General features: G+C 42.1%; 4 protein-coding genes across 7 annotated transcripts; 3 read left to right on the top strand and 1 right to left on the bottom strand.

Moving 5' to 3' along the window:
* The first annotated feature begins 8,036 nt into the window (after positions 1-8,036).
* Positions 8,037-137,376, top strand: CMIP (c-Maf inducing protein). The gene is made up of 21 exons (XM_014874446.2): positions 8,037-8,664; positions 75,736-75,861; positions 84,680-84,730; positions 102,549-102,710; positions 103,850-103,891; positions 106,523-106,585; positions 107,993-108,073; positions 111,259-111,362; positions 111,927-112,031; positions 112,825-113,178; positions 120,558-120,623; positions 121,690-121,716; positions 122,164-122,212; positions 123,642-123,749; positions 126,216-126,332; positions 127,764-127,904; positions 128,805-128,852; positions 129,591-129,737; positions 131,216-131,321; positions 132,410-132,480; positions 135,377-137,376. Exons 1-21 carry the CDS (start codon positions 8,377-8,379, stop codon positions 135,428-135,430), a joined length of 2,310 nt encoding a protein of 769 aa, XP_014729932.1. The 5' UTR covers positions 8,037-8,376; the 3' UTR covers positions 135,431-137,376.
* Positions 137,377-142,697: 5,321 nt separating this feature from the next.
* PLCG2 (phospholipase C gamma 2) lies at positions 142,698-222,537 on the top strand. 4 transcript variants are annotated; one of them, XM_088172073.1, is made up of 36 exons: positions 142,698-142,808; positions 153,537-154,945; positions 157,843-157,931; positions 160,051-160,144; positions 170,284-170,517; positions 182,662-182,802; positions 185,128-185,221; positions 186,351-186,398; positions 188,780-188,864; positions 189,613-189,696; positions 191,074-191,117; positions 192,227-192,299; positions 193,131-193,232; positions 193,390-193,508; positions 194,372-194,457; positions 195,367-195,487; positions 196,531-196,699; positions 198,555-198,659; positions 198,883-198,972; positions 199,511-199,689; positions 200,071-200,271; positions 201,507-201,626; positions 202,631-202,811; positions 204,023-204,091; positions 205,247-205,356; positions 206,144-206,240; positions 207,169-207,235; positions 207,484-207,641; positions 210,292-210,394; positions 211,351-211,560; positions 212,126-212,271; positions 213,281-213,395; positions 214,572-214,739; positions 215,027-215,115; positions 218,482-218,666; positions 219,435-222,537. In XM_088172073.1, the coding sequence occupies exons 5-36, from the start codon at positions 170,322-170,324 to the stop codon at positions 219,475-219,477; spliced, it is 3,798 nt and encodes a 1,265-aa protein (XP_088028199.1). In that variant the 5' UTR covers positions 142,698-142,808; positions 153,537-154,945; positions 157,843-157,931; positions 160,051-160,144; positions 170,284-170,321; the 3' UTR covers positions 219,478-222,537. The 4 variants fall into 4 exon arrangements, with proteins under 4 accessions (XP_088028199.1, XP_088028197.1, XP_088028201.1 ...); XM_088172071.1 differs by lacking the exon at positions 142,698-142,808 and having other exon boundaries at positions 153,209-153,668; positions 154,829-154,945; XM_088172075.1 differs by lacking the exons at positions 142,698-142,808; positions 153,537-154,945; positions 157,843-157,931 and adding an exon at positions 159,800-159,939.
* A 3,101-nt stretch (positions 222,538-225,638) lies between these two features.
* On the bottom strand, positions 225,639-229,110 carry SDR42E1 (short chain dehydrogenase/reductase family 42E, member 1). The gene is made up of 3 exons (XM_088172076.1): positions 229,015-229,110; positions 228,677-228,778; positions 225,639-227,443 (listed from the first exon to the last, which is right to left on the bottom strand). Exons 2-3 carry the CDS (start codon positions 228,742-228,744, stop codon positions 226,336-226,338), a joined length of 1,176 nt encoding a protein of 391 aa, XP_088028202.1. The 5' UTR covers positions 228,745-228,778; positions 229,015-229,110; the 3' UTR covers positions 225,639-226,335.
* An 18,798-nt stretch (positions 229,111-247,908) lies between these two features.
* On the top strand, positions 247,909-258,986 carry HSD17B2 (hydroxysteroid 17-beta dehydrogenase 2). Its single transcript, XM_088171790.1, is given in 6 exon segments — positions 247,909-248,176; positions 249,436-249,496; positions 252,203-252,429; positions 252,717-252,902; positions 255,463-255,600; positions 256,974-258,986. Coding segments are annotated over 6 exon segments (1,236 nt in total). The 3' UTR covers positions 257,330-258,986.
* The last annotated feature ends 29,372 nt before the right edge of the window (positions 258,987-288,358 follow it).

Consider the following 288,358-nt stretch of genomic DNA (forward strand, 5'->3'; position numbering starts at 1 on the left):
TGCTCTCAAGGTCTTACTAGAGGCTCAAGAGCTGGTGCTGGGTAGCTGGAGTTTTCCTGCAATGTCTCATTCTGCATTTTTATCTTAAAGCTTTCTATAGCATTAGTGAAGAGCTTAATCCAAATGTCCTCTTTTCAGCTTATCTTTTTCATGTTCTGAAAAAATAGCCTTATATACTGGAAGAGATTTATATATCATAGAAAACACCTCCATTTTGCAATGTTGTAGTAGCTCAGAAACTGTGGTTTTGATGGTCAGCTGCAGCCTTGGGCACTATTAAAGCTACAGGCATCAATTATTTCTTTTTCTTAATGATATTTTTTTGCTTATGATGTGTGATGCATTTCTTCTGGGTATACGGAACAGTCTGTCTATTACTGATCATCTGTTCTTTTCAGAGAATTCTCTGGATTTGTTATTTTCTTGCTCTGTTGCATTTCACCTGAGGACTGCCCTAAAAAATTACTGTTATTTTTCCATTTTCTGTTGCCTTTTGGATTGTAAGGCCTTCAAGTATATTATACTTTCAAGAACAATCTATGCTCTGCTGATGGGCAGGTACAAAATGACAAGGTATGTAATGACCAAAGGGTTCCTGTAGTTGGATCTGTGAATCTATAACCATGAAAGATAACCACATTAAATTGATGCACCTCTCTGTCCTTTGTATTTGTTTGCTTAGACTTCTTAGGCCAGGGTCTGTGTTAGATGTATTTACAATGTTCTTAGCACAACAAAGCCTCCAGCACTGGATGATGTGCATTATGATCAGATGAGAGTTTATACTTTACTTTATAGCCCAGCTCATATTAAGGTAAAGAAAGGGCTGTGGAAAAGTGGGAGAGTTTCAGCTGCCTTTTGTGAAACATTGTTTTGAAGGGATTGTAACACAGGAAATTTTATTATAAAAATAGTAATTAAGGATGTTTTATCTTCTCTTTCTATGACACCTCTTCACCAGAAAACCTGTGATACTAATCCTAATCAACTTGATGCTTTTTCCATATTCTGCTGTTTTTCCTCCCCTTGGTCTTAAAAAACTAATCCAAGTCTTTCAGAAGTTCATCCACTTCTAATTTCACTTCCCCATTTGTTGGTTCAGTGAGAGAAGGTACACTTCCCTAATCTAGGGACTACTTTTTTCTTTCTTAGCTGTTCTTCCTCTGTTTTGGGGAAACTTCACCTTATTGTGACAAGCTCAGAGCTCTGCATCCTACCCCATACTTCCCTTTGACTTTTTATGCTTGGTTGTGCTACAGTGATGTTTTATATGTGTCAAGAGCTCATAGAGCATTTCGAACTGATTAGCACTTGCAGCTTGGAATGACTGGTAGGATGTAATCTATTGATGAAATAGGAAATATTAGCTGGAGGTGGGGACAACAATGCAGACAGTGTAATGGAAATGGTGACTATTCACTCTGTCCTGCCAAATGATAATTTTTTACATACACCCTGATGGTAAGCATGAAAGTAGATGGAGGTGGCAGCCTGAGGAGAGCTTACCTTTTCCAGGGCTTTTTTCATGCCTGGGCATGTAGGTGACCCTGGAAGAAGGCCATAAAGAAGAAGTTTAGAATTGCTTTAGGTTGGAAGGGTGAAGGAGAGGGATACCTTAGCTGTACTATCTGGTTGGGAGAAGCAAAGCAAAAAGAGAAATTTCAGGCTCTTCCCTCTCTGTATCTTCTGCTTATCTCTTTCTTATGGACTAATTGTTTTTTTAGTTGCCTCTTCATTTCTATTCGTCCAATTCAGATTTAGACCTGATACTGTAAGAGTTGGGACTTCCTGTTTCCGTTTAAATTAATCCCTTCACCACTGAAACTCAGTAAATTTTGCTTCATTTCAGATACATTTAACCTACTTTGTATAGTGCTTCATCCCACTAAATCAGATCTGGGAAAAGTCAGACTGGAGTGCTGTTCAGATCAGCAGATGGCAGGCTCCTTCTAGCAATTGGTACCACCAGCTTCATCCTACAACCCCCTACATTAGAGCATCTGATGATGACAGGCAGAAAAAAAAGTATTTCTGCATCATGCACTCAAGAGTGTGCATTATGTCAGTGAGGAATCAAAGATATATTTGTCCCCAGGGTCTGCACAGCTCGCAGTCAGCCCTGTGCTGTAATGTGCATCAGCTGGGAAAGCAAGAACCCAGAAACTGAGTAATTTAGAGAAGAGTAGAAATCTGAATGCCAGAGATGTCAGAGAATTGCAAGCTCACAGCAGAGTCTGATTTCCCACTTACTACTCCTCTGTGAGGTGTCTTTCAGAATTACTGTTAGTCTCAGGAGTGGGTAATGAGAAATTTGAGGAAAAGAAAGAGCTCCTTGCAAATCCAGTCTTTATTTTATGTGCCTGTGATCAGTGGTGCCCTAATCAAGGCCTTCCTTTCCTCAGGGGCAGCTACTTGTTGCAGGGTGGGTTCCTTTAATCTTTATCTATTTAGGTTTAAATGTCCTGTCACCCCTTTTGGGAAGCAATTCAGTTGCCCACGGTTTTATGACTTACTGAATCCTCTTAACACCATCACACTGATTAATTTAAACACACTTCAAATGCAAGACTTTTAGCATTACTGAGACTGCATCTCTTTGATGTTTTAGGTGTTTGCTTGAATGTGTTGTATCCTCCAGTTTCTCTAAAGAGTGGTTTAAAAGTATTTTTTAACAATACATCATTGTTATGAAAATGAGCTGACTAGTGAGTCTGATAGCAGGAATTTGCTCTGAGTCAACAGTGGCAATTTGCAAGCATTGACTAATGAATTCCATAATCCAGGCAGCACCTCTGTGAATAAGGGAAGAAAGCTCCATTATCTCTAATATGCATCGAGGATCCAAACATGAGAGGAGCAGCTGCTGTGTAAGAGTCTAAACGGATATTGAATACAATTTGGGAATTCCTGGTCCTTGTTGCTCTGCTTGGGAAAATCGTAAGTATCTCACACCTCTGAACAGACAACTCCCAGGGATGTGCTGAGCAGACAAGAGAAGTGGGGTTTTTTGTTACTGAAAACATGACTGTGGTAGGCCCTTACACACTGTGAGAGAAAATTCCAGTGAGACACAGTAAAAGGAGATTTATCTTTTCTTCCCTCTTTGATTGACTAGGAAAAGAGTTTGCCAAGTCATGTGTTAATGTTGTAACACTGTAAAATGAACCAGGACTAATTAATAGTGTAGTAAGTGATTATTATTCCTTTTTCTTGTTTTCTCTTTTAAAGCATACAACAAATCCTGCAAAGCCCCTGTGGGGACAGTGGTCAGCACATCCCCTGTTGAGCATCTAATTGTATCTGGCCCTTGCCACAGCTGCTCTGTTAGTTCCCTCAAAGCTTGACAGGTATCCACTGTATGGGTTTACACTCAGACAAGGTGACTTTAGTCAATATTTTTTTTTCCTGCTTAGGTTTTGGCATCTCAAGTGTTTTCTCATGGATGTTCCAAGCCCCTCACCACTATGAAACCTGTGCTAGTGGCACTGAGCACTTAACACAAATTGCTGCTTTCTTTTCCTTCAGAATATCACATTTCTTTTGTTTTAAGACATGGTTGTAGGTGGGTGTTACTAAGCTTAAGAAGATATGCCAGGAGACTGCTTCTGTTTTAGCACCCAGAAATGACCTCTGCAGAACACCTGATGGAAGTGAATGTGGATCTCCAAGAGACCAAATGCTGGAAATGCATAAAAAGTAGCAGTTTTTTCTTTAGACTGGAATCCCAGGTATTTGCAAGTGTTAATGCTCTTTCCTGGTTTTACAGACATACAACTGAGCAGTTGAATATTCTGAATTATATATGTCACAACTGAATTGGTTTTGGAAAAGGGGGAAAAAGTCTCTTGCTGACCCAGAAGTCTAATCTGCTTTAAACTGGTAGGTTTACCTCCAGTGGGTGTATCCATGGTGGGTATATCCCAGGTTTCCAGGCTACAGTGTCTTTCAGGAAACGATGCTTCTGTTTACAAAGCCTATTATGAAATGGCAGTGAATAATAAAAAGAGGGCAAGATACAAAGAAGTGCAAATGAAAGGGCAGAGTCCAGGAGTAGGGTGCAGAACTGGCAGGTGGGTCTGAATTGCCCTTCTGTCAATGTCTTCTTTTCTGGAGAAAACATCTTTATCCCTGCTCATTTCCCTGCCAGCTGCACTTTTTAGTTTTGGTCCAATTGCCCTGATACTTCTGCAGAATATAACAAATCTATCTCCCTCCCTCTTCAAATTTGACCTGTACTTAGAGGCCCTGACTTAAAGTAGCTTCTACTTGGTAGCAGTATCAACAATAATGAGTAAACTATTATATTTTCACTTTCAGAGATTGTTTCTCTTAGCACAGAAATGAAGTATTTCATAGAAAACCTCACAAATTCTTGAATTATTCAAAACTGGTATCATGCCCAGAAGCACCTTGTGAGTAGCTAGAGGTATATTTTTACTGATGTGCTTTTTATTGTGAATTATTTGCTCAGTGCTTATTATTTAAATGAATGATTGTCTCATAATCATGTTAAATTTCTGGTTGGATTTGTTCATTTGGGGGGAAAAAAGAAAACATGCAGCAATTCCCCAAACACCACCTTGAAATACTGCCAAGCATGTATACCTGAGATGTCTGTTGTGCTGCATGGAGCCAGAAGAGGAAGTCTGGAAGAACAAAAAAGCCAGGATTGCAACTGATCCAACTTCTGTTTGCTATAATTGATAGGAGATATGAGGAAGGGTGTTAATTTTAATGTGTTCAGCCCTGGGTCACACACCGGCTATTTATTGTGGGTTGGATGGCTAATGTGCATTTTGGTGAGCTGGGCAGCCAGCAGCCTGTTTCAATTTCACTTGTCTAGACAGGGTTTTGGGTTGCCCTGTTCTGGCAGGCAATGTGAGATTTCATGCCTTGATCTTATCGTGCTATGCTTTTACTTCAGAGAGAAGAACACCTGCAGCCTCAGAGTGGGGATTCAGGGGGAGCTGCAAATGCACAGCACATCTGAGGATTTGGACCTCTGTCTTTGACAGGCATTGCTAGGAGTGGCTTTTGCAGTGTCTCAGTGGATTTCAACACTTTGGAATGGTCGTTTCCAGACCTGGATCCTTTCAGGTAACCGATGGGTTGATCGCTATAGACCAGCCTTGATTTTCTGCTGCCTTCCATGGAACACGAGTGGAAAACAACTGCTCTGATTTGCCAGGAAATTCACTTAAGGACACTAGACTCTTACATAACGTCCACTCTTTGTTGAGCAGCTCTCAGAGAGGACAGCTTTGGAAGATTTAAAGCAGTGGTTTGAGCAGGTGGCTCATTCATGGGTTGGACTTAATGATCTTGGAGGTCTCTTCCAACCTAATCTGTGATTCTGTGATTTGCACAACTTTCACTGGAATAGTCCCACTGGTTTTATTTCTGAGTGAAGTGTTGGTGCAGGTGAGTGTATGTGAATAGTCCTGCTATCAACACAATTATCATTTGTACCAGAACAGTGCCTCGGGCCAAACAAGAACAGGTCTCCCTTGTACCAGGCACCCTATGAACTTCTGGAAACAGACAGTTCCTGCAGTGAAAACTTGCATCTAAACAAAGCTGTCCTTTTCTACTTTCGTTTGCAAGTATTTTTTATTATTATTTTTATTGCAGTTCCATCCATATTTATAGGTATGAGTAGGTCTGGGTTTGTTTCAGGGTAAATGCCTGCGTCACTCACCCTTGTATCTGGTGTACAAAGCTCTGTGGGAACTGCCTGTAATGTTTACTGCACAATGACCAGTCACTTTGCTTAAGTTCAGGAGGTAAGTGATTACCAGGACTATGAGATACTGACAGTTTGAACCTCTATAAAAGAGATTTTTGTCTTCCTGATGGTTGTATTATTTATGTCATTAAATGAGTGGCTTTCTTCTAACCTTTGTCAAGTTGCATAATTTTGCATCGTTTTATCAACTGGTACTCGGGACTACTCTGGAGACTTCCTTGCTTTTTATAAATAGTTTTGAGCTGACATGCAACAAAAGTATCCCTCAAATTTGCTAGTAATTGATAGGTTAAAAAACCTTGCTTTCTGAAAGTGTTTAGACAGCAATTCTCCTGTCAGATGCAAGCCTATTTCAACAGAACAGCACTGTAACAACACACGTGATGGACATGCTCGCTGTAATTGTGGTCCAGCCAGTCATGTATTGTCTTTGACAGCAGCCACTACAAAAGGTTTTATGGCAAAGGCTCCCAAGCCCTTCCAGTAGCATCTTGCCTCTCCAGCAGATAATCTGTGTGTGACTCGTGATGCAAATAGATCAGATGAAAGAGCTTTCTCTGAGGCAGGCTGGCCATGCTGCCCACAGCTGCTGGCACCTCTCTTGGCACGGTGACCTATCCGAGAGCTACTGCACAGGGAGATGCCACCAGAAACCAAGTCAGGGCACACACTCTGGAATAATCGGCTCTCCACAGAGCAGACCCTCTCCCAACCTCCCTCAATCAGAGGTGAGCTTACACTTTAAAGTATCTCAAATATAAAGGTTTATACTATCTCTGAAGATGTTGCAAGCACAATCTAAAACAGCCCTGTAAATTCTTTCTAAATTCTGGATCTTGGTAATACCCGCAGTTCAATGGCATGTGCATGTATTAGATAAAATATATTTTCTTTAATTGGTCCTAACCTGGTTGTGCAAATGAGGAAATTGGAAACAAGATCTTGAGTTCTACCACTGAGAAAAAAGCAAGTATCGATGGTATCATTTCTCTGGGCACGGCATCCGTATTGCACACAGCATCCCTCAGCTGTTAAGCGGTTTAAAGGGCTTAGAAGGGACTTGTTTTTTTCATTGCTTTTTTTTTTTTTTTTTTTTTTTTTTTTTAAATAAACGATTGTGCTGCTTTGTAGACGATCAGAGGACACTCCACACCCTGCCCAGCACAGTGTGAGAAGGCGCTGCTCTCCCTGGGCTTCCTGGTGCATTGGGAAGCGCAGCCGTCCCCAGTTTCCCCATAAAGCCAGAGGAAAGGGAATCTCACTGCTGAAGTGCCAGCAGCCTGGCACGGGCTTCCTTGGCCATTCTCTGCAGGGGGTGTAAAAGAGCTGAACGCTGGAGTGAGGATGCTCAGAACTCACCTACAAGGAGAGGTGGTGACAACCCGTGCGCCCTGCCCGGGCTCCTGCCGGCGCAGGGTGCGAGAAGGGGACACTGACCGCAGAGTCTCCTCCTTCCCTCAGGTTCCAGCTGAGGTTCCCCTCGTGGTGGAGGTGCCCGCACACCTCCAGCCCTGCCCAGCCTCCTGCCCCGGTGAGCCGCGCTGGGCGAGGTTTAGGCTGGACGTTAGGAGGGATTTCTTCACAAAAAGAGCGATTAGACATCGGGCTGCCCGGGGAGGTGCTGGAATCACCGTCCCTGGAGGTGTTTAAGGAAAAGACAGGACATGGCACTCGGTGCCGCGGTCTGCTTGACGAGGCGGCGTTCGGTCACAGGTCGGACCCCATGGTCTCAAAGGTCTTTTCCAGCCCGAACGATCCCGGGGCTCGGTGAGGGGCGCGGCGCTTCCCGCGCACCTCCCGCGGCCGCCGCTGCCCGGAGCGGCTCCGCGGCCATTGACGTCAGGCAGGGCGGCACGTGACGGCGGCGGGGCCAATCGCGGCGCGCGGAGCCGCTCGGGCAGAGGGGCTGTGTCGGCAGCGCCCGCCGCTCCCGCCGCCTCCTCCTCCTCCTGCCGCGGCGGCGGCGGCGCGCGTGGGGACCCGCACACACAGACACGCACACACAGAGGCAGGCACGCTCATATACACACACATACACACACGCACACACGCTCCCACGGGCGCGCACCCGCACCCACATACATGCACGCGCGCCGCCGCACGCTCCCGCGCACACGCCCCGGGGGGAAGGAAGGAGCCGCGGCCGGACGCCCCGCAGCCCCCGCCGCCGCCGCCGCCGCCGCCAGCGCCGCTGCCGCCGTCAGGAGCCCCCCGCGCCGCTACCACCGCCGCCACCACCGCCGGCTTTTGTCCGCCGCCCCCGCGGGAGCCGACCCTCCGCTCGGCCGGCGCCCGCCCGGCAGCATGGACGCGGCGCTGTGACCCGCCGGGGGCGGATTGGGAAGTTTGAATAAGGATTTCATCGCTTCCCTTTCCCCCTTCTCCCCTCGCTGCGGCTCAGTCCCTACCCCCATCTTCCCCGACAGATTTTGTTGTTATTTTTTTTTTTTTCCTCTTCAGCGTGCAATTTTATTTTTTTTTTTAATTGCCGCGTGGGGTTGGATTTTTTTTTTTGTTATAATTTTTATTTTGAATTTTATTCTGTTTGGTTGTACCCGTCTCTACCCGCCGTAGAGACCGGTCCCCGCGGGCTGCCGAGCGCCACCCCCGAGCCGGCCCGCGGGGCTGCCATGGATCGCTCCGGCGGGGGCAGCGACCGCAGGCAGCCCGAGGAGAGCAAGCCGCTGCTGGGCGAGATGTCCGCTCCCGAGGGGAATAAAATGGGTGCCGCGCCGTGCCGGAGAGCCCTGCTCCACTGCAACGGCATGAGGTACAAGCTGCTGCAGGAGGGGGACATCCAGGTGTGTGTCATCCGGCACCCCCGGACGTTTCTCAGCAAGATCCTCACCTCCAAGTTCCTGCGGCGGTGGGAGCCGCACCACTTGACCCTGGCGGACAACAGCGTCGCCTCGGCCACGGTAAGAGCCCGGGCGGGTGCAGCGGCCCCGCCGCGGGGGCGGCCGCGGGGCATCCGCGGTGCGCGGGGGCCGGGGATGCCCGCGCCCTCTGTCCCCGAGCGGCCGGAGCCGCCGGGGAGCCGCCGGTGGGCGAGGGGGGGGATCGGCTACGCTGGGTGCCGGAATGCCGGCGAAAATCCTGAAAGGTTTGGGTTTTTTGTTTTTTTTTTCCTCCTTGTTCGTAATCCTGTGGATGTTTATTTTTGCAGTTTCAGTGTTGATTTTTTTTTTAAAGAATTTCCCAGCAAAGCTACTAGTTCTGTTATTATTATTGTTGAATTTTTCCCCCTTATTTTAAAAAGAAAAATTTCTTTCCCCTCAACGTGACCCCGACATACAATCACCATACTGAGCCCTTTGTATCCGAAACCAAAGTCGGCAGATACCTGCTGGCACCTTGGCCAAGTTGGAGGTGAGGGAGGTGGAGGATGCTTTTAAATCCAGAACGAAGGCTCGGCTTGTGCGCCGACTTTGCTGTGGTTCAGGCCTGCTCTGGGGGCTCTGGGTTGGCGGTCACATAACCTGCCCAGATACAAGCAATGTGATTGGAAAATATGGAGATTCCTTCAGGGTTTTTCTTCCTGCTGGAAAATGATGCAAGAGAAAAATGCGAGGTGGTGATATCAGCGTTACAGAAGATGTACAATAGGCGGATACAGTCTTGAAAAATATGATTTATATATTCATATCCAACTTAAAATTTAATGGCCAATATTACGTGAATATTTGTGGAGTATATAGAGTGATTACACAGATTTTTATCTAATAGGCGATTAACAAAGCACGTTTTACACTGATCTTTAATCATCGGTACTTGGTTCCTATCTTTTTTTGATTTACATGTAAATGTCTCATTTTTCTCAATGGCTCCATTCTGGCCTTCCTATAGGACACGGATACGAGAGAGTGGATTGGCTTTGTGTAGATTTCTGTTAATGGTGTATTTCAGTGGGTTTCATCCAGCCTGTGCTGTGCTCGGAGGTTGGGTTTTTTCACACCTTGGTACACAGGCATAGTGTGTGTAAATGTCTCTCCTGCATCATGCTCTGCTCTGCTCTGAAGTATTCAGAGCAGGTTTTTCAGTGGGAGCTACTTTAACCTTCAGGTAGGCCAGCTGCCTGTTCTCACAGAGCTCTTTTTTGTGCCACAATGACATCTCTGCTTGCCGTTTCCACTGGGCTCTCAAGGGAGTTTCCAAGGGAATATTTTCTTTCTTTGATAGAACTACTGCTTAAAGGGAAAAGGAAGATTTGGACACAAGCACTGCTGGAGAAAGCTCCTGAAAGACACAAGCACGAGGAGTTTTTGCAGTTCTTCATTTTGTTAAGATACCATCATTGTAGAGGGGGAGTTGAGTATTAGTGGAGATGAGGCATTTCCCTGACTGTATCCAAAACTGATTATTTCTAAGCCGAGGAGGAGGATACGGGTAGAGAGAGGCATGATCACACTTCAGATGTTGTTCTCTGCAATGTGGCAATACCAGGCATGAAGTTGTATTTTTACAGGACACGTCAAACTCTGCTCGCTGGCAAAGCTGTCACCAGAGAAACCATTTCTGAAAAGATTACTGAAGTCCTATGGGGCTGTACTTTAATTAATGTTGAGGTGTTCTCATTCCTAATTATTTTAAGTGTATAAATAGCAAGAAGATCCTAGAGCATTGTGCGTAGCATTGCAGGCTCCATTTTGTTGAGCAGTGCTCTTCGTGCTTGGTCTTGTGCCTTATCATTTTTTCCCAGTGCTAACTCACCCTACAAGTACCGTTGCTCACAGAAATATCTGTGCTTTATTGTTTCAAGTAGTGTCTTTGGTTTCCAGGGGGTAATTAGGGCACAAGGATAAGATCTGCATTCACTTGTTGCCTGAGTCTGTGGGTAGGTTTAGCAGGTATCTTTCAGACATTGGTTCTGTGATACCTACATTTCAGTCCTTTTCATTTTGAGCTGGAAAGATGTGATCTAAGCAAAATCCGTGGTAGTTTAACCCCCATCCCCTACAGAAATGGGGTACAGGCACAGTGCCAAAACCTCCTCAAACTGGAGGTAGATATTTGAATGCAACTAATTTGGTTTTCAAGAGCTAAGGAAAAATATCCATTCTGTCCATGGAAAGTGACCGTTGGGAGCACTCAACAGCTTTGATAACAAGGTCATTTTTACACATGGGGCTTTCGACAGGCAGGATGCTTTATGAGCAGCCAGTAATTAACCTTCACATCATCCCTTTGCAAATCCTCTGGCATGACGAGTTTTACTGCATTCTATATAACATGAATAAAATGGAACGGGAAAATAACATCACTTTGTTTTGCATTTGAAAGCAAAAGTTGTAATGACAGCTAAATCCAGATCTCGCAAATTATGGCCCTGAGTACAGAGGATAAGTTATTTGTTGATTCTAAGCACTTCATATCCTTTTTATTGTCACTTGAGACATATATTTGAATTAAATTCTTCTCCCCACAAGCTCTTACTTGTCAGTCCCTGGGCTGCAATATAGAAGTTAGCATTAGTTATTCATCTATTGTTTATTCCATGAATACACTTGGTATATGCCCACATATATAAGTCTGAATATAGAGACTTTACCTACATTTTTTTGAGAGATAAGTAGTTTTATTGTTTATTTAGGCAGATACGATTTTTGTGCTGACAAGATAGGTTTTGGTAGCAGAAGTGCTATGCAAGAATGCAATAGAGCAACTGTTAGGCCATCTTATTTTAGCAAAATTTAGGGAGGAAAGAAATAATGTTCTCTATAAAGTGCATTTTTTGAACATTATGACAAGTGACTGTCTCAATTAAAATAAGTCCATGTTAATCAAATACTAATAATAAAATAAGTGTATTCTGAATTGGTATATGCAGCCAGTTAACAAATGTGGAAAGGTATTAATTTGTGGACAGTCCCATAACTGTAGGTGTTAGGACTTAATCTGATTTATGTGTGTTTCCATTGTTTGCTTCATGTTCTTATTTCTCAAAGAATTGCTTAAATATAGCACAGTATCACCGTTACAGTTTCACTCGCATCATGTCCAGAGTTTCATTCTGGTTAAGGGTTTTTTGGAGAAAGTGAATACAGATCTGTAGCTTTTTTTTCTGTTTTGTTTTGTTACTGTAAATGCAAAAGTCCCAGTAGGAAATTTTGACACTTAGAAACTTTGTTTGTCAGACAGCAGCTTGCCTGGGGATGAATTTGACTTTCTCCCCCATGGGAGGAATAATGTTTATTTTAAAAACACCTACCGAACTCAAATGTAGCACCCTTACTAATTTTTTTTTCACCAGGGAGATCTGTCCTTGCACAGCTTGAGGAGCAGTGATAGTAAAAACAAATAAAGAAATAAAGTCCAATTTAATATTTCTTACCTTTTTTTTTTTTTTTGGAGGGGCAGAGTTGGGTTAGGAGTAACCCTTTCTTCGAGAGAAATGTAAAATTTGATTTTCAGTAGTTTAAATATAGGTGCCATGACTTTTCTGTGTCTTTAATACCCTTTTGCATTGTCTCTTTCATGTCTCTGCCCTGCTTTTCTCTTTCATTCTTTCTCTTGCACCAGTGGGGAATAGCTGTTGAGGACAATCAGTTTTAAAAGTCCTGGGTTGCAGGGAAGAGTTGTGATACATATGTATGTGCAGCAGACAAGGAAAGAATAAATAAGTGATTAATTGTCTCTGGCTAGGGATGACCTCTCTAATTCCCATCTGGGAAGATAAGGCTTTATAGAAACCGTGAAGTTACTCATTAATATCCCTCAAGGAGATGGAAACTTTGGCTTTTCGAGCCCGTTTCGCATTTCTGGGTTTTGCCTTGGCAGGTGGGTTGGGTGTGATGTAAATGTTTTGTTCAAAGCTGGTGACAATCCTGAAAGGACCCGAGTTTCTTTTAAACGTTTTGCTGTACAGACATGATTTGTGAGGACAATAGTTTATTGACAGGCTAGCTAATCGTAAATGCATTTGAAACAAGAATGTAAGTGGATTAGGGAACTGCATTTGTGTTTTCTTCTAGAGACAAGAACGTACCCAATTAATATTAAATGAGGCAGGGCAGGATGATCTGTTTCAAACGGGAGAAGTAGAGTAGAAAATTGTCTTCTAATTGTTTTTTAAAATTCAACATTTCTGCTACCGCATGTGTTTCAGCATGCTATTACATGTCTTTCCTTCCTTATTTTGGTAAAGATAGAGCAGAAATTCCTATCAAGCTGGACTTATTGTTTACTTTAGCACAGATTCCCATTAGTTAGAAAAACACACTTTTAAAAATTAAATTTCCCTTTAAAAACAATTAGCTCAAGTGGGAAGTATTATGCAGAGCTCAAAAGTTTCAAAACAATCTTACAAGAAGAATTTTTAAAGCTTTCCTGAAAAAGGAATATTGGAGTATTAACCAGATTGCAAGTAGAATTAATATGAATTTTTAATTATAATAATAAAAAACAGTCTGTTCAGAAAACGAAGTGCTGTCTTTAAGTCCTGCACTGTTGATGAGGCTCTGTGAATGTGACTTTAAACTAGATTGGTGTGTCTGCCATCATTTCATGTGTAAATAAGTATGAACACCTAAATAACAAAGCAATTTAAGATAATTTTTTGATTTGTTACAATAATGGAAAGATAAATTACTATTTCTATTTAATAATTCTTGTGGTTTACTGTTGCAGGTGATGGCTTTTATTTGATGAGAAGTGGTACCTATGGGTTTTGGGTATATGTGTATTTGCCTGTTTTGGGTTGTTGCTGTCTCCCAAGTTCTTGGTTCTGGTGCATCAGAAGGAACACTGAATGTCATAATTTGCATAAAAGCCATGACAATTTGGAATTCTCTGCAAATTGAGAACAAATTGCTCCATGTTATCTGTACTGATGAAATTGAGATTCTCTTTCTCAAGTGAAGGCAGGCGTGTTCCTGCATTAACAACCCCCAAAGTTTTCTGAAGACCTGGTGATTTAATGGAATATTGCTCTGCTATGACAAACTTATTTTATTGCTTTATTAGTTAGTAGTTTGACATAAGAAAACCTAAAACGATATTTCTTTAAAGTTGTTTAATGCCTATCAAACATACCTTTGCATATATAGTTCCTGCAGTGGTTAAAAAGCATATTTATAAGTCAGTAGTGCTAAGGTATGTGTTTATATGTCACAGAGCTTATATAAAATATGAAAACAGAAGCTATATTCATTGACAGAGTGAGAGCTCTCAAGGCTATTAGTGTTAGCACCCAGCCAGTGAATTTTACATGTTCAGGAACATAAATAAAAAGGATACTCAGAAATACTTGTGCCTCATTTTTCGTTTTGGCTGGAGAGTAAAGATGTGGTGCTAGTAACGACGTGGTGGTAATAGTCCCCACGGGAGAGACTGTAAATTGCCTCTGGTCCTCCATGGGATCCTGCATCAGAGCAGGGCTTGGAAGAGCTCAGCATCCCTCCCAAGGATGGGCCTTTGTGGAGCTCTGAGGTAATACTTTTTTTTTTTTTTTTTTTTGTAGTGGAACATTATAACTGTGATTATAATAGGGATGGGAGGAGTCTGATAGATTATCCAAGGTGGGGTATAGTCCTTCCAGGAAAGGATGTGCTGCCCAGAGAAGCTGTGGCTGCCCTGGAAGTGTCCAAGGCCAAGCTGGACAGGGCTTGGAGCAGCTTGGGATAGTGGAAGGTGTCCCTGCCCATGGCAGGGGGTGGAACAAGGTGATCCTTAAAGGTGCCTTCCAACCCAAACCATTGTATGATTCTGTAATGTTTGGTTTTTTGGAGGTGAGGGGCTTTGCTCAGCGTCCCATTTGCATTAATGTTCCAATGTGAAAGGTTTGGTTTGCTTTGTTAGCAGCTGTGGGAGAGCAGGGGCTGAAGCCTTGGTCCCACCAAAATCATTCACAGACCTGTGTGCACTGAAGGACCTTTTTGGAGGAAAAAGGTGGTAGGATTAGTACATAGGAAAGAGTGATTTTTTTTTTTTTTCCTGGAACTGTTCAATTTATTGTGTTTAATCTGTTGGTACTTTTGAAGTTCCTAGGTAACAGATGAGTTTAACATGGTACAATTTCCTTCTATGTTAATAAGCATGGCTAACCTAATAGGGTTTTACTCATCTCCTCATATAGGATTTATGAGAAAAGAGACCTACCTCAAATAGTTCAAGTCTTTTGGAGTCTTTAGAAGTAATTAGATTGTGGGTTGCATGGGTGGATTGTGGCTTGTTTATTGGTGTTTTGAGCAGTGCTAGTTGCATCAGTTTTGTTCTGTGTGTTCACAGATAACATAGTGCTTGATCCCACAAACAGCCAGGTGTTTGAAGATGATTGATACTTCAGCACGTATAATCCATTCAGAGAGCTCATGCATGTATGTGCACTCGATAAAATAACTTTTTTTTGCACCATCTGCCGGTGCAGTGTCATTGGCAGCAGTGCTGGCTGAGTCAGCCCTGGCCTGTGCCATTCATTTCTGCATCTGTGCCATACCCTGTCAGTCCATCTTTTGTAAGCACTTAACAGTTTGCAGGGTCAGGTTGAGAAAAATCTCTGTGAGCTGGCTGGGGAACACTCTCTCTGTTTGAACCTTTTGCAGATTTGTTGTCTGTCTTTTCACTGGATCAGGGAGGTGATGTGTGTCTGCATAGCCCGCCAGACTATTGAGGAAGAAGAGTGGGAAACATGGTAGGCTAGAACTGATGCCAAAAAAAATGTATTATTAAATCACTGCGTAAAATTTTCCTGTTTTGCACAATATTTAAGAATGCAGGGACAACACCAGGAAAGGGAAAAGACAATTGAAAAGCATACATTATAACTGATCACGTCAGTGGTGAGTGAAGTTTTAGCTCTTGTGGTTGTGGAGGAAAACACAAAGAAGTCAGAACCAGATGCTAAGTTAAAAGGCCGTTACTTCATAGACTTAAAAATCAGGAGAATTTAACAATACTCTCTAGGTTTTGGAAGAGGGGAGCCATATTCCAGGATTTGTGGGCGTTTGTTGTTACCAGTTACTGCCATTTCCAGTACTTAAAGTGATTTGTTGACTTTGCCCTTTGGGCTGTCCCATGACTGATGGGACAGGGCCAGTAGAATGGGAAATGCAAGCAGGTAACCTGCCAGGTCACAGACTCTGGTGTCCAGGGCATGAGGATATGGTGAAGGTTATGTTCTGCTACTTTAATCTGAGTTTTTAGTAAGCTTCTAAATAATATTAAGTATTTTTCCTTTTTTGAGAAACTTAATAAAAAGGCGTGTGTTTTTTCTGGATTTGAATGTTTCTGCTAGATGTGTGCCATTACTAACTGAGCTTAAGAAACTCGTCAAGTTGCAATTACTTAAATCTGAACTGGAAGTACACTCAGTCACGTACATTCTTGGTCTCGCTCTGTTGAAATCAGGAGGGTAATTTGAGGAGAGGGATTACCATTCATTGCCTGTAACGTGAATGGCAGGATGTGCTGTTCAGAGAGCCAGGAAGGTTCAGCGAGGGATCACCGTGCAGCTCACACTTGGCTGCTGGCTGGGGGACATGGCTGGCTCCACTCTTAGCCTTGTGCAGCTCTCAGAGCCCCATTTTCTCCCTCTGCTTGGCAGATCTCAGGGTGCCGAGTGACCTGCAGTGGCTGGAATGGCTCTTCCATGAGCGAGAGGGTTGCTGGAAAATTCCCTGTTAGGCAGAACTGATGTAGAAGCTGTTGCTCTGTCACTCGTTTTGTGCCAACATTTCAACAATGCTGTCCTGGTGGAAAGTGAGTTTGTGACATTTATCTATGGGGAAAACCTCGCTAGAATCCTCCAGCCATCACTGCTGCTCTGTGGGGCGTTGTGCCAGCTCTGTCCTGTCTCCCTTCCTCAGACAATAGAATTTTATTAAGAAAAAAATGCTGCTTGCTGCAAGTAGCTCTCTTTTCCCCCATTTGGTCTCGAAATTTGCTGAAATGCTGCTGTGGTATGTGGTTGTGGCTGAAGTTTGCAGGAGGGTGGATCCTCTACAGGGGCAGCTGCTCCCAATTCCTTGAAGGCATAGGAAGATGGTGCTGCAGCTTCTGCTGTTACCTTGCTTTATATATTTGCACCTGTGGCCATTTCCACTTCTGAGGCCCTGGCAAAGTGGGAGGTTTAAAATGGAGTAAAGCTTGGCTGGAGCCCCTTTCTGTCATGTCTGCTCAGAATATCAGCTTCTTTCAGGGGTAAGAGCTCTTGCACTTTTCACAGTTGCTGCAGCTTCCCTAAAGTTCTTGTACCTGTGACCGAGGGATTGCATGATTTTCTCACTGGATGAAAAATTTAAAAGGAATAATTGCTTTAATTGATTAAAAGAGTAATTACCGGAACTTCAAAAAAGATGACTAAAAAAATGATTATCTAATGCTTCTTAAACTCCAGATCACTAATTTCTTGATATTAAGAATGGGAATGTTGAATGCTTGGCACTGACACTAAAGAACTTTTCCTTCTTGGATTTCTAGTGCTTAAAAAAAGGCTGAATAAAATGAAATATTTTTCTCCCTTTGAAAAATGTAAAACTCAGACCTTATTAGCACGCAGAAATGGATTTAGGTTTTGTAAGATTTTGTTTTCAAAGATGCCACATGTGGTACAGTAAGTGTTGCCTGAAGAAAGCTTAGATTAAGCTATATCAAAGGGCTTTGTTGCAAATAGATAATTGTGTTCCCAAATGCAATTCTTTTACATTTATATTTCGTTTAATGTTTTTCTTAGACCTAAAGAGCAGATGAGAAATAGCATTTTTTTCTTAGAAATAAGTTGTACATATTTTGAAGTGTGTGAATGTCCGTGCATATTTATGGATGAGATTTCTGGTGATGCAAACCCAAAGGTAAGGCAAGAATTTTGTAAACAAAAAAGTGGCCTCATTTTTTATGTATGTATGGACAATTAACGTCAACTGAGCAACATCAGGTAATTGCATTTGCAGTGAGACTGTTCCAACAATTTTTAAAAGAACACCTTTTTTCCCCCCCTACATCTCCTAAAGATACTGAGCAGGTACTTCTCAATGGTGAAGCTGAGATATTGCTTTTTTTTTTTTTTTTTCCTTCTTCTCAGTCATTGTCTGATTTGGCTATTTGAATATAAGTGTTTGGGATTGGCAGGAGCCTCTTACCATGGCTGGTTCCTGCTGTAGTGGGAATCTGTTGTACACAAGAGTTTCTTGTTTGCTACTGTAATAAAATTAGTGAGTATTCAGGCTGGTTTTGCTGTCTAGAACAAAACTGACTTAGTTATCAATTTCCAGTGATGCACATTATTAATAGTAAAGTAGAGACTGCTTTTAAAAAAAATGTTTTGAAACTTGCCAAGTGGACTCCAGCTTTTAAAATCAAAAGACTAAGGGCGTGTAGGTTTTTTCCATAAATATGATTCTCTGTTTGACTTGTGAACAAAAAAGAAGAGGGATTATTTTTGGCTTTTAAAACAGGGAAAAATAGATTTTTGGATGAAAGTATAATATCTTCATTCTAGTAATCCTTGGGCTTCAACTTTGCTGTGCTTCAACCAAGTGCTTTATGGTCAGTGTTTTTGTATGTGGGGAAAATGAAGAGTCAGATAAATGTAGATCAGACATGTTTGCCACTGTTGGTTCATGCTTAGTTTGCAGTTCCTTCTTAGTTGGTGTGTGCATCTGTGGTTCACTCTGGAGGATCTAAGGTTGGACACCGAGGATCAGTAGTGCCTTGCCCTACTGCTCTTGATAAATCACTGGTGGGAGCTGGAGCAGAAATGATTTTCCTTTGCATTGTCTGCTAGGCTGCGTCTTCCCTCCTGATTTTGATGGCTATTCATTTTCTTAATGGTTGTAAATGTCATTAAAAATCAGTGGGAGCGTGGGAGAGTGACTGACAGCAGAACGTGGCCCAGAGTGTCGTGCTCTTCTCACTACCCTTCAATCTTCCTGCAAAGAAAATATCTGCTGGGGAGCCAGGTGCCAATCAGTTCAAGTCTCTGCTTTCTGCAGCGTGTGTGCTTTGTGTATTCTCCTGATAGTCACTTCTGACAACCTACCACTTTGCTCTTGCTTCGGAGGCTGTTAAGACTGAATTCTGAAATAAAGAGTAAGTCAGGGAAACCTTGACTGCACTGAAATTTCCAGGACGTGAATGAGCTTGCAAAATTGTTAAAGAAGCAGTCTGTTGAGATTCTTTTTTGTGAAAAGGTTGGCAGTTCTCTCTCCCTTCTCAAATCTTGAATTTACTATACAAACTTCTTGATATTGAGCTCATAAATTTAGGAATTCCTTGAGAAGAATATGATTGCAGAGGCATCTTAAAACACCGTATTTCTCTGGTACAATGTAAGCTGTAAGAAGGTAGGAAACTGAAAGTAGAACTTTACGTGGACTCTCAAATAGAGGATCTGTGTAAGATAATGCAGTTCTGCAGATCTTTCTTCTGGTGGCCATGCAGTTTTTGTCACTGGGGATCTGATGCTGCATTGTTCCTGGCAGCTTGAAGGGGTGGTTGCACAAGGAGGGATTTCTTTGCCTGGGCTGTTGACTCCAGGCAGGGCTCTGGGTGTCAGTGATGGAGAGTTGGGTGCCTGTGCCTGCCTCGAATGCTCTGGCTCCACAGTGCTCTGCTGATTGTGGTGTTCGGTCATCTGAGCAGCTTGTTCACTACCCTGGCTCTGAGGAGGAGGGGAATGAAACTGTGAAAGGCCCCGTGATTCTTGAAGAACGTCATTTACTCTCGCAGCAGAGATTTCCATCTCCTTCCTTGGACTGTGTTGAGTGAGATCCATCCGTGTCCTTGTCTTGCTGCTCAGCACTGAAATGCCCATGGTTTGAGGACCTGTTGATTCCTTGTGGAAGGTTAATCATGTTCAATGAAGCAGTTGTGTTCCTTATGCACAGGAACGTAGAACAGAGAGAGGTTTATTTAGGTGTCTGGAGGAAGAGAAAACGTCATTGTTCAGTCACTATTTAAACCAGAAGAAAATCCGTGCAACTGCTGTAAACTTCTGCCTTTAGTAGATAGTTAAAGTAGCACAATTACTGAATTGGAAAAGGAGCTTCAGCTTATTCTTTCAGTGCAGGAACACTGGTGATTCTTCAGATAGTCCTTACTAAAGGATAGCCACTCCAGCTGTGTGATAAGGGCTTGAAGTAATATTCCCTATCATGTTTGGTATGAAATGCAGCCCCTATATGGAAGAGTGCTGATGAAAGATATTATGCAAGTGCAAATTATTCAGCATTACTTTAGTTTTTCTTTCTACTCTTCATGGATGGTTCTTTGAGATCCTCTAAGTTGTTTTTGTTTGGTTTTTTGTTTTGTTTTGGTTTTTTGGGTTTTTTTGGTCAATGCTGTTATGGTGACTTTTGAAGAAAGATTTTTTTTTTTTTCTTTAATTAATTTTAAATTAAAAATTAGCCTGACATCCAGAGCCACGGAACAGACTCTTCCTTTCCCAGACGTTTGAGTGGAGTCCTGGCACTGAAAGTCCAATCTACTTTGCAATCAAATAATGTGGACATTGAAGCAGGCATAAAACTTGTGTTGGCACAGGGCTTTGTTACTGAAGGTGAAAGTAGGGACATGGTCAACATGTCTTGTATGACTGAAAACACGTTTCCTAAGGTTGGGTAATTAATCTTTTGTGATTGCTGTGAATGAAACAGGAAATAAGGCTGGAAAAGCTTGAAATTAAATGAAATGTGCAGGACCGGACATGCACTTTAGTATTAAATATTGACATGCCCTTTCCAGGTAACCACTTTGCCTTTGCAGCCCAGCATTTTCCCTGAAGACTGCAATGTCTTCTTTCTTTGGTGTTTATAGTGAAAAATTTGTTGACACTGAGACATATTTCTAGTGGCTTCTTACTTAAAACTAGTGTATGCTTCTTTTGGTGCTATGTCATTGCCTCCCTTGCAATTAATCTCCTGATTTATTGTAAATTATTTCAAATATCCCTGGTGACTTGGGTTGGCTAATGTACTTTAAATATGGTGGGCTTGAAGGAGGAAGGGAAAGAAAGGAGGTGATGGGAGGAAAGAATTAAAGCAGTTTCAGGATAGAATTAAAGCAGCTTCAGGATAGAGGTCGGATGGATCTCTGTGCTCCAGCTGAAAAGGGAAGTCTGAGTCTGTGGTTGCTTGTGACTGGAACGTTTTGACTCATCTCTTAGGGATGTTGTTCACAGTGCAGCTTCTTTTCATGGGGCAGTGATAGCCCACAGTGTGGCCTGTGCCATTGTACCTTCCCTTTTGAGCACAGTTAAAAAACGAGGGGAATGTTTACGTTTGGTGGGTTATGTGTTTCCTAATGCCTCTTCATTTATCATACCCACTTTAATTGAGATAAAGATGTAGTGCTGTGTAACATTATCTAGGTTTAACGTCAAGGGTTGGGGAGGTTGTGTCTCTACTTGTAAGATTTTCTTAGCAGAAATAAGAGAACAAACTTACCCTGTGCATCTTCTTGCCTGTACAGTCTGTACCTGGAGATCTTCTGAGTGGTGCTGTCTTGAGACCTTTGTGTCTGATCTAAGGCTCTTGCTGTGCTCAGATTTCATGTTACCCGTTTTTTTATTTTGGAATTGTAAGAGAAACGTGTACAAACAATGCTCTGCTGTTTCCAAACACTGTGAAGTTTCCCCCTTCGCTTCCTGTTTTCGTAGCGTGTTTGTGAAAAGACCTTGTCTGCTTTGCACTGGAGTTCAGTTTAATGTAAATGCATTCTGCATCAGCTACTGTGTGTTCCAGCATGCAGGGACCCGAGCTGCTCTGCAGCAAGCGTCATTACTCTTTATTTATGGTAAGACTAGATTAAAAAAGACTGGTGCATGCAAAAGTGAAAGCAGAGGCAGTGTTAAATTGTGCAGTCATGAGCTTATTTCCCTTCCCCCCAGTATGCAAGCCAGTTACTAACCTAGTGATCTATACATGAGGCTTTAATTGGATATATGCCCAGAGTGCAGATTAATACGGAAAAGCTATAAAGGCAAGGGTTCACAAACTTTATTTGACCACATGAGGACTGTCTGTGTGATCCCATGTGGAATGTGAGGGATTCTCAAAACAAAGAAATACCTTCATGTATTTGGGCAGATCTGTGTGTGAACCACGGGATACAGAGGTGATGTCTCTGCCTTAAAGTCAGTAGCCTGTTCACTAAATAGGACTTCTTCAGCCTTAGGTGGGGCTTAGGTGCATCTGTGGCCTCTGTGTAATTTACTTGACTTCGTAAATTTTAGTTTTGGTAATTGCTGGATGTTTCTCTTTACAATTGGATATAATCTTGGCTGCCTTTGGAGATAAGGGGGGGTGTGTGAATCTCTCTGTAGTGAAGTAAAAACAAGCAGATGTCTGACTGCAGCTGGCTAGAGATAAATCACTTCATATAAACTTGCCTGGAGACCATGATTTTACTCTTCTGTAAACCTACACTCCAGAGGAAAGGGAGAACCCCATTTGTCAATGACACCCTCCTGGCCTAAAATTCCAGTGTTTCTAGTTTGCAAATCACATGAAACACAGACCACTAGCTGTATTCAGCAAAGACTTTCTCAGTTTTGAAACCACTTGTAACACAGATTTTGTCTCTCTTCTGGGAATTTTTTATTTTTAATTAAAATTGCAGTATTCCTAAATGTGTCAAACCAGCCACTGTCATGTCCCTATGTTCTCCAAGCTGGTTTAATATTGGTAAAATCTCTTTTAAATTGGCAAGGTATTAGGATAAATAGTTTGGTGGTTTGGGAGAGCCCTGTTGCAGATGAAGCTGATCTTCCTGATCCATTATATCACAGAGAGCAGCAAGGCATCCCCCCAGTCTCAATACTCTGTTTTTTCCCCCTTACCCTCTTCTGCATGGTTGTTTGGCACATGATTCAGTTGCTTCCTGAAGGTGATGGGATGGAAATGTTACCTCCCGTAGCATAAGCCCTAATCAACATGAAGGGTGGGGAGCTGATGGTAAATATACTCCCATAGTTTCAGAAAATAGGGTAACCTTAATTAAAGTTCTGTGCAAGTAGTTTCAGTGTTTGATTCCAGCCATTTGCGTGACGAAGGCAGGGAATAGTCCTCAGCTCTCTGCCTGCAGCAAGAATATGGGAATTGGAGTGACTCATTCTCAGAGACACAGCAATGGGAGTGAGGCACTGCTGTGGTTGCAGATAATTCCCTGGAAGTCTCCGTTGTGCAGAATGCATTAATTGAAGAGATTCATGAGCTGCTTAATGTCACATCACTTCATTTCCTCATCAGGGAACTGAAAGTCTCATCTGTGTAGGAAAAAAAACCAGGATCTCTCTGGTTGTGAGTGAATCTTGACCTTTGAAAGAGGTTGTGTGTGTTGTCCATCACATTTGTCCTGTATTAAACCTGTCTGCTGTGTAGCTTGAATTTTCACTTGCCCTATTATCTATCAGCTGTGGGGACAAAGTCAGCAGTGTAAAGATGTGCAATTCTGAGTGCCCAGAAATGTGAGCAGTGGAGGAGGGAGCTGTTTGCTGCTGGGTTCTTCAGTGCAGCAGAAGGAGAGGTGGTTCCTGTTTGGAACTGATCACCACCTGCAACCATTGCGTTGGTCACAGCAGTAGAAGCTTATCTTTATATTCTAAAGAGAGGATGTGGCATAGGATACCCCTGCAGAGACCTGGAAATACAACGGTACTGTGTGGTCTGTTCTGCAGTGGATGGGTGCTTGTCTCCTGCAGACTGTGATGTGTTCCTAGTGGGGAGATCTGATGCCATGTGTAGGCAGCAGAACATAAACACTGCAGCCCACCATTTGCAGATTTAAGCTGGAGAAGAGAATGTGCTACACTTATGGAAATCAGTCTTGCTGTGTGTGATATCACGGTTTTCAGAATCAGATGTACTCTGATTTTTGGTTTTGCCCTAGTGCCTGTTTTTCTGACTCTTTTGCCCACTGCAGGCTTAGGTGAGAGCTAGTACAGAGTAGGTCCCGTGGCATTTTCCACGTGGCCTCTTAGGCAGTGCTTCAGACTGAGTTTTTATTAGTTTTATGGCATGGCAAACACTGCACAGAAAAATGCAGTTTACCACTTACAGAGCTACTTGTTAAAAAAAAAAAGATACACTTTTGACTAGAAATTAATCAAAATCAAGAGTCCTGCATCTTGATTGAATTTTTGAGTGTAAAGGTTGTATCTTACATCTTTTGATTTGATCATTGGCCAAGCAGAGCTGGTCATTGAAAGGAAATGCCCTTTCCTGTGGTTTTATGTGCTGCTGCTATCTAGAGTTTTGGTAGTATCAGTGAGACCTTAGGGCTGGAATAAGACACTTTGTGTCTTTCTACCATCTAATTCCACCAGGAGGTCACAGTGGTTTCAGTTGCCTGCCTTGAGCTCACCCCTACCATGAACAGCCATAACATGATAGCTGTGCTCTTCATCTGTGGCAGGCTGGTTAAGAAATAGAAAGTGCCTTTTATATCCACTGATAACTGAATTTTCCTTCATCAATGCCTTTGGGAACATTTCAGTACTTTGCCTGGCAGTGTATCACTACTCTGAATTGTGTGTGGAAAAATGTCTGAAGCAAATTAAACAAGATGACTTGTGAGTAAAAGATCAAATCAAAACACTGTAGAGATGAAAATCATTGAGTTGATGAGTGCAGTCTATCTGTGACTGGGAAACCTTTAATGATGCCAGGAGAAAGGATTGACCATAGTAGACAAAGTTGCACTTGAGGTTTCTGTGACTTAATAAAAAAAAAAAAAAAAAAATCAGTCTCTTTATTCCTGTATTTTTTTGTTTGTGTGGTTACATGGCTCGAGGTGTTGCAAGCACATGGGATCTTAGTGGAAGCCACAAAAGGTTGCCTATCTCAACAAAGTCCAGGTTGAGACTGAATCTCAGAAAATTAGGGTGGAGACAAGGGGAGAGAAAAAATATTTTTTTGGCATTGTATTTGTGGCTTGGCATGCCTAGGTCCTGGGAGTCTGTTCCATTGTTTTTACTCATAGCATCTTCCTCTCTTGTTGGGAATCACTAAGAGTGATTTGGCATCTGTGCCATACTAGTAAAAACAATCCTAACTACTTACAATTAATGAATTGTGTAAGCTGCCAGTGAGTGATTTGAGGGGATGGAATAAGCACAATATGAATTGTGCATTGAATGCCAGAGAAAGTGCTGCTTTACTTTTCTGACACTGAGTTGGTTTAGTGTGTGGACTTCTAAATAAGTATTGCTTTAAGAAAATATATCAGTTTCTTGAGCTGAAGCCTGTGTCTAGGATAGCTTGGTGTTAAAGCAAAAAAACATATTGAGATCCAGCAAGGGAAAAGAACATATTTTCCAATGGTGAAGTTTGTTCTTCTAGGAGAGAAAATGGTACTTCTCATTTTTCTTAAAAATAGTTAACCCACAACAAGATATTTAAACAAAACAAGCTACTTGGACTCATTATTAAAGAGATTATTTTTTGGGGGGAAACACTTTTTCAGGATTTTAGGTCCCTCTTTGAACTGTGTCTTTAGGATGTATATGTATGTCTAGTTCAGTTGGGAGCTGATAGGACAGTACTTCCTTTGCTTTGATTCTTTTATTGGTTGTCATAGAAATGTGCCAGCCCGTGTCTCTCACAGATGAGCTCACTAAATGAATGGCTGTGCAGGATGAGTCTGGTTTCAATGAAGATGTTTATACTTGAAGAACACAGATGGACTTAAAACACAGCCCAGAATCTAAACACCCCTGAGCTCCTGGGGGAGGGGAGTGATAGGAAATGAAATCTGGATTTTATAGCTCAGGCCTGCATCTGTCTTCCTTGATTTGGCTTTATGAGTTATTATGGGGAAGTAGGAGAAGAATATTATCTGCAGTAAAAAGAGTTTGTTTGTTGTTGGGTGATGGGGGAAGATGATTTTGTATTTTGCCCAATTCCATTGGGTTGCAGAGACTTTTCTGCCTTGGTGTTGTTGCATGACCATCAGAGCTGAGGTTAATTGGTAGCAGAGATGTACAGTCTTGAACAGGTATTTTTTCTTGTTTCTGTACTCTTTGTCTTTTGAAATAAAATATTTTGAATGAGAGCTGACAATTCTGCCTCCTGCACTGCACGTGAAATGCTGTGGTACAGGTTTGGTGGAAGTTTAGAAGTTGGTGCAAATGACTACAAACCATAGAAGCAACATCAGACCCGTGAAATACCAAAGAATTTGCAGATGACACAACTAATAATCTTCAGTGAGGTGTGTCATTGAGCACTGAACAAATGTAGTGTAGTCAACAGAGTGTGCTGTGTTGAATGGGGGAATGTTCAGTGCGGGAAAAATGTCCCTTGCAGGATTTAGTCTCTGGATTGTTTGCTTTGCTTACGAGCATAATTCTGTGAATTCTTTTTGCTTCCAAGAAGCCCATTAATTCTTTACTTTCATCTACATTTGGCACTGTCAGAATGCCTCAGAGGAACTTAGGTGTAAAATGACAATAGCTACAGTATCTCCAGGGTTTTCAGGTATCCCAGTGATTTGTTTATCTGCCTGTCTTGCTTTCCTTGGATTTCTATTCCTGGAGCTGGGCTGCCGGAAATGATGCATGTTGCTGAATGCAGAATAGTCCTTGCTGTGCCAAGGCATGTACTTGGAAGAATGGGATACTATGTCCTATTAATTGGTATAAATAATCAAGGGTATGGAATAAACGAAGTACCAGCTTAATTTTTTTAAGTGTATTCCTGACAAGTGGTAGGTACTACGTTTTTAGATGAAATCCACTCTTACCAGAAGTTTTCACTGTTGGGAAATAACTTAAGGACCTGTCACTCAAACCTGCTTGAGTATATTTGAGCCTCAGCTTTGCTCATAGTCTTGAATCCAGCTGTGCATACTCTTCTCCTAGTGCTCTGGTTTTGCTTGTTATTTGCTCATAACTGTCCTGCTTGAACTTGTATTGGAAGACAGGTTAGGCTAGAGTTGCCTTGCCTTTTAAGGAAAATTATTTTTTTTTAAGCTAAAATGGATTCTTCACATTCTACAAGCTTTGGGAAATGCAGTTTCTGTGCGGAGAAATTCCTTTTCTGCTAGCCTGACCCGTGTTTTGTGGGCTCTTAAAAGGTCTTATAAAGACCTTGCTCTGTCAAGTCATCCTCAAAGAGAGGAGAGGGGAAAAAAGAGACTCTGTGGTGAGTGGAGGTGCAGTCTTGTACATATTGTGTGCTGTGGACCCCACTTCGCTGGCATCTGCTGTCAGGCAGCTGCACTTGGGAAAGCTGCAGGTGAGGAATGTGTTGAATAAAAGCAAAATGGTTGATTTACCTGAGGCCAGGGCTGCAGGGTCTTTCCCCAGCAGGGCCAGGGGCTCCTCTGCTCCTCCAGCTCTGCCACTGAGTCACAGCCCACCAGGCAAAGGCTGGGGAGCCCTGCCTGCTCCCCTCTCAGAAGATTTATTTCAAGGCTTAATCAATTAGGCAGCATCAGTTGGAATTTTCGAGACAAATTAGTTTATAAAACCACTTGGCTTTCTGATAGAGCTCTGTGAATAATTTGTCCTGTATTTCTCCTACTACCAAATGTTGACAATAGCTATTTCTTTTCCCAAATTCATCTCCTTCCATTCATTTTTGTAAGGGCCTTTCTGGACAGGGAGTGTACAACTGATTACATTGCTTTTAAGGAACTGTGAAGTGATCAGCATGACTGCTGCCAAATGCATGGAATTAAGATGGAAACAATTAAATGACCATTTAAAAATATTTTTTCCAGTTACATCCTAGAACCCAGACCACAAAAAGATTTTTGAGTAATGCCACTGTTTTCAGTGTGCCTTGGATAGGCTAAAGCAGTGTCAAAGCAGAAATATTAAATGATCAGAGAGAATGTGTTTTTATAAGACACATTTGCTGTCCTACTTGCGTGAGAAGTTGGCAGTGATGCAATAATATTGAAAATTATCACTTTCACTGTAGCAGTATTGATGCACTGCTATTGGGAATTACTGCTTTCACTGTAGGAGTGTTAATTTTTCTTCTGAGGTCATTAAAATCTTGTTTTTACTTTTGTAATTGGCTTACGTTGCTCTTCTTGGGGGAGGGGAGGCTTTGGGTTTTTGTTGGTGTTGGGGTTTTTTTTTTTCCACTTTTAATTTGAAACACAGTTTTAACATTTGGATTGTTTGAAACAAAAACAAGAGAAGTCCCAACATGAGCAGTGAATATTTTTAAAGGACTTTATGGCTCTAAGTTTCTAACACAGTCCAGATGTCTCCTATCTCTGCTCTTTCCGTAGCATTTTCTGGCACAGTGTCATTGGATTTTGAACTTGGTCCAAGCTGTGTGCCAAGTCCTGAAATAAAGTAAATCAGTGAGTTGTTCTTGGACGTTTCTCCTTAATCCAAACCAACCCAAATCAAACTTCAGCTCTGACCTCAGGACTGCACATTCAAATATTTTCCTTTGCCTCCTCAGTTTCAAAGTAGCAAAAGCAGGAGATTACCACTTTGCAGTATTTAAACAGAGGCTTGTGTGACATCCGTGCAGCTGAAGCAACTGCTTTCCTTGGGACCTGCTGCCTGTTAAAACAGCAGTGATGTTCTCCAGCACTGGGATTCTTCACTGGGATTCCTTTTGTTGGGTCAGGATGCACGACCACACTGGAGCAGGATTTATTTGGAGGAATACATTTTGTCAACAATTAGGTAGCAACCAAAGGAAATATTCCACGGTGCTCTTCTGCAAATACTTCTGCCTAGATGACTTGGAGAAATTATTGATAGGACAAACCTGGTAGCCCCCAGCACAGCATCAGAACTAAGTTTTGGGATAAAGGACTGTCTTTTGTCTTTACTTATGCAAGCACTGGTCTCCTTTGTCTTAAAGCACTCCATTGAAGCTGGACTCCCACACAGACTGTGGCTGCATGGGCAACCTGCCTCTTGTCACTGAACACTCTGGTGGCACTACAGCTTAGGTGGGGAAAAGGGATCATCAAGGTGGTGTTATTTTAAACAACAGTTTATTTGCTGGACCAAAGGGGACTCAACGATATGTGACACAAATTCTTTGCAGAGTATCAGTGGATTTGAGGCCTGCTGGTTGAGTTTTTTTCTGACTGGCCAAGTGTAGGTAAGTTTAATTAAACTGTATCTGTTGTCCAACCCTTCTTTAGACGTAGCTTCCACTGAAATTGATACGAAGCTTTCCTTTGGCTTATCAGGCTTTGCACTGGGCCCTCAAAATGTGTGTGATCTGGCTGTTTTGGTGTAGTTGGTCATCCTTGGTACAGAACAGTGATCAAAGCAGGTAGGGTGCAGGAGTCTGGAGGCTTTTTGGACAGTACTGCCTTACAGAGGGGAATGAGAGTTTCTAGCTTGCTCTATGTTGGCCTCAGTTCAGGATTTTGGGATCCTCACTGCAATTGTTTATATATTTTGGCCACTCAGGGAGTACTTTTCTGTAGAGTAAAAGCTCCTTTTGAAACTAGGGAGTAACATATTGTGTGTTATCAAGGCCGGTAGAATTACTTTATTTTCATTAATCAGTTTTGTTTCCCTCTGGTCTTATAGCTAGTGTGTGTCTGTCTGGATTCTATATAAACATGAAATGGGTAACTAATGGATCCTGCCTTGGGGCCAGAGAGCACAAAATTTACCTTTCAGAAGTAGCCAAAACAGCCATATGCATTAAAATAACTTCAGTTTTCATACTGAATTCTCTCACTTGAGCTAGTTGTTACCAGCACGTTCATATGCTCTGGTAGCAGTGGGACATGTGATTGCCAAGTTGTTATGCAGCAGTGAATACCAGGGGCATCAAGTAAATGAGGTTTTTTGCAGAGAAATGCCATTAAATAAAGATTTCAGCCCTTGTCTTGTAATTCTTTCATTGCTTAACAGAGTTTTGGTATACAGATGGCTGGTGCTTCCTGTGAGAGGCCGTGTTTGGTGCTCCCCTTGTGGATGTTCAGGACTGTTTTGCTCTGTGGGACATCAGGCAAGGACTGAGCAGTCACCCTGAGCTTCCCTTGCTTGTGCACTGGGCAGAGATGTTTCTCCCGAGTGTGGACCTTGTCTGAGCTCCATGGCAGAGTCTCCCAGCTCTGTCTGTTGGCTCCTTGCACAAGGGCTGGACCTGGTTGTTTTATAGAGTGACCTTTCCATCAGGGCTGACCTGCTGAGCTCGCTGGCATGGGATCAGGAAACCAATTTCTGACTCACTCTGAAGTTCTGCAGCTAAATTGCTGTAATACCCTCATCCTTAAACATCGAGATCTCCACCATATACCCCACATCAGAAATCACCTGCATGTAACAAACTGGGTTCCCTTCTTTGTCATGCCAGGAAAGGCCTAAAGTTGTTCTCTGCCCCAGAGGAACTGGGAGTGAATTTGCCAGAGCAGGAGGTATGTGTTAGACTGTGGGAGGTTTTCTTTCTATCAGTGCTGCTCAGAGCTTGTCACTGGAAACAGTTTAGCCATGCTGCTGGGAGAGAGGCTGCAGTGGGCACAGCCTTCGTATGTGTGTTTCCAGATAGATAAAAACTGCTCAGGAGATCCTACAGCTTTCACAAAGGGATGATTTGAGATAAAGCTCTGTCAGGGAGCTATGATAAAAGAACTGAAGCTGAAAATGAAAGAGCTGTTGGGTGATAAGAGGAAACTCCTGTGTTTTGAGAGCTGGACTTCAACTAGATAAAAATCTTAAAAGCCCTATGCAGATTAGCAGAGTATTGGTCTTGCCTAGGTTTCGCTTAATTTTCTGTCTGCCACCCAGCCTGGAGGAAGCAGTTTTCATGCTTCCCTGGCAGCAAGATTTTTGAATGTGGGAAACCTGATAGTGTGTCTGCTTAACTACCAGACTTTGGCCTGGTGCCCTTTCTGGTTTCCTTATGGGGTAAGTGCAGTGATGGGAAGAATGTGCTTCTTACACATGTAGTCATCTGGGTGATAGTAAACTGTGACACTGATACCCTGTTAGCCACCCCTGCCTGCAGAGCCACTGCCATGGGCTGGGGCTCACCAGCAGCATAGCAAGAACTCTGCTTGAGGTTTGGAGGGCGAAAGAAAAACTGGAAGTGAAATTTTTTTTGGTCTGATTTGTTTTTTGAGAAACTGTAGATGTTTGTTCTAAACTGTCAAACTAATGCATGTTAATCTAATTTGCTCTGTTGAGACTTTAGCAGTGGCTGCTAATGTGCAAACAGAAAGTCTCCACTGTGTGCTAGCAGCAGTTTTCTCAAATTAGTCCATTTTAGCTGTTCTTAATATGGCCAGTTTGCCTGTAAAATATTTGCTTGGGTGTTTAAAAAGCTCTGCTACAACCATTTGAATGTCTTGGAGTAGATACAAAAAGACCCCCATGAATTTTGGATGGTTCTCCTTACAATTTTATATTTGTAAAATTGCTTTAGTATCATTTTGTGTGATGTTCAGGTCAATGGAAGGGAATTTAAGTAATGCAAGTAAGAACAGCCACCCGCTAGGAAGCCCCAGCCTGGAAGTGACTGATGGCTTACTGAAATGGATGTGTAAAGCTTGCCAAACAAAAGCAACATGTTTTGAATTATAAAAATATAAACTGAAAATATTAAGGCGATTAATTTGTCCTGCAGACAAAAGGCTCCTAGATTATGAGAAAATAGTTCTATTAGTTTATTTGAATTGTAATGTTTGCATTTTGTTTGTTTTTATTTGGGGTATGTGTTTAGAAAATCAACGTGCTGGGGATGTTGCTCGTTTCAGACTTTCCTTTCTGGCAGTCCCAAGTGGAAATGAAACTGTAGGTGTCAAGCACATTAAAAATGAATTTAAGATCCTGGGGAATCAACAGCCAGGACTTGTAGATCTTGATACTGCAAAATACCGCATCCCCTGAAATCCTGCTGGGAATGGAGTGCTCTGCAATGGGCAGGGTGGCAGCCAAGGAGCCATCAGGACAGGTGGATGAGCACTAGGAAGTGATTTGGCAAACACTCATTTCATCATGACAGAGCTGTCTGTGATGGTAAATGCTTTACACGTTCCTTACGAGTTGGTCCTGAGCTCCAGCCACGCACAACTGCAGTGCAGGAGCTGGATGCAATTCCTAATTAAAGTGAGGGATGTTTGGATTGGCTACAGTGGCCTTTGGATTAAATCTTAAGACTTCAGGACTTGTACTTCGTGTGTAAGTAATGTATACACTGAGGAGCATGATTTCTAACAGTTGTTATTATTGGAGAGGGCTTTGTTTTTCTGCTGGGTAGCGTAATTTACAAGAAAGAGTATTTCTGAAGTATTTTAGAAGTTTTGTATATATTACATGTCAAATGGCAAATTGTTTATTGGTATGGGGTCATACAAAGGGACACTGACTAGCACTCATTAAGACTGTCTGGTCCAGTTCTGCCACTTCTTCAGTTACCTATTGTGGACTGTTATCCCAGTGAAGCTGATAAATCATGACGTGGTTTCTCATGATACACTTTAATTGGTCAGTATTATCTGTGTATCTTTGGTGGGGAAGTGGAGCCATGTACTGTTATCCAAAACCTAATCCAAAGTCTCTGGTCAGTGGAAGAACAACTTCAGAAGTTCAAGTTAAACAAAGGAACTGAATGAATATTGGAAAAAAAAAAAGATTGTTTTGAATACAGACATTTCTAACCCTGATACAACCTTCTCTTAAAATAGCAAGGCAGTTGTTATTACAGACAGTTTTGGCAATTTAAGGTTTTTCAAGTCAAATAGTGTTCAAGTCATACAAAGATTTTTTTAAAAATAACTGATGAGCTGTTCTTAAAGGCATATTCCCTCCTGGAAGTGCTCAAGAAATTGGACACCCCCTACATCATTAAGGTTTTTTGAGAAATAATGTTTCTAATACTTGGTGACAGGTTTATATCTTCAGATCCTTGTACAAACATGGAATAAAGCATTTAACTATGTGCTACTGGAAAATAAGGTTTAATGTTCAACTGTAGTGCTTCATTCAGCCTTTTCTCTTTTCAGCTTCATTCACCAAGAAATTTCTAATGAAAGGATATTTCTTAAGTCACGGGTGAAGGTGTTTTCTGATCCTCTGTCTGTGTCTTACATGTCATTATTAATCTGTTTTCCCAGTCACATGTATGAATGGATAATAAAGGCCAGGAAAATGGGCCAGCATCAGTCAGTATCTCCATCTCCAATGCTGCTAAAACACCTCACTTGTCAGATCCTATGTTTCACTGCTTTCTTGTTGCTGCTTGTTTGTAGTCTATCTTTGAATTCTTTGAGAATTTTAGAAAGCAGGTTTTCACCTTATCTGGTGAGTATGTTGTTACTAATTTCCATATGGTACCAGACAAGTGTCTCTTCCATTTCATTAGCATTGTTGTTGGCAGTTTCCTAAAGAGTTGTATTGGTAGGTCTCCATTTCTGTAGGGGAATGACTTGGAAACCCCCTAGTTACAGTATGGAAAAATTAATAGTGCACTTTCCCAATGTCAGAGGGAGGCTAAGAAAGCAAGTTGCAGATTTACCTGAAATTACCTGGTTAGGCAGGACCTCTGCTAAGAATGGGGAAAAAAAAAAAAAAAAAAGAGAGTAATTCTGGCTGGAAAAGTTCCTTTAACTCACAGGATGAATATGATGTCAGGTGTGATGTTTTCTTCATTCCATTGGGCCAGATTTTTGTTCTGTTTCTCCGTATTTTTACAAACATCAGCAGAGGAGTAAAACCACTGGGACTGGAACCTTCTGAAAACGAAGGCGTTTTTTTCCTCACGAAGAGTTTTACTGCACATGAGGAACTGGCTCTGACCAGAATTGCAGACATTCATTGGCACTGTATTATTTAAAGAATTGAGGGCATTCATTCTCTTTCATCCTGAACAGGCTTTTGCTGTACTTGTGGTCATCCTGAGCAAATCCTTGTGTCTTTATTTGTGTGGGTTTTTTACTGTATTAGGCCAGTAGCATTCAATAAACAATGTTAACTTTATGTAGCTGTTAAGTACACTGACCTTTAGTATTGGTTTGCACAAGCCGTGCACAATGAGAGTCCCACTGAAATACCACAGCTGATTTAAGCAAATTGCTGTCCTGCAATAAAAATATGACATTTCTATTACTGAACAAAAGCTTCATCAGTGAGAGCACTGCTATTTCCCAGAGCTAGTTCTCTCTTTCTGTCTTTTGATGGTCTTTCAGTCTTGGTTTCCTCTCCTGAAAAACAGAAATAAAAATTGTGTCCTCGGGAATAACCAGGTTAATATTTGCTGAGCATGTTGGAGCTGCATGGTCCCATGATACAGGGTCAACGTGACTATTGCTAAATCCACTCCAGTCAGAATTACAGTCATTAATAGCTCTGAGTCTGGGGAAAGAGTCACTGCAAATACTGTAACAGCTACTTTAACTGTTTCCTTTTAAGCAAACAAAACCTCTTGACGTTTCTGCTGAGCAAGTCATAATGGCTTAACTTATTAAAATGCTGCAGAGTGTCTTGTTCCTCACTGGCCACAGTAGCCTTTTTTCTTTTCAGTGAACCAAGTGATTAGAGAAATTCCACCAAAAATGATGGCAGTTCTTCAGCTCAGTGGATTTAGAGAGTGGCTTCCTTGCTGTTACTCAAGTTTGTGTCCTGAGAAGGTGCAAGCTACAGCAATTCAGCAACAGGAGAAAAGGGGAACCCAGAATCGTTGACGCACGTTCTATAATTCTACTTCCCATTCTCAGTGTCTTGGCTTTGGGTTTGCAGCACATGAATCAGCTTTGTGGAGCCTTGTTTTAACAAAAATTTAACTCTGTGTTTCCTAGTGGGTTGTTGCTGCTGTAGCAGATAGCCTTTGAGAGGTGGGGAGCAGGGAGAGGCTGCTTTGAATATGGATCTATTCAGGCAGCTGTTCTGGGGGCTCTCAGTTTTACCATGACAAATCCTGTAGAAGAAATTGGGGGTTTTTTGGCTTCCAGACCTCCCTGTGCAATATGCATTGAGATGAAAAGAGTGAGACTACATGTGCATTGACATTCTTCAAGGTGAGTGAAAAAAATGGGAGGGAGAGCATCCACAAGATCCAAAGAGGTCTTGGTTATAAAATTAACATAAAATAACTTTTTTAATATCTTGGATTTGCCATCTGTAAAATGAGAGGAATATCTCCATGCTTGGTCACCTAATAAATAGTGATCAAATAACAGAAAAACAAAAGCAAATCCATCACTGGAAAGAAATAGTAAAGGTGGAGAAGCTATTAAACTTTTTCTCAGGTGTGAACTGGTCAGAAATTCTTATGTCAATTCTATCCTTTGTTTCTTTTACAAAACAGAAAGTGTTTCCATAGGGGTAATGAAAGAGAGGAGTGAAAATACTACAAATAAAAAGCACTAGGAGAGAGAACTGAAATATTCTAATATAGTTAAGAAATACTGTAATATAGTTAAAATATTTGTGAAAGCATAGGATTATGTTCTCCTCTGTGGACAGCCAAGAAAAGGAGGCTGGATGCCAGCTGAATATCTGTTTGGATGAGTGTGTGCTTGCAGGTGACAGATGTCAGGAGAAGGGAAATGGGGTTAGTCCTTTCATATGACTCTCATTTTGTGGGTCTTGGCTTTCTGCTTTGTGAACTCTTGTGAGAGATGTGCAAGGTGAAAGGTTTATTAGTCAAAAGATTCAGGAAGTAGGTTCAAACTGAAAGATTATCAGTAACCTTATTTACAGCCATCTCTTTTTTCACTGACTTAAAAACAAAACAAAAAAAAAAAAAAAAAAAAGAAGAAAAGCCCCCCATCAACTGCACCTCCTACTTAGTCTTGGCTGGAATGAACTGCAGTAGGCAGCTCTATTGTGTTTTGCTTTTTCTCTCGATTGGAGTTCTGATGTTGCTCTGGCCTTTAATTAGGAGGGCTTCTCTCCAGATTCACACTCTGGGACTAAAATGAGCTTGGGACAGAGGGGTGAATCTTATCTCATTAATTTCAGTAGTTGACCATAACCAGGCCTGAATACATTATTTCTAGGATCAGTGCTGCCTTCTTTTTTCTCCTTTTTCTATCTTATTTTATCCTGTTGTGAGGATTCTGACTCAATAGGCAAATAAAAATAACCAGAAACATCAAGTGGGGAGTTACTGGTATCGAACTGAGCATTTACAGCTAAGTCTGGGTTTCTCTCACATGTTGTCAAGGACTGAGAACCTGGGGATTGACTTGATGGTTTGTTTTAAGCCTATTACTCTGTACTGTGAAAAACAGAGTTCTATTCCCCCAAAATTGCCACCCAGTCCCATTGCTCTTCTACACCTGCTTGATTTGTGCAGCTGCATATTTTGATTAAGCATGTGATCAACCTGCTTATGATCTTTCATAAAATAATTTTATTTACTGTATGGTTAATTTTAGCTCTTGGTTCTCAGTTTAAATTGCAAAATTTATGCTTCTCATATTCCCTTGTGAATGGGCAGGAGCTGGGGGTACTCAGCCCTTACAGGAAGCCCTCTGCAGTTTGCAGGATTAGACCACAAAGTGCTGTGGTGCTTAGCGCAGTGTATATATTTAGAATCACCCTGAGATATTTTGGGTGGAAGATTATTTGGGAAAAACTGGGGGAGTTCCTGCTTTTCTGATGCAGAAAAAAAAAACCTGAAATAATCCTCCTCTAACTTCAGGCTGTGAAGGTTTTGTTTTAGCAGTTGGCCTGTGATGGGCGTATGCTGTGAGGAAAGAAATGGTGTTTATCTAAGATGCGAGGCAGTGAATGACAGGACAAAGGTTAGGTGTGTGTGTTCAAAAGGCTGGGCATTGATTTCCTAAAGATGTTTTTTCCAAGCTGTAGCTATCAAGGTTCAGAGACCTCGCTCTATACAGCTAGACATGTTTTGATCAAAAGTCAGTGAAAAAGATATGTCAGTCTCATTCTTAATCTCTTATGCAGAGATGATAATGCTGTCATCTCATACTTCACTGAGAAAAGGTTATGTTGAAGTCTGGCTCAGTGATTTTGCATGGACTTCACCCCATATTTAAGATAATTGCTGCAATACATTTCTGCCGGAGAATAAATTGATTTCTGAATGGCATAATTATTTCTTCACTGCTTATCAAACTGGTCTCTCCAGGCAGTTTGTTTAAAGATCAGATTTTTTTACGTTCATGGGGGCACTCTGCAGGAAGGTTTGTTAATGGATTGGCAAACAATTAAAAGAAATCCCAAATCAGAAAACACTAGGCTTCATGAAACAGATCCTGGTAGCTATTTGACTGTCAGGTTTAATTAAGCTTCACATTCCCTCAATTTTTAAGAATAATACATGGTCTTAAATGGTAACTTCAGAAGGTTTAACATATCTTTAGCAGTTCTGTTCTCAGCACTGCTGAGCCAGTCTCTACTCCCTGTAGGAAAAGTGATGCTTCATTCTTGCAGAAAGCCCAAGTATCCCCTTGCTCAGTCCTTTCAGGCTTGCTGAGCTGCCTTAGATAAAAACAAAAGCAAGAGAGAAGCAAGAAGTGGATCTGTTGACAGCTACGACAGAGATCAAATTCCAAACCAGGCCATGGGATTCCTGAGAAGGGGCTACTTAAACAGAACTCGCCTTTGATTAATTGGAGATAGGGTGACACCTTGGACGTCAGAACTGTATTTGAGCTTGGAATCAGACACAGAGGGTCAAAGAGATGCTTAAGGACTGAAATGTGATCCCTGTTGCTTCCCTCCCTCCTTTCTCCCCTTTCTGCTGGCTGTGGTACAAATCTGCAGGTCCTGCTCATGTGGCTTTGTTTTACATTCAGCACTAGCTCTGCTAACCATGAGTTCAGAAACTTGCAGCTGAATTTTGGTGCCTTTTCTGCACTGCATGGTGTTTTCTAGCACTGACACCCTAGAAATCAAACATCTTAATAACTAATTAATTTAGTTGCAGCCCTCTTGGTTCAGGCTTTGGAAACTTCTACCCATTGCCCAACTAGCCTCTGAAAATTTACTTATTTTGCCTTAAGCATGTTTCTCAACAAGGACAGTGTTTTCTCAGTGGTTAATAACTTTTCTTTATCTTCTCTGATAGTAGCTCTTCTACTTGTGGGGCTTTATTTATTTTTTTTTAACAAGTGCAGATATTAAAAAGACAACAAAGCAAGGTCTTGAAACTCAAGATTTACTACTTTCAGTGCCTTGTTAGTGTATGCTGTGAAGAAATGCAAGGACATAGCCTAGAATATATGTGAAACTAGCTTAAAAATAAAGATTTTCTCCTCAGCAGACAGATAACTTGTCTGATGAATTTTTTCCTGGACAGATCTGAGAAATGTTGATAGGGGCACTGTGAGATGATGACAGTCCTTTGGCAGGTGTTTCTCCCCATGGGTTTTGGTTGGGCTCCTTTTTGAGTGCTGTTTTTGTAAGTTCAAATTAGTAATATCTACAACATCCTATAGAATTTCTCATAAGCAAACATTGGAAGGCTGGCTGTTGGGGGAGCATAAATTATTGCATGGTATGTTTTGGAGCAGTGTCCTGGGAGTCTTGGCTATGTTTTTGTTAACAGAAGAATTACAAATACAGTTCTACCCTAAACTTTGTCAAAATGCTGGGAAGTGATTTAGTAAAGTGAATTAGTGCTGCTCCCATAACACAGGGTCATTAAACGAGGGGCACTTGCAGTACATACCAGTGTCCTTGCTTTTATAACTTTTTCCTTATTTAAGGTGATCCTGCATTGAAAACCGTCAAAGAGGAACCACCTCTTTGGAAAAAAAAAATGCAAGTGGTGTTTGTGTTATGGCCAGAAGGGCTCTCTGTGTTAGTGTTGTCTTTACCAAAGAAATAATTATGCGAAAACACATGCTAAGAATAACATGGTTGAGGCATTTGATTTACTATCAGAGCATAGTGACCAAAGTTTGAACCCAACATGCAACTGAGAGGCCATTTAAAACAATTATGTAGTTTAAATGGGGAGACATAAAAGGCAGCAGAAGTGTAACTTTCCTTGTAGTTTACCTGTGGCCAAAGACCTTTTCACCTTTCTGTGTGCTGTAAATGGGGCATCTCCCACAGGGTTCTCCCAGCCACTACCTATCTTTGAAAGCTTGTTCCAGGTCCCCAGGGTTTTATCTGCCGGTTTACAGCCTGCGTTTCAGTAGGGTTTGAATCTGAGCAGCAGAAGGACACGGTCCTGCCTCTTGTGTGATGTGAGTCTCCTGCTGCTGGTGTTCTCAGAAGTGTGACAGGTGACCAGGACCTTAGCAGGAGGCTCTATTTGTGTGTATTGACCACGAGAGGAGATTATTAACTCTAAAAGCTTGTTCGTTGTTCTGTTAAGATAACTCTAAAAGCTTGTTAGTTCTTACAGTTTTCACTGGTGATGCCAAAAAATATAAAGTTGTCTCGTCCTGGGCTTAGCTGGTTTTCTTTTGCTCTTTTTTTCCTTTCTTTTCCTTCATGGCTTTTGAGACTGGCCTTAGCATAAGCCTTGAGTGGATGCCCTTTTTGTGGCTTTTGGATCATTGTAAAAATGAACAGAACTGAAGAGTTACCATGGAAGCCATGCAAATAGGATTTTTGGAGCACAAGTCAAAATGACAGGGAGACGGGACTTTTTAAAAATAAAAACCTCTTTTTAACTGCTCTTGTTTGTTTATAGACAACACATGTTTTTGTTTACATACATGGTTTCCATAAATAATCCATTTTTGTATGTTCTGTACATTGAACAATCTATTTTACAGACAATTGAAAAATCTAACATTCATTACATGGGTTTTTTTTGGACTGTTGGGAAGATCTCAAAACTGGAGTGGTTTCATAATCCCACAGCCTCCCACAAAATTATTTTGCTAAAACTTTGGCTTTCTTTAATGTGTGGTGTTCAGGTTTGGCAGCATAGTGATGCTTTTGTTGTCCAACTCATGCAACACTAGATTAAAGTGAGGCAGACCTGCATGCTAGAAATAACTAATTCAGTTGTCCCTGGAGCCTTTGGGGTTTTCATACAATTCTGAGATAGGGTCACTTGTCTTCAGCCCAGTACAGTAAATGAGAATGTTTCAACAGTTTCTATTTGTATTCCCTGTATCACAGTGTGAGCCCCAGTCCTGGAGCTGCTGGCTACAGGTGCAGAGCACCAAGGTCCCTCTGCCAGGATTTTTGCAGGCAGTGGGGAAAGTGATACCATGGTCAGTTCAGGCCAAGGGTTGCAGTGAGGTTTCTTCCTTAATCCCTTGTAATGGGTCAGTCTGATACAATGGCCTCGTCCTTTTTCACTATTATTTTAATCCTACTTCTTCTTCTCACTGCACATTTTGGCACCATTGAGCCCAGCTTTTCTCCAGCTGCTCATACTCTCTTCCAGGCCTAGTCTGAATGCACATCCTTTGTTTCAGGTGTTGTATTTATGGTAAGACATGAGAAAATTGTGGAGGATGGTAGTGCTGGTGAAAGAATATGCTGCCCTTTTCTTCCCTTCATACTGGAACAGCAGTAGACCTTGGGTGGGTGTCTTCCCATACTTAGGTGAGGTGTTGTGGTAATTGCACAATTTAGGTGTCTCCCAGATGAAAATATCGTGTTACCTAATTTAGAACAGGTCAGGAAACAATCTGATGCTGACATTGCATTTTTTTCTACTTGTGTTTTGACGTTGGTTATTTCCTTCTAGAAGCATATGTATCCTTGGATAAGGTTGTTTGTGCCACATAAATAACTGTGCTTCAACTTCTTGGGCAGTTCTCTGATCAGAACAGAAGATAGTCCAGATTATTCCTATTTTACTGGAAAAGCCACACTAACTTAGCATCTCTGTAGGATACGGTTATAATTAGTAAACTGCCTGTGAAATGAAAACACAGTAGGGGTTCTTTTTTGTGTATGAGAATTGAACACAAAGCTGTTCAATCCTTTTCAGGCATACTGTATTCCTGTATTATATTGATTACTGACCATGTTTTACCTGACATCTCAGAATATGATTCATTGCTATTGATCTGCACGGAAACTTGGCAGGAGGTTGAAAAACAAACATGCAACGTGACCTGGGCCCCACCCCCATGCAGTGTCTCAGATTTGACTCTGCCACCCAAATCCTGACTTCTCCATGGGTCTGGCACTCACTGAACAGTGGTGTTTCCTCCTAAATTAGCCTTTTGTGCAAGTTTTGTTCATACAGGGTGGAATTGGATCCCAAAAAGCTCCAACCTTGGTGATTGCTTTTAACTCCAGCTGGTGCTCCTCGGGCACTGAAGGATCTGTTACAGACACACATGTTCATTATTTCCTGTTTGATTTAATTTTAGATGAACCAGAAGTGGGGTATGATTTCAATAAAAAACAATGCCAGAGGGGTGAAGAAGGATTTGTTGAGATGCACAAGGAAATATCAAGTCCTCAAGACGTAAGAGAAATTAGTCATGGTTCCTGAAAAATAGGCAGCAACTCAGTTCACCTTTCTAATTAATCAGCATTAGGTTAATCAGTTATTGAGTCTTCTTGATCATGAAACCTTTGAGTGGGTGTTTACTTTTGGTCCCTTGCAGTTGATCTCTTAGGACAGAAGTCATGTTTGCATGTCTTATGGTTATAACTGTGCATAGCTGAGTGATAGGCCAGGAATTTGATTTGCAACTGACCTGTGCATAGTAGTCGGAATGGTATTTATTTTCTCTTTCCACTTTTATTTCATCTCCTGTAAAACGGTATTAATCTTTAACTCTGTACAATAGATTATAGAAGTGTTACTCATCCAGTGTTGTTGCACTGGGCTTATCTTCAGTGCAATAGTCACTTAAATGAGCACACACATGTCGTAGAACTGGGCTGGAGAAAGGAGTGACTGTGCTCTGAGACATCAGGAGCCATGTGAGGGAACTGGCTGAGCACAGGCTGGTTCAGCAGGAAGTGGTTGATGAGTTACTGGTGCTACAGGGTGAAGATGAAACCTGAGTTACAGTTTGTGCTCACAAATATGATAAAGAAAAGTCTTTACAGGTGGAACCTGTAGCACTACTTATTTTTACTCTACAGAACTTGGCTTGTACCTGTGTCCAAAAAGAGACCTTACCTAAAATGTAACAATGCAGTCAGCTGGAATTTCAAGGAGGAAAAGCTAATAAAAAAAAAAGGGGAAGTATGGCAGTGGATGCTGGGAAAAATGTCATCTTAAAAAAAGTGTTCAGTTTGGTCAGGGTGTTCTTGTGGACTGAGGGAGGCTGGGTGTGGAGTCTGTGCATAAAGGCATTTCTGCATAGCTATGTTATTGCAAGGTAAGCAGCAGAGAGAAAGTACAATTAATTAGTTCCTCCTGTATGATCTCATTTGTACACTGTTAAGAACTTTATAAAAGGTAGGAAATGGGACAGAGCAAAGCTTGGACCAGAAGCTCCATGTTTAAACTTAAAAAACCTGGCTTTACAGCTATGCAGGGCTTGCTTTTGTTCTTTTCATCTCTGTCCGGTTGAGGGCAACCTACATTGCATGTTTGTTTGCTTTCCTTTTTATCTTGTTTTATTTATATTTATTTGGAACACTAAGAGGTTGCCACAGAATAGTTTAAAACTGAAAAGTGGGATGGTTTGTGGTGAAAACAATATTACTTGTGCCTCTGAGTTAAATTTCTTTGTTGAATCAAAATTTTCCTGCAGGATAAGAACAAGATACAAACAAACAAAAAATCCTTGGTTAAGTGCTGGAAACTGTGGTTGTGCAGGAAAGAGAAAGGAGAATTACAGGGAGGTACTGGCTCATAACTCAAAATTCAGTTTTAACTTGGAGATTCTTCTGCTAGTAAAACAGTGGCCAAACTTCTGATCCAGATGGAGTCCTGACAGTAATTACTTGTACGTATGCTCCAGTCATTGCTGCTGCTCTCACAGCTATTCTGGAAGAGACTTGGGTGGTTTTGTGTTAGATATCCCCTCCTGCTCCCTCTGCTTTCTAGGCATAGCATAACACTATTTTGTGGGAGTATTGATCTCTGCTGGCATCGATACTGCCTGTCTGGTGTATCTCAGAACCCAGTAAAGTTGGGGTTTATTTTTGTACTTCTTTCGGAATTTTTTTCCCCCCTTATTTTTAACCTCCCCTGTAACTACCCCGAAGATGTTAAAAAAATCAAGTGAATTAACTGATTTCACAGGAAAAAAACCCAGTGTGTTGTCACATCTTTGTAGCTCAGGTTACATCTGATGCAAGCCCTTCTCTCTGGAAATGCCTCTTCTTCTCTCCAGCACCTTTTGGTGAGAGGTGACTGTGCTATGACCAGGTGGCAAAGTCCTGGCCTGATGCTGGGTGTATTTTATGGGCAGCTGTGTACCTGCAAGTTAAATACTGCACAGTTGTATCACCTCTGTCCCTTTGTGAATGTGTTCCCAAGTATTTGTGCCATCTAAAAACTGAAACAGAACATCAGATAACCACGGTGCCACAGCAATTATCAATATTCTTGGAGGACTTAGATCAGAGGCCAAAGAACAAACTGGTGATGGAGATTCAAGTATCACTTCTGGGATGCAAGACTGAGTCCAGATGGGATTGAGGATGTCAGCTGGATTTTCTGTAGGCAGGGGCTGCCCTGTGGTGAAATAGGGTGGTGACCTCATCGTGATGCCTTTCACCTGCTCATATCTGTTCAAGTTCACCTTTGAAACAAGTCACCAGTCTAAATTCTGTTGTGACAACCAGAGTGCAAGCAGGCTTTGTTAATCTGTGTTCCACAGGGATGCCAGGCGGCTCTTTGATGTCAGAAGTGATTGTTTAACAGCTTGTCTCTTGCTTTTTCAAAGTGTGGCACAGGTCGAACACAGCAAAGTTAATGAGTAGTTCAGCAGCTGAGGAGACCAGAGCAAGTACCCATGTGACAAGTGTGGCAAGTGTTTCAGATGCCCTCCATGCCCAGTGTTACCAGCAGAGCTTGTCCCATCCAGAGGGTGCCAAGATCTTGCTTGGGACTGTGTGGGTGAACATTTGGGCCAGGAGCTGCTAATGCTCTGGTACTCTGTCTCAAAGATTTGATGTAGCAGTGCAAGCCAGAGAAAGTGAAAGAAAAGCAGTAATTGGGGGGAAAAAATAAATTCTAGAAACAAAGTTGAGAGCCCTTCCCTTTCCTCCCCCTTTCTTGCCCTCAGATGAAAGAATTTATACAACCATGAGGCAAAAGAATTACCTGAAAATGCAGTTTGAACAACCAGTCACTAATTTTAAATGTATTTAATGCTGTGCTGAGTAGTGTGCTGAAATTGAGCCATTTTGATCAGAACCATAAAATACTAGAATTATACATGGACCTATAAAAAAACTGGTTGTGTTGTAGATGTTCAAGTGATGCCAAACTGTGGCAGCGTCTCACTTGTGCTTGCCACTGAAATTGATTTCAGACGTTCCTTTAAATTTCATTGAATATCCTGACACACAAAATTTTATGAGCATATCAAACCTGCCACACTCCATGCAGTTACCCATATTCTACTTGTTCTCTGCCTTCCAGCAACCTACCCTTCAGCTTGTGGGCTGCAAGGTCTTTTACCATCTTGAACTCAAAACACTATATTGGAGTTAATTTTACAGCTGGGGTTAAAATGCACAGAACTCTGCATCCATTGCCAGTTTATCTTAATCATCATAAACAGTAAAATGTGTGCAAATGTGTGCCCTCTGACAGCTCTTTATGTATATGGCTGAGGTTTGTGCCTGTTAGTGCTGCCACTGAAGTCAAGCACATCCTTTTTAGTATCTCAGGCCCCCATTGCTTTGGGTTGATTTGCCCAGCATGACCACTGGAATGTTTTATTCTTTAGTTTCTTTACATCGTAGGCTTGCAGTGGATATCAGATTTCTGATATTTGGGTATTGTGGAGACAGAATTTTCTTCTGTTACCACATATTTAGTCTTTTATTGTTGGATATAAAAATGCAAAACTGATATTTGTAGTAGCAATTGATCTTATAAGTTGAGATTTAAAATAATGGATTTTAAAAATACTCCTAATCTCTCTCTCATCCTGTTTAAGTATTGGTATCTGATTTATGCTGTGGAGAGGTTACTTGTTTTAAATCTGTTCACTGAACTGAGTTTATAGAGTTATATGCCAGCAGAAATTGAAGCTCTGGTTTGCTGCTGCTGTGTATTTGCAGCTAATTGAATTGTGGATACTAAGAAATGAGTAGCTCAGCTTGACTTCTTGGCACTGCAGAATTTTTATCCTGGTTAGTAATTTTGAAGACTCGCTTTCAAACAATGGTTCAATGGGCGCCCTCACAAAATTGTGTGGGTAGTGATGTCAGAAAAATTTACCAGCTGCATGTTACCCAAAAGCCTAAATCTTCTGCCTCAAAAATGTAAGGAGAATGAGAGCTGATCTATGGGCTTTGTAAGAATGCCAGTTAGCAGAAACTGAAGGAAATACTCATTTGACTTCTTGCTAACAAAAAGCTAATGGTAGAAAATGGAGTGATCTGATGGATTTTTAATAGTTCTGTAAATCTTGACCAGTACATTATATTCCATGAAAGGAACATGTAAAATTATATGACTTGCCATTATGTCCTATAAATTTGAGTATACTAGCAGTTAGTTAACACAAATAAAACGGATAAGAGTGTGGTCTAGTAAAAGCATTGCCAGAGGAAAAACAGAAGAAAAAGGAAAAATTGCAAGTAAATATATTTAAAGGCACTAGGAGCTATTATCTTCAAACTTCATTAACTGCTTTCTTTTTCCCCCTATTTAGAAGTATATTACCTCAAAGGTAATTTGTTTCATGCTCATCTAACATTAATGTTATTAATTTTTAATTAATCGAACAGTAGCATTGTCCATCTGTCAGTGCAAACCTAATCTGTTAAACAGATAAAAATCAACATGTCTACAGGTTCATTGTAGGTTGGCAGGCAATAGCTGCATGTGTGCATTCAAGGTTTTCTATTAAATAATGCAAAGACTTTATACAAATACACGAGTGCAGAGGCTTTTAAAACCAATGTGCTAGTACAGAACAACTGATAAAGTGTCCTAGCTTGTGATTCTGGTGTGCTAAAGCTGGTGATCTTCTTGACCAAAAGCTGAAGTTAATCCTCCCACAAACACCCATTTTTTTGCTCAAGTGGAGCCCTTGGGAGATGCTGATGAAGAACCCTGCAGAATGCTAGATGTTCCTCAAATTTGGCTTCTATTTTGACATCCTTATTTGGAAACCTCATCTCCTCCATGTGCACCACCCCCAAATTTGGATCACAAAAGGCGTTTTGAATGGAAACAATTGCTGGATGTGCTTTGCTTTCACACTCTTTAAATTTGGCTGGCTGATTGTGAACGGAGCAGCATGTATGTGTGTCTGTGGGAGCACTGAGCAGCTTATGGAAATTTTACTTGTGCTTCTAGGGGCTGAGAGCTGCCCTCTGTTAAAAGAGGCAAGTAAGACAAGTGTTTCAAAACTATTCCAGTTTCCTGTTTGGATGTTAAAATGTGCTTTTGAACAACAGTTATATTTAACACTGTGTTTTTGGTTTGGACAGAGATAAGCATCAGCAACAGGAGGAGAGCAGCTCCCTTGGCCACAGTTGAAGCAGTGTGTAAATGTGATGTGATATAAATATAAATATAAATGATAATGTGTCTGCTTTGTACACAGGTACCTGACTGGTGGGAGCCAGAGCAGTGCTGTCTCTATAAAGTGGGCAGGTGTGGGCTTATATTCCTCTGGAATTTTTAGTTTTGTAATAAGCTGCTCCAACATCAGTTCTAAGCAGGCTCTTACATCCACACTGCTCCAGGTTTGAACTGGATTGACTAACCCAACAGTACTTCAACAGAATTTACACATCTTTTATCACTCAGCTCAGCTGAGCTGTTCTCAGCTGTTGTTGGGTTTGGAAAGGACAAAACACTGCAACTGGTCATTGCTGCTTGAAATTGTTTCCTAGCCAGGCCTGACCATAGAGGAAATCAGCTACTTTTCCACATTGTGTATGGAGGTTTATGGTTGGACTCTATGATCTTAGAGGTCTTTTCCAACCTAAATGGTTCTGTGATTCTCTACTTTTGATTTCAGCTTTAGCTTCCTGTTCATCATCTACCTAAGCAAAGCTCTTCACAGCTGTGTAAAGGAGCCCCGTGCCAGTGCTGAATCAAGTTTTAGGAAAGAAAATGCATGTGTGAAGGTATTTCTGAGCGGGTGAAAAGGCCATTGCTGCAGTGGCAGAGGCTGTCAGCTGGAAAGTTGTGTCTCTGTAAGAGCTGGCTGAAGCTCCTCAGCCTCCTGTCCTGTCATTCCCGCCCCCACAGCATCCTTTGCTTGGGTGGTCCAGCTGTTTACAGGCAGCCTGGTGAGAGAGGTCAAGAAACTCAATCAGTCCTGGAAAAAATGAGGAGGGGGGATTATTTTTGGCCTGGATCAGTTCCCTGATCATCTTTACCTTCCAGGCCTGCAAATGGTTGAAGTAGCCCGGCTGAGGGGGGGCAGTGGTAATGCAGAAATGGGTTAGATCACAACTTTGCCCGAGAGAAGCAGTCCATTTGCACTGGCTGTAGGCTAAATAAAGAACTTCAAGGTTGGCTTCTCGACCAGAGGTTTATTTTATGTTCTGCTGGCTCACATAAGCTATAGGAAGGGACCTTAGCACATTCATTTTCCAACCACCAAATTCTCTTTGAAAATAAACCTGATTTGATAGCCCAGTGAATCTTAGTGCTAATCTTTTTGGCAGGGGTAGGGGCTTTGGTTACCTCATGTTCATCCAGTTCTGGCTGCATTAGGACAAATTGAGCCACATGAACTTCATTATAGGTGCATGTTCTTGCCACACTGTTCCTGTAAAGATTATAGATTAACTAGAGTTCTTTGATAACTACAGTTCATTATTGGGAATTTTTAGAACTAAAGCTTTGCTTGAATTCCTCTTGGAAAAAAAAAAAAAAAAGGAAAAAAGTTTAACCAAGGATGACTGGAAACTGCAACAGGGGGTTTCTGCTCCTTGCTCTGTCACTTCTCCATTGGTACCCAAATAGCAAGGAAAGATGAGGAACTGCCAAACCACCTACCAGTCTGCTCCAGAAAGACAGGACACTTTAATTGAATGCTGAAACACCAGGTACATTAAAATGCTCATCTCCTCCCAGCTGCTGGGAAAGGTGTGGTGCAATCTGTGTGCGTGTGAGAAGGCTTGTTCTTTTTTTTTTTTTTTTTTTTTTTTCCTTCATCAGGTAATATATTAAATTTTGAATGCAACACTGCAATTAGAGAAGATTAACTTGTTGATGTCAGATCTGCTTTCAGGGTTGCTGTTCTGTCAAGCCTTGAGTTATGAAAGTGAAGTGTAAAGGTGGGTCCATGACCTTGTATCCCAAGGAACATCTCCCTGAGCTCATGTCAGGCTAAGGATTTTTCTCTGGGATGGAGTGGAGAAAATCAGATTCTGGCAGCTTCTGTGGTTACAAGTCATAATGACAGTTGTATACTCACCTTGAAATACCCTACACAATGCCCAGGACCACCTGGCATGTTATATTGGCTTTTTAGATAAAAAGTTAACATTTTGGTTTTTAAATCTGAATTTTTCTTCACAAGGTTATTGCCAGACACTGCTAACCAGCTCTTCTTCTTTGCAAAAGAGAAATGTGCTTGCAGTTTCTGGAGTGATGATAACTGTTACAGAACTAACTTCCTGGGGAGGAATTGCTTCCCACCATTCATTGGAAACTAATTGCTAATGGTTGCAAACTCCAGTGAGAGTACCTATCCCGTGATCAGCAAAGCATCACTAACATGTGAGTCTGACACAAGTAATACCATATTTGAGTTCACTGATTTGCTGACATGGATGCTGCATTGCCTTTCCAAGCCTGGTGCCAGGTACCATGCAAGGGTTTTTACCATAAATAGGTAAATGATTGGCCAGTAAAAGCATGTTGAGAAGGGGGTTGGGTTTTTTTGTTTTTTTTTTTTTTTTTTTTTTTTTTTTTTTTTTTTTGCTGCCTTTCCCCGAATGGCTGTTCTGAACTATTTGGGAAGAATTGGCAGATATTTACAAAGTTTAGGCCCCAAATACTCTTAATCAGCAAATATAAATGTCTGTACTCATGTGGATAGGGAATGTGTGGTGGATCTCTCCCTGGTTGAGTGTCTGTGATGAGGCAATATTAAAAGGTTTATTCTACAGAGAAGTGCTTTTATTTATTTTCTAGAAGCGCTCTGCTGAGGTGAAGTGGTTTGCCTGGTGGCAGCAGAGCTGTGGTGGTAAGAGACCTTGCAGGGGAACATCCAGAGAAAGACAGCTCAATTTATCTGGCTCTCTCACTGTCTTTCACTGAGCTGAGAAATTGGCATCTGTGTTATTTGCTTTCAGTGCCAGCACTGGCTGCCAGGAACTGCTGCCTCGCCGGGTAGGGCTCTCTGATGAGTGGAAAACCAAAGGAGCACAGAAGAGCTGTTAATTACTGCAGATAGACAAATCAGCTTCTCAAGGGCCACCCATGGCCTAGAGACACCAGTAAAATGTGCTTGGGCAGCGAGTACTTTACTGTGTCTTTGACCTGATCTAGGTACACAAGCAAACCTTTTGGGCTTTTTTGATGCAGTAGTGTACGTGTCTGACTGTGCCACCTATCTACAAGAATGGCCAGAAGGAGGATTAAAGGCACTCCTGGCACGTCAGCCTGACCTTGGTGCCAAGGAAGCTCAGGGAGAGCCCATCCTGAGTGCCATGACACAGCACACACAGGGCAGCAGGGGAATGAAGCTAAATCCAGTTGAGGCTGGTCACTAGGGGTGTTCTCCAGGGCTCAGTATTGGGGCCAGGTCTCTTTGGTATTTTTATCCATCATCTGGATTGGGCAGTCAAGTACGTGCTCAGTGAGCTATGGGTGGGAGTCAGTCTCCCAATTAACAAGTGATAGGACAGGATGAAATGGCCTCAAGTTGTGCCAGGGGAGGTTTGAGTTTGAAATTAGGAAAGATTTTTTTGACTGGAAGAGTTGTCAACACCGGAAGAGACTGCCCAGGGAAATGGTGGAGCCATCATTCCTGGAGGGATTTAAATGATGTGTTGATGTGGCACCTGAGGACACGGCTTAGTGGTGGCGTTGGCAGTGCTGGGTTGATGAGTTTACTCAATGATCTTAGAGGTCTTTGCCAACCTAAATGATTCTGTGATTCTGTCTTCTGGGAACTCTGGGAATCTTTTCCTGGAAATAGGAACAAAAAATCTGTTTTCTGTATTCCAGTGTGTATTCACTATAGATGTATTCAGTCTTTTAACACCGTCTGAAGTTTCAGTTTTTGAGAGAGTGGGAGCAGTAAAGAGAATGGACTTGATGTGAATGCTGCAATGTGGTGTGGCATTCTGACATTCTCATAAAATGGTTTTCGATAAAAGTCCAGGCTGATGAAGGTCACAACCTGCGTAATAGATCTCCCAGCAAACTCCTGTCCTGGGACTGTTCAACTCCTCAGTCAGCTCTGCTCAGAATACTGCACTGCTCCCAGAGCAGTCCTGTCCTGCTCTGCTCACTCCCTGGCACACGCCGTTCACCAGTTCAGGGCAGATGGAGATGAATTTGGCCATTGCACTGTGTGCCCATGTCTGGGGAAGGTTCTTGGTTTGGCACAAAGATTCTACATAAAGGATTACTGGTACTTCTGTTTGGGTGTGTGGATTATGTTTGACTCCAGCAAATGCTGGTGTGAATAATCTGCAAATCACCAAGCAAGGAGTAGGGAGGATTGAAGGGCATGATCAGAAGTGCATGGTGCTCTCTACAGTTGCCAAAGATGTAATTTGCTCAAGTTTATCAGGAAATTTGGGGATTGTAACTTCTGTTGGTCATTAAAAGAAAGTGTTTTAGAAATGAGGTATGTTTTCCAGCAAATGTAATGGTAAAGCAAATTTGCTGAGGGAGAAAAAATACTTCATGATAGATGGGAGCATGCTGAACCGAGTCCTTTGAAGTCCTTTGAACAAATTGTCATGACATGTCATTACAAAATTAAATTTATTTAATAGTTTATTTTCACATAACTCTCCAGTGGTGAGTTTTGTAAATGATACTTTGTATGCGTCTGGTTCAAAAGAATGTCCATATTTATACCATTTCCATTAACTTCTGTCCAGTTCTGAACATTGACTCTGGATGAAGAATAGTAGAAATAAATTTGAGGAAGAGTTATTCACTGTTTCTCACACACCTGGGGTGTGTGGCCTTCATTATGACGTGCTTTACCAGTGCAGGAGTTGGGTGGAGGCTACAATCATTTTACTGGTTGGTGTGGAACTTGAACATCTACAATAACAATTTCTAACAATATTTGACTAAGAGTAATCTGTGCTTTTATGATTGCAAGGATGCAAATCATGAAGAAGAAGCTTTCTTATTTCAGGATCCTTTGTGTACATATATTTGTACATACATATATGTGAATATATATATGCATGAGTACTTGGCCTGTGTAAATAGGAAAGAATTGCTTGCTGAGGTCTAAACTTATATTCTCGATGTAAATATTCTCATATGCTTTATTCCCTCATTATTTTTCTAACAGCTGCTATCCTCTGAAAAGAGAGCACTGGAGCATGAAGGGAGATGGGAGGAGGGGGGATCTCCCGTGCTGTGTGCTAATGTACCATAATTGTTTATATTCATTTTTGGTTTGGTTGTGAACGCAAATCTTGTAACTCTTCACATCTGTTTTGGGCATTTTCATCCAAGGATGTGACAGAGCTTTAATGAATAGCTCCTTTTACAGTTAAGTTTTAATGGCCTGGTTTAATTGAGGGGAAACTGATACTCTGAAAGATAAGCACTGAAAGAGCCACGGGCTGGTTGGGTGACTCCAATGTTGGATCACTGGACTAAGATACTTAGGAGATGTTTTCAGAGGAGCCACTGTGACGGGCATTTCAGGAGTCTGGCTGGGTCCTGTTGGCTGAAATGAGCATGAATGTCTAGTCACCAAGAAGTAGTGGGAAATTCCAAAAAGGATTGATTGCAAGAAACTTGATCGTATCTCAAGTATTTGATAGATCTGAGTGGAACATGGCTCTGTGCATTAAGTACAAATGAGTCTTCTGTGTTCTTTTTGACTCTTTAGTCTTTGTTTTACAAGATTGAATGAACAAGGTGCTCAGTTTAACTGGCTGTTACCATGAGGTAGCTTCCTTATTCTTTTCTACTTCTCTTTTATCCCCTTTTCTTCTTTTACAGGCTACAAGGTAGTTTTTCTGACTGAAGTTGTTTTAGGAGTTATGATGAGGTTTTGGTTAATTGCAGGCCTTAGAAGTCTGATATCCTGAAATGTCTTACTTGTTGCTCATTTGATTGTTCTTTGTCAACATCTTGCTGTTCCTACTGGGATTTTTGACACACAGAATTTGAACTCGTTTATCTTTTGCACAGAAAAGTAAACATTTTGCTGGAGGCTGACAGCAAGGAAAACAACACTAATCTCCAATCAACAACTTTTACCACAGGTTGGGCAGGAAGCAACACCCATGCTGTGCATTTTACTGCCTGGCCCTCAGAGCAGGCACGTGGCCAATTCCAATCACACAGCAATCGATTTTTGTTAGAGGCAGCAGCTGTGCATGAGTGGGAGCTCTGAGATGTCTCTTCCTCCTGCTCTAGGTCTCTCTGCCCTTTGCTCACCAGCAGTGCTGACCTTCGGATCATTTCTCTCATCTTGGCACTGACCTCTTGAGACAGCAGCAGTTCATAACAAACATCCAAAAAATGTAGAGCTAGATGGAAAAATGGATCACCCATGTCATCTTTACTGGAAGAATGGGTTATTTCTTAGGGGATCAGTGGGTTTTGACAGCTCACCTGCCCATCTCTGTTCCACACACTGTTTCATAGGGGAAATGAAGGACTCCTTGGTGAGTCTTCTCTTCAGGTTTCTATTTATTTATTTAATTTATCTTCGCTCTGGTGCTCCTCTCTGCAGGTACTTCGTACTTTTGAAAACAGAAGCAAACATGTCGTGTTGGCTACAGCATATAAAGCAACTGTGTAAATATACAGTGCCCACACTTTGGAGCCCCTTTGTTGGAACAGCCACTTTATGAGTGATTCCAGTGTTCCTCAGCAACCAGCCTTGGTGCAGGAGTTCTGCTTTTCAGTTCTGTGTATGGGCTCACTTTTTTCTTTCTGGCTCAGCTGGAGGAGAAAATGTATCTGCTATCTGATTTTTTTTTTTCCTCCTTTCTCAGATAAAAGGATTTCTTTGAGATAACCTTATTAGTGACTGATATATGCAGATCAGAATTGGACAAAAGGGAAGCACCCATCTTTGTTGTGTTCACCACTGAACCTGCTAATTCAGATGTGTGTGGGGATGGTCAGCTGGTTCCTCACTGGAGCTGTAGGCTCACATGCTGGTGCTTCCCAGTTTTGTAGTTTTCCCTTCCAGACTTGCCATTTTGGTACAGCAGTAAAGGTCTGGCAGAGACAGGAGTCCTGTGTTAGGCTCTGCTGTGAGGATTTGCATGAATGCAAGAAGCTTTTTACTGATATATCCTTTTCCTTGAATTAAAATCACCATTCAGGACATCAGGTACCTTTCTTAAGTTATGAATCAGGGTGTGACCACAGGATTCTTGCAGCCTTCTCTGATATCCTCCTGATGCTTGTGCGTCTGTCCAGGTCATCCAGTTGCTGGCGTAAATGGCAGCAGATCAATGTATCCCTCGCCTCGCCCTACCCTGAGTCAAGAATGAGACATTGAGAGAGCCCTGGTTTGGCTGTGTGTGGAGTACCTTTATTGCCTGCTGGCTCCTGGCACCAAGCCACAGTGGGCTGCACTGCAGGCTCCAGCACTCAGGGAAGCTGCTGGGACGGCGGAGACTTCTTGATGTTGGAGCTCCTCAGAGTAGCTGGTCTTACGTGGTGCTTTTGGCAGCCTGGTGCCCTTTCATCTCTTCCACAAGGAATGTGGAAGTGCACCACAGTTGCACACATGATAATGTGTGGGTTACCCTTGTTTGCAAGAGCTGCAAATTTTTTGTTGTTCTTTCTCATATAAATACTAGCAGATGTAACCAGTGGTCTCCATGAAGGATTGGCATGAGGAAGGGAGTCTTTGCATTTAAAACCCATCTAAATATATAAATTCAAATAAACATTTTAACAAGAGGCAGGCCATAAACAGTCTTGGGAGAGTGCTCTGTCCTTTAAACATCAAGCTTTTTTATTTTCCCCATTTTATTCTCTGACAGATGCCAAACACGCAAAAGGAGGATTTCAGTGGTGGCAGGTGGAGCTGGTGTATATGACTGCTTCTCAGACAGGTTGTTCTTCATTTCCCCAGTGCCAGCCCTTTGGGGAAAACCTTGTTCTTTAGAGTTTAATGTGTTGAAATAGCAAGCAGAGAAGAGTGGCGTGCAGTCGTACTTAGTTGCAAAACTTTTTGTGGAGCAGTTGTTACCAAGGATGCAATTCAGTTACCTGCAGGTAAGAGTGAGGGACCATTTCTTTACTTAGAGATGTCATGGGCACACTCAGGCTGACAGATGCAGCAACCCCTAGCAGATCTCAGCCTTCTGCAAAGGCCACTGCATCCTGTTGTGTCCCAAATGGTACTGGACATCTGGGCTCTTGAGGGCAATGCATTTTGGGAAGAGCTCTTGGGGTACCTTGGGGACTTGTGGGCAAGCCGTTTTTTTAACCTTCTTAATCCTTTGCTCTGTAAGAAGAGGTGATTTGTTTCATGCCTTAGTTTTCCTGAAAAAAAAGTGGGGATGATACCATAACCCATTAGAGTCGCTACCAGGAACGTTTATGTGGATCAGAAGCAAAACAGGCCTTTTCAGTTTCTTCCAGATTTATATACTCTTTGTCCTTCCAGGGAGGGGAAATTAAGTTTGATTTGATTGTTTAAAGTGGTTGGCAGGATTTGCACCTCGTTGCAAATCATAAAATAAATTCCCTTGTGGTTATATTGCTGCTTCTTACTTAAATGGTTTCTGTGGCCATTTAACCAATAAATTCCAGTAACAGCTGACATATTTGAGATAGAGGAGAAAAAAAACCCCATAACATTTAGGTCTCCAACAGAGACTTTTACATTGCCTTTTCATTTTGAGTATATCATCTTGATGCAATTGTAGCATTAACCCTTTGGGTAGAAAGAAACACGATGCCATTACCTGTGTCCTTTTCCTACATTTTTATCACATTATCAGTCTGTAAAGTGTCCCTTACCTATGTTTTTCTCTGTGTAATAGACATGATGAAAGAGCTCTGGCTGGGTGTTGCTTCACAATTTGGTGTGTGTATTTCACCCAGTAAATTCAACCTACTGGAATGAATAACTTCTGAGAGGATTCACTGAGATTTACTTACCTTCTTTGTGTTTTAAATTGTTGTCTAGAAACATAGTTTGTACTATGCCTCAAGTTCTATGACCAGCTTTACAAAAAGATAGTAACATCAGTTTCTGCTCCATTTGTTGTGTCCTGTCCTTCTGGAATCTAGAGAGCTGGGGGGAGGAACAGATGGGGAGACCATCTCTTCTGCAGAAGCGTGGGTGAAGGAACATTTCCCTCTGTGAGCAGCCACATTTTTTGGCCACTTCCTGAGCAGGAGCTGCCAGTCCCTGTCATACCTCCAACGAGCAGCCAGAGGCCTCAGTAAACACACCAGCTCCCTGTGTGCAAAGGTATGCAAGAAGGGGAGACCTCAGCTGAGCTGAATCAAACATCAGACCTCCCCAGCCATGCATTGCTTCCCTCATTCCTCTCCCCTTTTCCAGGAAACCAAGGCTGCCTCTGTTTATCCGCACCCTCATCACACAGTCAGAAAGCCCTGGGCTTCAGTTTCCACTTCAAAGGCGGTGTTGGCTGCTGTGTTGGAGATGGAGCCTGATAATTTTGGTTGTGAGTGGCTGGTATGTTCCTTGGGCTGGAATTCCCGCTGGCGGAGGCGCTCCGCAGGCAGCCTTGCCGAGTGAGGTCATCGGCTGCAGCCAGGGCACAGGGCTGGAAAAAAAAGGTTTCCTTGCAGTGCTCTGCCCTTGTGGTGAGACCACCTCTAAGAGATCCCGTGCCAGTCATTTCTGGGTTTCTCCACAGATGCTCTTTGAAAAGGTGCCAGCTGCTGCCAACTGTGATGGTGGTTTTTGTGCTGTGTCTACTCTTGATTGAAATCAGGGAAACCTGTGGGATTTGGTTCTATAAGGAGAGAAAAGAAGAAATGTGTATGTTGCATTACTATACACCCCTAAAGCCAATAGATTGTGTGTATCTTTCAAGAGAAAGCGTTTGACACAGTCTAACTGCTACGTGCAACCATATTTTTAGATTTACAGCAAGGTAGCACTGGAAGAACCCAATAGCTTAGGATTTAGCTTTTGGGTGCTGTGTGCAGTGGCTTGTGCAATAGTACAGCTACTCAGAGAATCTCTTGAAGTGTAACACCGCTTGCTCATTCAGTGGTCAGAGTACAGGAAGTTCATGTTGGTGTGTGGTGGATTGTTTTTTAAAGGTTTTGGTAAAGTAATAGATACATCATAGGAAATGACGTGGCTTCTAGCTAATCCCTGGATTTATCTTCTGCTTTCTTCTGAAATGCAACATTTACTATAAAAAGCTGTTATGCAGCTATATAAACCAAAGTGCAAATGTGTGTCTTACATTTCAGAGTCAAACCCACCCTGTCTTATTTTGAACCTTTGAGAAAAGCGATGCAGAGTTTTAATTACGCTTTGCAGCCATGTAAATTGCAGAGTAAATTGTATACATCAGCGTTGTCTGACCTAGTTCTGCTACTGTGCCTTTCATCTATGGACCTCCATGTGCTTTGCAAAGAAAATTCCTCAATATGTGGAGATGGGGAACCTGGGACACAGAGATACAAAGCAAATATTCAATCTGACAGTGACTGAGCCCCAAGAGGAAGCAAGGGTTTGAGTCTCAGTGGGCTAAGTAGTCCTTACCTTTTGTAGAAGTGCCCACCACTGCTGACTACTTGCCTGCTCTTGCACTACATGCTGTGTAATTGCATACCCATCTTTTTCTGGAGGATTTGTCTTGCATTTCTTATTCTAACTGAATGGATGTTGTATGTAATTTCCTTCTAAGCCATCCAGATTTTGTTATAATTTGTAGTTCTGGAGATTGCTGTTGCATGTAAGTTAGGTTTGCGATTTCTGTTGGATTTTATATTTCCTTTATGCCTGTGACACCTCCCATTTTCTCTAGGACTGGCAATAAGATAGTAGGGAAACAGAGAGGACTTATGGTCAATTTCATTTTTGGCCTTTTTTTCCCCCGAAATTGATTGATGAAATAGTGGCTGTGTTGACATACAGATCTGTGACGTAGGTAAATAATCTCACATATGGTTAGCCAAGGCTTTGCTTGAGTGCGGTTTTTACTCTTTTGCAACGTGTAAGCTGATCTTTTCTCTGAAATTGAAATCAAAAGGTAGCTTTCTGATAAGGATCAGTAGCAGTTGCACATTGCTCTGAAATGTATCTGGTTTAGCCCTAATGAAAGATGTTTGCTTATCTGCTTCCAGAATCAGATGTTTCTCTATATCTACAGAGCTGGAGTATCAACAGTACAGACTTCCACTACTACACATCCCATCCCTTGCTCACTGGGGACAGCCTGTGAGGTCAGAGGTGCTTCAACACTCCTGACCCAATTTTTCCTTTGGCCTTCATTCTGACTTTGCTCACGTCAGTCCATGCCGAGCTTGATTGTGCTAGACAGTGGTTTTTACCAGGCTTTTTCATACAGAAGCAAATGGAAAGCAAAGCTTTCTATTTGCTGTGTTCCAAGATTTTAGAATAAAGAAATTAAGTGGGATAGAGAACGAGATTTTGAGGCTGAATGACGTTGCTTTCCTTCTGTTCGTTGATAACCAGCTGTCACTTTGCAAAGCCCCAGTGCTGTGTTCATAACAAGAGCTTTCATATCAAGAGCAGGAGTGTGAATGCTGTCCCCTGGCCTAGGGGAGATGTTCCTCCTGTATTGGTCCACTTGATGTAATTCACAGTGCTACATTCTGCATACTCTTGCTGTGTGAAGTACCCACAGTCAGTACTGATGGGCATGTTGGTGCTTGGGATGTGCATCTTCTGTGATCCCAGGGTGTTGCTTGTCCTTCATCAGAAGCTGACACTAGTACAATTTATGGACTGTTTGAGCTAAATGAACTATTAGCATTGTTTCAAGTAATTTGCATTTTAAACTAATCAAAACAAGGGGTTCTGCTTGCTGGTGAAAGTGGCCTACAGGAATATTGGCAGTAGTGGTGTGCAGGGTGTGTGTGTGAGCTGGCTGCCCTATGTTCAGTGTAGTGGTGGTGTCTGCACTTTATTACCCTGGCTATGCTGTGACAGCATCCCAGGAGCCCTTGTGATCTATTAGGAAATGTTTTCTTTGCTGGTAAGGAGACAATGTTAGTCGAGAAACGTAGGCTTGATTGTGCCTGCAAGGATGTGGAAGTCACAGGCTGGGTGGTTGCTTTGTAAAACTGGCACGTAGTGTAAGCCTGTACCATACCACGTTGTGAGCGGTGCTGTCCTTGCTTTTGCCAAGTTAATTTAGGCAGTTTGAGAAAATAAGCTCAGCTGTTGTGTGCTACTTTGTGATAAGGCATCTTATGTGTGAGATGATTTTAGTTTGACAGATTCTTCAAGTTTGGGGCTGTGCCTTTTTTGCTGCTCTATAGAAAATGAAGCAGCTAGTTCTCTGTGGTGGCAAATGGGGGTTTGGGTCTTTTTTGTATTTGACATGCTCGGTTTCCTTTGGCCAAGAATAAAAGAAACACTTTGATGACAGAAGGCAGATTCTGAGTCCGAGATATTTCAAAATGACCTAAGCAAGAAGTTCTGCAGGAAGACAGTGATACATTACCAGGCCTAAGGCCTGGGAGGTAAAAGGCTAAAAGGAAGGTGTATGAAACCTAGAAACCCTCAAGAGCCTTAAAGGTCAAAGCAGCTTGTTGAAATCATCAGAACAGATTTCTGAAAGCTGGGGCAAAGTTGCTAGAAGGGCATTTACATGCTGGTCAACGTAAGAGCTGATGAGCTCCTCTCCCTTGTGCAATTAAAACAGTTCCGATTTTTCAGTGTGGATTGTTTGGAAGGTCTGCCTCGCTCCCTGGACGCGTTCAGCTGCAGATGTTCGTGAGATTGCAGGAGCCCTGGCGCTCGCTGGAGTCAGCCTTGCCGAGCCCAGGTCAGGGAGCACAGCTTGGAGCACGCAGGGTCAGCCTTCATCTTCCCAGCATGGCTGGCCAAAACCAGGCTTTTAACACCAAACCTGCTGTTGAAGGCTTGCTCTCTGCAGATTTTTCTCTGCTTTCTCAGGGAATAAGGAGCAGAAAGTCCAGTTGCTGACGTCTTCGAGCTTCTGCTGAAGCAATTAGGGAGTGCTGGCGGCAGAGTTGAGCTGTCCCTCGGCGGGCCTGGGAGGGAAGGCCGTGTGAGGGAGGAAGCTCTGGGCTCGAGAGCGGTTTCATAATCTTCGGTGGGAAGGCAGAGCACGTCACTGCGGACAAACGGCTTCACAAGTCGCGCATCACCGCGCTGATAGGCAGCACTAAATACAAGACTCCCTCCGCTCTTGGCTGCTTTGTTGTTGGCCAAGGAGCTGATATTGCTGCAATGTGTGTGGGGAATTGGTGGTGGGTGTGTGAAAAGTACGGGATTTCTCCCCAGAGGGAGCCTTGTCTCTGGGGCTGAGCGGTGGCCGGAGCCCCTGGCTGATGTGACACTGTGCAGTGACAGCGCTCTCCTCTCTGGGCAGTGCTTCCCTGGCACCTGGGCTTGCTTTGACTTTTAAAAAGTCAAAAGCTGGATGAACACTGCTGCTCTTAACGCCCCAAACACAGAGGGTCTCTTGTCCCCAACCACAGCATCAGCCATATAGGTGTCATCTATGGTCCAGGCTTTGTCTGATATTTAGTGGATAATGAAAAAACTCATCTTGCCTGCAGGAGGAAATGGATTGCAGCCATCTATAGAAATGATCGGACTTATCAACATAAGAACTCGGGAAAAGTGGTTCTTTTTTGATTATGTATTGTTATGCATTTGGTTATGCTGTATGGTCTTTTTTTGGTTATGTGTTCCTTATCTAAACTTTCTCCTTTGTAGTTTGGAGTTTCCAACATGTATGTCTCATAAGAGCTTATAGTCCAAAAATTAACATTATGCTGCCTGATGTCATAACATGAATGAAAGTTAGTGAATCAAAGTGGTAAAGATAAGATACTACTCCTAAGAATGATTTGTATCAGTTCTAAAAAATAATTTTTCCCTCTGGCTGAAACGGAGAAATAGATGTCAGAATTCAGGAAAAAAAAAAAGCTTTTATTTAACAAAAATAAAGCTACTGTTTAAGTGTTAGTTTTAAATGGGAAGCAAAGCATGAAACCACAGGCAATTTGTGTGTGTGCAGTGTTGCAAAAGACACAAAAGAGACTGCCAAGCACAGCAAAGCAGGGCTTGAGGGGCGAGTGTTCAGAAAAGGTGTCCAGAAATGCACAGCAAAATCTGAAAAGAATGCTGTGCTTTTCTCCTTGTTCTTTCAAAGCATGCAGAGAGTGGATGTTAAACTCCCCTTGTGTGTATTTAAGGTCACTATCTCTAACTCACACCCTTGTGTACAGGCACATTCTGGTTAGGAGTGGAAGCATTTGCTGGAACACATTCAGAGAGCCCAGATCCTGACTGGGTGTTGCTGAAATTTCCATGCTGATTTTTAAATAGTTTCTCATCTGCACAAATTAAGTTCTGTCGTTACTTGTCTTTTGACATTGTAGACATCAAACTTCAAAGGCTTTCTTGACTGCCAGATAAAATATTGGCATCCTCTAATTTCTAATCGTCGCTAAAATGAAAGAGTGTTACAGGTTCTAAGCTGGAAGGAATAAGTCTTGATCATGTTGGAATACAGCTGGAATGAGAAATCTCATTTGTTCTTCGAGAATAATTTACAAAGAATTTGAGCAGAACAGGAAGACTTGAGCTTTCTGTTTTCAGTATTGAAATAATTGACTCATAATTGAAAAAGGAGCCTGATTCTGCAGACACATAATTTGTTATTTAGCATTATAGAAACACATTATTTTCACAAAAGGAATTAAAACACAGAGAAAGAAACCATTTTCAATTCTGCTCCTTCTCACCATATGGTGGTTTTACTCTGAGATTTCTGTGAATGAGTTGTGCACAAATTATGAAGTGCAGTGCTGTAGAATGAGAGCACAGAAGACCTGCCATTATGTTTGCCAGATCAATGCTTTCAGTTTTTCAGTGTTCTTGCCCTCTTCAGAAATGTAAGGTTTGTATTTGAACAGTAGCTGTAGAAAGTTGTCGTAGATTTCCTTCTTCCTGTAGTAGAGATACTGTTGCATGTTGTTGATGAACTCTTGCCAGCATCTGAGAAATTGTAATTTCTCATCAGTCTCACTGGGTTTGCAAATTTACTGTTCTGTTTGTGGAGATTTTGCTAGAAAGAAAAAGAACAACATAGCAATTTTTTTATTTGACTGGGGGAGTTGGTACTTTTTTCAGCCTCTCTTTTTGCCATTTCTGATGGATGGTGGTAAACTCATCTCTAAATATTGTTTTAGATGAACAGTAGTGAAAGAAGAGACTTGTAAAACTCGCCAGGTTCATACAGTAAGGTTTTGTATTTTGATATCTACAGACCTTTGGCGAGAGCAGCAGTGGCTGTGTCCCCTCAGCTGTGATTGCCATTAGCTTTGGGTCCCTGGTGCATTATGTACCACTAATTAATACTAAAAAGCAAACAACAGCAACAAAGAAAAACCCATGCAAAAAACCTTCTAAGAAAAACCTGTAATATTTCCATAGGGTATTTCTAACAGTTTGTCAATACAGACTTTAGCATGGAGTTAGTTTTGTCTCAGGCACTCCAGTGAATCTGGGTTCTAGGGAGAGAGCAGGATTCCTGTTAACACTGGGAGAGATGACTTATACCACTGTCTGCCAGTTCTGTAATCCTCATTTTAAACTCTGCTAAAACCCACTTGATGTCAACATGTTGAGGTCCTGCATTCTCAAAGCTTTTTCTGTTAGAATCAAAACATGAGCATAGAGGAACCTGTGCCTGGGTGACACTGAATGCTAGCACGATGTGCACAAGTCTGGCCAGATGAGCAAGTTAGATCAGAAGTGCAGTTTTTACCACATGGATGTCTGCTTTCTGGGCAGTGAACTGTCTGGGTTTAGCTCTGGTGTCATGCTGAAATGCCAGGACTGGAATACAGTACAGAAACCAGGACACCTGATTTGTATCTTAGCATTTGATTCACTGAGAGCTGGATTTTCCTGGGCTTGATTTGATTGCTCATTGGAATTGGAGAAGCAAAGACTCAGATTTATAAAATTATTTGGTTTCTTGTATGGTTTTTAATTATATCCCTAGAGCATTTTGGGGCCATTGAGAAGAAAAAGGAAGAGATGCAGGAGCGTGTACTTCTTATTTTCCATAATGCAGTTGCATCTTTTAGCCTCTTGAATTCTGTCTGTAGTCTGAATTCACACCTTTGATGCTTTCTTTTTTTGGAGAGCATTAGGCTTATTTATAGGTCAAGATAAAAGTGCTGTAGAGCATCACCTGAATCATCTCCATCCTCAGCCTGGTTTAGTCTCAACCCTTTTAAAGACGTGCTGATAGTTCAGCTGCTGATGTCTGTCTCCAGATAATGCCAGTCATACTAATGAATGTCATTAATTGATTAAACTGGTTCATAAGATGACTGAGATTTCAAGAGTCCAAACTTCATCTGTAATGGCAGAGAAGCTGCTGATCATCTGTGTCTGATGGGGCTGGAGTAATTTCTGGGAATGGTCTGATAACTTGCATCCAAGATTCCTGTGTAACTGTCATTTTGAAGGCATTTTAATTAGATGTTGTGGAGACCAATTGTGTGATGTGGATTATTCTTTTTTTCCTAGACCTTCAGCACCTGTGAACTGCAGATGCTCAGAGCAGGTTTGAATGCTGCAAAGAGGACCAGTAGAATTAAGGGTTGTATTCATCCTGCAGCAGCTAGTGAAATGGATGAATTTTTGCACCTTTTGTATATGCCTTAAACATTTTTTGGCACTAACAGTGTCATCTTCAGCACTTCTCATCCAATATTTTAATGGTCTGCCACGGCTATTTATGCTTTTGTAAGGCTGATGGACAGTTCTCATAACGTGCCTTGTCAATAGCTCTGTTTATTTGTCATGGCAGTGTTGCAAGCCTGTGCTACTTCGTTCTCAGCAAGGACAATAGAGTTGCCATTCTTCTTTGTTCTAGGATGATTTTTTCCTGCTAGGAAAACTGAATGGGTGCAGCATTAGTCAGGGACCGTAGTTTTTAACGCCTGAGAAGAAACATTGTGATTGTCTAGTCTGATGTCTTCCAACCTCATCCAGCAAGTTTGGCATTGACTTGTAATTTGCAACTCACAAGCTTTTCATTCTGTTCATGAACGTGTGAGGGAATAAATGGCAAGTTTAGGGGTTGAATCTCGGTTCTTTACTCATGTGATAAACGTTGTTGCAGCCACTGGTTGCTTGTCTCAAAATGTGTTTGAAGTACCTGGGCTTCTAAATTAAGGGCACCAACAGTTTTCCTAAGGACTTGCCCAAGGTGCTCTTAGTTACTGAAGGACAGTTATGTTTCTCTTTCTTCACGTGAGTGAAACCCAGTGCAGCTACTGAAATGACCGGTTTAAGTCTTCATGATGAAGCCTTTATTCTTGAAAGTACCAGGACTTGTATTCATCCTGAAGACAGTTTTCTCTCTGCAATGTTGTAGACTCTTGTGTGCATCTGCAGTTGTATATTTAGAGCCAGATGTAATATTTCTAGAGACAATAATATACTTAATCTAGTGCTAGATTACTGCCAAAATTAGATGTGAGGGCTGTGTTTTAAGAAGTGCTGTTAGAATTCAGTGGCATCTCCAGTGCATCTGCTGCATCACTGCCTCTTGCAGAGGTCTCAGCATCAAGCTGGAACATTGTGTCTCCAGCTCTGTGTCACAACCTCACAAATGAACAATATACTGGAAATAAGTGGAAAAATTATTAAAATATTAATAAAAATAAAAGAATGGGGGGCTGATGACTAGGTATATCTTCCTTGTGAGCGGGCATGTAGAGGCAGTGAGCTTAGATGAGATAAAAAAGAAAATGGGAGACAACACAAGAATTTCAGAGGTGTGGTTTGTTCTGGCTCTGGTGTTTGTGGCTGAGCTGTAATGCTCTGATATGCACTAGATACGCTCACAGGCAGTTGCACCTTTGAAAATAAGATGCTCCTTCTTTGTGCCTAATCCTTGCATCACAGGAATGGCTCCAAATGCACAGTAAAGTCTTTGATCTGTGCTTCGAGAGTGGTACTGGCAGAAAATCATTAGGATTGGCTGCGGAGGTGTTAGGATGTGGGTCAAACTGAAACTTTCTATCGGTACTTTGGATCTGAGTCTGACTTTCTTTTTTGCTTTCCAAAGAACAAGATTTGAGGTTAAGGTTCTGAAATTAAATCTGAAGCAGAGAAGCATTTTCCTCAGTTGTTCTCTGAACTTTTGAGTTGAATGTAGGCATCTAAAATCTTGAAAATGTTGCAGTATTTGGAAATCATCTGCTCTGCTGTTTACAGTGTTGAATTTGGTTTTGGTTTCTGTTTTATTCGTTTCCAGTAAGGCCTGGTAATTTGTTGCAAGAAAACGAGAACAGAATCTGATTTGGTAGTCAAAGATCTATATTTTAAAATGATACATTTTTCAAAAACAGAAAGCAAAAAGGTCTTTTTCAGCGGATGCAGGATAGAGAAAGAGACAGAGGTTACTTTATTTTGCAAGCTTTGCACTTCCTTTCCAATAATAATACTTTCCTAAAATGACTTGATAACATCTAGTTGATGCTTGCCGAGCACTTGGGCCTTTTTCAGAGGTTAAACATGGATTCTGTGCCTTATTTTAGGAGGCTTTATATTTGTTTGACCTGTTTCTTTGTCTCTGGGGAAATTAATAAACAAATCTCTATATAAAGCATTCTTCTGTAAAAGGTGTCTGGGAAGATGTAAGTAGGAAAATGGCACTATTTATTCTTGATTTTCAGCCCTTCGTACTCACTCTGCTCAGGTTGATTTGCTGGTAAGCCTCTTTTTTCAACAAGGTAGTGCCATGAGAGTCTGTCAGTGCTGTGGTAACATGTAGCCAAGGCAATTCCTAGGTCGGTGTCAAGGTTATGAGCTGTGCAGCGATGGTGTCATACAGTGAAGCGGTGGCATTTGTGGATTTTAATTGCATAGAGGAGGGCAGGAGCTCTTACCCGTTTTTTCCATTCCTGCTTTGAGTAAAGCTGATGCAAGCAGTAGTGGGCAAAATGCTGGATGTGTGTTCAGGTGTAGAGTTCAAACATATATCTAATTTGGGAGTTTTTGTATTCTGCTGAAACTAAAATGTCACTGAGGGTAAGCAGCTCATGTTTTCATCAGTGTTTCATCGCTAGTGGCTGCAAGTAAGACTGTGATAGATTGAATTCAGATTTACCATTAAATGCTAATGTACTTCATCAGTATTGCCTTTCTAGCTTTCTGTTGGAAAATCTGTGGCCAGCTTAACTTTGGGCAGGCAGTTCACTAATGGCATTCAGATTTCCTTGGTGGAAATTTTTTTGGCTGATAGTAGTAACTGTTCATTGAGGGAAAAGCTGTGAACAAGTGCACTTTTTTCCATGACTAGAAAACTCAATCTTAATAACTTGTGTTTGCAATATGTAAGGTTTTATAGAAATGAGGTATTTCCTTTAGAGATAGTAAATAAATTAATACAGTAATCCTGATAGAAGACAAGGATGTTGCTGCAGAATTATGCACAGACCTGAAAATGTAATTGAACTTTGAAACATAACTGCCAAAGGTAGGAGTGAAACTTGCAGCCATTGTGCTGACACAACCTGAAAGTTCAGCTTGTCTTAAAGGCTGGAGTTATTTTAAAACAGATTTTTAATCTGGAAGGGTGGGCCGGAAGACGTCACTCTAATCTAGTATGCAAAGATGCTCTGGTGGGAGGGTGTTTTTTCACTGAATGTGTAACTCTCAAGTGTATAAGCCATCTTTGTGTTGGTTGATTGTGTGCTATGCAATTTTTCCCAACAGCATTGTGGCTTCTTTATGGTCTGGGAATATAAGTAAGGGCAAGTAGACAGGCAGAGGAAATCCAGAAAGCCGATTTTTCCTGCAGCCTGGTAAGCACTTGTATTTCTTTTCACCTTCAGGTGTGCATCACTAGCTGCTGGCTGTGTAAGTAACTGAGTTTTTCCGAAATTGTATCACCCAAAGATGCATCTAGATGGTCTGGTGTGTTGTGGGAGCCCCTGGCTCGTCTCAGGCAGTAGCAGGGAGGGCAGGTACATCTGTTTCTTTGCCCACGCTGAGCCCTGTGTCAGAGCAAGCAGAGGAAACAAGTGAGTGTGTCTTGTTGAGGGCTGAATCATCCTGCTGGAACAGAAAATGCTGCTGGAGGACTAAGGTGGCTTAGTTTTTCAAACCACACAGTGAGACAGAAGAGCAGTGCGTGATGCGTTAGCTCCTGATAAACAGGGCTTCTCTGGGAGGCATCTCTTCAAAGCTGAGTGCACTGGGATCCCTGGGGGAACTATTGCAATTCCTTGGAATTCTTCTCCAGCCTTTCGGGAGCCACCCAGATGAAAGGGTTTGCCAGTTTCACAGTGCCTAATTGTAGGGCTGTTCTCTGTTCTGCTTTTCAAAGTGTGTCTGTGGAGATGATGATAAGGACACCTTTCTTGAAAAAGTAATTTGCTAGATTATTAAATATTGTATTGAAACAAAAAGTTTGCTAGTTGGGTATGCCAATTTCATGCCACTTCATTCTCCATGAGTGCAATGCCTTTGTGATTTTAGCTAAATATTTAATTACTTTTTTCTTAAACCAAAGTGTCACTTTCCTTTGCATAGTACCCTTTGCATTGTATCCTTTTGCATAGTGAGAGAACTTAAAAAGGTAATTTAGGTTGTAACTGGTGTTCTATGTCCTCTCATTATGCATTTCCCAGTCAACTGACACTTTTTTGCAATATTTACTCTGATATTTCACTGCAGTTGCCCTCTCCTCCTCTGTTCCCTCACTGTCTCCCTCCCTCAGAGGTATTGCACATACTTCAGTCAACTCTATTTAAATAGCAGCACTCCCTCCCAGTACAAACAGCCAGTCAGATGTTAAACAATGAGAGACCAACAGTGGAGGAGGTACCGGGTGGTTCCAGGCTCTGCAGGAGAGTTCCTGCAGGAGGGAACGAAAAGGCACTTTCCTTTCGTGTCATTCTGTAGTGCTGAAACACAGAATCAGGGGAAAATCACTGCTGCAGACACGAGAGATGAATCTCATTTAAAATTTAGTAGACCTGTCCAAGTTATTGTAGAAGGTAAGACAGGTCAGACAAAGCACTGTCACTTTAAGCACGTTTTCCCACCTCCTCCTGTAGCAGACGGTGATTCCAAATGGCTCTGACTCATCCCCAGGAGGTGCCTGTTGTTTTTTTTTCCTAATAACAGTGTGAGTTTAGTGAGACTGTCATTAGCAGGATAACTATAGCTTTTTTGAAGGCTCTGCTGCATGTCCTTTCTCTTCTCTATGTACGGCACAGAGCTGTGTTAATATTTTTCCTGGGAACTCAAGACCTGCTCGTATTTTCTCCAAAAAATTAGAGTATTAGAGAGATTAGAGATTAGAGCATTAGATTAGAGATTAGAGCATTCCCTGTTGGGAATCCAGGAGCTTCGTTGGGTTATTGCACTCTCTGTTCTGTACTTGTTCATCAAATTGAGATTGGATGTGGTTTCTTGGGAACTGGAGGGTTAAGGGTGCATTAAAAAGAAAAGGGAAAATTTGTTAATGGAAATTGTTTGACTATTGCAAGGGATTCACTGTTCTACAGGTAAATGGCATGGACATAACTAATGTTGGAGAATGTGTCTTGAAATGAAAACCAGAACTTAATGTATATTTTATCTATGCTATGTTTAATTTTGCAACAATTTCATTTCTTGTAAATAAATTGTAGTGAGAAATGAGCTGGTTATGAGCATTGAGGAGGTGGTGAGAACTGTCAATATTGCAGAGTCCATGATTCAGATTCTGTATTTCTAATGGGACCTGGGATCCTGGATAGCTCAGCTTCTTACAAATTCAGTAATTTACATTTGGATGGCCTTTCAGGTTTGACTTCATATTCCCAGACAGAGGGGAATATGTTGCTTCCCTCACAGCTGCCTTCAGCCTTTTTGGTTTGTAAAACCCTGAAATTTTCCATGGGAGGAGCAGATCCTTGCACAGCGGATGTGACCCCACTGATAACAAATGTGGTTTCCTTCTTCACCTTTTGTTGACCTAACAGAGATACTGAACAGCAGACCTTTGTGGATCAGTAAGCCAGAAGTAAAAACCACTGCAACTGCAAGGATGAACTGCAAGAGGAGCATGCTCTTGCCAGTACCTAAACCAGTTCTGAAAAACCCAGATACACAGAGGTTTGCTGTTCACTGTATACACCAGCTTCCAGTTATTCAACAAACTGATTATCCAGGTGTCACCTTTGTATTTGAAACCAGCTGATGACCTTTCATTCCCAGCTCTCAGGGCTGCCCCTGGTTAAAGCAGTCATTAAAGGGTGGCATTTTAATCTAGCATGCATTGTGTCTGCTTGGTCTGTAATCCTTACACGTAACCCTCTCTCCTCTCTCATTTAGCAGCTCTTGATGCATTTTGTGGAGTGTGACACAGCTGATTTGTTGAAAGAGAATTGATAATAGAGAGCAGCCTTGAACAAGGATGTGGTTTTGTTTTCTGTTAAATCATTGTTGCTATAGTGACCTAAGATCTGTTTAGCACTCAGTAGATATATCATATTCTGGGCAAAAGTTGGGGATTTTTCATTATTCCTCTAACAACTGTCTTACAGAAGTAGGTGTGTGTGTGTAGTCTTTCTTCCAGAAGTCCCTGGTTCTCTTGCTGCTACTCCTGTTAGTACCTTCTGTATTTTGGCTGGTGGTGTTCCTTCTTTGCTGAAGCAATTTCAAGGAAGTTGGATAAATAGCATATCTGTCTTATCAAGGTTGGGGCAGTATTTCTTCCCATAGGAGAGTTTCATGGGCTGCAGTCATAAATGTAAAAATATGAGGGACATGAACCATGCTAAGGAGTGGTTATTATTCTGGATTGTTGACCCAGTTTTGGAGGAAGAGGATGTTTTTGAAGCTGATTCACATAGTTTGAGTCAGGAAGTCTCGAGTTCTTCTCCCACATCTCTCAGGCTTCTCATGTTCCCTCAGGTGTGATCAAGAGCATGGTGCAGCTACAACCTTAACCTGAGACTTTCTTCTTCTCAGTTGGAAAGTGGGGGATAGTAATTCTGCTCTTTGAGTTCTTCACATTCCTTGGGAGGTGTCGAAGTCTTCAGTGCTCAGTTGGAGAGTTGCTGCTCCAGGCAGAGATGTTCCACCTGGCAGAGCAGTCAGGCCAGTGTCTGTGAAAGTCTCACCGTGTCTGAGAATGCTGTGTCAAGCATAACTCCTCCCTTTCCACCTGAGACCAATTCCTGCCCCTTGGCAATAATCTGGCAGGTTTGGCCACTATGTCAGTGGCAAGCTGTGGTCAGCCTCCAGCTCAGTGGGGCAGGTGCACCTGGCAGCATGTCCTCATCCCTGTTAGCAGAGCTCTGACAGCAGGAGACAAGGTTCCTTAGGTAGGCTTGACCTTAGAGCTTTTTTTTTTGGAAACCAATTTAACATTCAGTGCTACTGGAAGTCTCAGGAGGAATTCCCTTTGTCATGTTAAGCTGGCCAGAGAGAGAGGGTTGATTTCTTACAGGCTGCTTAAACAAGGTCATCTTGATAATGGGCCTCTTCAGAAAGTTTTCAAGATATGTCTTATTTTACTCACAGAAATTCAAATAAGCAAACCTTCAGAAGTGCTCCTTCACCTGGGTTTGACAGTGAAATAGAAGAATGTCCTTGTTTAAAAAAAACCCCAATCTATATGAATTTCAGCTAAATTATAAATGTTTCCTGATTATTTGACTATCCTGTCATGCTACATATTCCATTACATGACCTTATTTTCCCTTTTTCTTAATAATGAACTTCTGTGCCTTTACCTTGCTTCAGATCTGAATTAATTTGAAGTTCTTCCCAGTGCTGGTGTCTGCCACACAGGTTTTACATATTTTAAGCTGATACATCCTAATGCTGAGACCAGTTTTTTCTTGTCAGCTCTTTGATGGACAGTTTTGGCCTGTCCCTTTGCTAAAGCTCCACAGAACTGATATTTCAGCCCCACTGCAGACTGAAAGGTTTTTTTTCTGCGCAGTGTGGGGTAAGCTGTTTCTTACTGGCAGCTCTTACATTTTTATCAATTTTGTAAGGTTAATTAATGCAACAGCCTCCAGTCTTGGTTGTGTTAAATATTTAGAGGAAAGAAAGAGATTTATGCACATTTTTGCTGCTGAGCTAGATTTGGTTGAACTTCTGTTGGATTTCTCAGTTAAGATTCCCAGTTATGAATCAGTGAAGTTCCACTGATTTATTTTGGATGACCAGCTCTGTGGAAGATCTGGTCTTCCTCAATTAAATCTTGTCACTGAACCTGAGCTACTTTGCACTGAGCATATGGCAGTTGCTGCTGTATTTTTATGTGGAGAATGTGGGATATATTTCTGCTATCTTTTATCTCTGTGTAGCTATAAAGAAAGACAGGTGTGTGTGTGTACATTTACACACACACAGACATGCATTCATGTTTATACACAGTCACCCACACACAGAATTGTGCTGGAAAGCCCCCTCCCTCTTTTTCCTATCATCACTACTGAACTCTATACACCCTTGATTTTGACTGACTTGAAATCTCACTAAAGATTTGGGTCAGAGTGTCCAAATTTGTTTCCATGGACCGAAAGATTTCAAACATAACCAACCAAAACTCTGCCAAGCATCAATACCCAACTTGGAGATGCTTAGGAACAATGCAGCTCCAAGCAGAAATAATTTAGATTCGCCTCATGGGGAGACCTCATGAGTCCTTGGATTGAGCATCCATTTCACTACATAGAGCAGATGGAATCATTTCTTGTGGTCCAACACATAAAACCACCTACTTACCTGGAGGAATGGGGAGGGAATGGTGATGATGGACAGGTTGGAAGTCTGGGAAGTCTGATGGATTAGATGAGAATGTTGTTCCAAGGAAGCTCAGAATTACCTTTGTGCAGCTGTGGGGCAGAGTTGGGTGTCTCCTTGCTGTTAGTCTTTTTGTCTGTTCTGTTATCAGGTTAATCTCTGTGAGATTAACATCGACTCTCTCAAGTCATTATGACAAGTGATCATGGCAGTAAATTCTTCCATGTCAAGAAAAAGACAAATTGTACTGTACTGCATATTGTGGCATAGTACTACTAATTGCTGAACTTGATAAATGTCTTCTGATAGGTTCTGTATTAATGAGCAAAGATGTTAATTGTCCTTATCTGAAATATCTGTATTTGTAGGGACGTTCTCTGGAGCCATGGATGTCTTCTAACAGAGATTTATTTCAAAGCAGTCATTGTTTTCAGCAGTTTCAGAGTTCATTACACTTCAGTATCAACTGAATAATCTCCAACCCCATCAAAGTTTTGAAAGCAATCAGCTCTTCCTGTGTGTTACTTAGCAGGTTTGAATCTTATTTGGGTATGGAAAACTTATATGTGGTACAGCATGCTCAGCATCCTGGGCTGCAGCAGGAGCATGGCTCATTCTTAAGAGCAGCCAAGAGACAAATAAGCACCTGACAGCAGGAGAGAGAGGGTCTGGAATAGCCCCATTTCCCCCCACCATCTGGAGTATTTAATTGGGAAAATCATTCTCCCTTGTTGTTGTGTTGGTGGGAGTTGTCAGTCTAAATATGTTTTAATGCAAATAACCATCTCTATTTGGAGAATTCATCTTTTCTAGATGCTTTCTTTGGAAAATATGCATCTGAAGATTCAGTGCATTATTATATGAGTAAGTGCATACAAGACTCATATTAACAATGGATGTCATGTTTATTCTTTCCCTTTAGAATTTCCCACAAGTGGGCAGATTTTTGCATTATTGAGTAGTTTGCTACTGCTGACTTTTCCCAGAAACACAAGAGAAAACCAGGCTTACGCAGGAGCCCGCATGTTCTTCCAGTTTTGGGAGCAATGGATTCCCTTAAGATTTGATTTGTAATAGGTTTTGGTGCGTGCCTATTCTGGTGCAAAGTTTCAGAGCTGTATGATTAATAAATCTCTGTGGAACTGAAAAAAGACCAAGTTCTCACTGAGGTTAAAACATACCTGATTTCCCAGTGGAAAAGTTGCATGTTTCCTTAGGGGGCTAAAGGCTAATGGGAAGAGAAAAATGTTTCCTTGTAGGGTTTTTGTTTGTTGTAATAAATTGCATTTTCGTTTATGAATCTCTTACAGTTTTTCAGAACATGTTCAACAGCAAACAGCCAGAAGTTCAAACTGTAACTGTAAATCTGTAAGCTGACAAATGTAGATTCTCTGGCCAAACTTTCTTAAGTCAGGCTTAATTTCGTAGAGTGAGGTAGAAAAGCCCATTATCTTGCTTCATTTCATAGATTTCAGACTTTGCCAAGAAATATAAATCTCCCTTCAAAAATGACATCTATAAAAATAAGAGTTACTATTTTCTTAAATAAAGCCATTTTTAACTGAACATGACATATTGCTGCTCAAGCTGCTGTGGCTTTAGACTGTCTGATACCAATAATTAAACTGAAATATTGAGGTCCTCAGCTCCCCCCTTGAGAATGATGCTGCCCCCAAGTTACATTAACATGCTGTTTTCTATTTCATGTTAGAAACGGGGCTGAAGGAGCTCAGAAGTCATCTGGCAAAAGCTGGATGGGTTCCCTGATCTGCCTGACGCCACAGCCAGACAAATACTTGTATGGCCAGAGACAAAGTGGGTGGATGGAGGTGGGAATGCTGCTTAAGACTGGTATTGATGCCAGATGCTCAGTGGTGACCCACTGAAGATCTGTCTCATTTTAGGTATTTTCAAGCCTCTGAATCCACATTTCTGGCCTTGAGTGTTGTTGTTCTAATTTAACTTTCCCATGGAGAGACCTGGGGGTGAGGATGATGCAGCTTCTGGGGGGTGGGTGCAAGCAAGACCAGCTGCAACATGAGAATGTGCAGCACTTGCACTGCTTATTTATCAACCACAATGATTCACTGTGATTGACGTTGACATACCTGAATGTCAAAATAACCTGTGTTTTAAGAGAAACCAGTGACTCAGGCTGTGGTTTTACCTCAGGCCATTTCCTGATAAATGGCTGAACTGTGCTTGGTCTTGGGAAAACACTGCAGAGGAACACGGCTCTGTCCTTGTATCTGTGTGTATGGAGAGATTAGGGAAAGGACACCTTTGTGTGGGGCTGACCTTCCCCGTGTGAATGCCACGAGTACCACGGCTCTGTGAGCTCTGGGGAGACTGAGGTCTGATGACAACTCTGTTTTGGTGCTTCTTCAGGGCATTTCTGCCCAGCCCTGATGTGGGAGCGTGATCCTCAGTGTTGGACAGCACAATTTTAAGGAATACTACACAGTAATAAATCACTGTGCTTTAGTCTCTCCCAGTTGTAAAACAGAGGTGAAGCTGCCTATAACTATTTTCAGAACTGAAAATATTTCACTTCTTAGAACACAATGTTTTTAGTGAAAGCAGAAGCAATGCATATGCTGATGTTTATAGGGATTGAAGTATATTTAGGCTACTCGTTTTTTGAGTAAGATGGCAAACAACTGTATATATGGCTAGATAGAAGGTCTGGACATGGGATCATATGAAGGCTACATAAAGTACCTCATTGGCTTTCATTTAGTGTGATTGACCATCTACATAATTCCATAGTCTTCCCATCCTTGGCAAACTGCAGAACTCTTCTCCTCCATTCTCCTTAAGGAAAAGGACTGTCCTGGGAGAAGAGGTGTAGGCCTGGGATTAAGTCACTTGTGTATGGTTACAGAGCTGTGGTTGAACTGGCTCAGGTGTCTTTAGTGCTGTTTAAATGGATGATTTAAGGTATAGGAGAAGCTTCTCTTGGGAACAGATTCTGTGAGAATTCCTCAAATCCTCTTTGAAGTTAATGGAGGGTATTAAGGGCAGTCAGCACCTTCTTAAAAGAGAAATTTAAATTGCTTTGATTCATTTCATTTTATATTTGCATTAACTAGTTCTGGATTTCTCCCTTCTCCAGTCTTTCAGAGCATGTTTTTGATAACTTTGCCCCCTGAGCATACTAAATTTTATGTTGGCTGTTTTGATATTTTTCCCTGAGTGTTGTAATGCTGATTACCAAAGGATCTTGGGCCTTTGGCTTCCTGTGAGAACGAGATAATTACTCTCCAGTAGGCAACGCATGACGTACAGTATCAGCATTAAGCCACTGGGATTCCAGTCACTAGTGTAGAACAATATTGTGGGTAAATGAATAAGCAGAAGTTTATCATACTTCCTGCATAACAAGGTTTTCGTTAAAGAGACAGTGAAAATTATTTTCACCCAGGGGCTGGTGCACAGTGAGCGCTGCTGCAACAACCGAAAGGGGAAAGATATTGAGGTTGAGTTCTGTGGTTTTTTCTTGCTGCAAAGAAAAGCTGAATTCTTGTAGCAGCAAAGGTGGGTGACAGGGCTGTCACTGCGTTTTTGGTGGATGACGTTTATGGGCTTAGAAACATGTATGAAGTGTAGAACTCCAAAGCACGGTTTCCAGATGCACACCACCTACTTAACTTATGGAAGAGAGTTGTACCAATTAGAAGTAGAGACGTTCCAAATGCAATTTGCTTATTTCACACTCGCCCCCAGGAATCCTGTGTTGTGATTTTAGGAGTTGGCCCTGTTTGACCCTGAAATTTATGTGGTTTCTCCCTTGCCATCCTTATTTTAGGACTGTCAGTTAAAAATAACTTATGTATTGGGCACAGTGGGAGTGAGTTTGAGAAGTTGAAGTTATATGTAAATCAGTAATAGTGAGAAAATAATTCATAAATGTAATGAGCTCTGTTCTCTTGAAAGACATGGTCAAGTCTGTGGTTTATCCATGAGGTGGGATTAATTATTTTTGTATGAAAATCGTTTCAATACTGATCAGCTCACTTATGCTGTAGCACAGCAAAGTAAATGATGTCTTTGGAGGACCTCTATTAAATATTCAATTACTTTAAAAATTACTTGCATAAAGTGCAGTGTATGTACACGTACTCAATAGATACACAGCTACAGCACTGTGTATTTACTTAGTTTAGGACATAATTTGATGTGCTTGCATAGATACATTATATTTCAGCTTATCTCAGAGTTAATTGTACTTCTGTAATGCCTAAGAATTACAGGGATACTAACAAGGAGTTTCATGTTTAAGTTTGTTTTCCCGCAACTATCAGTTTGCGTTGTACATTTAATTGCAAAATGCAGTTACTTATTTGTGTTTTAATTATGACTTGCATTTTAAACTGGACATCAGCACTCTCTGAAGGAAACCATTGTGTATCTATAGGCCAAGATGAGTACGTTGGTTGTTTTGCTTTTGCTTGAGTCTGAAGCTTAAGGGCTGTATCTTTGCAGCCCTAAGAACCACTGTCAAATGAAGGAGTCTGGATCTTGATGAGGTGATTGATCAAAATTGCAGCTGGGAAAAAGAACAAGGATGTGTGGAATAAAGCAACCTTGCTGTAGGACAGTGCTGACCTGTCTGTGTGATTGAGATGCTTCTTCAGGCATTGAGAGCATGTGCATGGACAGACCCCTTCATAGCTCAATTCAGCCTGGAATTAGGTTCCATTGATTTTTGGGTCCAGGACAGTTTGACATTTGTGTATTTCAGGCAGCTTGGACTGGCCTGGTTTTGTTTTTTTGTGAGTAATCTCAAGACTTGAATGAGTTGGAGGAAGGTTGCTGGATGGGTCTCTCTCTTGAATGACCTGGGTAGGAATTTTGCTTTTCAATTAGATTTTGCAGATACTTCCAACACGAAGAGTCATTTTCGTAGTGCTATTCTTACTTTAAAATTGTGAAACTTATGATGGCTAAGTAAACATTTTTTTTTCCCCTTCTCCTTTGTTTTCTTGCAGCCAACTGGGTACATGGAAAACTCCATTTCCTACAGTGCTATTGAAGATGTTCAACTGCTCTCCTGGGAGAATGCCCCTAAGTACTGTTTACAGCTCACAATCCCGGGGGGTACTGTCCTACTGCAGGTACAGTAAACATAAAAGTACAACTTTTTCTCTTGCTGTGAATCTCCTTCAACTTCTTTCTGTTTCCTGTGCATGAAATCTAAATTACATGGACTCAGAAAAGGCAGAGAGCTTGGTGCTGTCAAATTATCTAACCACCAGAAAATTTGCTCAGAGTGATAGCTCTGAAACTCTTTGTGGTGTTTAACAGTCAGAATGGAAATTTTGGGCCACAGTGATTAAATCTTCTTGCTGAATTTGTGCAGAAAAGTAGTGCTCTGTGTAAAGGCACATTGATTTGGGCCTGGAATGATTGTATTTTTACATATAGTCTCATTCTTGCCTGAAAAAAGTTAGAAGTTTCATCCTTGAATTCATATAGGAAACCCAGAACTTGCACTGGAACTGACAGATACCTATTTTTAAAAGATACTCAATCTTCCCTGAATTACTTCAGTATATTTGTATTGATGTCTATATATGCTGGTTCTCTGAAGTGGTGTTTTCAAGCAGAAGACACTGTGTTTACATTAGTCCAGATTTCTTCATCCACTTGTGAGGCTTTATAGGCTCCCTTAGGTCACTGCAAGTTTTAATGACAGAAAAGCACTCCACAGCACTGAGCTTTGGAAATACTCTGGAATAAGTAGGAAAAGCTGCATGGCCCCCAAAGAACTTTGAAAGGTCATAACTTAAAAATACCAAACTGGCTTCGACTTAACTCTTGTGTGGTTCTCTCTCATGTTTCTCAGCATTGTTTTGGAGATAGTTTATCTGCTACCCTTGGGGATTTTACTTTTTCAGTTGATTATATAGCCATGACTATAGTGTATATATATTTCATTCAGGTAGGTCTGTAAGGGCAAGGTAGGAAGACAGGCCATGATTTCCTAATTTGCCAACAGCTAGATTATGGTCCTCATTATTGTTGAAATCTTCCTTCCCTAATGCATGAGTGGAATTAATTAGACAGCAAGTTGTCTAAATTTTTAAAGTTGGATGGTTTTCTTGTGATAATTTGGATTCTACTTTTTCCATAAATTTCATTAGTGGTGCCAGCATTTATGTTTGTATCCATTTCAACAGATGGAATATTTACACCTGCCTTTCCAAATTCTGTTTCTAAGTCTTTATTCTGTAGTTTATGGCAGCTGCCTTTTTGGGTTTGCTTAATGGGATACAAGATAAAGCTTGAACCCACAGCTTCCTGCTGAGTGGAAAGGAAATTGGTAGGGCAGTCAGGCTGTAATCTGGAGCAGCCTGACATTTGTCTCTTTAAAAAAAAAAAAAAAAAAAAAAAAAAAGAGAAAAAAACCAACAAACCAAACGCATAAATAATTATGTTTGTGAAACAGCAACATCTTAGCATGGATACTTGGGTATTTTCTTCAAAAAGATTGGTGTCCTTATGTAACCTCATTGGAACTCTTAAAGAAGTGGACTGAGCTGGACTTCTGTTTATTGCTGCCTGGCTGAGCACTCTGGATCAGATTACATTATAACTATGGGAATTTCAAGATAATTCAAAATACAAACTTTAAAAAATGTTTTTAATATGACTGGTCCTTGGTGGTATCTTGATTCATCAGATGTGGTGAGGTTGGAGGGACTATAAAATTAGATTTCCCTTATACAGTTGTAATGTGTATTCACAAATCCAAAACAGTTCTCAAAGTTATGTTTAGTCTGCTGAAGAAATCAAGTTGAAAAAGCTGAATTTATGAGTAGTTGAGTTCAGCAGAAATTCTCCAGTATATGTAACAAAGAGTAGAGGTATCCAAAAGACACTATAACTGAGGAGCTGAGAAAGTAGCCCTTGCATAGTTCAGATATTTCCAGATTTGTAAGAGACTTCAATACATCTCTGGGAAATTGTGACTTCCGTTTTTTTATGAAATCATTCTGCCCTGCTATTCTGAGCAGCAGCATGCTCTGATGTAATGTCCAGCTCTAGTATCAGGAAATGTTTGATAGTGGAACAAGTCAAGCTAGTCCAAAACATGCTTCCAGTACTGCTCCTTCTGAACTGCACTTTTGGTGAAATCTGTATTTTTTATTTTTTTTTAAAGCGCTTAAATAATGCGTGTATATATATAATATATATATATACACACATATATGTGTGTGTAAAAATGTCTAAATGTTTTGACTACCCTGAATTTATTTAATATTTCTGATTAATATAGGTTTTATATTTTGATCTATGTTTTTGCACATGCTTAATTGTAAATTCTTTACTACCATGGGGTATTATTGACATGATTTACCATAAAATGAAGCAGCTTAGTACTTTGAATAAGGGGCTTTCCCAACTTTTCATTTTTGAGAAAAAATTGGGATTCTAATTTCTGCTTCACTGAAGGCAGTGTGGATTTATGAAAGGCTGGTCCTGCTTGACCAACCTGACCTCCTCCTGTGACAAGGTGACCTGCTTAGTGTGTGAGGGAAAGGCTGTGGAGGTGCAGATTGGCTATTAGGAAAAAATTCTTCACCAAAAGTGTTCTCAGGGCATAGACTGCCCAGTGACTGAGTCACTGTCTCTGGAGGAATTTAAAAGGTGTAGATGTGGCTCCTGGGGATATGGCTTAGGGATGAGCTTGGCAGTGCTGGGTTAGACGATGGATTTATCTTAGAGTATTATCTAACCTAAACAATTCTGTGTGAGATGCCGCAGGAGAGCCCCTGTCCATGTTCAAGTTTTCATCCCCTCTGTCTGCTGTCACCAGGGTCTATTTCTGGCTTATTAGTGCACAGTAATGAGTCAGAGAGGGAAGAGTGCCATTACCTTTCCTTACATCATCCCCAAGCCCTCCCATGGCAACACTGACCCATCCCAACCTATTTTAACACATGAAATCTGACAGGCAGTGCCGGAGGTGATGCAGCTCCTCGTAGGAAATCCGACCACGCTAACAGGATGTGTCTACCTGGGTTTCAGAGGAAGACCTGGTTCTCAGGCAGCAGACAGCTTAATCCAGGCTGGGTTCACATTTAAAAGTCATTTTCGTGTGTGGAGTTCTTCCCACTCAGTGTTTATTGAATAAGCACAGCTATCTGAGCGTTTCACTGTCTGGCATTTGGGGATTCCCATTGTCTCATGTGGGAGTCATGGACAGTCAGTTTTTTGGGGATCATGGACTGTCAGTTTTCTAGATGTGCTGAGAGCTTGTGTTTTCTTTCCCCCTGCCAAATGATGTGATCCCTGATCCTTTCCATGAGCAGCAATCAAAATCTCAGATTTTTTTCCTTCCTTCCAGTTGGGATAGCAGGTGTGAAAGAAGGTGTTGCTGAAGCTGGTTCATGGGCCACAAGCTCTTCAGGCGAGGAAATAGGAGCTAAATTTAGGTTTTGGTTAAGTGTGAGCTCTTCAGTATCAGGAATAGCAGGGCCTCCTTGAGCTGGGCTAGGCTTCTGTTCTTCTGCTTTCCCTTTGTAAAGCACAAGGTGTGATTATGGTGTTGTGTGGATGATTATGAAGAGGATGCTACCCTTCATAGTGAAATAAGTGGAAGAACCTTTTGAAAGAGATTGAAAAAAACCTTACAGTATAATTTCATGAGCTGCTGAGCAACAAATGTAGGAAGAGTCCCAGGAAAAAGGCTTTGGTATTTAATTCATGGCAGTACTGCCTTGCTTTCCTGTGGTGTCCTTTCTTTTAGCCTTAAAGCCACCACTTCCATCCCCGTCGCTCGTGTTGTTTTATTCATTTCTTGGCAATTGAGCGTAGTCAGAAGGAAAAACAAACAGAGCCTTGACAAGCACAACAGTCACACGTTCAGCTCGGTGCTTGACCACGCTGTTTGTGCCAGGGAGTCCCCACACTCAATGTTTCCACTGGGTTTTCAGTAATACTTTATTTTAGTCTCCTAGGAGAACCTGCCTTTTATTTCAAGTGCCAGTCCAGCCAGTGCTGCCGGTGTGGAGAGGTCATACAAGGACCACAACCCAGCAGAGGCAGGGAATATTTTAAGGAGGAAAAGGGCATTTCTAGCAATTCCCAGCAATTCTGTCTGTACCCAGAGGAGCCAGAGGAGTGGTAGATTTCCCTTGCAGGTCTGCCCAAGTCGGAGGTGCAGTGCTGGGATTTGCATCAGCAATGTAAAGGTTTTGTAGAGCTGTGTGTCTACCGTGGGGCTTGGCTTCCTGCAGCCCTGGGACACTTCACTGCTCATATGGCTGATAATAAATGGGGGCAGAGAAGCCTGTGCTGTTTTATGAGTCCCAGTAATGAGTATCAGCTGGAAAAAAAGCAAAGCAAAATCCCCATCCTGCTGATCAGAGAGCAAGGGAGAGAGAACCACTGAATAAACTCATGGAGAATCAAAGCCAAGATCTGGGTCATCGAATGCCACTTATTGCCACATCTTTTCAGATGGCAAGATCCCCTAGAAGCCTGTGTGTGAAGGATGCTGTTGCAAGGAAAACTTGGGAACAGTTTGCTACATGGACAAGCCTGTTAATGTATTCTTCTGAATAACACACATGCCAGTAGCAAGGGATGTTGTGGTTGTAGTTTACTGTTAAAGCAATGGCAGAGGTCTTCACCATAATTTTTGAAGTGCTCTGTTTCTTGCAGAGTTTCAGGTGTTCTGTTTCTCAGTAATAGGCAGGTTCCTATTTAGTCTCCTCCTTGCCTGAGTACAAATGATTGCAAAGGCTGTAACACTGGCATGAAGAAAGTGTTCAGTTTCCTATTTTTGTCAGCAAAAAGCACAACCTGCCTTTAAAATGTTAACTGTTTTTTAACAATAAACTTGCATTCCTACTCATTGACTAAGAAATGAAGTAGTTGAGGTGAAGAGCAAATACTTCCTTTTTCAACAGAAGTATAAATTTACTCATGTTGACTAAAGCTTTGCATATGTAGGTATTTAATCTCCTGCACAATTTTTCTCCTATGAGCTGTCTTTTTAAAGCAGGAGAGTTTAATCCCATCAGTAAAGTTTGTAGTACAGCTGATCCCAGGTGGCTTTTCCTCTCTGTCTGAACCTTTACACCCCAAAAATGAGAATATAAAATCCTTCAGAACACAGTTCCAGGATCAGTTAATCTTAAAAAAATACTGTCAACAGTAGATGTTCTTAAAGCAGATACTCTGCTTCCTCATTGGAATAATAAATAAGCTACAAGTAGTTTAACCTTCTTGCACCTTTTAAGAGTTTTACTCCCACATTTTCCTGTTTTCTGAAGTATTTTTCTACTATGTTGTGGTTGTACAAAAACAATGTGAGCTATTGACTGTGCAGGAAGTTCAGTTGGACCGTGTGTCACCCACTACCCTGTTAAAGCCACTTCATTTGAGAACAAAATGATTTGCAGAATTGGGGCCTAAACATGCTAAACACACAAGGGGCCTAAACTATTATTTTACATACCTCTATATGTAAAATTGTATTGAAGGACAAAGAAGAATTTTAAGATCTTCGTTGGACTTCAATCCTGTCTCATTTATTATTTGTGGCAGGCAAAACATTTCCAGCTGAATTTTCTTTAAAGTTGGAAAGGTAGCTGTCAAAAGAGTGGGGTAGAACTGGACTCACTGCGAAGGCAAGGCTGAAAATAAGAAAAACTTTTCCCTGTGTGGTCAGAATGCCTAAGGAAAGCCTGGTTTAAAGTATTTTCTGTCTCATTTTCTCCTTTTTATTGTACCCTAGAGCTGAACAAATATAGTAAACTATGCCCTTAGCTAAGTAAAAAACTGTAGGTGTTAGTTCCCAGAAAGTGATGACTTCAGTGCAGAAAGCCTGGGTTCTGTCAGTGCACATCAGATAAAACTGTAAATGTCTATGTGCAGCCCCATAAATGAATTGTGGTTCCCTCCACTGCTTTACACTCATTGCTTAAACCTGAGAAATGTTGCTCACAATAACCTGAATGCTCGAGTAAGTCAGTGCCTGCAGAGTTGGCTGGGCAGCTGAGCACCCACAAGAGCTTGGTGGCTCTTTTTTCATCCTGGCATGTTATGAACTTGCTGTTCCTTTGGTAAGAAAGAAATGCTCCCTGTAGTGCCTTCTCAGTGCAAGCCTGAAAATGAGGAGGGAGGACCAAGGGATGCCGTGCAAGAGTGAGATCTTTGTTTTCCTTTGCAAAAGATCCAGCGTTTCCTGCAGGGTGCTGTGGTTTTGCTGGGGTCAGGTGGCCGGAAGGGTGCACTGGGAGGATTAGTCCCTGCAGCCTGGCAGAGTGGGAATGCTGGTGTCAGACAGCTCCCTCAGGAAAAGTCAGGGTGGTTGGGGTGTGAAGTGTTCAGTCTGTGCTGAACAAGGTGTAAAGAGCATGGCTGAAATGGCCACTGGCCTTCCATACCATTGAGTCCTGATCACTAGCAGAAGTGTGAGATTCTCTAAAGGTTTGTTTTTCTATTTTCTGTTCACTTTGTCTTGTTTGTTTTGATTTTCCTGGGAAGTGGTCATGAATAACAGCCCAAGCTCTGAATGTTTGAGTGGTTCAGACTCCTAAACCAGTTTGCTTGATCACTTCCCTACAATAACTAACTCTATGTGTAGACAGTGCTTGGTTGCACACTTGGAACCCAGTCACTTTGCTAATTTTAAATTTAAAGTGCTTTCTGTGTATTGCTACCACAGAGTTGTACAAATCTTTCCTTTGCCAGTTTTGATTTTGTGTCTTGCAGCATTCTTCATTTCTTTTCTCCCATTTTTTTTCTGCCATGATGCTGTCCTCACTAATAGTTAGGGCTCCAGTCACTTCCACAGTCTATCTAAACATAATATTCTCTAATTATTTGCAGTGGTCTTACAATCTGTGCTACTGACATCATTAAAGTAGGAGAATAATTAAACAGATCTCAATTTAGGGCTTCAGCATTTGCTCTTACTTTCAGACCAAGGACTCAATCAGGTTGGCATTTTGTCTGTTTGAGTGAAGTACTTCCTTCTCCTAGAATAGTTTTGATTTTTATTTAAATAACAATATAATATAGCTCCTATAAACTCAGTCTTCCTAAATTTTGTAAGGATGTAGTAGATGTGTACAATTGCTTAGTATACATGAAGCCTACAAAAACCTTCAGCTTTACTTAGTCTTTAAGGGGCTTTGATGCTAGAATTTGGAAAGGAGGTTTTTTGTTCTCCTGCATGAGTTGTCTCCTTAAAAAAGAAAAAGAAAAAAGGTTCAATTTGAAATTAAATTTTTCATAGAAGTCTGTTGAGGTTTTAGAGCATTCTCTCCATGCAAAGATAAGAAATATCTAAGTATATTTCGTTCATGTCCTTTTAATTATGTTAAAAATATTCTTCTGCCTTTTGGTGGCGAATTGTTTTTTGACCTTTTCATTGAATTAAAATACAGTATAAAGTATATTGAATTGAAATTTAATTCTATAACATGCAGGTAAAAAGTCTGTCTTGTGTTATAATGCCCATATATACATAAAATACTGTGTAAATAACAGAAAATCGTTAAATATTGGCTGACCAAAATATCCTGAAGATCTGCGCTCCAAATGTTTTTACAATTTTTCATTGCACGCAAAAAGAAGAAAATAGAAAAGGAAGTTTTTTGTTCACATTTGTAACAATTTCATATTCTAATGTGTCGGCATTCTTCTTGAAATGGAAGGTTTTTGATAAATTCTGTGGTCAGCCAAGATTATTTATAATATATTTATTCCTGCTTTATTGCCTTGGCATCTACTCGAGGAGCAATTGATTCTCATTAAGATATAAATAATATGTAATTCATATTACATAAAAGGATACATACGTGCATATAAAAGGATATTGCTCCATTTAATTCAGAGTAATCAGTCCCAATTTATGTCACTGAACCATCAGTAGCTGACTTTGAGATTAAACACGTTTTTGGTAGCCTTATAACATATTTACTTCTGGTATTTCTGCCATTATCAGCGAACTGAATGAGTGTTGGGAGATTAAATACATTTTGTAGTGTGGATTTTGAATACTTACCTGAAAAGATATAGTTTCACTCCCCAACATAAGTGATGGTCTAATTTGCAAGGAGCACATGCTTTTTGACAAAGAAGCTCACATTTTAAATATTTTCAACATGGATTTATAGGCTAACCTGTAATTTTCAGTGTTTTTGTAAATAATTTTGAAACATGAGTAAAATTTGGCAGCGTTAAGGTGAAGCTGGAAAAGCCAAAGGGCATCTCTACCCACTCAAATATTTCAGACTTATGTCACCTTGTTAAGGCATGCATATTTACGTCACTGTACATGCTTTTATATTTTTTGATACCAAGCCTTTTGACCTTTGGGAGTGTTGAACTGTTCCTTCATTGGCTGCGACCTGGCTTCACACTGGGAATTTCTGGCAGCTGTGCTTCATACAGACAAAAATGGGTGATGGCTGGGAGTGATTATTGCAACATTTATGCTGTTGCTGCAAACAGTCTGTGCATGTATCTGCACGTCTGTGTGTGCTGTGCTTTTCACTGTTTTAATATCACTGAAGGAGCTGAGACATTATTTGAATTGCTTTGGGGCCAGCTGAGGAGCAGGACAAGAAAAGAAACCAGAGTGTGGAAAAACCCCACTCCTCCTAGTAAAATGTCAGCCCATCTTCTTACTCTGCTTTTAGTGATTAATGGCAGAGGTGAATGCCCCAGAGGCATTAAAGATCTGACCCACACCTGATTGAATTCATGGAGGATTTTTCAGAGTCTTTGGGCTGGACAGCATTTCATAGAAGGTTAATATTTTGTAAGGTTTTGGTTCAGTATTTTATAATGCACCAAGGTCTTTGTGTCACTGCTTTCTGTGAAAATAAACTGGTATAATATAAAGTACCTGAATGACCTGAAGCACTGGTAGAAACTAATGATTTTGTCTATAACTTTTCCTTATTGCAGGCTGCAAACAGCTACCTGAGGGATCAGTGGTTCCATTCTTTGCAGTGGAAGGTAAGTTCTGTACTTCATCTTCCTCATTCTCTGCCTCTAACAGTACTTTTTAGAATTCCCTGTTTGTTCATTGTCAAAGCCCTGAAAATATCAAGTCTCTTCTTGCAGAAACCCTAAATCAGAACGTGTCTGCAGTTTTAATGTGTCTTTGTCACAAACGAAGTGGACAAATCAACTTGTTGTGCAGCCCAGCTTTATCAACATGTGACTGGCCTTAAAAAGTACATAGGCAGTTAATTCACATTTAAACAGAAGAGAGATTGGATGGTTTTAGTTTTGTACTGTGAAGTATAATATGGTGTAGTGAGTACACCTCATCATATCCTCTGGACTCTTGGGATATTTTGAGGTTTTGTGTTTGGTTGGTTTTTTTATTTTTCTGAGAAGCTAGGGAGAAAGTGTCTTTTGGAGTTGATTACTGTATGTGTAACATCAATCAGTTATGCATCAGTCTATGTTTATACTTCAGCATGATTTGGAATTAAAGACAGTTTCCATTTCAGAGACCTCAAGCCCTTTCTCATTTTCAGTGGGAACAATGGACTGATTGCCCTGAGTAGGGAAAGTGGATCACAGTGACAACATTGTCTTTCAAAAGCAGCACATTCCTCGTCTAAAACCGTAGCTGCTGACCTTTGGGTGGAATCTGTATGGATCTTTGATGCAGCTGGAAACAAGTTTTGGCCAGATGCTGAATATGGTTGTCCTCCCTTGCCTTGCAGTGGGAAACACAAGCAGTAGCTTTTCAGCTCAGGACTTGTCTTCAGCAGGGTTTCAGTGAAGTCAGCCAAGTTGGCTGTGCAGCTTATCAAGATTTCAGCCTGCTGACAGCAACCACATGGAAAAATATACGGAAGTCCCTCCCACCAAACTGGTTTTGTTGTAGGTGTATTTGATAGTTGCAAAATAGTTGTGTTGGTGTGCTTTGTGTAGCCATCAGTGTCTGGCAGAATCGTGTTCTGAGCCGTTCCAGGTTCTTATCAGCAAAAGCCAAGTGTTGAGATCTCCTTTCCCAGACCACTGGCATATTCTCCAGCCTGTTACCCTGATTGCCCAAAGGAGAGTGGGACAGTAGTGCTGATAGCAGAAGGCTGGGTTGTGCTGTAGCACTTTACTTTGGCCTCTTGACAGTATCATTAACACAATACCCAGCCAGCCTTGATTTCTTTGCAGCTCCTGAGGATAACAAAGCACTTAAAGCATGCAGAGGCAGTATCTCCATGTGGCCATTATTTTCTCTCCTGCTTTGGCAGGCAGGAATGATCAGGGAAAGCATGGATAGAAGTGATGATAGAATTTGTTCTTCTGCCTCAGCCCCAGCCAGGATGGTTGTGGTACCAATGTGCTGGTGGCTCATGCCCACTTTGTTCCTGCAGTGAGGGGAGAATTGGGGTTGGAGGTGCAACTCTGGAAAACATCAAGTAAGATGTGGTAAAGATGCAACATGTCCCTACCATTCAACTCATCAAATAAATTATTTTTTAGGAAAAGAAGGGAAAAGAAAGAAAGCAAGCCAGGCTATACAGAGTGACCTGGCTTGCTTACATGCCTTTCAGTCATGGAGAAGGAGCTTTGCTCTGTGGGAGTTGTTTTTAAAGAAGTATTTCTTAAACTTTCCAGTGCTACTGACCCAAGCCTCTCATTTTGGGAAACTCTGAGTAATTTAACTTGGTGCAAAGTAAAATTTATTTTTGCTTCCCTCCCCACCCCCATTAAATTAGTTTCTGAAAAACAAGTGAAACATTATCTTGATTTGAAAGCCCTTCCCTTTACCAAGAATAGCAAATAGTGTTTTCCCATAAGAACAGTGACAGGGTTTAGTCACTGCCCAGGTACTTGGCACTAAGAAATTCCTCTTTGCTAAAACGGAGGTAATTTAGTGTTTGGTTTTTGTTGCTTAATAGTTCAGAGGAAGAGCACCTGGTAACTTTCTGCTCTTTGGCAGGTTTAAGTGAGATCCCAACGGGCTGAAGAAGCAGGACAAGCTGTCAGTGTAGAAGGGAAGGGAGGGAGTGCAGTTGTGTGTCTGCCTTAGTGAAGTTTATCAGTTTACTGACCCCATAGCCTATGACTTTACGAGTCAGGTGCCAAGGTTCATCTCAATCCATAATTTGTATGGTTTGATGATTAAGCAGGTAGTGAGGGAACCCACAAAAAACAAGAAACCTATTATTCTGGAATGGGGCATTTGCACAAAGCACCAACTGGCAGAGAGGTCACTGCAGTTGTATTATAATTGGGTGGTTGTGCTGATGAATGATATATTTGTCCAGTGGTCTTACAAATAATAGGTCAAAACATTTCTGTGGGATGTAGACTGCAGATGTAAACCGGTGCAGATAGCTCTAACAGTTGTTCAGGGAAAAACATTCAACAGAGATGATCTTGCTATTGTTTGTACTTGTGTTGTGGGAGCATTTAGGGATCCCAGCTGAACCCAGAGCCCCAGTGTACTTGGCTCGGGATTGAAGTTTAATTTTCTCCTGCCCTGCCCAAACAAGGCTGGAGGAATTCAGTCTACAGACAGCAAACTGATATTCAGAGAATTTCCAGCAATGGGGATTGCCCCCTCTTAAATTGCAATTATGGGAGCAGAGTCATATTCTGTCAGTGTCCTTCTGACTCTTTTTCCTGTGCTTTTCCCTGAGCTACATGGAAAATGGGTAGGAACAGTGAATAGCCGTGTCTCAAATATTCAGGGAAGCTCTTTAGGTTCAGGCACATACTTTGGTTTTGTAGGAAGATGCTAAAGTCTGTGAGAGAGCTTTGATGTGGTGCAGTTTTAAGGTTTAACATGCTGTGGAAATTAAATTTGCCAACTGGCACCCTGGAAATTATTTTTGTTCTAGAGACAAACATGGAAATAAAAATCAAGAATAATTTCTTCCTGCAACCCAGAGAATAATAAAAGAGATGGTACAGTTTAAGAGAAATAAAAGAGAACCAAACACGTAATTATCCATGTTTTAGATTCAGTTCCAAGAGGTTTTATGTGTCATGCAGCTAACTAGCTGTCAAGATGCTTACACAGCGTTTTAGTTGTGTCTTTTTCCTTGAATACTGTGTTCATTGAAGTCAGCAGGGGTGTAGGGACAGTGTGAGTGTTCCTTATGTAGTCATCTTCTCTTTGGGTTTTCCATTTCAAACCCTCCCAGTAAGGGTTACTCATAATTCCTCATTTAATCTGGATATCAGTGAGTATCACAACTCCTAAAGGATTATTGGCCACCTCAGCCTATTTTTAGAAATCCTGATTTCCTTTGGGTTGTAGCTAAGCCAAACTATCATTGTCCAGAGAATAAACAGAACATGTTAACAACTCTCCAGCTCCTCAAACATAAATCATTAATCCATTGTGTAAGGAAAGTTCCTCTCAACCAAGGAGGTTGGATTGAAACCATGATACATAATCTTTGGTATGTGGAAACTGATAAGTCATAATAGTATATCAATAAAGATAACAACACTTTCTGTGGATATACAAAAGAGAATTACACATGCAGTTCATTGCCCTCTCTGGATCCAGGGCAGATACAGTGGTAACCAACCACTTCTGTAGGGCATGGATACAGCTAAACTTGGCTTTGAGGGATACTGGGACTAATTGGTAACTTTGGGACACACATAAATAAGCAAATACATACTCTTGGTGTTTTCCCAGCCAGCATCGATCTACTTTGTTGCTTGTTCATGTGTTCCTCTCTTTGGTCCATTTGTAGTGCTGAGCACAGAGAGGTACCATCCTCTGTAGAAAACATTGAAAGGTACACTTGGCTAATTTAGTGCCATGTTGCATTTCAGTTACAAAGACATCAGTGAGGTTTTTTTCCCCAGGAATCCTTAGGTCCTCTCTTTTGGTGCAGTGTACAGGTATAGATTTGCATTTTTTTAGAATTCACCTAAGTTCATGCAGGGTATGTTGCATTTTTTATTGTGCTTGATAGTAAGCCCTGAACACTGCCCTCATTGTTGGGTGAGTTGCTCGTGTTTTCTGGTCAGCTGGGTGATGCAGCAGTCAAACATGTCAGTTGACAGCCTTTGGGGGAATGTCCTGAGTTGACACAATACAGAAAGAGCAGACCCAAGTCTGCAGGAAAGTATGAAACATGACTCAAACTGAGCTTTGTGTGCCTCTGACCTGGATCTTCTGGAAAGGCTTGCCTGTACCTTGTCTTTCCCACCGATGCTTTTCATCAGTGCCCCTGTGTCCCCTAACAAGAACTGCTGCTTGGTCAGGGAGTTTACACATCTCTTAGCAGGGACAGTGCAAATGTGTTAATTGTACGATTGTTTAGGTTGGAAGGGACCTTTGAACATCATCTGGTGCTGTCTCCACCCATGCCCCACTCGTCCTCACGCAGTGCAGGGTTTACTTTGAGGTGGTAGGAGGTTGCTGAGAGCCTGTGAAGCCCCAAACCAGACACATGAACTCAGCAGTGCTGAGCTGAGGGGAGCAGCCCCTCCCCATCCTGCACACATACACACCCCTGACTCACAGTCAACACTCACATTACCTTTTGTTTTAAAATCCATTTTCAACCCAGACTCCATTTCCAATTGAAACTCCAGTTTTCAATCCCATGAATTAGGAAACTGGAACAATGTTGTCATTTGGGATTTGCAAACATTTTGCATTGAATACTAAAACAAGCGATGTTGGCCTTCGTTCAAAAACTTTAATTTTGGATTAATATTTCCCCGGTTCTCATAGGGATTGTTCTATCTGTGTCTTCAGGAAACAGATACTTCCATGCACAAGCAGCCCTATTAATTGCAAAGGGATTGACTGTCAAATAAAGGCATACTTGACCTGGATGATGATATGCTCTCTAGTCTTTACTGTGACCAGGTTATGAATTTCTTGTTCATTAGTATTGAATATTTTTTATGCAATAGCCATGGGCGAGTATCAGTTTTTGTAACAAATGGTGAATGTTCAGAGTTACTCTTCTTTAAAATTTAAAACTGCAAAATAATAAGTTAAGAGCAACTGTTCTCAAAAGTGTGGTAAAGCCTTCCTTGTGTAAAGCACCTTTACGGCTTTGTCACCATGGTAATGATTAAAAATAGTGCTGATACAGGAGTGGGGGTTATATAGAATTTAAATGATGACATTGAAGAAATTTACAGCCTTAAATCTCTGTAAATCTTGCCTTAAAACTGTGAGATCTGGAAAAAAATCACATTGGATATAGTTAAAAGGGCCGGTGTGTTTAGTGACCTAATTTATGATCTGAGAGAGGAAGGTTTGGTACCCTGTGACAATCCCATAGCCCTGTGCTCTACTGCATAGTGAAAATACTATTTGAAGGGCTCAGCAGTTCTTTGGAGTGGTAGTTCTGGACTTCAGACCTCTCCTTGGTGGTTACCCAGCACACAAAACCATAACTCTCTTGGCTGTTTCTTTGCTTTCCTTAGCTGAAACACTGAGGCATTTTCACAGAACAAAGAAGTTTTCATTTGCTTCTACTTTGAGGTAAAACAATAAATAATTATGATACAATTAGGCCAGTGATGACTTTTTTTTTCCTTTCTCCTTTTGTGTCTATGTGCAAGTCAATAATATAATGATAGGAACCAAAGCTGTGGAATTAAGTTTTGCCTTTCAAAGCCTCAGGACTTCAATGACACACTAGTTTTGGACAAGCAGGTTTATTGCTTGAGCAGATAAAAGGCAGCATACAAGTTTTTGTCTGGGGGTTGTACTCTTCCCTGAAATGCTTGGGTACCAGTTAAGGGAGACCATGAAGAGATTTATAAGTTATCCTGCCTTTCCTTTGCATCATGGTGCTGTTCTAGGCCAGACTTTTGTACTCTTTAGGGAAGAGATGGGATCCAAGGGGTGTGTAAATGGGTCTGTGTTGCCAAGGAGTGAGACTGGTACCAGTTTGAGCTTCCTGGTGAACATAGTGAGACCATTTTTCAGTTTTTGATGACTCTTCTCATGATGAAGTTGATGTTTGCTTGCATGATGTGTTCCTTTCTATATGAAAGGTAACATGGAATGCAGCTCTATGTGCCTGCTGTTTATCTGGTGATTGATAAAACCACCCTGTGTTATCTGAACAACCTTATTGCAAATTCAGGAGCAACATAATGGAAATCTTGTCGTACTTACAGCCTTTTATTTCCATAACATATATTTTTTGTAATTAAGTTGGGGGAGATGTCTTTTTTGCCTTTTTTTTTTCTTTACTTTCTTTTTGGCTTGAGATATCTTCATGAGCACATGAAGTCTGTTGCCTCTCCCATTTTGCAGCACAAGTTTGACAGTCTCAGGCCATCTGTTATCAGAAGTCACTTGAAAATTCTTGGCCTTGTTTTCTGTTTCTGGGATCTCATTTTGCTAGAGGTAGCTGTGCTGCCACAGCAGAAAGGCACAGATCTCACTTGGGAGGTGGAAATGAATAGATGAAAAACAGACAAGATGTTGACAGAGTTTTTTCTTCTATTCATTTTATTAAATGCTGGTAGTGTTTTAAGAACTGGAACAGGTGGAATGGCTAGATTTTTTTAAGCTTTCACTACCTTTGCACTGGGAAAATACCTCACTTTCTGCGGGGCCACTGGAGCAGGTTCCTCCCAGAAGGTACATCTGCAGCAGTGGCAGCTGGGCACAGGCTGTGCTCTGTGTTGGCTTCACATGAATCACTTCAAATCTGGGAGCTGCATATCCATGTCAGCACAGCACTTTGTCCAGCCCAAGGAGGCTCTTAGCAACACACTGGGATGCCAACCTGGATCTGAGCTGCTGCTCTGAGCTGCCCTGCCCTCATCCAGCCATAGGCACACATGCTGTGTGCACCTATAGCTGCCTCCTGCATTGCCAAAATGGCCTTTTTTAAGGAGGCAGAGCTCAAGCCAGTTAATGGCCTAGTGGTGAAATTTGAGTAGAAACTAGATAGTTATTTTCTATCTTGCTTTAGCTAAGTCAGGACCAGCTCTAAATTTTCCCCTCTAGACTTGGATGCTATCCTATTCAAACTAATATTAGGTCTGAAGATAGAGGGGTGTCAAAAACAGCTGAATAAACAGGTCAGCTTGTTATTGTGTGCTTAGGTCTCAGCTCTGAAGAGGAGCAGATACAATTGCTGGAATATGTTTTTTCTCAGGAATGCTGAGCTGCTGGCCAAGAGGGATCCTTGGGTTTTGTGCTGGTGAATTGCTCCTCTGCATTATTCCAGGGCTGAACTTAAGACTAAGTCTTTGAAACTCAGGATTTTGAGGTCATGGTGACCAAAAATTTCACCAAATTACAACTTCTCATCTGTAGCTGTCATAATATAGAGCTGCACCAAAATTATTCTCTTGTTCAGGTTTCTGGCTGCTGTTTTTAGGAGATCTCTTGTGGAGACAGGACAAGACTGGTAGGCTTTCCCAGGAGTGTAATTATCCTCCTCACATGATGCATTGGGTGTGAAAACCTAACTCTGGGAGATGACACATGCTGAGTGCCTTGTTAAGCTGCTGCCATGGGACCCAGTTCTGCATCCTGGATGTTAGGAAAACTCTTGGTGTCAGAAGACCTCCAAGACCCTGAAGGAGCAAAGGGGATCTAGGTGTTGTTCTAAATTTCTCTTTCATTTCTTGCAGTTGTGTACTTACATTATAGTATACATAATGTATTAGGAGATTATAAAACTGCTGCTAATACCCAAAGAAAACTATAAAATGGTATATTGCAAATGTCTCAGCCTGTATCTTCTGCCCTAGCTCTTGCTGTAAGCCTCACGTTCATCTTGTCTATCACAGTTCCTTATCTTTTTTTTCCTAGAACACTGATGGTTTTAAAATTAGAAAAAAAAAGTATCCAAAAGCAAGTGTGTCCTTCATTCACCTCTCTTCATTCAGAAGCCATTGCATTGCAGCTGTTTCCCATCACCTGGTCTGTGGTAGTCTTTACTGTCTTATTTGAGATGGGAATACTGGATGAGGCTGTGTGACCAGAGGGGAGATCCATCAAGAACAACAGGGATGTTGTGAGTGATTCTGAGCATGAAATGAGCAGTGGTTCTGGGAGCACCCCAGTGATCCCTGGTTCTCAGCAAGGATGTGAGTCTTGGGATCAGAAAGCTGTGAGTCTTTGTTCAGTCTTGCACATCATGCAGCACTTGTACAAAGGAGAAGGAAAACAAGGAAATTGCAGAGATCCAGGGGCATTTTGGTAGGCTGAAGAGTTGCAGGAGGTTTAGAGGTTTGTGCTGATGTGGCACAATAAGGTGCAATATAAAAGCGTGGAACAAAGTGATGGGAATGTTTCAGATGCAAATGCTGCTCTGAAATGGGGCATCTCCCTGTGAGAGAAAGTGGAAAATTCAGTGCTCCAAAGCCCAGTGATCTGAAGATAGAAATACCCTGCTTTTCTGAAGTCCCTTTTAAGATGCTTGCAAGCATCACATAAGCATCCAGTCCCTGCTCTCCCTAAGGCTCTGCAGCAGCTTTCTGACACAAACATGTTCCTCGAGCCGTGCACATCTCTCTTGCTGACGACATTGATGATGCAGGTGCACAAGAGAGAAGCCAATTTCAAAGCCATTTATGGTCTTGAAGAGCTAGAAAATCAGCAAAATAATACATTTGCCAAGGAGGAGAAAGTGAAACAGGTGGGTAAACATCCATTTGGAAGGTTTTGCTGACTGGTGAGAGGGGAGGAGAGCAGAAAAAGATGAGGATGTCCACTGCCAGCAATAGAGAGTATAAAGGAAAAGGGATGACGTGGCTTTTTAATCCATTTTGCATATCTGGGAAAAAATAATTGCTTTGTATGCTACTGGGTGCTACCTCAGCTTACTGGAATTTCCCAGAAAATAAAAGGGGGATAGATTATCTTTCTGAGGTTATCTTTTGTTAGCAGTTACTACAATGTGCAGTGATAGTAGCTGCTTACTCCCAGATGGAGGTGGTTTCTCGGGTGGCGAGTTCTTCCGATCAGAGTTCTCACATGCCTGAAATTCCTGGCATCAGTCGTGCAGCCCTGCAGATGAGGCCACGTCCTGTTTTCCCGGTGATGACCAGCTCTCTCGTGCCCGAGTGGGATCTGAAAGGGGCAGTGCCAGGGCAGGTATGCCTGGCTGTGCTCCATGGTGGCCTTGTGCACAGCTTTTTGCTTTGCCAGACCTGGTCAAAGTGCATTGACGATAAGATTGTGCGTGCTCCCTTTTTTCCTACACAGTATCTTTGTATCTTTGCAGTGGCAAAGTCATTTATTCCCACCGCGGGCTGAGAGCTGGTGGATGCCAAGGCTCCACAGACGCAGCCATCATGTGCAGGACACAAAGGTAAAAGGTAATTAGGAGCCTGGATCAGTTCAGCTGGGTGTCAGAGGCATTATAAAATATGTAGTCAGTAACTGTAGGTCTCTGCACAGAAAAGCACACAGCAAGGACCACACCTAGATGGCACTTAATGTCACAGTGCCTTGTGTCATCTGTGTTCTGTTTGCTGCGTGTTGAAATCCACAGTCACATGGTGTCTGCTGTGCCTTAGTTATTTAATACTACTTTTTTAACCCTGTGCACTCAATGCAGTTAGTCCACTGAAGGCTACAGAAAGCATGGAGTGTGTATGGTACACATATTCTGGCTTTTCCTTTTTTTTTTTTTCCTGACTCTGGGTCTTGCTGCAAATACAGGAACAAGTCAGACTCGCACCTCTCTGGAAACTGTGGGTTTTGCCAGAACACTGAGATCCTGACATACAGACAGTGGCCGTGTGGGGCATTTGCTGCTCTGGAGAAGAGGCCAAATATACTGCAGCAGGGAGCAGTGAGGTCCTGCAAGAGGAGGAGGCAGTTGTGTCTGAACACGTTTGAAACCTTCCCTCTGCTAATGAGTCAGAGACTGTTCAAGTCCTGTAGCTCAAGCGAAGTGTCTGGCTCCTGCCCTGTTGTATGAGGCCAGCTACCTCTCTGTGAAGGTTTTTCTCACTCATTCTGCAGAAGATATTTAGGTAACTCGGGAGGGTTTGTAAACTTCTCCTCACCACCCTGCAGTTAGGGCAAACCTTTCCTGTATGTCTGGAACAATTATGTTGATTAACTATTTTGAAGTTTTTTCTTCTGCCCAAGATCAGGAGGAAAAAATGTTGTGTGACTTTTGTGTAGCAACAGAAAACAAACCAAAACACCCAAATGCTTATGGGTAGCATATTTTAGAATATTTCTTAATTTGGGGAGATGTCACATGGAATTTTCAGCCCAAGATATCAGCTTTGTTTCTACCAATGCTTTTTGCAAGCAGGGAGTGGCTTGTGCTTCTGCTGGAGTATCTGCAGTCGTAGTGAAATTCCGCATAGCCAAAGCAACATTAAAAACAAACCCCAACTTGGCTCTGGTACGAAAAATACGGAACAGCAGTTGCTGTGTGCAGGATGAAAGCTGATGTTTTGCCAACCTGAAGTGTAAAGCTGGTGCTGGAACTGAGGCTTGAAGAATGGGAGTGTTTGCCAAAAGGAAATGGAAGCAGGGATGGAGGGTTTCAGGGAATGCATCAGCGTCAGCCATGCCAAAAAATGTCTCCCCTGTGGACAGGTCTGATTACAAGAGTAACCACATTAGCCCAGGCAAAGTGCAGCTGGAGCCACAGTTGGCCTTTTGCGTTTTCTAGCTGGGTTTACAGCATCTCAAATGCAGGAATGAGGTAGAGCTGGGTTTGGCTCTGCCAGCTGTGTTCCTGCATCTTAGAGACACAAGGGCTGGGCAGGGGTTCGAGAGGAAGACAAGGCACCAGCAGAAACAAACCCAGTTTCTTTGCTTGGTAGTGGGGAGGTCTGCCAAGGACGACCTCTTCCCTCCCTGCTTAGGGAAGCTAGAAGGAAGCTACAATTTTTGACTTGTTTTCAGTTTTTGGAGACACACACATGCGTTTGCATGCAGATTTGTCTTCAGTGGAGCTCATGAGTTTCATGGTTTTGGTTTTCTTCCTTTCCCTTGGGTATAATATCCTTCCTGCTCCATCCTCTCATCCCCTTTTGTTAGTGAAGGTTATCTTTGCAGTATTGTTGAGCACATCAGAGAGCAGAAGCCCAGAAGGATGGGCAGTCAGTTGACAGCTGTGTGCAAAGGAGGTGGAGCTGTATATATATATATATATGATATATAATATGCTTCAGGAGCAAGTTCTTCAGTGCATTAATGTTGCATGCTGAGAGGTGACTGAGGAGCCGAGCCTGCCCTGTGACCCCCTCCTTGTCCCATGTCCATTCTGCACTTCTCTTGCTTCAAGCACAAATGTTTCATGCTTTTAAAATTGTGTTTATTTCAGCATTCTTTTCCTTTGCAATGGTACTGTCCCAGGGGTACCTGAGCAAAGGACAAACCCTGTGCTTGCGGGAAGGGTCTGTGTGGTTGTTCCAGCTCGTGCATCAGTAACAGCTGAACCCACGTCACCACTTGCTGAACCCATTGAACTCTGGAACAGCACTGACCTGAGTCTTGGGGGTTCTTGTCTGGTTAGTGAGAGCTGGAGCAAGGTGGCACACACTGGTGGAAAAAACCAGGTGAATCAGGGTAGACTGAAAAAGGTGGTGGCCAGAGATGGGGAAGCACAGCAAGAGGGTATCAACATTCAAGTTGCTGCAGGCACAGTGCCTGCCAGTGGTGCTTCTCCCTGGGGTGTGTAGCGGTTTGAAAGCAAAAACAGTGAGGCACTCTAAGTCAGTAATACAGTTTAATAGGAAAAAAAAGAGAAAAAATAAAATACATGCAATAATACAAACGAAAAACCACTGACAGAGTCAGAAAACAACCTGACACCCTGTCAGTCAGGGTGTTGGTAGCAGTCCCATTAAATGGTGGCTGCATCCTCCTGGATGACAGATGTGGTTCAGTTGAAGCAGTGCTCCTGTAGAAGGTGCAGTTTTCCTCCAAAGATCCAGCAGTGATGTGGAAAAGTTCCGACTTTCCTCTGGGATCCAGTGGAAAGGGCTGCCTTGGTGTTCGAAATCTCAGTTTTTATTTAGGTAGGAAAGGCCTGGCTCCTCCCCCTGGCTGGAGTATCTCCCAATAGGATGATGTAATTTTATCAGTCATACTTAATGGCCCATTAACAGAATATATCTTCTGGAGGAAGGATGGGTTGTGAAAAGATAACGATGATCATCCCCCTGATTTTATCAGATGGCACATCAGCAGAGGATATCTCCCACAGAGATAAGGATCACCACCCTTCCCCCTTTCTACAGATGGTGATAGAATACACATTTTTGCATTGTAGCTCAGGACAGGGTGCCAGGATCCAGCAATTGTCTTAGAGGCCTGCGGGTCAGAACACCTCAGTTCTGCTCTGTTCCTGGTTTGCCATATGACCTCAAGGAAATCACCTTGGTTTTCTTGCTCTTTCTCTCCTTCTTGCTTTTAATCATCCAGACTGCAAGCTGCTCGGGCCAGAGAATGTCACTGGGTGTATTTATTCAGGCCATAGATTCACAGGTGCCAGTCTCAGTGTCATAAATAATGGGGATTTTACCAGGATATTTTTTATGAGTTGGCAAAAACTGAAGTGCTATTTAGACCTTAATTGAGTGAGAATCAGAAGAACTTATCCTATAGTATTTCCCTCCAGTTCTCTGGCCTGTGGCTAGAAATTTGTGGGGAAGTGAGCCTTGACCATGACAATTGCATTCAGAGAAGCAACTGAAGCAAAGAAGTTGATGCACTTCAGCATTTTGCACTGGGTAGAATGAAAATATGCAAAAAATGTCGTGACCTGAAAATATGGTGGAGAGCAAAAGTTTGCTGTTGCTGTTTTGCATCTATTTTAGAGAGCAGCACATTAGTCTTTCTGTACAGAACTTTCAGAAGGTCAAGAAGAGTTTGATTACTGCAGCATGAGCAGTTTGAAGTCCCTGATTTAGAAAAGTTTCCATAATCTCATCCCAGCCCTTTGCCTGGATTGAGACTTTCTATAGACTTAGTCTTTTCAGGTAAGTTTGGTTTTTTATTTTCTTTTCATATTGGTAAATATTGCAGGTAGGAGCATAGTTCCAAAAGCTTTCAGTGGATTCAGCTGGTGGTTTAAGTCCATCTCTGAGTAGCAGGGAAAGTTCTGTTAGCAGTAAGTTACCGTTAGGTATTTTTCAGAATACCGTGAAGTAAGTGATACCTGCTAGTATTAAAAGCAGAATATGGGACATCCCAAGTTTTGGGATACCGTGCCCTCTTTGTTTTCATGAAGATAATGAGTTAAAGGTCAAAATTCCAGCAGGTGATGCTGCAGAATACATGGTGCACCTGGGTTTGTAGGACATGCCAACATGTGTGTTGAACATCGCCAGCATCTCTTCCTGTTCCTTGTTACGTGGCGTTTGAACAAAATGTTCTGCTGCAGAGGAGAAAACCTTTCCAAAGTCTGCTCTCTGTGTTGTTTTTATCTCTGCAGATTTGCATCTAGCGAGAGGCACCTCCATTTTACATAAGCACTGTCAACATTAAAGTGTAACACTAGTCTGTGTCATCCGTCCCCGCAATGAGCTGGGGGGACCTTTGTGCGGGAGCCTGACCTTTTCCCTCTTGCTGGAGCTGCTCTCGTTGCTCAGCAAGAAATAAACAATTGCTGGCACCCACAGCCCTCAGGGCAGCGCCCGTTCCTGCAGGAGCTGCAGCCTGTCCCGTTCCTGCAGGAGCTGCAGCCTGTCCCGTTCCTGCATTCCTGCAGGGGCTGCAGCCTGTCCCGTTCCTGCAGGAGCTGCAGCCTGTCCCGTTCCTGCATTCCTGCAGGGGCTGCAGCCTGTCCCGTTCCTGCATTCCTGCAGGGGCTGCAGCCTGTCCCGTTCCTGCAGGAGCCTCCCCACTAAAGACTTGAGCGATCCTTTGCAGGGGATATGTGGTAAAGGGGGGAAGAGAGCTAGAATTCAGCAGGCTCTTCGGCATTAGGGATGGCCATTAATTTTCTTTATGTAATGAAGATAGTATTTGCTGATGGGAAGACAGGTTCCCAAGAGTACAGAACGTTCCTTGGCTGGCAGTGGCAAAGCAGGGATGAAATTTTGTCATCAAAAGGGCTAACTGCATTTTTCCCTTTTTGGATCAGGTGTGCTGTGCTGGCTGCTTTAAGATGTTCCTAACATGAAAGGTCTTTCTAGGGCTGAACAAGGCAAATGTTCCATGCTGGCTGATTTTGTGCATTAGAGTCCATTTTTCTTAGCTGTTGACTACATCAGTATTATTATCATTCTCGTCCAAGAAAGTGGTGTATGAGCAAGGGCTACAAGATGAAGCCATTATAGGAAAGAAAAACACATGAAGATCTTACTTTAAAAAAGCTGAAAGTTTCCTGGGCCCTCTTGAACTTTCTGTTCAAAGCAGTGTTCAGTGGTTTTTGGGCACTGATGGTAAAACCAACTGTGTATAGATTTTTGTCACATTTCCTAGCTTAATAACTCTAGAAAAGTAATTTTTGATATGTGGACTTCAGTTCTTTTCTCCTGTAAAACAGGATTGAGACTTAGGTTTTTGAGTTTCTGCAGGACTTAATTAATTAGAGTGATTTGAGAATGAAGGATGCCCTGTCAGTGTCACTTATTCTCCTCATTCTGCTTCTTCTGGGTACTTAATAAATTCAGTGGTTTTGCATTTAAAGTCAGCATGGGCAAGAATTTGGAGTGACACTGGCTGTGTGGCTTTGGCTGGTCAGTAACTAGAAGGGTCAAATTCCAAGTTGGCATATCTTATTTTCATTCACATAAATTTTCACAGCAGCCACTGCTTTTAGTGAAATCTCTCTAGAAACTCAATTCCTACCCTGGTATTTTTTGTGTTCAGGCTATTAATGATAAATGTTGTGTGAATTTTTTCAGCAACTGAAGGCATCTTTTACACCTACATCCAGGGGCAGTGAACCCCTGGACTGACATTCCTGTTCTCCATGTGGGTCTTTGCCAGGCAGCTTTGTTTTCCAGTTTGTGAGTGATGGTTGCTCCCTGCTCCAGAGCCAGCACAGGTAGAATGGAGCAGATGGCTCGGTGTTGCCTAAGTGCTTGCTGAGACACAGCAAATTGCTTCTGTAACCCACTGATAGGTTTCAGGCTTTAATTGAGGCTTTCAGCGAGGCGCTCAACAGTGAAAAGCATTCTGCTGAGAAAAACAGCACTGTAACCATGGCCAAAGGTTCAGGACAGCAGAGTTCAACCCTCTTGGGGATGGCTCCTCTATTTATTTATTTATTTTCTGCTGCTTTCCCACCATCATTCAAGACTCCTGTAATGTCGTTCACAGACTGCAGCTCAGTCTGTCAGTGCCACTCAATCCATTGTGCTGGAAACATGAAGCACGCACTGATAAGTTTGGATTCAGTGCTTGCAGCAGGCTCAGTGTGTCTGCAAAGGTGGCTGTCCCCTGATGCTCCTTTGAATCCCTGCCTGCCTGCCCTGAGCAGCAGCTTTGGTTGGTCTTCCCTGCCTGGCAGTGGGTAAAGTTTCTGCTGTCTTCCCTCTAATGTACGTCAGCATCATCAGAATCCTGGCTTTTAATGGACATCTCTAAAAGGGAAAGAAAAACTCCCCTGCTCCTCCCTCACCCCAAGCAAGAGTGGATTTGACAGCAAAAGAAGAATATTTGTGGTGGAGTTGTCTGAGCAGCGTCCTGTTGGGCAAGAGTTTCCTTCAGCAGCTACCCCCCCCTTAGGCTGAAGGAGCTGCTCTGAAAATGAGTTGTAACTCACCAAAAAAGGGGCAGCCCAGAGAGGCAGGGATGCAATAGCCTAGTTATCTAACTCTTGTCCACCCCATCCCCACATTTTATCAGCTTCCAATTCTGCTTTGAGTTTTACTTCTTCACAATACAGGGCCAAGGAGTAAGTTTCAGCATTGGAAATTATATTTCTTGAACCAGCTTGGTTGATGTCGTCAATTAGAAAGGAGTTGTTTCCAGTTAAAAGACTGTCTGGTTGTCTTAAATTTAGTGCTGGAGTAGGTCTAACAAAAAGACCATAAATAAAGGCACTACATGAATAAGAGAAATTAAATTCTATGATGGAAGTTTCCTAAAGAGTCCAAGAAATCTGTGATGTAGAAGCAGTGCTGGTAGCTTAAAATCACTGTTGGATTTGCTCTGTCCCAAGGAGCTCAGAAGTACAAAGATTTTTGTGCAGTTCTGAAATCCCAGCCTCATTTGATAATGTCTGCAGCATGTTTTTATGTTCCTTTAGTTTTTCAGTGACTTAAAATGCACTGAAAGTGTGAACTACATTGCCAATGTGCTTTTGTACTTGGCATGAATTTAATTAAAAAGATAATTGGATTGCTTTATCAGTCTTTACATGTCAGCCTAGTTCCACTCTCCTTTCCCCCCTATAAGAAGGCTGACAAGCCCAGTGCATTTGAAATCTGTATTTTTCTGCATTGTTCTCTGTTGTGTTTCAGGTGGGGGTGCAGAGGTGGCTGCTGTTGAGCAGTAGGTCTGCTCTGGGGTGGGAAGGAAGTGGCTGATAAGCAGAGAGCCAGCCTGCTCAGATGGTTCCTGCTGGGCTGCCCTGGGCGAGCACAGGGGGAAATGCCAGGAGCCACAGAGTTCCAAAGCAAAACAAAGCACTCAGGCTCTTTGCAAAGTCCCCTGCCTGTGTTACACTTATGTGTAGCCCAAAATGTGCAGGTGAGATTTGCAAGCTGCACAAAATGGGCACATTATGTGGATTTCATGGAAATGCTGCCGAGCAGTATAAGATCCATTTTTAGTGTAAAACACTGATGTTTTCGTGTAAACATGAGTGCCCAGCCAGTGCTGTTAAATAAACCTGAGCGTGTGTCCAGCCTTCTGCACATCCTTTTTTACAGAGGACCAGGCTCATGCGGAGAGGGGAGTGGAGGGGCATGTGAACTAAATACAAGTGGGGTCCTGGCAGTGCTGTCCCTTCAGTGCAGAGCTCCCTCCCTGCCTCTGGCACTGACTCCACGCTCTTGTGGAGTCCCCCCTGGCTCTCATGTGCCCTTCATGTTGTTTTCAGGAGTGACGTTTGAACACTCACAATCATTTCCTTGAACTTGTAGAGTGCCATCAAGCCACCTCTGGAAATTCTGGTGGATGGGTTTTCTCTAAAGATTGCTTTTTATAATATAAAACAGCTTCTGTTCCAGTAGTTTGTGGTCACATGGCTGCTGAGGAGTAAGAGTTATCCTCTGCTTATCCAGCTGCTCTGTGGATGGGGCTGTTGATGAAACAGCTTGGGCATGGTCAGGTGCCTGCAGGGAACTGGGGCAGATGGGGGTAGGCAATCAGGAATGCTGTTCTTGAGAGTAGAAATGCTGTTGTATGGAAGATTTGGAGACTTTACAAGTTGGCTTCTGTTACAGCTGGAGGGTGTAACATGATTTTTCAGGCTCCTTCAAGGCAGAAAAAAAAGCCTCTTGGTCTGTGAGATTTTTTTGCTTTGATAGTATTGATTTAAATGAATTCTGAATGTGAATTCACATGCAGAATAAAGGATCTGTAAGAGTGATGTTTTGATAGCCTCTCTCTCTCTTCCCCCCTTGCTTAATGAGTCTCTTTAAAAGAACTTAAGCTGTAGAAACAGTTCAATAGCAGGTATCTGTTGTTAGCCTGAGGAAGAAGGTGTTTGCAAGAGGAGATGATGAAAAGAAAGATGCTCTGGAGTTAAAAAACTCATTTTGAAATAAAAAGAATCATGGTTTCTTATTGCTTCCACAGAAGAAACTGGTTTAGACATAAAAGGTTTTCTTGTCCATTTAAATGTTTCAAGTACAGCTTTTCAGCCACCAGAAAAGACAAAACTCAAAATACAAAGCAGCCCTCTGGGCAGTAGGAAGCACAGCTCCATTCAGTGGTGTTCACGGTGGTGTCAGTGTGGCCCTTTCACGTGTCTTGCAGAAGAAGATTTACAAGTACAAGAAGGTGCTGAGCAACCCCAGCCGCTGGGAGGTGGTGCTGAAGGAGATCAGGACGCTGGTGGACATGGCCCTGACGTCGCCTCTGCAGGACGACTCCATCCACCAGGCACCCCTGGAGATTGTCTCCAAGCTGCTCTCAGAGGTATGGCCTCAGCAGGGCTCCTGTCACGCTGAGACAAACAGTTAAAACTTTGGGGTGGGTTTTATTTTAACTTCGGCTGTCAAAATTCTGCCTGTGAGTCTGCTCGTGACTTCTGCTGACTTGAGTGGAGTTTGCACTTGCTGGGGAGAAGGAAAATTTGACCCATGTTACGTAGATTTCTGGAAACAAAGCAAGTCCCATTTATCTTGTGTTTGTTGGTTTGGTTTTTTTGGTTGGTTGGTTTTTTGTTTCTTTGGTTTTTTTAATTATCTACAGTAAATTTGTCATGGGTTTAACTCATGCCTTAAGTCATTGGTAAAGCTCCCTTTGACTTCTGTTCCATTGGCTTTGCTTCCATGACCAATAATTTTAATATCAATATATACACCCACGAATAAATTAATTGTGTAGCTGTTTTATTTTTGCTAATTCTGGTAAAGAAAAGCATTTTGTTATTCTGTCTTCCTCCTATAACATCTCTTTCAAATGTTTAACTTTTCATGGACAGGAATTGTAATCCCAAGCAGGGTTTTTATGTCTTAGTTCTGATGTGATAGCAGAAGGATTTGATACAAGCAAAAAAATCCACTATTGTTTTTTCTTGCAGTAGTCAAAAATCTCAGCTACTCACACCAGTGTAACCTCTGGATGGATCATGCTGCTGAAAAAGCACAGGGCAAATTCTGCATAGGTGGTAGGATAGGTGACTCTCAGTCAATTTATTGGCTTTTCCTGGTACCATGTTTAAAGAAAGAATTTTGGGAAAACTGGCCACAAGAAAAAACACCACAACAATCCTTTTAATAATTTTTGTAGAGATGTACAGCTTGTCCTAAGAAAACATTTTAAAGAAATATATTGATGGCTTTACTTTTTCAAGTGATTGAGACCTCTGGCATCCTGGTGTTCGTGTGCTGAGCTGAAGGAGCAGTGAGGGCTTGCACCACTCCTCATAGCAGGCAATGTTTCACCTCCTTTAGGAGAATGATTTTAATGCCATGGTTTTTATTCAGAAAATAAGCAGCTGAGTCTAGAGCCTTTCTTCTTGTGTCTGGTGGTAGCTGAGGACTGTGTGTGCTGGTGTACCAACTCAAGAGTGCTCTTTGCTCACTCATCTTTCCTCTATTCAACTCTTTCAGAACAACAACTTAACCACTCAAGACCATGAGAGCATTATTGTGGTGAGTATCTTTCTGTCAAAAGCTGAGGATAAATCGATGCTGTTTGATAACAGTTCTGTAGTGCCTGTATCTGCCCCAGTGAAGTAGGGCAAATGTGAAAGCCTTTCCACCAATGCTGCTGAGCTTAGGCAGGAATGAAAACCATTTGTCTGTTTTTTTGTGTGGCTTTGTCATTTCCCTCGTTCCATAGATGAATTACAATAAAGCTTTCTCATCAGCCTGTATGAGAGAGCACAGCATGTTGAGTGTTAACAATCTGTCCAAATGGGCTCCTTAGGAAGCTACACAGCAATATCCATATCTATATATGTACTTTAAATAATCAAACCCCATCATTTCCAGATGTGCCCTATAAAACCCTTAGGCTGAGTAGTTTCCTGAAGGGCTAATGCTGCCATATACAGAATGTCTCCATTGCTGAGGGTATGTGAGCAAGGGATTGCTCTTGTGTCATTCCACTTTAACTCCCTGCTAACTTATTTGTAAAAATATCCTCTTCAACGTTTTTCTTTTTTGTAGGTCGCATATATTTAGACATGGAAATGAGTGAATCAAATGGCAGCTCTATTGCTTGTGAAACAAAGTATAAAATCTCAACAGTTTATCAGAGAGATGGAACTTGGTTGCCCATCACTGTGATTTAATTTCATTCTCTGGCAATTTCCAGGAGATTTTCCTAGTAATCTAATCTAGAGCCTCACCACCAGCTGATTGTATCATATCTCTGTTACTCTTTCTGCAAAATAACAAGGTGTCAGGTAGCTGCCAGTAGGTATTAATTGTGTTTAACTGCTGTTTAAGATACCCTTTTAGCTGGAATCAGTCACTGAGATAAGTTTCTGAAGTAGAATTTACTTTTCTTTGCTATAACCTTCGTTTAACTCTAGTGCCAAGGATAGTTCAGGCCCCCAGTTACAGCTGGTTGTTTTTGGGGAAGGATTTTTTAATACAAGATGTGAAGTGGCCCTGCTGTGAGTAGGGAAGGTGAACCAGGTATCCTCCAAAGGTGCTTTCAGCCTGTGCTATTCCACTGCTCTGGGTGATGGCTTCTTCAGTTCAAATCCTGCCCTCGTGTAGGTTGTGCCCAGGCCATTAAGGAGCTGGCAGTTCCTGGGCATTCAGAGCTCACTGCCATTACCCAGATAACCTGGGCTATTCCTGGAAAGAATTGCTAATACTGTGTATTTATGTAGCATGTGGAAAGTACACAGTGCTTGGCCATGCAGATGGGACCAGCTTTCCTTGTCTGGATGGTGCTGGGGCAGATCAATATCCCAACCAATCCCTTCCTGCTCGGGATGGGGACACACGTGTTGCCACGGCTGGGCAACGTGGCACAGCACGTGTCTGCTTCGTGCTTTTGACCATGGCACTCACAAGGAGAACACAGGAAAAGGTCTTTTCAGGCTGTCACTCTGCCACACTGACCACTGAGGCTGCTTGACTCTCTGTGGTGCTGTTATCCTAAAGCAAAGAATCCCAAAGATGGGTTCAGGAAAGATCTTGAGCTCAGGTGTTGAGGATGTTCTGGTCTCACTGGATGGGGTTGTGTTCTCCATCAGTCCCCTGTGGCTGGGCCACCACCAGAGGAGGAGTGAACAGTTGCAGGAGGATGGCACATGATAATGAGTATCATAGTTCCTACATGTAGCCAGACAGAGCTTTGCAGATGTGCTTGGGTTTCACTGTTAAAATTCACACTAATCTTGACCTGTTTGTGTGTGACTGTGAAACACAGCCACTGCAAGCAGACTCACAGGGCTGAGTAAGGAGATGAGAGGGAGAGCAAAAACCAAAACAGGCTGCCTTAGTTAAAACCCCAGGTGCCATCCAGATAAAATATCTGGTGTTCAGTTGCTTAATACAAAATGTCCTGGCTGCTGTGTTCAGTGTCTTCTGTTGAAATGGGTACTGGGAATCCCTGTAACTGAAGAGTGGAAAAGCCTGAAGGCATCACCACATAGAATTACATTATTCTGGTACCATTTTCTAGTTTACAAAGGAAGTAACAACAGCATAAGTTCATTACCCCCTCAGTGGCAGGTATGACCTCTAATGTGTTTACCCAGCATAAGCACATTGGTTTGCGTAGCAACAAAGGAATGGTTGATCTCAGCTTTTACAAAGTTAGATGCTTGATTTTGATAAATAGGGTCCTCCCAGGTAAGAAGTGCTAGGCTGGTTTTAGTGAGCTCTTTCTCACAACAAAAGAGCTTGAACTCCTTCATGAAGGATATGTGTGTGTGTGTGGTGGTGTTCAGGTTTTTCTTTTAGGGAGATGTTCTAACTCAAACAGTGAGCCAGATTCATCCTTGCTTTATTACATCCTAAAGCAATTGGTCTGCTCCTGTTTCCATTTAAACCATTATAAATATTGCACTGCTTTGCCTGTTTTACATATTTACACTGATGTAGTTAAAAGCAGAGTTTTCCTGAGGATTCATAGTGGAGGTGTGCTTGAGCTCACTTGTAAAATAAACTCATGGCTTGCCTCTAATTTCTCTATTGATGCTTTGTCTGTTTCTACAAGTGAGCTTTTATTCCCCCAAGAAAAATACTTCTTTGCAATATGCTTTCTCCAGTTGCTGCCTTGAAATTCAATTTTTCTTTTTTCTCCCTTTATTTTTGAAGGCAATTGCACCTTTGCTGGAAAACAACCATCCTCCTCCTGACCTCTGTGAATTCTTCTGCAAGGTATCAGAACAGCTTTGCTTTCTGAAGTCTCATAGTTGTATATGAATGTAGCTCTTTGAGCAGGAGGTTTTTTTTCTTTAACTTCTTACCTCCTGCTGAGATTGAGGTTCAGTTTTTGGTCAGCAAGCAATGATACTGGAATGGTGAACAGCACCATTATGATAAATACAATCATATGCTTAGTATATCAGACTGTTTTGTCCTGATACTGTGTGAGAGTTAAAATTCTGAGACTCCCACACCTCAGTCTGGGTACAAGAGGTGTCCTACTGCATGCTGTGTTTAGCTAATGCAGAAATCACTGGAGCCACTGTGTTCAGATGTGTGTAACTCACCCTTATGGTATTTTGTCATTGGGTAATGGCAGTGGGAAGATCATAAAGACTCATCCTCTTTTCTGGTAAATCCATGCTTGTGCTGCATTTTGTATCCTTTATCCATAAACTTCAGAGTACTTTGGATTGCAGACCTTGTGGATTTAAAAATACTACTTTTCCTCAAGGCCTGTTTGTGTTTCAATTTCAAGTCTGCTTAAATTTGCTTACTGATGACTGGGTATGCATTTGTCAAATATTCTGGATGCTGCTTGTAATTCCCATCCAGAGTTATTAATCAGCTGCTTCTTCCTACAGAAATTGAGTCAGGTGACAGAAACTCCTCTGACTTGCATTTTTATAAGCACTCTTAGGTCATCAGTGGCCTCAGACTTGATGCATTTTTATTCCTTAATTGGGGTTTTTTGCCTTTGAGCTCTCTCAGAGATGGGCACCTAATTGTCTGTAAATGTGTGTAATGGGGTGTGTATAGTTGCAGGAAGGGAAACAAGTTATGGACTTCCCAAAACAGAGGTGGACAGGGTAATAAAAAGGAGACTTTATCTTCAGAATTGACCCTGTCTTGGGCAGGGGGTTGGACCAGATGACTTTCAGAGGTCTTTCCCAATCTGAATTACTCTGACTGATACATTATGATTATATATTTCGTCCTGTGATGGGAGAGTAGGTTGTTGGCACCATCCAAGATCCACCACAGGTTTTTAGCCTGGATCTCAAAGAAAGGAGGTTTGTGGCATTACACTGCCTGTTTGATCATATCTTCCTGTCTCTAGCCCCTTTCCTTTTAAAACTGTTGGCAGTAAGACCCCAGAATGGTACATTGCAGTGAGTTTTGAGACAGGGAAGAGAAGGTAATTTGCAGTTTGTGAGCTCCCATGGGAATCTTTTCCTAGATACCAGCAAATCCATAGGAAGGAGCAGTGTTATGAATACTTTAATATCAGGAAAGATTAACTTAGCCCTTGGATTTTGTTAATCTTGGGGTAATCCAGGGGAGGTGGGGTGTAAGCCAGGGGAGACCCATCTCCAAAATTCCTGCAGCTCCCAAAATGTTCCCTGTTGCTCCTTGCAGCACTGCCGAGAGCGCCCGCGGTCCATGGTGGTGATCGAGGTCTTCACCCCGGTGGTCCAGAGGATTCTCAAACACAACATGGTGAGTGTTCGTGCCACGGGAGCTCCAGCACTTTGGAGGAGTTTTACTGCCGTGCCTTTTGTGATCAGCAGCTGCTCTGCTGCCTGTCGTGTGCTGTGGTATCTAAATCTGCCCCCCAAAGTGTGAGTGCTGCATGTAATTGTGTTACTTCAGCAGTGCAGAACTAATAAGCTTTCAGTGGGATCCTCAAAAGCATCTAAGCAAAGCCATTGAGGGATGTTTCTTTTGGCAGCAGTGCCAGCATATGCAGCTCCAGCTCTCTCCCACCTGGCCCTTGGTTCCTTATTTACTCCCTGCATGCCATCCTTGCAGTTAAAACACTTTAAAATCAAATAAATAACAAAAGCAGAATGGAGACTTTGTTCATTTTGAGCTGGGGCCCTCAACACTTTTTCTTTTCTTGGTTTCCATTTGTCTTCAAGCTCATTTCCAGTGAGTTCTTACCTGGGATTCCTGAATATCCTTATGCTTTTCTACTGCTATTCTTCCTACTCATTACAAGATTTAGGTACTCTGTTGTTTTATGGCTGTTTTTACCCAGACTTTCTCTCTCCTCATTGCTGATCAATTCCTTGTCAGTGTTTGAAATAAATGCCCTGCTTTGCTTTCCACCCTGTAGACCAGATTCCCCCTCCCCAAACTCTGAAAATATTCTTTCATTATCCATATTCCTTTCCTAATAAAGATCTGGGGTACTTACCAGCTCTCCAGCTTTTGTGGCATATTAAGTTTCCTGCCAATGTTGTTAAGTTACATGAAGAAATCTTACTTCACAATGCAGTGGCAAAGAATAACAAATAAATAAAATAAAATATTTAAGGCAGTTGATTTGGTTGTGATCTCAAGGATGAACCTCTGTAGCTTCATAATCAACTTCTTTTCACTAACGTATAATTTTAGAGACCATCCATTGTCATGTTATGATTAGCATGAGCCCAGTAGAAAACAGTTATATTTCTTTTTTTTCCAATCTTATTATTTAACTCCCTGAGTTTACAGAACTAGATAGAAAGCCCAACATGGCAAAAAGGTCATGTTCCTGGCTCTGTGCCAGCACTCTGCAGACATGTAAACATTTTTGAATATTCTGTAGTGTTCAGTGAAATATTCTGTAAATGTTATTCTTGGATTCCAGACTGATTTTTTTAAAGCATCCAGAGCTCTTGAGGGGTCTCAAATAAAATCTAAATGCATAGTGTAATGCTTGTATTTGGTTAGCTTCAGAGAATTGGGTATATTTACCATACTTAACATTTGCAGATTGAAAATCAACATGTCTGTACCGCAGTGTGTAGTTGGAGAATTTATGGTGTCAGGTATTAATTGGAGTGGATTTGGGCACTTTACCACTCTCTGGAGACTTCTGTACTGAATAGTGCTTTAGAGAATGTGTGTGTGTGTGTGCACATAAATAAAGTTACTCTTTAGGGGGACACTAAACTTCATCACCACAGGAGGCCCCGTGCAGTCCTTGGGGCAGGAGACTGAGCTGGCTCTTCCACCTTTGCCTCCAGTTTGTTCTGTGGCCTTTGAAAATTCCCAACAAGTTTTGCTCCACAGTTTTCTACCTATAAAATGGGGAAAGTGTGTCTCATTTATCTCTGATTTTAACATCTCAAAAGAACAAGGGTAGGTTTTTGTCTTGGTGATAATACTGGTTACATGTAGGACTGGAGGCTGTTGTGTGCTGATTTGTTTGAGGAGTGCTCAGCAACCTCCCAAACCTTTGGGTTTTAGCTGTTTGTAGACTCAGCCCAAATGTTTGAATATAAGCCCTTATTTCTCTCTTTTTATTTTTTTGAGCAATCAGTATTGGTGTTGTGTATTGTTCTGTGCCTGGTATGTATAGGGCATTATATTAAACTTAGAGATTTTATTTTGCAGAGGTCAGCAATGACAGCCTCTTTATGATCTCTTGGACTTTGATTTCAACTTCAGTTAGGATACCTAGACAGGTTGCAAACTTTTATAAGCAAATTGCAATTGCAAAAGCTGTCTTGGAAGGCATGTTTGTGAAATTAGTCAAGTGTTCTATGAGGCACGTGTGGTCTCTAGTGATGTTAATTGTAATGATGGGGAATTGCTCACAGTCCCTTTCTGGGTGAAGTTACCAGGCATCCATTCAGTACCAGCAGAGAGACACTTAGGGCTTGAAGGAGACATTGTTCAACCTAAGCTTATGTTCAAGTTTTTGCTCGTTTTCTCTGGCTGTAAAACTTAGCAGGTATTAATACAGGTTGTGCTATAAAAGTGCCTGAAACCAAAATGAGTTAACAGAAGGTTTCAGTGCTCTGGGAGTTGATCATCCCTTTTACAGACCACCAATAATTCATTACCATTTGTGGCATTTCTTTAACATTTCAGTTGCCATGTATTTTTTTCAGGATAACTTCCACAGGCAGCTGCTGGAGGAGTAGCTGGGAGTGCTGGTTTGTCCTCAGTGGACCTTGTTCCCCCCTTGGAAATTCAGCTCTGTAGTTCTGCAACACCTGTGTAATAAGGTTACACCTGTGTAAATGTGAGGAAATGTCTGTGGACTAACACTCACCAGACAGCAGAATTTACTCCTTTCACATCTAAAAATAGCAGGTGATGTGAGGAGATGCAAGATTTCAGATAGCAGGTGCCTCTCTGCCTTCAGGATTTAAAGAAAGCCACTCTTGAGCTCACCTGTCAAATTCACAGCATAGCTGGAGTAAAATCCCTGGAGAAAAAACAGATCACTGGTTTTGTACTTGATTGCTTATTGATAGCATGTCAAAATGATTTTCTCTAAAACCAGAATAGATACCCATGCCAAATATGGAAATAGAATATTTTTTGAGTTTTATTTCTAAAAATCTATAGTTAGGAGTAGAAGCAAAAGTGCCAAACAAAAATATATTTCAAAATCAAAATACTAAGTGAAAAGTGCAACACAAATATAAGTGATTTTTTTATGTTTTTAGTTGATTGTTTCATTACACAGAACTTTGTTTTCAAAGTGGGTATAAAGGAAAGAAGAGATTGGAAACACTGTCATTATTAATGGGGAGAACATTACTTCAATGCAGAGGTGCTCTTCTCCTGAAGCTTCTCGACATAATAGCAATGTGAATTCAGTTGTGTTTGAGCTGGTTTCTTTTGAAAACCCACAGTTTGGATGTACATTCACTGTCTTCACCGAGTCTCTCCTTCTTGGACAGGATTTTGGGAAGTGCCCTCGGTTGCGGCTCTTTACTCAGGAGTACATTCTGTCTTTGAATGAGCTGAATGCTGGAATGGAGGTGGTGAAGAAGTTTATTCACAGGTTAGCTGCATTTAATTTATGGTGTATTTCCAGTCCTGTGTCCATGCTTTAGTGTGTTACTTCTCCCAGCCCTGCTTTACTGGCTGTTACCAATAGCTGGTGCTTTTTTAAAAAAGCACTGCCAGACAGCAAATAAATCAAGTCCATCAGGCAGTGTTGCTGAAGTCTCTTTTTAAAAATGCTAATTCTCAGATAAGGCTGGGGTTTCCTGCCTACTTCCACACTGCAAGCAAATGGACTTTGCTATGCATACGTTCTTGATACACATTTAGACTCAAAGTCTCTGCAGAATGATTCAAATTAAGTTTTGAGCTCATAATGCTCACTCAAATGTGAGATTTTGGGAGAACATTAGGAATACCACATCAATTAAATTGATGCTTAGTCTTAGCCTCATTCATAAATAGGGCCATTGCATTTACAGGGTAAAAATATCTCTCTGTTATGGCCCTTCTGGAGATCCCCCAAGGGTGCCTATACAGGTCTATATCCTCGTTCTGGCTGGCTGGTTTTGCCCACAAAAATCTTCCTCACAATGATACCATCATGTTTTTTGTTTTTCAGCATGCATGGTCCAACAGGACAATGCCCACATCCCAGGGTCCTGCCAAATCTCGTAGCTGTCTGCTTAGCTGCCATTTATTCCTGTTACGAGGAATTTATCAACAGGTCAGTATGAATTCCCAGCTGACCACGTGTTATTCCCTTCCAAACCACCAGCACTGCTAAACAAGATCAGCAAGAGATGAGTGTGCTGGAAAACCTGAAAGAAGCTGAGCCTTCATTCCCTGGTACTCACCAAGGGAGGGATGAAAGGCAGGGGTGAGACCTTGAAGACAGGGTTGTGTGTAAATCCCTGTGTCTCTGCAGCTTTGAACCTGAGCTGGATTCACAGCGCTGTCTCCGTTATTGTGGAAAATCTGATTCCTCACTTGCCGCAAAATAGACGCCGCAGTTCTTGACACACGAGCCAGTTTCCAGTAGACACTGAGGGTTCCCCTCTGCTATGTTTCCTGTTTGTTTATGCCTATCTGACTTTCCTCATGGCAGAGCACGGACAGGGGCTGCTCAGTGTCCAACACAAATTCCAGACACGAGGGCTGCAGACAAATGTCTGGGCATGTACTATAGCCAGATACATACTTGGGCATGGATTCTGTTACAGCTTTGCACAACTTGGACAGGAAAGTTCACCTTTAGACTAAACTGGTCTGTCAATTAGAGTAATGAAAAGCTCAAATCTTTGTCAAATAGGGGCTGCAGAGCAGTCCTATTGGAGCCTTTTAATGTTTTTAATTGATTCCAGTAATCCGATTGCACAGAAGAAAGCCATCCGGTGGGCTGGAGTGAAATGCAGTGGGAAATTGCAAAAAATCGTGGCTTCTCAGCATTGCACTCTCTCTCCCGCTCTCTGCTGGTCTGTCTGTCTACTGAAATTTCTTCCTTTCTTTTTAAAATTCAGTCGGGACAATTCACCAAGCCTGAAGGAAATTCGGAATGGCTGCCAGCAGCAGTGTGACCGAAAGCCCAATCTCCCCCTCCGCCTTCTGCACACCAGTCCTGACCTGGTCTCTCAGGAGGCCACCTTGACTGAATCCCGTCTCAAACCAGTTATTGTCACTTCCAACGAGATCCACGTGGAAGTGGAGCGCAACAACACGGCCAACCAGAAGATGACGGCCGGCGTGGGCAACGACAGCGAGCCCAACCTCATCGACTGCCTGATGGTCAGCCCCACCTGCAGCACCATGAGCATCGAGCTCAGTGCCCAGGCAGACAGGATCCTGGGCTGCTACGTGGAGATACTCAAGATGCTGTGAGTGACTATTTTGAGCAGCTTTTAGAACAATGTAGTCTTAACAATGGGGGGGCTTTTCCCACAGGCCTGTTGTCTTCAACATCTGTGGCTCTAGCCAGCCACATGGTTGTAAATCTTAACTCCAGATCTGGAGAGTCCAGCCTTTGAAAGAGGCATCTGGCATTGCCAAGATGTTCTAAAAATAGCGTTAGGAAGATGAAAATGGAAAGCTTATTTGTACAGTGAGCCTCAGGCATTTTACAGAAGATGGGATGTTGGTGCCAGTGGTTTCTGTTTTCGTTCTTGCCCACCAAAATAAATAAAAAGACCCATTTGTCTCCTCCAGGGCTCTTGGGATTGCCAGAGACAGAGCTAGAAAGGGCAGGACTGTGCTTGGTTCAGTACTTGTGCAGTGATAGGCAGCACCACTGCCTTGACTTTAGGGTTATTGTTGTTCACTTAGATGTTCTCCCTTTGTGTGCTTGTAGAAGTTTTATGACTTATTCAGATTTGCTTGTATTAGAGTGGAGTCTCTGTCCAGTTGCTTTGGTACAGTGGACCTGTATTAGGCATCAGGTGTTCAAATAGTCTTTACCACAAAATGGTGGCAAGGTGATTCTTGGCAGACAAATCATCTAAATATCTTAAACAGGAGTATAAAGGAAAATGTTCTTCAGGAAAAACTTGGTTTTCTCAGGATGAGTAAATGAAAAGAAAGAACAGAAAGGTTGGAGTGCAGAATGGGAGCTGGTAATAGAAGTGCAGTAAAACAACTTTGTTAGCTTTGACAGCTAGCTCTGATACTGAGTCACAGTATGTTTTGTGGCAAACTGTTAAATATCTACATTAATTATTTTTAAATGGTGTAAGACTTAATGAAGTCGTAGTTGAACTTTTTAGAATCTAAGGCATGGTGGGTGAAATCTGGACTCTGCTGTGAACCATGAGCAAGTGCCTACATTTGACTGCAGACAAATGCACATCTGGGGGTACACTCTCAAGGAATAAAATGAAGTCAAACTGCTGTGATGGAAGATTTTGTGAAGGTTTTGTCCCACATTTTTATTTTTTTTCAAAATACATAGTACATATTTGCAGTTGTACTCTTCCACTTACTGCACAGCTGACTCACAATTATTTAAGCACTCATTCAAAACTGGAGACAGGACAACTGAGTACCAGATACTGTTCCCATTAGATTCTTGAGCAGGAAGTTGCTGTGAAGGCTAATTTTGAATATTTTTTTTCCCTGTGGCCTAGGTTCTTCTGCCTTTAAAAATGTTTGCGTTAAAAAAGCGCAGCATGAGTTTGCTTCTAAGTCTCCACGCACCCAGGTGCTACATTAAACACGTCGTGTATTTATTCCTGTCCCCTTGACTCTCCCTGTTTTCCATAAACACTGAGCACTCTCCCAGTCCTGATGCTGGTTTGGATGCTGACTCACTAAGCATTGACGGTTTTGGTTTCATCATGCAGCTGACACACACTTATAAACAAATTCACAAATGGGCATGTTCATCCTCACAGTCTCTCTACTTTTAAACATTTGATATGCCAGGTCCTAATTTCCATTTAATTTGCTACACAAAGAGCTCATTTCACTCCATACCTTAAAATAATCTATTTTGTTGATGCGTTTCCTGTCTTGAAAAATCAAGTTGTTCAGCAGCAGCAATGAAAATGGGAATGTGTTACTGTTAGAGGTGTTGTAGGTGTGGGGCAGCTTTGGGCCCTTTTTCTGGTTGTACAACAGGAGTTCTGAAAGGTGAAACCCACAGGATGTGCACAGTGGGAGACCAGTGACGGCACAAAACTGGTGCAGCTCTCCTCACAGTGCCCTGCACAGCCTGCTTGGGAAACCACAGCCTGTGAGAATATAGGGCAGCTCCTAAGGCAGAGCCGTGGCTCTAGCTCCACTCATTTGAGTTCTCTTCCATTCCTCTTTGTCTCTTGATTTTTTTTTTGGGTGCCTGAAAGCAGTAATGCAGAACCTGCTCCTGATTCTGCTACTGGCTCACTGGGGGGTTTTAGATAAGTCACTTTTAAATGCCTCATTTTCCTTATTTGTAAAATACAGGTAAAGATTTGCAATGTTGTTTTTTAAAGGCTGAAACCAGTGATGGAAAAGCATTCTAGAAGGGTTTGTAGTTATTACCAAAAATACAAGATAATGCTGTTGTGATGCTGATTACTTTCCTGCTCTAACTCTTCTTGAACAAAGGGTTTCTGTTGCATGAAATGCTATTACTGTACTTTAAGAATCCGAGAACATGAAGAAAGAGAGTAGAAGAACATGCCAGTAGGAAGACAACATTAATTATAAAACAACTGCTATCCAGGAGCTGAGCTCTCAGCAGGAATTCAGTGAAATAATGTTCTTATTAATAACAGTGGTAAGCCAAACATAAATAAGTTGCTTAGCATTGAGTTTGATTGTTCTTTTAGGTGTTTGACTCAGTATCATCATCAAAACAAGAGAGTCACCAGTGATGATATCTTTTTTACATAATTAACTTAGGGCAGCAGGGAGTAATTTATTTAGGCAAATTTTAATTATTGGAAGTCTAGCAAATAAGAATTCTCAACAGTAGCTTCAACAGAGGACATTTTATTGTTCACCTAACTCTTACACAGTGCTTACTTTTTGGAGAAAACACTCACTTCTAATGTTGATGAAGATGTTATTTACCAATCACTGTAATACTTCACTTTTTGCACAGAAAGCTAAAAGGGCAGTTTAGAAAGTTCGTCGATGGGGCTCTTCCAGCACCTAGAACATCTTTGACCCTTTTTCTAATGTAGTTGAGTAACAAAACACAACTATTGCCTACAGAAGGAAAATAGAAAGTCATGATTTTAAAGATGTTGGCAGATGACCCAAAGTCTGGGCAGATTTTAAAGGAGATGCAGTCTCTAGGGTAACACAGTATTTTGGTCCTGCACTCTAAAGTGGATCAAACTTCTGTGTCAATATTGTGTAACTCATTCTGGACTCTGATAGTGAGTTACTGACACCAGCCAATGCCTCCTGAATGCTACAAGTCTTAAATGGGTGTGTAGAAAATGCACTAAATTCATTGAAAAAGTTCTGTTCATCATATTAAATTAGGGGCTCTGAGAACAGCTCAGCATTGCCCAGCTCCTAATTGCATATTAATGTTTCCATGCATTTGGGAACGTCTTGTACAGCCCAACTTGTGCTTGAACAGGACAACCAGGGTTAGAGAAGGTTGCAATAGAAGAGGCCATGTGTCCACTCCTTGGGCTGGAGAACTTCAAAGTTTTCTTTCACCTGAAGCACCCCACTGGATCCAGAGGGTGGGGAGACACTTAAACTGTCTCTGCAGTGAAATCTGGGTCAGCAAATAGCCAGGTCAGCTGGTTGTGAGAACAGACCCCTCTTGGGGCAGCTCTGTTGGTGTTGTATCATAAGCTGTTACCCTTTGTGTTATTTTTGGTTTCCATGGCTCCCTGTAGTGGCAAGGGTCTGTCCAGACGTCCAGACACTTGTACCCCTCTCTGGGACCAGTGTCACAACCTGCTTTGGGCAACTTTGTGTTGCTGTTTCCTGATGCTTCCATGCCATCTGTAAGCAGTGGAGCCCATTTCTGTTCCCAGCAGTCAGGGCAGAACCTTTCTAGGGTCTTTCACTGGTGCTAAATTTTCTTCTTTCGAAAAAGCCAAACAAACAAGCCTGTCTCAAAAGAAGACTGAGCATGAAAAGGCACCTCACTGTTTTGCAGATAGCAGCTTTGTGCCTTGTATTGACAAGAGGTCTCATGAGGCTTTTTCTGAGCTTGCCCTGGCGCCCTGAGCTAAACCTTACATCATACAATTCAGGGAGTTGAACCTAGAGCCAGGGAAAGACATGTCTGGGGGTATGGTCATATTGTGATCTGACAACAGAGGTTACCTTGTCAATCTGCTCAGTCTGGAGAAAGCTGCTTCTGAGTAGCTGCTCTTGTCTCTTCATTATCCTCCAAAACCTGAGGACTTGGGGCTTGCAGCGTCTCAAAGATGAGAACCGCAGCTTTCCAAACACAAGCACCCACTGGAGCTTCCCCTGGCTGCTCTGCATTCCCCAATAGGTCAGTGGCATGCTCTGAATATCCCAAGTGGATTATCCTGTGTCATGTTTATCGAGGTTGCCCTGGGCTGCTCGTATGTTTTGGATTGTTTGTGCTGCACATGACATGCGGGCAGGTTTTCATTTTGGTGAAAGGTGATCCCGGGGAAGGAAAATGTATTATGTTGGCAGGCCAAGAGCGATGATGGCCCAGAGGCAAAGTCACTGCATTCGGGGATTATTTAATTAATATGGTTGTTCTGTGGCCTGGCCAGTCCCCTAGGACAGGTTTCAGGGTGAGGGAGGCTGTGTGCAGTGGCAGGTGATGGCTCTGATCTGTCACTGCCTGGCTCCGTGACCCCCATGGAACCCACAGGTCGGGCTGCAGCCTGGCTGCTGTGCTGCTCACCTGGAATTGCAAATCCTGCAAAAAATCAGAGCCAGGGAATTGTTCTCCCCCTTTTATACTGCCAGTCCTGGGATTTGAGCTGTGTGATGAGTGTTGAGCCCAGTGCCCTTTGAAGAGCTGGGAAGGGAGTTTGTCACAGCGCTGTCCCAGGATCTCCCTGCAGCTCTGTGCTCCCTCCTTCTCCTGGCCCAGCCTCTTTGTCTGGCTCATTGCAGTGGTTGTTAACTGCAGCCAGAACTAATCCATCTCCCTTTCTTTCCCTGCTTCAAACACTTCTGTCTTGTGTTGGAGCTTTGAATGGACTGAGGAAAAAAAAAATGAAAAAAAAAGAAGAAAGCAACTGTCTGAAATGAAAGAAGAGTGCAGATGAGATGAGCACAGACAGAAGGAAAATGTTTTTGAAAAGGGAATAGGTGGGAGGAGGAGAAACACCGTAGGCTTTTAATAAGTAGTTTAGTTTTATTCTTGTGCTGTGTTTGTTTCATGTTTCCTAGCTCACATTGAAGGGATTACAGACTGCAGATTTTATGTTCAGGTCCTACTTACGTGACCAAATTTTATATATTTCAATAGGAGATGGTTTCCTTCCTTCCTTCCTTTCTTTCTTCCTTCTCCTTCTGGGGAAGCAGACTGATTTATTTTCATTGCCCTCTCACAGACCTGTCCTGCTCCTCAGCTTTGAGAAAAGTCAGAGTGATACTGTCCCATTCTGTCTGCAGTTTCATTCTATTACAAAACAACTTTTTTCTTACTCTTGCAATTTCTTTTGAAGCTCAGCCATGAAAAATTGATTGGTTCGTATTATTAGTAATCACAACTCTCCAGATTGCTCAAGAAGGAACTTCAGTGGTGTAACATTTAGCCTGAGATGTCACAGGAGCTAAGTCTCAAAGCAAGTCTCAGTTTTTAACGTTCTGTTAGAAAATATTTGGAGGTGATGTTTCTCATGTGATATGAACCTTTAACACCTCTGAATTTTCCAACTCAGCATTTTGACTTTCGAGTCTTCCCTGCTCAAAAATCGGCTTTTAGAGTTGTTTGTATCTACCAATAAAAATACGTTGTTTTTAGAATAAAATTAGCTAGGAAAATAAAATATCTGGACTATGTTCTCACACCTAACAAATGTGGTGAGACCCAGACTGTGTAGTGAGACCTGTGGCACTTCTCAGGGCTGCAGGTATAGATAGAGCTACGTTGCATCAGCTCTCTCCTACAGAGACCTGGTATTTAAACAAGAGACTTCCAGCTGAACCTGAACACAGGCCAGAGTTTTGTGTCACCGACCCATTCAGTGTGTCTACAGGTCAGAAACAATGCATGATCTTGTAGATAACTTCAGTTAATCAAAGCTTTGAACCCAGAAAGCTCATCTTAGAGATGCTGTGTCAGAGGTTTCCTTGCCTTATTTCAGTTTATATGACAAGCCCCATCCTCAGGTGTGTCATGATCTCACTTTACACTGACTAAATGGAAAAACAACCCCTGTAATGAAGTCCTGCTTCATGTCTTACTGTTCTGAGACAATAAACAGAGTTGATCATCTTCCTTATTTGTTCAGTGGCTAAGCAGGTGAGGGACTTTTTGTCTCTGGAAAGAACCTTATGAATAGGTGATCACAAAGTGCTGTTGCTGCTGCTGACTCACACTCACTTTAGGTTTGTGAGACACCCTTTGTCTCAGAATTCCCCTAGGTCAGACCTGAGAACAGAATTTCTCATGGAGGAGAAAATTAGGTTCACTGGCTTCTAGCACAATTGGCATGGGCACAGGGTTTCTTTTTTGGATTACTGTAACTTCACATGTGCTCTCCTGGTTTTTACTACACTAGAGTGCTTTCAGGTCACAGTGGTTCTCATGGGTCGGTTGCTTGCATGACATATCACACATTTGTGTAACCTGAGCTCATACTGCTCTTGGGCAAGTGATAACTGCTTCCCTGGTTGATTTTTATATCAAGTAAAACTTCTCTGCAGGTTGCTTCTTAGGAGTACCCTGCTCATGCATTTAAATTTTCTTTTTCTGTGAGCACATCTTTGTGGATGGTGCAACTTCATGTGTGTTACTAGTTTATGGACATTTCTGTTTTATGTGGTTCAAAAGATGGGCGACACTTTTGGAAATGCATCCATCTTCAATTTCTCTGAGCTAGAGCTTTCCCTTTGCAAAACTGCATTCTTTTGGAACAGTTCCTGTGCATATGTTGTCTGTCTGTAATGCTATCAGTAGATACTGTCCATTTGAGAACATTACACTTCGTTCCTTCCCAAAGACACACCACACTTCTGTGCCAAGTTTCCAGTAAGCTGCAGCCAATACTCAGGTTTTTAACACTGAAATCCAAAAGGTAGCAGCACTAAGAGGAGGTGGCAGGCTCTTCTAGGTTGTTTCTACAGACATCCCCAGGTGTTTCAGCCCATATGAGATTCACTTCTGTGCGTACTCATTGTTACTAATGGGGCTGAGAGCCAGGGTCTGAGCTTTTCTGGTGGGTTTTGTGTCAGAAATGGATTTGGGAGTATCTTTGTTTTTACAAATGGGCTTATGTCTTAGAGCAAAGAAAATTTCCAGTTAAATGTAAAGAAGAGCTTTAAATAGCAGTGGCCTGGTAATTGCTCTACCAGCTTAGATGAAAGTATTGCTTAGTGATTAAATGTCAACAGGTTTCATAAACAGCAAATGTCTTTAAGTTGACATAAAGAAGGCCTCTCTGGAGGTCACTGTAAATACCAGATTTACTGTGCCTCAATGGAGAATATGCTGAAAATGGAAAGGGAAATGTCAGTGTAGATTTTGAGAGTGCTTCAGTAAACCAGAAAGGTTGTTGGTGCCCACAGTAAAAAGCTTTTAACTCCTTGAACTAATTGTTGGCAAACCATACTTAAAACCTGGTAACCTATTAACAAAATGTTCATTTTGCAGGTCAGACTACGATGACTGGAGACCAGCCCTGGCCAGCTTGCTTCAACCTATCCCATTTCCCAAGGAGTGAGTTTGCACTCTTAGTATTTTCTGGCTTGTGCTTGTGACTGTTTTTTTTATGGTGAAATATACGTCAAGTAAGAAGTGATGGTAATAGGAGCTTTGTCCGTCTAGTATTGATTTAGAAACTGAAGTTGATTTTGGCTGATGCAGAGGGATGTGAAGACCTCCCCATGTTCAACTTCCTTCCCCATTTCTCTCAGATGATCCTGAAAAGAAATATGGTTAACTAGAGACAGGCAGACAGGAAGGGAAGGAAAGCTGGTGAGGAGGAGAGCAAAGTGAGAAATTTAGTGGAGGAGGATGATTTACTGGCGTCACAGAGACTCCTGTCATTTGTATTTTGCACTAAATGAAGAAGCTGCCCTATGGATCAGCCAAGCTCCCTCAGAAACCTATTAATGAACAGTGGTGTTTATAAAGTGCAGACCTCCATGGACAAAAATTACAATCTGTAATTGTACAATTTGCTGCCTTATCACATCCCCTAATGACCTGATGTCTTGAATCACAGAGGTCTAATCCTCCATGCCAGGTTACCTGGGCTACAGTGAGAGCTTGGAGATAGGTAACAGAGACATCATTACCTGAGTCAAACGTGAGTCTTGGGGGAGCTGTAAACCATACCATGATGCAAGGCACTTCACAAAATGACCATTAATTGCTTTACTGATGTATGATGCTAATTAGCTGCGACCATACCCTAATTGCACTGCAATTAAAGAATACACCTGGCTCTTGGAGGTAGGCAAAACTCTGTTTGTAATTATGTAATGGTATTGTAAGCCTTTTACTTTCTTCTGACCCAAAGCTCCCACTAAGGTTAGTCAAAGCCTTGTCTAAGACAGACTCAAGAAAAGCAACAAGATTTTTTCCAAGTAATTTTCCCCTCTAGGTTAATGAAAGAGGCTTTATCTGATTTTTTTGTCTTATGTCCTGCAGTTGCTTAGCAAGTCCTTTTATTATCTGGAAAGAACTGAAACGTGCTTGTTTGGTTTTTTGGGCTTTTCTTTTTGCGTCTCTCATTTCTCTCAGATCCTCATACTCTTCTGTTTTCTGTTTTAAATTTCAGGGCTCTGGCACACGAGAAATTCACAAAGTAAGTTTCTGGGGCTCCTTTGTTTTATTGAATAAATGCTTGTACTAGTCAATAATAGCAATGATGCATTATTCAGTATTGTGTCTCTAATGGCTTTTATCTGTCAAGGGCTGTAGGCATGTTCTGTTAGCAATAAAAAGTTTTCTTTGTAATTTATTGTGCTAGCAGGAACCCGAGGACTAAAGCCACTGGGTGCTGATAGAATTTACAAAGGAGTTTGTCAGTGCACATCTCTGAAATATTTTCTAGGCAATTGTGAAGACACACTGTCCTTAGTAATCACTTTTAGTCATCATATTTCCTTTCTGTGGAAGGAGTTCAACTTGTTTCTCTCCAAATTGCATTAATATATATAATTTTAGGTGTTATTCAGAAGAGTTGATACTTGTGTGAATACTGCAACCAGCAACTGCTTATTCTTGTCCTTCTTACTCTTATTTTTTTCAGGGAGCTGAAATATGTGATTCAGAGATTTGCAGAAGACCCGAGGCAAGAAGTGAGTTTGTTGGCAGTTTACACAGAGTATTAGTTGGAGGGATTGCAAGTGCACTTGTTCAAATCTCTCCTTAAGTAGTTTGTTCCAAAACACGGTGTGGTTTTACTCTGCCTAAGTCTCTAAGGAGTAGTGGCCACTCAGGGTGGTTTATGAGTAAGGTTTGTGTTGTCACCTCCTTATCTGGCATCAGTTGATGTCCTTGTTCTGCAGTAAACTGCAACCAGCAAGATTTTCCCCCTCTGTGGGATCACTCCGAGCTTTTCATCTTCTGTACAAAAATAAATGGAACCAAAATCCCTGGATCCACCCAGCTTCCAAAATAACAGGTTTTATGTAGCTGTGTTTCAGCTATGTTGTGTGCAAATGACCGTAATTCTCATGAATTGGCAGCAGAAGAGGGGTGGGAGGTGTGTTACTGGGGTGAGAGTGTTGCTGCTGCCTCAGAGCTGCACTCAGAGCCTGCTCAGCATCATCAGCTTTGGCTGAGTCAGAGGGAACCTCAGTGATTCTTGCTTTTGGCACAAAGGCAAGAAAGCTCCCTCAAACTGTGGGTGAAGCTGTATCATCACTGCCCAGAACTCCTCGTTTTCGTGGATTTAGCTCTTGTTAGCACTAGTTATCCTTGTCAGAAGAGAACACCTTACCCTAGAATGGCACTAGGATTTAATCTATCACTAGTGTTCTGTGCCCAAAGGAAAGAATTTACCTCCCCCACACAAACACACCTCAAAAATGGAAATGGAACATCTGTTTCTTCAAGTGAAAGAAAAAAATAATAAAAGGAAAAAAATAAAGCTTAATTATGACTTCTCTATTAAATTGTGGGACTAAATATAGTAATCTCTGCAGTGGGCCAAATTTAGACTAATGGTTGCTCATTGGTGCCAGTTCTCCAGTGCAGCTTCCGTGTTCTGTATCCCTGTTGAGTTTTCCCTGTGGATTTCCTTCACCCTGACTCTGGTCAAATTTTATTAGAGCTGGAGTAATAAGAATTTTTAATGATTGGAATGAGCAAGCCATCAGCCACTACATTTGGTATGCAGATCACATCAGATACATATACATGCTGGGAGGACAGGGGGAAAATGGTAGAAGCTGAGAAATTTGTGGGGGGTTTTTGTTTGGTTTTTAGGTGGTGGGTTTTTTTCCAAGTGAAAGGAGCTGTTCTAGATTAGAGCCATTTTGTGTTTGATTTGTGTGAAGGGAATGAAAAAGGCCATGCAATAAGAGATGATGCAGCTTCCCTCTTGGTTATACTGAAAATCTGGATTCTGGGAGTGGAGACTGGCCTGCAGCTCTGTAGATTGGAATATTAACCATGAAATTTCCAGCAGTCCTTGGCTTTGCAGTTACTTTTGGCCCTGTGTGGGGGATGCTGGTGGTTATTGGCAGGAGCTGTAACCTCCCCAATGTGTTCCCTTCTTGGCAGGTCCATTCATGTTTGCTGAGTGTGAGGGCTGGCAAAGACGGCTGGTTCCAGCTCTACAGCCCTGGGGGAGTGGCCTGTGATGATGATGGAGAGCTCTTTGCCAGTATGGTAGGTGTCTGCAGTAATGTGAGTTTAGAAACTTCTCTGCAATAAGTAACTAATGCCTAGTTGGCAGTAACAAGATTTACTTGTTTTTGTCACAAAATATATTATCAAAATCACCATTTTGTTAACTGTGACTGTTAAAAAATCCAGATCTTTCTGCCACCAAATCCATCAACTCCCTTGCAGTCACAGTTTGGTTAGCACATTACTGTTCTCTTTTTGAACCTTGGCATGTTTTCTCACTGGTAGTGTAATACACAAACCATGCTTGTGCATATGTATGTATTTCTGTATTTATAAACTCCTGTCTTTGTCTGTATAAAAAATTCTCTGAGGGAACATGGAATACTGGGAGACAGACTGTTCTGTACATCCTCACCTATAGTTTACATTTTTAGGCTACTCTGGAATTTAAAACCAACAGTTACATTGGTTTAATCAAAGGGTGGATGGATAGATATAAAAAGGTGTTATCAGTGTCTGTGCCCAATTACATTGTTGTGAAGAGGTGTAATTAGAAACCAGCATTCCATTTCCAGCAGTTACTTCTTTTGTAACTCTGAGAAGGGCTAGACAGAAAATAACAGTTTTAATCAGTGATGTGATTTAAGCACTGTCTTCCTGGGTCAAGTCACGTAGGTCTCTCTCTGTATTAATTCTCCATATACCAAGGAAGATGGAAATGATAATACTGCTTTTCCCTGGTAAGAGGGGAAAACATTTGTTGAAGTTGGCTTTGGGTACATAGTCAAGTGACTTTCAACACTTCGTGCATCTCCCACATGCTGAACATTTTGGGACATAAAGAACATAGATGTCTGTCTGTACCATTGAATTCAGATGGATCAGATACCTCTGAAACTGATAACAGAAGAAGAGTGTTTACAAAAGGTTTCACCCCTCTTTACTGTTCATCTGTCTTTTGTCTTTGAAAAGAAAATTTCTTCAGAACTGTATAATTTCTCCTGAGAGCCATTGTGGTTGAAGATATTTATGAGCATCAGGAGATGGTGTGCATGAGAAAGCACAATGCTAACACACATTAATATGCAGTTCTCTGTGCCCTTTGCAAGGATGTTGATAAATACTTAAAGAGCTGCTAACGACTAACCATAAAGTTGGAAAAACACCCTGTTCTGAGATGCACCTAATGTTACTTTACTGTCAGTGTCAGTATTTTCCATTGCTCAAGAAAACCTCCAAAAAAACTTAATGAAAACTGCATGAAATTAAATCCCTTTTGGCTTGGAGGTTCACATTTTTAAAGGCCACCTGAGCTGATGGATGCTTAAGGAAAAAAAAAAATCTGTTTTTCTGAAGAGCTTGCTGATAATTAAGCCATGATTCATATAGAATTGACCTCATCATGGCATGGTTGTGATATTTTCAGCAGTATTGAACATAGTGCAGGCAATGCCATGAGCCAGGGGGGCCACAGAATGTATTTACAAGGTTATTGTAGGGTAGTGCTGATGTTGAGTCCACATAATGGAGCTCTTCCTGCCTGGGCTCTTGCAAAATGCAAATTCTCACGTAGTGCTCTGCAGCAAATGGTGAATCAGCCATCTGGGCTATGAAATAAGACTTTCTTCTAGGAACCCAGACTTCCCTGCTTTTAATCTCTAAGGCTTTTACACTGGAAATATTATGACCAAGTTCTTTTCTGAGAAGAGACATGTTTGATTTGTACAAGTGGCTTTGCATTTCTGCCATAGGCATTACTATGTGATATCACATGGTTCTTTCTGGAGCTTTCAGAGAGTCTGCAGAACAGTTTTGTCAGCTCAAGGACTTGAAGAAATGTCACTCAGAGGATGTTCTCAGCAGTTCGTTCCTTTCAGGGAAAACTGAGCCAAAGAGAAAGCAGGATAGTGGCCCAAGAGCATGAAAACCCATGAAGTTATCTCTGACTTAGTGCTCAGGACTGCCAGATTTCTTAAAGCAGTCTTTCCTTCCCCAGTCAGGTCCTGTCTGTTCATCCTGGACAGGTGATTTTGTCTGTCACCACCCCTTAACCAGCAGGTTGCATTTTACCTAGACACCCAGCCCACGCAGCCCCTGCTCCCCAGCTGCCATTTCCAGAGAAACACAAGTGCAAACAGATGCAAAAGTAAAATCCCCGGTGGTTTCCCTGGGGCTGGGCTCATCAGGTTACTGGGCATGGGGGCAATTGCACAGCTGCTCTGATGTTTCCTGGGGAGCCTTTATCAGGCTGTCAGCTGGGATCCTTTATGGAAGAAAAACTTCCCACTGCCTCAGATCTCACTGGGCATCACCACCTTCAAAAAGTCTCTTCCATTCAGCAGTAAAGCTGTTGAGACACTGCAACCCTAACTGTAAAGAGAGCCTTCATTCATTTAGGTTTATTGCAAATACTTAAAACTTTTGGACTGTTTAACAGCAGCCTTTCTAGAGGTATATGTGTTTCTTAGGCCTACACCCCTAATTTTACTTCTGTTTCTTGAACAGGTTCATATTTTGATGGGATCCTGCTATAAAACAAAGAAGTTCCTACTTTCACTGGCTGAAAATAAATTGGGGCCTTGCATGCTGCTGGCTTTGAGGGGTAACCAGACAATGGTAGAGGTAAGCCCTAAAAACATGTGGCCATAGAGGTTTATGAGCAGTGTTCAGGTTCACATGCCTTTCCCAGAAGTGGCTCTAGCAGGGGTCAGGTTTGTGTTGTGTCACACGCCAGCAGTGGGTGGTTGTGTTTCTCTGAATTAAGAGGAACAGATTACTGTACTGTAGATACGAGTGTGAATTAAATGAAAGGTGGGTGCATGAATTTTTGGAGAAAGAATGTTTGCTGTAAATGCAGCTGGAGGGATTAGGATGGGAAATAAATGGCCATGGTGGTGTAGGCTGTGGTGAGAGATCACAATTCACAACCACAAGGCTTTTCCATGATGAAATGAATCTTGTCTTGCCACCTGCAAGATGAGCAGTGCACAGGAAGTGCCTTTATGAAACCTCATTTGCTTGTATTAATACACATGTTTTATGCTTATGATTTGTTATTTTTGTTGTGCTAATATTTTATATGTATTTTTCTGAGTTTCTTAAGAGAAGTTTCTTGATAAGTGTCAGTATCAGCAGAAAGAGTGGATAAATAGATGGAAGGAGTTAGAGTTTTTCATTGACTTAGATTTGTGCATGGTAATTTAATCCAGTAAATAAAGGAGCATGCTGCATGAATATGAATATAATATTGCTGGGTTGGTTTTTTTTTTATTATTCATTAAAAATAATTGAAATTGTGGAGGGAATAAAAGCTTTGCATTTTAATTGCAATGGCATGGTACATAGCTGAAAAGGAAAAGCAGCGTGGAGGGGCAGCTTCTGTCCTAAATCTGTGTGACCTACTGGAATCATCCCTTGGGATCTGACTTGCTCCTGGCAGTCCCTTCCCCAGGGTGAGCTGGATGTGTTCCCAGTGAGCTGGGGGATGTCCTTGCCACACAGCCCAGCATCCTCTCCTGGAGCCTCTCTGCCCTTTACCCATCCTGCCTCGTGGTCTGGGTGCTCCTCACACGTGTTCTGCTTGCACAGAAACCCCAGCACCTAGGGATGGAAAATTCAGCCCTTAAGGAGCTGCTTGGCTCTGCTGCTGCTGGTGTGCAGTGTCCCAGCTCTGCCAATGCCCAACCCAGCCTGTGGACCTGGGAAATGCTGGATTGACTGTACCTGTTCTGGAGAGGGCTGTGGCATGGAGCCATCTCCCAAGCCTGATGCAAATAATTGCACCTCTCAGTCAGAAGGAGTAAGCAGTAATGGGAGCAGGATAGACAGGCTGGCTTTTGGAGGTTACACTTCATTCTTTACAAATAAAAAATTAATTTAGTGTGTTGGAAGGGCCATAAATATTGCTATGATATCCTCTAATCTAAACTCCATAATACATGCTCTAAAAAATTACCCAGGAATTTAAACCACCATGCCCAATGTAATTAGGATATTTGAAAGAAATTGAATGAAAGCCCTGCACTGACCACCCTCCTTTTGTTCTGCTGCTAGATTTTGTGTTTGATGCTGGAATACAACATCATTGACAATAATGACACTCAGCTCCAGATCATCTCCACCCTGGAAAGCACAGACGTGGGAAAGAGAATGTATGAACAGCTGTGTGAGAGGCAGAGGGAGTTAAAGGAGCTGGTATGTCACCCTGCACATATTGCCATAGCACACTGGGCTCTGAGCTCTCCACAAATGGAGGTACAAAAGAAAGACAAGCCGGGTGTGAAATTCCCAGTTAACAACAGGATGGGAGCAGTCCTCAGAGGATTTTACTGTGAATATATATACTGTGTGATATTTACTGATGTGACTAATCCCATACTATGTTTATGAATGATATTCAATAACCTGCTTAGGATCTGTATGAAGGAATAAAGGTGAAACCCTGCTGTCTCAAGATCTTGCAAGTCAGCTTGTCAAATTCTGCCACCTTTTGACATATGAGTAGCAAATGGTTCTGGTGCTGGCCAGCATTTCTGAATGCTCTGACATTCACAGCATTTCACTGAGATGGTCTTTAGGTCTAATTCTCAGAGCTAGAGCCTATAGAAAAAGATTCTTCCTGATTTTAAAGAGAGGACCTAGAGATTTAAAATGGACCTGCTCGCATTAGCACTTTTACACCTATGCAAACATACCCACAAACTTCCTCTTCCCTCTTTCACATTTATATTTGTCTTTAGCCCCTTCTCCCAGCCTGAAAAGTAGATGGTTTTTTTGAAGTCAAGCAAATGATTTTATCAGCTGCACCCTCTTAACCGCTTTGCTCACTTTGCCCAGCATTTTAAAGCTGTTTCCTTTAAAGTGAAAGTAGCCAAATGCTGGCAGGCTGAAGCAAATGGCACGAAGAGCCACTTAACCGTGGTTAGTGGGTGTCCCCTGGGGAGCAACAGGCACACTCAGTGTAGGGAAAGCAGGGATGAGGTGGAGGCTTTGAAATGGGAGCAGGGTTTGTGCTGGTGAGGAGCTTGCTGTACTTCAGTGAGTCTGAAATGTAGAGTGGCAGCTTGTTTGACCAAAATATCTTCTCTTTTACAGCAAAGAAAAGGTGGCCCCACAAGGTTAACACTGCCATCCAAGTCCACAGTAAGTTAATCATGTCAATAGAAAAACAAGCTTTGTCTTTCCATATTTAAACACTTGATTTATGTTTGCCATGTGGCACAGTGGTTTTGGGCAGTGGAGTGGGGAGCCATTCCACTTGCTCTGTCAACACAACTGGAGTTCACACAACTAAGGGCACATTTCTGCTCTTGGGTCTGTGCAGCAGTTTCCAACACCAGCAGCAGGCTGTCACATTTATAGTGCTGCTCAGATTTGGAATGGCAGCTCTGGGGACAGAGTTTTGCATTACAAAGGCAAAGTTTACAGTGTCCAGTTCTAGAGTTTAGTCATGGAAGTCTCAAAGACAACCAGCACTATTGCATTTAAGCGTGATGTAGACCCAGACTGACTTTACTGTGATCAGGTGATGGTGCTGAGCACAGCTGGGACCTGGACCTCGGGGTTAAATCTTCATAATGTTTAAAGACCCATCTTCAGCGTTTGCTCTGACACTGAAGCCTTTGTGTCTCATAAGGATACACACGCAAAGGACATTTTTGTCCTGATGTTTGGACAAATTTTTCCCAGGGTGTGTGAAGCAACGCTGCCACAAGAGCCCAGCTGCTTGCCAAACAAACAGAAACTTCTGTGTGTGGTTCTGTGTTACTGTAAACAAGTGGAGCAGTTGTGCAACTCGCTCTGGTTACCAGTATGGGTGACACCACACACTTCCAGGCTGGGCACCCACATGTCCCTTACCCAGCTCCTGTCTGCTTTCAGGATGCAGACCTGGCCCGCCTGCTCAGCTCGGGATCTTTTGGGAATCTGGAAAACCTCAGCCTGGCCTTTACCAATGTGACAAGTGCTTGTGCTGAGCACCTCATCAAACTGCCTTCGCTCAAGCAGCTGAACCTGTGGTCAACTCAGGTAAGTGCTCTGCAGCCTGAGCCCAGAGCAGGAACCAGTTCTGACTAATTCTGAAATTCCACACTACGTCAGCACAGGAAGAGTGTGTGAAGAGGCTTGCTTAGATGACTTTGTTCTCCTGCTATTTTTACAGGGCCTTCCTGTGGTTTAGCTCATCTTGGCAGCTGATTTTTTTCTCTTCACCCCTTCTTTTCCCTCCAATTTTTAATTTTTGTTTTATTTTTTTATTATAAAAGTGTTGCTGCTGTCTAGGGTTGAATGTTCCAGTTGGCCATGGTTGCTACTGTGTGCTGAGTAGAACCTGTGCTGCTGTTCATCTGGGAAATGCTTCTGCTTTCACCCAGTTAGGATGAAAAAATGATGTTCTGCACCTCATGTGGTCAAGCAAAGCACAGAGTCTGGCCAGTTTAGGCAGTGAATTGCTTGAAAGCTGATCAACCCAACAGCAACAAAAAGAAACTCAGATAATGAATAAGCAGAAGGAAATGATAATGAGAATGTGATTTTTTTTTTTTTTTTTTTTTGTAAGCAAAAAAAGACCCAGGTTAACTGAATGAATTATTTTGCTGTTGATTGAAGGAACTTCTAAAATTAAATTTTTCTTTTGTGTTTCGCTGCTGGTTTTGCTGTCTGAGCTTCTCCATTGAATAGGTTTTCCCCATTTTCTGTTAGCACCTATTTGCAGTGCTCTCTGAAAATACGATTATTGTCAGTGCAACCACAAAAAGCAGCATTTTTTTTAACCAGAGTGTCATGTAAATATTTTGTTTGGTTTTCCTAACTACTTTGTATCCCAGAAATACCCTTTTATTTTGCATGGGGATTATGAAGTAGAAACTGATTGCTCACTTGTTTTAAGCCTGTTTGTATCTCCTCCAGATTTGTCTTAACAATGTAACTTTTGCATTTGAAAAACTATCGTGCTTCTTGTTCAAAATGAGTCTGATTTCACTGAACAAAGAGCCTGCTTTTTGTGTGGGGTTTCTTTTTATTTAAAAAAAATTGTTTAGTCTCCATTTTCTTTTGCGATATCCTGGTTTCCATTAATCTAGAATTTAGAAACAGCAGAAACCAAGTGGGTCAATAGAACAATTGCCAATCAATAGTGCATTGTTCTTGAGACCAAAATAGCTAATTAATACCACTTGCATTGTGCTTTTTTTTGTGTGATGTGGTTGGGAACTGGCTGAGGCTGCCATAACCATCGTGTATAGCCTGGGTGGGAGCCTGCTCGTACAAAGTTCAGGCTTCAAAGGCACCAGTCTAATTAAGTGATGGCCTGTGGTTAAGTGCACACAAGTCACTTAATTTCTCTGTTCCCTGCCTGTGAGACAGGGATAGAACTATTTGCTTTCTCTGCTGTCATGGGCCATGGCAGCGTGGCTTGGAGGAGCCCCTTTTCCCCAGCCCTGTTTGCACTGAGCTTCTTGCCCAGGTGTGGGTGCCAGGTGTGACCCAGCTGTGCTTGTGCCCCACAGTTTGGCGACGCGGGGCTGCGGCTCCTGTCCGAGCACCTCACCATGCTGCAAGTGCTCAACCTGTGCGAGACGCCGGTGACGGACGCGGGGCTGCTGGCACTGAGCTGTGAGTGACAAACTGGGACACTCGTGTGGGTTCTGGGGAGTTCACGTGGGTTCGGGCAGGAGGTGGAGCTCTCAGTGCTGCAGCGCTGCTTCTGCAGGGATTTAGGACAGGCTGTGGCTGTGCTGGGGTTTAATCTTCCCTCCTCCCTGCCCAGTCCTGCAGCTCTCCTGCTGTGGGGTGGTGACCTGAGCCTGATGGCACTGGGTGGCCTCGTGTGGGCTTTGTCCTCCTGAGCCATACTCTAGATCTTGCCTCTGGCTTCACTGATGGCACCTGTCCTCATCTCATGTGGTGCCTGTTGCCCAGGGACTTCCCAGGTTTCTTCCTATGGGTATCCCCTCTGGGTGGGACCTGCCTTTGTGGTGCAGGAGGGGAAGATTGCAAAGCCATCTGGCAGCTTCTCAGTCAGTTCAGCAACTGTGTGCAGCAGGTTCCATACTCCTTCTGGCAATTTTTGTTCCTTCATTTTTGGAGAGGTGAAACTCTCCCTGTTCTTAGTTTAAACAAGGCAAGGCAGAGCGAGGCATTCAGGATTCCCTGAGCACTGAGAGCTGCTCCACGTGCTGGAATGAAGCTCCCTCCTGCACCCAGCAGTGCATTACAAACCTCACTGTTGGGTTTGGAGGGCTACTTTAATAGGCTTGATCCTATGCAGACGTGCCAGACAGGCCAGTAGTTATGGCTCATCTTAGGAAACTATTCTGCTAAGTACTGGAGCCTAAAATGGGAATGGGGGGAGGAGAGGGAGGACTGCCAGATCAGCATGGCCCCTGCGAGCTCCACGCAGAGCACTGAGAACGGGCACTGTTCAGAATAATGTGCAGGAAACCAATTATGAGAAGTTGACTGAACTCCTTTGAAGTCAGCAGTCTTAAGCATATGCTTAATGGCCCTTCCTAAATAGGGACTTTTTCCTGGATGAGGGCCCAAACAGCTGTTTATCCATTTGTATTTCTATATTTTACACTATTCAGCTTTTTCCTGGGAGTGCACATAGTCATGTCTTGCTTATGCTTTGACCTACTGTAAGCATGATATTTTAAGAAAATGCAGCATGATCATAAATATCTGTGTGTTTTCTCTTTTAGCCATGAAGAGCCTGTGTAGTTTAAATATGAACAGCACCAAACTTTCAGCAGATACCTACGAAGATCTCAAGGTATTTGTGAATTGCATCCTCTAAAGATAAGAAGTAGCTGTAGCAAGAGCATGTTGGTGATGCCTAGGGCAAGGAGAACTGACCCTGTGGAGTGGGGAGCATGAAAGTTATCTGAAGAGGGTGAAGTGGATTATTTTGTGGATATAATGACTGAAAGCAGCATTGTGAGATTGCTGGCTTTGATGGACCCAGGAAATATTTAATACACTGAATGGAGAAGTATGAGATAGAATCAGCAGCTCAGTCTTTTTGCCTGTGCTATCAACAGCAAAGGCTTTATCAGTAAAAGTTTCATAAATATATAGAAGCATATGGATTGTTTCTGACGAGGATACAGAGACAGGTGCAATCTAGTGCACACCATATCCTGTACTGTTACCAGGACCCAAAGTAACTTGGGTGAACAGTATCATGAGCTTTGAGTTGGAATGCAAAGGGAGAACTGAAAGCATCGAGGAAGAAGCAAATTTATCTTGACACCTCTAGGACTGGAATTAGGCTCTGAGCAGAAATGTCTGCACAGATGCCCAGTTCCAAAATTTGACATGTAATGTCTGGTTTTACTGTGAGTTTATAACCACTTAGGCAAAATGGTGTAAAGAACCAGGATGTAGTCCCGGGTGGTTTCAAGGCTTGCCTGAGATGTGTTGGCTTTCATGACTTCACGTGGACTTTGCCTTTAATTCTGGTGGTGTTTGAGTTGCATCTCCCAAAATCTTACCTTAGAGACCCAGGGACTCAAGATGAAACTTGACATTTGCTTGTCTTGGATGTTGAAACAGATTGGGCCACGTTTACTTAAAAGGTCACAACCTTGGGTTGAGTTTGGAACTTGAAGCAAGTCCTGTAATTGCTCTGGTTTCAAAATTCACTGCAAACATCTATCTTTGGTTCTGGTTGTGGAGCCAGGGCTCCCCCAGGGACTCAGCTGCAATGCTGCTTGCATGGAGTTTTCAAGATCAAGTTTTAAAAACTTGTGTCACAATTGTATATGCAAAGAAGTCCGTGCAATTAACAGCTGGCTTGCAGATGGGTTCACACAATGGAGCTTGTATCAGGCCCCAGGCATTTACAGACAATCAAGGTCAATGCTGTATTTGGGCCAGGGCTCTGAAATCACATCTATTGAAAGGCTTCCCTGATCCCACCTCTGCTTCTGAGCCCCTTTGCCACTCACTTCTTACTGAAACTCACATTTTCCTAACCAGTTCCCTCTGCTCTGGTAGTCCTTAGCAGCCATACAAGAAAGTGACTTGCCAGGGCAAACAGCAAAACTGCCTGTGAGCAAAGTCCTGATGATTGAAGAGAATTCCTAAAGCTGAGAAAACAGGCAGGCATCACTCTTTTCCCTTTCGCCTCTTCCATTGAGATTTATCTTGGCCCTTTTTTTTAGGGCTCTGTCTGTGTTCAAAGGTAGTAGTTTCTCTCCCTGGGGCACATAGTTGTAGGTTTGTTAAGAGCAGCTCTGACTTCAAAGAACATTTTTTTGATACAAATCTTTCCTTCTCACGTTGGTCTGCAAGAGCATTTGGGGCACAAGCCAGTGATGACATTTCCTCTCAGCTCCATCCCCCACCCCACTAAACACGCTTGCACACACACAGACACCCACATATGTACCAGGCAGGCTGAACCAGACAATAAATAAACACCCACTACTGAAGTCATTATTGCCTAACTGAAAAATTATTTGCTGGCAGTGTCTGTAGGATTATGAATAGCTCTTATCAAAATATGCGTGCACATAAATCAAGGAGTGAGGTAATAATGACTCCTAGAAACTTCCAAGTCCTCAATTATGCCCTGGCCTAATTAAACATGTTTATTTGTTTTGAGAGAATTAGCAGTGCAATTATGGTCAGAGAGCATGGAAAGGGGATTGTGGAAAGGAACAGTGCAATGAGCCTATCCCATCTGCCTCGTGTGGGGCGATCCAGGAATGAGATGGCCAAAAAAGCAGCAGAGCTGTGGAAGGGAGACCAAAGACACCAAAAGTTGCTAATGCTCCACGAGTTGTTTTAGTACATGGAGGGAAAAATGAGCAATGTGGAGGCTGAAGGAGGAATGTGTCTCTTCTCTCTGCTGCAGTGTGAGTCCACTGCCTTCATGGCAGAAGTTGGACAGACATGTTTTGCTAAGCATTTGCATAAGAAATGAAGATCAGGGTCTGATCTGGACCTGGTGCATGGGTTTTAGAGAGCAGGTGGGACTTAATCCTGTGTGTCTGCAGTGGTTCAGGATCGTGTGGTTCCTTTGGCACACCTGCCTCTCCCAGCTCAACGCTGAGCTCAGCACTGAGCCCAGGGTGTCACTCCTCTTCCTGCAGTTGACAGATCAATCCTCCCGGTTTGCTGGGAGGTGCTTTGTCCCTTTCTGTAGCCCTCCTACAGATTTGGATGCCACCTCTGAATTGAGTAAGTCCAGGGGTTGTTTCCACACAGGAGCTCCCAGGCCAGCAAGCTGTGTCTGCCCTTTACCTCTGCTGGGCTGCCCGTCATCCTCAGCACCAGTGGGGCTCTGTGCTTCCCTTGCCAAGGGGAGGGGAGGTGCTTTCATCCTCTTTTGGGAGCCCACATTCAAAATACAAGTACAGTCTTCAGAACTGCAAAGGTCCCAGGCTTGCTGTCACACAAAAAGTCAAGGGACACCAAGGTTGTTTTGGCCTTTCCCTACCCAGGGCAGCCAGTCACCAACACCAACAGCAGCAGGGCAAGATGTTCTCCTTCCCCAGGAAGTTCTTTCACACACACACCCCCCACCCCCAGTTCCTCCTCAGATTTGGATACCACTGCTCTGTTGGATAAGTACAGGGAATGATCCCACACAAGAGATTTGACAGGAACTTTTTACTGAGCCCTGAACACATTGTTAATTCTGACCTTTCCTCCCCTCACAGGCTAAACTCCCCAACCTGAAGGAGGTGGACGTCCGCTACACCGAAGCCTGGTGAACTCTCCCTGCCTCCCACTCTTCTCTTTTGCTTCTCGTGAGAAGGAAAAGATTTTTAAAATAGACAGATTGAAACAAACCGGAAAATAACTTTTGGCCAATTCCTGTAGAGCAGTGAGTCTGGGAACTTGGTGGCAGGAGTTGTGGTTGTGGGGTAGCAGAGTGGAGTTGTGTGCGTTGGGAGGACGGGGCAAGCCTGGACCCCATCGGATTCTTTCGGCTTTGTGATTTCAGAATCAACATAATTTAAATTGAAAAGGAAGGAAACAAACAAAATAAGGACTTTGTAGCAGCAAGAGGATTATAAAGAGGAAAAAAACACCTTTGTGGATTTTATTTGCCTTTGTGTTTTATGCCGTGTGGAGAAAAAAAAAATATATTCCTTTGTCCTTACTTACCTGGGTTTCCTTGGCTGGCACCCAGCCAGCCAGAACTCCTGTTTCACCAGTTTTGCTCCAGAAAATCAAACTTCACAAATCTCAAGAGAAGAAAACCAAAACCAATATGATTTTCACTTCCCGTCATGTCCTTGCAGTTGTTATGCAAAGTAATTTTGTTGTACATAAGATTTACATAATGCACCTATTTAAGAAAATGGTTCACAAATAACAGGTCTGGGACCTGTCTTTTATTTATGAATTGTTAATTCTTTTACCCTTTTTTTGCGTATAGTACTGTATAAACTAGTTTGCTGTCTTGTTGTTATTATTATTTTTTTTTTAAGGAAATGTCCTCCTTGAAGAATTGCCTTTTAGTAATGCAAACTGTATTATACTCCCTCTTTGTCAACATTCATCGCGTTGTCTTTTTGATTTCAAAATGCCTCAAATGTTATCAAATAGGAAGGAAAATCTTTATCAAGGGGGGGCATGGTTGTTGGGGGAGGGAGTGCAGGGATTAATAAAAGTCACAATTCCTTCCAAAGTCTGGAAACTTTCTTTAGTCTTCTAAGCCATGTCAGGTTTAAACACGGGAGATGGGGACAAGATGTTTATTTTGCCAGTGGGGTGTTTGCAAACTGTAGATTTTCCAAGTTGCCTCTGTTGTTTTCTGTTTACGTCCGATATTTCAAAAACAGAAAAAAAAAGCTCTCCCTCCACTTCGTGCATCAGCTTTTTCTGTTCATTTTTTTTTTTTTTTTAATTTTCCCCCCCTGCCCTCATTCCCTCCCCTGTCCTGTGCCCCCCTCCCTGCCCTGTTCTGTGCACGCATTGTTCTGCATGTTCCTCTGGGGAGACTGAGGAAATCGCGGTGTTGCTGATCCGATAGCTCTGACCTGTCTGTAAATGTGACTGCTACATTTTTCAAATTCCACAGTTGCTTAGAGGATGATTTTTTAAAAATTGTGGTTTCTTTTATAACTATGCTGTTGACTTTTTTTTTTCATAATGAGCCTTCATTGTACAGAGCTGCTTATTTAAAAAAAAAACAAAACAAAAACAAAACAAAAAGTTTTTTCCTCTGTTTAACACTTTTATTTTATTCTTCAGCACCTCAAGGTTTCACATACAGCCAATGTAATTTTTTATATAAATATATATATATATTTAATCTTATTCAATGGAAAGCCAAGCTTTTTTGTTCAGGATTTTTTGTTGTTTTCTTTTTTTAAAGTTTGTTGCTATGTAGACAACCCCATCCCAAATGATGTTGTTTTTCTCTTTTTTTTCTTTTTTTTTTTTTTTTAATAATGAAACAGAAATTGAGTCTTAACTCATGTAGTGTGTCAGGTTTTTTTTCCCCCCTTCAAATCCCAGACTGTATGAAGATGCAGTATGGGAAGGAAGAAGAAGAAAAAGGAGAAAAAAAAAAAGAAGAAAAAATATGCCAACATTTTCCTTAGCACTGTTGCTTTTACCAATGGTTTACTACTACTGTTCTGTAGCTGTGTACAAAGAGATGTGAAATAATTTCAGGCAAAAATAAACTGTAAGTGAATATCTTTTAGCTGCGTGCTTTGTGTTTTCTTTGAAGCAGGCTTTGGCTGGCCAGTGATGTGGGGATGCTGTGGGAGGTGCAGACTCCAGAGCAGAGGCACCAGCAGAGGCAGCCAGGGTGTCTGAGCTCTGTGTCCTGTTCGTGCATCCCTCCCCAAGCCTGTGCTCTGCCCTGTCCCCAGTCCTCCAAAGGCTGGAGGAGTCTTTGTAGTGCCCATCGAAGGAGTTGCATTGGTGAGGGAGTTTCTTGCACTGGTTACCTGATGTAGGCAATGAGGGAAGCACTGGGGCTTCTCCAGGCTCAAGAAGGGTTTCTGTATATTAAGGTGTATTTTAGGGCAGCCTCCAGAAGCAGGGATGTGCTGTGTTTGTGTTCTCCTGCTGTCCTGGATGAAACCCTGCAGGGTGTGGGCTGGACACCAGCAGGGACCCAGCTGGAGCTCCACGACTCTGCCTCCAATGTCTGCACAGCTCTTGAACTTCTTCAGCCTTCAAACAAATGGGCCCCACTTGAAACCAATTCCTGCAGGTGTTCTGAGAGCTGCCTTCGTCACCTGTGTTGCCTGGCTCCTGTACTCTCACTTTAATCTGTATTTCTGTTCTGTGCCACAAAAGACTTCAGGACATGGAGAAACACGAGGGTTTGTACTGTGCTTCCAGCCAAGCTAAGAAGTGCACACAGGATGGCCCTTGATAAAGAGAATAACCTGCCTTTATTTTTTTGTTCTTTTACTGAAACCACAGCTATAGCTGAGTTTGTTGGGCTTTTTGGGTGTTTCCCCTTGAGCAGTCACCACTGTGTATGGGCTGTCCTGCCCTGGCAACAGCAAGGACTTCACAAAACCTTTCTGGACCCAAAAGAGCCAGAAACATTCCCGGGATGTTGCATGAGGGACTGAGCAATTGCCCAAGGAAAGAGCACTTTAGGCCTTGGTGAGATGGAGGCATGTGTTGGATACAGCTGCTCTTCCTGCTGTGGACAGTGACCCCTCCCTGAGCTCCCCAGGCTCTGCCTTTGAGGGAACTGGTGACAGCATTTGGGTTCCACAACCTCACCTGGATTATCAGCAGTGGGAGAAGCCTGGACATCCACAGAGCTTTGCTGAGATCTCCGTGGGTGACTTGGGTAAGCAGGGACCAGCGTGTGTGATCCTCCTTCAATTCCTGCCTTCTGCAGCAGCCTCCTGAAACTCCTCCTCTGTGCTTCCTCCCTGCCCCTGAAACAGCAGAATCTCCCCCTGCTGTGGCAGCAGGCTGAACAAAGTCTCAGTGAGATTGGTCAGTGTGGAGTTGAGTAAAATGGTACTTGGGGTCTGTCTCACCTGGCTGGAGCCATCACTGTGCCAGGGCAGCTGCCTTTGGTCTCAGCCTGTGGCAATTGCAGAGCATCATTGTGAGGCTGTGTCAGGATTGTGTCCGAGTGAGGATTCTCCTGTTGCTCACAGAAAATGGGGATTAGACGTGTTGTAATAGAGATGCTGTGTCTGAGCTTGCACTCCGGTTTTCCTGAGCTTTTTGTACCAGAGCTCTGGGCCTCGTGGCTGGCTGGTGGTTTCCTCTGGATAATGATGCCTTTCTGCCTGTGCCCAGCTGCTGCTCACTGATAATGGAGCCCTTCAAAAGCTGCCTGGTTCCGTTTGGGAGGTGACTGCAGCCCATCTTCCCGAGGACTGGCAATGCCAGGGGCTTGTCTCACCTGCAGCTCTCGGCTTTCAACCCCAACTCGAGCAGCAGCTCTGATGTGAGTCCAAAGAGCACAAAGCCTCAGCACTGCTGAGTTTTGGGAGCAATTTTCTCCTGTCCTCATTAAAACCCTGTGGTTGTCCTGCCTTCCTACTGCTGCCTCCACTGCTCACAGCTACCTTTTGAGTTTCAGAAGACCAAACACAAGAGATGAATCTCACAAAGTACCTTTGCCTCCGGTTTCCCAGCTGTGCGGGCTCAGCTTATTTGTTGCTCAGAGAGTGAAATATATACCTAAAATCCTAAGAGTTCGGCATGGACTTGCTTGTAGGGGAGTGCTGAAACAGCTGCTGGCTTGAAGCTTTGTCTGGTGGGGTTTTCACCAGGTAAGAGGTTGCTATGTGTTGTTCATGGGCTCCAGGTTATCCACAAGTCCCATCCCCGGGGACCTGAGGCTCCTTGTCTAATGCTGGCCCATGGGGAGCTGTGGGAGATGGTGGCACTGGGCAGGTGTGGGGAGCCTGCAGTGTCCCTGGGGCTGATCTGCAGCTTGCTCAGGGTCTTGATCTCCTGTCCCCAGAGCTTGTCCTGGGGCTGTGACCTGGCCTGGAAAGGCTCCATCCCTGAGCCCTCCAGCACCGAGCACAAGAAGTGTCTCTCATGCTCTTTGTGCTTCCCAGAGAGCATCAATCCTCTGTGCAGGGAAAGTCCTTTTGGGAATAACGTGGGCTCTGGACTAGCAATCCCTAAGTGCAATAGAGGTAAAAGCAAAGCAGGGATGCCAGCTCCACCCAGGACTGCTGGCTCTGGAGAACAGCAGCAGCTGGGTCTGTTCCTTTCTTTGGGGTTTCCACTGATGGTTGGGAGCAGCAGAGCCATCCTCTCTCATATGTACAAGGATTTTGAATCCTTGAAACTTTACAAACATCTAAAAGCTGTAGGGCAGTAAGTGCTGCTAAGGGCAGTGCTGACCTCTCCCAGCCCCTGAAACACCGACCAGCTGTGCCCATTAGAACACATCACTCAGTAATATTGCTGTCTCTTGAATTTGAAATTATTTTTTCCAACTAAATGGAGTACCCATATAAAAATATTTCTTTTAAGTGGATGTTACAATGCTTTTTTTTCCCATTTTCTTTTCTATTGACACGGGAAAAGCTTCAGTAAGTGTTTGAGATTAGCCATTTTTATTAATAACGGATCTTGGAATGTCCTCTTTGCCAGTAATATCAAACATGCAGGTATTTTCCTGCTAGCCTGATACCTGCTTTTTTCTTTTTTTCAGGTAATCTCACTTTCATGCTTTTCACGAGTTAGCTAGAACAAGTACTGTAATACCTTTCTAATTTTTCCAGTAAGCCAAATCAGATTTAAAATACATACATACCCAAACCTCACAGATCTGCTAGCCATGGGTGAACCTTGTTGATGTAAATATCTTTTTCCTACCAATTTCTACAAAGATCCAAACAGAGCTCTGTGTAGGAGAACAGACCTCCCAGTTTGTGGTCTCAACACCTAAATTCACCAGTTTGCTTCACAGATCTGACAGTTGATACAGTAACCAGTTTCTTGTTAATTTTTCTTCCAGCTGGGATAGGATATCAGACATTAATCCTTTAATTCTTATGCAGCATACATTTGAAATTTTGTTCACAGTAGATACTGAGATACTTTTAAATCATAGCAGGCTCTCCCACCCAGAATCTCCTGTTTTTAAATAAGCCTTTGCTATGAAATCCCCGCCTTTGCATTAAATTACAAAAAAGTTCTTTTAAAAAGAGAAGTTTGCTTTGAATGTGAGGTCAGAGACCCACTGACTGTCTTACTTTAATAGAAGCGTTGCTGCTGTCTTTGGCATGCACTGTACCTCCTTATATTAAAATACTGAAACCTTGGCTTAGGGATACTTTTCTTTCTATATTTTACCTATTGTGATGACATTAAGGATAATTAATGTTAGTGACTCATTTGCCAGGTGCTTTATGATCTTGGGGCTAGGTTTGGTTATTCACTGCTGCAGAGGGGGCAGAGTGTGTTCCATGAAGGTTGTAAAAACACATTCATCAGGAGCACTTCAAATTTCAGTTTGGGCCATAATGTTAGAAACACACAGTCTGTGGTTGATTGTTGTTTATGGAAAAGAAGAAGTATTGTAAACTTGTCTATTGACTAGGGTTTTATGTTGTTCTCTGACTGTTTTACCAGCTGTTTCCCTTCCATGTGGTGCTCTCCAGGCCTGACAGATGTGATGAGCAGTGGCAGGGCTGGAGGAGCATCCCTGTGCCTGGATGGGGCCCATCAAGATCCCCTTCATGGTAAGGAAGAGAGATTCTGCTCTGCACAGTGGCCTAGTGTAGGAGCAGGACTTGTCCATTGTAGCAACAAAAAAATAAATCAGACTGTTATAAAAATCCCAGCTACAGCTGAAACAAACCTCCCTGTGACTTGGGGGAAGGGCTGTGTGAGGGGCAGCGGGGCCAGCTGAGCTCAGGCACAGCTCCTGCCCTCACTGAGGTGAAATTCTTGTTTTAACATTGCAGTGAACTCGGTGGAGTATTTTTGGCTGGAACAGTCTGACCCAGACTTCTGCAACAGTCCACTATTAACTGATAAGTTAAAGGAGGCTCTGGGGGAATCGTGGATGTGGCTAACGGGGTGAAATCCATCCCTGGAACTGAGGCTGGCAGAGGGCTGAGTCTCCTTGCTTCAGCCTGGTAAAGATGCCAGGTCCTGCTCCTTCACAACTCTTTTCTGCAGAGATTGTGCTGGATGTCATTGTCAGAGGGATTTTTGGTTTAGAGCTCGGGGGAACCTTCCCTGAGCACCAAGGGCAAAGCTCCACTGTGCAGCCAGAGCTGTGCATGGCCACGGGATGCTCACACAGCATCACGTCCTTCATGGAGATGTGGAGTTCCCTCTTTGGGGATCTGCCTGGCTCCTCCTGGCAGGAGAGTGAGTGGCTCTGCCATAGTGCCTGTGACGGTGAGAGCTGCAGGACCCCAGAGTGCCAAGCCTCTGCCCAGGTCACCTCCTTCATATTTCAGGAGCTTCCAAATCACCTTTCTTGGAAATGCAGTTGATTTATGAGGACAGGGAAAATGGGTCAGTGCACAGAGGGCAGAGCACAGTCCTGATGGGTGTTTCCAAAATGCAGCCCCATCCCACTGCTACCAATGAGGGGCTCCCCAATACCCCCAGATGACCTGAATGGGGTCTGGGCTGGTGGACATCCCTGGATGTTTCAGCAGACCCAGCCAGGGTAATCTCCTGTGAGAAACTCTCAAATAAATAAATAAAAACCCCAAACCGGGGGGGGAAGAAAAAGAGAAAAAAGTTGCAGTTGAGGTTGAGGCTGCTGCAGAGCTGATGACATCAATGTTTCCATGGTGACAAAATCTTCACTTAGGTATGGTGAGTGCCCTGAGCCTGCGGCTGCCAAGGAAACCCGCCCGAGCTCCAGCGCCAGCCACTGCAGTCCTGGGCCTTCCTCCTCCTCCTCCTCCTCCTCTCCCTGCCCTGCTGCCCAGGGGCTCTGAGCTGCACCCTGCTCCTGCCCCATGTGGAAGTCAGTTGGTTAAATTGCCCATTTTGTGCCCCGTGCCAGCTCATTGTGGGAATGGTGAGGGAGAGCTGCCATCAGCAGGGACACGGTGGCTCTGTGACTGTCCATTGCCACACCACAAGTCACCTGCTGTCCACTGATGGGCTCCAACGTCTTCATGGTGGCCAAACAGAGCTCTTGGCTTCCTGCAGCTCGTGAGTGAAGTTGCTTTGGGTTTTGGGGTCTGGTTTGGGCTGACAGCGTGCTCAGGGAGCCCGGCCTGGTGTGGGGACCCTTCCTTTGCTGGGACATGGTGTGGCCTCAGGACAGCAGGTGGCTGGAGGGGTGACTGTGGAAGAGCAGGTGGGTGGGATATTTTCCATTCCTCCATGTCTTAAAATGCAGCACGAAACAAACCCATCTGTGGCCACTCCTTTGCTGGGAGGTTGTCCCAGCACAGCATGGGTTGGGTCTGGGTAATTTTTTTTCCTATGATTCAGGTTAAAATCCTTTGAGTATCCACAGCATCAGAGACCACCCCCAAGGAGAATTCAGGAAATTCATGATATGACAACAGTGTTTATCCTCCCCCACCATCACGTTTTCCCTCCTCTTCATTAGTACAAATGGGAAGCTTCTCCTGAAGTTTGGTTATTCTCTAGAAATGCACTGAATTCAGACGAGAGCAGTCATTAGTCACCAGGGTGAACCCAGGGCTAACAAGCAGTGAATGATGTGATGAAAAATAATTGGCAAGAGGTTTGGGTTTGAATAAAGTCCTGATTTCAGTGCTGTGCTCAGCTAAAGCTGTGCCATAGTTGGCCAAGTGTGAGCACCCTGAGCAGTGCTCCTGACAGCCCAGAAGGACCCCACAGGCCTCTCCACAGAGTGGCAGGCTGGCTGGTGGCTGGTAGCCCAGGGTTGTCCTTCCATGAATTCGTCTCCAGTGAAAAAGTATAATCCAAATCCCATGAAAGTTGATGAAAAATGTTCTTTTCTCGCTCATTTTAAGGCAGACCCGGTGATTAAACAGCAGTCTGGGAATCTTTGTTTGGTTTTGTGTTTTTAAGTGGATATTGAGTACAGGCCTAAAGGCGTCAGTGATGGATTGTGCCACATGATGCCACTGCATCACTCCACGTGTGACCATGGCCAGCCCTGTGTGACCCCACCAGGGACTGGCTCCTTGCCTGTCTGCACTCCGAGGAACAGCTCTAGCTTTGATTTTAGAAACTGGGGATTTGGGTCTTGGTCAAGCTGTTGTTATTTCAGAAAAAAAAAAAAAAACCCAAAAAGCAGCAATGTGTCTAAAAGAGAAACATCTGGCATGTGAGACGCTGCTGGCACTCAGGCTCAGGGTCTGTGATCCATCAGGCTCCGAGTCACGCCGAGGCTGAGCTGAGCCAGTTGCTGGGAAGCAAAGAAGGGAAAAGCTCAGCAGTGGCACAGCAGAGCTGCCAAATCCCAATGGCACGAGGGAGCCAGCCTGGTGCTCTGAGGCAGCAGCAGAGCAGGTGACCAGGGCTGACAATCACCTCATGCCACTCTTATTTTGGGGGAAAAAGACACAATTTACCAGGAGGCAGAACTGTGGTTTGAGGAAAGCCCAACCTGCTGCTTTCCTTCTTTAAAGGAAGTCCAACAGTTTTGCAGTAAAATGGCTTAATTTTATCCCACAGCTGTGGTAGGAGCAAAGGTGATTAACTAACAGCAAATCTCTTGAGAAAATGAAGGATTTTTTTAGGCCCGAATTTTTGAGAATAATTATCAATTTATTGATATCCCTTCAAAATAATGATGAATTTTAAACAGTACCAGACCTCCACTACCCAATTTCTGGTCACTAGAAAGGAGTGTAGTCAAAGGGAAATGACTCACAGCTGCCTGTGGTTGAAATTAATGAGATATTTATCTGGAAATATTCTTGTCAGTGGCTTTTCCTTGTATTTTGAGTCAGGACAACAGCATGGAAAACATTGCCAAGACAGTGTCCTCACTGTGGTGGATGCAGGGACAGGAGGATCAGCTCTGGTAAGTGGAGAATCAGAGGAGTGATGGGGTGTAAGGCCAAGAAACCCCTGTCTGAATGTTCCAGCTGACTTGCTGCAGTAAGCAGCCCATGATAACCCCACAAATGGTATTTAAAAGGACAGAAGGGAGAAAGGAGATGATGGGGAAAACCAGAAATCAGCTGTGAGACCTTGAGCTGGGACTTGCTCTTCTTAAAACATTTTTCTATGCCCATCCCTGGAAAGCCCTTTCCCATGCTGCATTATCTTTCCTGTAAGCAGCAGCTCTTCCAGGAGATTTAAATAGATGTGCAGGAGAAATCCTTCCCCTGCCTGCGCCCGGGGTTACCCCGCGCGTCATCTTCCCGGAGAGGAGCAGCAGTGGCCGTGTGAGCAGAGGGCTGAGCTTTCTGGATTGCTTCAAAGCCCTGCTCTGCCAACCAGATTATTGATCAAGAGGAAACGTTGGCGTTTTCAGAAGCTTCCCCAAAAAGGCACGGAGCCTACTCGGCTCCTGTGCGTCACTGGGGGTTTTTTTATCCGCGGATTTTCCGGCGTGTTTAACACAGCCGGGTCGTCCAGGAGGGACCCTGGCAGAATCTCCCTGCTGAGTGACTCACACTCGCACATCTTGGGAATATGGGTTGACTTCAACATACTGCACTTTTCAACTCTGATTCATGCCACCCCAGGAGAGTAAATAAGGCAACTCCACACACATCTCGGCCGTGACGAGCTGCCTTCCCACTGAAAAGGTGTCAGGACGAATGACACTGCCAGGGAATGGTGTCACCTGTAGCTTAGCCAGCAATTTCCCAAATAGGACAAAATGTCTCTTTGCATGTACACCACGAGTCCCCTCTCAGCCCGGGGTACCTGCCCTCTTGCATGTTGCAGGAGATCTTTACTAAACCAAAGATGCTGCACGAAGTCCAGCAAATTTTTGGCAGGTTTGCTAAAGCCTGGGGACATTTATTAGCAATCTGGGGTTATCACTTTTTGGGCAGATCGTTTCTCTGCAGATCACTTCAGAAGGGTGACTCAAAAAAGCAGAGAGCCTCACTTGTCTGGATGATTCCCAAATTCAGGGTATGCCAGGTCACTGCTGCAGAAGGCGTTACGTGATGAGTTTAGCACCATAGAGACAAAAATCGGGAGAGTATTTTTTTTAACACGATCTAAATGAATTATGTATCTGAAATCAGTTGTTTGGGGAAAAACTCCAAGTGCCATTACTGGTACCTGAATGGTGGTGAGTCACCAAATTACATCCTTGGGTTGGGGAAACAGGGAGCCGAATAAGTGGATGTCTTGTTGCCTGTTAAGCCAGTGAAGCAATCCAGCTAAAGCACCTCCTGTACCAGTCAGATGATTTCTTCAGTACAATTTCACTCCAATCCTGGCTTGCAGCTTTGCCAGGAAAGCCCAAGGAAAGTGCCCAGGTGCTCCTTACAGCTCCCATTGAGCCTCTGCAGGCAGCAGCAGCCCCTGCCCTGGGTCAGCTCTGGCAGCTCTCTCCAGCTCGTGGCTCTGCAAACCCAGTGACTCAGCAGGAATATCTTGGCAGGAACTATAAAAAGAAGGAAGCCTTAGACATCTCCTGATAGCAGATTGTGAATTTGTGCTTTTTATTTAGCCTGATCTGTCATGAGACCGTGTAGCTATCGGTCTGTGCCTGGAGGGAGCTGGATTACAGGTGATTTTTCTGATTGCAGGTTGCTGATGTGAAGAAGTGAATGTGTTCTTAGGCAGGTTAGCCAAATGGAGAGGCAGAAGCTATTGAATAAGCATTAAGTGAATTGGGGGCTTAATTCCCAGCGAATGCCAGCTCCTCTGGTTCTTTTCTCTCTTAGGCTTTAATAAAAATCTCAGTCTTATCCTGAAACCTGCAAGAGAGGAATATCCCCAGCAGCACAATTAGTGCATGCTGTGCCACCTCTTACAGTGCTGTAGTATTGTCTTTCTTTCAAAGTAAATAAAGAAAGAAAGAACCCCCCCTCATTTGATTACATGCTCTGTTCTTTCCTCCAGCCTTGTCAACATGAGGCACAGAGATTGCCTAATCTGCTCTTGTTATTTAATTATGTGACTGTGCTGGCTTCTGGCCCTAACCCATCAGGACTGGCACTGCATTCCTGCCCAGCCTCCAGGCACCTCCAGCTCCCGTGGCTGTGGGAAGTGTGTCCTCACATTCTGTGTGAGTGTGTGAGTGGGCAGCCAGCACCACGGTAAGGACATGGCTTGGATCCAGCTGTGGAGTGAAGCACAGGGTCCCCAGCATTCGGGCCGAGGGTCCCCAGGGGACATCAGCCAAGCCCTTGAGGAGGAGGCAAGTGGAGGCTTTGGGTGTCCACACCCTTCCTGGCATGCCCACTCCCCGGGAGTGCCAGAGGGATTTGTGTGGTGGTGTCCTCCCTGTGCTCCCAGGATTCCTGCTGGTCCAGGCGTGTGCCAGGGCTCAGTCCAGCTGTGGGGCTCCTGGTGGGAGCTGAGCCCCAGTCCTGGCACAAGCCCTCCTCTGGCCAGCCAGTATCTCCTGCCCTCAGGGGACAGCTGCAGCCTGCTTATATCTGGGAGTGGTGTCTTAATCCAGCTACTTAAAAAACCCAGTAAAAAAGTTCTGTAAAATGCTGCTTTAGGAAGGACAGAGGACCCCAGCTGTATGGCTCAACAGCACGGATGGGAGTTGAGCTTCAGTGATGTTATACCACATGAATTTATCCTCTCAGCCTTAGTCAAACTGTCTGCATACCTGGTTCCTAAATCACTATTTTCATTATCTTGTTACTTATCTCTCTCCCTCACAGAGCTATTAAAGTCCTGGGATTATGAACATAAAATGTGCCTCCAAGACAGAGTCTGTGCCCTCTGCTGTTGGCAGTTTCCCCACGTGAGGCCCTCAGCAGTGTAGCTGTGTAGGCCAGAGAAGCAAATGAGGAGAACCTGGTCCCCAGCCTGAGCCCTGAGACACATGGTGCTTTTCTCCCTCTGCCACTCGCAGGGGAATGAGTCACCATCAGGACATCTCTTCTGCGTGAGGTTGGTGCAGCTCTGGGAGATGGACCCTGGCAGAGTGATGGAGGTTTGATGGCACTCAGAGCCACTTCCATCACTAGCTCTGCACAAGCACTTTGGTTCTTTACAGTTTTCATTAGGTGAGCAGCTGCAGAGGCACAGGTTGATGTATTTTCCACCAAGTCAGTCCCCTTTTCCTGTGTCTGAGCAGCTTTGCCTTGGGGGATGGACTTTGTGGGGCTCCTGCACTGAGGCCAAATTCTTCCAGCACCAGGATGGGAACACAAATATGGGAGACCTGTGGAAAAAAAAAGGGATTTCAACTGAAATTTGGTGCTAGTGTTTCTTAGGCTTTGAGCATCCCTACCTAAATTCACAGGGTGCTGAAGGATGAGGCGCCTGTTTTCCTCTCTTCTCATTTCATTTTGTTGCCTTTGTTTGGTCCCCATCATAGCAGCTCTTGGGCCCAGGCCCAGCACTTAGCAGCAGTAGCACAGGAATTGATTTCAGCAGAAGCAGACAATTTCCTAAATTATTAATGTTAATAGTGGACAAACCACAGGACACAAGCAAAAATATACAGAACAAAGAGCTGAAGAAAAGCAAGAGGATGGCAGCCGGAATCATCAGGGTGATGAGAGACAGAACAGGGAGAGACAGAGACACATCCTGCATAACTGGGACCAAAATGGAGCACACACAGAGAAGGTTTTGGGAAAATCCAAAAGCAAAGCAGTGCACCCCTTGGAGAGATTCCCAATTGCTATGGATACATGCACTGTTATTATCAGGGTTTTATAATGAGCAGCTCGCACGTAGAAATTTCTACCTGATGAAAGATCTGTGCCCCATGCCTGTATTAGAAACATGCTGGGGGGCAGAGGAGACTGCTGTGTTGTCCCCATCCTGTGCCCTGCCTCAGGGGTGGTCCCTGAGGTTGCCCAGTCCCTATGGCACAGGGTAGCTCCTTGCCAGCCTGCCTGGCGTGTCCTAGTTGTGTTTCTCAGAACCCCTCTGTGTTTTCAGCTGATTTGCTTTGACATCAGCAGCCGGCAAGAAGTTCTCTGTGTCGGGGTGCGTGGGAGTGCTATGTGACACCTTAATCATGCTAAACAGGAACACACATTCAGATTTCCTCGGCATTTCAAAGAAATGTGATTTCCTTTGTGCTGCAAAGAAAGAGTTGACTTGATTGCGACTCTCTGTGGAGATCAGCTCTGGTGCCTGTGAATTAGGGTGCCAGGATCTCATTCTGGGAAAAAGAAAGGGAGATAAAACACACCAGGCTTTTGAGCTGCAACTATTGGGGTTAAGTTTCTTGCTGGTAACTGGAGTTCATTTGAGGAGACCTGTTTAATTTAATTGGCCGATGCATCAAGAAATCAGATTTTGTTAAAAAATTGAAATTTGTACACAGTCAAAGTACCATATCATACTGAAATATATATACTGAAATATCATACTGAATCCCAACTTTGGAAACAGTCATTAGTCGTTTAGCACAGGCATGGGAAACTAATGCAAAGTCCAAATGAGTGATTCACTTGTTAACTTGTTTCTCCTCCTCGTATGGGTGACAAATATTTAAAATCTCAGTGAAGACTCAAATAGGGATGAATATAAATGAGTACAGATATAAGTGAGCACTTGCTGACCCAGATGAAATGAAATAATGATAGGGAGGAATCATGAGACACCTGCTAGCACAGGGCCCAGTGAAGAGTGATGGTGACATAGGGTGGGATTTTATAGCTGGTGTTGTTTGTGCTGTGTGGCAAAGCCATAGGAAAAGCTGGATGTGCTGGTGTGTTCATCCTGCTGACAGCCTCACTCACTCAGCTTTGCTCATCTGGATGCACAGGACTGCTTGGATGCTCAACATGAAAATGCCTTTCATTTTTTTGTGATTTAAGAGATAACCTTAAAACCAGTACATTTGGTAAACTACCACTTATTGCAATAAGCAAAACTCCTGTTGGATCCGATAAATGAATTGGGATGAAATTGCTCAGTTTAGCAAAGCACTGTGTTCCTGCTGGATATGTTCCCAAAGCATGGGACTGAAATGTAGTACTGCCCAGGAGCCCCTGTCAGGGGCGCTGAGGTTTGCCATGGCATTCACCAGACATGTGGTAATTGTTTCTGCCCAACTGTTTCAGTTTTCAGCCCCAAATTAACTGTTGCCTAACCCTATTCACATAGCGTGCAAAAAAAGTAGGTCACTCGAGGCAGCAGGTATTGCTCGGCTTGGAAATCCACTTCTGCACATTCACAGTTCAGCAGCTCCTCTAGAGGAGGATCACATCTGTTGTCACCAGGCTCCTACCCGAGCTGCTGCCTCAAAAGAGCAGTGACGTGCATTCCTCTCCCCAGTGCAATGTGAGGGTGTTTTTCCTTTCCCAGGTGGGCTGCTCTGAGACAGGGAATGTCCTCTTCCATCTTCAGTGGCAATGATCTTCCTGTTTTAATTGAGAGCTAATAATAATCTCACCTTGCTCTCTGAATTGGGGTCTGGATTTCCAGTCTCAGACTGGGAAATGACATCTCTGCTCAAGGGGAAGCTGGAAGGAGGATGAATTTATCTTCCCATGCCTTCGGTCTCCTGTTCCTCTGTGATATTGCAAAAGCCAGGTGGTGCCCAGGATCAGTCTAAGCCCTGCTCCCTTTGGCTGCCAAGGGCTGCATGGTGGTGTCCAGGGACAGCAGGGTAGTCGCCATGGAGGTGGCCCAGGAGCTGGCTGCTGGTGGAGCAGCACTGCCTTGGAAAGCAGGACAGAACAGAGTGGCAGAAACAGGGTGGGCTTGTCCTGTGAGCCTCTAAAGAGGAGTTCAGCATTGGATTGACAACATTGGATGTTTGTCCACGATGAGCTGCTCTTTCCCACGGTGCTCAGGCATTCTCCTCATGGGGATTAAGCCAGTTTGCATGATCAGTTCTTGGCATTCAAGCCCTAATAGTTTATGTTCTGAATCCTGCCTGCTGGGCTGGGGTTACTTGCCCTGGTCATCTGCAGGAAAGCAGAACCTTTCTGCAGTTCCCTCACTGCATTGCCAGGCAGTCCCACACCCAAACGGGTTTCTCTCACCTCGTGCTCTGGCTGTATTTAAATTTCCACATTCTGTGCCTGGCTGCTGGCCTGGATGGCTGGAGGCAGACTGTGGTGGCACTTGCAAACAGCAAAGGGTTCTTAGTCCCTCAGTTAAAGTACATCCACTTGCAATGTGGTATAGGTTGGAAGGAGAGCCAAGGGGCTCTCCCCCATCCGTTTGTCAAATCAATGCTGTTTTAGAGCTGGGGTTAAGCAGTCACATAGAATTACCTGTGTAAAAATACAGTGCAGGGAATGTTAGCTAAGCTTCACTTAGATCACTGCAGATGTGTTATTTTGGGACACATTCATACTGTGCAGTCCTTATTCAGACAAAACTGCAATTGACGTAATTTTTTCCATAATGTTGCTTTTATTTGAAATCATATCTATACATCTTGTACAAATCAAACTAATAATAAGCATTTCCATGTCAGACTCTACTTATGGATTAATTTTGGAATTTAGTTTATAGACATGGTTTGACTTCAGTGGGATTTATGTCCCTAAAAGGACTGCAACAACAGGGGACAAATGCTAGAAAGTGGCTTTTTGTCTATAATTCAACATATTTGTTTGTGGAACCCTGAACAGTGTTCTAATATTTCATCTGAAAACTGCCTTGTCACCTCTTGATTTACAATATTTTCCTTTGCTGTGCCTCTCTACTACTCGGTATTTCTTACAAGGCAGGTATTGTCAAATCCTTTTCTTGAAACATATAATAACCACCTTTTGTATTGAACAGGCATATAAATTACTCAGCTTATATGACAGAACATAAAATAAAGAGTTGAGTATCTGGCAGAGATGCAGAAGAGTGATGTTATTATAACCTTACTGTGAAAGATTTGCCAGCAGAAAGTTACATATCAGTGAGGTAATCAACGACAATATTCCCTTTATTACACCAAGTACCAGAAAATATTATTGTAGGATATATTTCCAGATAAGTCACAGCTCTCTTGTTGGGATGTTCAGTAGCCATCCTTGTGCATCACAGATGGGATTCAGAGTTTAAATAGACCCCAGGCAATGAAAGACACATGATCACAGGGGTTGCCTGTCAGCGTTACAGATGTATTATTCAGATCTTCTTGGGAATTTTCACAAGATGTTTGTTTTTAAGTGAGAAATAGTGTTCCTGCAAAATTAGTATCTCACAGATTTTCAAATTTTCCTTCATGTAAAGTACACCAGGAATGGAACAGCTATTTCAATGTGGAATGGTCCAGATGAAACCAAATCAGAGTGCTTGGCTTGGAGCAGTTTCAAACAACCAGCCATCCTTGCCTGAGCTGCCAACAGATGTATGGGATTTACGTTCAGATGCTTTGTCCCTCCAGCTCCTGCAAACAGGCTTGGCTCATCTGGCTGAAGAAGGGCATCCATCCTGGCAGCCAGAAAACACCACGTCCCTGGGCAAAGAGGTGCAAGGAAGCAGAATGTAACCTTGTAGGAAAAGCTGAAGATTTCTGTGATGGGGGAAAGATTATAGGGTCAAGAGGCAGCTTAGAGAAAAGCATCTGTGTCAGCCTCTCCATGCCCTGCCTCTGACTTCGACTGCTTGGCCCTCTTTGAGCCTCCGAATCAAGTGCAAGGGTAATCAGAACATCCCAACACGGAGCAGAAGCCCAAAGCTTTGTCTCATCAGCTCGTCCTTGGTGCCTTGGTGTATCCCGAACAACCCCATTACCCAGGGATGGAGAGAACGGCCAGCCCTCCCCGAACATCACCTGCAGCACCCGATCAATAGCGAGCAGCATTACTGTCAGCGCTTTCTGCTTGATTTATCGCTGCTTGTAAACATCAGCTGACTTTGGATGGAGCCTCAGGATCAGCCTGGCTGAAGTGGATGAATAAAGAGCTAAAAGCCCTTGGTCGCCTTTATTCGCGGCGGGGATTTGGTGCACGGCTCCACCTCTTGGCGACTGCAGGGCAGAGCGGTGGCTTGGCCTCGCAGGGTGGCAATGACAGCGTTTCCTTCGCTCAGTGTCACCAAATCCAACAGACTTAACTGAGACTCTGGAAATCAGAGTCAGGTGCAGCCGGAATCCCGGTGTTGAGCTTTTTCTGCTAAAGGCGTGAAAGTCGCTCACGGGCTTTGGCTGCTCTGTTTGCTTTCCTCTCTCTGCACTGTAGGTGGGTGGGCATCCTGGAATCAGGTTGGAAAATCTCTCTAAGATCCTCGAGTCCAAACATTAGCCCAGCACTGCCAAGCCCACCACTGAACCACATCCCCAGGAGCCACATCTACACGTCTTGTAAATCCTTCCAGGGGCGGTGACTGCATCGCAAAAGTTTAAAAGTGTTATGACCTCAAGAGAGACTTATTTATCGTCTGATTCTCCGGGCGCAGGCTGCTGTCATGCCGTGGGATGTCCAGCAGCAGCGGTGGCAGGGGTCCCTGTGGTGGCGAGGCAGGGGACAGCCGCTGTGTCCCCGCACTCGGTCCCGTGCCGCAATCTCTGCTGCCCTCGCACGGCACGGCTGGGGAAGGAAATGAGCCGGCTCTGGGCACGGTAGGGGTTGAGCAGGACTTGTGCCATCAGTGACCGCCACTGCGGGCTCGCAGAGTTTGGCAAGCGCTGATGGTCGTGACCCTTTCCGCGGTGATAACGCTGGACGCTGATCGCCGCTGGACTTTGTCACATCCAGAGCCGTGCTCAGTGATAAAGCTGAGCTTCTCTAGGAACGGTCTTGAAATACAGACCTAACAAGCCACGCCATCAATATGCATGTGTCCATGCAGAGTCCTTTTCTGCTCTTTGGTAAATGTTTTTTTCCTTTCTAATGTAATTTTGTTCTTCACTAATGCTCTTGATCCAAGGTTATCAGGAAGCTAATCAGCTAGACTTCCCAAGAACAAATCATTACCCAGCACAATATTATTCATCCTGAAGACCAAACGCAGCCTCAAGCCCTGCCTTGAATAGGTATTAAAGGTTGGCTGTTCCAACAGGTAAGAATAAAAATTTCTTTTGCATTAGGGTCTTCTTACTGCTGTTACTAGTAATAATTGTATTTTATGAAAGTATCAAATTATAGCTCTAGCTGTCAAGAAAGTCTGAATAGACTCTGCTTCTCAGCTATGAGAAACTCTGCTGCTCTGAGTTTTCCCATACTCAATACCATTTCTAGCTAAGAATTTGTAGACCTTTGCTTTCATTTTATTTAAGCTTAGTTTTAATACAAGGCTGTTCTTACTGTTCAGTCCCTGTGGGTAAATCCCATGGTGATATCTGCAGTGTGATGCACACCTGTGTGCCTGCTCTTGTGGCACTCACCAAACCCCAAGCAAGCTCATTGTACAAAGGACAGTAACGTACAGCACACAAAGGACCAAAGGTGCTGTCCCGTGGGATGTGTGCCATATGCAAATATGGGTCACATGTGCAAGAGCAGATTTGAGAAGATAAGCTGCTAAACTGGCCTATCTCTGGGAGAAAGTCAGGCAGGCAGGCTGAAACGGCTGAGCTAATAGCTAAACTGATCTTTAATCCCTCTTTGCTGTAAACTATCTAGAAAGAGATCACTAGGCACTAAATAGCCTGTGTGGATGAGATAATCGATAAAATCTGAAAAAAAATCATTGGGAAACTGGGAAAGTCATAATTTTGAAATATCAAAACTACTGGAATTGTATAATTGTATCCTGTGCAAGGCACATTGCTGTTGGCCTGTCTGGAGGTGACTTTGCTGATGCAGTTAGATTTAGTTGCTCATTTATGAGTCCCCTTTGAAAGAGACCAGTTGAAAAGACTCAGTGGGTGTGTAGCATGAAGAGCAACTTAGGAGACAAGCCAGAAACTTGTACAATTCCACTGAGCAACATTTCTCCTAAATGAATCCCGAGCAGAAAGTCTGCTAATACTGGATGCAGGCAGTGAGTGGCATCGTGGTATCACAGAAGAAGCAGCAGAGCAACGAACTAAGAGGATTAGACACAGCAGAGGGAGAGATAAGAGGCTGAGGAGGGGTAATTTTCAGGATGGGGATTCTACCTGTGTTTAGTGCTCTGTTCATATGCCCACACATGATAAGTTTTGTACACTGCAGCTTATGGAAATTAGAAGCATTGACTAGTGAATCTTGTGCTGCTCCTTCATCTCTGCCCTGCAGCTCCCGGGGATAAGGAAAGCAGGCATCTGTGCTCTCTCCCTGTGGACTGATGTGCCTCCTGCATGGCTTGTAGAAATGCACTGCACAAGCAACGGATCTTAGTGATGGAAACACCAGGTACGTTTGGACTCACTGAACCATCACTAGTTTGTCATTAAAAGGGAAGATGGCATAAATGGTCCTGGAAGAATGCACACAAATCCTGGTATGAGTGACAAAGCAAGTGCCAGAGTAGCATGGATGTTATTTTAATGCCCTGGGAAAGGAGAATTTTAGGAATCTGAACCATGCAAAGATGCTCACTGGTGTTCGTGGGTCACTGGCTTGAAACCACAGCAGCCAGGAGTTCCTGGAAGGTTTGCTGAGGGCTTCAGGCAGGAGGAGTGGAATTGGAATTGGAGCAAGTTTCCTGACTGACACTTACAGTCCACACACCACAGCCTTCCAGTATGGGGAAGTGTAGAAGAAGTATAAATGTAATGTGACATATATAAATAGGAATACTACTTTGGCAGTCTCCTGTGTTATATTCTCAGTGGCAGCATCTATAAGTCATCAGTTCTATTATATTATCTGTAAGTGCAGGATAGGACCAGTACTGTTTTAAAATTTAGTTTATCATGCTAATTCCAAACCTCAGTGCTATAATATTGACTTTCTTTTTATTACATAATCCTTTGCCTTTGGGAAAGGAGTATAAAAGGTGTTAAAGTTGCCATCAACAACTGACACTTTAAAATATATTTCTTTTTTGCCAACATGATTGTATCATATGGTAGCTGAAAAAATAGAGGTATAAATAAATATAGTTGGCATACTGGCCTCAGAATTACCAATTATTTTTTTCAGTGCTACAGTCTTGCAGATTTTTACGTACAGCAATATGACTTCTGATAGCACAGATTCCATCTGGAGTAAAACAATAGCAATGTAATAGTTGTAATGATAACGCTGCATTGGTGATGGAGCCTTGTTGATAAATAGTGTACCACAAATACTGCATCCCAAATACTGCATCCCAAACACTGCATCACAAACACTGCTTCCTGTGTTCCTGATCCAAAATCTCAGCAGAGCAAAGTATCCTCCTGTCCATTTTGCAGCTGGGGAAGGGGAGGCACAGGGTGACTTGCCCGCAGTCCCCAAGGAGCAGTTGCAGGGCTGGGGAGAGCAGAGCAGAGTGCGGCTGCCATCCCAGCAGGAAATGTGTCCTGCCATGCAAATCCTGGGTGTGCAGAGCAGCTGCTCCCATGCAGGGACTCTGCTGAGCGATTGGGAAGCTCCCATTTCAGCTGCATCTTCTGATCCCTTGGAAAAGGCTCAGTCTTTTGGAGTGCTGCTGCTCTCTCGGGTCGCCTGTGCAGTGTTTTCTGCAGAAAGTTGTCCCCGTCCCCTCTGCGACATCAACCTCCGCCAAATTTGCAGCCCAAACAATCTGAGGGCAAATAAGGAAGGAAAACAGACACCCAATTGCTTTCCATTGAGTTCGCGGCTTTCTCCTGGACACTTTGCAAGAGTTTTGTTTAGCCCAGCTCTGGCCTCGTCCCGCAGTGATGTGAGCCGGCCAAGGAGCCCCGACGGCTCCGGGGTGAGCGCAGTGACCCAGGCGGGCTCACACGGATCGGCTGCTGGGGTTTGAGATGGGACCTGGGGCTGCAAAACCACAGCACAGCCTCGCTCATGTCCTCTGCTTTATTATTCTGCTCTTGGTTCCCAAGGGCCTGCAACAAGCACTACAGAAGTAAAGAGGATTTGTTTTCTGTGTTTGGGATTTTAGTTGGGTTTTTTTTGTTTTGTTTTTTTTAACATATCGTTGCAAATCGGCTGCTAAAAATGTGTCTGTCTTTTCTTTAAAAAGGCATTTCCTGTAAAATCAGCTGAGATTGTCACTCTGCCTGGACTCTCTTCTCCTCTGCAGTAGTCCAGCACTTTGGTACAAGAAGTATGGCCATTTCTTCCTTGTTTTCTCTCAATTAAAACATAGCTAGAAAGACTGCTGGTTTCCTTCAGTCACAGGGAAGACTAATTAAAAAAACCATGTTTATTATGCTGGTAGGACCAGCCTATCCCTCAAACACTGATCTTTCCTTTTAACAATAAAAATTAAAAGGAGGTAGTGTTGAACCAGCACGGTGCAAGGACTCCACACACACTGAGGAGCAACTGCAGCTTTTTTTTCTCTTCAGCTGATCCAAATTTTTCTGCAGAGCCTGATTTTTGATAGAGTGATTAAAAACCATTTTTGAACAAGCCTGGGAAGGCAGCAAATTTGTTCTCAGCACACACATAAATAATGCCATGATGTCTGAAGGTCTAAAAAATATCTGTAAAACATATGTCAGCAAGAAATAGCATTTCCAAACCAGCTCCGCTGTCAAATTTCCTGCTTGAATACTTCAACATAAATTATTAGTGTGGATTTTTTAAAATCATCATCGAGGTTTTCAAAAAACTCCTGCTTGGTTATTCTTTTCCTGTTTGCAAAACTCTTTTTTAAAGTGAATACTTGACAAATTTCTTACTCTATTTTTTTTTTTGTCACATCAACTTAGATATTTCTTAATGTATTTTAAGTTGCTCGTAGGTGTCTTGGCACAACAAACTTTTCCTTTTCTCTTTGTCAACAAAAGAATCAGTTGTTTGCTGGCTGGTTGGATTTTTCATTAACGAATTTCAAAACACACAGAGTACTTTGCTTAATTACAGAGTCTCTATTTTCAGCTTCCTTATCAGAAGGTAGATGTAACTGTGTAACACGCAGATTGAATTCCAGATATTTCAGCCAACTATGCTGTTCAAGGACTACTCTTGTGAGCTTCCTTCTGTTGCATTAATTTTCCGTGCCCATTTACAGCAGTAAAGATTATCATCTTGTTTACTGCTTATAAGTAACGACCATGAAAGGCCAAATTAAAAGCAGTTTTGTAACTTCAAGAGATATATCTCCAGCTGATCCTCTTTTTTTTCCATTACCTGCAGTATTCACAGTGTTAGTTTTGGATTTGTGTTTTCAGATTTCTTTCCTCTCTCCATGGGCCGAGCTGGGGCACAGATGGCAGGAGGCAGGCGAGGACAGCAGAAGCAGGGGCTGCCTTTTTCCACAGTAAGTACTGGGTGAAGATATGTGTGAAACTTCAGCTTGAAACAAATTATACCTCAGCTCTTCACCTGTGGGAATAGAGTTAATAATATCTCATTGTCTTCCTGTCCTCCTTCTGCTATTATGTGTGCTGCAATCCAAAGGAGCACTGGTTGTAGCTATTTAGCGTTTCTGTAATAACTGCAGCCACAGATGCAAAGTATTCCACTTAAAATGACATTCTTCAGAGTGAAACATGATGTTGATACTTCAGCTAGCTGGTGAACTCAAAGTTTGCATTTTTTAGCAAAAAAAAAGTCTTCTTGTATGCTTTTTCTCTCTGAGAGAACCACAAACCAAAAATGCCTGTCTTTTAAATTCTCAGCCCCACACTTCCTGACTGACCCAATATGAACCACTGCTGCTCTGCACACATTATTTCCTCTCTTTAAAAAAAAGATGAAAAAAATAGCCACAGTCAGGCAATACCTCGCATTTCCATTGACCTTATCTCTCATCTTTTGGGGGCAGCAAGCTGCTCTTCACAAGAAGGGAGGGAAAAGCAGAGCAGGGCAGAGGCGGACGCGGGGCTGGAGACATCGCCTCCCCCAGCCCTGTCCTTTCTGGGTCTGCTGACTGATCTCCCTGACATCAGAGCTCCTCACTGGTGTCCACTGCAGTACGAGGCTGCAAACATTTTGTTATAATTATTTCTGTAGTACCAAGGGTGTTCTTTTGCTGCCTTTTTTGCCTGGCAATTTTCTTAACAAAACAGCTCCTTGCTGCCGTGCCGCTGGTACTGCACTGCCCGGTGCTAAAGCCTGGCTGTTGTCACGCTACAAAAATCATCAAAAAGCAACTTTAGCTCTTGTCTTTGCTGTGTAACTGAGGCTTTCCTGCCCCAGCAGTGGCCGAGGTCTTCTCAGCCCGCTGAGGATGTCTGTCATCAAGTCAGCATCTCTGTGTGTCCCCATCTGTGCTGCCACACCAGGGAGCTGCTGACTGCACTTACTGGGAGCAGGATTTCCTTACTTTTCCTTTTATTAGGAACCTCTTCTCCACTTCTGCGTGGCTTTTTAGTTTTAGTTTTCTATGTTTTCTTTTTCATCAAATAGTGTCACATTTTGTTTTGTTTTGATAAAATATCTCAAAAAATGAACTCTGTTTTGCCATATTCAAACTCTGTTTTGATATAAATATTTGTATTGCATTTCAATCTGTTAAAATTGTATTTATTTCTAAATAGATTTAGCTACAGATATAATTATAAATTCTGATTATTGTTTGCATATAAGCCAATTGAAAACTGGTGTTATTCAGCTTCAATGTATTCACTATTTTTAAAATAAAAAAGTAAAATGAGTGCCAATTATCAGTGGTTAACAAAGTGAGCCTTCTCTTAATCTATTTCCCTTCAGGGAAACAAACCAGGAGTTCTTTTCTGGTCTAACTTTTAAATCCTAAGTGCCATGCTAAAACCATTTTCTCCTGACAGCACGTGGCTGAACACAAGCTGAATGTTTGCATATATATTATAAATGCACATCTCGAAACAGACGTGTTTTTTTTTTCATTTCTCAGGGTTTTGATTTTTTTCTTCCTAAGGCTTAAAGATATTTGACATTTTCGTAAAAGCTCAATGAGCAGAGTCCCTGAAACTCATAGTGTTTGTAAAAAAAGTAAATTTTAAACCCCTTAGATGCGGAAAAAACTTAAAACAGAAAGAAAGGGCATCCCAAAGGTTTAGAAACCAGAAGGCAAAGAATTTGAAATTTGCATAAGACAACCAGAAAGTGTTAGAATTGCTGATCTCAGGTGGGGGCATCATTAACACATTGCCAGGCTATTAACGCACGATACAAATGAGTGTGAAAAGGGCTCAGCCCATACGGGTGCTAGAAGTGGAGAGAGTCCTGCTGGCTGGAAGTATCTCAGAATTCGTGTTCCACTTTTTTCTAAGGATTTTTTTTTCCCCTTGCTAGCAGCAGCCATAACAAAATCTGTCCTTGCGAAGGAGTGAGTGTCATCAAAGGTGAAAACTTTTTTCTTTTAAATTTTAAATTAGCTAAAAAGCCCAGGCTGTTGAAAACTTGATTAGAGATTTTGTATGCTTAAGGGTTCTTAACAGTGTGCTTTTACCCAGGTGGAGTCAGAGTACAAAGAGGAAGAAACCTCCGTTTGACACTGCCTCACTAATCTCAGCAGTGTATCACTCATTATTCTGCACAGGATTAAAGGTAAGCTCTGTACTGCTGCCTTTGAGGCTCAGCAGGGCAGTTATCCTCTGCAAAAATGGGGTTAAATAATTCCCCATGTGTGGCAGAAAGGTTCTGGAGAGAACACAGTTGGATTTAAATTACCTGGCAGAGCCTTCAGTGTTCCAGCCTTTGTCTTCTCTCCTGTAAAATATTCTGTAGCTTAGCTCCAGGATTAAACAAGTTTCTTTTTCTTTCTTCTAAAAGAAGCATTTTTTTTTTTAAAGAGGAGGTGGTATTTGAAAATTACTAGTCCAGTCTGAGAAGAAAAGAGGAAACAATTTTTGTATGTGTGTGTGAAATTTTTACTATCATTACAAGCACACACATGTCCTGGATGCTCAGCTGAAGTTAACCAAGATATTTTTAATTGGAGATCAGGTCAAATAAGCACTTGTAAATTCATATTGTTAGGTTCTTTATTCTGGACATTGTCTCCTGTTAAATGAGGAACGTGTTACAAATTTTTCATGGAAAGAAAGTTAGTTTCTTTTGTTGTTTTTTCTCCATAGAGTTGTGTTTATTTTTAAAGCATCTCATAGCATACCTGAGTTCAGCTTTTCAGTCAAAATGTTAGTGATTGAGAGGTGTTGTAGCTAGTGTTTACAAACATATTGTATAATTTCTAAATTTTGCACAAATATAATCTGTTTGGAGATGTAAAAGGGTATTTTTAATATGATACATGAAATAATAGGATTCTACCTATATTCATTTTTATACACAGACACACGTGTTTGAGATCAGCAGGCATATGGGGCTGTTGATAGCTGCCTGCATTTCTGAAAAATGGTCCTTTTCTCTTCTAAACCAAGGTTCTTCTGAAGCTACAAATGTAAATTTGCTCCCCAGGTTACTCAGAAGTCTCTTAGTACAGACCATGGTTGTAGATCACCCCATACCAGCTCCTACCTCGATCTGCTGGCACACAGGATCTCTAAGACTGCATGGTGAAAAGATGCTTATCACAAGAAGTGGAACAGAAGGTTTTGACCCTTTAACGTGACTCACTCAGTTATGACCACGGTGCAGAAAGATAATAGCAGTTGCAAGAGTGATTTGCATTCTATACAAATATGCTGATCCTGGAGATACAACCAGATGGATGCTTTTCCAGGACACAGGCATCTGGAAGGCATAACCCTGTAGAGTATCTCTCATTCTATCCCTATTCAGAAATTATCACTCAAGGATATAATTAATTTTTCAATCATATTTTGATTTTAGTGAGATTTTGACCTGTTTTTCCATGACTACATGCTTTCTCCATCCCCAGAGAATTCTTGCTCTTTGATTAACTAGAGGGCTTTTCTAAACTTTTCTGATGTAGCATGTGTCAGATTAAAGCTGATCTATGCATGAGTGAGCACAGATGCGAGAAACTTCTCCTCCCTTCCTGTGTGCCTTGAGGGAAGGCCTTGCACAATAATAAATCCCTGCAATCAGCCATGTAGAAAGTAGAGAAAGACCTGGACTATCTCTGCTTTATGATCCCAGAAAAGCTTCCACCGGCAGCAGCAAAATCAATGTTAAGAAGAGCTCAGCAGAATGTGAGGAAAAAGGAAAATGAGCATGGAGAGAAGCCTTGGTGTGTGTTGTTCTCACACTGTGAGTCCCCCTGGGGCTCCCTGGGACAGCTCAGAGCAGAGGTTGAAGGCTGAGCTCAGCCCTGCTCGTTGTGCCCAGCCTGCCTGAAGATCCCTGTCCCAAACCTGTCCAGGCTAAGGCACATGGTGACAGAGCCTTTCCTCAACTCACCCGTGGTGCTACTCTGTAGTGGGAAAGAAATGAAAGGCTGAAAGTTACCTAGGGGGGAGAGCTGGACTGTTTCTTGCTGAGTTTCAACTCACTTCATTTGAAACTATTGTCAAATGCTGGGTTTTTTTCCCAGTCCTTCCCACTCAAAATTACATTATTTTTGTAACAGATTTTTATGTAATTGGCTTAAAAAGCTCAGGAGAAAATTTTCTCTGGTTCCCTGCAGAGTTTCTGCAGTTTTCCTTTTCTGCTGAGGCTTTGTAAAATTGGTATCAACTCACTGTTGATAGTAGAGGTAATGAGCATTTTATCACTGGCATTTTATCACTGTGGATGTAGTGATTGTAATATTTAACTCTTCATCTGAAGGTGGGATTGCAGGCCCTTTAAACATGCAGGTGTTTTCTGTGGTCAAAGCTGGCTCAAGATGCTAAGTAAATAATTTGTTACTGCGTGTCTAAAAAATGCATTTTGACACTTACTTCAAATATTTTCACATGCATTTTTAAAAGGTTTTTATTGAGCATCCCAAACCACACAGCAGAGTTTTCACTTGACTAAAACTACTGAAAATATAATTCTGGTAAATGAAAAGGTTTCTTCTGGCACAGTGAGCTTTGCTATGAGGAAATGCCATTCCTCAGGACATTAGGATAAAACCTGGAAGCAATGTTCTACTCAAGGGGTGTAACTGCTGTGAGATCTTTGGCAAACCTCCTCACCCTCTGGGCCTGACGCCCTTGAAAATGTGATATAAGGATTTCCAATATTTTTTAAAAATGTTTTGACATCTACAAATGCAAATTGTTACAGAAATTTTAAGGACAGCACTGTATGTTGTGTATGAGGCCAGTGGGCAGTAACTCCTCAGAAAATTTTTTAAATGCAAATCTTGCAAATAACAAGAGACAGGGTGACTGAACTGAGGAGTAGCTCAACATTTGAGGGCTCAGACAAACATCTCAGCAGGCAACAGGCCAGCCACTTACAAGTATAACCTCCCTTCCTCCATGTCAGCTTTTCTGTTAGTGACCTTAGTAGTTTACTTTAAGTCAATATTTACTTTAAATATTATGATTAAGTGACAATAATTTAACAAGATTAAAATGCAACTCTGATAAAAATGGAGCCAAGTACACACTAGAACACTTTCTACAAGAGATCCTCTTCAAGGGGCCTGAGCTCTGTTAGGCTGAGAAGATGTGCTGGGGGTGTTGGATCTGCCACACTCTGTGATGGTGTTGAAGAGGGATCTCCTGTCAAATTCATTACTTCAATTGTGCTGCCACAGCTGGACATTATTCTCAAAGATCAGCTTCGTGCTACAAAGGCCCTTTGAGCCACTGCAGATGATCACTGGCACCTGATCAAGGCTGCCCAAAGTAGCTGAAGCTACTGCCGTGAGGAGCTGTGGTGGCACAGGACTGCTCTGCAGTGACAGCAGTCACTGGGAGGGACATCCTTCCTCTCTTCCCTCCAGACTGCAGCAGTTGTTGCTGCCTCAGCTCTAAGCATGCAAGTTCTCATGACAGGTTTAAAACCAGTTTGAGCTCTGCAGATGAAAAGTTCATAAAGACAAACCTTGAAAATTAAGTTTTCTTTACGAAACATCTGATTATAAGTTTTGCAGCTCTTACCAGAAAATCTAGCTGATCTAACATACATCCTGCTAAGGAGTGCAGATACTGTGGTTTTTAAAAAATCCTTTGGCTAGAAAATGTCTCTGAAAGTCTCTAAAATATTTGCTCCTGCTGCCTAATCACTCTTTAACATTTCTTACAACTGATGGGGTAAAGCTTCAAATTCTGTCTTCTACACAAAAGTTGTTTTTTCTTTGTAGCTCCTGTGAGGAAGTGGCACCAGTTTTGTGACCATTATTTATTATATCCATGAGGCTGCATAGCCAGTCCTGTCCTTCTTTCATGCCTTGCTTTATTCTTCAGGGGAAGCAATCAACACTTTGTTACCAAATATAAGACAGGGTTGAACTTTTCAATGCTATTATTAAGAAAGTGTCAGCATGAACACTGTAAATTCCCTTTCTGAGGGATTTGTGACCAAAATGTAAAACTATACTCCTAGCTGAAAAACTCACTTTTCAGATCTTATAGTATGAATTGTGATATTTTAAAATTCAAGGGGTCTTTTAAAATTATAAGAAGGAAGTTAAACTGAAAAGAAAAAAAAGAATAAAGGAAGGAAGATTTTTTTTCTAGTGGTTAACCTTCTTTTTAAACATACGGGCTTTTCTGGGGCAGATTCTTCAATTCAGAGAACTAATTTTCCCACACCTCTCCTCAGCATATATCTACAGACTTGCTTTTTCTACAAAATAGGACTGGAGATGTCATGTGATAGTTATCTCTGACTATGAGATCCACAATCTTTACAGGAAATTATGTTGTCTGCCTGGAAATTCTCACTTTTGAGGTTTGGTTGTTGGACAGCAGAGCTGCTGATTCTGATAATAACTCCAATCTGTTGGGATTGTGAGGAAGTCTGTGTACTCTTATTTCGGGTCTAGTCAATGTGCTGAGTAACAGCTGGCATTTCTAAGAGTTACTTTTTTATTGGTTTGGTTTTAAAGATTGCTTACTCCATCTGAGATTTTGTTACATCCAGCAATTTACAGGATTCAGTGTTATGATCCCCACTGCAGCTATGACTCTCCAACATACTTATTTTCTCTGGCTATATAATGACCCATCAGCTTTAAGAGCATTTTATCAGGTAAATCTAAGGTCATGCAAGAAATGTTGGAAATGGGTAGGTTTTATTTGTCCTTCCAAAACACCAGCGAGGCACAACCACAAATATGTCCAGACCAAAGTTTTTCTTTGCAGCAGTATTTTATCTATTGCAGCACAGCTCTAAATACCATAAAGATGAGCAGCTCTGTGCCTGTGTGGCTTCTGGGTCGTTCAAGGGTGGTTCCTGTGCTGAAGCTGTGCCATATGACTGGTGAGGAGACTGTTGGTACCTGGCCAAGCGAAGCAGAACCAGGAGGGGCTGCTGGGCTGGTATTTGCTGGAACTTGGATTCACTCTCAACTCACCCAGATGACTCCTGGACCTGACAGCTGACATTAAGTGAATATTGCCATTTCCTGCTTGTGAAATGCCCAGGATCACCTGCACCCTTCAGCTCTCTGTGGTGTGAATGGATGTTTGGGTATTAGCTTCTGCAGCTGGGGAAATTGGCTGCTTGGCTCTTGATTTTGCCACTGTTCACATAATTCCAAAGGCTGCTTCAACATGAAACATTGAAGACTTTAAAGATGGAGAGCTAAAAATAATGTATGACAGAGACAGCATAGTGTGATTAATAAATATTCTGCTATTCTCATTCATTTACTACCATGGCTCCTTTTAGATGTTGTTCTGTGAATTTGTAACTGAGTCACATGTTATAAAGAGAGAAACTTTTCCCAGGTTAGACATCTGGAAAAATGTGAAAAGTCTTCACAAAATAGCAAACAGTGATAAGATTGCAGTGATCATATTTTTGTTTTGCATTTAAAATGAACCACACCTTTCCCAGGTACTGGGTTTCAGGCTTTTCTTCCTTTTGTGGTGTTATATTTTGAATGTGTTCTTCAGTTCTTTTCTCATAAGTCATACTTACTTGAAACCCTTTGGTACTTTTGACCATGATAAAGGCTTGTTGGTTTGCTTTTGGGAAGAGTTTCCCAAATTGCTCCTACAGAAGAGCTGGACACAATTGACATTTTCTTTTCATTCTATGTAGCTAGGGAGTATTTTTGGTGGCATTTAGTGCAGAACCCCATCGCAGGTATCATTTTGTTTCAGTAGTTTCTGCACGTATAGGGTGAAAGTATCAATTAATGTCTGACTACCACTCAACCATTTATAATGCTGACTGAAATTATGGAAAACTATTTTTCCTCTCAATAGAGTAGATTAGTCTGTTAGAAGACCTGTGCTTTTCACTCCCTTGTGTCAGCCACCAGTATTGGAAGGAGGGGAGAGGAAGAATTATCTCCATGAAACTCAACGTCAGTTTTTGGGAATCAGCATTTGGATTACAGGACTTGCCATTGTAACATGGCACAGCCCTTGCAGAAATGGCCAAGGTCTTCCCTGCAAATGCTGTGGCATCCCTAGCTTTGGTTTCTGGGCATTTGTTTTGGTGTCTGCTGAACTGGCATGACTTGTTCCCTTGATGACCTTGGACACCTGCCTATGGGTATAGGAATTTCCCGCAGATTTATCAAATTAGTCTGGGGCAAGACCGATACATCAACTTGAATGGCTGTATCAGGGCTTGACCTGCAAGCAGGACGTCGTCCTACCACTATTCCACTGAATCCCAATCTGGGAAACACTTTTAGCATTGCCAAATCCTAAACTGCCGTGCGACACACTTGTAGCGGATCACTTGGGAGTCAGTTTTAACTCGACAAGGCAATAACTCCAGCGACAGTGAAGGTGCACAGCCTTTTCCTCAGGCTCAACCAGATCATCAGACTGGAGCAGAACATCAGCTCCGAGCGGCGGGACAGCCGGGGCTGCGGGCACGGGGCCCTGCGGGGCCAGCGCCAGCCGGGAGCTCGCCTCCACAGCAGCCCCGGGGCGGGCAGAGGGACGGGGCGAGGAACCCCGAGGAGTCCCGGCCCCGGTGCGGCGCTGAGCGGGCGCGGGAGGGCAGGGCCGGTGTCCCGGGCTGGCGGCGGGGTCAGGTGGCACCGCCCCTTCCCGGTGACGGCAGAAGCCGAGCCCCGAGAGGCGCCGCGGGAGCAGCGGCAGCGCCGGCTCTGCCCCGCGGCCGCACGGAACCCCCGCCGCCGCCGCCGCCGCCGTGCAGGTGAGGGCGGCCCGGCCGCAGCAGCAGCAGCAGGTGCCGCGGGGCTGCGGCTGGGGCGGGGCGGCGAGTCTGGTGTGAGGGAGGCTCTGTGAAGGCAGGCGGGGGATGCCCGGCGTCGAGGAGAGGGCCAGGGTGCAGCGGAGGGTGAGGGATAGCCGTGCCAGGGGGACACTTGGGCTGGAGGAGACAGGGGAGTCTGGGGGCTCCCTGAGGTGGCCCTGCCACCCCGCACCTTGTGTCTGTTTGGGCCCCGGCGCAGCGCAGCTTGAGGGAGAAGAAGGAAGGAAGGAAACCTTGGCAGTGTGGCAGTGCCTGACAGCAGCCCCGCCGTGCGCGGCCCTGCCCGGAGTGAGGCCCGGCCTGCCCGGGGCAGGTGGGCACCATCTGCAGCCGGTTCCGCTCCCCTGCTCGCCCGCCGGGCCCCAGGGCTCCGCGGGCAGCGGCTGCATCGCAAGGGCCGTCCGTCGATTGTTATTAATTATTAGTGCTGTGGTAATGCGCTGGTGTGTATCCATCTGCCGAGGTGATGTCCTAAAGCAGAGCTCAGGGCACGGATGCAACAAACCTTTTGCAATGCGCAGAGCACATGGACACATTTAGAAATTGACAATCTTGGACTGCACTTCTTGGTTAACTTTCTGTGTCTGGAAAGCACCTGCTGTGCCATATGCGTGAAATTATAACAGACTATGGATTTATCAGTGGTTATCCGAGATATTATTTGCTAGCTGGTACATTTATAGCTTGCCTTTCCTCGTTTTTCCTCTCTCTGTTATCACAAAAAGAGTTACGAGCTGTACACTGATCTTCCGCTAAGAAGGGTTTGTTTGTTAAAGTCTGAAGTAAATGAAGTACAACTAAGTAGTAAACTCTGTTTTTTATTTTTTTTTGGTCCATGCTCGTTTGGTTACTTGCAGTATGTCTTTTAGACTTTTCAGTCAGGCTTTTCAATTAAAGCCTAACCGAACAGGTCTTATACAAACAGTAACAAGTGATCTCAGTTTTGCATTTGGTTCAGGACACCTTAAAAATTTAGCTCCTGTAATTCCTACAGTCAAAGGGAAAGAGTCATGTCTGTGTCTAAGCTAGAGCTTGTGGCATGTTTTGGTGATTATTAACTCACTTACTGAGTCCTGTAAGTGACGCTGCATCTTTCCAACTTAGGCTTAAGTGAACTTTTCAGCAGAGGAGCAGTGATGCTTCTATTACACCCAGCATCTTGTAGTTCACACTCTGCTGGGTTAGAGGCATCCAGGTAATGGGCTGATTAAAGTCATCACAGAATTCTGCTGCATGAACGGGTAGAAAGATTGTTAATTCAAGTAGTTGTGCAGTGATAGGTGTAAGGAAGGCTGAGGGGCACCTGTGGGTGAGTGTGAGACAGCTCCTGATGTATCAAGGTCTAATGCCAAGGGCTTCTCTTAGTTCTTTTACAATTAGGCAGCTCTGTGTGATGTTACTCTTAAACTGGAGCAGGTAGCCTAAACGGTCTAGGAGTGGTCAGTTAGGTTGATCAAATAGTGCATTATTCTTTCCACCTTAAGTCAAAACCTTGGTTTATGACTTAGGAGTTAAGTTAGATCAAATCCACTGTTTTCTCTGGTTTCAGGAGAAAGAGCTGCTTTAAAAGGGGAAGTTCAGTATATTATATTCAACAGAAACTGTTTAAGAAGCCACCTCTGAGAGGCAGTTCCTTTGTATTAAGAGAGTTATCTCTCAAAAAACCTGCTGCATTTAGAAACTTATTTTCTTGGTTTTCTAAATCATATTTCACTTAACAGTTATACCTTGTACTGTAAAAGGCAGAGCTGATGTATATTTTTTAATAATCTCTTGAAAAACTATACTCATTTAAAAATTCCGGTTTTTATCATTCAGTGTAGTGTTGCATAAATGCTTAAACCTTGCCTCAGGTCACAGCATATTTGCTCTTTTCACTAAGAATCATAAAAAAACAAAGTGAGAAGACAGGGTTTCTGGTTTTTTGGTCAGAAAACAGACACTGTTCAAAGATTTTAATTTAATTTTTTATTTTTCCTCCTTTCATTTCTTGTTTTAACAAATCATTGTAGCAAGATGACCATGGCTGTCTTTTTAGATTCAGGCCTGTCATAATTTAAATGATTCTCTGATTATCTTCAGGTAGTCTAAAAGCATCAGTTACATTATGGCTAAAAGAAAATAATAAATTTGCTGGTGCTTACAATACTTAAAAGTTTTTCACTTCCAGTTGCAGGATTGGAGTACTTAAATTTTTTCAGTACTATAAGGAAAGAATACTCCATTTTTAAATTACTTTAACAAGCCAATGTAAAACACTAAATAGTGTATAATGTTTTGCAAGCCATGGAGAGGTTCTTACTGTAGAGCACTTCAAGCTCACGGTTGGCAGTGCAGAGGTAAGAAGGGACTCTTGTGGCTTCTCTGTTAACTTTCAGAAAAAAAAAAAAAAAAAGGTGTTTATTGAAGTGGTAGAATTCAAAAAGGGATTGGAAAGATTGCACCGGACAGCTCCAAAGTGGGAGGCAGCTCCTAAAGCGGCTGGTGAGGCGGTGATAAAAGGCGGGCTAGGGCTGTTCATGAGAGGGAGCAGCAAAGAGCAGTCAGGAGACAGTGACACGGGGTGAGGGGGCGAGGGCTGGCAGAAGTTACCAAGGGGAAGCGAGAAGTGCCACGGTCGAGTTAGCCATGAACACGGAAACTGAAAGTGCTTGTGATGGAGAGCAGTGGTCTGAGGAGAGAGGAAGAGAAGCAGAGGAGACGCCGTGGCTGGTGGCTGCATGCACAGGGCGTCTTTAAACCTGTCCTGTTCAGGGATGGGCTTAAGGGGGATGGCTGGGAGCTTTGTGGCAGCAACCCCTGCGACTTGTGTGACAGTGATACTCGTTCATGGGTGAAAGAGCAGGTTGTAGACCATCCCGTTTGTAAATAATCTCACTGAGGAGTAATCAGGCTCCTAATTAGCTGTTTGATGCAGTGATGTGGGAGACCAGAGAGCACAGAAACTTGCTAATATTTGTGAGATGTGCTCTGTACAAATCTCTCTTTTGGCTGTTTTGTGCCAAGATGCATCCCAAGTGTATACACACAAATATCTGCCACCCAACATGTGGGTAAGAAAAGGCAGCCTGTGTAGGAGAAACAGAGCCATGAAGTTTTAGAAGTGCAAAAACTGATGTTTAGATGTTGCCAGCACTTAAGTGTTTGTATTATTTACGTTTTTCCTTCATTGCAGTTCTCAAAAGGACAGTTGCCTGCTTTACATTCTCATGTAGGTCTCATCCAGGTTTAAATTCTAACACAGTGCAGGAGTTTACACAAGCTGATGTTGCTGGGACTGCCCTCTGTGAATGGTGTTTGTACCTCCTTTCAGGATAAACCAGCAAGGGTTAATGTTGGCCATGTACCTATCTTGGATTTGCATGGGCAGGAGTTTTTGTTAGGTATCTAACTACATAAATGTGATCTTCAAAGAAATGAAAATGCTCTTTTAAATACTGAATTTGATCCCTTTTCTTCCGTATATTTTTTCTCTTCAGGACACTGAAGACAATAAAAGTTTGATTAAAAAGAGAAAATGCCCAGAAAGAATATCGACTATGGAGTGCTGCCTGAGTATGAGAAAAGCCAGATCAAAAGGACCTTGGAACTGGGGACTGTTATGACAATATTCAGTCTAAAGAAGAGCAGCCCTGAAAGGAGGACTATTCAAGTCATAATGGAAACCAGGCAGGTAGCATGGAGCAAGACAGCTGACAAGATTGAAGGTTTCTGTGAGTATTTGCAATGTGTACCTGAACTTGGAGTTACTAATAAATTGATGTACTTGTCAAATATAAATTTAACAAGCCTTTTGTTAGCATTATGAAGATTTTGGCTGAAAGAGTTTGGTAATTTGCTGAGAATATTTTGAATTGTTGTAGACGAAAAATCTTCTGCAGCTCATGATTTAGGTATCTAACACTACTACTATGATTAATTTGCTTTTATCCTTAGCCTTGTTCTCAAAGTTTTCATCTTTGAATATGATGCTGTTTGTGTTATCTGAATTGAGACTGTTTTCCATCATGATGTCTTATAAATTCAAGTGAGTAATTATTCTTTACCACTTCTCTCCAAAAAAAAAAAGAACCAACCAAACACCTTCAAATACAAAGAAACTGAATTCACATTCTGATATTCTTGAGCAATTTGCTGTCTCAGGATGGAAGCCATTATTTAGGACCATTATTAGAAAGTACCAATGACTTAGGAGGATGGAGCTGTGAGATATGAGGTGGTTTCAAGGCCCTGAGTTGGTATTGTCTCTTTAGTTGATATTGGAACTGACTAAACCCACTATTTATAACAAGGTCAGGAAATAAAAGGGGAGTGTAAGGCTAGATAGGCTGCAAAAACGAATAGAAGAATAAAGTGGGACTAAGCCTCAGTTCTTATGAACACAACTGATGCTGAAAATGCTCAGCCTGGGCTTTCTGTGATTTGTGTAGCTCAGGGGGGTGTAATGTAATTACAGTGCTTGCATATAACTTTAAAAAAACCAATTGTGAGCATGATTTTACTCCACAGCTGCTAAGAAGTGTTTGTCCTCAATAAAGGAATGGAATAGTTTGTCTGAAATGCCAAAATAATTTACTGGTCTGTTGAAGTGTGGATTTTTAGAAGGTGGGGTTTTTTTTGATAAATACAAGGTATGTTAAAAACCCATTGGTCTGTAAGGTTTCAAAGACAAACACTAAGAATTTGTATGATTTTTGGGTTATCTGAGCAGTTTCTCTTCATGGTCCTGACTTAAAAGTATTAAATCTCTCCTACTGTTTCCATTGATTCCTGTCTCATTCCTTGTGGAAACTGAACCTGCAACTGGAAATGTGATTTAGTGGAAATAAAGACTCGTTGTCTGGGAGGATGTTCTTATTATTGGTGGTGAAAATATGGTCATATTCAGTATTCTGGGGAAAAGCAAACAGGTCTGGACACACAATTAACAGGTACTGTGGATCATAATTTTTCATTGCCCCAGTTTCTTACATGACAAATGAGAGTAATTATCCTTTCCTACAATGAAGCATGTGAATGCAAGTACAAGTGTATTGCTGGTACTGTGCCAAAAAAGAAGTCCTGAGGGGCAGGGAGGGCATGTAAAATTCAGTTATGAGAGCAGTACTTGAGTATTGTTTAGCAAATAAAGCCTAGGGTTTATATACACAGCAATAAGATGAAAACATAGCAGAAAATGACCACTCAGTGATGGAAGGAGATCTCAGAGTCCTCTGCCAAACCAATCTTTGACCACGTGTTGAACTCTTGTTGTAGCCATTTGCCCAGAGGGGACAAATTTAAAGCTGAACAGAATGTGCATTCCAGATGTTGGGGTCAACTTTTTCAGTCTTGTCTTATAATCACCTTTTATCAAAGCTTTCTGTGGGTGGTGTGTGTTTGTGGTAATAAATTAATTAGTTTGTTCTGTGCATAGATTTTAACACTTTTAAAAGAAGCATTATATTGAAGGATATTGTGATTTTACTCTTAAACCTGGGTGATCCAGCAGGGTAATGCCTTGGCTTGCAGATCCACAGGCAGTCATTGCTTGAACAGGGAATATTGCTCCAGGCCTGTCACTTACCCAAATGCCGTCTGCCCCTCCACAAAAATTGTAATACTGTAGCAGTTTTTTTTTTAATTGAGCAACACTTCAGTGGCACGTATAACGATGGGAACTTTAGGTCTGAAAATATGTCCTGGTTTAAAGCACACATATGCAAAATATTGCATTATTGTCTTAAAAAGCAACAAATCTGCCCAAACATGATGTATTTTGCAGGTATTGTTCTGGACTATGATATGAACAGTTGTTCCAACTCACCATGAACTGTATCTGGTCTACTAGAAATGAAAGTCACTGCAGTTTTAACTTGCTGACAGTGTTTTTGCTGAAGAGGAAGGAAGTATTTTATTTAGTTAGTTATTTGTATGTTCCTGTTACTTCTTTTTACTGAGGGTCAGGCTTTCTTTTTGCTTGAGAAGTGGAAAAATGATGGATTTGATAATAGAATAGAGCAGCCTCTTGAATATGGATGTATATATGAATGACCCCAAATATATGCTGGTGGATTCTGTTGACTTTGTGACAAATAAAAACCCACATTTTTGTTTCTTGATTTTTTTTTTTTTTAAGTGGTTGAGGGCAGAGAATTATCATCTCAAGTATTATATGAATACACTTATGCTGTACAAAGCCTGATATTCATGATGTGATTGTAATGGTTGCTATTTGCATGTGTGTCAGTCCAAAAACAATTAATATTCAGGACGAGTGGGAAAGTTAACATGGTTTCCTGTTCCGTGTGTGCTATTTTAACTCAAGTTTGGCAACTGCTCTTTACAGAAGGCAGAAAACTCAATGATTGCATCTGCTATGGGTTTGTGTTTCTAAATCAGATAGTGAGGAGAGTTCTTTAACTTTGGGACACAAAGTTTTTGGCTGCTAATAGATAGCAAAGATGGAGTCCAACTTTTATACTTTATTTTAATACTCTCCCTTTGGAGATCGAGAAAAAATGATTGGTTTTTTTTCTCTCCCTATCTGCCCTGTGTAGTGTTGGGAATTTTGGATGTCATAGTGCTGATTTTCTTGCTGATGGACTGTAAATGTTTGAAGAACACTCAAATGGCTCTAAGCCAGAGTTATATTTATTACAATGACCTTTTTGCAAGTTTGGTTAATAATATTTTGGAAGTGATTTAAGTTAAGCCTCATAATAACAAAAAGGCAGCTACTCTTATTGTGGAATAAATTGACCAGGGCAAGGGAGAGATGTAGGATTAGCTATACTTATATAAATATTTACACGACCCCATGGGCCCAAAAGTGGCACTACTGTGTATTTTAAATTGCATTGCTTATGAAAAAGGCCCCTTGTGTTGAAAACCTGCCAGCATATCTGTTTAGAATAGAGTGAAAGGGTTGCTAAAATTAAGGCTATTTCCTGCACAGTGCAGATGTGTTTCTCTGGATGAGAAACTTCAGAAACCTCTTCCTAGATTCAGGTCTTTGGTGTGGTAAGAAGTGAGGATTTACAAAGGGTAGGAAATCTGGTGTAAACGATGTCTGTCTTCATTGTGTGGTTCAGATCACACAGTATCCAAGTACTGGAGATTTTATGTTGACCTTTTGAGAGACTTGAGTCGCCATATACAAAAGGAATTTCTAACAGAAAGGAGCTGGGGAGAAACCTCTATATTTTCCCCTAAATGAAGGAACACAGGTTGGTTGTGTCCTTTAGAGAGGGATATGCTATTTCAACAGTAGCTCAAGAGGCACTCTATTTCTGACTGTGCATGACATAAGTTTGAGGTGGTTTTCACAGCCCAGTATTAAGCAGTTAAATTCCAAGCTTAGTCTCACCTGTCTACCCAGACAGGCATTTGGGAGAATGAGCTTATTTTTGCTTGAGAGGAGAAAAGCTTGGTTTCCTTGTACAGAGGGATTTGATTTGCCTATTTAATTTGCAATGGGCCTTTTCTTGCAGAAACAAATCCCTGCATACTGGGTGGGTAACTGTGAAGCTGTGACTTGCCAGCATGGCCTGTTGCAGTGTGTGTTGCCTCCTTATGGTTCTGCTGTGTGTTTTTATTGTGTGTTTAACCTTTACAACGGTGTGTGGGTCTGGATGGATCACACTGTGGCTGGGGTTGTGCACACTGGACAGCAGTGACAGGCAGAGGGGAAGGAAAAGGTGGCCAAGGGAGGGCAGGATTTGCCAGGACTCTGCTGAGACACATGGCTCTGTGGCTGACACCTGGGCTTTGCTGTCTGAGAGGACCTTCCAGAACTCCCAGATAAGGCCTCCCAAATTGTGGTATAGCATTTATATGCACATGAATAAATTAGGGCTCAAAGTTATGCCATTTCAACTTGTAGAGCAAGCAGGTGGTGAGGTGTAAATCTCCAGGAAGCTGATCTGTATGGATATTCCATTCTTTCTCAGATGCAAAGTACTTTCAGGACAATTATTAAGGGAAAGCTCATGGTGACTAGAGTTGGATTAGTCACTGGAAAATGTGTGAGGTTCTGCATATTCTTCCAAGAATCCCTTGAGTGAAGGGATGATTCACAGCCAGGAGAATTTATACTCTCAGAAATCTGTGGTGCCATCCTTGAATGTGCAAGTGTGTGATTTTCTGTAATACAAGCATGCTCATTTCAAGGAAGATTCTATTTGAGGACAGAAGATGATTTCTCTGTTTTTGAATACCTAGGAGTTTTTTTTTTTCCACATGAAGAGGTGACCTGCTTTTGTAAAATTATATAAACCATATTTTAATGTCTTAATTTTTGGAAAAGAAGGATCAGCTGTTTTTTTCATGTTCTTTATTTATTGTAAAATGCTCCATATTCAAAAAATCTAGTGACAATTTAGTTGTACAATCTCATAAGAAGAAATAGGTTTAAAGCATCAGAGGGCCATATTTAGAAAAAGTTATATATTATATCAGCTGTGAAACTGCTCTTTCTGTATGCAGAGCGAGAGGTCAGGTGTAGGTAAGGTTGAAAGAAAAAAGGGAAGAGAAATGGTAGTATTAATTTATTCTGAAAGATTTCTCAGAGGATGAAGTACCTGGATTGGGGAGTGGCAGAGATGTAGACATCATGTCGATGTAATTGCAAAATTATGAAGCAGGGGAATAAAGGTTATACTTAAATTGAAGCTTTTGATGCTTGTGACACACCACAGTACAACAATAGCAGCCATTTCTGTTTTCTGCAGCCCAGACCTTTATTAATGCAATAGGACTATCTTGTATCTTTTTTTCATTTACAACAGAAACCCGTGTTTGACAATGTATAACATATTATTTTAGAATAAATGTGAACTCATTTCACATTGTCTCACTGCCCTAGTTTTATGTGTAATAATATTTTCCCAGAGTTTGTAGGAAAAAATGACCACTTTTAAAATAAATTGGCCATCTCAAAGTCATTTAACATTACTGATTTTTCATTTAACGTACAGAAAAGAATTATCAAATGTTGAGTTCACTTGAGATTTTCTTCCCTGCTGAAAAGAGGCTCTTTTACAGAATTTGTCATCTAGAACATGATTAAAAAACCCAGACATAAAACGAAGTTGAATTTTCAAGATTCACAGGTAAAGGGAGTGTGGAAACTAAAAACAGACTTAGTAAATTCATGATAAAAGTAGAATTAGAACCTGTGGGAGCTGCTCTGTTTTTTCTCAGTCTATAAGATTGTCCTGTGCCTTCAGACTTTGTTATATTGCCAAGCAGGGATCATTAGTTTCTGCCAAATGTTGCAACTGGATATTTAATGATGAAAGCTCATTATAGAAGGAGTGCATCTGTAATAGGGTCGTGTAGATAATAGCACCAGGCCAGGCCACATTCAGCTGGCAGGGTGAGGGGAAATCAGGGATCTGTTTAATTTAATGGTAACCTTCTGTGTGCTGCCACTGTTCTACCCAACAAGGCTTATGGTTTTTCCATCTTTGTTGATTTGTTTTGTGAATTTTATCCAGCAGCATCTTTGCCTTGAAATTAAATTTTGAAATGTTGCTTTTAAAATCTTTGCTAAAATGACTGCCAAAGAGAGCAAGTTTTGTTGCTGTGCATCCTTTTGGCTGTCAGATACATCGGGGAACTTCAAAAATTAACGCTTAAGAGAGTATTCATGCACGTGGCTCACATTCTCAGGCATTGGATTTTTTTCTGTGTGTTAAATAGCTGAGTCATTTATTTAGTAGAATTGTTAATATCAATGTAGATTTCTTCTGTGGTGGAAAACTTTTTTTTTTCCCTTTGGAGAAAATGGTATAAACATTTACAGATCTATACCTCTCTGTGAGAAGTTATGAGCATCTATATGTTCTGGTGAGGAGTGTGAAATGAGTGCCTAATTTGGCTTAAATATGGACTTGTTCTTGTTGATTTCTAGTAGGGACCTTTGTTTTCTTTACTGCTAGCAGAAGTTTTGTCTGAATTTCCTCACTGTTTCAGATTTAAAGTAATAAATAAACTTAGATTGAAGACCCTGAGTCTCTGTTCTGTCATTTGCTTTCTATATTCTGAATACTGTTAAAGAACAATATATCATTGCAAAGTGAATCCACTTCTTGGTCTTTATGGAGTAGCTTCACAAAGGAACATTAAAATTCACCTTTTTTTGGTGTATTTTGAAATTGCTGTATTTCAGTTGTTAGCCAGGGGATCTTTGTGTAAGTCTTCAGGCGAGTACATGAAGCTTGGTTTCTGTGGTCAAATGAAAAAATGAACATGTGTAGCCTCTAGCTCTTTTCAAATAATGTCTTCCCTTTAGCAGCTCAGTTCTGCAATGTCTGATGCTAACTTACAACGACCAGACTTCCTGTCATGGCCAGCCAGCAAAACAGGGATGGAATGAACTGCACAGACCTCAGCACCCCTAAACTGGTTGATCAAAGTGGGTGTAGAGATGCAGGTACTCCATCCTTTTCCCACAGTCAGGTTTATATGCCAACATTTTTGCTTTGTTTTGTTGCATGGAGCAGAATGTAAACTTCTGTGAGCACTTATGTAAATTTTACCCAATTCTTACGCCATTTTGTGGAAGTGTCCTTTAATTTTTAATATGAAAACAGCAGCCAGGGGTACAGCCCCTTGAATTCATAGCTCAAACTGGGAAGCCCTGTAACATGGTGCTATAGTGTGCAATCCAGTGAGAAGTTAGTATTTAGTAGTAATTTGTTGTTACTGTTCATGCCAGCTCTGCGTGAGCTGATTCCGTAAAACCCTGTGGGTTTAAAAGGTGCACTTCTCTAAACCTTATGTCAGTCACTCAGCTAAATCCCCAGGGGACCCCTTGGAAAGGTACTCATGGGTGTTTTCTCAAGGTGCACCACACTGTCTCTCACGTTTCAGCCTTTTAAGTGTGTTTTCAGAAGTTTTGTGGCTTATCTGTAATGACTTCCTTGGGCTGCTGAATGTCTCAGTAAACATCTGTGTTGATACGAGCTGAATTACTTTCCCTGCCACATCTGGACTGCCATTCTGCAGGACATTTCTGCTTCCTTGTGGCTTTGTCCTCTGAGAGGAGCCTCGCCTTGTTCCCTCTAGAGTCACATACAATTTGTGTTTCATTGCTGCTCTGAAATAAAGAGGCTGTTAAAACACACCCTGGGTAGTTAATATTTAATTCTGCAAAAGTGAGAGCAGAGCTGTTGTCCTCACGAACCACCATGAAGTACATTTGCAAAAGGACACTAAAGGCTTTCTTCATTCACTGGGCACTCATTTGCACACAGCCTCTGTTGCAGTGGGCAGTTTCTGCCTTTCTAAAATGAAACCTACTTTGGAATATTTTGTAATGCAAATTTTTGGAAAAAGAATCTGGTTCTGAGTGTGGAATGTTGCTGTACATACATACACATGAAAATGAATTATATTCATGGAGAGAATGGCCACCTCATGTCTTGGTGCACACAGCTTGGGTAATCAGAGTCCTTTGTTTTCTGCTTCAAAACATTGCCAGTAGTTTCCCTTAAGCCTTCTTGAGACTTGCTGAAATAATGCTCACAGCATGATTTCTGACTCTGTAAGCCTCCTCTGAATCTCCCTGTAGGCTTTTTCTTTTCCTTCATTAAGTACATGACTGAGCTCTGATCTGAGCACCATTTGTGGCCACAAACACTGAAAGACTCCTCGGGAGTCTGGGCTTTGGATCAGGAATGTTATCTTACAGAACTCTGGAGTCCATAATGCCAGATTCAGGTAAATTTTTACACGTTAATGTAGACTTTTCTATCAAGGGTACCTTGATGGGTTGACAGCCTCTAAGGTGCATTTATATACAATCAGCCTGATGTTCCAGCCTAACATTACCTGACTCGACCAAAGGTGTTTTTGCAAACTCGCCTTCTTCCAGTGAACTTAGATGGACATTGCAGCTCACAGAAGGTGCTCTATTGGTGGAACTGGCTGGTTTTCAGCAGGGTCTGTTCCCTCACCCACCTGCTGTTCAGGTGCTGGATGGTTCCCACCCAGAGGTGGCTTGTGGGTGACCATTGTGGCCGACAGAGCCAGAACTTCTCTCTTTAAATAGCAGTGCTGCTCTCTCCTGGAATGAGGAGCACAGTGTTGTATATAACAATGTAATGTTTTTTTAGCAGTTCTCGTCTTGAGTTAGTTTTCTACCTTTGGTTATCTTGTATCATGTCTTCCCCTCAGCATGCACAGCACCTGCTGTAGTGAAATGCAGGTTCTGTTTTACCGTCTACCTCCAAGTGTGACTAAAGGAAATGTAACAGGAATTTGTACCTGCAAGTGTGTGACTGAACATGATCACTGCTGCTGGGTTATTTGAATGGAGATCAGTGGAGATGTTGAGATCAAAAATTTATTGTTAAGTTCATGGCAGGAAAGAGCTCTGTCAGGTGCCCTGGAAGGCACTGAGCAATTAATCTGTGCAGTATTAGGAAAATATCTATGTAGTAGTGTAATGATCCATTGAATTCACTGATTTGCCAAACAACACACAGCAGCAGGAGCTGAAGTTTGGCAGCTTCAGGCTCTGAACTGCTTCGAATGCATATCCAGATCAGAGCCTGAGACAACATGGTAATTGAAGGTGCCTTGGAGTCTGGTCTCCTTTAAAAGCCACTTGAGGGAGTTGTCAGAATCAATCCGTGACTGATGAGGCTGCTAAGGAGATCCTTTCAACCTGGAGAAATAGTCACATGAAGGAATGGATGAAATGTAAACTAATTGTCAGTTTTAGAGTGGCACTAGACTTCTATAAACTGTTTGGCTGTGCTGGGGGAGTGCTCTCCTTGTCTTGCTGGATGTGAGTCAATTTTTCTACAGGACATACTTTGATTCACGTTTCCTTAGGAGTTGGTGAATTGGATTTGATTTGACTCTGCAAGGTGCATCTGTCCAGGTCTGTGCTTTTTTGGGGTGTATCAGGCTGTGAAGCCAGGGCAGAATGGGCTCTGTATTTTGCATGTGGGATTGGGAAGGAGGAAAGCTCCAGTACTTCAAGGCTGTACAAAGACAGTGTCTGAAGTGCTGGTCCTGCAGTTCTGGCATAGGTATGAAATGACATTTTAATTGTTCAGTGACAGATTGTGCTGTAAAAAGTTCACAGTAACTGTGTAAGAACTAAGTTGGTACATTTGATTTACTGATCTGAGTCTGAAAGATGTTACAGCTTTTCCTGGCCTGCTCCTTTCTCAATATGCTTGGAATCAGCCATTCTGGAGTTACTGGGCATCACGTGGGGGCTTCCAGGTGACTCCAGAATACCTGTGGAGGCTGCAGAGCTTACTGCAAGACCAGAATTAATGCTTGGTTTTCATATTTCTCTTCTCTCCCCTTGATTCTCTACATTGGCTTTTCTTTCAATAGTGTATAGAGTAGTACAATCCTAAGCAACACTATGAAATGTCGTTAAAATACATACAGGTAGTTTCTATTCATTTTCTCAATAATGTGTATTATATCTTTATAATGTGTATTAGATCTTTATTTCTGTAAAAATCTAAAGAACGTTTAATAAAATTTGTGGTTTGTACCTGTATAATTTATTTTCTAAGGAAACATAATATCTTGCCCATATTTTGTTGGATGTATAGAATATGTTGCCTGAAAATAATAGGGATGTTAAATTTTGAAAAATTTTAATAGAAATATTAATATTTATTTCTCCTCTCTTTCACCCAATTTTGTTCTCTTTCTGAACCATTCCTCTATCTACTGAATGTTTAGCAATTAGGGTAAAGTGAAACTCTTTCTGAAAAACCAGTTGGAGAAGCAGTAACATCTCTGTGCATAGAAGAATCCTTGTGCCACTATGTATATACACAGAGGCTCATGCAGGAGAAGGGGATGGTGGAGCTGAAGGCTGCAATGCAAGGAGAAGGGCTGTAGTGAGTGTGTGTAACTGAGGGGAGACATTGAGTAAGTTTGTGTGCTTATTTCAGAGGTCAGTGTGAGGTAAGAGCCCCTGGAAATGACAACAGCAATGCAGGTTGTGAAATCTCTTTTATCACTGTTTCTAGTTTGTACTTTTAGAGGGCCTTTTGTTGTGTTGTTCATGTGTGTGGATATAAAGGAGTCTGAAAGGAAAGGCATGATTCACTTTGAAGTTAAAACTGTGTTTTCCAGCAGGGATTTGCTGGGTGAAGGGAAAGCAGAAGAGGTGACTGGGGTTGCACTTGCCAATGGTTGGAATGAGCCAGCCTGGTGTGCAGCCCCATGCCATTTACTGCAGCCATTTGGATACTTTCTGTCTCTTCATTCTGGTTCTTCTCTGCTGATAGTAATGTCAATTGATGGCTTAAGATCAACTTTTTAAGATGGTAATTTGGATACATCTTTGGGGATCTAAGTGAGACTCTGAATGATCAGTGTCATCACTAGGAGCTTTTGGTTCCTGGTCATGTTTAGGCACAATGTAAATTTAGGGGTTTTGACCAATCAGATATGCAGATCTTAGGAGTTGTTTTCATGGTTTAAGAAGGAGGCTGAGACATTAAAACCTCTACCTTGAGAATAATGATGCTTGGAAAAATTAATTTAAGAAATATACTTGTATCCTATGATTAGTTCAGGTTAACCTTTGGGATCTCATTTGCACAGTGTAAGTTGTTTAATGACTGTGAGAAAGGAGTGTCTGGTAGGAGTTTGGCCTGGGATACTTTGCAGAGAATAAGAAGTTCCAAGATGAATTAGTGTTTCATTATCAGGATTTTGTTGATGAACTTCCTTTCTTGTCTGTCCTGTTGGCATTATAGAAATGCAGCAGTGGAAGCTCTACCATTGTTCAGCTCACCCTTGTCTGGTAGCAGAGCTGCTGTTCCATTGTGTTGGTAATGGTCTTCTGTTACTGATGAGGTGCTCGTTTAAAACAAGGGTTTTGTATTGAGGCATTCTGCAATGCATGGACAGAAACCCTCAGCTGTTTTCCTTGCATCTTGCTAGGTCTGACAAACACATTTCAAGAGCAGCCATGAAATGTTTTCTTCACTCTTCATCCTGTAGCTCGTAAGTCAAGACTGTCCAGAAGTGAAAAGAGCTGTTTATTTCTCTGGTCCACAGGCAGAGCAAAACCACTTCCTCAGTTTTCTAATAAGTATCTTATCTTGAGAGCACACATATTTCTATTTCAGTGCTGTCTCACTCCTGTTCTGCAGGCCCTGTATCAAGGGTTTGAAAGAAGGGAGCTGACTTGGGAGAGTGTGTGCAGGGTTCCCATTCTGCTGTGCTCCAGTGCATACCTGTGTTCTCTGGAGAGCAGCAAGGTGAAAGCAGTACAACAGGTTATGTTAAATAACATAGATCTCTCTGGAGCTGGCCAGGAGAAAACTCACAAACATTTTAATTATTAAGCTCAATTTTCTCTTTATATTCCTACTTCAAATATTTTTTCTTGAAAGTACCAGTGACTGTACTAGCTGGCAAGGTTAGCTGGCTGTGTGAGATATATGTGGGTGGTTTAGGTGGGTAAGATAGAATTGTATCTTTTCTTTTTTGTTTCTGAACAGTTGTCAGGATAATTGGAAAATTACTTGTTTAGAATTAATGCCATTTGTGAAATCACATTTTCTGTAACCCAAAGGGCCATGTGTATGCATCTTGTCCATGGAAAATCAGTGATAGATAACATGTCATATTTTTAGTATTTCACTTTCTTCTTCTGATCCTTTTCTACTATTGTCTTTTCTACTATTTACTATTTATCTGTGGATTTATGGATTGCAAGCAGGCACAATTTACATTTTTGTCAAATACAAATAATATATATATATATATGTATACATATGTATATATATATATAGCTATTTTATATGTGCATGTTTCAAGTTATCCATCCTCCCATTTCAGGCTCTGTAGTTTATTGACTGAATGTTGTTTTCTTTCAGTGGATCTGATGGAAATAAAAGAAATTCGCCCAGGAAAGAATTCAAAGGACTTTGAACGTTGCAAAGCAAGGCACAGAGAAGAACACTGCTTTACTGTTTTTTATGGTACCCAGTTTGTCCTCAACACCTTAAGTTTAGCAGGTACTTTTATCTTCTTCTTTAAAGCTACCAATTGAACAAGTCAAACACACTGATGGAACAGGAATGCACAGAATACTGTGGTTTTAACTTCTGCAGTTCAGGAGGGCACCAGATGCTTAAAATCTGGAACCAGACCTTTTACTCAGCCCTTCTTGTCCGTGACCTGCTGCATTTAGAATGTTTCATTTTCAAGTTGTGCAAGTGTTGTTTCTGATTTTTTCTAGCAAGGTAGACTTTTGCTGGTTAAATAACTTCAGTAAAGTTGTCAGCATTGAAGAGAAGTGGTAACATTGCCCTCTTTAAAGACAGCAATTCAGTGTGGCCACAATATTGTCCTAACACTTTTAGTCTGGCCAAAATGATTTTGGAGATGATAGCCATAAAAGGTTACACTGCAGCTGTATCACAGAAATTTTCCTATCACCTATGAGCAATTGCAGACTAATTTGAAAAAATGAAGTTTTAGTTTGGGTTATTTGGGTGCATGTCACTTTAATACTAAACCTCTTCTAAGTAAGTACTAGGCAACCATAAATAAAATTGGAAAGTAATAAATTTAATATGAAGAGATCTGGGTGAAACGAAGGGAATTTGTACCCTGTATCTACAGAATGGAGCAATTTTTATTACAGGCAGGATTATCCAGGGTCTCACACCCAAAGATTTTGAAATGAAAAGAGGTAAAAATTTTTACAGTACAGTCTGGATGCAATTTCTAACTAGTGGAATTTACAAAGAGATTTCTTTTCTAAGAAGTTTGTAATGGGTCATTGGTTTAGAATTATACAGACAATTTATTTGGAGTGGTACTCTGTCCTGAACAGGAACATGCTTACCCATTTGCTCACCCATATTGGTGACTGAAGTCTGTGAGAATTTTGAGTAAGTGGTTGTGCTTACGTGCAGCTGTGCCAGGGACTTCAGCTTGGTTTCCTCTGACAGCCCCCCCACTCCCTCCCCCATGGCAGTTCTCAAAACAGGCCTCTGCCAATACTTTGGAAACACTTGGTACCATGAGCTGTTGCTGTAATGCTGAGCTGCAGAACAACATGATCAAACTTTCAGTTAAGGGGGAAATCCTTTTCCTTGCTGAAGGGCTTTGTTGTAGTTTCTTAAAACAATATAAAAGAATTGTTCCTTGAAGGGAATGGTAGCTATCATAAAGGGCAGAATTGTCTTGGGAGAAGAATTGGTTTGGCAGTGGTAGTGGATGTTCTTTCTGAATTTGTAACTAATTGAAAAGCATTTCCATGGGGAGCTGAGGCTGGGCTCTAGCTACATCCTTGGGGGATAAAGCATTGTTTGAAAGTATGTTTAAATAAAATGTAATCTTCACCTTTTGAGAAACTGTTTTGCTTTGAAGGTTGATACAAGATTTCAGCTCCTGTGTGAAAATAATTTTTCAGAGCTGGTTTAATTGAAGAATGCCTTCATGCCATTTCAGAGTCAGCCTGCTAAAGCAAATGGACTTTGCCCAGCTAAGGGCTGTAAAGATCATGCAAGGCTCTTTCAAACTTAGCTGGCATTTCCTAAGGAAAGCTGTGCCAGCAAACAGTTCCTCATCTTGCTTCTCTTGAGTTGAAGAATTACCAAATGCAGTCATGATAAATTATGGGAAGGAGTCTTCTGGCTTGGGAAATGGAGTGGCAAACTAGATTTTAAACAAAACAAAGCAGTGATATACTAATTTGAAGGGTTGGGAGGAAGATGGACCTGGCTTCTAGCTAGGTCACATAAGGAATTTTAGATATTTTTTTGACTTCTATTAAAATGTTGTATATACACTACACCAGTTTTGTACATTGCTCCCTTTCTGCTGTGCTGAGAGGCACGGTTAAGATAAATAGAAAGTGATTATGTCAAAAGCCAGTATATTGCAATTTTGTTGCAGGTTGCTGAGAATATAATGAAGCAGCTTTATGCTATAGCAGTACTGAGCTCTTTTGCCTCTGCCCTTCAAGTTGCTCTGATCTGGGTCCTGGGCTTTTGCCACTTTGGAGACAGAAGATAAGAAAATGAATTTTGACTGTGTTACCACAGGAGCTCAGTAGTAGTTTTATAATGTTTTTGCTGAAATATTGAAACTGCTACTCTGATAAACAGTCTTCTAAAAGCAGATATTTTTTGTCAGAGCTTACCTACCCTCAAATTTATGCTGTTTTTTTAATAAGTTTTATTAGTAGCAACATGAAGCTATGCAATGAGATTTATCAAAGAGGAAGGTTAGTCGCCAGCTTTGTATACTAGGGTTTATCTAAACAAGTTTTGCATTGGTTTTGTGTTGGTTTTGTTTTGATGTTTATCAGAGGATATTATTTTTTTCAGCTGACTCTAAGGATGATACTGATAAATGGTTGTGTGGCTTGAATATCTTGTATCAAGAAGTCATGAGTGCTCCCACACCTGCGATCACAGAGAGGTACATGGACATATTTTCACTTTGGGAGACTGGGAATTGAAAGAGGGAAATCAGAACGAAATTTTTAAGGTGCAACAAGTGGTGCTTGCCAATTACGTAAACAACACTTTCCAGTTAGTGTATGACACTGAAACGTCATATGGAAATTCTCAATGTCTGTTTTGCTGCATAGGTGCTCTGGAGTCACCCCCTGTTTCATACACTAATGTGAACTTGCACCTTGTTCTGTGCACCCAAAAAATCTCTTCATGAGATCACAAGAGCAGCTGGTGTTTGTGTGTTGGCTTCTTGGAAAATTCAAAAGTCAGCCATATGAAGGTGAAACTGCACCTTTGTACTTCAGGGGATGCTGTGTGTGAAACTGCTGAGGCTCAAATTGCCAGTTCTGTGGACAAGGTTTCAGCAATGTCTCCATACCCCACTGCTTTTCATCACTGCTGGCATTTTTGTTTGTGTGTTAGTGAGGATATGCTCTGTCCTTGCTTGCTCCCTGACCAAATTGTGGCTTTGACACTGGTATTGTCAAACAAGGGTGATTCTTGTTGAGGCTGAAGATCAGCTTAGCAGTGTGTTCATCTTCTTAGATAACAATTGTGTATTTATTTATTTACTATTGGTGCAACTAAAAGTATTTTGCTGTCCATCTAAAACTGAGGTGCACTGTAATGAGGGTTTTCCTTTAAATTCTCTAAACACCTCTCCCTTCCCTCTAGTTTTTAAGTTTTATGCATCTAACAGATACTTGAGCCAGCAGCTCAAAGAGAAATCTAGCAGAAATCATTGACTTTTTGGAGTTACTCCAGTTCAGATTAGCTGAAGTTTTGGCTCACTTTATCCTCTTACTTTTTTACAGCTTCTGGTTACTCATTCTTTTCTGTCCTGCCCACCCTTCCCCTTCCTGTGTTGTTTATGTGACTTTAAAATGCATTAGAAAAGTACATATTTAGATATGTGGTTTAAAAAAAATGGATCCTTGAATGTTGCATTGGTAAGGTTTTTGCTTTGCTAAAAGAGAAGGATCTTAAGACTTAAGTATTTCTATTGAGTTTTGTCTATGGATTTTGAAATTTCATTGGCTGTATATTCTTTATAATTCTTAGATTTATTTTTTTTCTCCCTCTTCTACAAGCTGGCTGAGAAAGCAGATCTATTCTGTTGATCAAACTAGAAAAAACAGGTAAGAAGTTCTGTCTTTTTTCAGATGTTTTAGTGAATTTTTGTTGCAGATTCTAACATGGAACGAAAAGAAATAAAGAATTCATTGTCCAAAATGTGGAGTATGAGATCCCTGAAAATGGTTTTTGCCCTTATTTTAGCAACTTGAGTTTTGCCTTTTGCTAAATACAATGTGTTCATAGCATTCCCTCAGATTTATGTCTATGGTAAAATGAGGAAACAAATGACGACAACTAAGTATTTTAAATTTTAGCCTAGAGTTACTTTGCCAGAATGAGCAATGTGTTATTGTAGAGACTGAGCTTAGCTGGCGACTGGCCTGGCCAGGGCTTGTCTCTGCCGTGTATTTGAACAGACCAAAGCCAAAGAATCACCTCTGACCTGCTGCTTCTCATGTGAAAGAAGTCCCAGGGGTTCTGGCTCCCAGTGGGATGAGTGGCTTTGTGTGTTTGAGTTTCAGTAGTTCCTTTCAGGTCCATGTGTGATGTGGCTTGGTAGCTTTTACACGCAAAGGAGACTTTTTAAAAAAACGAATTCAGCTGCACGCCTCTCCTTAGAGTTGCCAGAAATCATGTGACACTGAGAAGAATGTTAACTTTTCCTCCCTTCTGTGTTATTATTTCACCATGATTTTTCTCTTTGTCTGGAACATGCATTTTATTCTAAAGTACAAATCAGCGTAGAATAGCTCCTGCTTTTCCTTTTGTGTCCACCTTTTCCCAAAATCAAACTGCAGTGAGGTGTTTCATTGTGTGACTGAGGCTGTGGTATTGCAGGAAATCACACCCTTGTGCAGACAGCCTGTGGCACCGTGCAGGCTGAGCTGAGACCCCATTTCAGAGCTGTGTTTCCTCAACTGGCCACAGTCCCATCCTTTACTGGATATGGACTTGTACCCCCTGATGCATTTTGAGAACTTACCCTGCAATGGGAATGTGTTGTTGGGGTTCACAAAACAAAGCAGATGTTAGGATGGAGCAGCTGTGGCTGACAATAGGTGTCTGCTGAAGTTTCATTTGTTGCTTTAGGATTGTTTTATTGATACAGGGCAGCTTGGTTGGGACCAAGGAGACTTGCACTGTGGAGAGGATAGTTTTTCCTTCTCTTCCTAGATGGATTCATGCTTTTAGAAAAATTCAGGAAAGGAGTTTGGACTGAAGTCTGTTGTGTTCAGAACTGTGGTTTTTAGGGAGGTTAATTGTGAAGGTTAGGCTACTAGGCAAGTCCTGTTCCACAGGTTGAGTTTTTTCCAGTGGTAATGAGGTCCCAGCTCTTTGTTTTCTCTTGCACTTGTCTGGCCAGAGGAAATTGCTTGTGCTTGGTGTTTAGTGTACCAATGGAGTGCTCGTTCTTGCTTCTAATGGTGTTTTTTTCCAGAGGTCTGGCGACGAGGCGGAAAGCCAGGAATTTCCTGAGTTCTAATCTGGCTTGGGCATGGATTTTGGCTTAGTTCCTTCTTGCTTTGCCTCTTTCCCTCTTGCACAATGGAGATGAGAATATCTCATGGGGTAGCTGCTAGAATGGAAGTGTTACTTTCGTCTAGGTGCTAATTGGTTTTGTTGTGTTCAAGTAACTCTGGTCTGACCCTGTGTTTGCAGAGGTTTAATGGCTTCTGAATTGTCCTGTAGGTCAAGGCAGAGCCCTTCAGTCTTGTTTTGTTGGGTACTGTTGGTATTGCTTTAATATTTTGTGGGCTTCAGCAATAGGACCCACAGGTCTTGTACCTGTGCTCTCTTGACTTGCTGCCTTGCTGTTATCTAGAAAATTTTGGTTTTTGAAGTGTTGCTGGGATATCACTGGGCATTCTGAAACTCTGTGAAAAGAATCAGCAGGTCTGTGTAAATGGAACTGGAAGAGAAGACTTGGTTGGGAGAGGACATGTTCAGATGTTGCAGAGGGAAGAGTCTTGCTGCTGCAAATCAGTATTTCCAGACTGAATGACATCTGGAGAAAAAGGTTAAAATGGTATTGAAAACTGGGGCTTTTTATTTTCTGCTTGTGCTCATCTGTTTGATACAGCCTTTGCATGATGTTTCCTGTGTCTGAAATCCAGTTCCAGTGGAAGAAAGGCTGCAGTTCATCTGACCATGTATAAACATCTGCATTTGAGCTCATCGTTTAGATCTGATTAATTGCTGAGAGAGAAATGCATATCTTTGCAATATGGTTCTTTTAATTCCAAATTAATTGAAATGCCTGTTTCTCCATGTCTAGCTTGCTTCCACTTAGGTGTTAAGTTTGGATATGTGAGATAAGCTCTACCCAAAACGTTTCAGTAGTCACATTTTTGTGTTGATAGAAAATACATGAGTAGCTGACTAGACACAACACAACTGTGGTGATTTTGCTATAATTTTTTTTCTCCTTTTTTTTTCCCCCTAGTATCAGTCTTAGAGAGCTGAAAACTGTACTTCCCCAAGCAAACTTCAAAGTGAGCAGCATGAAGTACTTGAAGGATAAATTTGCGGTAATTGCCCGATTACTTAAATGTGTTTGGTATTATCTGATAAGTGTTGATGTTTCTTTTTAGGACATTTCCTTTTTTTTTTGATTCATATCATGTACAGTTACATACATAAATTATATTGATTAATTTGTCAGCTTGGCTTTGTCTGTATCTGAGGGTATAAGAAAATAGAGATAAAAATGTTCCTTCTTTTCATTGTGTGGTTGATCAAAGCCAACATTGGGTTTTGAGCTTCAGTACTGAACAAGTACATAGAAAAGTATTTTATGTTTCTTTTTCTCCTGCACGAATTTAATCTTATTTTTTTTCAATATGATCAAATAATAACCTTCTCTCTCCAACTAATGCCAATATTAATAACTTTTGAAGGTCATTCCATTCCTACAGGAACCTTGGATGTCTCCACCCTTTCCTGCTTTCCAACTCTCAACCCTTAAAGCAGACATTCTTGCTTCTGCTGCCCCAGCTAACAATGAGTAAATGAGCCTTTACTTCTCTCTTGGTCATGGAAATGCAGTGAGAGTGCAAAATGCAAGGCCAAAGATGGGGGCTAGGAGCACTGTCATAAACCAACATCTGTTTTCTTGTTTCTTAAAAACATGCATAAATTTAAAAATCCAAGTGGTTAAAAATAAATAAAGTTGAAGTAGAACAGAATGCATGAGAGAATGCCAACTGGAGTAAAAATAACTTGTTCACTGTGCAAGTGCAGTTTAGGGAATTCACTGTGTGCTGCTTTCTGTTGTAGGAAATAGGTGCTCAAAAGGAAGAGCTTACTTTTGAACAATTTCATTTGTTCTACAAGAAAATCATGTTTGAACAACAGAAATTGGTAAGCTTTCCATAAATGGTCTTGATACTGTTCAACTGCTGCATCAGAGTAGTGAGAGCTGGTTATCTTTTTGTTTGTTACTGATTTTCTTTTTTCCTCATTCTTGTACCAGAAGAAGGGTGCAGTGCTGTACTCAAAGTGTAGATTACAGGCACTATCAGCCATTGGCCTAAGGAGATGAACAAGTCATTTGTGTTGCTTCTTGGGTGTTGGTAGTAGAGACAGGCACAGATATTAGGGAGTTTTTAGGAGGAATTCTTTTTGTGAGCTTGTTCAGGATGCTGAAGTCTTTTTATTAGGTTTGGCTGTTTTTTTAACTGGTAGAAACAATTCCATATTCCAGATTACAAGCAGCAAGTCCATTATAGGATGTGCATCAGAACGTCCTTGGAAGCATAAATACAGTGAAATTACATTTTAGCTAATTTAAGTGGGCAACTGCTACTGCAGTTGCTACTGCAACTAACTAGTTTCCTTGTATTTGCTGTACAGATTCATGAAGCTGGTGGAAACTGCATACTTTTAATGACTCTGAAAGTTAGGAACCCTTTAAAACTGTGTGAAAACACATAATTTGAAATTACTTGCATGAATGTCTTTCTTGACTATGTGCTTATCGTGGATTCAACTTTAATTTTTGCAGATGCTAAACTAGAAGCTTCGATAGTCAAAGTCAGTGCTGATTTTCTGGCAATACAGCTTGTGCTGTTTAAAAGTGATGCTGAAATCATGGTGAAGTGATAAAAAACCTAGATTAACTGACAAGGTTTTAGTTTTGGCCATGAAAGTCTTGTTAATTAGCTTGAGCAGAAAGCTGAAGAGTAAAACTCACAGTAAGGAGCCTCTCTGACTTCCTTAAGTTCCTGTTATTGCCCTGTGTGAATCATTGCAAAGAAAGTTCTCAATTTGCTTACAAATGCTTTGAGTCACTAGATAAGGTTCCTGCAATCTCTAACAATGCTATGCCAACCTAGAAACTATTTAGGTTTTATATTCACTGGAATAAATGTGATGGATGATACTTAATTCCAGTTTTTCTGGGATATCAAACAGTAAAAGCTCCCCAGAAAATTTGATTGTTTGTATAAGGTGCTTTATCAAAGAAAGTATTTTGTCTGAGAATTGTGTTCACATTGAAAGGCCTGAAGTGCAGTTTCCAACCTTGGCAGTATGTTTTTTCTTATGCATTTAATTAAAAATGTGTCTTGTGAACTTGTATGCAACTTCTCAAGAGCAGACAGGCATTTATTTCCCCTTTCCAAACCAATGGACATTACTAGATGGACTTAAATAGAAAATTGGATATTCTTTTCTTATTTATATTTTTTCCCTTTTTATGTTTGTTCGTTTTTTTGTTTGTTTTTTGTTTGTTTTAAGATTCTTGATGAATTCAAAAAGGATTCCTCTGTTTTCATCCTTGGGTGAGACTTTTCATTTGTATTATTTTTCTGCATTTTCATATGGTTGTAGTGTTACAGGCTTGCTTTTTAATTACCTCACTGTTTCTTTGTTCTGATGTTTTAGTAAGTGAAAAGAAATCATTAATATTTTTGCATTCAAAAAGGTGAACTTACATTGGAAGTAAGTCCTGTTGATCGTTTTGTACTTTCTGACTGCAAAAATGGTATGGACTGAAGTTGCCTGTCCTCTGATTTTATAAAGAGCTGAACAGAGCTTTTGAAGGACAATTTGATGCAGAAATTTTTGCTCCAGTGTGGATAGTGGTGTTGTGCACAGGCCTTGATTAGACCTGAGCTGAATGCTGATAGTAATGGTTTCTGCATCTTCCACTTGATGGACTTCAAAGTTTGATGTGTACAGCATGAATAATGTCCCAGGCATTGCTAACTCATTGACTGTGGATTAAACCAGTTTATCTTAGTTTTGAATATGGCACTAACAGATTAAGAAAGTAACTTTAAAAGTTTGCTCTGAGGGTACTGAGTATTTCCATAGCTCTGGGTCATGTAATGAATTAAACTGTGAGGCTGCTTAAAAGCACAGATTTATAAACACCTTCCTGGTACCAGATGCTGCTGTGTTTGTGACTTACAGAAGGCAAATTAGTGATACCACTTTTCTTTGGTGCAGCTGCACCTTGCCCCCTTTTCCAGAAGATTTTGGTCTATCACAGTAGTTCATCTAAATATTACAAAGAAAGAATTACTTGTGAAGTGTGGCTCTGTGATAATTTAAAAGAAGCTTTTCCATATGCCTCAACTAAACTTACCAACACCCTGGTCAAGTTAATGCAGCTCATTTGCTACAAAGCAGTGACTACAGATTTGGTGCTTTTCCTAATGAATCCCCCTCAGAAGTACATCAGGAATGCAGGAGGCTCAAAATACAGTAATTGGATAATACAGTATTACAAGCCTAAGCTAAATCCCATTGAAATGATAAAGTCTCTTGCTGGTGGCAACTCCTTTATACTGTAAGTCCAAGATACAAACCCATGTCATCTTCTGCTATAACATCTGATTAACTTCTCTTATTTCTTTAGCTTCACTTTCCTTTTCTTTTTTTAAAGAAATACTGACCGACCAGATGCTTCAGCAGTTCACCTCCATGACTTCCAGAGATTCCTGCTACATGAGCAGCAGGTGGGAAGGTTACAGAAATATGAACTCTTTTTCTTGGGGTTGTATCACAGAATGCTGTGCTCATTAAAAAGAAATGTGAAGAGTCACAGAATATGATTGATGCCACTGTAATACTGGGGCTTGGAAAGATTTCTTCTTTGTTGCCATGAAGTCCAAAAGAACTATTATTTTTCATCTATGTAAAGCCTCTGAAGGTGCACCAGAGGACAAGAGGGAGGACAAAGTAACCAGCTTCCACTTAGTCATGTAGATAAACAGACAAGGTTAGAAATAAATGCTGTGTGCAGGCAGAGATGAATGGTCACTGCTGTCACCAGAGGGGCATTGGGGTAATGCCTTGGCCACGGCCTCATTTTTGCAGCTCTCACATTTCTGCCTGCATTCCAGACAGAGGTAATTTCCTATTGAATGGAGCCAGTTAGATGTCCCGTGCCAGCAAGCACATAAGGATGAAGGCAGGGATTGGAACTGTGTCTTCATGGGTTTCTAAAATGTTATTTAGCAGAGACTCCATGTGCAATATTTGCTAGGCACTGCTGAGCTCCAGATTTGCAATTGTGATTTAAAAGTGAGACCTACACTTCCTGTGTAAGCTTGCTTACTTTCTTTTTCTCCCAGTTTCACTGTTTTCAAAGGATGTTCAGATTACACTTAGAAATGAGAGAGATTATAGTTAAGGCATGTCCAAGGAGGCCAGCTTTTTTCTCCCTGTCAATGCCCATTTGTACCTACATAGTGTGTACCTCTCTGTAGAGCTCTATGTTCCTTGTTTGATTTTTGTACTATCACTACTCCTAAAATTTTCTTTTACTGTATTGCAATTATTTGAAGGAATCTTGGGCACAGGATCTCAGTAAAGTCCGAGAACGAATGACAAAGTTTATTGATGACACTATGAGAGAAACTGCTGAACCTTTCCTCTTTGTTGATGAGGTGAGATAATGGTACTTTGTAATTGTTCCCATAGACTTCTTTCACAGAATTTTCACTGGGTGGCAGGACCTCTAGGGCCCTCTTTCTGCATTGCTGGGTTTCTTTTGTTCTCATAGGGTAAAAATGTTTCAATTCAGTCTCTCTCTTTGTATTGTAGTTCCTCGCTTACCTATTTGCAAAAGAAAATAGTATTTGGGATGAGAAATATGATTCAATAGATGTGCAGGACATGAATAATCCTTTGTCCCATTACTGGATTTCTTCCTCTCATAACACGTAAGTTGTTAACACAAAAGTCCCGTTGTTTATCCCAGTTGAAATAAATGTAGCAATGTGACAAAAACCTTCTTACAGTGTGGTATAAATGTGGCAAATGGGGTTTCTGGGACTCTTTTTTCCCCTTCTCGTAAGGTCTTACAGATTTTGAGATATAACTCAGCCCAGCTGCCAGAAAACCCAAGTCCTGGTAAAAAATAAAAAGTACTGAGTTGAAACTGTTCTGAAAGCCTCTCTCCTTACAAAAATTTAAGTTACTGAAGTGACTTCTTTTTTTTTTCAAGCACCAACAGCCTAACTGAGCTCATGTCAGAATTCATTAGTTATACAAAGTATGTGATGATGAGTTTGAACTGTCTTCAAATGAAGGGGATTTGCTCATCTGGCATTGTAGTGGAAAAAACATATAAAGAGAGGGAGGAGAGATGAACAAATAAAATAACGCAGGGAGTGCAATAAAGTGGATATGAATATAGCATACAGGTGTATTTTGAAGTATAAGGTGTGATGTCACTCTAAATACCTTCCACATCCCTCCCACATGCTCATGCCTGAGCATGATGAGGTTTAGGTGGGTTTCAAAGCTCATGATTTGCTCTCTAGAAGATGTCAGAGTTAGTTGCTGTTTAAATTAAGCCTTTAACCTCCTATAATTTGGTCCATTCAAAAACCTGATAGCATCAGGTTCAGCAAAGTCTGGTTCTTTCATCAGAATTAAAAAAAAAATACAAAACAACAACAATAAAAAAAAAAAAATCAACATACATTGTCCATGACAGGAGGCAAAATGTTACCCAGTGAGTGAATGAGAGCTGGTTGAAATTGACTGCCTGTCTTTTTTAACATTTCCCTTTATTCCTTAGATACCTGACAGGAGACCAGCTTCGCAGTGAATCCTCCACAGAAGCTTACATCAGGTGCCTCAGGATGGGATGTCGATGTATTGAGTGTGAGTAAAGAGCTTGTGGAGTGGTTTGTAACATGTTTTCTGTACAAGTAGTTTCCCCTGTTTACCAAGAAAGAAAAAAGAACTGAAATCAAGAACTGTTTGTTTTCTGAATTTGAAGTTAGTCATATAAAAATCACTGATTCCTTAAATTGTTTTTCTTACATCTCACCAATGCCTCATTCACTTCCTCTGATTCTTGTTCCCAGGCAGTTTTCAGAGAGTCTTCCTTAATCTTCTCTCACTTTACACCACAAGTTGAATCCTGAATCTATATGAAAGCTTAGCATTTAAGCTGAAGTATTTGTGTAAAATAGATAGTTTAATTACCTTCATGGTAATACAGACAAGCCTAGGGCACAGAGATTTTTGTCATCTGGCACCTTTTGTTATCCTGTTTAACTTGCTTGTAAATCATTTAATATCTTTGTTCCCCAGAAACTGTGTATGTGTCTTCAGCTTTGTGCTTGTGTTCCTTATTCAGAATTTTCACTTTAATTTCATGTTGTTTATTTGACTAAGGCAAAATGTATCTCAAATTAGAGTTTCACGGTTGAAATCAACAAAAGACAGAAGCTCTCAGCTTGTCACTTGTTGAAATATATTTATCACTGGAAAATTACTGTAAACTAGTAGATAGACACTATAGTTGCCTGAATCTCTTATTTCCAGATTCCCATATAATAATGTTTTAGGAACATTTTGTAATGTATTTTATTTGTGTTGCCCTTACTTAAGTAAACTCAGTTTCCTCTGTGAGAGATATGAATTAATCTGATAAAATGTTTTATTAGATCATTAAGGTCTATGAATCAGTATATAGAACACTGAAGTTTTGGATGTATTCTTCTTACTAGAGTCGTTTAAGGAGCTGCCTGGTCTCTTACTTTTTCCACTGCTTGTGTTTCCTAGTGGATTGCTGGGATGGTCCTGATGGAAAACCCATCATTTACCATGGATGGACACGGACAACAAAGATCAAATTTGATGATGTAGTGCAGGCAATCAAAGACCATGCCTTTGTCACATCTGAGTAAGCTTTATTTTCCTTCAGCCTGTTTTCATATGCTTAGACCTTTCTGAACTTAATTTCTCTGTAATCTAGAGCAAAAAGTAATCAGAGAATAATGGATTCCAGTAGCATTCATTATTGCCAAATGTGGGTCTTTAATAGATACTTTTTGAGGAAGAGTCCCAGTGCATGACCATTTGTTGCTAAGGAAGATAGTGAGTACCCCAAAATGGTTTCCAGCTCCTTTCTTAGATCTTCTTTAATTAAGTTGAAAGTGAACCTTCAGATTTTTAATACTGTGCCTTAAATCTTTTAAAAAATTAACAAAATAGTGCAATTGACAAATAATACATCTGTCATGTCACGTGGTGTTTCAGTTGTAGGGAAGGTCTTAGCTGAGAAGATACAGAACTCAAAGTATGTCTCCTGAGCTGGTAACATCAGTTGAGATCTGCATCTCTGCCCTTTAACTGGTGCTGAGACATCCTTGTCATGAAAAATATTACCCAATAACTGGGGAAGAAATCAAGCTGTCATTGTCCTGTTTTCCATGTTACCACTTGGACACAATATTTTCCCATGTGGATCAGTGTCTGCACAGGAATTTTGTGTTAGTGACAGCCATAATATGGGATGCATTATGGCTTCAGACTCTTCTCAGAGCACATTTGAAGGAAAACAGATATGATTTTGTGGAGAGGAGAAACAAATTTTCACATAATGGTGCTTTAGCAGTGAAACTGTGCCCAAAGAGCTTGGAGGCTAGCTTTGTACTTACAGATATTCAAATCTTAGAGTTCTGAACAACCTGATCTAACCTAGGAATTGGGCCTTCCCAAAGAAGGGGTTTGGATTAGATGACCTTCACAGGTCCCTTCTGACCTTGGCAATTCTATGATTGCACATCTGTTATTATTTGTTGTGTCTATATCTTCCTTTTGTCTTCTTGTTTCCTTTAAATATTTTCTCTCATCTGGGGGCTGAGGAAGGGTGTTGTCTTCCTTGCCTTGCCAGCTGTAGCAAAAAGAAATTGTCTTCATTCCCCTTGGTTTTGTCCACCAAAGATACCCAGTCATTCTGTCAATTGAAGAGCACTGCAGTGTGGAGCAGCAGCGACACATGGCCAAAGTGTTCAAGGAGGTGTTTGGGGATCAGCTTTTGATGAAGCCTGTTGAAGCCAGTGCAGATCAGCTCCCATCACCAACTCAGCTGAAAGAAAAAATTATCATCAAGGTAGGCTTGCTTTGTGTGCTGGGAGATAAAATAGGAGAACAAAGGCAGGAGCCTGAAATGCTGTTCCTGACTTCACAGGTTAGTTTCAAGAAACCCCTTGCTTGAAGTGTTTGCTGGTTACATTTGGCAGTAATGTACAGTGTTCTGTAAAACTCTGTACTCAAGTGCTTGCTCTTGGTTTCCTTTGCAGTAAGTGTTGGCAGTTCAAGTGCCAGATCAAATGTCAGCTTTTTTCTAAAAGTCTTCCAACTCCTGAAATGTCACTGCTAAATCACTGCTAAATTTCAACAAGGGTTCACTGCTGCAGATGTTCATCACAGATGTTTTACACTATGTGGTTTGCTTAAAATTGGTAGAAGTATGTTCTTGAATAGGAAGATAGATCAGTATTATTATTTTTTTCTTTAAAGACTGCCTTTCATTCAAGTGAAACCCAAAGTTCTTGTGGCTGCACACTGAAATTGTGAGGATTTCACAAATTGATGAGTGTTTGCTATCTCAGTGTGATTTAAATATGCAGTTCAGTGAAACACTGAGGCACTGCTCTGAGAAGGTAGTCCCTGTTAGTGTCAGACCTTGTGGGCAGTGCAGGAGTTTATGAGCTCTGCTGTGCACAACAACATAACCAAAAGAAGATTTCTCAGACTGAAACTGTGGTAGAATTTTTCAAACAGCAAAATTTGGTGAAGAATCTCAGGGCTGCTCGTGATCCCTGTAGTAAAATAAGAATTACTTTTGTCCATGCTTCTGTTTTCTTGCTCTTGTAACAGACAAGTCTTGTATTAGACATCTGAATGGAAGAAATAAGGGTAGATAGATATAAGATTATGCTCTTGAATGCAAGATTGGAAATAACAGAACCCCACTATAGTTTTCCACTATAAGGTAGAAAACTTTTGTTCTTAAGTTTTTGGGGATTTTTTTTTTTCTTTTGTTCTCTCCAGAATGTCTGTTGTTTCCATGCAGAGCAGAGAGGGGACTTGCACAGGCACATGATTAATAATGTGGCAGATCTGATTTGAAGGGAATTACAGACTATTACGAGTGTGCACAAGAGAACATCCATATCACTCTGTGCTGTCTAAAAGAGCATTGACAAGTCTTTAAATAGATCAGCACCTGCCAGTGAGCTGGTTGTGTTTTTTGGCTTTTGTTTGGAAAATGTTGTCAGTAAACAGTCAGAGGCAACACCTACTTCACTGGCCTGTGAGATTTTTCAGCTAGGCCTGTCAAACTGAAATGAGCTAAGAGTAGGCTGTGCAGAACTGAATGTGGTTGAGGTCTGATATGAGAGGATTAATCCCATCATTAACTGCAGTTAAGTAATTGTGATATTGTCTGTGGCCCCTTGAGACACTTTTGTGAACACTCTAAAAAACGTAGAACTTGACCCATTTTTTCATAAGGCATTTCCCTTGTACTCATTTTTCTCATAAAAGGGTGAATTCCTCATTCATTTTAATTCCTTATCTTTTCCTTTTGTTTTGAATTTTGTTCCTTATGTACTACTTTCTGCAGAATGATTCTTGTTTATCCTTATTTCTATGTATATGTCACTTCTTGTTTTCTGTTCTTCATAAAATCGTGAGATCTTATCAAACTACTTGTTTCTTCACTGCTTCAACGATACCTCTACTACTTTTTAACCTTTATTATGGGATCCAGATTTAAAAGAAAGAAGTTCCAGGCCTGTTGTTCCTTATAGAACAGCTGTTGTTATGATAATGACAAAAGGTGGCTGTGCAATGGAGGGAGGTACTTCTAGTAACATTGAGTGTGCTGAAACATTATGACCAATTTTATGTGTGATTCTCTCTGAGTGGGTGAATGTTTATTTTTTTTTCTGGTTTTTAAGCACAAAAAACTGGGGCCAAAGGGAGACATTGATGTGAACTTGGAAGAAAAGAAAGAAGAAAAGAAGCAACAAGGAGAACTTTACATGTGGGACGCAATAGAACAGGTATTATTTCTATGACATTGCTACAGTCTAATCAGTTCTGTTATATGGAAAATTTACATGAATTTTCTTAATTAATTTCTCTAAGTAATACTGTGAGTTGAACAGGTGTGGATGAGGAGAAGAAAGTTATTTTTTTTATTGTTGCACCCTGTTTTGGGATTGTGCTTGAGAGTGGTTAGTGAGTTTCTCTCTGTTAATGATTTTAATATCTCCCAACTTTCAGAAATGGACTCGGCACTACTGCGCTATTGCTGATGAAAAGCTTTCATTCAGTGATGATATAGAACAAAGTGCTGATGAAGATTCATCAAAGGTGATGGCTGTGTTTTATTGTTTAAGCAGGTTCTTTTTATTATTTCAGATTATTTCAGTGTTTACAGATGTGTATTTTTATGCTGATGAAATTGTAGGGGTTCTGTATCAGATAACAAGTGTGGGGATAAAAAAAACTGTAAAAGGGTCTTTGCCAAGGTCAACTCTAGTTAACCTTATTTTTAATAAAATAACTTTTTCCCTTGGTTTGTGGAAGTTGCAAGGAGGAGTACAAGGACAATGAAATATAACTTCAGTACATCTATGCTGATGTTGATTTGGGCACTAAGTCTTTTAAATATTACTGCAATTCTCAAACTAAGCAGAATGAACTAATGTGTATTGTGTTACTAAAGTGTTACTTGGCTGTTGTGGATGGTAAAGCAGGGTAATTATAAAGGTGATTGGCTGGAGAGCTCAGGCCTAGGAAGAGCTGAAATCCTGAAATAAGATTGTTATGTATCACCAATAACAAGTACTTAGTTTCAAAGTCATAAAATTAGAAATGCGCTATTAAAAAATCTTATTTTCTGGTCTAGGAGGTGAAACGAACTGAACTGCACTTAAAAGAGAAATGGTTCCATGGGAAAATGAAAGGAGGAAGAACAACTGCTGAGAAACTGCTCCAGGAATACTGTGCTGAAATGGGTGGCAAGGATGGGACTTTCCTGGTTAGGGAAAGTGAAGCTTTCCCTGATGATTACACCTTGTCGTTCTGGTATGGTCATTTTCATACAAATTTAATGGGGGATTTGTTTGTCTGAGTTTGGTGTTTCCTTTTGTCTTCTGGTTGGAACATTACGAGGAATAGTGTCACATGGATTTCTGACCAGAGAGCTGTCAGAGCAAATTTTGCAGAATAAGTTTATGCCAGATTTTAAACTACTGTCAGTTAAAAATTACTATTTTTGGTCTTGTAATCTCCTTTGTCAGAATGTTTGTTGCTTGTTACTTTGGCTGTTTTACGAGATGACACAGATTTCTTGCATCTTTACAAGCTCCCCAAGTAGTTGACCAGGAATGGAGGGGGGAAATTTTTTGAAAGGAGAAAATCTGTTACAAACCTTGCATTTCCTTTATGCCCCCTCTACTCCTTCAGGAGGTCAGGCAGAGTCCAGCACTGCCGGATCCGTTCCACCAGTGATGGGGACGCTGTGAAATATTACCTGACAGACAACCTCACCTTTGACAGCATCTATGATCTCATCCAACACTACAAGGAGGCTCACCTGCGATGTGCTGAGTTCGAGCTGCGCCTCACTGATGCTGTGCCCAACCCCAGCCCTCACGAGACCAAAGAGTACGTACAGAAGCCAAGCACTGCTCCCATGGCAGTGTCCTTGCCTTGCTTTAGGTGGGCTTTTTGCAGAGAAAATTCCCCTGGATTCAGGAGCACACTGCAGTGTTGCTTGTCCATGGAAGTTTGAGGAATAGGCTTCCTGAAAGATGCTGAGGGAGAACAGTGACTTTGTGAGAACCTGGTACAACAAAGAGTGGTCACTGGGAAAGCAATTTCCTAGAAGCAACTGGAAAAGCAATGAGAGCTGCAATGCTGTGGAAATGTGCCAGTTCTTTTGTCTGTGCAGTGTTTTACAACACCCAGTGGGTTGGGTTGGATGTTTAGTAGTTGGCTGTGGTTTGCCAACTAAGTGGTCATGGTCTGTGCCATCTGGAAGCTGTGTTACTGGGGCAGTGAGCCCAAACAGCTCTATTTGCCTAACCCCGCCCTCTGCCTCACCCTGTCAGAGCTGGTTAGGCTGACTTCACCATTTGAGACAGGAGCTAAGCACGGTGTTTATTTCTAGCTGGTATTTGTCTGCCACAGATCCTGGACAGAACTTGCTCTTGTTTTTTGGCACAACATTGTTACTGCTGCCCTTTGTTCGGTTTTCTTTGCAATATATGATTTTAATTTTTTTTTTTTTTGCCTTCCCTGGGACCTGGGAGTCACTGACCATCCACAGATAACTTTGGAAGCCAGTGAGAGGGGGAGGAGAACTTAAGGGTTAGACTTTCCTGCCTTTCTGCATAAGCTGCACTGCATACACTGCCATTATAAGTGGCCAAAGCTTCACTGAAGACACATTGGATCCAAGACAGGTCCATCCCTATGGTGAAGGATAAAATCAAGCTCTGAATAAAAATTCAAATCCCTCATGTCTTTCTTTTGTCTGTGTTTAGGCTTTATCTTAAATCTACTGTGTCAAAATGGAATAAATACTGAAAACCAAATGGCAGACTAAAAGCAAGATGCAGTGCCTTTGTTTCAGGAACAAATGCAGATTTATGTTTTATGGTTTCAGACAGAGAAGGTGTTCTGATATATTCTTGATGCTTTAATCCAAAATAAACTGCTGTCTTACAATGTTTTGTAATAAACTGCTGTCATAGGTGCCAAGGTGGGGAAAATCTAATGCATAATTTTTCTTAGAATGCTTGAAAGTCTGTTGTTAATAACGCTGTCTGTTATTCTCCAAAAATGACTTTTGACAAGCCTTGTAATGCTTTGCCCATTGTGGTTTTTCACTGTTGCAGCTGGTACTATAACAACTTGAGTCGGGGTGAGGCAGAAGACATGCTCATGCGAATTCCTCGGGATGGAGCCTTTCTCATTAGGAAGAGAGATGAACCTGATTCCTTTGCCATGACTTTCAGGTGAGAAAAGACAGATAGGACTACCTTACCTAGTAGCCCAACAATATTCTGGTTTTTCTTTTTTAAAAAATAATGATCTTTTTAGAGTCATGCTATTCTTGCTTTCAGACTTTGAATAATTAGTGTGGTTGATTTGTGCAGCAGGTCCATGTATGAGAGTGTGTGCAAGAGGTAATTTGTGACTTGCCTGAACCTTTATGCTTTTATAAAGATTGTCTGAGCACCAGCTGTCCTTTCTTGCCATACAGAACTATGGGTAGCCCTTCTTTCCTTCCCTGACACTCCTTGCTAAAGTTTCCTTCAAAACTGCAGTGCAGGTGCAGGTTCATCAATGATCCTAAATCCTTATCCCCTAGAAATCCTGACCTGTCATAAAACTGGAATATCAGTGAAATTGTTGGCTCCTCTCGCCAGGGGAAATAGTTTTGAACAGTTTTGTGGTTATTGTAAAATCATTAATGAAATATATAGAATTATAGTGTTCTGCATCATGCCTTCAGATCAAATTGTGTTTCTCTGAAAATGCATAGTTTAGCAACAAATAAAGTTACTTACTTACATGCCTTGTTGTGTATTGAAGATGTCCAAAATTCTCCAGTCTCCTAGTACTTTGTGGTGAAGTTTTCTGCTGCTACCAAGGTGGTAGTTGCAGCGTCTCAATAAAACCATTTCACACCAGGGAAAACAAGAGTACCAAAACTTCAGCAGCTTGAAAAGGGTGTAGGGGTCTTTTTGCATGGGGTGGTTGTCAATGGATGGTTTTACTGCATTTATCAATGCAAACACAAACCTTGTGTTCAAACACGAGAGATTTTCTATTTCTTTAAAAACTGATTTCTGTAGCTATCAAAATGATTATAATACTCATAATAACTGAATAAAAGAGGCTTTGTTAGAGAGAGAAGTCATTTCACGTGAGGAAGGTGCACGAAGCAGCAGTTCAGAGCCCTGGTGCTCTCCCTGTGAGCACTGGCACCTTTCCCAGCCGTGCCCTTGTTCTGCAGAGCGGAGGGGAAGGTGAAGCACTTCCGAATCCAGCAGGAGGGGCGGCACTTCGTGCTGGGAACCTCGGCCTACTTTGAGAGCTTGGTGGAGCTGGTCACCTACTACGAGAAGCACCCGCTGTACAGGAAGATGAAACTGCGCTACCCTGTGACAGAGGAGCTGCTGGAGCGCTACAGCACGGTACTGGGACGGACTGGGATGGACTGGGATGGGCTCTGGCTCTGGTACAGGATCTCTGGGTGAGGTGAAGCAGGTCACTTTCTATGAAATTGAGATGACTATACTGACTTCTCTCACAAAGGTGTGAAAAACAGCTTCGTCTTTTATTAAAAGCCAACTCTTGCCTTCCCCATGATTTGATTAGAGAAGCCCCACTCTGTACTCGGAGTCATTGCCCTACTAAAATGAGTTTTTGATAATAGCCTTGCCTACAGTTGGCTCTGTCTTCTATTGCTGAAGTGGGCATTGATCTTAAAATGATCGCGCAGATGCCAATTCCCAAGTGCTTCAGAAAAAATGAAATATTCTGCTTTGCCTCTCACTCTGGATATTTCAGGGATGGTGTCTCACTGCCTTCTGTGGTAAAAGGTACCTCTGACAGCTCACTCTGAGAAAACCATGAGGAAATTTCTCCGGGAGACTTGTCTCCAGCCATTGACTAAACTAGGAGCCTGGATAATTAGCTGAGGATAAAGGGCCACTTTCTGGATGGATGAGTTTCATTTTGAGGGAGCTTTGCTTTGGAAGGCCTGAGGTGCTGTCTTCACTTTTCAAGTATATGTCTTTTAGAAACTGCAGGAAACTACATCTGGCAAGTCTGAGGAAATCAAAACCTGAGGATTTTGTTTTTTCTGGGCAGACTAAAAGGGACTAAAAAGATTTTAGACCTCAGGATTGTTTATAATGTTGCCTATAGCAAAGGTTCTTATCTTAGGACTGGGTTCAGATGGAATCATAAGAAGAGGATAAAATGAAAAATATGACTCTCTATATTGTTGTAGAATTATCTAATAGTGAAACCAATACTGGTACTAAAGTACTGTAACACAGAAATCATAAGTGCAGGTGTTTCTTCTTTGGCTATACATAGAAGAGTACTCACAATTAAAAAACATTTTGACTGATTAAGAGATACCTTTATGAGGTATTGCTGTTTCATTGGGTTTTACTGTCCATTAAACTGAGGCATAGACAGTTTAAATAACACACTCATCTTCAGTTATGTTCAAATATAGAAGTGAGCAAAACAGAGGTGTCTGGCTTCCCTTCTCTTCTGTTGGCCTATGTGCTGTCAAAGAGGTGGTTTCAGAAATAAATGTTCTATAAACATGAAGTAATTTTTTAACTTTTTGATTCCTGAAACTTGATTATTTTTTCTTTCCTGTTTTTAGGAAAAAGATATTAATTCCCTCTATGAAGTCAAGATGTATGTGGAGCCCAGTGAAATCACCCCCACAGTGGTATGCTTTAAGAGAGATATTCACACTTACTGTAGACTTCTGAAAATTAGAGTTGTTGGTTTCCTGTTGGCAATAATAAAAAGAATTGAAAGCATCAGGCTGCTTGGGTTAGGAGGAACTGGACAACAGAAATGTAAAGGGTGTGACTTTTTTCTAGCTTCTTTTTAAAATTTGTACCTGCACATTTCTTGTGCACAAATCCTGTAGTGATTGTTTCAGACTGGGAATTTGGGCATTTTCTGCTCGTAGTCTGTGGAGGTGATTTGGTTTGGTGGGCCCCCAAATTAAATACCTGTGAGAGGGTTCAATTTGAAAAGGCCACATCTTCATGGAAAGAAAGCACAACATGAAAATTTCTGCATGTGTGGGTATCTATTCACTCTTGTTCCTTTAGCAAACATGTTCTGCATGCACAAGTAATTGCAGTTTATTCACGTGCTTTCTATAAAAATTTGGTGCCTTTTTTCTATTAATGAGTTGTTAGGGTTTTTATCCTTGATATACTGTTTTAAAAATAAGTGTTCCAGCAAACATTACTTGTCTGTAATTCTTGCTAGTGCCTACCTACTTGTAAATTCTCATTAAAATCACCTGCTTGTAAATTTTGAGACTGTAATTCTTTTTAGTCTTTTTGGCCAGTGAATTTGTATTGCTGCTGAAGCATTTGGGGTAGTAATAAATTCAAGATAAAGGTTTAGCTCATCCTGCTAAAACTGCATGTCTTCCCAAAGGAAATGTGACCAGCAGGATAGCTGATGTGGTTTTGAATTGGAGGTTTTGTAGGCACCTAAAAGCTCCAAATGATTATGAATATGTGCTATAAAAATAGAGGATTTATTTTTCACCTTTTTTTTAATCTATTTTTTGGTTTTATATTTTCTACCTTAATTATGTTGCAGCACCCAAAAAAGATTTTCGTTTTTCTTTTTCCGTTTTTTCCCCGAGCTGATACTTGAGAAATACCAAAGTAGCATCACTTATTTCCACCAATAGATGTCACTCTGGAACTTCAGTATTTTGTTTTCTAAACTTCATAACGAAAACAACAACAACAAAAAATCTAATCCTCCATATTTTTTTTGTTTTAAGATTGCATTATTGATTATTTTATGACCTGTCCCCCCAGATGACCCCTTTGCTCTGTTTCTCTTAAAGCCTCAGAGAACAGTGAAAGCCTTGTATGACTACAAAGCCAAAAGGAGTGATGAATTGAGCTTCTCTCGAGGAGCTTTAATTCATAATGTCACAAAGGAAACTGGAGGCTGGTAAGGACAAAGATTCCGCCTGGGAGAACTTCTGGTGACTTACTAGATGAAGGGAAAAATGAGCTTTGAGGAGTAGTTTTTAAAAACTGCCTGTTGGCTGATTGCTGCTTATTAACTGTGCCCTTATAAATCTTTATGCCAGTGTATTAAAAAAAGTCCCAAACAAAAAGTCCCCTCATCTTCAATTCTCCTTTCACATCTTTCATTTTTCTATCCCACAGCAATAACCTTAGCCTGCAGAACCTCCAGAGCCTGGTATACCCCATATTTTTCCTGTACTACATCCATCCTTCCTGAACATTGGTGTGTTCTGGGAAGTCATTGCAATCATTGCTCTACTTCTGTCCTTGCTCTGCTAAGCATTTGTCAGGAATCAAACCCACCTTTTTTAGTGCTCTGTACAGTCTCCTTTCATAACAGGTTTTCTTTTTTAGCTGGCTTGTAAATTGCTTGGAAAGCTTGGGATTCTAATGTTTCCCTGTAGTTTCTACAGGGTAATCAACCACATAATAGTATTTTTAGTACTGGAGGGGGAAAAAGCCTCTTAAGTCATTAATTGCAGTTTACAGTAACTGTAATCCCTCTGAAATCATCTGTTACTACAGTTAATGATCACTTTGTTAGAGCTCTTAGCTACTTCATCATTTATATTTTTGGTGATAGCCAGCTAGGCAATCTAGTATGGGGTATTAATGACCAATTTCTTGGGGATTATTGCTTCATTAATGGCCTTTTGAAGCTCTTTAACTTTGTTTTTCATTCTCTCTACTTTTTTGTTTAAATTCAGGTGGAAGGGCGATTATGGAGAGAAAGTCCAACATTATTTTCCATCTAATTATGTTGAAGATCTGTCATCTGATAACTCTGCTGAGCTTGAAAATCAGGTGAGGGTTATAGTTTGTCTGCTACATTTCCTTGGCTACCTACTGGAAGTCTGGTTTATACACTCACAATTCCACGTGCTGTGTTTGAGAGAGCAGAACAGAGGAATGAATGCATTCTTCATCGTTCTCTGCTGCTGAATATTTTTGTCAGGACATCCCTTGCTGAAAGCTGTTTAAGGAGACAGAATATCTTGAGTTGGAAGGGACCCCCCACATATCTATGATTTTATGATAGCTGAATTAGTGAGGTTTAAGAGGATTCTGGTAATTTTCTGCTAAACATAATCATAAACAGCTTAGATTTTTCATAGTTTGGCTAAACAATAACATGCCTGAAATTTTTCAGTTTTCCTGTATAATCACTATCTTAATATTTGCAAATAGGAAAATTATATGTCCAAACACACCTTACTAGTCATTTTACTCTCCATTATCATGTTTTTATGCATATACCAATCCTGTTTGTCAAAAGAATATTAAAAATCTGGTCCCATGTCTTGGACAAAGAGCTCTTGAACAAAAGAAGACAGAACAGACGAGTAATAAGTTTTGACATTTTTGAATTTCAAAAATAAAATATTGAATTCTTTTGTTCTTCTGAAGCACTTCCAATGATTTTCCAGAGGTCTTTGGAGAAAACCACAAGTATTACATTTCCTCTCTCCTGGTTATTGTAACCTTAAGCAGACTTGAAAATGAACAGTTATGTCAAGACAGAAGCTACTACAAAGTAGTCTTGTTTTGACTGCTCTCACTGAGGAGATCCTTGTGTGTTTTTTAGATATGAAAACAGGCTTTGCAAACATTACAGTGAGCATGCTTTCAGTAAAGCTAAGATTAGATTTAATGGTGTACATTTATTATTTGTTAATGTTCTGTGCATGTTCACTCAAGAGCTTTAGGGTCAGATTTAACTCATGTTTTTCAGATCATTGAGGACAACCCACTGGGCTCTCTGTGTCGTGGCATCCTGGTGCTCAACACGTACAACGTTGGTGTGTATTTTCTGATGCTTATATATGGACTTCTGACCTTTCTCTATTGAGTACACTCTTTTATGTTTAGCAGGAGAGATTTAAAAAAAAAACAAACCCCTCAAACATCTCCTTGTATTAGTATAGCTAGCAGAATTAATATGTTGAAACTTCGTAATACTAAATGCTGCAATAAATCAACAATGACACCTTAGAAAAAGAGCTGTTGGATTTCAGTATAAATTTCTTGCTATGGTATTACCTAACAGTGAAAATGCCACAAGGAAAACACAAAAAGCCTTTTGTCTTCATTCTGGAACCTAAGAATCCAGAAGATCCGTGTGTTGAGTTTGCAACTGATAAAGTAGAAGAACTCTTTGAATGGTACCAAAGTATCCGTGAGATCACTTGGAAAACAGCAGAAGAGGTATTGCTGCAAATTTATCCCTTGTTTTGATAATGTACTGCTATAAATTTACAATAGCTTTTGTCTTTAGCTGCTCTATACTGCTAAATGTTGCTCTCACATGGCCCTTCACCCTCTTGCATATTGCTGTTTGTTCATTTTATTGATGCTGTGCATCTTGTTCCATAACCTCTCAGGAGAATAATAGTACATGAATTAGCATTTTATGCAAATTGATGTTAACAGGAGTTTTCTAGCAGAGTACTGTCTGTGCTGCACCCTGCCCCTCAGTGAAGTGTGCTTGGTCGGCCAGAGTGGATATCACTACAATTTTCCATCTGGTCACACTGGTTCATCCCAGTGTTAAGCAGCAGAAGCTCTGATATCAGGCTGTTCTTTTCAGAGCTGTGAATCCACTAGTGAGGATGTGTGAAATCTGAGCTGCCATTCCCTAAACTCTTCTTATCCTCTTTGCTAACTCTGTTTTCCAGTGGGCACTGATAGAGGATTGTTTGGCTAATACTTTATTTGTAACTAATAACCACATTCTGGACTTCTCAGTTCTTCACTAGTAGTATTTCCAAATACTTGTCTAAAGATTCAAGAATTCTGCCTAAGTTTAAGCTGCTATGTCCCTCTACTTCCACTTAAAGACATTCTTCAGGACTTGCTTTTCCTGTTCTGATGTACTAATTTACCTCCCTGTAATCTTTTCTAGGATTTAAGAAGTCCTTACTTTTGTCCTTACAAAGTAAGGACAAAAAGTCCTTACTTTGGCTGTGCTTAAGGATACTCTTTTCTTTTGTTGCTTTTATTCGCCTTTTATTGTTAAGTGCGTGATATGGTTGATGGGAAATGTGTTTCAGTATCATGTTAGTCATGCTGTTTATCTCTCATATGGAGTGGAAGTGCTCTGAGGGTTGTCCTGATCCTATTTATAGCAGACAAGTTGATGTCTCAAGCAGAGGACTGTAAATACAGCAAGGGGAGAAGCAACAGGAGCTGTTGACCTATTGTTGGGGGAGGAGAGATACAGTTCTTGTGCCAAGCTTTCATTTAGAAGTAGAAATGAGAAAAAGAGAAACGTGACCTAGAAGAAGTGTCTCCAAATTGAATGTTTTTATGTTACAACAATGACTCTTCAGGAGCCTGGCAGCTTTTTCTCTCTCTGTACAGTTGGAGAAGTATTAAACAGTCTGTGTTCAAAGATGCTTTAAAACTCATTTCTGCCAGCTGGGAGGCTTTTCTCACAGTGTGGCCTCTACAAAGTTCACATGATAGACTGACTGCTGCATGGGGAGGGGATGAAGATGAGGAAAGGCCCTTGTTGCCAGTACAGTTAACAGGCTGAATTTTGGGGAAGGAAAAACCACTGTGAGTTAAGACTGTACTGCAGTGTGATACAGGGGGATTTTGTAGATAAGTTTGCTTTTGGGCAATGTCTGTTATGCACAAAAAATGCAACTAAGCTTCATGTCTCTTGTAATCTCTACTCAGTACTGACACTTGCCATGCTCCCTGGGGTGGCTGTTCTTTGCTCTCCTGCTTGGTTATCTCTAGAGGCTTCTGGCTAGAAATGAGCCCATGCCACCAAAAAGTGATCTTTTGCTGCTCAGAGCTCTGGTTACTGTTGAGCAATATCTGGGAACTGTGGTGGATCACTAAGTACAATGAGGTTTGTACAGCTTTTTCTCAAGGTTATTTCCAAGTCTAGACATTGTATTCCTCTTTGTTTTTCTTAGAATTCTAGGTATAATCTCTGGTTCAGTGAGATATTCTGGAAACTTGTGTCTCCCTAGTTCTGATTTTCATTCCTTTTGTGTTTGCCTTGTTGAGGGAATTCTTTTGGAAGGCTTCCTGATTGCTTCTGCTTCATGATCTTTTGTGCCAAAGCTAATCACTGTTCAGTATGGGACTCTTCTAACTTGTTTTATCCTGTAGCTGCTTCTTATGCCTGAAAAGCCTCCAGCCCAAATGTCTCCACTCAGGACACGTCTTGCTGCTTTTAGCAGTTCCCAGTCTCTGCTGGCAGGGAACACTGCTCAGCTTCCACAGAGCAGGTGCTTGCAAATGTGGAAGTAGAGAGAGTGGGTTTGGTACTGGGGATTTCAGCAAGATTGCACATGATTTTCCATACAGAACATGATGAGTTTGGTGCACAAATAGGAGAAGACATAGGAATGATGCTCAGAGGGTTTGAATTTCACTGTTTGGGAGTTGCTAACAAGACTTAAGTTCTGCCAAGGATTATAAATAGATACAGAAACACTTTACTACCCTTTGCATTTTTTCTGCATACATTTGCATTTATATGAAGTATGGGGTTAAGAATGTAACTAAAATTGAGTTGAGTAGAGCCACATTAAAAGAAAAATGTTGCCAGGATTCTGAGCATGACTGATCAGGGAAGAGCTGAAACCCTTGCATATAAAACAACACTTTTCATCCCAACAAAAAAGCTTCCTAAATCTATATCCCCAACTAAACCTCACCATTTTTTTATTACCTGTTCTCTGAGCTGGGTCTGAAAGTGCATTACTTCTGTGCAGGTGTATAAGGTATCAGATAGGAATCTGGGCACCAAAGAAGGCATTCATTAGAGTGCACTCTGGAGCTACTGTGCCATAATACTCAGTGTTCCTATAATCTGAGACTTTTTAATGTTTTCCAGGAGACCAGGAGGAAATACTGGGAAAAGAATCAGTTAATTGCTATTGAATTATCTGATCTAGTAATCTACTGCAAGCCAACAAGCAAAACCAAGGACAATTTAGGTATTACCTTTAATATTACATCTGATTTTTACCCTTTCTGCTATCTTTACAGATGTTATTTGGGATTTTAGGTCTGATGATAAAATCTGTCCTACTGGAAACAAAGTTCTGCTTCACCCAGGCAGTTTTCAATAGCACTTTGAAATTGTACACTGGGGAACTTGGTGCTGTTCATCTATCACAAAAGAACTGTCACCAATTTTAATTAGTTAACTAGAGACACCCTCTCAGATGTATATTCCATGGGGAAGCTCTCTAGTTATGTGTCAATTGACTTTTTTGAAATTAAAAACTCTGCCTGAACACTTGTGATTTGTTTGTAAAAAACCTTCTTAAATAGGTTTACTGTGCATTTTTTAATTTTACTGTAAGAACATGTTTGCCAGGACTAAGCTGTTGGAATGATGTATGGCTTCATAATATAACTGGGCCTATGTAAGTGCAACTGTGGCTTCTGACACTGAAATATGTACTTTTTATTCCAGTTTTTTGTCATTGTTGCTGGAGAAGCCAGCAAATGTGCCCTTTTTCTTTAAGTTTCTTTGCAAATGTTTTTAATAAGCTGTCAGTGCATTTAAGACATTATAATTATAGTTATTTTTTGAGGCATTGGCTAACCCTGGCTCACCCTTTCTTCTCCCCATTTAGACCCAGGAAAAGATGTCTCATTTAAATATGTGTTATAGTGATCAGAAGTACATTATTAGCAATGATGAGATGAGAACATGACTGCAGGCTCTTATCTGCCCTTCTGAAAGGCATGTGGCAGAAAGGCAATTTTAACTTTCAGGCTTGATTTTCAACCACTTTGCCATGTCTGCCTGAAAATTGTGCCAATTATTTCATTAAAGGACAAGGCAAACCAAAGTAAAACTAAGTGTTGGTGAAAATACAGTATAAATGTCAACTACTTTCTTCCTTTGGCAATCACTCTTCTTTCTCCTACCCCTGTGTAGACAATCCTGATTTCAGAGAAATCCGTTCTTTTGTGGAAAACAAGGCAGAGAGCATTGTTAAGCAAAAGCCACTGGAGTTGTTGAAGTACAACCTGAAGGGCCTGACCCGTGTCTATCCCAAAGGACAGAGGGTTGACTCATCCAACTATGACCCATTTCGCCTGTGGCTTTGTGGCTCCCAGATGGTGGCTCTGAACTTCCAAACTCCAGGTAATTTTCCCTTTGAAAAAGAATCGAATCCACCTTCTGTTACACTGTAAATGAGCCCCTTTATGGCCCTTCTAATCACCATCCTAATTATTTGAACTTCTCTGCAAGAAGCTGTGTTTGAAGTTTGCTTTTTAATGTGTCAACTGGGCCCCAGAAATAGGTCTCCAAAAGCTCTGTCTCTGAGCCTAACTGTCCCCAAACCCTAAAAGATTTGTTTCACCTTGATCTCTTTGTGGTAGGCAAACAGAGATATTTACAGTGAGTTTCAGACGGATGAATGGGTGATACAGCCACAGGGAAGGCTGTATCCCATTTCCTGTGAGGGCCAGCTAGTTTGTGATACACTGATAGGAAGCTAATTGGGGATGGAGATGGGCTTTTTTGGGATTAGAACTGATGAAAAATGGCCTGTCAGATTCAGTTACTGAAGGAATGGAGTCTCCCACCTTTCCAACTCTTTCTGATCAAATGGTGACCAGAAAGAATTGCAGAGGAGCCATTAATCTGGTATTTCCTTAGCTTTATTCCAGGAAATCTCGTTGTGACTGTTTAACTCTCTCCCCAGATAAATACATGCAATTGAACCATGCCTTGTTTTCCCTGAATGGACGCACTGGCTACGTGCTGCAGCCAGAGAGCATGAGAAATGAGGAGTATGACCCAATGCCAAATGACTCCAAGAGGAAATTGCAGATGATTATGACAGTGAGGGTAAGCCTCTTTTGTAAATTGGTTTTTTTCTTTACAAGTCATAAATATCTATAAAACTAAAAATAAAGCTATTATGTTTCAGAGCAAGATCTGACAGATTGTCAAAATACTGTTTTTAAATGTCAGTGTGTGTGAGAATGAAACTAACTTCACTGGTTCCTCAAAAGAAATACATGTCTTTATCTTGCTGATGAAAAACATGCTGTAGGACTGAAAACACAATCCTGGGATGATTTTGTGTAATTGCTAATAAATACTAAAAGTCAAATGAACTAACTTGAATTTCCAGTCAAATGGGCTCTTAGTAGAAGGGTCCTATTGAAGATTGATTAGCAGCAGACTAACTAGTTCAGGGATTTTGAGTGTGAAAGAAAGATATTTGTAATGAAATATAGAAACTAAACAGAAAACCTTATAAGCTGATCCCCTACCTCATGTTTAATACACTATGACTTAATCTGAATGTCATTCTCATTTTTCTTCAAGAGATGAGTTTATTATTGGAAAATGTTGCCATCTTGACTGGGTGCCAAACAGGGCTGAACTTGTTTCTGTTTTTGCTATGCAGTAAGACAGGTTCTTTAAAAGTATGTTTTCTGAGAAAGAAGAAACACATTAATTACTCTGCACTACAGTTTAAAGGTGAGGTAAACAAGGTCTGTGAATACAAAGCAGAAATGTCTTGAAATGGGTATGGAATAAACACAGAAGAAAGATAACAAAACTTGTGCTACAGGCCTGGCCTAGAGCTGCACACTGTGTGTAATGAATGCCAGCTACACTGTCTTTTTTTTTTCTTACAATGAAAATCATTGAATTATCCAGACTATGGAAGGTATTGTTATTGGTGGCACAGATAATACATGCAAACATATTCAAGAGAGAGATTGTGTGTTTTTCCATGCTCTGGATTTTTTCCCCCCTCTAGTTCTGTAGGCTACCTTCTGTTCAGCAACAATGATGCCAAGTTTCCTTTGGAGGTGGTTCTAATTTACAGTTGCTTTTGCAGGTTTTAGGTGCTCGTCATCTCCCTAAACTTGGTAGAAGCATCACCTGTCCCTTTGTAGAGGTTGAAATTTGTGGGACTGAATATGATAACAACAAATTCAAGACAACAGTTGTGAGTGAGTATCTGTGGGTTTCTGTATTGCAGGGATATGGTTCTACTTCCAGGGTACTTAACTAAAGTGAGCAGAGGATGAACATTATAGGGGGAAAAAGTTAACTGTAGCATTGGACTGATCAGTCACAGTCTTGTTCTTTTGCTTAACTTAGAGCTTGCTAGTTTGAGGAACTTCAAGGTACATCAAATTTAGAAAAAACAGTACTGTTGTGGTTTGGGAAAAAACGAGTCCCGTTCTGTTATGTTGTTGCCCATGCATAAGTTTGTGTATTTGCATATTTTAAACAATTACTGCCTTGGGAGTGTCTCCAACTGTGCTAGTCAGTTCCCAAAAGTCTGGCCTAAATGAGGAGTTACTACTGTGAGCTCCAGACTGTGTTTATTTAAACTGGGTTCTGAGACTGGCACCCCCTTGGAGGCAGCTTGGATGTATAGGGCTGTATAATAGTTTAACTTGAAATGCATTAGAAGTTTGATCAAAGCTTTGTCCTGTCTGGATAAGGAATGTGTTTGTGTGTGCATGAACTTCAGTGTGCTGAAATATTCAACCACTTCATATTTAACCACTTAGTATTTCTGGATGCAACACTATTCCTCTGGTAAAAATCAGGCTTTGGTTCTGATTATCTAAAGCAGTAATACCAGTGGAAAATAAACACAGCATCAGGAGCAGAATGTGTATTATGACTCCTCAATACTTCAGAGTTTTCATAATTAAACTTTCTGTGGGAAGTGACCAAGACTTTTGAGAGCAAACTTCCTGGCTATGTCACATATACCAAATCTCGGTGTTCTGTACATAACTACAAAAATTGGACCAAGGTACATGAGTCTTCCTCGTGCTTTTCCTGCTTTCTCTTGGATATGGAGCATGAGACTTATAAGAAATTAATTACCTTTCTTTTTTGCTTTACAAATAAATGTCCAAGGAGGTTTGATATGTTTGAATACAAATAATTGCTTTTCTTCATTCATTTTCATCCCTGCCAAGTTTCCTCCCACCCCCACCACCAAGTAAACAAATACAAACTTGCTGAAGCAAGGTTACAACATGAGACAGATGGTAAATAGGATTTTTGGGCTTCTGTATCCCTAGAAAATGTCCTGGGATACATACTCATATGTGAGTGAAGTGAAATTATTGCTTCATACTGCAAATGTTTCCTTTTCATTACAGATGACAATGGCCTTAATCCAATTTGGGCACCTAATGCAGAGCAAGTGAAATTTGAAATTTACGACCCAAATCTGGCATTCCTGCGCTTTGTTGTTTATGAGGAGGATATATTCAGTGATCCCAACTTCTTAGCACATGCCACTTTTCCCATCAAAGGAATCAAATCAGGTGAGATCAGCAGTTATAATGAGCATTCCTGACTGTGCCTTCCTCTCTAATGCCATACTCCCTCCTGCCTCAGTGAAGCTCCTTCCTCTGGTTTAGTTTTCAAGAGCATGTGAAATCTCAATTTTGCCTGTCTTGCCTTTTGCTTCTCTGCAGTTGCCACAGTAGAGCCTGCTCTCTGCACAGGAGCATTTGAGCACTGAAGAATGTTCAAAGTGTTCATTTCTGTGACTGCGAATTCCCCCTCGATGGACTCTAATTGCCCTTTGTTTTCCTTCCCCCTGCCCCAGGTTTTAGGTCAATTCCTCTCAAGAATGGCTACAGTGAAGATATAGAGCTGGCCTCGCTTCTGGTGCACTGTGAGATGCAACAAGTTCTGGTGAGAAGCACTGGGGTTTGTTGTGTGCACTTAGTGTGTCTGTTAGCAGTTCCTTGTGGAAACCAGGAAATGAAGATTCAGATTTCTGTTCTGTGTCTGATGTGCTGTTGTCAGGCATTCCTTCTGCAGGTACTGGGGAAGACAAATAGCACAAATTGAGTTACTCTCCCTCTGGGTGGACAGATTACACGGTTGTTAAAAGAAATAATGCACAAACAAAGCCTCATTGCCTCCAATAGTTTTTGCTGTAACAGCATGGTCGTTGTCTTTCCTTGTTAACTGACTGATGCCATGCAAAGCTAGCTAAAATCAGCTTTGGCTTCATAGATTAATCTCTTTTTTTAAAGGTCCTACATAAAAAGAAATCACTTGAGCAATAGAAGATAGTAATTTCTCCCGGTATTTCATTAAAATAAACAACCCATCAAGTAGAAGACTTATCTGGTTCTTAAAGAACTGCTAATCTGCTCCTTTTAAGCCTCTCTAAACACCTACTTGAAATACTAGTATTTTAAAACACATAGGGGAAAAATTATGATGCTCATGAATCCAGGCATTAAAGCAGCTGATCTATGAACAGTGTTTGTTGGTGTTCCAAGGGTGCTGCTGCATGTGTTGATTTGTAGGGTATTTCTCGGACTCTTTCTCAATAATATATTACATAATTTCAATACACATGTGATATAATGAAAGTTTAAAGATGCTTCTGCGAAGTGGCTGTTTCAGGGTGCTTTCCAGCACCCTTCTGATTCTGAGAAAAAAAAAAAAGTTCTTATTTGTAGTCTGTCAACTCTTTCAGGCCCACGCTGAACTTCACACCTGTTACATTATTTTTCTGATTGAAACATCAACTCCTGTGAACTCTTTAAGTCATTATGTCTCTGGAGGGATTTGTGCCTGCAGTTGCATACACTGAACTGGGGATTTCTGAATTCAGTCACATTGTTCTTCCCAAAGGAGTGGAAGCCTTTTTCAAACATCCTTTGTGGAGGTTTTTACGAAGCCACCTTATAACACCTGATGTAAAATGACAGTGTGTGCAATGACAGTGTTTGAAAGCTGTGATAGATTCCTGTAAGTTCCTTCTGTGGGCCAGCCAAGGGTTCTGAGAGCAGGAGAGGATTAGAAGCTGAGGCCAGGGATATGTGTGTGGAGACCTATATCCTTTCAAGATAATATTTAAACTGTTCATATTTCATGGACTCAAGTTTCATAAGGAAGGCCTCATAAACTGCTGGTCATATGGGCTTGCTGCCTTTGACAAAACTGGCAAAGTCACCCTTGCCTAATGCTGAGCATGGACACCACTTGTGGATACATTGCAAATCCCCCCTGCCTTGGTTTCCCTTCAGGAATCCAGATCATTATTTGCCTGGGGCAGGAGCAGCTCTCTAAGTGTTGTTCATAGCAGCAGTCTGTCCCCCAATCTGTCAGCACTGACTCCTTTGACAGCAGCACATTGCACGCTCTAATCCCCTTCTGCTTGTTAAGCCAAATGAAGCTGCAGCTCAGCTCGGTGTTTTTACAATGCCTGCTGGTAATGCAGTGGCAGGACAACTTCCAAAAACTTCCTTTTTTTTGGCAGCCTGCAACAAACCCAGATCCACCACAGTTGTCAACTCTAGAACTTTTGCCCAGTCATTCAAGAAGCATCAGAAGAGATTAAGGCTGCCTCTCTTCCTCTGCTTCTTTTTAAAAAGTGATGGCCTTCCATAAAATAATACCATTTATTAACAGCCTGTTTATATACAGAGTCTATCTGCATGTGCTTGGAGATGAAATATAAAATTATAATGTGGAATTACAGATGGCTGTGGAGTTTATCAGAAATGGTAACACAAGAATATATTGTAGACATAAGCGTGCACATTTGTGAATTATTATGTGGGGCCTTACGTAGTTCCTGTACAACTTAAACAGGTTTTTTGATATTGTAGGTATCATACTATACTGAGGTGGTTGTTGCACTTAAAAGCAGCATGTCTTATTTGCCTGAAAATTGATTTACTTCCTTCAGAAAGTGCATGTATTTCTTCAGCTTTTTCTGACTACAGTCAGCCTCAATGATGTATATGTTCCTGACTAAAAGATTGAACTGGACATCTTAAAATACAGTTTAAGCTGTATCTTCGTGGATACATTTATTTACAAGAACTAACAGTGGTACATATGCATCTTGATGATTACACCTGCAAACTGGTAATTAGCAGTCTGCATTTCCTTTGTGATTTGGGAATACAAAGTTTACTACCCCTTTACAAACAAAAATTAAATAAATTACTCTTTAAATCTTAATCAGTAGCATAGCACTGAGGCTGTTTCAGTTGCTGCAACCCATGCCTGCATAGAATGTGTTTCAGGAGGAAAAAGGGTTTAGGAAAGGATCTTGTTGCTGTAACTGAAACCCCTTGGGCATGTTGCTAAGCTAGCAATTTTCCTAGATCTGGACTGAATGCAGAGAGAGGCATTCTTATTAGTATGCTGCCTCTGAAAATGTTTGGATTTATTACATTTATTGATTGCATGTCATTTCTTGTAGAAGGAGTATCTTGTTTTGCTGCTGATGTGAAAATTAAGACTTCAGTCCTGCCAGTTCTATTCCCCACTAGTAACTCTATAAAGAGGCAGCTTCTGCATCCAGATTTTTCAAGTATTAAAATAATTTGAAGTCCTAAAAGGATCAATGATGATTGTTTATGGTCGTGGAATATTTTGAGACCTTCTACTGTGTAGAAACTCAGCCCTACTCAGTTCCTTTGCAATACTGAATTGCCATAGTTACACAGAAATACAGGATCTGCCCTTCCTTCTTGACCATCTGAGTACTTGCTGCTGTAAGGGCTCCTATTTACCAGTCAGTATTTTGACCTTTAGTCTGTATTTCAATAGAAAATCCCCAGGATTGTCACTTTGTTACATGACACACAAATATGATGATACACAAATATGATCTAAACATTTTAAAAATGTGTTTTTATTATTATTATAATCTGATACGCCATCATGACACACTAGTTCCTGTTCTTTCCTCAAGAGACTAGCACTCTCTATTAGGGAAAAATATTACACTAGAAGTGTTTAAATACACAAATTTTGCAACTTGTGCTGGAATGTCCCTCATGCCCCTGTCAGAGGGTATGGCTGGTCATACTGTGAGCTGAGGAGTTTTTTTTTTAATGCTTTCTAAGTTAGTTTGTTTCCAGAAACATTACAGGAACATCCTACCAAACTAATTTTATAAAACATTCCATGCAGTTATTAAAATGTGATTAGGAAAAACAAACTGATCCCCCAAACTCTGTTGATTCGGTGTCATTTGGGGAATTTTTTTCACCAAGTTACCTTATTTCCAATATTCTTTTGAAGGAAAGTGAAGAAGAGCTTTATTCCTCGTGTCGGCAACTTCGCAAGCGCCAGGAGGAGCTGAATACCCAGCTGTTCCTCTATGACTCCCACATGAACCTAAGGAATCCCAACAGGGATGCTATACTGAAAGAATTCAATGTCAATGAGCACAAACTACAGATTTATCAAGAGACTTGCAACCGCAGGTGGGTTGATGATCATTCTCCTTTCCAAGGCAGCTCTGTCTAGACAGGATTTATGGTAAGGAAACCTCAGATATATCAAAGGGAACATCTAAAGAGTGGTGAGGGTAGAATGAGCTCATCTGCAATGAGGAAGGGCTGTAGAGAAGCCAGGCTGGGCCTCAAGCCACTAGAGGCCAGCAGAAGCTGAGGAATTTGTGCTCGGTGAAATCTCAGTGACACTTGTAATCCTGTCAGGTTTTGTATCCCTCTCTGCTGCTTTCCGGGAGGAAAGGCTGGAAGTATACACAGACAAATAAATAAACCTCTTCACTCTTGCTACACTATCAGAGTTATGTCTCTGGAAATGTCATGCACATATGAGATATGTGGGAACAGATACATAAACCACAAAAGATAAAACCAGTATTGAGTTGTAGCAGCACAGCTTTGTCAGTTCAGTGTCAGTGCATTATCCAGAGCTTAGGGGAAGGTTCCTTCTCCTTTGCTGCCACCTTTGGGCTGGGTGTGAGTGAGATAGAGAGAGGCTTTATATACCAAGAGGAAGTTTTGAGTAGATCTCACGATTTTAAATATTATTGCCCTTTTTTGTGTGTGCTGAATAGCTTCATGAATTACTTGTTTACTCCCATTTATTGAGGGAAAAAAATTGCAATGCTCATTGCTGATACATTGCTTGCCATTGGTATCCAAGTACAATGAATTTGGTAGACTGTTTTCCTCTGAGAAATTCCTTTTAGGCTTGACTTTTTCCTTTTCTTTTCCCTTAAGATTAAAGGAGAAGAAAGTCAGTAACAGCAAATTCTACTCTTAGAGCCCATCATTCTTTGATGTGTGCTTTATGGTGCAATTCAGGAAGAGATGGATTTATCCTGGTCATCCTACTCAGTGATGGTCTCATCAGATGGAATGACTGGACGAAGAGAAGGAAGAGGAAATATGGATTCCCTTTATAATTTCTTCTTTTAAGAAAAACTGTTTTAATACCTGATAATTTATATTCTGTACAAAGCATACCCTCTGTGCAGGCCAGAACTTCTGTGTATTCAAGATGTTTAAAACTTGAGGATGTGTGAGTTGCATGGACCTCACTTCTCATTATCAATACCTGAAGTACAAATCATGTGTGTACACGGGCTGTAGATAACACAAAAATTTGTATGCATGGAATCACACCACTTGAACAACCTGGCTCCTCAAGATTAACCAGTAGTGAATTTTTAATTTATTAAATGCTGTAAAAGCACTTCTACACCAGCATTGTCAAGTCATGTATGTTACAGTCTTGGAGACAGCAGATTGTGCTGCTGATGCTGTATAAAATATTTTGGGCAGCTATTGTCTCTTATTAAAAATTTTCTGTTACATTTTTAAGAGCAAGATAATATGTTAATTTTGTTGAAAGCAAATACCCTCTGTGACTGTAGTTGTGTTTTTCCTGTTGAACTCTCTTTAAAGGTTTAAGAAAGGAGCAATGTGTGAACCTCTATTCATAACCCTTGTGAACTTCTGTTCACAGCCTCGAGGCACTGGAAGGAAAAGTTTTAAGATATGCAGTAGGAGATATCTGTTTGTTTGTAGAAAGGGAAGGTATTTAAAATTCTGAGAAGCACTTACTCTTGTACAGTATCATTTCTGCAAATCCTTTCAGCTGCTAATGTGCTTAGAAATGAATTTTTAAATGAACTGTCAATTTTTAATCTTGCAATCCTACATAGACGATAGTCAAATGATGGTGTTCTGTGAATGTAGACCATTTTCCCAAAACGTAACTAATCCAAGAATGATAGTGTGCACAAATATAGAGGTGCATCCTTTTGGTGCCTTTAATCAAATCAAGAACATGAAGCTGCAGATGAGAATACTTGTTAGATTAGCAAGTGTATTTTCCTGCCAGAGCAGAACTAAAGGCCTTTGATGGAATATTTAACAGCAGTTGTCACAATTTGTGTATGTGTTGGTCCTTTGTGCTAGTGCTGTATTGTTACCATCAAATTCCTGGTTGTCTTAGCTCTACATGGGATGAGGTTTGCTATCTATATTCCCAATTTTAACATTCAAATGTGTGCAGAGCAGTTTTGTTTTTGGAGTGACTGCCTGAGGCACAAAATGCTGCTTCCACAGAGCTGTACTTCTGATCACAGAGGACTTGCAGGATTTGGGATTCATGGCCTGATGCAGCTGCCTCAGCAATTTTCAATTTCTCTTGCTCCCCATGCTGCAACTTCTGTTGTTTCAAGAGGTGCTTAATTGATGCCATTGTGCATTCACAGATGATGGTTTGAGGAACCCCCTTGAGGTTTTAGCTATTCTGTAAAGACAGTCTTGTCTCAGAGATGAAAGTGTTATAATTGTGTATCCCACAATGGGGTGGCTTCTGTAAATTTTTTATTATAAAGAAATTAATTACTAATCACCCAACTAAAAAACAGAGAAAAGTTAAAGGCAATTCTCTGCTTTTCATCCTCCTTCCTGAAATCTCTTCAGTACCCAGCTGTGATTGACCTGTTCAAGATGGGTGTAAATCCTGCTCAAACAAACAAACAAACAAGTCACATCAACTGTGGATTTGGGAGGTGGAGCTGTAAGCTAGACTGCTGTATAAAGTTGGTTTTATCTTCATTATCCAGGTCTGGATTGTTCTGCCTATCAGGATTCTTTTTAAGCTCAGTTGCAGAGCAGACCCAACCAAACTGTCCATTTGTCCTGGCTTCCTCCATTGGTGTGTGTATTCCTGACACAGCACAGCCACTGTGTGATGGACACAGGAGTGAGTCCTTCATGCTGCTCTTGTGCAAATATTTAAGAATTAGCTCATTTTGTAGTCCTTTGTAAAGTCCTGTGAACAATCTCCACTCACACATAACATCAGGAGTTACAAGACGCACTCCATCAGTATTTATGCAAATGCATTTTGTGTTACAGTAAGGCTTTTCCCCAGACTATGATGTTACACTGTGCAGAATGAAAATACTGCAGTGACTCTTCTGCTGACTGCAAGTGGTGGCCAAGGCTATGTTCTAACTCTTCTCTTGATTCTTGAATTCTGTGTTTTATCTCCAAGACCTCAACTCTGAGTTCTTCCTTGGGGCAGACTCTGTAGAAACTTTATCACAGTTGCAACTGTTTGAGTATGAAAGTAGGTTTGAATGTGTGTGCCAATTTTTTTAATCCAGGAGGGAAACATTTATAAATTTTTGAAGTTAACGATTGTTAAATTGTTATATTCTTATATAAAATGTTTTAAATCATTGAAATAACTTATTTTAATAAATAATTTTTGATATCTCACATTGATGGGAATGATGCCAGGTGCTTCTTTGTTTAAGCATTGCTCATTGAATTTTATGACTTTTGCCAGTCATTTGAAGCAGTGAGTTCTTACTGAAAAGTGATCTGCTGGTGTGGTATGGTGTGCTGTGCTAGAGGTTGGAAGAAGGGCATTTCTGTGTTTTTAAGATGAACTGACTCAATGATTGTTTCAGGAGACATGGTTATCATTGCACTTCCTCTGGCTCCAAACACACGAGGCAGAAGGAAAAGGTCAAAGATCGAGTTTAACTTGAGACTCCAAACCAACCTTTTTCAGTGAGAGGCAGATATAAACTCCAGCTCTAGTGAGAGTCAGATTTGTATGAGCTTGAACAATAAAATCTGAGTAAGGCAAAGATTAAATTTGTGGAAATTTGGAAGAACAATAATATTGGTGTTTATCAAAACATTTTCTCAGAACACTTTCTGCCTGTGAGGTTGCACGGGGAGAACTGCTGCTGGATGAATGCACTCTGTCTTTATGTGATTTTTTTTAATTGTTGGGAGTCTTGGGAACACATTTTTTCTCATCTTTTGATCAAAATTACATGCTTATTGAACATGAGGTGTCTGCAGCCTAATTCTTCTAGAAGGTCATTAAATCAGCCAAAGAGTCTTTATCACCTTAGTGAGTATTGGTATGCATGAGTTCTGGAGTGCAAAAAATTACTACATTTAGGTGTTCTGTTGCCTTTTGTCACTGTTTTCCACTCCAACATATCTATATATTTCTCTGTTGAAAGCATTTTGTTAGTTCTGCAGTTCTTTAACCTCGGAGATGTGAGATGGTGTGAGCTGTGTACCAGCCATTATCTTTGAATTCTCCAAACCAGTTGGAAAAATCTGAATGTGGTGTGGAAGCTGAAGTGCAGTGGTTGGATTCTGCTACAGTCATATGTCAGCATTTTTAACTGCAGTCCAGCTAGTTGGCTTTGTTCCAGACTGAAATTCCCTTTCTATCATGAGAAACAGAAGTTAAATATAATAAAAATTAACCTTCTGAATCAGTTCAGAGACGAATTTATCTTCTGATCCATAACAGTATTTGTAAAAAGGCTTAGCTATTAGTTTTAAAAGAATTTAAATTAAATTAAAAGCAGTTTAATTCATTGCTAGTCTACATTTTTAGCTGTTACTCCAGCAAAACAGGGAATTGTGAGCTTGACTAAAGTAAAGCAGTAGTTCCCCCAACTCTTGTGTACTCCTGAATTGCAGTTTGATCCCCAGATTGTTTACATTATGTGTAAATTATCACCTTTCAGGGCCCTTTTCTCTGAAGAACACATAGTGAATTATTAAATATGCCACTATACTTTGGAAATTATGTGGAAATCAGTAATAAAGAGAAACAAAGGGATTTTGACTGGGCCCCTTAGGAGAAGGGCCTAGAAAAATCTGGTTTGATTAAGCATCTAAAATAAATATCTTTAAATACACATGAGAAGTAAAAGTTTTCAGGTATATCTGGCAAACTTGTACCTTGAGATGTGGTGTCTGAGGTTAAGCAGCTGACCAAGTATTCTTAAACTATTCACTTTAAACATCAGCATCATTCTTTATAGTGAGGCACCTATCAATTGTTCAGTAATTTTGAGGACTAGGAAAAATTGAATCTGAGCTTTATTTTCATTTTGCTCTTTCAATTTTTAGGTGTGTTTCTGATAATTCGGTTTCAGGAAAACAGGTAATAAATGAAAATTTGAAAAGAGACAACACTTGAATTAATTACCCTAATTTATGCCCAGCTATTCATGCACGAGGAGTAATGACAAAAAACCAGGGAAAATGAGAGAATTCTTATTGTAAGATATTTCAAATAGAGCAGCTGTGGCTATATAGGGATGAAATTTTCAAGCAATTTTAGAGTATCTCCTTAAGCCACAGATTGCCTGTTTTGTTTTTGGAAAGAATAAGTGTATCCTTCACCTCTGCTGTTGTCAACACTTCGTTTTTTTTAATAGATGGGTCTAATTGACGTGGAATTAATGAATCCCCAGTGCACTGGTGATGGCTCTGGGGTGTGTCCCCACATGAATCCCCTGTGCTGGAGCACACTCTTGGGCCATTAGGACAAAATAGTGCCTCCTGCTCTGTTATCACAGAGTTCTGTCCTTGACTCCAGGCAGATGAAAAGCTTCACGTGTTGAGCTCAGCTTCTGCAGGACTTCTGGTATTTGGGGTTTTGTTGGGCTGTTTTTGTCTGCTGCTGCTCCTGTACCTCAAAAGCTGTCCAGGGCCTGAAGCTCAGCTGCTATTGGCAGTGTGGATTTAGGATTCATGGCTTAAGGACCCTTCCATAGATGGTTTTCACAAGCCCCACCGTTGAGATAATTATAAATAGCAGTAGCTGAGTTTTGCTAAAAGATTACAAATAGCAGAGAAAATTCCTCTGGGGCACGGGAGTTCAGTTCCCTATGTTAAAAACAATTTTTTTACAAGACTTGGCATGAACTACTGATGCTGTTTCTGTGCAACAGGCTTGTGCAATTTCTTCTACATTTCGGTTTTGTCTTCTGCTGGCATTAGACTTTTTTAATCTACTTCTGATAACATTGTGTCAAAGCCAGAGAACTTAAAGGGGAAAAGAACAAAGTGGTTTCCACTTGAAAAAACAGAGCTGTTGGAAAGAGAGCATTGGCCCAGCGCTTCCATGAGGTCATGAATGTCTTTTTTCTGTTTTATTAAAAAGAAGATTTCTTCTTTCTGCAGATGATGTTGTATATTAATGACTCCTGGAAAGTTGCCCTTGTGCCATCAGTGCTCAGTTGGAGGCACATAAGCTCTTTATAAGAGTGCAACACTCCTGCTGCACAAACAGCTTAGTTGCTATTAGAGAGGGGGGAAAAAAGTGAGTTCTCTCTTGAGCTGTCCCTCAAGCTAAGTATTAAATTTAGTTTCTTTCATGGTGTACTTAGTGGCAGGGGAATGAGGGAGAAAAGTCAGATTTCAAGCATAAAACTACAAAAAGTTATCAGTAGTGTGGACTGTTTTTTTCTTTAGGTTAAACTTATCAGGAAGAGAACAGTCAAAAAATAATGCTGACTTCAGTCACCATAAGCTACAAAAATCTGCATCTTCTAAGCAGGGGTGGCCATGGATTTCTAGTTGGTTCCTCTTATTTAGGCCCTCTGTTTTCTGAGAATTCTTTAACAGTGCAATGGAGCTGCTCTGCTTCTTATTCATGACTTCCCCATTTCAGTTGCAGTGGAGTTCACAGAAGTATCTGAAAGTTACTATTAATTTAAGATCAGTTTAGCTTCAGCCATTAAAATGGAAAGACTAAAGTTTAAATTCTTGAAAGATTCCGCTTTTATCAAGAGGTACAGAAGCTTCAATGCTGATGAGTTAAGGGAAAACAACTTTGTGTTTAACATTTGAGGTGAAGTTTCTCAGATTCTGTATTAAACTGACAGAGGGAATTGCATGGGACAGCAGTGACCTGTACCTATAGTCTTATCTTCTGATCTTAAAATTCCACAAAAATTATGAGTTTTCCTTGTAGCAAGTATTTATCTTCCTATTACAAAGCTGGAATTCTATTCAGATGGTGTCAGGTGTTAAAGAAATATTATTAAAGGGCAAAAGCCTTTTATAAATAGTGGAATGTGAATGCAATCACTCACCAAATGTCTTTGATGAATTATTTGTTTAACCATTCAATAATGCTGGGAAAAATCATAGGTTTTATTTATGAATGCACTTCAGCTGGCTCATTCATTTTAAACAGGTATATTTTACTGTTAGAAAAATATACAAATCTGTGGTGCTTCAAGCACTTTGCTGTAATTTAGATTAAGCACAGTGCATTTTCCAGAAATGTCATTAGGTATCAGAGTTAACTCAGGAAAGCATACCAGAATGGATTCATGTAAAAACCCCATTTGTTTATTGTCTAGCAGTTTATCAGTTAATCTTGGTTAGGCATATATACATCCAAGCTGGGAAGCAGAAGTGGGGTTTGGAATATGAACAAAGCATAAGTTTATTCTCCTCTGGATCATGTAACATAAACTCTTTAGGAATAAAGGGCAGGGATCAGAAGTATAATCCCATCAGGGAGGAAGAGTCAGCCTAAGGACATTTGTTCCTTCTCTGTATTGTGCTGCTGTACCTGAGAATAAAATGCTGTTTGCAGTAATACTGAGCTTCATCTTGTTAGTGATCTGATCAATTTTACTTTGAAGAGAAAGTATATATAAAAAATTACACCTTTTTACTCAGCAGTTCCGTTCCTTGGGGATAAAGCTGTTATTTACCTCAATCCCAAAAATATGTATTTTTTTAATCTTTTATTACTTGTCTGTCAAAACCAAGAGTAAGCAGAGAACATAACTAAATTCTGTCTTCAGCATTTCATCTTTCAGAGTGAAAATGTCGCTGCAGATGGAAACCAGGAGACCAGCCCAGCAATCAGCACCAAAAGCAGTGCTCCATCCCTAACCAGCTGCATCGTGGTGTAATTCCTTGGCTTTGGTCCACATCCCTGGGATCTAAACCACTCCACCACTTCATCCAAGCTGTACTGCTGGGGCTCATAGCCCAGCTCCTTCCTGGCCTTCTCCATGCTGAAATAATGCGTGACACCAGTTTTGTAAACCTCCGTGCGAGTGAGGAGGGGCTGGAAGTTATAAACTCGCCCTACAAGAAAATGAATTATTTCAGTAAGGAATGCAAAGAAATAGACCAGGGAGAGGGGAAGGCGCCGGGTTGGGAACTTGTAACCCAAACCTTCCACTAGCGGTCGGAAAAATTCAAAGTTATTTACAGGCCTGCCATCGGAAATAAAATAGGCCTGGCCTGCAGCAATGTGCTGCTTGCTGGCTCTGAGGGCCTCGGAGGCAAGGACATGAGCCTGGACCAGGTTGTCCACGTGTACAAACTCCACCAGGCTCAGAGGGTCTCCGTACACAAATTTAAAGAGTCCCCTTTCAATGTAGCTGACTATTCTCGGGAGGTGTCTCTGCTCCCCAGGCCCATAGATCCCAGCTGGGCGGAGAGCACAGCTCCTCAGCACACCTCGGCCATTTCCCAGCTCAGCTCCGTTTGCCTCCAGCACCTTCATTTCTGCTAGAGATTTCGTGCGGGAGTAGTGATCAGGGTGAAGGTGCAGAGGTAGATAAGGCAGAGACTCGTCCCCATTTTCTATAATCTGGCCTCCAAATATCACATTGTAGGTACTTGTATAAACCAGGCTCGGCACTCCCCTGCTCTTGCAGGCCTGGATGACATTTTCTGTTCCTTTCACGTTAACATCTTCTATGAGTTTTCGGTTCAGCTGCTCCCTGCCAGACATGCCATAGGAAGCGATGTGGAATACGCAGATTACATCTCTGAGAGCCTCTTCCACTTCAGACAGACAACAGATATTCCCCTGCATGAACTTTATGCCCTCTGGCACGGTTTGAAGTGGCTTCACGACATCAAAGAGGATCACATCGACTCCCTTTTGATATATGGCACAACCTAAACTGAAACATGACAGAAACCATATGTTAGGATACAGCACCGTGGTGCATGAAACATCTCACCTGGGAGGGAGAGAAGACCATTAACTGTTTTCATGCTGATTATTTTTCTGATGGGAGTCTTTTAAATACTCAACCCCCTACTATAGGGAAGATTCAGCTGTGATAGTTTAGGTACTGATGTCTCACACTTGGAGAAAAAAAAAGAAAGAAGAGGCAGAACTGCTGTAAACAAAAATTCTGAAAAGAAATAACTGAAGTTCTGTCCCCTTCAGATCAGCAACTATTTCAGATGTGCAACTATTGCCAAGTATTTAAAAAAAAAAATTTTTACTTGTTTTAGCTTACTGCTTTTGTGTCATCCCAGTTCTGTCAAAACAACAGGCTGGTGGTCTTCGCCATTGTGTTTGAAATTTACGGAGGAGAGGAGTGGAAGAGATGCTTCTCAGCTGCTATGAATACTTTGCCACATGTCTACATCTCACTCCAAGTCACAGGTATTGACACAAAGTGTAACTCTATAATTCACCTTTCCTACATTTTTGAATGTTATTGTGCTTTAAGGGCATGAGAGTGGAGGGGAAAGCCAAGCAGAAGTAAGGTAGGCATCTCCTGAGATTTTATTGTCCTTCCCCTGACTAGAAGTTTACTTTATTTTCTGGTCCTGACTGTGATCTCTCTCCCCTTTGTGAGCAGGTATAGTCTAGAGCTCAAAATAGGATTCTTCTTTACATGGCCTGCAGAGCCACCTACAGCAAGGGAAAATTTATTTAACTGAAATGTGCACCTTATTAACAACTCTAATCCTAGACCATCACCGTTCATTAATATAATATATTCTTGAGGGTTCAGCTGGAATTGTTAATCTATACAGCTAAGCAGATGTGAAACTATTTGCAGGCTGAAAGAAAAATGTGTGTACAAGTGTAGGCTTGTCCTTCAGAGCAGGCTGACCACGGTGATCCTACCCCTGTACACAGGTGAGCACACAGGTAAATGTCAGCGAGGCAGCTGATCCTGACATCTGGAAACGGGATAACAGCCTCACTTACAGTCTCTGGAAATGAGTAACTGAGGTTGGCTAAAATTGAGACCCCGGGTGAACCAGAAGATGGGATCAACTGGACCAGGTGTGTCAGGCCCACAAGTTTCCCTTTTACAGATGGATTTTGCTGCCTCCTCAGCAGCAACCTCTTACATTTATTCCTGTATGCAATCACTATTTAATGCACTAACCGGAAGCCAAAATAACCTGCTCCTCCAGTAACGAGGACTCTTTCCTTGGCAGCGTTTCCTTCTTCCATCCTCTTTCCTTTCGCAGTGTGTGCTGGAACTGACCTACAAAACACACGGCAAGCACACACATGAACCATTCCTTGTCTGAGCAGCAGCGCCTTCCCATCCCGGCTCACCGAGCTCGGTCACGCTGCAGCGGCAGCCCCGGCTCGCAGGAGGCGACGCGGCAGCGAAGGGAAGCTGTTCCCGGAGCAGGGATCGCTGGAAGGGAAACTGTTCCCGGAGCAGGGATCGCTGTTCCCGGAGGAGCCGAGCCACCCCCGGGGTCCCCCCCGTACCTGCGGCCCTGCCCGGTCCTGCCGAATTCCCGGGGCGGTGCCGATCCCGATCCCGATGCCGGGAAATGGAGCCGGGCGGGGCGGGCACAGCCCGAGATGGCGGCGGGCCCGGTGGGGCCGGGCTGTCCGTGCCAGCCTCGCTGTCCGTGCCAGCCGTGCCGGGGTGGGTTTGTGTCCGGGACGGAGGTGCTGGTGCCTTCCCCTCGCAGCCTGGGGCGCTCTGGAGCCGGGGCTGGCGGCTCAAATCGGAGCCGTTCCCGTCCCCATGTTGGTACCGCACCCCTGGGTCGGGGCAGCCCCGGCATCGATCCAGGCTGGAGCAGCCGTGGGAGAAGAACTCGGGGTGTTGGTGGGTGGGAGCTGGACCTGAACCCCCCGTGCCCTGAACCCCCCGTGCCCTGGGCTGATCCCCCTGTGTGGGCAGCAGGGGAAGGGGGGCAATTCTGCCCCTCTGCCCCGCTCAGGTGAGACCCCACCTGCAGAGCTACCTGCGGCTGAGAGAACTCGGATTGTTCATCCTGGAAAAGAGAAGGCTCCAGGGTGACCTAACTGTGGTCTTCCAGTAGCTGAAGGGAGCTCAGGGGAAGGATGGGGCAAGACTATTTGCAATATATGTAGTGACAGGACAAGGGGGAATGGCTTCAGACTGAAAGAGTAGGGTTAGATCAGATATTAGGAAGAAATTGCTCCCTCTCAGGGTGGTGAGATTCTAGCAGAGGTTGCCCAGAGAAGCTGTGGCTGTCCCATCCCTGGCCTTGGAGTAACCTGGTCTGTGGAAGGTGTCCTTGCCCATGGCAGGGAGATGGAACTACATAATCCTCAAGGTCCCTTCCAACCCAAACATCCTGTGATTCCCTCAGGGGGATGCAAGTGTCATCCCAGGGTGGGAGGCTCTGCAGAGGTCTGGGACACTTAAGAGGGGCTGAGGAGCCCTTGACTCTGGGTAATTTGGGTGGACAGGGAGTTTCTGGACTTGCTGCTGAACATTTCTTCATGGGAAAGGTTGTCAGTCACTGGAATGGGCTGCCCAGGGAACTGCTGGAGTCACCAACCCTGGAGGTGTTCCCGAAATCACTGGGCATGGCAGTGCTGTGGTTTAGTTGACGAGGTGGTGTTGGGTCAATGGGTGGACTCGATGATCCTGGAGGTCTTTTCCAGCCTGAATGAATCTGTGATTCCCTGGAGCTGTGAAGATATCACAGATGCCTTCGAATGTCCCACCAAGTCTGGAAGAGCTGTGCCCTCCCAGCATTTCCCTGGATGAGAGTGGCTGTCCCACATCCTGCTGCGTTTGCCGTGAGCCTGAACCATGGAGCACACTCACAGGAGTCTGCTGTGCCCAGGCAGAGGTTGAGATGTTTTTGGCAGTGGGGAGGCACTGCACAGCACTGCTGGCTGCAGCAGAACTGCTCCCGAGTTCAGTGTCAGCAGTCCCAGCTGCCTGCGAGACAGAGCCGTGATAGCAAAACAATGAAGAATTACACCATCAGAGTCTGGCTTGTGGTGTATTCATTTTTCATTTCCAGAACTGAGCCACTTGGGGAATGCCAGAGAGTGGATTCAGTGTCAAAACTACTTAAAACCGCACAAGCTTCTGTTTTTCAAAACCTTGACAGAAGTAGACGCAGCAGGCTCTGTTGTGTTTTTGATGGATGTCCGTCAAGAATTAGAACTAAACAGATTCTAAGAATTCTGCAAGTACTAAAGATATTTTAAAAGCAATGATTTTTTGCTGGTGAACCTCTGGGTCTCCTAAGTAGAAATTTCAAGGTGGAGGTGGTGGTGTACCTGATTATACAGAGCTGCTGCACCCGTGGAGATGTGCAGAGTGTCAGGCATGGAGGGCATCCCTCAGTCATAGCTGACTTCCCTGTCTCCTGTCTGCATAGCAGGAGAGTGGGTTTGAAACAGCCCTGAGGCATCCCCTAAGATACCATCCATACATATAATCAATGATGTGTTCACATAGGTGTAAGAACTAGCTCACAAGCAGAAAAATCCCTTACCTATTCCTAAATGCTAAATAAAAGGATTCTGTATGGCTGCATATGCCTTCAGGATTTATGCACAGGCTTGGTGAAGGCTTTGAGAATATTTTCCCAAGTGTTTAGTCACCTGCAGAGTCCAAAAGGGTCCTGAACTTTCCCTGCAATCTGTGGACACAAAGGGGTTTTTTACCTTTGAGGTGTCTTACTGAGATTAGGGCACTTGGTGGCTCTCTTTTGATCAAAGAAATTGTGTTTGAATGGAATATTGAAGGATCACAGAATATCTGAGGCTGGAAGCGTATTGCCCTGTTGAACTCCTGCACAAAGCAGGTTCAGCCAGAGGGGTTCCATGGGTTTGTGTTGGCATTGAATATCCCCAAGGATGGAAACTCCATGTTCAGCCCCTTTCTCCTCATAACTCACAGAGCTTTGTGCTGTCTGAACAGTGACCTCGCCCTCTGTGCTGTGTGAGTAAATCCCTCTGTTTGAGTAGGCAGCTGTTAACCTCAGGATGATGTTTGTCCCCTGGACTTTGTCATGAATCTGTGCAGGAGAGTTTGCAGGACTGAGACCCCTCTCTGTACTTTCTGCTTTGTCGTGCTCTCTGCCTGGTATGTCATGTACAGAGAGTGAATCGTGTCAAGTTATCTCATGATTATGGATATTGTGACTATAATAAGGCTGTGGTTTAGATATTGTGAAGATGTTGCTCTTAAGCCACTATCAGTTGTATTTCTCATTATAGTGAGCTGTCCTTTTTGGCTTCAGAGAATAGTGAGGAACATACATTCCTTCAAAATGGTGACATCTATGAAAGCTGTGGGTAAATACTGACCTCCTTTTACATTGACAGATCTGGTGTTAAGACTTGACACTCTCAGATGTCAGTTTTGCACAATCCATTTATTACTGCTTTTTCATTTCCCATGAGACTCTGCCTTTCCTAAGGTTTTATGGACTTTCTGAATACATCATAAGTTCTGTTTTGCAGTAAAATGAACAGACTTCCAGTTTTATAATGAACAGACTTCCAGTTTTATTTGATATATAATAGAATGTTAGGCCTGAGATTGTGTCTTTCTTTTCCTACTTTTCCTTTTAAAGATCCAGGCTTTTTGGAGCATGCCTTGCATATATCTCAGCATGCAGGGAATGAGACTGTGCTACAGTGACTTGGAGAGATTGCATTGATACCTTGAATTGCACGTTAGGGCAAGATGTGTCAGGATAGAAGGATTTGCAGTGTAACTGGGAGTTATCTGCAATGAACCTGAAATGGGCTGCAAAGGAATCCTTAAATCAGCTAAATAAGCAGCTGCTGTAAACAGTGCAAGAAGGAATAAGCAATGAAATAATTAATTATTATTTCATAGTAAGTTCATCTGGTTCCCTTTGCAATTTAAAATGCTTAGCTAGTGAAATTATTTTTGTAATCAAAATACAAAGTGTGCCAGCAATACTATTTCAAGAAGCAGGGCAATATTTCATCTGGGGAAATAAACCTTAGCTTACTGTTTTCTTATTATTTGATTAATTTCTTTTAGGTATTATTAATGGTGATTTTTTTTTCATTGAGCAATGCAATGAGAGAAGAGAACAAGATTTAAAACTAGGTAGAACCAACCATGTTTATGGCCTTATTAAAACATATAAAACCAATTGGTTAAAATAGTACTAAAGAGGTAGAAACAGAACATACATTGTGAGGGAAATTAGAATTGTAATGTTCAAAATTAGAACAAGATTAGAATATTAGAATCAAACATTCAGTCTAGAAGAGACTGGAATATATTTCAAGGAGGAAAGTGTTATGGATAAAAATGCTAGTCTGAGTTTTCATCTTGGCTCTGGCAGAGGTTTCCTTAGTGACCTTCAGAACATTGATTTGTGTTCTGTGACAGAAGTGTCATTGAACTTTCTCCCTGCCTGAGGTTATAGTTGTGTTAGTTTTGTTTGTGTTTCTGATGCTCAGATGGGAGCTGCTGTAAAATTGTTAATAAACCAGGAAATCGAATTTATGGAGCTTAAAGAGCTCAGACAAGTGTGCAAGTGACACCCTTTGAAAATGTTAGCACTGACTTCTTAGGGCAGCTGTTGACTGTACAGGGCTGCATGTGGAAGTGTCATACAGCTGGTGATGTGGAGATGACCATCCAAAGTGCTTCTAGTTGCTTTTTCCTGTGAGTTCCAGTAATGGAAAAACTTAACCTATTTTTTTCCACACTGAGAAAGGAAAAATGCTTTGAATTCTCTTGGTGAAGATTCTTAAGGAGCAAGCTTGATTCTGAGGTGTCCATTCAGCAGTAGGAAGTGATACATGCCATCAGAAGTTAACTTTTTTCCATTCTTTAATGCTTTGGAAAATGTAGATTATCCCATTTCCAAAAGTAGCAGTTATTTATCCTAGAGGGAAGGGAAGAAAGTTTGCATATTTTGGGATAAGTGATTGGCTGAGTATAACCCATGTTCTCCCTTTTTACTTTGATGACAAGTTGCTGTTTGTGGTCTCTGTGTCTCTTTGTGTACCCTGCAGGGCACATCAATAACCCAGTTTTTAGAATGAGTATATATTAACCTCCTTAGCCTCCGTGGAGCTGAACAGAGTCTGCAGGGACTCACCCACTCCTGAGCCTTTCAGTCCAGGTGTCTGAAGTCAGTGTTTGCTCCTGTGATATTGATCTTAAGCTCCCTTAAGCCTCGTGTGTTTTTTTAAGCAGTAATTTGACCTGATGTGTTACCTGATGTTCCGAGGTGTTGATATCTGTTTGCATAACAGGTTGCACTGATATTAGTCCTTAGCAGTACAAGGTGATGCTATCCAGTGTAATTGCAGCACCTTGGAAGTAAAAGCCAAGTTTTAGCTCATCCTGTAACCTCATTAATAATTTCAGCATTGCACACAGGACAGCAAGGGCTCAAGGGTTGAGTCTCTTTGTACCTGAAAGGATTATGTACTTTAAAAATTAGTATGTTAAGAAATATCTTTCGGGAAGACTAGTAAAATATTATTGCAGATACTCTCACAGATGTTTTTGCTCTGAAGAGTAGGGGAGGACAAGGCAGTGCTGAATGCCTTTGATTCTGTTACTTAAAGCAAGTCTTCCAAATTCTCAATAGGAAGTTATTTCAGAAGGTAATTATGCACTTACATTTCAGTAATTGTCTGATTCAGTTTCAAGTGTGATTGATGTGCATCCAGATGCCCTTATTTACCACACTAATAACAAAGAAAGGCTTCTTGTTGAAGTAATTTATAATTTAATTCAGCTATCCATGGGTTTACAGAAATCTTGCCCTCCAGCAAAAGCAAGATGAGGTTGGTCTGTTATGAATCGTTGACACTAATAATTGAACATCCAGTTGATGATAAGACTTTGATCTTTTGGAAGGATCTAAGGGATCTTTCAGCTTCACAGGCAGCTAATCATGTGCTGTAGATGCCATATGTAGAGCAAACTCAAGGCAAAATGTGTTCATTAATCCATATTTTGTACTGTGCTAATTTTCTTTGTGTGTCTAAGAAGTCTGCTGACACTGGTGGTGAGGATGAGATGTGTCAGCAAGAACACCAGGGCCTGAATTTGTTGTAGCATTTCTGTGGGTTTCTTCAGTGGAAAATGATGAGGGGGAAAGGAAGTGAATTTGCTGAGGAAATGCTTTCCATCATCCTGCAGCTTTCATATTCCTGGTTCTGTGTTCAAGGTCTAGGCAGTGATCTCCCATTTTTAGGCACTTAGAACTGCATGAAAACAGGACACTGGCTTAAAAATTGTTACTACCATTTAGTTCTGTAATGACCTTGAAAACATTCCAAAAATGACTTAATTTCACAGAGGAAAGATTAAGTGAGAGTTTGAAGTAGGGGAAAACAAACTCAAAAAAAGACAAAACCTCTTTGCTTCAGCTGTGCTTGAGCAAGATGACCTCCATAAGGGTTCCTTAATGGCATCTTGGAGTTTATAAGAGCACCACACTCTTGTGTTTCTTTGATACTGATTTATTCTGTTCCACAAAACTAATGATTGCAGAATTCAGAATTCATAAGCATTTTATCATGGCTTATTCTGAGCTATTTAAAAATAAGAGATTCTGACACAAATCCTACATTTTCCTTTAAAAGGGGTTTGTTCAGAACCAAAAGTTTTGAAGGTTCAAAGCATTAGTCTAAACAAAATAAATCCAATAACTCTAAAATGGGGCAAAATTACTGATGTTACAAAGGTGAGATAGTTATAACATGCATTTTTCTTCTGGTCAAAATCCTTATTTGGACATATTTTATCCTGGAATGATAACACAAAGAAGGTATTCAAAGTGGGATCTATTCAACTGGAGGTGTGCTGTAACTTACAGTAATTTACTGCAAGTTTTTCTTGCCCCTGATTTTCACTCCTTGTGCCAGAAGTTGTGGGTGCAGCATCTGGTTATAACTAATTTTGATTTTTTTGGATCTTTTGAGGGAGAAGCAAGATCTGAATAACGAGGAAATTGAAATATCAGATTTTTACTTTGATTCTTATGGTAAAACAGTTCTGAAGGAGCTTTGCATTTGAAGTGCTGCTTCTTTCAGAGAGTATCCAGCCCATAGAAACAGAATTTGTGCCAGTGGAAAACACTGGATTAATTCCAGTCATATATCAGCTTAATTCTTCATTCATCATAGGAACATGGAAGAATCAAACATCAAACACATTATGGGCAAACTGCATAAACTGAAATGTTCTTCTAGATGACTTAGAGGAACAACATGTTCTAGTAATTGGCTTTCTTGTATAATGAAGGTTTCTGAAGTTGAATACATAATCTTCAAGTCACCAAAAAAAAAAAAAGTACCAAAGAAGGCCTGGTTTAGCAGTTGTCATTTTAACACTTTCCAAGAGAAAACATTATCTGGTGCAGTTCCTTCCCAAGCCTTTGACTTAACATTGCCTGAGCTCCTTTGTACTTTTAAAAATTGCTCTGGGAAAGCCTGTGAAAGCTTGAGTGGCCAGTGAGAATCCCTTCAGTGCCATATTGGTAATGGCACAGCCAGCAGATTTCACCATTTGTGTTTCTCGTGTAGTTTTGGTCTTGGCTCCTTTCCCTTCTGCCATAAATAAAGGTAATCCTTGCTAGGAACAGGCATCAACTCAGTTAATCACACCTCATTAGCATGCACATTATTGGCTTATCAGGCAGAACCATCCCACCTCCCATCGTGTTTTGTTTATGAAGAGAATGCCTTCCATAATTGTAACTGAGAAACAGAAATGTCTCCGAGTTTGGAGGTGTCAAGAAGAATATATTATGCAGCCAAGCTCCCTGTGTCTTGTGTGCAAATGGGTCACTCTGCTTTTGCCTTGTCAGGAAGGGTTTTGTTCATGGTGGGCTTCCCCTGGTGTCCTGAAGTTTATTAACTTGAAGAGAATTTCAAATTTGGGCTGTCCCTTGTGAGAACAGGCTACAGTCATTCCTCCCATTTTGGTTGGAAATCCCTCATTTTTCTGGTTCAAAAAGAGCAGCCCAAGCAGGGCTGAACAAGGAGGCAGGGCTCCATCTCCTGTAGATTACATTTTAAAAAGGGGTCTCAGTTAACATCTACTGCCACCAAATCCAGTTTGCCCAGGTAGTCTTGGTGCAATATTATATCACTAATGAGTTCCATAATTCACACTTCTTCAAATTAGAATTATTAGATTATTTGAGTTGCTGAATTTCTTGAACAAGTTGACTGCTTGGTGCTTCTGGCCATGATAGCTGAAGTGATTATCATCACTGGTATATTGGGGTGAAGGTGCTGTATGTTACAAACTTTTAATTTACTTTATTACTTTATGGAATAAATAGAGAAATATTTAGTGTATAAATGAAGGCTAAATCAAACATATGTATGTGAGTACTACAGAGTATTGTTCACATGTAGTGGCTGGAGCTTGTTTTGTGCCTCATGCTGAAGGCTTCACAGCAGCACTCTGAGAAAGGTGTCAGAGTAATTTTTTTCCCCTCTGGTGCCCATGTTCTGTGGCTGCATCTGCAGCCTTTGAGTTATGACTGTTGTATTTCAGCTGCACTCTCTGAAGTCTCTGGGTGATGGAGCTGTCCAATTTTGACTCTTTTAGTAGTTAAACTGTTCTCTTGCAGGTGAGGTATCAAATGTAAACCTTTAACACCATTCCTCTAAGTCTTCAAGATCCTTTACTGTAAATACTGATTTTATAAAGGCTTTCTGCGTTCTCTGGCATTTTAGAGATTTTAGAGATTACAAAAGGACATATTTATAGCAGCACAAACCCAAGAATGTGATGGCATTCAGAAGAATGGATGAAAATAATTGTTGCCACTTCTCCCCTTTTCATTAGAAGTCTTTGTATTTTCCTCTTTATTTTTTGTCTTCCATTACTGTAAACTTGAAATTTTACATTCATGGATAATTTGTTGAATGCCTTCCTGTTTGTGCAGGTGTGTACAAGCCTGGATTGTGCTTTAGCCTCGTGAGGTTGCAGTAGCTGTTTAACATGCTCACAAAATTTCAGAGTATAAAGTTCCAGTTTTAAAGCCTTCAGTGTTACCAATTCCTGTCATGAATCCAGCGATCCTAGGGAGTCTTTTCCAACATAAATGATTCTGTGATTCTTAGCCCTTAAAAATACTCATTTGAGACTCAGGTTTGTACTTTCTCCATCTGTGAGGAATCTCCTCCCTGGCCTCTGTTAGTTGAATCCAGAGTTTTGCATGGAATTTGTGTTCTCAGGAGGAGTGGCAAGGTCTCCAGCAGCTCTTAACCAACTGGACTTGGAGTCAAGGAAAATGTGTGAAAGGTGACAGAAGAGGTAAGAGTGGGGTGCAAAGAATCCTCCCAGAATTGTGAAACTGAGGCAGTGCTCAGGACTGAACCTGTAGCAATTCTGCAGAACAGCACTCTGTAGGAACCTTGCCTGGATCTCACTGCTGCTTTGTCCATAAATTGTAGCTCAACATGTCTCTGCTGCAATGCAGGTACAGTTCGTGCCTCACTGAACATCTTGGATTTGAGACTTGTTTTGATGGCAAGTTGGTTCAAGTTTGAACAATCTGTGCCTTCAGCAAAAGAGTAGGAAGAGTCTCACCTTCAGAATTTTAATATTCTTGTCATTTTAAAAATTTGGTTTATTTATCTTCAGTAATTGTGCTTGGATTTATCAATGGTGAAATTTTGTTTCTGATAACAGACAGGAACCTAGTGAGGATGATAACATCAGATAAAGCAGATAGAAGAGGATTGTCTTGTGTGTAGGAAACACCTTGTGAATCACAATGCTGATGCCAGGTGTGCCATAGTTACAATTGGCCATGGGCAAAATCTTCATATAGTAACCTTTTCATTCATGCTTTGGCATCATTCCCATGGATTAATAATGTCTTCTTTGCTTGTCTTTGTGTGTAAAAGCAATTTCCCCCCACCTTTATGTACATATGTAAACATTTCTTACACTTCTCTCTGATTCAGAGAGATGCTGACACCTTTCTGATGAGCCCTTCCAGTCTCCACTGCCCACTTTGGATTTTCTCAGCTGGGCATTTTCCTACTTTTTCTCATTCTCCAGAAAAATTCTGTATTAGCATCTACAACACAATTGCCAGTTGACCTTTGTTGTGATAACTATAAAGTGTTATTTGGTGGGGTCTAGCCTAGGTGTGCTCCTAGAGCTCTTGTCAGGATGGTCCCTGTGTATTTGAGCACAAATTGGGAGCCACAATCCAGGAGTTCTCTGCAGGAGAACTCCCAGGAGCTGGGATTTTTCACTAGACAGAAGATGATCTCTCTGCTTCAGTTCATTGATGTGTTCTGTGGGAATGGTATTTACATCTTGGAGCATTTATGACAGCTAAGTGCTTAAATATTCTGGTGGAAAAAAGTGCCATTGAAGGAAAGATTATGCCAGCAGAGTTTTCCTTCACAATACCTCTTTCTTCTCTATTTTCTGCTCTAGAGTCTGGTATGTAGAGGTACTTAATTCTTTCCCACTTTTCCAAATGTAGTTGAGTGCCTCATTTCCATTTGCCATTTTCAGTGTAACTGTGGGGACAGAAGACTGAGGATGAATCAGTTACCAGCAGTTAAAACATATGAAGGGAAAATTATACTCCTAAGGATACAAACATATTCCATGTAAATATTTCGATGTAGTTTGAATTTTACTAGTTAATTTTGATCAATATCTACTGATTTGCCTCAGCACTTCCTGTGGTCCAGTTTTAATGGCTGCTTGGAAAACCCTGCACCTTGTGGCTTTTCTCTGAGTCCCTTTCTCTGGGACCATCTCTCATTATTTGGCACATCTCATTTTCAAGCTGCATTATTTTATCAAATGTAATGGTAACTGACTCTTCTTCATAACCAGTTATAGTGGAAAGAACTTTGAAACTTTAAACTTTTAAATGACATTGAAATTCTTATTTTATCAGCACGAAGATGTGCTTGATGTGATCTTTTACTTTCTTTAAAAATAAAAAACTCAGTTTGAAGGAAGCAAAAATTACTCCTAGGGTCTTTTAAATCCTAGCTTCAGTCCATAAATTTGACTGAAGGCTTAAACTGGAAAAACATAATATTTAACAGGTAACATAAAATCCTTAAGAATTGGATATGCTCTCTGCTTTAAAATGTTAGAAATCAGAAAAGGGGAATCAAACCCACATATGAGCTCACTGTTAAAAGTAATTGAGAACTAAAAGCCTCCTTGGATACTTGTGTGTATCCTTTTAAAGTTGATAGAAACTGTCTGAGAACTTTCCTGAAAGCACGTGCCTGGAATAGCTTTAGGCATGAACTATTTAATGATGCTCCAGCCTGTTAGAATAGAACTGCTGTTACCTGGAACACCTTTGTGTTGTTTCAGAACCCTGGCAATGTGTTTACAGAATTTTGCCCCTCAATTTAAAGTGTGGTTCAGTGGAGAGCAAAAGTAGTTCCTTTCTGGTGCCCATTTGCATCCCATATTTCAGCTCAGTTCCTGGAGATATTTGTTCACTGCTGAGGTCCTATCCTGACCTGCATCCCTAACACAGAGAGAAAAACTCCAGCACATTATGGAGAATGGGTTAAGAATTATAAAGGGTTATTAATTTTAATAACTGTGTTCTGAATCGGCCCATATATGTAGATATAAGAATCCCAGAAATCCCAGGGACAAAACACAGAACCTGTCTGCCATCTGACATTTTTGACAAGCTCTCCAGAATTAATCTGTCTAGGAGCTACAATGCTCAGCTTAATTATGGAAAGGCTGCATCTGTGTTCAAAGCTGTTGAGAGAGAAAGAAGAAAGTAAAAATGTCCACTAGGTTTGATTAACTGCTTTCAGCCTGATGAATAAAGACAGATGGTTACTAGTTATTTTTCCTTAATGGATTTTGGAGCTCCATTTGGTGGATGAATTAATGTTATAGGTCTCAAATCTGCCTTTGAAGCTACGCCTGCCTAACCCTTAGTGATTCCAGCAAAGTTTGTGTGGCTCCAAGAGAGACGTTTGCCCTGAGGCTGTCGTATATATTGTTAAAAACAGTTTTGAAATTAAAAAAATAAAAGTGAAGTGATAATTTACGGTATTAATAAAACAAGTTACGAGCTCTGCACAGCTCAGGAAAGGATTCCTTACAAGGGATGATTGTTTTGAAGTGCCTGTGCAGATTATCCCCATAGAATCTGTGCCTGTTTGGGAATGACCTCCACCTGGAGCCTGACATTATTTTAATGCTGACTTTAAAACTTGGAGAAGTTCATTTTAAAGTTGCACTTGCTAGTTGTGTCACCTGGAAAGTAGAAATAAATAGTTTTATGGTGTAGGTTCATTTGCATGAATTGATTATCATATCTCAACTCCAGGTGGGGAAGGTCTTTAAAGGAGGCTTTAATTCTTCAGGTGTGCATGTTTAAAAACAGGGCTGTGAATGTTTCTTTCTTTACTTGCATGTGAATATCTGTGTTTATTTTTAAGAATGTGCATAAGTGTCTCTGAGTTTGGGCTCTCAGGGAACATTTAGGCCTAATGGGTCTCAGGACTGTCATTCAGCAACCTATTAAATCATCTGTATGGTTTTGTGAGTGGATAGTCATGGTGATTTTAATGGGATTAAATTTGCTTACATCCAAACAGTTTTTGAGTCAGGGTAAAGGTTACTGGATGGTAAAAAATGTTTAAGATGGACAATATAATAAAGGGAAGCAAATCAACAAAAAATTACATTCAATACTCAGATTTTCCACAGTCAGTGGATTGCCCAGAGAAAAAAAATACCATTTAACTAAAATGCTGCCTGCCACAGAGCCATCAAACCCACCCCAGATCCGGAAAGGGACCTTGAGGGGTCGTTTGTCCCCCTGCTCCATGGCAGGATCATCTGTCACCAAGTCATTCCTGACAATGTTGGAACACAATTGCAGCCGTTTACAGCAGCACAAAAACGGCTGAAAAACGCCAGGAATGGGAACGTCCTTCAGATCCCAGCACTGAAAAGGAAATCAGGGACATCCAGCATTCAATCACAACAATAATGGAAGTCATTGATTGCACACAGAGTGAGGTCACCATTCCTCAACAGGAAAAATACGTGGCTTCAGCCTTTGGAGGTGTCCTTCAAGTGACAGCAAACAGAGCGTGCCAGGGCAGGTGACACTTTGTCATGGCTGATTGCTTAATGCTTTTTGAATCATGGCTCGTTTCTCATCTCACTGTGCTTTGGCTTTCGTTTTACAGGCTGGCTGATGTAACTCCGAGGAAAATCTAAAAATAAGCAAATTCCTCTGATGAGAGGCGGAGATGTTTTCAAGAGTTTGCAGGTGGAGGGAAGGCACGTGGCAGATGTGTGTAGTTAATAACCCAAATGACAGGGGAGATGCTGCCACCCATTGCTTTCATCCCTTTTGCAGAGTCCATGCTCAAAGCTCAGACATCTTCTGGGGCTCTGAGTTGGGTGTGATTTATTTTTACTATTGTCACTGTCTACAGTGAATGACAAGTTTTGTTGGTGTAGTTGTAAATCCCCCCACTTCGAATGGTCTCTACAAGACAGTTTCTCTGTTTGTCCACATGATTACCATGTTTGCCTAATTTTCTGGTTTCCCTCTATATTTACATTGCTATTTAAAATTTAACTGCACCAAAATTATGTGACTTTTGCGTAGGTAATACCTAAATATTTGAAAACGTTTTATGGTCTAATATTAGGATGTAGTGGAAGAGGTTGGATGTAAACCAGATGTGTCTCCAACCTGCCAATGTTTGAAGACATGCAGGAGGAACAGTTACAGAAAGATGATGCAAAGTGTGGTTTTTTTATCTGATCTGTTGGTATGACTTGTGTGTAAGGCAGAGCATCAGAAAGTAAGGCAGGCAAAACTGCATTTGCTTTTCAGGAGGCACCTGCAAAGAAACGATCAGGCTGTGGGCTATGAAAATGTGGAAATCCTTTGTGTTCTAATCACAGAGATGCTGAGATGCTGCCTTTAACTTGAGAGAGGCAAAACGGCAGAGAAGGGAAGGGAATAGGGAGATATAATAAAAATCTAGTTGGAAAAACAAACTAAACTTCCTATTGAGAGTACAGCTTATGTCTTTATTTCTCATTTATTGAGGCAGCACTATGCTGTGCTCTGTCCTAGGCAGGGCTGGGATGTTATTCTGAATATACCAGAGGAAATTTTAGGGAGCAGTCTGTGCTGTCAGGGAAGTGCACTAAGATAAAGTGGTGTCTTTTCTTCTCTCACACTGATGGTTCTCTGAAAACTGTTTCATGTTACTGGATGACAGAAAAAAGGCAAGTAAGTGTAATTTCTCATGAGGATAACCTGGAGATGATTCTTGGCTAACTTCCTATAGAGTGCCTAATTGCCTTTAGGTTTTCTGACTCTATCCTCTTCTTGGAAAATAATCACAACTGGGTTGATAGAAATGACTTATTTTGGAAAGATTGCAATCCCCTTTTAGCTCTTCCTGAAAGCCCAGAGACACGTGGATGTCTGGAGAGTTCAGGGAGAGAACCTCCCTTGCAAATACAAAGGAGTGCTCATAATTTTAATGATTTCTCTGATGTTTTGTCTATTGCAGAAAATTTACAACGGGTGATTAGAGTTCTTGTAAATACTGAGGCAGAACTTACAGCCCTTGGCTTCGTTTATGGGTCCAAATTCGCCATCAGTACAGACATTCTTCACTCTGAGGTTCTTTCTTGCATTTGAGAAAACATCAGGAGATTCAGCTGAGGAAATTGTTGTTGTTGTTGTTGCTGTTGTTATTATTATTGTTTTTAGTTAGTATTGAATTTTGAGGAATGATGGGCTACAGTTTTCTGTTCACTGCCAAGAGATGATCTTCAGGATCTATTGTCTATCTTTGAATTTACAATATTTACCACTATTATATTTCTAAAAACAGAATCTCCAGCAGCTTAGAGGTAAAAGATATTTCTTACTTTCCTTTAATAGGTATACACTTTATTTGACAGGAATTATTTTCCCTAAGGGTCTATTAAATAGTTTGAAGACAAAGGAGAGGTTACACAGCTTTATTTTCACTTGTATATAATCCTTTTTTTCTTTAATTCAGTTAATGCCTGTCAGTTCAGAGATCTTAATTCACAAAGGTACTTGGCTGCATTTCTAGCTTTAGGCAGAGTAATGGTTTTCTTGTCTTTACTGGCACAATTCATGTGCTTCAAGTTGAGTGCATGAAGAGAGAACAGGCAGAAAGAAGAGGATTATCTCAACCTTTGTACAGGGACTCTACAGAATTTGTAAGAGGAAAATCTGTTTGCTCAAATGAATTTTGTTTATGGAAGTTCAATAGTTTCTGTATCCAGGACTGACAGCCTGACAAGTGTTCATGTAGCCACTAAGTCCACCAAAATCCAAGTATATGAAAGTGTTTATGATCTCTCAGAAGCTGCAGCAATAAAAGTAAGTAATTTCTTTTTTTCTTTTTTTTTTTCCCCCCTGCTCCTATATGTACTTAATCACTGGAATATTGTTTCTGTCTTGCTTAATGACTCATTTATTGAAACAGATTCCAACCTGTTTTATGCTGAAATGATTTTCCAGGAAAATCCTCGTATACCAGAACCTCTCTAGAGTACCTGAAATGCGGAGCCCTGACCCAAGCCACAAAAGAACAAGGAGCACAGGGAGCAGGAGCTCTCAGGAGCCACAGCTGAAAAATCCTGAATCAGCAGGCAAAACAAACAGAAGAGCAAATTGAAGAGTTCTGTGGGAAATTATAACCTGAAATGAAAAACAAATCTGTGACTAGCAGAGAAAGCTGAAACAGGGATTGGATGTGTAGAAAAAGTGCTTCATGCTTCTAGACGGTGTAATTGATGTTCCAGTTGGGACAGAAGAATATCAGTTGTATCCAGCTGGGGCAGCAGCTATTGGATATGACATGTGGTACTTCTAGCTGAAGGGAAAATGCTGAAAGGAAAAAAATACTGACTGGTAAATTACTGGAAGGTGCAAAAAGAGCCCATGGGAAAAGTGGCCAAAGAATTGAAAAATAATGCAGGATGAGGTAACAGAGACATGCCTGAAAACCTCGTGGTTGAACTGGAAACATCTACTATGCTGGAAAGTCACAGAGGCTTAAAAAAATTATAAACATCAGGAAAATCAAAAGGGAGCCATGGAAAGCAAAGACAAAAGAGAGCTCATTACCAAGGCAGACCTAAGAAAGAGTTTGTACTGTATTTCAAAGAAGCTGTGACCAGGCTCAGCTTCATCACATTTCAAAGGAACTGGGGAACCTGAACCTTTTTTTTTTCTGTTAAGAACAGCAATCAAAAACACAGGCTGCATCCATCATGCTGAAAAACATAGAGCCAGCACAGTATGAGAGGACAAAAGCTTCAAGAAATGGGAAGTAAGTGAATGTCTGTGAAGAAGTGATTTCACCTCCAGAATGGGAGTGTGGAGTCAACAATTTGATGTCTGTGATAAAGACATTGGAAGGGTGTCCTTGCTTTGTCCTGGGAACAGTGTCCTGCAGGGAAGCTACAGCAGGTGAAAAGTGCTCTGACTGTAGGATTTGAAGGAAGACAAGCTGAATTTTTAGAGACTGGCTGTTCGTGTTGCTGATTACCATGGAGTGATTGTTCTCCAGGAAAGCCATCTTCTTTTGCCATTGAATAATTGAATTTCTAGAGTCACCACGTATCATGAAGAGATTTAGATGGGAGGGCACAGGTGAGATCTGCAAAGTCCCCAGGAGAAACATCAGGAGTAGGCACAGAGATCAAAGTGCTCAGTGAGGGTGAGCAATGGCACAGCTGCCAGGAGGATGCTCAGGATCATTTCTCTGCTGCTCTTTGTCCCTGCCATGGACTGACTCTGGAATCAGGGTCCAGGCTTCAGTGCAGGCTCTGTAGCTTGCCATGGTGTAAAGGGACAGGGCACTTGTCTGTTGGAAGAGAGAACTGTCCTGGCAAGGGCAGGGTGAGCTTAACCCCAGGTCAATTAACTTAAATCCATTGTCGTTGTAGCACAGATGTCATGGTGATGTAAAATCCTGACCATTTGGAGGAGCCTCTCTTTTTCCAGGAAACACTAAAAAGAAGGTGACAGAAGGGTGTGTATTCATAGCATGAGCAAACATGGCATGGAGAAATAGGAAATAATGCAAACTCAATTGCAGTCCTGGGCTACTATACAGCTTTTAGAGCTGGAGACATCTCAAAGAGGTAAAGAGAAAAGTAGGTGTTTTTTCAAGATGGGTAGTTGGCACAGAATGATAAAACTTATCTTTTGGCAAAGTTGTGTGAAAAATCCTCGAGCAGCAATCTGTCATTGCTGGTGTCAGAGCAAGTGCAGAGGCTTTGTGAAGTGGCTAGCATTTCTCAGCCAGTTTTAGATCATAACCTCCTTCCTGGTGTGTATGATCTATGCATTTACATGGAATTTTATCACCCACCAGGGCGAACACATGGTCAACTTCTCATTAAAAGAAGCCTTCAGTGGTTGTATTTGATATTAAAACGATAAACTGAGCATTGATTCAGACAGAGTCAGTCCCCTCAGCTGTTCTGCAGGGTGTGGGTGCAGGCAGGTGTTGTGTCCATGCACCACAGTGGGTGGGTGTGTAAGGAATTCATGTGGCACCCCCAGCTTTCCAAATATCCCCATGCTGCCAGCTGAGGGAGGGGCTGTGCAGGAGCACTAAACACATTTCAGTGGGGGCCGTGGTAGGAGAGCCTGGAGCAGAGGGGGAATCTCATGGAGCTTGCTCTGCAGTGACCAGGCATGGTGGCCACCCCAGCGTGGCCCCTTGCCCACCTCTGCCTCATCCCCACGGGCTGAGGGGAGCCAGGGCAAACATCAGGCTGGAGGTGATCACTTCTGCCCCTCATCCCACCATGGAAAAGCTCCATCTTGCTGTACCCCCAAGTGTGAGAGCTCATGCTCTAAATGTCAGCACATTTGTGAGCATCTAAATCGTGTGACAAAGACCAATGATGGAGAGAGCAAAATTCTCCAGGAAAATATCTAAGAAGACACCTTAACGGACAGCAAGGTATAGCTGACCTCAAGAGCAGTGTCCTAATAAAAGCAGAAGCAGCAAATGGCAAAGAGAAGTGAATATATTTTTCCTTTTGTGCACTGGTGGGAAGATGGGTGGATGAGTGTTCATAAGAGTAATGAATGATGAGCATACCTTGAGGGTGATGTTCCTTTAAAAAAGTGACTTCATCTCTCATGTAAACTACCTGCAGAGGTATGTAAACATTTTTACTGGCTGGAAAAGTGTATATTCAACAGATTTGTAATCCCTTAAAACCCCAAAGGCATAATGGAATGGGAATGTGCTCTGTTTCATGTCATTTGCACCATGTGCTTCAATTTTCGTGTCTGAAATCAGCACCATGGTGTCTTGGAAAAACAGCTACATCATGTTAGCTGGATCTCTGGTAATGTAGGCTTGTCTCTCAAATTAGTCACCAAGGATTTTTAAACAGGGTTAAATACTCATGGCTAATTTGTATCTCAATCCCTTTGGCTGGCTGTCTATTAATTTTTTTTTATTGCTTAATAACTTTCAGAACACAGCACAGTAGGTATTAAATCTCTTTAATATATTTAATTGATTACTTTTTCACCCCCATACAACTTGCTGTGGCTATCAAGCCAGTTGATTCCTGTCAAAACCCAGGTGAATGTCATCACTGGAGGTTAGCTGAAGGCTGGATCTCAGGTGTGCTACCTGTGTTCACCTAACAAAGTGTCCCTCATGGCAAACCAGCAATCGCCTGTTTCCAACCTCCCAGCACCCCCTGAATGTCAATTTACTGTAGGGATTTGCTGAATGTGCAGTAGGTAAACAGGCAAAGGTGAGCATTAAAGCAGAGAAGGTAATTTGGGGTTTTTTGTTGAAAGAGGAGGGTTATCCACGTGTGATAAAGCCCAAGACAGTTTGTGTTCCAGAGATCAAATCACCCTGGCCTGACTCATTTTTGTCACTGCCCATCAAAAACCAGTTCCACTGAAACTACACCCTAAGTTTTTTAAGCAGGAAAGCCCAACAATTTCTCATAAAGGAAACTGCTCCTTTTCTCACTGTCTAGGAAAGTGTACTTTAAAGATATAAAAAACTAAAGCAGTTAATCTTTTCCTGGAGCCAGTGCATGCTACATCATGTCCATTCCTGGTGCTGTCAATCATTATCCAGCCAGCACATTGTTCAGAAGGTGGAGCTGTCAGGCAGAAGGAATGAAAGGTAAGGAAAGGAAGACTCCTGCTCCTTGCTGATGCCAAGGGTAAGTGAGATTATGTCAAAGCTTTAAACGGAGTCCCCTTTCTCTGCCCCACCCCCTGCTCCTATATAACACACACTGCATTTAGCAATACCTGCTTCCACCCAGCTGCTGGTGGGGTGTGAGTGCAGTGCTGGCTTCTCCCCCCTGCTCTGATGGATGCTCTGGCCAGCAGCCCCCTAGGGTGGCTCTGTGCAGGTGTCACCACTCTTTTTGGGGTCACCGTGCTCTGCGTGGCCCAGAGGAGCCCTGTGGACAGAGCAAAGGTGCTGCTCTGCAGCCTCCTGCCTGCCCTGCTGTGTGTGGCCACGCTGGGGGCTGGCGAGGGGCTGGGGGTGTTTGTGGCCATGTGCCTGCTCTGCTCAGCCTGCCTGGGGGACAGGGACCTGCTGCCCGTGGGTGACAGAGCCGTGCTCATCACAGGTAAGGTGCTGCCAGGGCGCACAAACAAACAAAAGCTGCCTTTTCTCACGAGTGGGCTGGAAAACTTCTTGTCCTCGGGTTGGTGCATGCTTGCGAGGGTTCCTTTTATCCTCTCCTTTTCTGCTTGTTTTATTTGCTTTGGCAGAGATGTTTTTTCCAGGTAAATGAGTGCTCTGAAATTAAGTGGAAAAGCATCTTAATAGATGCTGTTATTTTTAGTGTCTCGTTTAATCTTTACGAGTAGCTTTTTAGACATACTTGTGAAATTAACTGGCGCAAGAAGCATAAGAATACTTATGATGGTCTGATTTTTTTAGGAGAGACAATAATTCCTGGGAGCCCTCAGAACACTACATTAATACATTACTTTTGTTTACTTGAATGAATTGGGCTGGTTATGGATGTACAGTTGTCTTTCAGGGGTGTGTGTGTGTACACAGTGCACTCTGTGTCTATCATGCACATATTTCAAGACACTGGTTTGGTGCCATCTCTTTGAAACCCTCTGTGAAATCATTTAGGAGGGAGCAATTCCCTTCGCTAGCAGGGAAAGTTCAGAGCTAATTAATTCAGTCTCTATTACCACTCTGATCTACTCGAAACCCACTTTTATTTTGCAGGGATGGCATTTCTGTAGTTTTGTGGCTTTTCTTCTGTTTCCCCTAAAACTTTAGGTGTTGTTTATTTATATGTTTCTTATTTGTGTTTATCAAACCTTTAAACTGGAGTGCCTGCCTACTGCTTCTTGCACTCTTAATTTGCTGGGTTTTGTTTTATTTTCTGTGGTTTTCTTCCCCCTCTGGAATGCTGAATTAAGTTGCTTTGGTTTATATAGCAATTTCTAGCAGAATTTCATTTTGTTTTATAGGGACACCTGGAAATAATTTAGATTTGCCTAGCAGGCTTTAATACAGGGATTAAGTATAAAAGTTGAGAGAGGACAAGATCAGCAGCAAGTTCTCCCCTTGCAGTTTATCTGCCAGCTGGGTTTGTCCCTGCAGGTGTGTCAGATGGAGATGGATATTGGTGTGGGGAATAGGGAGCAATCCTTTCCCACTCCTGCAGACTCGGGGGATGTGCTTGCACTTGGGCATCTCCTTGCTCTTTGTCAGACTGCAAATCTTGAGGAAAAAGCCCTCTGTGGGAGCTTATCTGCTCTGGAGGCTGAATTAGAACAATATAAGGGAGTTAGGAACATTTGGGTATAGTCCAGTAAGAGAATGTGCTTTCCTTGTACCTGTGCTGCAACTGTCCTGAAGAAATGCAAGTCTGGACATCTCTGACAGGTGATTAATTTGAGGAGGCTCTTCTTTGTCTTTATTAGAATCCTGTGCAATCCATCAACTGAAACAGAAATTTTACTCGACATGTATATTGCTTAAATTGTTCTGATTGTCTTGTTCTCCCCACACCAACTGCAGGATCTGTGTCCCTGTGCATTTGCAGGTGCAAGGTGCCTTTAAGTAGATTTTGGTGTAATTTTCTCCAGTTTAGACAAGACCTCAGGCAAGCACTCTGTGGAAAGGGGTGATTTTAATTACTTTTCCCCTGCCTTGCAGGGCTGAGGAATGTGGCTGTGTCCTGAGCAGTTGCCACATATTTCTTGTGAGCCTTTGGCCAGGGGCTGGAGCAAGCTCTGCTGCTCTCCCTGGACTCTGTCACACGTTGTTCTGATCCTCTTTGGATGTTCCTTGTACCAGTGCTACTCTGCATTATTTATTTGAGCCAGCAGTTCACTGGACTAGCAGGATAAGAGGAAAAACTGTGCCCAGTTGTCAAAATGATTTTTCACATGGATAACTGTGGGCATGTGAGCAGGCTCAAACCATTGCTGAAACTCTGCTGGGAATCCTCTAGTTGGGAGCAAGAGCTCCAACATCCTTCAACAGAAGCTCCTGGCATGCAAACACTTCAGTGGTGAATGCAATAGCCACCCTCCCTAAAAATTAAATTACTACCAAGATCTGAAGTAACAGGAGTTGTAAAATTCTGTCCCTGGTAAATCTGTGTGCAGTGGGATGAATTTCTCCAGTAAATTCGGTGTTTCCATTCTTGGGGAGTGATTTGATGCATGTTCAACCATGAGTTAAGTGTAAATTCTCAGTAATGGGTCAGTCATAGTCAATAGTGACTTTCCTTAAGATAAATCTTCTCATAACCCACGAATTATTTTTGGTGTAGAAGCAAGAGTGTGATTGGGAGAGAATTATCTTTTTTTTTTTTCCCCTATGGAGACTTTGAATTCTAGGAGTTGGAAGAGTAAAGCTTCTCTGGACTTCAATAACAGGTCAGAAACTCAAATCATATTTGTTTTGGAATAAAAATAACAGGGACAAGCCCAGCATCAGGCAATGATAAAAACAACTTTTATTGCTTTCTTGGGATTGCTATGCCCATCCCAAGGTCAAGTTGCATTGTATTCTTCCCATTTTCAAGTTAAAACTGCATTGTAAAACTTAAGTAATATGTAGCTGTGGCTATGTACTTGCTGGGAATGATGAAAGAGGAAGGACTTGATCTAAAAGAAGGGTTTTTCACTAAAAGAAAAAGAAGGAAAGTCACCCCACCCCCAAACTTAGAAATTTGTCGTGTCTGGGGTGTTTGCAGGCTTCTTCATATCTCTTTAGGGAATTCAAAGAATGCAGGTTTGTTCTGTCAGGTCAGAACTGGAGAAGCTTGATGTGATATTTGTAGTGCTCTGGTGCATCCTCAGCAAATTGCAGACTTCACATATGCCAAAAAGCTGATTTTTTTTTTTTTTTTCCTTCCTAGGAATTAAATAGGGCATGAGTAATTATTTTCTACTTTTTCAAGATACACTGATTGATCCAGACATTTAGTACGTGTTTTCTTCAAGCCACCTGGAATTAACACTTTTTGCCTTTCAGGACTAAAGCCCCAGTTAAAAGATAATATCCAGAAAAGAGCATCTAACATGATTATGATGAGTCTCTTTGGCAGTCAAATTCTATTGACTACATATTTTGAATGTAGGAGCAGACCTGTGAATAACTCTGATATCTAGCAGGAATTCCTTTGTCTCACATTCAGGTTTCCAGGGTTTGGAGACTGAACATTGATGTAGTAAATTGTTATTACAGGAGATCCTGGACCCCAGTGCACAGCAGCATCCAGGAGCTTTCTGTGCTGTAGTTACAGTGGAGGATCTGGTGCAGTATTGTGGAACAGGCTGATGCTTTACAGTGTAAAAACTCTATTAATTTATTCAACTCCTAATTTTCCTCTTAATCTTGTCCTCTGCAAAGCTTCTGAAGCCCAGCCCCATAAACTCCTTCCCTGTCACTACCTGTGTTGCTTCACTGGGAGGATTAGTGGGGACATGGGTGATGTGTTTCTTTCCTTATGGAGTCATTTGCATGAATTCAATAGCTGATTTAGCACAAAAATGTCATTTGGAAACTCTCTTAGCTTCTGAAAGCATTGGAATGCTTTGCAGGTAAAGCAACAGTTGCTTAGTTTTGGCTTGGTTACAGTCTGTAATAAAAAGTGCTTATCTGAGGGATCTGTGTGGTGGATGTGTGAATGAAATAATGCTACTTCTTGGAAGGAAGAAATTGAATCCAAGAATTTGAATTTGAAAGCCCTATAATTGCTTTGCCCATTGGAGATTTCAAATGAAAACATTGGTGTGGTTTTTTTGCTGTTTATTTTTTCCTCTTAGATACTTTTGTTATCAGGTTTCAGTCTGAATATTTGTATAAAACCAAACTAGGGCTTTATTTCTTCCCTATGTGTGAAGTCAGAGCATCTGTCAGTGGCAGAGGGTGAGCTGATTCCACCAGCTCTGAGTCAGGAGAACATGGCCTGTCAATCTTTGAGGAACATTTAAAATTCCACATCCTCAAACTTCAGATCTGAACATTTCTTTCTACTGGCACATGTATTTCAGGGACTTTGTCATCATATTTTTGTTTATAGCTGCATGGCTTTCCAGTGTGTGTATTTATTTTATTAATTTATTTTTTTTAAATTATGATGTTGGACAGACCGACTTCCCATGTTTTTTTTGATGCTTTCAGGAAGTGACACTGGGATTGGACATGCCCTGGCTAAATACCTGGACAGCTTGGGCTTTGTAGTGTTTGCTGGGGTTCTGAACAAGGATGGCCCTGGGGCTGAGGAGCTGCGGCGCTCCTGCTCCCAGAGACTCTGTGTCCTGCAGCTGGACATCACCAACTCCACCCAGGTCCAGGAAGCCTACCTGACAGTCTCAGAGAAGGTGCAAAATGCAGGTACAGCTTTTTTTCTCCCCCCTTTACAATGGAAGTCCTGGTGTAGCAGCTGAGCAAGTGCATCTCTCTACTGCTGGCTGCACCCTGGTGTGTAGGACATTTCTGGGGTAAAGTCTTGGGATTTCCGTCCATGACTATGTTTTCTGGGCTATGGGAAGATGGAGTGACTGGTCAAGGGGTGGGGAATGTGCAGCTGCAGATCATCTCTGGTCTGGAGTCACCACCCAGCTCACTGGTGCAATCCTGGAGTTGTTTTCCTGCATCCTTGTGCTTTCTTCTCTTCCCAGGACTCTGGGGTGTGGTGAACAACGCAGGAATCCTGGGCTTCCCTGCTGATGGGGAGCTGCTGCCCATGAGCACCTACAGGCACTGCATGGAGGTGAATTTCTTTGGGGCTGTGGAGGTGTCCAAGACCTTCTTGCCATTGCTCAGGAAATCACAGGGGAGGCTGGTGAACATGTCCAGCATGGCAGGTGAGCTGAGCTCAAAAACCAAATCAAGTCCTGGAGCTAATGCCAAGGAAGGTGTTGGTTAGTCTGGGTTGTCAATACACCCAGGGAATAAATATTAAGGTAATAAATAAATCCAGGTTTTTCTTTCGTTTGGGACACTACTCCCATTAAACAACTTTTAAAGAAGAGTTTCATGTGGCTAAAAATATGCTGTGACAAAAAACCCAGTAAAACCCAGTTTCAGACCTTGTGTTCTAGATGCCAAGAGTGATAACTTTGTGAGCTCCCATAAAGATGGGTGGTACATCACAGGTATCTCTGTAACATGTTCAGGCAGAAGTCTGTGACCACCTCAGACTGTGATTATCTGCTGATAACTTGGGAGCTGTGTGTTTATATCTCTTTAAAAATATTTTGGATGTCTTAGAAATACTTAGGTCTAGCTTACTAGCAAAGTGGTATTTTTCTGTGGAAAAAAAAACCAAAACCACTGTAAAAACTAACATATCCTTTCCATTTCTTTCCCCATAAATTTTGCTTTATATATATATATGCATGTCTTTATAACATGACCTTCTGTTCTATGAGGACAGCTGAGATGCTAAGCTGTAGGAACTAATGTAATGCAGTATCTGGTAGCCAACAGCTGAGGAGCAAGAATGCTCCTTTGAAAATGAGACCTGCTAGAAGCCGGAGGTCATGCTGCTGGAAAGTATTTTGGAGTAAGATCTCTTAGGGATTTGCTGGGTCATGTGCTCCCCACGTTTTTCTTTTCCTTTCTGCACAGCTGGAGTCCCCCTGAATCCTTGCTAAATTGCTGGGGTGACGTGTGAAGGTGCTACCCAATGTTCCCCTTATGCTGAGGATGTGGCTGCAGTCTGGCTTTGGCACTGTTTGCTCTTTATAATCCCAGATATGCTCTGTATTTGCATCTCTGTGTTCATGGTTCATTGCTGACACTCTGAGAAATCAGGACTGAATTTTCAGAAGAACCTTTCTGCTGCTTAGATCCCTCTTTCCTCTGTGCACCCAAGTGAAGCTCTCACTTGGGGGTGTTTTGGGGCAGATGCATTAATTCCTGGTGAGAATCCCTGAACTGCCTTGAAGGGGTAAATGCATTTATCCCTGTGCTGAGTAGTTTGCCTTTACAGGAGCTGATAATGACCCTGCTTTAACTCTAGCTGTCTGCAGAGATGTTGTTGCACACAGGCTGGTTTGGGTGAAGAGTTTCCTCTTAACGCAGGGTCTGGGGGTCCTTTGGTAAAACATTAGTGGAGAAGTTAGTGAGGTCTCATTGTGCTGAATCTATTCCTGCCTGTGTAGGGCTCATTTAACTGGGCTCAGGTTAGCCTGACCTCAGAGGGAAAAGTATGTGATTCAATTGGCTCAAACCAATCCAGCTTATTCAGATGCATACAGAGGAATAATTAACATATAAATGGCCTGACTTTTTCAAGGGAATGGCTCTGTGTAAACAGCTCCTGTGATAGCTTGGTCATCCCAGTACAATACCCAATAGCACCAGTGGTTTACCTGAAATCTCCCCTGTATCTGAGGTATTTTCCTTTAAAATACCCAAGCACACCGGGATGAATGTGCAGCGTGTGAAGCAGAGGCAGGATGTGCCCAACTGTCCCTGCAGGCAGGAGAAGGAGGGATGTGTTCCTCAAGGAAAGGATTGTCCATTCTGTTCCCTGCTCCCAGCACAGCCTGAGGTGGCTTTGATGATCTTAAGCCTGTCTGGTTGTAACACCAACCTCGTGGGCCAAGTGGGAGGGCTGGAGAAGATGCTCAAGTCAAAGCATGTTTGTGTTTTTCTAGCGCTGAAGAAGTGACAGTCTGCCAGTTTTTGGGACAAAACAAACCAACACACTGGGGCAGAGGAAATCTCTGCTTTTGGAAGATATTGTTTTCTGGAAGCTTCTGTTTGTAAATGTACTGTGTGTTCCCTTAGCTTTCCCATCTGAACAAATGTTTCTGGGATTGAAAAAGATGGGATATAACTATAGGCAGGGGATCTGCTTCTGTGCTGGGTCTCGGGGAGTCCAGTCCCTCATGGGGTGCGATTCTAGCTTTGGTTTGTCCACAGAGGTTTCCCCACTCTTGCATTATTTTCTCTGGCCTTTCTGGAAAGAAAGTTTGCTTTATAAAGCTGGAATTGAGATTACTTACCCTGTTCTGTGGTTTATTTTAGGGGCTTGAAATCTGTGTTACAGTGACAAGAACAGAAGTATAAAACTACTGCTTCACTGTTTATATGAACTGAAACATTCTGTGTTTCTCAAATTAACAGTCATAACTTTCAGCAGTTTTTACCCTTAAATGCAGTCCAGTTTATTTTTTCTATTCTAGAAGGTGTCTTACCAGATGTTACTGAGCATAACTGCTGTAAGCTACTGCTCATTTACAACTTTCACTCTTTTTTAACCTCTAGCAAGAAACTATTTCCTCACTGACTTGTCTTTAACCTCCGGGAGAGAGGCATGATTTTGGTTGTGCTATGATCTCCCTTCTAAATCATGAAAATAAAGGCTGAGAAGAGCCACTCCCGAGGTTTACCAGGTTTCTATTGCTCCTGCAGGAGGCATTCCACTACCGAGGTATGCTGCATATGGGGCATCCAAAGCAGCTCTCTCCATGTTTTCTGGAGTAATGAGGCAAGAGCTTTCCAAATGGGGCATTAAAGTCATGGCAGTTCATCCATCAGGCTTCAGAACAGGTTGGTGTTTGACATTTCGAGTTGTTCTTTCTGCCTCTTCTCTTTCCCTGTAGTTCAGCAGCCTCAAACAGAGCCCTGAGTGATTCTCAGGGGTTGCCCTTTCCCCCCATTCTTTATGTGGGTTATGGAAATGAAGTTCAGTATCTTTTGTGAGAGATGTTCCCTGCCTCCCCTCTCCAGGGCAGAGCTGTCTCTGCTTTGAGACAGGGCAGTATCCAGGCAGTTGGTGCCTTCCCTTTGCTCCAGCTTTGTTGGAGCTGGCTGTGTGCCCGATTTGAGTGTTCTGGCTCACTTGTCCTGCCTGGGAGCTTCAGGTCCCCCAGCACTCCTCCCTTCCTCGATATCAGAGCCCTCTTTATTGAGCTGCTCTGTCTTGCATGGCAGCATCTGCAGCAGTACCTGTCATCCTGCTTTGCTTGCTGTCAATATCCTCTCATCTTTCCTCTCCACTCCTTCCCCATGTGCTCCTGCTGCTTTCTGTTCCAAATTCTCCTCCTCTGAGCACTTTTTGCAGAGCCTGTCCAGGTTTCAGACTCATCTCCTGCTGCACATGTCCTCACTGCACCCCATGCCTGCCCAGGGCATTTTTTGTCAATCGAATTGGTCTTTTTCATTAAATGTTGCTTTCCCTCCTGGGAAGGGGCCCTGTGAGGCTCTGGGCTCTGACAGCTTTGTCTGGTCAGTGGAACCTGCCCGAGGCTTCACCTTCAGGGCCCTGCTTAGCTATTCTCAGGTTCATGGGTAAAACCGAGTCCTGGGATTTGAGATTTAAATACTTATTTAAAGACTTTTCTTTATTGGCAATGCTTAATTTTTGGTAGTTAGGCAATAATTCCCTTGGAGTAGCCCCTGCTTTCATTCTTACATTATGGGGTGGAAAAATAGATTCAATTACGATTCTAAATCTGTCCTAATAGAAGGCTAATCCTTCAGGAAAGTAGTTATTGAAATACTAATGTCTCTTTTGAAAGGGCAGCTTAGCACTTGGCCAACCCAAGTGAATCCTGTTCATCTTAGTTTGCCTCTCTCCTCAGTTGTTTGTAGTAAATACTGATTGGAAACATCCACAAAATGAATCGGGACAGAATGGCAAAGTGGGGAGGAGGGGGAAAGAAGAAATGCTGATTTGGCTGAGAGAGAGCATTTTTAGGTAGAGCAGGGAGCCAAATGTGGCATGAACTTTGTGCTTTTTGTGCAGCACAAAGTACTCACGCTTTTCCTCCTCTTCCAGCTAAAAGCACTGGCTGCTGACCAGCTGTGGTGTTTGTTCTTCACTGACCCAGTTTAGATCAACTCTGACTATTAATTACAGATTCATTTTTTTAAAATCCAGCCCCAAACCCACTTGCTATCCTGTGATGTTGCTACTGCAGGTATCGAAGGCACAGCTGAGCAGTGGGACAAGCAGGAGAAGGAGCTGATGGAGAACCTCCCTGCAGACACCAGGCAGGCCTATGGAGAGGAATATCTCCTGGGGCTGAGGAATTACCTCCTCCACCTGCCCTCCCACTGTGCCCCTGACCTGTCCCCCGTGCTGGGTGCTGTCCTGCATGCTCTGCTGGCCAGGAGACCCCAGGGCCTCTACACCCCTGGCAAGGGGGCTTACATCCTCCTCTGCATCTTCTGCTGCTTCCCCCTCTGGTTCTACGACTTCTTCATCAGTAAGATGCTGAGTGCTGGCTCTGTTCCAAGGCAGCTGAGAGCATCAGGAGATGGTGAGAACCTCTGAGGTGTCCACTGGTGTTGACCTCCCTGGATGAGGTAGCTGGGAAGAACTCTGTACAGGCACTGCTACTTACTGTGCTGTCTTTAAGTTGCTTTGACATTGCCTTGCAAAGAGGGAAATATTTGTGTTAAGAGTAATGTTTGGGAAAAGCTGTGGATAAACATAAATAAAAAGCTATTCTCAGATGGGGCATTTTTTGAGGAATTTCAGTGTTTTCCTGTTGTCTTTGTATCATACTTTCTGTGTAAGGTACCTCATGAAATTATATAGTTCCTGTCTGCTTCTAAAGGCGTCACCAACACACAGAGAGATGTAGAACATGTTTTGTTAAAGCATAACAAAAACCCCTAGAGAGTCACCAACTTTAAATCTTGTAAGAAGTTAAATATATTCCTATTGTTGAAGAGACTTAGAACTGTGTAATGCAAGTCTTTTTCTCTACAGCTTCAGCCCAATATGCTGAGGTCTGGTGTTTTTGTTGTGTTGCTGTTGAACCCGAGAAATGTTTGTCCTTTCCCCCCCAGATTTTGTTATGTATAGTTTTAAAGTTTGTAATGTGTTCTCTTTGCCAGAATAAGCAGCATAAATTTGTTGTTGGGAGGGGGGAGGAAATGAATGGAAACAGATCAAGGTCTTTATGAAGAGAGAAACAATTTCCTTTCTACAGTAATAAAAATAGTCCTAGTGGGTGTATCAGCTGCTAACTTGATCTGTCTGGGTTATTCTGTGCATTGCCTGTATATGCCTGTGCTTATCTAATTGTTAGTAAACTCTGATGTCACTTCTGCTTTTTGTACAATTTCTTACTCAAGTCTGGGTTTACAAAGAATTCACGTTTTTGCCTGCTTTTCCTGATACCTTCTGGTGTCTCCCTCTGCTTTGGGGGCAGTTTGTGCTCACTCATCTAAGATCAGTCAATCTTCATGTGGCTTTGCTGGAGTCCAGTGTCCAACTTCTCATAGATTGGGGTTGCTCCCCTTCCCTAATTTCATTCCAGGAGCACCAGGTGCCCTCCCTGGTGCCCCATACCATGAACCCCTCACCTGTATTTTTCCTACCTTATTCCCTTTTTGTATTGTCTGTCACATTCTTGGGCTTTGAAAGGCTGTGATATTTTGAAAGAAATACTCATCCCCCTGAGTTTGGCACATGTGTGCTGTCTTTGAGAAGATGCATTTCTTTTCTGGTGATGAAAAACTAGAAGTGATTGCATTCTGAGCTTTAAATATGGACACAATTTTTCCTTTCCTTTCTGAGTAACTTCCAACTTTTTGGTCATAATCCTACTTGTGTGACGTGCTCTTGCACCCAACTGGACAAAATCACTATTTAATTTGCAGCTATGGTATTTATTCTATCACTGTCCTGTCTGTTACATCAGTGCAAGACTCCTGTAAATTCACAGAGGATGCACAGAGGGCTGGGGCCATCATTTGAATCTGTGCTCCTCCTGTCCTGTACGCTTTGTCACAATAGCTGCTTTTGCTACTGAGGTTTATCACCTGCTGGGTTTGTGTCAGTGCCCTGGTTGCAGACTTTCCCTTTCCTTGGAGGAAATGTACTCAACGTATTGAACTCAGGAAATCTGAGACTATATTTTTTCTCTCACTCCCCCAATTTCTTCCTTTATCTATTTCCCTTATTTTTTTGATGTGTCAGAAAAAAAATGTGTAATAAAAAAAAATACTATTTAGTAACCAGATGGTTGTGACTCTTTATCTTGTCTCATCCTTGGTGCTTTTTGGGGATCAGTGCTACATCCCCTCCCTTGTTCCCACAGCAGGAGAGCGTGAGGGGGCAGGGGGTGGGGAGCTTTTGATGCCCTGTTTGGGGCAGGATGTGATGCCAGTGGGCTCAGAGGCTGCTTGTGATCTGGAAGGAAAGGGGAGTGTGGAGCTGGGGCAGCCTGTGGGGTTTGGCTGCCTCCAGGCTGAAGGAATTTGCTGCCAGGGAACCTATCTCCATCGTGGATGGAGGTGGCTGTTTTTCCCTTTACACCCAACTTGGGTGTGAATTCTGTGGGCTGGAATGTTGCCCTTAGGCACACTATACAACTGAAATTTGTCTTAGCAGCCAGTAAGCTGCTTTGCCTCGTAATCTCCATAACAATCTTTAATTGTTGCTTTGTTATTTGGCTGTGGTTATAAAATGTAATTTTTTTTTTCTCCCCTTGACTTTCCTCATAGGAATGTTATCTTGCACATTGCAGACATACTAAATTAGGCATTTACTTGGAAGTTTTGATTTTATTTTATTTTTTAAGCTTTTATTTCCCAGGAAATTTCTGTTCTAAATAGTCATTTTATGTTTCTTCACCTAACTACAAAGATATTTCAGCAGGCCTCTAATAATTGCGATATCAAAGACTGTTATTGTTTTGTTCCTACAGGGATCTTGTTTTGTGTTTTAAAGATAATTCTGTTGTAACACATTATTGAATTATGTGTCACTTAATGGGCTGTAGTATTAGAAGTAAATTTCTTTTGCTAATGGCTTGCATTACAAACAATCCCAATGGTGAGAGTGGCAGAACTGCAGAATAAATTATAAATAAATTGTAGATGTTTGTGGCCAGCAAGCCCAGGTGGATGTTAGTGCTGACACTGGCTCGTGCTCTCGAGGACGAATGTCTGGGTGTTATGGTCCTTTGCTTACCATAAAGGGTGACCTGACACAAAGATATTGGGGCAATGGGAAGAGAGGATGTTGAGTTCTAGCAGTGGAAACTGTTGTATCAAAACCCCCAAATGGATTATTGTGATTTGGGCCTATTTTGAAAGATAAGATTTAAAAAAAAAATGCACACAGTGTGAGGAAAGGCATCTGAGAAGCTGAAGAAATTGGCTGTGGCCCTAAAAAAGGATAATGAATAATAGTCTGAAAGATCACATAATGCCCTACAGCAATCAAGATTGTATATATTATAAACACATGTGTATAGAGTAAAAAGGTGCTATAAACTGAAATCATTATTAAAGAGCAGCTTTTATATACATGTCTCTGATCCAGCCTCTGGAATGAAGTTTGTGACCAAGAAGTAAATGCTGTTGGATGTTTTTTACAAAGGAATTCCCTGGCTGGTGTCCTGGGGGTCCCCCTCTCCTGCTCTGCATTCATTGCTCTGCCTTCACATGAGGAACTGGAGATCTGCAGCTTTGGGGAGACAGAGGGTGAGTTACAAAGCAATTTGTTTTTATAACTTCTTTTATTCTGGCTCCATTTGCCCTCTTCATGGGGCCCCTGATGACAACCCTGCCTGATATATGTCTGCATCATTGCAGCTTGGGGAAGATGGGTAAAATATTGTGCATTTTTGTGGTTGTGGCACTGACTGGCCACGGTGGGGAAGTTTTGGTGGCCACTTGCTAAAGGGACAACCCTGCATTTCATGGAGTGTTAATGTGTGGGACTGCCCATGTGGCTGGAGGTAAGGAAAAGGCTGAGAAAGTTCAAAATGTGCTCAAATGAGAGCTCTGACAGGGGCTTTGGGGTGGATAGAAGTGGTGGTGCAGGAGGATGGGGAGCTCCAGGTCACTGAGTGTTACAGACTCATGCAGGATTAATCCTAAAACTGCTTTCAAGCTCTCAAGGAGGTTGGTCAGACCCATTTTCACTAGGAGGTGCCAAAAATAGCAATGGGGAGTAAGGTAATAGTCAGTTTGTCTAATTTAAAGAGTATGAACATAAATGCAATAATTTCTAAACTGAAGTATTTCAGATTTTGCCAGTGTGAGTCCCTGCTATCATCAGAAAAGAGGGAATAATTCCCATGTTCCTCCAGCATGTGTGAGGGGCTTTTTTGTTTATAGTTGCACGTGAAAAGGTTTTAGAATTTTTGTATGTATTCTTTGTTTTAAGAGGATGCTTCTAGGCAACTTTCAGGTCTCTGTGATGTCAAAACACTCTGGTTTTGCTGTAAATTTACTAGCTTGGGCACAGCACTGCAGAGGTAAAACCAAAATGGGTCACATTTCATTTGCTTGGAGTAAAGAGTAGCCATCAGCACCCATCTGGGCACCAATAATATTTGCAGCATGTTTGGGACAAATGTGTGAATTTTGATATTTTTCCTAAAGAGACTGATTCTGGGATTTTTTCTGGGTCACAGTATTGTCTGTTTTACCCTGTTTACATCTGTGTTTTGAAAGTCAACTGGATTCCTGAAATAATGAAACCCCTGAGGGCATTGTGCATCAGAGTCATATTTCTAGGAATGCTCAGAGAAATTAACTTGAAATCCAATTCATGCAGGCTTCAAAGGAAAAGGGTTCAAACAAAAAATCTTGGCACTTGTGAGAAAATTGGGATTATTATTATTTTTTTTTTTTTTTGGTTCTCCCAAAGGTCTGAGGCTACATAAATGGAAAGTATTGCCACTGCCAGGAAACACCCTGCACAAATGCACCCCGGGGAGCAATTGCTCCTGACAGGATCTGTCAGATGGTGCAGGGCTCCCTGGAATGCAGACACCAGCGAGGCAGAATTTCCATAGCCAATGCTTTTGTCAGTCAAGCTGAACATCAGAGCTGTTGCTGTTCAATTATAGATGAATTCTGGCAACCTTGAGGCAGTGGGCTTTTACCATAGCAAGAGAGGTAATTGCTTTTACTTTTAAAGCATGACCAAACCATAAATCAAGAATCTCTGACATCTCATGAAAGGAGGCAAGCTTTAAATCCCTTTAATAGGATAAATGGGTTTTAAGCATGTTTTACAGGTCATTGTAACCTAAGCTAATGAATCTGACTTTAACAACCTGTATGAAAGTAATTACAGTGATATAAACAGTCTCCACAGGTTTCATGCCTGGAATATGTAGGTTAAACGATCCAAGTTTATATCCCTGCTCCTGTAGTTGCCTGTTGCTCTGGAAAGAGCACTGAAACAAGTTGGAAACGAATGCTAGGAGCTAAGAATTTGGATCTCAGCATCTGCCATGAGTGAGAAAAGCTGGGGCAGCTCAGTGGTGAAAGGATGGATCTCAAATCCTGGTGGAGCCAGCACGGCCTTTGCTACCAGCCTGCTAAATCAGGAGAGGTCTGGAGGTGCACAATGTGCTGCTCTTTCCACAGAGCCCTTCAGAAATTTCCTGTTATTAGATAGTTTTCCTTCAGTGAGTTGTACATTCTGGCCATCTTTCCCTGATATGGGGCTTTCCCCTTGTGGTATTGAAGGACACTTTTTAAAATAAGAGCCAGAATATGGAGCAAAGATCAAGGGGTGTGAGGATGAAAGATACAAAGAAAACAAGATTATAGCAACTGATATAAAGGGAAGGAAAGAAGCAAGAAAGATGATTCTCAGGAAATGTGTTTGGGCAGATTCAGCTCCATGACATGTCACACTCTGGGTCAGGTTGACCTACCCACTGTCTTCCACCACCTCCTTCAACACCTGACTTTTTAAAGTGTCATTTAAGAGGCTGTGACCTGTGATAAATTTATTTTGAAGTCTTACACTTCTTGGTCTTGCAACACCCCATCCCACAGAGAAAGAGGACATGGTGTGTTGTGATCAGGACAGGGGTGGGTGCTCCAAGCTTGACCTGCTTTGGGTGGTAATGGGAGACAGAAATGTTCTATTTCCAATCCCTGTGAAAGGGGAGATGTTGGTGGAGCATTGCACTCCCACACTCAGCCCACACAAGCCTGACTTCTTTGCTTTCTTTCTTTGGGGGAAAGAATATCGTGGTGTACTTGGTTTCATAATGGAAAAAGAGAAAGTTTTGGCCTTTAGCCATAGTAATTTATAATAATATCAGCAATCTGTGAGAGAAGGCACTGCTGTCTGTCTGTCTGTTTGTCTGTCTGGGCTTCCTGTGGGCTTGCACTGTCAGCAGCCAGCACTGACACCAATCCACTGGTGTGTGTGGAAATCTCTGTTGTGTTCATAACACAGCCAACAAAGCTCTCAGGATGTGTCAGAGAATGACTCGAGGGTGATTTATTCCCCTGCTGTGTGGGCAAGTCCTATCTTTTTAGACAAAGGGTTAAGAATCAGTGTTATGGCATCTGTGTATCTCAGAAAGCATTTTTTTGTCTTTAGTTTCTCAGAAAAACTCGATTCATAGAATCCCAGAATGGTTTGGGTCAGAAAGGGCCTTTAAAGCTCATCTCATTCCACCCCTGCCCAGAGCAGGGACAGCTTCCACTAAACCAGGTCACAGCTGGCTTCCAGAAATGGGCATCCACAGCTTCTCTGGACAACCTGCTCCAGTCACTGCCTGAAGAGCAAAATCCTAAAGGACTAATTTAATTAAAAGGATGAATTGGGGAAAGGAGAGCAAATAGTTTTAATTAACAGTGTTCTAATGTATAGACAGCAATGTAATCATGTTGTGTGCTTGGCATAGATGAATTAGGGGAGTGATAGGCTTTAAAAACTTTTTAAAAGCGTGTTTGAAAATGTTTTATCACCTAGAAATGTGTTAGGAGTTCATATTGGGAGCTGGATGTTTCACAGTGTTATTTGAATTGCATCATCATGCAATAGTATAGTGTGGTTTATATCCCTTTTCCCCAAATGTTGCCACTATGGTTGCAAATGTGTTGCCTTAGAGCAAGAAGCACTGCTCTCAAAGGTTAAGAAACCTCAACCAACCGACCAAAAACCCCACAAAAACATCACCAGAATGGGATTCACTCACCAGCAGTGACCCAAACCCATGACTTTGGCCCATGCCATTGCTGCCTCTGCATTTTGCAAGTGTCCTGAAGGGTAAGAAAAGGCCAACTGCAATATTAAAAAAGGAGTGATGTTAAAAACAAGAAGATAAATGATTCTGCTCAACCTACAGGTTTAACATATGGTGTGGAGAAGCAAATGGGACGTGGTGACAGACCCACGTGCACTGTAATGGATGGTGGTGTTCAAGGGGAGCCAGCTCCACTGCAGTCAGCTGAATTTGGGCACCAGGGAGGAAAGGGTGCCTCAGCTTGAATGAGGGCAACGTGATGGATGTGCCACGTACCAGTTAGAGCTTAAAGCTGGAATCCATCAAGGTGGTTTTGTGCAAAGGAGGCACAGGCACTCATGGCCTGGGAGAGGTTGAGTCCTTGCTGGTGCTGAGGAGCTCGGGCAGGAGCTGACTGAAGTGGATTCTTAATTTTTGTTTGTGTTGTTAGTTGGTTTAAAGCCTCTTGAAAGCGTTTTTAAGCATTACAGACTTACTCTATGAGGAAGGAAGGAATTATGAGCTTTCACCCTAATCTATCTGAGACTTTTAACTGTAGGATGTGATGTTTGCACCCCACTGTCTGTTTTTAATGAGAATAATGACTGAAGATGTGAATCTTTGTGGCTGGAAGGAAAAGCTTAGGGTTTCCTGACTGTGTGAGCTGAGAGGCAGCTCTTGGAACCTTTTGCATACCTTACTCCAAAAAAATATCCAGCTCCTACAGAAAACAGTCCCAAACATTTTTAGGGAATTGGCTTAGAAAAACACAATTCTTCTAAAAAAGGTAAATCTTCGCCATGAAGTTTGCACAACCTCCAGGGACTGTAGGCCCAGCTTTTGGTGTTCTCCTGTTACTCCATGGTGCTTGCTCAGCCTGGAGGACACTCTGTTCTGGCAGTCGTGTACCTGGGTGAGGAGGGGAAGCAGGGCTGAGGAAAGAGGGTTTGCCTGTGGCTGCCCATCTGTGAAGGCCTGATGGTCTCATGTCACTGAGATCACTTTTGCCATCACAGAAACTGGCTCCCCAAAGCTGCTGCTGGCTCTTGACTTGGGCTGGTCTTGAAGAATCCTTGCTCCTGTGCTGTTCAGCCTGCAGCTGTACATCCCGTTGAAGATTACTGTGGAGAGCATGGAGGGACAGCCACTGTGAGGATGATCCTGGCTCCATCCCAGCCCGGGGCAGCACTGGCAGGATCCAACCTGGATGTGTGAAACACCTTCACAGGCTTTTGCATGGTGACACCAGTGCTGTTTGCATGAGCAGCACAGCACCTGACACCAGAGCTGTGTTAGAGCTGCCTCCATCTGGGTGTGTTTATTGCTGGGAGTGGAGACAAATGCTGGCTTTCCTTTGGGGAATGGGCAGTTATTTTACACCCATTAATTTGTTCCTGGCACACATACAGCTTGGCAGGAATGCTGCCAGAGCACCAGGAATGCCTGCAGGATGGCCAGGGCAGCATCCCATGCATGCTGCTATTGCAGGAGACCCTGGACATAAAGCAAATGTTTCCATGGAGAACTGGAAGCTCTTCAGGCTTGGTTTCCTTAACCTTCTAAAGACCCCCTTGTAGCTTGGGTTGTTCCTGGTTCTTAATGGATGTTTCTACATCTAACAAATTCCTGATGCAGTAATTAGTTTTTCAATACCAAAGCATTTAAGTGTCTTAATTTTTACCCTAATGAGCTGGGATTCCCCATGGGTTGTCTCACAAGCTGTTCCAGCATCACAGAATTTCTCTGAGCCAAATATCTCTGGTATCTTCTGGGAAGAGGGAGTTTCTGTGACCCTTCCATGCCATTAAGCTGGTTGCTCTCTGCCTGTGTCAAGGGTGACTTTGATGATCCAATTTATTCCAGGCAGCAGAGCTGCTCACTGATCTTTCCCATGAACACTTCACTTCCAACCTCAACCACCTCTTTCCCCTTGGTCTGATTTATTCAGCAGCTTCAGTGTGACTTGGGACCAGCAATAAAAGTAGGTGTTGCTGGGGCACAACCCATCTCTTGTGTGCAATATTTGGAAGAATGTTGCTGGCACCTCTGTGCCAGTGCTCACAGGGACCTGGGGGTAGCATTCATTGGTAAAATCCCCCCTTCCCTAAAATCCAGACTGCAGAACATGCTGCTGCCTGCTCGGCTGCAACCACTCAGAAAAGTGCTCAGACAGCAGTCAGGCTGTGCCTCTCTGCCAGCCTATTAACAAGACAATTCACTGTGCTTTGCTAAATATTTACACCTGAATTTGAGCAACAAATCTCACCCATAGAGATGCTTTGGGCTGTGAGGAATGATGCAACATACTGAAAAAAATAATAATAATAACACCTCCTGTGCTGTTGAGCTGAGGTCTCCTTAATTCCAACAATGTAACTGCTGTAAGATTTAACAGGGAGACGAGCAGATGATTTAGCTGTTTTTCTGTGGTAGATGAAGAGGAAAATCAGGCTGGAGTGGAGTGGAGGTAGCACCTGGAGGATTGGAAGGAAAGCAGGGATTTCCGTGGCTGAGCAGCATTGGCAGTTCTGAGGATGTGTCATTTTGATGTGTGCTGCCAAGAGGGACAGGTGGAACAGCGCCCATCTCTCAATGACAGAGGTGAAAATGATCAGGAGCAAGGCAATGGTGTGTTGTGAGGTGCCATCAGGAGCAGGTAATGAGGCATCCTGAGTGCCAGGGCACAGGAAATGTGGAGTTGGCTGCAGGACATCTCCCATCAAACCCAAGGCTGCCTTCCCGAGGTGTCAGGCAGGGGGGTACCAAAGGCTTCTCTTGGCAATGCTGCACTGCACCCAGCCCAGACTGGTTCTTACTGGTGCAGTGACCTTACAGCCCTAGAAAACACAGAGAGGACTCTGGATCTGGCAGCTTTGAGATCGTGTATTTTGTAGAAAGTTTTTGCTGCTTTTATAAAAACATCGTTGCTCTCACATACAGTTTTGGACTGAAGACGTGGCCAGTTGCTGTTGTTAAGTGATGGACCTGCAGCAGGTAATTCTCACTGTTTGCAATGAACAAGTCTGGGCTGCATTTTTTTTATTAAAAAAATTATGTCTGAGCACTCCATGAACGTAAACTTAGTGATAAAAACAGTGGGAGCCAATCCGAATGTACTAAGGAGGTGGTTTGCAATAAAGAGCACAGTACACACTGTCCCAGCCTAGAGCCTTAATTACTTTGAACAGCAACTGCAAATTTCCTTCCCAGGTTAAGGAAAGAGAAGTGCCAACCATTTAACCTCCTTGCAGACACACAGTGTCCCCTTCTTTAGCTAAATGCACTGAACTGAGGAATCTGATATTCTCATTCTGAGTAAATGCTTATTGCCAGGAATATGCAGAGTGAGATTCACAGGATGTTCTCATTAAAATCTAGATCCTTGTAAATAGCAAAAGCCAAGGAAAAAAAAGCACAGGGCTTGAATTTACAAATGAAATCATATTTCATGCATAATTAAGAAGAAATTGTGAAATCTTCCCAGGCATGGGGAGCACTGCAGCTTGATGAAGATGCAGCTGGCAAGTCCAGGGCCTTGCCAGGGCTCCCTGCTTGTTTATCCTCAGCAAAAAGCATTTCAAGGTGAGGAAGCCAAGCCCCAACACCAGCAATCTTTTCTTGTGGTCATCTATGTTGAATTGGAAAGCATGAAAGGTTTGAAGCCCATCAGCCCCTTACCAGCACTTAAGTCTTTTTTTGTAATGTCTGAATAAGTAACACGGGTAGGAATTAAACAAAACCAAAATGAAACATAAAGAAATGAGAAAAACTGTCTCAGCTTGCTGCACTAAAACTAAACTGGAGAGAACTCTCTCCTTGTCACCTGTCCTTTCCTGACAGTGGGCTCTGTTTCTTTCTTAGTGCCCATGATGCCCCTCAGGCTGTATCTGGTAGACGTTCCCACCAGACTGCATTAATTGAAGTGCACCTCTCCCTCCAGAGCCCTTATACTCCTCTCTTGGGTCCATCTAGGCAGATTCAATTTCTCACCTTGAAACCTCTTTTTCTTCTTCTTAATCTATGTGACTGCCTTAATCTATGTGATGTGCTTCTTAATTAGATGAGTTTTATTCTTTTAAATCTTATCCGTAAATACAATTTTATCAATTCTACAGACGTTCAGAGAAATGTGAATGACAGCCTCTTCCTATTCCATGATTTCACAGCAGAGCTGCCACCAAGGGCTTGTGCAATGATGGAGTTTATGAAGCCAGGAGGGAAAGGTGTTCTGTAGTTAAGCAGGAGATGCTGTAGTTGTGTCACAATCTGTGGTGAAGATAGAGCTGAAGAAGCAGAAAGGGTTGAACTTGGAGCATGGTTGCACCCTTGCAGCACTTGGTGTCCTCTTTGTCCTGCAGAAATGCTCCCTGGCCTCAGTGAGGTGAGGCTGTGGCTGGCCAGCAGTGGTGGATGTCTGTGACAGTGGCCATGGGGTGGTCAGTGAGGGGTGCTGGCCATCTGTGTGCCAGGGAATCCTTTGGGCTCCTCCTGAAGCTGCTGCCCATGGCAGCAGGAGGGGCTCAGCCTTCCTGTGTCCAGCTGTGCATGATCCTGCCATGCATCAGATGGGCTGGGTGTGAAGGGAAAGATAAAGAGGGCAGCTGAGAGATAATCCTGACAGAGTAATTCCTGCTAGCCACTGGTCTTGGATTTCAAAGCAAAGTCATCTTTGCTTTGTCTCATGCAGAGACTCTCAGCTGGATCACGGGTGTAAATTTTGAGTGTCAAAAAACACTCCTGAAACATCTGCTTAGAAAAACCAGACATAAGAAAGCTCCTAGAAGTGCTGTCAGAGCCAAGCTGTGTCTCCTGTCCTGGATGTGAGATTCAGAAACGTGAATATCAGCTCCAGTGTTTCCCTTGCAAGGTGTCAGGTGTGGGATTTGTTTCCATTCTGTGACTTCCCAGGAGCTGCCACAGACACTGAGGTTTCCTGACGTGCCCTGTCTGTACTGGGACACATTGAACTCTTTGAACACGATCTTCTGAAGTGGTCCTCTAATTAAATTTACAATCCTATTATTTAAAAGGTCTGTGCATGCCAGAAGTTTGATATTAATGTCACTTGGGAAACTGCAATTCAGCATTTCAGCACAGCAAATGGGTCAGGAGCTCCTGCCCATGAGTCCTGTGGCTGCTGATCTGCATCAGCAGGCAAGTGGCTGCCTCTAAAAATTTGTCTGTACATGACATCCTTGAGCTCACTAAACACACCTGTCATGGAAGATGGAACTGGGTGTCTCTTTCCAAATGCCATGTAATGTCCCTACCACCAGACTCTCCTTACCTCCAGCACAGCAACAATGCTGGTTTTTAGCAGTCAGATTTGCCATTTTCAAGTGTGGAGCCAGAAGGAAGCTGGATAACAGCAGTTAATTTAAATGGACTAGTTCACTTAGAAAATCCTCTGCTAATTCCTGCTGTTTTCCAAGCTGCTAAAAAATTTAAGAAGACAATAATGTATGTCACTGTAGACAATTAAATAGCACAATTACTCGTGTTTTAATTTTTTGTAACCTCTTTTGCCTTGCAAGCTTTCGAGAAGGTTGAAAACTAGGATGTTAAAGAGAATAATAAGAGGATTTGCATCAGAACAGTCTTAGAGTGGGATAAATCAAATATCTGCATGTAGGAACATGCAGACCATTTACTTTTTGCTTGTCTAGGGCCAGCCTTAGCCTTTGTTGTCTCCCTGAGCCTTCACCTCCAGGTACAGCACTGTGGCAGTACCTGTCTTTTGTAAAAGCCAGCTCCAGCTGGGATGTGGAGGCAAAAGGAAAATATTGTTTCACCTGGCTTCTCCAGTAAATCAGTCTCCTCGATGTGACTGGAAATCTGATGATGCACTTCACTTATTCAGCTAATTGGGAGATGAGTTAATTTTTGTGTCAAGCTGTGCAAATAAGTCAATGTGTTTAAAATCCTCCCAGCCCAATACCAGTCTTTTTGACATGCCTCTGAAAGCCTTTTCCTTTTTATGCTTTCCTCTACACTAAAAGAGATTAATATTATTTATTCTTTCCAGAAAGGAAAAAACAATATCAAGTGTTTTGAAAGCTGTGACCTGGAGGCTTTCATTGTGCTGTGCAGTCAAGGGCAAGGCTCGTATTCAGAATTGCAGAGAGACAGACAACAACGTGGATCAACATAATAAAAGTTATTCAGCTGAAAGAGAAAAAAAACGACACCAGAGATCAAATATTTACTGGTAAGTGCAGTGAAACAAGTATAAAGAGGTGGTTGTGTTCAGAGTTTTAAAGACCAAATTACCTTCCCAGCAAAAGGGCTGCTAAGCGAGGTTTCCATCCCACCAGCAGCTGCTTCCTGCTGACGCCGGTGGCTTTTCTGTGAAATAATGGGGCAATTATGCCTTGTTGACCTCGGGAGTGTCAGTGGGGAACAAGAGGAGAAGGTTGGTCAGGGCACACCGGCACGGAAGGGGAGCATCACCCATCAGCAGGAGCTCCACGCTGTCTCTGGGACAGGAAGGATTAATTTTAGTTTGTTTTCTTCTTTCTTGCAAATAATGCCCTAGGCTGCTTTGACTCTGGCTGTTGAAACATGTTCAGTCCCACACAATGGCTTTGACTCATGCCAGAAGGGTGAGAGGGTGCTCAGGCTGGACAGGGATTTGCAGGCAGTTGATGTCCCTGTGCTGAGGAGCTGGGTGCTGCCAAATCTGCCTTTCCCAGCTGTACAGAGCAGCCTAATGTGGGAGCACTGCAGCAGCACAGATGGGCTGAGCTGCAGAAGGTAGCAGAGCAGTTCCCCAGATTTTCCCTCCAGTGCCTGAGCTTCTGAGGCTAATGAAGCTTTAAGGGATAATGTGAATTGCTGCATAAATTGATATCCTTTGCTAATTGCATCAGCATTTTGCTTTGATGAAATTCCAGTATAAGATGCCAAGAAACTAATAACATACAACATCAATAGCTATTTTACAAAAAACAGAAGTCGATGATTGATTGATTGATTAATTGATTGAACATCTGATGATATATGGAGCCATGAGTCAGGTCACCAGGAAAGGTTTCTAAAAGTTCATTGGAAAAATATTTCAACATGGTAAAGGATCATCCCTTTAAAAAAATCAACCCCCTGACATTGTCAGAACATGATTCAGGGAACTAAGAGGAAGGTCACCTTGTTCTGCTTGCTGAGATGAGACTTATCACCATCCACAAGTTGCTTCAATCCTCTCTTGCTTTTCCCCCTCTTTGACCTCCAGCCAGTCATCTTGTCCCACTCACAGGAAATCAGGTGGCTGGAAAAACTGCTGAAGGTCTTCAGAGCCAAACTGCTCTCAGGCCAGGGCTGCTGTGAATACCTCACCAGCATTTTCATGGCCAAATTGGACAGAGGCACACGGGCTCTTTTCAGCTCAGGGTCTGACAGAAGGAAAAGCCTTGGTATTCCTGCATGGTGCTGCCTCTGTGTCAGATGGTTGATAGCAAACAAATTGTTATTACCTGGCAGTTGGTTGGAAAGAGAAACTCATTCACTCAAGCTTTTTAAGGACATAAAAAAGCTCATTGAAGTGGTGCCATTTCCAGAGAGCCAGAGGCTGCATCCTGCATGACTGTGACCTCCTTTCCTGCTCCCTGCTAGCTTGTTTACCCTTATTTTGGACGCTTCTCCCTTAACCTCGTGGTAACCTCCTCTTATTGCTGTGGTGTTGACAAATGCATTTCATATCTCCAACTTCTGTGCTCCAAGGAGACCCCTCCCCACACTCCAGGGGTGTTTGCAGGGGCAGCAGGGTCACACAGGGTTACAGTGGTGACTCCAAAGCCAAGAGATGAGTTTGCTGTCCCGCTGAAAACAAGGACTCGATGCCTTTATTTTCTTGGGTGTAATTTATGATGTCTGTGAGGAAGTGGCTGGCTGTCCATTGGTGTGGGAGGTGGATGCTCAGCCAGCAGTGCAGGAACAAACCCAAACATCCTGACAGATCCTAGGAACACCTAACTCCTGTAAACCATGGACAAAAGCGCTGCTGCCTCCTGAAAATATACAAAGTTTGAGCTAGAGGAGAGTAGAGATGAGCCCAAAGGTGCAGCTCCATGGGATAGTGTTTTGGGGATGTGCACACACCCACCTTCTTGTGAGGGGTTAAAACACGTCTCAGTGGTCGACAAAAATCATCTAAGTTGCATAAAAGCATTGCTAATTTCCAAATGAAGGAAGAACTGAAGAATTCCATTGAAACCACCTGGGTCATCCACCAGGATTTCCTCACCCTTCAGCTCCTGGCCCCTCTGCTTCACCTGCATGACTTTTATTCTCATGTATTCCTTTTTTCATTGGCATCAAGCATGCCACTGGAAAGTCTTATTGAATAATATATAATAAATGTCTACAGGAAAATACATTGCTAAAGAGATTTATGCAAGCAAATAATTCCAAGCCAATCTAATTTATTTCTGAGATGGAGCTACAGTATGCACTGGTCTGTCTTTATCCTCACAGGACTTCAGACATTGTGCCTGTGACATTCCTTTAAACCAATGGAAGAAATACAGGCTAAAAATATTCACCACAAAGTGGATGTATTAGAACAAGAAGGATGAAGAACTCTCACGATGTCAGCTCTGCATCCCTGAAAACTATCCAGAGAAAACTTCTGGATGTTTTGTCCAGGTGCTCAGGCTGGAAGAATTCAGTCCTTACTTGCACAAAGGATAAGACAATTAAACTAGGGATAAAATGATTAAGTGTATTTGAAGTTTCTGTGGTCATGGGCAGCAGTGTCTAAATCACACCAACAATTGCTATTAAGTCCTGCCAACATGAAGAATTTGCTCTTGTTTAATCTATTCCACTTTTCACATTAATTTAGCTAAATGAATGCAAGTCACAGTGTATTGAGACAGTGGCTTATTTTAATTAATCTTAAACCAGTTCCAGGTCAAATTCAATAACTAGGAAGAAGTCACTAAAACTGGTATAAGTGTATCTCTGTAGAGATTTCCCTGTTTAATTAAATGGGATTTAAGTCATGCTTTTATATAAAATGATGGAACTTTCATGTGCAAAGGTTTGGATCAGTTACGCAGCCTTAAAAGTTTAACTCTAAAAAGTTACAAATCAATAAAAAAAATCAGAGATGCCAGCAGGAAAAACATATGAGAGAAATCCAGGACATTATTTTCATTATTCTGTCGCTGTAGCCATTGGATTTCTCTGTCCCTGTTGGCCCTGCAAGCTGTGGCACTGTGCAGCTGCACGAGGTAGGTGTGAAGAAGCTGAAATCTGGTCTTCAGCTTCTCCTTTCCTCCACATTCCTGAAACATTCCTGAAACATAATGATTTTCTCTTGCTTTTTAAACAGTGTGGTGAAAGCAGTGGCATTGCAGGCACTTGGATTTGGTCCAGCTGGGGGGATGAGACTGAGCTAAGTGTGGAACACTCATGGACCATTTGCTGATTCAGGATGGGTGCTTTGTGCCACGAGGGTGCAATTCCCAAACAAGAGGATCCCACAGCTTGTTCCCCCACAGCCAATTATACAGCTCTTATCAATTTTATGCTTTGTTGGTTTTTTTTAAACCAGCCCAAAGGAACTGTGTACGTATGGAAAATAATTGCTAACAGCACCATTCATAACTCTTCCTCTGCTTCCAGTTTATGCCTCAACACTTGATGTTACCCATTATGCAGAGATCAATGTGTCAGAATGAGGTAGATTTACAGTGAAGATAATTCTGCTTCTGAGTTTGAAAAAAAAAAAGAGTGTGATATTTTCACTGAGTTAATCAAAGGAATTCAAAGAGGGTTTAAATCTTTCAATTTTCCATGGCTCATGGAGAAGATGAAAAGTGTTTGACCTCTAGTAAACCAGCTGAATTCATATGGTGTCTCTGTAGGTAAATAAAATGTCCACCCAGACAGAATATTGATTACTTAGGTGCTATTTGCTGAATCACAAATAGGACCATCAAACACAACAGCAAGAAAGTATCATAAAATCCATCAGGGCATCCCAAGTGTTGGGCTTAATGCAAAAAGACAAGTTAAATAAGTGGTATTAAACTAACAGGGCTGGGAAGTGGCAAGATGCATTGTTCCAGTGCATTATTCATGTCAGTGGCAGGTCCTCTGCACCAGCCACCACTCACACTGGCTTTAGGGGACAACCTGTTAGAGGGACTGAGGTTGTCATGGAGAATTTGGCCACCAAATGTTCTCGTCATGCACCTGGCACTGAGACACGAGGCTTTGGGCTGGGTGATTTACCAGAGAAAGAATTGCCCATCTGTGCCGTTTGCAGCTGCATTTTTTGAAGTGTTGATTGTGAATCTAGAGTTCACAGACTACTGAGGTGACCAGCTCCTGGGGCTTCTGGTGACACTGGGAGTGTCACTGCTTGGGACAGTGGCCACTCTCACCCAGTGGTGGGATTAACACACAGGGAGGATCCATCACCTCTTGTTGGACATCAGGAATGAAAGAGCAGGGTTTTTCCACCTCTTAAGAGACTATAACCCTGGATGGATATACCTGCCTGGTTTAAAAAAACCAAAAAAACCCCAAAACAACAAAAAAAGGCAAATCTGGGGAGTTTGAGCAGTGTCTGATTTCTGAGCAGAGACCTTGTGGCTCTGATCCTGTGAGGGATTGTCACAGGTGGGACCTGTGTCTCTGGTGGGCAGAGGGTACAGAATCACCTTCCCCGTCTGTCAGGGGATCCCTTCTGTGCTGAGCAGGGTGGTGTGGGAAGCAAGAGAAGAGGATTATGGAAAATGTGGCATGAAAGATGGAGATACACTTTTTGCCTTCCTTATGGAAGTGAGCTCTGGTCAGTCCTTCTGGGTATTACATAGGTTTTACTATCAGAAAAAAATGAACCAGTAGCAGGGTACAAAGAGACAAATTTACAGATATTCTCACACGAAAGAAATTAAAATAAGTAACTTATGCTCTTTTATATTTGTGCAAGAAGTCACCATGAAATGCATATCCTATTTCATATTTTTTCTACATAAAATACAAAAACTGCAATTAATTCCAAGTGTAGCAGCACTGCTGGAAGAAGTGATCACAAGCCAAATCTCAGATTAACAATCTGGTTAGTAATATTTCTAAGTTGAGATAATTTTGGACTTGTCATCTTTGGCTAAAGTTCCAAGCCAGGCATATTTTCTTTTGTATTAAATATTTTCTGTGTCATGAGGCAAAAATGAAAACAACCCTGGACTTATTTTATAAAGCTGTCTTCAGACAGAGCTGTAAAAACTGTTTTGTTTGACTTTTCTTGGATGACAGTGGACTTCAGATTGAAAGAATATGTGCTGTAGGAGGCTCAGAATAATCCTTTCAGCAGATGTGGGTATCTCCAGTAATTCTTGCAGTAGGGTATAAACCTCTGGATCTGAGCAGAGAAATAGGATGGATCTGGGTCTGAGAGGGGTATGGACACTTTCACCCTGCTATGGAAGGGAATTAATTCAGAAAGAGACCCCTGTTTACAGCAATTTATGCCTTTCAGGGCTTATCCAAAGCCAGTCTCCCAGGGATCTGCTGAATTACTGCATGAGGTGAGGTCAGTGCCTCAGCTCCTTCTGAAGGGCTTTTATGTTGCTGAGGGGGATGGACTTGCACAAACATCTTCTTGGACCAGAGGCAGCAGAACAGCAGGACAAGGATAAGCTGGACTGAGACTCTGACAGCCAGAGAGAAACCTGCAGGCATTATGGTTTGTGCTAGTATTTGGCCATAGGGGGAGGATAATGAAAACATCTGTGTTAAAAAAACCCAACAGTCGAAAACCAGGGTTTTTAAGAAAAAAAAACCTGAAATAATTCTGTTCAGTTCAGTATCTAAATATGTTAGAAGTCAGACTGTAGGTTCTATGTCTAATGGGCAAACTCCTGAACTAGCACCAGCTCCTTGGTGTTAATGAGGGAGAGAATCACCAAAAGCAAAGAAGGGTTTTTATGCTTTGGCATGGGCTGTGGTAGGATTTGCACACACCCCTTGCTCTGTGCATCCTGTGTCCGAGCTGGGGAGGTTTCCTGCACGTTACACTGGCACAGGTTTGGAAGCTGGGACACTGCAATAGGCTCCAGTGCTCACTGAGCTGGTGGTGGATTGCCAAAATCCCACCTCTGCCTGGGGCTGATTTTATGTGATTTTGTGCCAGTGAGGTGACAGATAAATTGGATCTTCCTGGGGTCATGAGCATAATCTCTAATCTTTATCCCCTGGATTATGAATGGTGTGATTGCAGGTTAATAATTAGTAGTACAGGTTAATGGAAATAAATGTGTCAGCTGCACTGATCGCTGGGGCCCTTTGTTTTCTTATGGCTTCACAAATTCTGGAGATGGAGGAATTCCCAGAAGTGGCTTTGCTGATTTTTTTGTATGTGGAGCTATTTGATACATCTCATCCCCAAATCTTCCCTTGTCCACTTTAATGCCCAGGTGGTGCTGCTCTCCCTTAGCTGCCTCTTTCCAGGCAGGAAAACGAACAGGAGGGGATAATTTTACAGATTATTTTAGTTTATTTAGGCATTAAAGTTTAGCCTGATCCTGGCTGGAGAAACTCGATTTTTAAGATAGCAAACCTGCCATAAAAAGACAAAAGTTCAATCCATGTGTACAGGTGCTCTGTAAATCCTCCCAGAGATGGGAGACACAAAAGCAGGATTTGGAGTCACTTCCCCCTTCTCTGAGCTCGGTGTTCATTGTAACAGGTGGATTTTTTTTATTATTAATGATTACTTATTTTCCTCTTATTTTCTTATGGTCCCGGCTGAGCACAGGCTACCAAGGAAGTAAAATCCTGGTGACATCTAGTGGCTGCTGGGGCTTCTCTGAGGCATTAGAGGTGAGAGTGCCTCTGCTCTGGGCATTTCAGCAGCTGTGCACAGAACAGATGTGCAAATGAACCTTTCAAGACCAGCAGACTCCCAAAGCCTGAATTTAGAGACCTTCCCGTCTTGCTCAAGGACAATATTGCTGGAATTGCTTTGATTTGTGCAGCAGTCTAAGCACCTGTCCCACCTTCCTGGTCATACCCAGCACCTGTGATGCTTTAGAGACACCAGCAATAGGTGATGTCACCAAAGTGGCCTTTTGTACCACAAATCCTGCTTTCCTTCAGAGCAGTCCCTGATATCCCACTGCCTGGCTGTGTGCTCAAACATATCACAGGAAGATTGCTTTGCAGACGCCTGGTGAGAGAAATTTGGGCCAATTACAGAAATATTTTGAAAAGCCAATTTGCAAGGAACATAACGTGGCACTACGTGTTAATTAGCAAGTCCAAAAGGAAACACTGAGTGAAGCTGGAAGATTTGGGGTGGGTGCTGGAACACAGGCTGGTTTCACACCAAGCAGAACTGGTACTTAGACAATGAACATTGATGTGATTTGAGTTTGGGCAGCCTGCAAGAACGGGCTACTGCCAGCGTGCATCAGCACTTGCAGGTAAGTGTGGCTGAGGAAAGGTTTGACAGAAAACTGCAGAAAGGAAGCAGCAGCTGTGTGCTGGGGGGCTCTGGCAGCTGTTTCCCCCAGGGCAGGCTCGGGGAAGGGTTACCCTCATTAAGGCTGAGCACAGATGCCAGCTTGGTCTTTTCCCATTGCTCTGTGCCTGGAATGGGGAAACAGGCTTTGATTTCGTGATGAATGAGTGAAATTGTATTTGGGTTCTGCTCGAACGAATCAGCAGTAATTTCAGAGTGCCTGAGCCAGGGACAAGGCTGGCAGCACTGTGTTTCTGCTGGTGTGCTCTCTATGCCTCAGCAGGCGGCCACAGCCTGGCATCAGCTGGGCACTGCCTCGCCCAGCCAGGACTGCTCAGACTCAAACACACCATCAGCACACACACACAGACCCAGCTTCAATGAAATATAAAACACCAGAGGTGCATGGCCAGGCAGTTGATTCCTTCCCACGCACCACCTGCCCCTGCAGTCCCTCCTCTCCACGTGCTCATCCAGCTGGCCTGGCTGTGGGCAGCAGCTTGCACATGCCCTGCACTCGTGGGCTGCTGGGGCAGTTCGAAAGAGAGTAATTGTAAGGGAAACTGAGGCCTGTGGAGTGCAGTTGACAGGTTTCAGCATGGCCAGACAACACAACACGTGTCCAGCTAGGAATGGGGGGCAGCCTGTCATGTATAATTCATCAGGAAATGAGAGCTGCAATTATGATGTGTTTGCACAGCAATATGCCTGTAATTACTGGATATATTTACACCCATTACAGCTCAGTACAGAGAGAAATGAACCCCTTCCCCTTTCGTGCTGCAGTGCTTCCAACCACAGCACAAATCCTCAGAGCAGTCAGGGCTCAGACCACCAGCACCCTTACAGGAGGAAAAAGGAAGCAGTCTTCTTTTTAACAGCAGTCCAGGTTAAAAATGATGACTGGGTACCATTCAGGCAGCAGATGAGTGGGAATACAAAAACCCTACAAATAAAGAGGCAGAAACAAAATCCCTGAAGGGAGCAGGCTGCAGAGGTGGGAATGCAGCCCATGTGAGGCTCCAGGTGTGTTTGCAGAGGGCTCTTGCCTGCCTTCCCCTGGCCCTGCACTGCCTGGCACCTCCCATGGGATCTTGTCTCCTTCCTCTGCTGCAAACCAGGGGCGAACTGGACCCACTGCAGGTGAGCAGTGCAGCATCCTGCAGCCATGGCAGCCTGGCCTGACAAAACACTTCCATAAGTCAGATCTGTTGATGGGGACTCTTACTTCACTCAAAGCCACTTGCACAAAGTGCCAGTCAGAGTGAATTATGGAGTCAAGGTCTGACCATGAATAAATATTCCAAGACTGGAGATTCACTTTCGTTTATAAACACCTAATGCTATTTTTGCATTCAAGCCCAATTTTCAAAATGGATTTGAGAGCAAGGCTCCCTGGAAGCCCTGACCTCAGGGCTTGTCTGCAGGAGGAATTCTACCTGCATTTCTTCTGTAGTCATAATGTAAGTGAATTAAAATAGATCAAATTATGGCCATGTATTCTTTGATGGAGCACATCCACACAGGCTCACCATCTGCTTTAACTAATCTCTGCTATGAATTCATTGCCCTGTATTATTCCAGTTAGTCTTCTGGGGTACTTTTGGGTAAACAAATATCAAATCTGTTCAAAAATATGATTTACAGTAATGTTTACATAAGGGTGCTCTACATAACTTCAGTCTTGTTTTGAACTGTTTCCCATGCAATATTAATCTGTTTTCCAACTGATGAAATGAAATGTGTGCTAACTCTTAATATGCAATCCCTCACTTTGGACTGACACTGGTTTATGCTGGCTTTGTTGAAAGGGTTCCTGATTGAGTTGAATTATGTTGAAGTAAGTCAATGACCTGGAGAGACGTTCTATATTTAGGGAGTTGCCCATATTTAAATGGGACTTAAAGTTGTCACATCTGTGATTGAACTGTTTTAATATATTTTATGTATGCACAATCAGGTTCCAGGTAATCTATGGTCCTTCAAATGAGTAAGAAAGTGCATCCAATTGCTTAAGAGGACCCTGCTATATACATATGAAAGCAGATTCAGAATATTTTCATTACTTATTTGCTTTAGACCCTTGTTTTCTCTGACCCTTCTTACATTTTTTACCAGTTCCAGTGCTGTTCCTGGCAGAGGGGTACAATGAGAGCTGGCATGATTTCATGTACCCACCACAGACATCGACCCTCAGGACCCTGAGTGTGACAAGAAATGTGTGCAAAGCCCAGGAGCTGCATCCAACACACCCCAAACCCACTGCTCCTGCCCCAGGTAAACCACCAGTGGCTCTGTATCAGCTTTTTTTCCAGGGCTAATGAGTCTCCAATTAACAAGATGTGGCTGTAATGATGTAAAAAGTTTCCAAGTCATGTTGATAAGTGAGATCTGTTTATGGGTACTATAATGTCATTCAAGGCCACGTGCATAAAGTGCCAGTCAGAGTGAATTAAGCAGCATAATCCCAATGTTTGCCTAAATTCAGTGGCAAAACTTTTAATAGTGTCTTTACCTTTGAATTTGTTTATTGCTGTTACTCATCAGACAAAATGTGGATGTGTGCTGTTGGGTGAGACATGGAGGAGAGTTTCTAAAGAGGGAACTGTGCCACTTCAACTTATTGACATAATACAAAGGAAATTTAGAATATTTTAAACTGTGGCTGACACAGAAGACAAAAGGTGTTTGACATCATCACCAACAAATTTCCTCTGGTGGTTACAGAGAAAAACAAAATGCTTTTCCAAAAGAATTATTGCTCATATAGGCTTCCTTTAGGGAGTCCTAAATGGCTCATCAAAACCAAGATGGTGTTGATACGAGGTGTATCAGCCAAGATGTTGGGATTACTGAGGTGGACAGGCCATGTAATTTGGGTGAAAGTAGGAAGCCAGAAGGTGCCTTTATTTGTGACATTACCCCCTGCCCAGGCAGCCCACCCCTGGCTTGTAGCAGCACCCAAGAGCCTTTAAAATTCTGCTGTCACCCTGGCAGAAGGTGACAAAGTCAACGTGGATGAGTTCAAAGGGCAAGAAGTTATTACAGAAACCTCAGGTGGCTTCTACCCAGAACACATCTCCCCAGCAGCTCTCATCCCATCCTGACTCCCTGTAACTGCTTCACAGAAAATTCATTTTCCTGGCTCTGAAGCTCTCCTGGAGGTGCCCACCCTGTCCCATGCCACTGCAGGGACATGGACACTGCTGTGCCCTTGGTCCTTTCTCCCTGCTCACCAAAAGATGCCAGCAAAGAGCTTTGGTTCCTCGGGCTCAGCTGCCAGTGCTGCACACCCAGGAACTGATTTCTCTTGAAAGACCTGATTTTGGCATATTTCCCAGAGGGACTGGAGTGCAGAGTGAAGTCTTATTCTGCTGATCTGGATAATGTCATCAGATGGAGACAAATGATTTTTAAGCAGGCGTTTCCACTAATTTTAGTGGTGGATTTTTTCCAATTAAAAAAAAAAAAAAAGAAAAAAAGACTAAATCCCATGTGTGCCCATGCAGGAGTGTGGTCTATGATATTTAAATTGCCATATCCCAAAGGCTGAGTACAACGGAGAAATCAACAATTCAGGAAATAGGGAGTGTGGATTTGCATTGGCCTTGAAGAAATATATTCTGTAACATATTTTAAGATAAAGGAAAGGGGCAAGATGCCTCTCTAGAATTTTCTGAGTTCTAAAACCTGTGATTTTAATTGAAGTCACAGTAGGAATGGGATGATTGGATGGAAAGAAAGGAGATGGGAGTGCTTAAATGATGGTGAGGGAACCTGGGCTCTGTGTTTGAGAGAGAAGTGAGGTGATTATTAAGGAAAAACAACAAAATTTTAAGGGCATTTGGTCATTAAAGCTACAGGGAAATCTGCAGAAGAGCCTTACAGATGTCCCAGCCTCAGTGACCCAGACACAGCCAGAGCTCTGCAGGGCTGCACACACCAGAGGGATTCAATAACTCACACAAAATTAACATTAACTTCACATGTTGGGCAGAAATTGTGTGTGCAGCCACACATGACACGTGTACCCACATGTATGTGAGTGTTTGGCCCCAAAGTTGCCTGCTTTTGCATTATTCACACACCAGAGCAAGCAACTGCCCCAGACAACTCAGTCAAAGCTGGTTCTCCCCTCCCAGACCAGGAAATCCTCTACTGGGACAACAGCTGGGTAATTTTCTGATCACTAAAAAATTCTTCAGAAGGATTTTAAAGCAAGCTCTCTAGAGCCCAGGGATCATGAAGGTTCAGTAGGGTTGGAGACAGAATAAAATCACAGTGACATCTAGTGATCACTAATATTTCACAAAGGTGCTACCAGCGAAACAATAAACATATATTTAAAAAAAAAATCAGCATTTTAAACACTTAGCACAAAGAATCAGAGGCCAGGGAAAGAGGTGGGCTACAAGTGAGGGTAGATGATGTGAATTAAAGTGCTGCAGGGCTGACAGAGAGCAAAGTGCTGCAGCTGTGGAAGGGCTGGGGGATGATTTCTGCAGGGATCTTCCCTGGCTCTGCATTTCTCCCTGCTTCAGCAGAGTTTGCTGATGGTACTAAATTGCAGCACATTCATATAAAAGAAACTTGACGTTTTGGAGACTGGGAATAGAACTAATAAAATGATGTGCAGCTTTGAAAGTATGAGCTAGTCCCCAGGGAGGGGAAAGCAAAATGAACCCGTTCCGTGGTTGGAATATGTGGTGTGGCAGCAGCTCTGCCTCAGTGCCAGACAGACACCAAGGGAAAAGGCAAATAAAGAGGGAATGCCAGCTGGGCAGCAGAGCTACAATTCAGGTTTGCATCTTGAACCAAAGCAGGATTTGGGTTTGTGCTTGGCAGCAGTAGGAACTAACTGGTTTTGTGATGTTGATGGAGTGTTTTCCACTCCAGGTTACTGATTGACTGATGGCAGTTTTAAAAAAAAAGGATTGTTCTTTTGGTTGTATCAGCCAGGCAATCTGGCCACAGTCATGCCCACATGGCCAGGCTGGAGTTCAATTCTGCCCAAGCACTCTGCTGGGGCTGAACCCCATTAATAGTTCATTAATGAGCAAAATATTAAAAGAAAATCTTTCTCTGAGGAGGATGGGGCATAAATAGACATTGCTTATTTATGTCTTCATTGTACAGAGTGATGAAAACCCAGTCAGAGAGGTCAGCTGGAGTTACAATGGGGATGCAGAATTGATGCAGTGGTGAATTGATTTTTTGCAGCTTTAACCCAGGAATCTTTGTGGCCGCATAAATTTGCAGGCAAATTTTCGTATGATGAAACATTCGGGAGCTGCTTTGACAAAAGTTGAGGAAGCTCTCAGCCAATTTCCAAGCCCTTCCCTTGAGTCCCCAGCAGCCAGGCAGGTTTAGTCTCTCAATTAATAGCTGAAAGCAGAATATACATTCTCACTGTCTGATTTTGGATGCCGCTGGAGAATATCCCTCAGACAGACGTGTAAGGGGAGAGACAGATTCAGGCACATCAGATGCTCTGGCTGCCTCTGACTGTTGTGAGCAACAACCACAGAATGGGGGTTTATTAAAAATGGTAGCACAAATTAACTGCTGGTTTTCTATGATTAGGTATGAGATTTTCTAGGAGGAAGAAATGTGTAGTGGGACTTCAGGCGCTGCATTTCAGTAAAGATTTTGATACAATGCTGTCTGGAAAGTCATTAGCTATGCTGACATAGACAGGAATTAGAGGAATAATGGCAAATTGGGTAAGGACCTGGCAGAAGACAGATGATTTGGTGAGGTTTCTCGGTGCTTTCACGGGCATGAAAGGGAAGGACTTACAGACCTGCTCACCCCATCTTCCCTGCAGAACTGGGGAGCACCTGGTGCCACTCATGGAAGCTGGAAAACAAGGAAAAAGGACACTGCAACTGCTTTGCTGGCCTGGCTGGCTGCTGAGTCCTGCTGCATCTTGGGAATTTCCCAAAGGGTTTGCACAGCTCCGATATTTTAGCAGAAAGCTATCCTGAGTTGAAGGCACTTTATTCCATCACCACCCCGGGTTCAGGGACTCAGCCTCCAGCCCCAGAGACAACGATGTCTTTGTCAACATCATGTTTGAGTCTGTTTGTGTGGCCCAGGGGACGGCAGGGGCTGCCCTGCAACACAAGGTGCTGGGCAGGTCCCAGCACAACTGCAGAGAAAGCAATTAAAAATAGCATTAGTGTGAACTGACAAATCTAGTGCTCGGTTTGGTCTCAGAGGGACGTGGCTGAACCACAGGCTTTTCTCCAGGACAGCTCTATTTATTTTAAATAGAGGAGCAGAAGAGATGTGCCTCCAGATGCTTAAAAAGCAGGTGGTTACTTTTCAAGGACTGTTTGACCAGAATTTCACACCACAGCTCCTATTAAATAAGGGTTTGGAAGGTGGACAATCTTCCATCATGACAGAATCCTCAGCGCCTGCCTGTGAGGAGACACTGCCCTGGGTGTAGCATCAATTTGCAACGGTGTGATGAGGAAAAGAAGTGCCATGACCACTGCAAGGAAATTAGTTACCTTTTACCTTATGGATGAAAATGCCCAGGGATGATGTCAAATTAATCAGGTTCGTTATCTCACAGCAAAGGCCATTTAGTAGTTTTCATGATCAAGGATCAAATTGCTCCTTGCTAGGAAAAGAGTAATATTATTATGGGTAATGTGTGGGTCATCCCAGCAGGTGTGGAGCTTTTTTTTTTGGGGGAAAGGGATGATTCTTGGCATAGCTGGATTCCTGGATGCTGGATTTTTTACTAGATTCAGCTACCTGATTTTTTTTTTTTAGAAGATTCACTCATCTTCCAGGGCAGAAGTTGACGTGATTTTAGATCCCACAAACTAAAATTTACAATGGAATTTCTTTCCCCACTCTGCACTCTAGAATATGACTCCCTGCACTGACCACATCTAAAATTTGTTTTCCAGCTTTCAGCCCCTCCCAAACTCCTGGAGGATTCGTTTCTCCTCCCATTCCCCCTCAGGTACCACAGTGCAGCAAATCCATGGGCAATTCACCCTGAGCTGGGAGGAATCTGCTCCCCTCCTGCTCCAGGTGTGAAAAAGTCACCTCTATTCTTTCCCATGCACCTCTACGTGGTGCACATTGCTTTGTGCTGTCCATACCAGCTGTAAACATACAGGGCAGGCAGAAGAAAAATCTGTGAAAAATGTATTTAAGTGTGCACAAGTCCCTGCAGTGCCACGTGGGAGTCACACCAGTGTGTCCCCCCGAGCACATTGCAGGGCAGAAAGCAAATAAAATTCCAGTAAAGTAAGTCTGGGTGAGCATTTTTAATCCAGAATATCTCTTCTTTCTTTTCCCCACTTCACCAAATTCAGCAGTGGAGCGATGGGAATACTTTGTCATCACAAACATATATTATTTCTGTGATGTGTGTTAGTACATTGTAATGAAAATGTGTTTTCCAAAGGCACAGTTGCTTTTTTCCCCCTTTGCTGTCACTGTAACACTCTTCACCGAGATAAAAGGTTTCCTTCTCACCTACATCCAAAAAAAAAAAAATCCTGAGTAATGGGAATGACAGAACTCGAGCAATTGTTCCTGCTTTGCATGCTTCCAGACTGATTGCCTGAACTGTGACTGATCCAGATTCCCACTGAAGTCCACGGGGGTTTTTGCACTGAAACAGCAGTTCGGTTTTCGAGGAGCTTTTTGAGGATGCCCAAAGCCAGGTGAGTGGAAGTTTCCAGCATTAGCATTGCCACGTGGCTGTGGTGGAATGAGGACAATTTAACCCTGCTGAGGATGAGGCTTGGTGATTTCACAGCTCATAAATGGTGACTGTTGCTGCCAAATTTGGCCATATTTACAAAGATTTTTTTTCTTTAGATGTTAGAAATAAATATATATATCTCACCAAAGGAATTTCAGAGGCTGAGCAAACTCTCATCATCCCCTTGTACTCATACAGATGTAACTCTCCTTTGGTCATTTCACCTTTTCCTTATTTGAGAATATTTTCCTCTTAAAAAAACATTGAAACAGTATTTTTTTTGCATGTGGTGCACAGGTTGGAATACCCAGTCACTCCTGGGCCTGGCAATGACTGTTGCCTTGCAAACCCTCTGTGTTAGGCAGATTGTACCAAAGTGGGTGTGATTATGTGTGCCCAGGTAACAGGCTATTTTATGTATTTGCTTAGCAGGAATTTTTGAAGATGATTAGCTAATTCATTGTAGCAGGATGTCTTATATTGACTTTTGGACTAGACTAACATAACATTTATATTTTCAACTGAGGCCCTTTTGTCCCTGCACAGGAGAATGCATGGCCCTGCAATCACCCAGCAGCTACCAATGATCAGTGATGGACAATAATGGTGGATTCTGCTTTCCAATCTCCAGGACTTTGTCCTCAGCATTTTCAGAGTTTGACAACACTGCTGGCATCTCTGGGAGAGCCAGCCCATGAGATGGAAACAGGAGCAGCATGTTAGGAGTGTGATTATTGCTTGTGAAATGGAAGCAAATTCTCCATCTTCGGAACTGGCAGATGTATGGGCATATTTTTCATCAAAGCAGTTACATAAAATGTTCCATTTTTCCTTCAAAACCTCTGTTTTGAGATAAAGCTATTCATATAGAAAAGCTGGTTGTTCCCCTTGTAATGGAATTTAACTGAGTTATGACCATTTACATGTAAGAAATTTATGCTGAAACCCTCAGAGCTGGAAGGATCTGCAGACCAACGTGGCCTCCTCAGTCTGCATTAACACCCTCAGAGTTGGTTTGTGTGAAAAACCTCATCTTGGCAGGGTAAAATAAGCAGAGGAGACAACTTTTGACACCCACCAGCTGTCAGAAAGATGCATCAGATAGAGGAAACACTAAAAGCAAGATTTGCTCTCTTCTTCACTAAGAAAAAGCCAGGAAATGTCCAGCACAGCTGCTCCCTTCTGTATTCCCATGGGGAAAAGTTTCTGCTGGAGCTGCAGGCTCATCCTTTGGCCAGTGGGACGGACAACACCCAGCTGCACATGGTGGATGTTGAGGATACAAATCCAGAAAGATGTAGCCACAGCTTTAATATCTGGAATTGCATAAGGAAGACAGTGAATGTCAAGCATGAGGGAGTTCTGCCACTATGAACAGGTTTATAGGTGTGAATATTATTACCAGTCTTGAATCAGGGCAGCCTGAATCTATTAAATTCCCTTTGGAAATGAAAGGCAAGAGCCACACACTTGGCTCAGGGTGTGCAGTGTTTCCTTTCCCAGGAACTCAGAGCTCAGTAGGATCTGACCTTGTGTAAGAGTTGAAGATGTTAGACTAATTCCATTTAAAACACCTCAATTGCTTTATTACCTTAAGAGTTGTCTTTATATATATAGTTTGTATATTAAGCATCCTTGTAATAACACAGCAATATAACATAACATAATATACCTTCATTTGTTATACAGTGTGCCAGAGAGCTGATTATAGAAGGGAGCAGACACTTGACTTTTACCTCAAATAGGGCACCCAATGCTTTTATTTCCCCAAGCAAATATTGCAGCATCTAATGCTCCATTAAAGCAGGGAGGGAGGGATATTTGATGAGGCCTCTCAGGAGAGTTAGGATGAGAGAAGGATTCCAGTATTAAATTTAATGCTGTCAGCAGTTTAAATTTATATAAAAGTGAGTGCAATTACATTGAGGATCTTCTGGAAAAATCTCAGCCAGCTCCAGCTCCTGCCAAGGTTGGGAAATGATGCTTCAGTGTCCAGGTGGACAGCAGTGTCCTTTCTAAGGACATTCCCAATTTCAAGCTCACCCTGTGGTTGTGTTCCCCATCCCAGCTGGCCCAAGCTGGGCTCTGCCCTTTGTGGCTCTGGGGGACAGGTGAGGGCACGTTGTGGCCATTTCCCACAGCTGTGATTGCAGTTTATTGCCCTACCTGGAATTAGTCCTGATGATCTGGCATGGCACTGAACAGACTCCAGCAAGGCTTGGGGCTCAAGATCAGCCTTTCCTGACCTTTAGAACTCCCTGACTGAGCTTTGCCCTGTGGTGGCCTTGGGCACACCTGGGGAGGGTGGGAGATCATGGTTTCAATGGCTTGGCTGTAAAATGTGCATGAAGAAAAAGGAGAGTGATGCAGGGTAGTGAGCTGGGATGAGAATTTGAAAGACATGGAAGAAAATGCTCAATATCAGATAGGATTTAGGGAGAGGAGTTGAGAAATCTGAGTATCAAAGTACCAGGGAAAATGGGTTTTGCTCCTTCGGGGTCAGAAAAAGCCTGTATTTAAAAAGGACCCCAAAGTTCCCTGAGTCAGTTCACATAAAGGAACAAGGCAAGTGTTCAGTTCTGGCACCCTCTTTGGTCCCAAATAACTCTGGATAAGGAGCATGGATGGGTCTCCTCACATGTTGTACAGAGACTGCTCCATGGAATTTCAGGATGGTTTCCATCAGGACTGGGATCTGCCTGCTTGACTTTTGGCTTCTCCCTCTCAAAATGAGGGTCTGTGAGAAGATCAGCAAGATCCAGACAGGAGTGCAAACTTTCTCTTTGTACTGATTTGGATCTGCCCAGATAAACCTGATGGGGGCAGGTTCTCCTTTCCCTTCGGCTTCCTGTGGCTTGGACATGGGTTCTCTCTTGTGGGGTCACACACCAGCCACTGATGGGATGATACAGAGCCAAATTTTGATATGGGAGTGGAGATGTGTAATGGGTTATCACAGACATCTTAGTTTCATCTGATTTATTATCTCTGCTAATTATCCCAATAAATCAGTGTTTGAATGGAACTTGGCATCGACATCAAATGTGAAGGACTGGAACTACTGTTGGGGAGCTAACAGGGAAGATCCAGCTGTAGATGTCAGGGAATGAATGAGACTTGACAAAGTGCAAGCAAAATTGGGAGATACAAAAG

This window comes from Sturnus vulgaris, chromosome 12, assembly GCF_052056855.1.
Source record: "Sturnus vulgaris isolate bStuVul1 chromosome 12, bStuVul1.hap1, whole genome shotgun sequence".
In the NCBI taxonomy this organism is placed as follows: domain Eukaryota; kingdom Metazoa; phylum Chordata; class Aves; order Passeriformes; family Sturnidae; genus Sturnus; species Sturnus vulgaris.

Excerpts from the sequence above, each read along its gene's own strand:
- CMIP (XM_014874446.2), top strand. The coding sequence starts at position 8,377 with ATGGATCGCTCCGGCGGGGGCAGCGACCGCAGGCAGCCCGAGGAGAGC. Across the intron at positions 102,711-103,849 it reads TCTCCAAGCTGCTCTCAGAG|AACAACAACTTAACCACTCA; the intron begins GTATGGCCTCAG and ends CAACTCTTTCAG. Across the intron at positions 120,624-121,689 it reads CCTATCCCATTTCCCAAGGA|GGCTCTGGCACACGAGAAAT; the intron begins GTGAGTTTGCAC and ends TTTAAATTTCAG.
- SDR42E1 (XM_088172076.1), bottom strand. The coding sequence starts at position 228,744 with ATGGAAGAAGGAAACGCTGCCAAGGAAAGAGTCCTCGTTACTGGAGGA. Across the intron at positions 227,444-228,676 it reads GCAGGTTATTTTGGCTTCCG|TTTAGGTTGTGCCATATATC; the intron begins GTTAGTGCATTA and ends GTCATGTTTCAG.
- PLCG2 (XM_088172073.1), top strand. The coding sequence starts at position 170,322 with ATGCCCAGAAAGAATATCGACTATGGAGTGCTGCCTGAGTATGAGAAA. Across the intron at positions 211,561-212,125 it reads TCTGAACTTCCAAACTCCAG|ATAAATACATGCAATTGAAC; the intron begins GTAATTTTCCCT and ends CTCTCTCCCCAG. Across the intron at positions 214,740-215,026 it reads CATCAAAGGAATCAAATCAG|GTTTTAGGTCAATTCCTCTC; the intron begins GTGAGATCAGCA and ends CCCCTGCCCCAG.